The sequence below is a fragment of the Semicossyphus pulcher genome, unplaced genomic scaffold, assembly GCF_022749685.1.
Source record: "Semicossyphus pulcher isolate SPU_LCO1_2020_fin unplaced genomic scaffold, fSemPul1.0.p SCAF_1, whole genome shotgun sequence".
Classification (NCBI taxonomy): domain Eukaryota; kingdom Metazoa; phylum Chordata; class Actinopteri; order Labriformes; family Labridae; genus Semicossyphus; species Semicossyphus pulcher.
Window position 1 is genome coordinate 29,611,807 of NW_027211603.1, and position 254,548 is coordinate 29,866,354.

A 254,548-nucleotide genomic window follows, 5' to 3' on the forward strand; every position below is an offset into this window, starting at 1 on the left:
CCGGCACATCACACTGCAACAAAACACACGTTAGAATGAGGCTTTACATGTACAGTAAATGAAGGAAATAATGTTGGATGTCAGTTTCACAAGGCGCTGCACAAAGGTACACTTCCTAAAACAAAAAAGAAAAAAAAAGACGTCACTATTCAGCAGTCTGACTGTAGCGTAAAAAATAAGGCCTCTCAGTATTACCCTCATCAAAATTGGGTACCAGACACACAATTAAGTTTTTCACTAATAACTCAGGGTAACCCATGCTATAGCAGCTTTAAGATTGTCCATTCATGGGCAGAAGACTATCACCCACACCAGGATTTAGGGACTGCACGTTTACGGTCTTTGAAAGCACAGGGCACAATTAACAAACACTGTCTCTCAGTCTCCATAGCAAACGCTTCCAAACATTTTTTAGTATGTCTCAAAATAAAAATACAATAATATACTGCTGCAAATTAAATTACATGCACATTAAAAATATATTTACAAAAATATGTATATACATTAAAAAAAACAACAGAGAAAGTAGGTGAATATAAATTGTATTTACTTAAATAAAACGCATTCTCTTCGAGTGTCTCACCTATTAATGTACATGTGAATGTAAACACCTCTCCAGGAGAGGAAAATAAAATACATGTTAAATAAAGATGTTATTTTCACTTTTATAGGTTACTAATTCAATGCAGTCCATCTTATAAAGTGCATAACAATAAAACAACATTTTAGGTTCATAACGCACCTATGAAAGCAGCACAGGGCACAATTAACACACATACTGACAGTGGCAGGCTCTTTGTCTCCTGCAGCGAGTCAGACAATATGCAAATGAGGTAAAATATTCGACGTATTTAAAAGATTAACAGACGTTTTCGCTAACCAAATGTATGTCAAAAGTCACGTACACGTTAACAACACTTTAAACTTACACTTGTACGCAGTTTAATGCACACCAAAAGACTGTTTCAACTCCCTAGCTTAAACAACGTGAGAGAGGCCATCACCGCACGTCTTACCACATCAGACGCTTCCAAACATTTGCCGTGAATTCGCAGTTTCGTCACACACACAGGTGCCTTGTGTGTTTAATTAATTAAAGTCCCCCCCAACAGGTAACCCGGAACTATATCTAAAAAACATGTTCACTTACTCATGCAAGGTTGAAGGTATACAGGGGGAAAAAATCATGGCAAATAATATTACTCACAGGTTTTGAGAATGTTCATCAAAATAATATAACATCATATTTTCAAAATAAAATGGACTCACAATACAGCTACTACAGCTATTACAAAATAACGTATAACCTATTAAAAATCATAAGCAGGCCAAATGTAGTGTCCAACAGAACATTTAATTTCATCTTCAAGCATTTCAACAAACATGTAGGCCAACGTAGGCCAACAGAAATAATTTCAGCTGTTAAATGAATCTCTCAAAATCACATCAGTTTTTTTTTTACATTTCATAAAATGAAGCATATTTCGAAACCAAACCAAGTAACAACATTCCATTAATGTCAGAGTCTTTAAAATAGGCTTTCCTGATGTCCAAGAAAGAGAATTTGTTAATGTGATTAAATTGTGTGGTTGAGAGGCTGTATGTTTTAGAACAGAGGGAGTCCAGGCTGGAAGAAGTAATTGTCCAGCAGAGAGATTATGAGACAATCTTAAAGTGGGTGGGTGGGTGGGGGATTTAATTTTTCCTTTTCAAGGTGTAATGAGACCAGTTCTTAGTTGACCGTTAAGAGTTTTTTAAAGGGCAGTCTTCAGCCCATGATGCACAAGCTATGCAAACCCCTCTAATGCATGGGCCAAAAACGACCCGTATTCATTTCCTGTTATTTTATATGCAGCTGAGTGTTCCTTTGCCATATCTTTAGAAATCAATTCATTTCATCATATTCCATATGTTTTTTTGATTACCACAAATTTTCATCTTTTACTTCTTACTTTATGGTTTTGCTACGTAAACCTGACTTACTACGTCAGGTTTACACACGTGGGTCAAAAATGTACCCATATGTATTCACTATGGAAATTGATAGGAACTTTTGATATTTGTAAATGTTCACAGTTAGGAACATTTCACTGCGGACAGCTTTTCACCTGCCACACATTTTACAACTCAACACGGCTGCTTTTGCACATCCGATGCTTGTAAGTCTTATTTTACAGTTGTTTTACCTAAGAAGATATTTGATATCTTGTGAAAGATAACTGTACATAATATTTGAATATTAGGTTAAGTTTACCTTGACATCCACTACTAGTGAGAAAGAGAAATAGGTTTGGTACTAGCTAGCTGTTGACATATTTTAGGTCATCAGCATAAGAGACTTCAGAATCAGCAGTAAATCTTTTATGACTGGGACCAGCCATACAAACACTGGATGGTGATCGTGCTTTTGAGGTCATAGCACCAAGCCTTTGGAATGCCCTAAATACATTGATACGTTCTGCTGACTCTGTCGAGTCTTTCAAAAACCACTTAAAAACATGTATGCCTGTATCTGTCCATACAGGCATTTGGGTAACCATGTTGTGGCAGTCATCCATTTTCTGGTGCTTGCTATTGTTCCCATTTTCCCACTTCATTTTGGCTGTTTTTTCAGTTCACCTGTTGCGCAGGGCGGTTTAGTACCATTCGTGCAAGAATCTTGCTTGCCAAATGATAGCCTAGTGCCTGCAGGCTTTATTTGTTCTGTCCATTTGTAATTTCCTTAAAAAAAAAAACCTTTACACATTTCCTTTTGTTTATTTGATTTGGGGAAAACTTTAAGAAACCATAAAAGAGGCCAAAGGAACAATATTTCAGTTCCCTTTCTTATAGTAGAGGCATTTGTTTATTATTGAAGAGGCATTTTTTCATGATTTTTTATAGTAGAGGCATTTGTTTATTATTGAAGAGGCATTTTTTCATGATTTTTTATAGAAGAGGCATTTGTTTATTATAGAAGAGGCATTTTTTTTTTGTATTTTTATGTGGTTGGGGATCTGTCCTCTGGCTTCGTCCTGATGAGCCGAAATCTGGGTCTTCTTACAGCGAATGCTTTGTACAGTTTTTGTGCTGTCTATTGTAATTTGTTATTGCATTGTCTCTCTGATATGATTTGTATCGTGTGGCTCTGTGAGCTACCTTATTAGGGCCGGAGCACCAACTTGAAATGCAAGCCTTTTTTAGGGCCCGAGCACTACACGCAGTGCGAGGACCTATTGAAATGCAAGGAATTATTATTAGGGCCCGAGCACCGACACGTTTCGCACCAAGTAATCGCATATTTGGCGGCTTTAACATGCCCCAAAACTCATGAAAGTTGGTTTGCGCATCACAAGTACGAGAAATTATCGTGTGATTGTGCTTTCGTGAATGGGCGTAGCTAAATGGTGTGCACCAAATTTGGAACACATATGTATCATGCAGGACCTACAAAAAAGTCTATTATGGACATACCATAAACCCAACAGGAAGTCAGCCATACTCATATTTTAACTAACTCCTCTCAGGGCTTTCATCCAATTCACTTCAAATTTGTCGTGTAAACAGAGGAGACATGAATGTGTCAAAGTTCTCAAAAACTTGTACAAAGCGTGGCCGTCAAAGTTCCATTTCTCACCATGACACAGGAAGTTGCTGTAACTCAAACATGCAGGGTCTTATCTTTCTGAAACTTTACATGTTTGATATAAGTCCCTTTATGAACACTTCTACATGTTAAAAATCAGTCTTGGTCAGAGCACCACCTACCAGTTGGAGGCAATAAGCCTCGTGTGACATGCATCCTTTGCTTGAATGACATTGTAACTGTCTTGTCAAGACTTGATGTCGGGTCTAAATAACTTGACAATTTACAGCCATTTTCACTGTTTTGTGTCTGTTAAACAGACTGTGGCTGCAACACATTCTGGTCTGCTTAACACAGAATTACACTTTGTTGCCAACATTTGGTGTTGTCTCCAGAACATGGCAGAATTTAGAGTCGTTTCCGCTCTTGTGTCTTTGATCATCACACTGTGGGTGCAGGTTACACTGCGACTGCAACACACCCCAACGTGCGACCCACCCCGACATGCAACATGCCCCGACGTGCACACGGGTGCGAGGGCCCATTCATCGCTGCTGGCAGCTTTAATTTACCCTGTTTTTACTGATGGCATAGTATATTATTCTTATTCTTATTTTTATCTTGTTTTTACTCAGGGTTACCCTTCTAGTCTTGAGCACTGTTGTCACTTTATGTATCATGTTTTACAAGTGTGTTTTGTGCTGTCCATTGTGTGTGTAAAAGGAGGCCGACTCACTCACTGCAAACCAAATCTACCTACGGGTACAAATAAATTCACCTAACCTAACCTCCTCCTACTGCTGACTGATATCTTTCCACTCTATTAGTCATCATTTACGCTCCAGTTTGGCACTTAGGCCACAAACAAGGAGGTGTCTCTCACAGCAGTTCTTTCTAAATCCATGACTTCTTCTACTTTTGTTTTGTAGTTAATGAGAATGTGTTCCAGTTCTCTGCCACAGAACTCTTGTGGTTTAAACCATACAGTTTAGTACATCTACAGTGAGCTGCTTAGTTCCTGTTTGTTAGCAGCAGACCTTTGTGGTTCTAATGAGCCCAACAGTATGTAGTAAATACAGATGCTATTATTGTTTTCTGTTTTAAACTGATTTTCCCCCCTTTAGTTTCAATCTTGCAATCAGTGAATTTTTCAACACATTTCCATTCATCTTCACCTCTACATGAGGCATAGCCAGGGAGCAGATAATCATTACAAGATTACTAAATGACTAAATAACTACCTAGCTACAGATCCCACGCTTTCAGCATTCATCTGTTCAACTTATCATTAGATACCCATCTCCTTGAATCACAGAGAACTTGATTTCTCACGAGGTTACAGGAGGTAAAGTTAGGTTTGAAGTAGCCTAAGGAAGACTGTGGGACTTGTCACCTGCCATCTTGTGAATTTAAACGAAACACTGTCCCAGAGTCAAACTCGAGGACATCAGCCTGTCTCAAAAAGCATCAACTTTGTGTGTGTTTACATATTTCTGCTCACTACCTTTGTCTGTGTTAGTTTAGACGTACACTCTTTCTATAGAAAATAATGCATTATGCTCATAAAAGCAAAAATATATCAGTAATCCTAAAAACAATCAGTTTGACTTTCCTTCTCTCTGCTTCTTTAAATGCACTACGAGGAGTTTGTAACTGGTTATGAAACCGTCTTAGTTTAATACAGATGTTGCTACAAAAGCAAAACCAGACCATCAGCTTAATGATCTCATAGTCATTCTGAGTGTCACAGATGATTCTGATTTACAGCAGCAGAAGGAAAGAGCCTTTCTTTCTCTGGCAAAGTCACAGTGAGTAGAAGACTCACACGCATACACAGGACAGGCTTAGCTAAGATATAACATGTACCGCTTTGTCCACAAAGGGCCCCCAAAATCCACAAGTTCCTCATAGCTGCTTTAAGTTAAATTCTCTCATGATGGCTTCAAATACACACTGAAAAAAGGTATCTCACACACACACACACACACACACACACGATGAGTATATTTGTACTTCTCTGGCGTGTGTTTTTCTGTGGTTTAAGTCCTCTGCAATTATCAAAGCAGAACTCAGCTTGTCGATTGGAGCTCATCTGTTCTCACATTTCTCCACTCTCACATGCAGCGTCCTGTCTTTCAAACAATTACAGAAGAACTGAACTTTTCGAGCGTGCCTGGTCTTGAGGTAGTGTAGCATCGCATTCATCACAAAGCAGATTTATCCAACAGACTCGTTATGATAAAGAGAAGGAGGATGTCCTGCCCATGTGGCAGCCATCAACACAAATCTACTTGTTTAAAGTGTGTTTGAGGTGTGATATTTCGCCCAGGCGGATACAAGAGACAGAACAACAACATATAGTAACACCAAAAGTGATATATATTAAAGATAGTATATACAAAACAAAAACAACATATCTGGGAGGAACAGTACAGAAAGAGTGTCCATGGCTTTCAGCTTGACATCTGAATGAAACATTTTCTGTGCACAATATAAAAACACACACAAACATTAACAGCATACTGCTTCGGCTGATATAAATAAGTGTTTAGAAAGAGGAGCAGGGACGTGTAGAGGGAGTATTGCTCTCATGTTGGACTCAATATTTCAAACCCTGAGAAGATCAGAAATGAGCTGGATGACACCCGACAGGCCGAGGTGGGACTGAGTACACAAACTTAGTTACTGTAATTAGGTAGAGTTTTCAGGTGTCTGTACTTTGCAAGTTTTTTTTTCTGACAATGTTTTCCTTTTACCCCCTACATATGAAGAATATACTTTCTGCTCCATACATTTTCTAAACAGGCTCGTTACTGTAGCTTTAATGCATTTGAGGAGAGTATTCATTTGCCATCATAATAGTCCTTCCCAACATTAACACCGATTTGAACCTAAATTGCATAATAACCTATAGAGAAGACTTCCTCGGCGTATCTATCAGTGCATATCACACGTGACAAATGAAGAGTTGTTTTTTAAGTCAGAATGATTTAACTTAACTCTCAAACAGGACATGAGGTTTAGCTAGTTTAGCACAGAAGTAGCAGGTAGAAATGTCCTTCGAGGGCGCTGGTTTGGCTCAGTTGGCAGAGAACATGCCCCATAAATAGAGGCTACAGTCCTCCATGCACTGATCTCAGGTCCGACTCCCAATCTGTCAAACATTTGGTGCATGTTATCCCCCACTCTCTACTCCCCACATTTTCCTTCTTTTCAGCTGTCCTATAAATAAAGGCAAAAAAGCCCAAAACAATAATCTTTAAAAGAAATGTCCTTCAGAGGGCTACTTTAAACTCTTACTATGAGTTTATTCCAGAGCCTGGACTTTAAACTTTTACTTAAGAACTTGAATCAGTAATTCTACTTTTACCAGACTTCTCTCAACACAAGTATCTGTACTTCCACTTGAGTGACGAATGTGTGTACTTCACCACCTCTGCCAATGGGAGACATCCAGAAGCACTTCACTGCTTTACAAACCAAATCAAGAAGCATCGAGACTGACAGACAAAACCGATCTGACCTTTAGGGAACATGTATCCCACCTGATAAGAACATGAGGGATTGTACTGCAGTTGGACCCCCATTATCAGTCTGTGAAGCTTAAAAGGACGCCATGTTGTGTTTTAAGTACCAATAAATGTGATGATGAACCGAATGTGAACCCTTCTAAAAAAACAAAACAGTGAAAAGTAACAGAACACATGAATAACATCCACGTCTCATTTGCATAAGTGTCCTTCCTGTGTTTTCCTGGCGTCGTGTGGTCATGTGACCCAGAGCTTTATGTCACCCAGCTGTCCATCCGCATGCGTTTGACCGTTGGACTCTGCCTCCCCTCTGAGCGGCTCACAGGGAACGGGTGGAAGTCCGCCCGCTGCTGCTCCTCCCGCTCGCTGCCGCCCTCGTGGGAGCTGCAGGAGGAGCTGATGCTGTCTGCAGGAGACCTGCCCGTCTCTGCTCGGGTGGATGAAGAGGTGTGAGGATGAGGAGGGGCGTGAGCCTGGGTCATGTAGCCTGATTGGCTGAGGTGGTCGCGGGGCGGGGAGATGGGCTCTGCTTTGATGTTGACGTTATGATCGGTGTTGATGGAGAGGTTGGAGCTGCCTGACCTGCAACAGAGAGACCGAAGAGGAGGAGGTTTTAATGCAGTGACTGTGGAGTGATAGCGCCACCTAGTGGTCTGTGGACAAATCAGATAAGTTTCTCTGCTTGGCAAAAAAAGCAACATGTCCTGTGGTGGAACATGAATGTGTTTATTCAGGTGCTAAACTTCCTTATGATTCTACTTAACTACAATTTAAAAGCAAACATTTACTTTTTAGTTCACTTTCCTCTGTTTAAGATGTGGTGATGGTTGATCACACTTTTTCCTATCTTGCCTACAACTGCTGCATTTCTATGTAGAAATCGCTCAGTCAGCCTTTTCTTGCCAACAGTTGCAGCGAGAGTCCTCGCTGTTACCAGAATGAGAGACCACGTCTTTCTTACATTCAGAAAACAGAATGAGGTTTAAGATTCCTTCATTTATTGTTAAAGTGCAGCACAGATTGGTACCAGGTTACATCTCTGCTCATCCTGTCCTCAGATATGCAATGACAATGAGCTCCTTCGGTTGTTATCTCTAAATTCTGAAAGTGTTTAAAATCTTCCCCTTCATTAATATCTTTAAACATGTCTTCATCTTCATCTTGTTATTTGTCAGCCTTTTATTTGTCATGATGAGGACATGTCTGTCCACGCACCAGTGTGAGGTGTATTTACTTGTATTTCACTGTGTTTATGCAAGTCTGTTTGCATTATGACTTTTTATTTCAATTGCTTTTAAATCCTCTTATTCTTGTCTGCATTTATATTTGATCCTTGCTGAGTTTCTGTAGAGCACTTTGGTCAATGATTGTTATGAAATGTGCTCCATAAATACTAGTGATAGATTAATCGGTCGGCCGATTAATTACATTTTGACACAATCGGCATCGGCCGATGTCTGCGCTCACGAGGCCAATTAAACAAAATATGTTTTTAGTTTAGTTTATTAAGTTTTAACTTAAGTTTATTAATTTTTCGTTCTCTCTCAAGTGCACTAAACCTTTATTTTTCATTCACATGTATCAATTTTATTTTTTATTTTTTTTACAAAGTTTCGTTTTTTGATTACCAGTGGACATTTATTAAATAGATATATTTATTTATCTAAAATAAGCGTACTGCAGACAGAATGCAGATCTACTTGCAGATAATGCAGACAACAGCATTAAATAAATGTTGAGTTCAGCAATTTTGTGTCTCATTTGTTATTATCATTAAATTGTTATATTTTATCAAATGCAAAAATAAGCCACAACATGATATCGGCCTCATATAGCCGCCATCGGCCATCGGCCGCCCTTCCCTCTAAATATCGGCATTGGCCATTGAAAAACCCTTATCGGCCCACCACTAATAAATACGCTGACTTGACTTGAATTGACCTGATCCAACAATAAAATGCTCCTTACACATTGTTGTATTTGTAAAAGTTAATAATGCAATTAATAAAATAAAACCTTAACCTTAAACCTTGAAATGCTCAGAAGAACAGGGAGGAGCTGCATAAGTGCAGTGCATTTACATCCACCATTAAATGCTATACAGCCATTTGTAGTCTGGAATGACCACTCGCATAATGGAGGCTAATATTAGCTACATTATAACTGATGATTCTCAACTGCTTTACTTTTTGCCAGGGGACTTTTAATGGTGAGCAAATAAATATGTCAACAAGAAAATTGTGTTAACAAACCATAAACGGTAAGACCTGTGATGAGTCATTAGTAAAGAAAGGTTAACTTTGTCAGAGTCTCACCCCAGTGCGCTCAGCTGGTGTTGCTGCCACGCTGTCATGGAGCCCAGAGAGGAGCCTGCAGGAGAGCTGAAGCCCGGCAGCTCCGCACTGTTCAGGGAGTAATCTGACAAATACAGACACAATATGTTACATGACAATGTCAGTGTCTGCCTTAAAGAGAATCTGTCAAAAGACATTGTGAAACTTTGCCCACAACGCCAAAGAAATTCATCCCGAAGTCTTTCACTAACTTTTCACTAAGCATACGCAGAGACGCTCTTCTACACCAGGAATTATGACATTAAGATGATACATAAATGTTGGACGTTGGTGATAATTTTAGACAAAAATGATTACATTGAAAGATACTGATGTTCTTTGTACATAGCCATGAGTTTTTGTATTATTTCACACACATAAGAACACACATAGAAAGTCTAACCCTAACAAAATGTCCAAAAGAGCTTTGATATGCAGCTGACATGTCTGAGGTATCTGAACCCACAGACCTGCAGGGTTCATCAGGTAATCAGATGGGTTATATTATTCACTTTGTCCTGTTCTCTTATTTAACATTCAACAGCACATACATATGTCTTAAATGACCCAGATAACAAAGAAAGAAAACATCTTTGTGTCGTCAGAGGCTGCATGAACAGCAGCACTGCACAAATACTGATGATCATGGTGTACCGTTGTTGTAGGCGGAGCTGATGCTGGAGTAGACCAGACTCTGGTGGGGCAGACTGGGGGTGGTGATGGAGACCACAGGGGTGGACAGAGGCTGGCTGGACTGACTGCTGCTCAGCCTCTGGTTACTCTGAGAATAAATACAGACAGAAACACAAGCACTGAGTTTATTCATTCAATTGTTAAAAGTCTGCAAGCCATCTTCTATCCATCTGTTGCTTTCTGTGCTTACAGTGGACCACAGGCACTGTGATGCCCCGTTCAGCCACATGGGGTCAGCATAAGTTCATTTTCCCCTGGAGTTTCTCTCCAGTGAGTGAGAGCTCATTCTCTTTCCAGGAAAAATAAAACCTAAAATACTCTTATCATTAAGCCCCTTTCACACAAAATTTCAGGACCACCTGCCCCCGACATTTTGTAGAGTTGCCCTTTGACACATGTCCCTCACTTCCTTTAAACTGTGGTCTAAAGTAAAATGAACCACATCTATTTATGCTTGATTTACTAATTTCCTACATTTCCCAGAAAGCCACCAACTTCTAGAGACAGTGCCTGACCTTGGTGAGGTTCAGCGTCTTGCTGAACTCTGATCAGAACATGATTGAAACATTTTAAAAAAACAAGAAATTCACCAGCCTGCCAATTTCTGGTTAATCTCTAAATCTTAATCAGTGAATCTGTTTTAATCTGTAAATCCTTTTTAAGACAATACCTGATAGGTGTTATTAAGTCTCATTCTTTTAACTGCTCAGCTCAATTTTGAGCGCCGACTGCTAAAACCACAGCACTAATATACTTGATTGAGTGTTTTATTTACTAATCAACAGACCACTAAATACCAGCAGCAGCTCACTCTTAATCAGCCTCTGTCTCAGATTAAATAGAGACCAGGCTGGTTTGGCACTTTCTGGTGAAGCTGCTAGTAATGTTAAACTTGACACTTTTCTTACAGTAATTAGAAGTTTTCAGTTGTTTCTCGCTGGGTGTTTGCATTCCAGCCTGATTATGTCAGCGATGACATCACACTGAATGAGATCATTCACTGCTGAACGCGCACACACACATGCACACATATGGTAGGCTGACCAACTGATACATGCGATCAAAGCTAACCAAGTATTGCTCTAAGTTTCCTTCACTGTTTTTCTGTGGTATCTGTTTGTAAGGGAGGCAAATGCTGCTTTTGAGTTCACACACACACACACACACACACACACACACACACACACGGAAAGAGAAGGAAGTGAAGGGCAGTTTCAAAATGATCAAGTGCAGGAGCCGCTGTCTGACCACAACATCTTTTACTGCAGTGAATAAAAAAGCAGGAACACGTCGTCGTCTCAGCGGCTCACGTCTGCGTCTGCTGCTTCAAACGTGGAAATAGTAGCGTGTAGCTCATTGTTTATGGTTTTGCTGCATGTTTCAGCTGCACCACAACCAGTCAAAGCTGCTGTTCAACACCCAAACCGCTGGAGAGGAAGACGCTAACTGCTCCTTCACACATGGCGTCAGTCAAATTATGTGTCATCCAGTGACCAGCAAACAACAGAAGATGAGAAGTGATGATTAACTGTTTGTGGAGAGGAGGTGTTAACAGCTACACGTGGGATGAGAGGGTGTTTATTCAGTTGTGATTTAGTCAGACAAGATTTTATCAACACTAATAAGCATCCCTTTATGAGTCTTAGTAAGAGTCTCCAAAGGTCACTCATGAGGTGCTTTCAATTTGTACTTTGCTCCTAAATCATCCTCTCTAAATTACAAATAATGTAACATAATCTTTTTCTATTATCGCAAAAAACAGGTTTTTATGTCACGCAAACCATACAACATATTTATCATGACAGAAGACTTTCTGTCCTTTAACCGATGGATCACTGTGAGAAGTGAAAATCCCCTGAATCCAACAGCCAGCAGAGAAGCGGAGCTGCACTGTCACAATAGGGAAGAGAAAAAGAAGTGTTTTTCCACTGTTTGCTAATCGTTACATCATGTTTTAGTGTAGTGTGGGAGGGGAAATTCAACAGTGAGCGAGTTTAAATCGATAACTTCAATAACGCAGGACAATCTGAAGGGAGAAAGACTTACTGAAGAAGCTCAAAAGACTCACTGCAGAGTCTGTTCAACAACACATGAACTCTGTCAGCATGTTATAAACCGAGCTTTGCACTTTTTTAAGGAAGGATTTGTTTCACAATTTAGAAGAACTTAGCAAAATCTAACTGCATATCATTTCTGCATTTGACTTTGGGCTGTACTGTTTCTGAATCTGACTTGTTCCACAGAGTCTGCCCTCCCTAACAAAGTGGATGAGTTGGCAGCCGACATGAAATATTATGAGTCTCTATGTTTGTGGAGCCTGTTGCCTTCACAACCAATTTAGTTTAAATGCATTTCTCACTGAAACGCATCATTTTACTTTATAAGGTTCTTTAGGAAAAGAAACCAATTTACTCAGGTAAAAAGGGCTTGTATGTGACTGACTGACTGACTGACTGAGTGACTGACTGACTGAGTGATGGTACTTTCAGAGCCATAGAGAGAGAGAGTCGTGACATCGCAATGGCGGATCATGGAGCATATTGGACCACCACTGACGTAACTCTCTGTCTATACGGCTCTGGATACTTTGTTCGGGGGAGTACGCAGGGCTGCTCTTCCGCTGCTCGTCCTCTGTCCTCAACTACCTCCGCAGCGCACACCTGTTTTCAAACACGTTGTCATCGGCCTCATAAGGACAGTCCTTGTAACACATTGCCCACAGAAGCACACATTGACCTGACGCGGTCAGCCACATACGAGGTTTGACCTAGTCTTGTTTTTAAAGTGTTACAGCTGGGTTGTAAAATATAAGCATGCATGTGCACTGCATTGAATAATTGGCTGCTCTTCACTGGGGCAGCTGTGGCTCAGCGGTAGTCGTCTTTCAATTGGAAGGTCGGAGGTTCGATCCCCAGCTCCCTCAGGCTACATGTCGCAGTGTCTCCCGGTGGGATAGCCAACCGGTATGAATGTGATAAATGATTGACAGTTGGGCACTTCACATAGCAGCCTCTGCCATCAGTGTGTCATTGTGTGTGTTAATGGGTGAATGTGACATGTAGTGTAAAAGCAGCTTTAAGTGGTTGCAAAGACTAGAAAAGTGCTATATAAGTACAGTCCATTTACAAGTCCATCAGTCATTATGTAGAGGTGGCAACAAAATAACAGATGTTTATCTAGTTAACTATAGTTTACTTCATAGCAACACATACATTTTATATTTATGGAGGCAAGAAAGGAAAAAAGCTCCTTTTTAAAAGGGGCAGAATGCTACATGGGAAGAGGAAAGTAAGTATTGACTTCTAGGAGTTTCTACAATGTGTGCATGAACACGGCCCTGCACTGATAGGATCATGACTTATACAGTAACCCTCAGGCACCGTCTCATGACACACATATTCATCAGTTACTAAAGGGCTGTAGGGTAGCAACATGCCCATGAAAGAGAAGAAGACTGTAGACAATGCAGACAAAAAAACTCAAATGTTTCATCAGGTATGAAAAGATCTGAGGATGCACACACTGTGATTGAGTAACACTGAATGTAAACTGTTGGTCCACAATAAAGAGGGTTACTGGTTACAGCACAGACAACTCATGCATTAAAGTCATTTATTTTTTTAAAAGTCTTTGCTGGTTTTAATGTGGGGACATTTCAGTCCACAACAGAGACATCCAGAACAAATGATTTAATTTGCAAACTCACCATCCATCTGGTCCAGATGGTGTCAAAGTGATTGTTCTGCAAAGTTGCTGACCGGCTCTGAGCTAATGTGCATCATCTATTTACCCTGTTCTCCTCTGATGCAACATCCCCCAGGCTTGAATAACAGCACGTACACTTCTGCTTCCTAATAAACACAACTTAAAGCCTGTGTTTCCAGAGAACTATAACATTTTGCTAGCTGGTAGCTGTGTATGTGTCACCTTGTTCTCATGTTTCTAACCACACACACACAAACACACACACACACACACACACACACACACACACACACACTTACCAGTGTCTGCATCATCCCTTTGGACTGCGGGATGACCACTCGCAGGTCTGTCTTGCGGCTGTTAGGGACCAGGCTATTCCCAGGAGGAGGAAGAGGAGGAGATTTGGGTGGAAGGATCTTCCCCAAGCTGCCTCCACCAGGTGAGCCCACGAAACCGTTCACTGAACACGGATAAATACAAATACAAGTACATTTGAGAAGTGATGGTGAGGATCTGACTGATGGATTCATGGAGAATATGAGCTTCTCTATAGGAGGCCTGTGCAATCTGCTATAGACATCTAGCCTTGGATGTTTTCAGAGCCTCTTTTTCTTCAGTGGAAACCATGAAGCACCTGAGTTTAGAAATATTTGAAGACTTAAGATTTTAACAGGTGAGGGAGGTTACAGTCCCATGTGTGAAATCAACCTGTCCACCAACATGCCCTGAACGCAGAGTGGGGAAAGTACATCTATATATTATACAGGAGATAATAATGAATAATTGAACTTGTCTTGCTCTTGACATTACATAATGGCAGTGTTCATATGAGACATGCTGTTCTGGGAGAGAGAGCACGAAGATGACGAGGGGGAGCATCTGTGAGGAGGACAGTTTGTACGGACGGCTGAAGACGGAAAAGTCATTACAGCTGCTTTAACGGGAACAAAATGACACTGAAGTGCATCCAAATTCCTGGAACAAGTCGACTAGTATTTATGCTGAAATCAAATGTTCTGAAATGTTTTATTAGTCTAGTCTCAAACAGTTGATAAAAGCAGCTGGGGACGAGGTGCGACATAAAGCTTACTTTGTGTTAAGGGGTCACAAGCCTAAAAAGGATGAGAAACACTGCTGCTACAGTTTCACAAGTTACATTTTCCAGTAATTATTTCTTAGTCTGAAAATCCTAATTAAATTGTTCACATGGTCATACACATTCACATGTAGTCTCATTTTATCTAACTCACTGTCTGCATAAATATACACCGATCAGCCATAACATTATGACCACTGACAGGTCGAGTGAATAACATTGAATATCTCGTTACAATAACACCTGTCAGTGGGCGGGATATGTTAGGCAGCAAGTGAACATTTTGTACTCGTAGTTGATGTGTTGGAAGCTGGAAAAATGGGCTAGCGTGAGGATGTGAGCGACTTTGACAAGGGACGAATTGTGATGGCTAGGCGACGTGAGCATCAGAACTGGACCACGGAGCAATGGAGGAATGCGACCTGGTCTGATGAGTCACGTATTCTTTGACATCATGTGGATGGCAGGGTGCGTTTGCTTATCTGGTGAAGACATGGCACCAGGATGCACTATGGGAAGAAGGCGAGGCGGCGGGGGCAGTGTGATGCTATGGGCAATGTTCTGCTGGGAAAACCTTGGGTCCTGCCATTCATGTGGATGTTACTTTGACACGTACCACCTGCAGACCAAGTGCACCCCTTCATGGACACAGTATTCCCTAATGGCAGTGGCCTCTTTCAGCAGGATAATGCGCCCTGCCACACTGCAGAGATGGTTCAGGAATGGTTTGAGGAACAACGAGTTCAAGGTGTTCACTTGGCCTTCAAATTCCTCAGATCTCAATCCGACTGAGCATCTGTAGGATGTGCTGGACAAACAAGTCTGATACATTGAGGCCGCAGCTCGCAGCTTACAGGACTTAAAGGATCTGCTGTTAATGAGGTCCATGCCTTGATGGGTCAGGCCTGTTTTGGCGGCAAAAGCGAGACCTACACAATATTAGTCAGGTGGTCATAATGTTATGGCTGACCGGTGTATATCATACATGTTACAGCATTTGGAAACATGAATGTTTTCACTTGAAGGGCATTTAACCTGCTGCTTTGTAAATGTTGGTAGATCTGCTCAACTGCAATGACTAAAAACGGATAAACTGAACCCCAGAGTGAGAGAACATTTTTCTCTTAAACTACACATTGTGTATCACAGTCGTCTGAGCAGCAAATAATGAGCCAAGTGTGACTATTTCCTTCTTGTATTGGTTGGTAGGATATATACAGAGCACGGATGCAATTGAGTGTGATTTCGTTTTTTAAAACAAAAATCCTTATGATGATTCTTTTTTTTTCTTACATTTCCTTTAATGTAGTTTAATCACTCCAATGGCATTAGATTTACAAAGTCCCTTTATAAAAACATTATTTTAATGTCATTAGTAGTAAATGTTTTCTGCAGTTGCACTTGTACTTAACTTACGAGCTGCTACATGTCTGCTGTGATCTCTGACAAACTGAATGTCTTTAAAGCTCACAGCCACACTACATTAACTTCTACAATAACTTAGTGCAATATGAGGCATACAGTAATAATATAATGATGTGGATTTGAAACATTTACACATGTAAGACATGCATCAGGCCTGCACATTGTTATAGAGAGAGAGAGAGGGAGAGAGAGAGGGAGAGAGAGAGAGAGAGAGAGAGAGAGAGAGAGAGAGAGAGAGAAAGGTTAAAGCAGGCAACAGAGAGGATGCTGGGTACACAGGGCGGGAAGTCCAGAGTCTCGAGGGATCGTGGAGAGGAAATGTATTCCTGGTGTATTATTACTGAAGACTTTAGACTTATTACAGAGAGACAAATGACAAAGTACAATAACCACTATTGAGAGGGTCAAAGATCAGATTGCCGATATCAGTTACTGTGCCCCTGAAGTCATCTTGACCATGAGTTGTTATATGAGGACAGGTGGTAGAAATAATATTTTGCTACTATAGACAAACCGTCATTATTCAGTTCTGTATCTAACCTGCACTGGTGACGAAGGAAAGAATGTTAAAGCGACACATGTAACATTATGAAAAAATGAATGAATTTCAACAGTTAAATTACAAGTTGAGAAGTTTAGAACTCATTGATGGTGAATTAGTTGTATCCCACATTTAGGCACTTAGGGTGATTGTGTGAGGGAAGGGTTCAGTTTAGATCAGGAGTTCTGTCACAGTTTGCCGATTCCTGAGAGATACATACCAAGTGGTCCGGACCCATTTTGTAGAGCCAGATCAGAACCATGCAGACCACCTGAGGAAAAAACAAAAACACTGAGTTTTATATGACTTCTGTTTCAGTTCATTTTCTTTGACTTGTGAACAATGGAACTAGTTTTGCTGGCTGTCAGAAGAGGTTTGCTGGTCGTTGCCTTTTCTATCTTTCATCATCTGTTTATTCTGTTAAAGCCATCATCAATATCCATTATCTATACCTCTTATCCTGTACAGGGTCACGGCAGGAGCCTTCTCGCTACCACTGCCCCGCCGTGCAGCCCTATTCTGTTAAATCTTTGCACATAAACTAAATAATGATGGGAAAAATACTAAGAGAATAAAAGAAAATGCACACTATTTGTAGATATATGAGGACAGGAGTGTGTGTGTGTGTGTGTGTTTTCTCCCTCTCTGTAAAGTAATACAGCCTTATTTGGCTTCTGTGTTTTCTGTGGTCAACTGTTGGTCGTCCCATGATTTTGAGTCCCACACAGACACAAAGTGAACCTCTGAATTTTCATGCTCAAAGTGCAAAGTTTCCTCTGAATTGAGTGTGTTAAGATCAGCGTGAACAATGAGGTTAGTTACCAAAGTGCAAAGCAAATATCTCATCACACACACCTGAGTTTCCAGTGCTGGGCGGTCTCTGTGGAGAGTTAATGTTTCTGTGGAGGTGTGTGTGAGGCGAGGAGAGGATCCCGCTGTCACACAGAGCTGCTGTGGCTGCAGCGAGAGCCTGGGAGGTCGCTCCTCCTGCTCCTCCTCCTCCTGCACCTGAGCCGTACGACATGCTGCCGGGTGTTACATGCATGAAGTTCTGCTGAGGGAGGCCTGTGGACTGGAGAGAGAGGAACAGGTAGAGACTTTACAAGATGAGCTAGATTAAGACCTGAATGCACTACTTGTAAACAACAACAATCTGTGTTCTATGTTTCAGAGTTTGTTTGACCAGGTACCCTTAAAAAAAAAGGGGTCAAGCTAAGAAAGGAAAACAGAGCCAGTTGAAGATGCATCAACGTGAAGTGAAACGGAGCTGATGAAAGCCAACCACACACTTTAAAACAGCTTACAATTTTATGACTCTTCATCATGTTGTCGAACTCCTCATTGATCTTCTTGTATTTCTCCTCAGTGCTGGGGGTGAGGACGTACGAGGCATCAGGATCGGGGCTGTCGCAGCCTCTGTGCTCCTTCTTGTTCAGGGCCTGAGGATGAAACAAGCACAGCAATCAGTTTAAACAAGATTGATTCAAAGGCATCAGTAAAAGTAAAAATAGCAACAACAGTTCTACGGTGGCCTGTAGTGACATTAATAAAACCACATTTTCCCAGGGGGGAGGCAGTAAGAAGACGGTGAGCTGAGAGCACTTTATAAATCACAGTAAGCCCAGTTCGTTAAAAATGATTTACATATATATTTGAATTTTTATGATCTCTTCCAGACGGAAAAGTTCTGCATTACCATAATGTCCAAAATTTTACAGACCACATACAGCTTTCCAACAAGTCGGTCCAAAGAGGTTTGTTAAAGAGTTTCAGACAGAAGTACAGATAAAATCTGTGAGTGAGCGGTGCTCAAATGTGAAAAGAGTCCAGCTGAGGCTGATTACATTAAACTGAAACATTAAATCACTATGATTATATAATAATATACTGTATGTCCATGTCACAGGCTGAGGGACTGCAGAACACAGGATGTGTATGGGTCTGGCTGCGCTGTATCTAATATGCGGCTGAAGAACAGGAAGGAAAATCAACCACTAGAAAGCAGATCTGATTCTCCTGAGGGTCACAGGATCCAGATCCTTCCATAACACCGAGGACATATTTACATTCCTGCAAGTCTGTGAATGAAACCCTGCTCAGTGCTCAACTGTGATTCACAAAATAAGTACAGGGAAATTTAACTGCATGGTTAATGTCTCTGTTGCATGTTCATTTTGTAGCAACATTTTAAAGTTGAAGAGTTTGGTTTTGCATTATGTATATTTTCTTTATTAAAAGGTGTGCAGGATGTTTTACAAGCTGACAATATTCTTACATGTAGGTATTGTTAGATTCACGTTTCAAAGAATCTTAAGCCTCTTTCACACATGCACTCCTGACAATCTCAGGACCGTCTGACCCCGACATTACCCACAGTTGCCCTTTCATACAGGTCCTTCACAGCGGGAGATTTTTCCCCGTTGAACAATTTTTGTCAAGTGTCTTTTTTATCTGTCAAAAAGATCGTCATCCATGATCGATTAATTTGCTGGACACTCGTTATTCGCGTTCTGTCCCTCCAAAAGTAGTCTTGGCGCTGTTACCATAACATGCCGCGACTTGTTCCCTTCACTCTGGGGAAGCAGCTAGCTGGCCCTTTAGCGGCAGTAGTTGGCTGACGAGCTCCGCTAGCAGCTAACGAGCTCCACTAGAAGACACGACGTTGCTCTCCCACGGGGCAGGCGGGCTGACAAACTATGAGCCCGACGACAAACTTAACTGAACTTTGTCAAGCTCTTCTACTGTTTACTTTACAATTAAGAATGTTCCACCTGCTTTTGCTCTCCACGTGAAACGCTCCCCAAGCACACACACACAATGAACCAAGTTAAAAGAAGCCCAGTAAGGTTAAATCAGTCAGTATTTCCTGCTGTGTTCACACATCGGCCGACCCGAACTTTCTCCTGACGTGATACTAGGTCGCTGGAAGGAGAAAGTCGGGAAAATGTTGGGGTCCAAAATTCAGCTGTTTGAGTTCACACACGCAGCTCACTCAGGTAATATCAGGTAATGTTCAGGAGTGCAGTGCATTGTGTGAAAGGGGCTTCAATGTGTGTGTGTGGGGGGACAGTGTGAGCCTATCCCAGACACACAGAGACAGACAGTGAATTTGAGAGTCACCATTGAACCTAAAGAGCATGTCTTTAAACTGTGGGAGGAACCCGGAGGGAACCTACGCATGCAGGGGGAGAGCATGCAAACTCCACACAGAAAGGTCCACTACACAAATAGTTCTGCCGCCAAACTGGTGAAAAAAAACACGGGCTGTAATAAGTAATGAAATTCCTCTACAGCTAACTGTAGCAAGAAAAGACTTAAGTAGATCTGCAGACGGTGTGACAGACAATTTGCCTAAAGAGACACTGAACCCTTACTTGGATATTGTCTGGGAGTTACTGATCTGAGGCCAGTCATATTCACTATGTGTCTACCCCTGTGTGAAATGCACATGTTTTGCATGTACAGTAGCTGAGCAGCTGCGTCCATGCTTCAGCCACATTTCATTTGCCTACACAGAGCAAACATCATGCTCCTCCTGTGTCTGACAGTGTGTTTGTCTTTATGAGCTGTGGAGCAGACAAAGGGCTGCTCTGAGGAGTACAGACAGTAACAGAAGTCTTCCTTTAGAGAGACACTGCTTCACATCACAGACTTACTCATCTATAATCACACCAGACATTAAACACAATGGACTGGAGTAAGCAGGGTGGGTTGGGTGTTTTAAGTTGTGCAGCATGAATAGACGGGGAAAAAAGTTGTCTGTTAAAGCCTCCCTGAGCACCAGAGAGATATTACATTTAAAGGAGATTCATTAGCACAGATTATTCTGTCTGTAGGAGGTCATATTACTGCTGCAGAAAGGCTTAGACAATGTCTACAGTGCTGCAGAAAGGCTGTCCTGTAAATTTGAGATGTGAAAACAGGATGTTGAACTGAAACCTGTGACAATAATCCAGTCAGAAACCTCTCAGGTAATGATATCCGATTTATGTGAAACCTCAAACCACATTGGCTTTGATAAAAATGACCCTGACCAAATCAATATAAAGAGAGAGTTTCAGAATAAATTCCTCCAGCGAGCTCTGGGCCTACCCCGGGGTAACTCAGATGCCAGAACCACCTCGACTGGCTCCTTTGGATGCAAAGGAGTAGCGGCTCTACTCCGAGCTCCCTTTGGATGAGCTCTCACCCTAACTCTAAGGCTGAGCCAGGACACAGAGGAAATTCTTTTTGTCCGCTTGTATCCTCGATCTCATTCCTTCAGTCACTACCCAAAGCTCATGACCATAGGTGAGGGTTGGAACGTAGATCGTCCTCCACAATCGATTAACTTGCTGGACACTCGTAATTCGCATTCTGTCCCTTTCAAAAGTAGTCTTGGCGCTTTTAGCATAACACACCGCGACTTGTTCCCTTCACTCGGGCGAAGCAGCTAGCTATCCTACTAGCTGCAGTAGTTATCGGCTAACGAGTTCCGGCTAGCAGACACAATGGTGCTCGCCCACAGAGAAGGCGACTGGAAAATTGAGAGCATCGCCTTACAGGTCAGCTCTTGCTTCACAACGCCCGCAATACTGCTAACGCTGCACCAACCCGTCTATCATTCTCACCATCCATTTTACCCTCACCCGGGAACCCTGAGTACTTGAAAACCACATCCTTAATGCAATCGGTATATTCTGCATACAGTCTGTCAGAGGTGGTAATTTACACGATGCCGATATTCATTCTCCTTTTAGCTCTGTTTGGGTCTCCACCAACTCCTGAGGGAATTATGAGGCTCTTTGACTATTAATGCTCAACTATGTTCACCAGCTACCTGCAAACTTTGTCTGTCTGTCTATGGGATGGGCAGGTTGTATACGTAGAGGGGGAATTAGAGCTTTTTCTGGTGGAAACACCTGCAGGAAACTAAGCTGATTACAGTGAACCAGAAAAGACATAACAATGGGCTAAAAACATCGACACACTCTGCAGAGCTAACGGGGAAATCTAAAGTTAACTGATGATTCTTTGTGGGATTATCATTACAAACAACATCTTTCACATGATCCATTTTAATACAAACATATTGATAATAGCAGCTCCAAACTCCACATCAAAAAACACATTTGAAATATCAAATTCAAACTGTCTGATGCATCATATTAAAAACACATGTAATCCCCAATGGAAATAAAACATGAAGCCAGCGAGGAGTTGGCTGGTTCAGAAATTTGACGTTTTAGATGATTTGTTTGGAACACGGACGGATGAATTGATGGAGGTTAATTCACAGCACATGGACTTCACTAGAGGAGTCTCTCTTAAAAATCAAATCATACCGACATCATGCGAGCCTGGATGATGACATCATCGCTCTGGTATCCATCATCTCATCTCTGCTCCTCATTACATTACACGTCATAGCGTGAAAAGGCCGGACTGACAGCCAGCTGACTGTCTGTCCACCACATGTCCTCTGCATTCCCAGACACTGCTGCTTATTAGCAGCTTTAAACACACACTCACAAGTCTATTTTCACCACATTTTATTTTAACAACTGGTGACCACTTAAGAAGTCACACGCTCAACTCCTGCTCGATTCTGCTGCTGGTTGTTTCCACACTCTAGTAAACACGAGTCGGCCTGTTTGAAGTCTTTGAGGACACACGCAGAGTTTGTCTCGTTCAGCGCAGGACGAGCTTGTCCTTTTGTTTGACGTGTGCCTGTTGTGGTACATTCAATACATTTCCTTACAACAGCTACAACAACTTAAACTTTATTATTAGCAACGACTCTTTGGAAAAATCCCACCGTGCATTCTTTCCAGCTATCAAATGCCACTGTGTCAGCAGATACACAAGCGTTTGGTGTTCAAGAAACTTAAAGTTATAATCTCAGAGATCTCAGTGTCGTTCTCTTTGGCGGCACCTATGGTGATAAACGGTAATTGCGGGAGCACACTTCCCAGATATCCAGACAGTGTTGCATGTGTGACGTCCACGGTTGGCTCCGGTTGTAACTCTTGATTTTCCTCGCTGACGGTCGCTTTCCTTTGTAGACCGTTTGCCTTCATCTGAGCGTCGAAGTTGTTTCTTTTTCTTTGGATTTTCACTTATTTTTGGCCGACCGCCGGGGTCTGTCCTACACATGGGTCTGTATGTGACTGACTGACCGAATGAGTGATGGTACTTTCACAGCCGTAGAGAGAGAGAGTTGAAGCATCACAAAGGCATATCATGGAGCATATTGGACCTCCACTGACGTGACTCTCTGTTGATAAGGCTCTGGATACTTTGTTTGGGGAGTAGGTGGGGCTGCTCCTCCACTGCTCGCCCTCTGTCCTCACCTACGTCCGCAGCGCACACCTGCTTTCGAACATGTTGTCATCATCAGCCTCATAAGGACAGTCCTAGTAAAACATTGCCCACAAAAGCGCACATTGACCTGATGCGGTCAGTCACATACTAGGTTTTGTCCTTGTCTTGTTGAAGTTGTATCTGTAGTCATCGATCTTTTCTTTGGTTGTTCAGCCATAGTAGGTTACTGTTTACTCGCAACACTTGCAGAGAGCGGAAAAGCCGCCGTTTAGCTCCGCCTACCCTCTCTGGCAGACCAACCACTGCTGGCTGATGGAAAACGCGTCACTAACTGGGCGCCGCTTGTGAGTCGCACCAGACACCCAGTCAGTAATTCTGCACAGTGGGGCATTTACCACACAGAAGTACTGTGGTACGCAACTTGTATTCAGATGTCACATAAGTCTGCTACAACTTGTTCCTGTGTAAACAAAAGGTCCTGTAATGCATCCTGTCTCTCAAGGCTTAAACCTACATCTGTCATGTGAAAATATTCCTTGACGTCGCTGCTTGTGCTCATGTCTGTTCAGCTCCACCTGTCAAACTTACAACAGAAGAAGCTGCAGGACTGATCACAATCTTGCTCTCTGTTTGAAATCATAACCCATAAAACACCGGCACGTGAAAGTATGTGTAAGCCCTGTGAGTGTTTTAAATATTACAGTAAGTTTACACGACGCCAGAGGGGATGATGTTTATAATGACTCAGCCATTATTATTAATGATGTGAGGTGAAATGAGCCAGATTACAACAGATGGAGTGATGAAGTTTTCATTCGCTCAGCATCAGGAGTTTGTTACTCTTTAATGACTCTCTGATTCAGGTGTGAACTCTGCTGGACCTTACGACCAAATGGGAGGGAAGATTTCCAAAATGTCAGCAATCATGATATCACTTCAATTTTATTGGCTTGAAAAATCTGCCTTTACTTTGTGTGCACCTAACAGGAATTATTTACACGACATTCTTGAGGTTGAAACTTTAATTTCTTGAGAACAATTTAAGAATCTTAAACCAATTTGCCTCTTTTAAGTGAGGATTTTTACATTTTTCATTAGTTATACTTGTGCCTTTTTTGTATCTCGTAATCATTGTAAATGAGGGGAAACCTGAATGATTTTCAAGGCTTAGTCAGTGGACAGTATGAGGGCACAGGGGGACACATAGTAGACCATAGAGAGGAGGGGTCTAGTGGGATTTAGTCCAAGACCCTACGGGCTATATGTGTCTCCACAGATGCTGGGTTGAACCACTACATCATGTCTGGGCACTGATGCCTATCTTTAAGTGTCTGTGAGAGGATCTGAGTGTGTGTCCTTATCATCTCAAATGTCAAAGTGGGCTTAAGTGGACCTCCAAAGGCATGTGGATCATTGCCACCATGAGGCACAAACTGCTCCGCTAAGCATCTTAACATGTGAAGGCTGATGTCTTGTTTCTGTTGGGGCTGCATCAAAGATAAAGTAAGGCCCCCGCTCTCCCTTGGGCGAGTCTTTTCCAGTTGGGTGTTTGCCCTGTAGGCTAAGAATAGATCAGGCACGGGAGTGTGTGAGATGTGATTCAGAACATCTCTGGCAGATGAGCTCACCTCACACACTTTCAAAGGGCAGTCCATACAGCATAACAGATTGTGCTTTTATGAAGCATCCTATCACACTTGACCTGAACTTAACTGTGATGCCACAGTGTCAAGTTTCACTCTATTGTAGTTTTCACTTCCTGTTATGTTTCTCATTCATCCCTGCAGACTGAAAGCACTGCTCAGTATGCTTTGGACAGCTGCTCTGTTGTTGCTGAAACTCAACCCTGCTGCACACAAACCTGTCTCATTATTATGACAAAAGAAATACGTCTGTGAGGTTGGCTGACCAGTCAGGCCTTTGTAGTTGTTTAAGCTGGCAGACTAACAGAGAAAGTCTTCCTGGCCTCTAAATTCATTGTAGGCGTTGACATTAGACTTTTATCTCCTCCACATGGACATAGATTCTGAAATTGAAATTCAGTTTTGCCTAGACATTAGTACGTATCCACTGTCATAAATATTTGTTCTAATGGACAGTGTTGGTACTAGTAACTTGCAGATCTGTTTGCGGCAGGGAGTAAAAAACATTGCTTCATTTTCGTCCCTGCTAGCCGCAGCAGCAACTGTTCATTTTAGGGGTGCTTGTCATGTTTGGAATAACTTACTAGGCTACTGGACGGAGGGCTGAGGATACAGGACTACATGATGAATTTTGACAGTCTGGTTACTTGCCATCACCACAACTGGGCCCATTAAAGAGATAGCTAACGCTAGTTAAACTTCTACTGCTCTACTGCTCACTATATGCTCTGCTGCTCTCTCCTTATTGAATACAATCAACAAGTCCTTATAACCCTCAACTTTTTAAGCTGGTTGCTGTAATAGGGGTCTTAAAAGTTGCAAAATCTAACTAGACAGTTGTTAAAATGGCGACACATGCACAAATATGAGGCTACAGCCAGCAGCTGGTTGACTTTCAACAAATTATTAATCCTGTAAACAGAAGGAAAGAGGTCGCCAAACTTCTTCCAGCACCTCTAAAATTCAAAAACATGTTACATCCTGTTTGTTTAGTCTGAACAAAAACCAAAGCTTAAGATACACAGTTTTTTTTTCTTATAGTTTTTTAACTTCTCAGTCTGTACCATACTGAGGAAGAACAGTATCAATCTTCTCTTCTTACTTCTCTTCTTGTCCTTCTGATTGGACAAGAGACATTTCATGAGTGCTGATATAGAGAACAACATCACTGGGACTTTTCACTCTGTGTATCACTCCGCCTCAGCCAGGTGTACAGACCGTGTATGTCTACATTAATCAAGCTGGTACCTGAATCACACAGCAGACTCTTATTTCACTGGTTGATGATAAATTAAAAGGACCACAAAGGATGAGTCATTCATAGCCTATGTAAACCTCTAAAGCCGAACTCAGTGAGACGGTCTGGTCTATGGAGGATTTCCTGTTTGTGTCACAAGCTGTTCCCACCCTCGCGTCACCAAACACTGCTCCTCTCGCCTAGCAACAGGTAGCTAGAGGGCTAACTTGCTAGCATAACCAACATCGAGTAAGTTAAAAGTACTGTGAGGAACTTTCAAGTCCGCCATTTCGTTTGAATTGCCGCGCAATGCATCTTGGGATAAGTTGGGCCACGAAGGATGCAACCGATGGATCCTTTACGGCCCGGAAAACAGAGGACGCATTTGTCGGCCGCATCTGAAGGAGCCGTTGAATTGGGAGAGCCTTCAACGCGCTTCTGTGGCGCAATCAGCCCCTGGATTTGGACACAGCTAGAGTGCAGGAGGATGTTTGGGTTGCTTGGCAACGAAAGTCCAGTTTCAGTTAAGTTGTGGAACTAGTTGAGTTGATGGACCAAGAAATAATCTGTTGTTAAATATTACTTTATACTACTATCTGCCGCTTGTTTAACTGATCTACGAGCGAATCACAGCTGTGATGATATTCAGTGCAACACCACTCCTCTCATGTGATTTTGTCTTTACTACAAATATTTTGGATAACTTACTCATTTTGGGCCTGTTAAAAGGGAAACATTTTTTGTTATCATTTCTAAACTACAGTATGACATTTCTCTGAATAGTTCCACAGGCACACAACGCAGGCTAAGTTAGCTATATACATAGACTGTATAAAAAGATGGACGACATGACAGCTCCCAATAAGTGAGGCCAAAACATCTCTATCGCCCCCTGCTGACTGGCTGCAGTATAAGCCCATGTCCTCAATGTTAACAGATGGGACATGAGTCAAACTATAAAATCAAAATACACATCAAATACATTTTTCTCAAACATGGTTTCTGTCATTATAGTTAGTTCTTCTCATGCTGATTTATGTCCAAGCTGTTTTTCTGACAAGTTTATTTTTAATTAGTTATTTGATGCTGTAAAAAGCATGATTGACAGCTCTGTTGACATATCCGGCTCCTGCAGCCGATCTGTTCCTGATTAGCAGAGAGGAGGACGAATGACGAGAGGAGACGTAACTAAAACAATCACTACAGTCATTGAAGTTTCCATATCTGTGAACGACTGCTTCAGACCAACACAAGAAGCTGTTCTGCAGTTTAACACATGGGTATTAAGTTAAGTGTGTGTTTTGGTTAGTGGAAGTGGCTACGGCGGCTCCACCCTTCGATCTCTACTGGGCAACTCTGGCTCCAAATGACGCCACCATTGCAAGATGGCAGCGCCTATCACAGGGGCTATTTTGGCATCAATTTCATACAATGAAAGCAGATGGAGACGCGTCGTCCATCTATATATACAGTCATTGGTTATATACAACAGCTGAGCAGCTAGCACATCGTAATGCATTGTATCATTGGCACTGAGACGTTAGTCAACCAATGCAATGGGAACAGTCCATTCCATCCGTCGATCGTTACAATATGCCGTAGAATTGATCTTCTTTAAAAATGAAAAAATGGATGTGTTAATGCCCATGTGCAGACTTTCTTTGTGTGACAAAGAAACGTGTGTGTTTGTATTGGAGAGATAATCATCAGCAAACATCAGATCTTATCAAACTCTGACAAAGAACCCACACAAGCTATCTCCCTGTTCCTCTTCACACGGGGAGTCTGTTGCAGCCAGTGGGGTTTCACTTTACACGTAGTCAAATATCAGGCCTGAATTTTGCAAATGAACAGACCGATATGTAAAAGATCAACCTTCTCACTTTCCAGGCTTTGTTCTATTCACCTTATGTTTCTGTGTGACTGCGGGAAAAAACAAATAAGGACTCAAAGCAGGCAAATCAAGGCCGGCTAAACGCTCACCGAGCTGACACAGGTGTCTGCTCGTGGTTTACAGCAGGAGAAGAGACACAACAATGCAAAATAGAGTCATTATGGTCAATATTAATGATGCATATTGATAACCTCTACCACCAAAGGGGTAAAATGTATAACAGTTTAGGTCTATGGAGAGGCTTTACTGTTTCCTATTCACATTTCTGTTGTTCCCCCAGTCAGTATTGATTTTATTTTTCTGTTTATCTTCCTCTCAGTTCTGCAAGAGTGTAATTCCCCACGAGAAACAGTTTTATTGGGAAGATTTAGAGTCTGTGATTCTGGAAAAAATAGGCAGATGAGTGACGAAAGAGAGCAGATGAAGACATGCCTGACTCTGCTCCAAAGCTCCAGGAAGAGGAGAAGAGGCACTCTGGAAATAAACAGTTAGTTTGGGAAGTTTTTGCTTCCTTTTCAGCTGAGAGCTTGCATTTTGTTCAGTGTGTGTGTGTGTGTGTGTGTGTGTGTGTGTGTGTGTGTGTGTGTTTGTGTGTGTGTGTGTGTGTGTGTGTGTGTGTGTGGGAGCAGTAAATTCACGCTTTCAGCAAGGCAAACACACATTAGGAGCTTACATAAACAGGCAGAACGTGAGTCACGATGACCATTCATTTTTAATGGCAGCAGCAGCGAGTGCGTGCTGTGAGAGACAGGACAGCCGCGCTCAGGGACCATGATGCAACAGTACCAGCGTCAACACCCCGATGACGCTGCAGGAGCCCAAAAACCGGGTTAACGGCTGGATCTTATCTCTACCTCTGTCTCCACTGAAGCAGCTATGACTGTGTGTGTATTTAAATGTTTCATAATATTCTCATAAACAAGTCTGAAATTCAATCTGTGACCAAGTTTTTATCTGTTTCCTGCAGATTCATGACGTGAGAATCTCAGGCTTCATTTTTAGTTCTGGGTCAGCGCTACAAAACTGTCTGTGTGTAACTTCCTGATCAAACAAGATGCACTGAATTCATGACAAGGCAGATTTTTCATTTTACATCTTCTCTAAAACTTGAGTGAGTGTTGATGCAAAGTAGTCTGTTGGATGTGATGCATTTTGCATTCACTCAAAACACTATTGGCACTGTGCAACAGCAAAATAGGATTCAGAGAATCATCCACCACAAGAAAAGAGGAAAAGGAAATGTTTTCCAGAGATCGCCATGTGAAGTAAATCACCCACTCACCTCTACAATGTCCGAGTTGGTTCTGCTCTCGTGCGGTTCGTTGTACTCGGTGTATTTCAGCAGGACCTTGTCCATGTCGGTGCTGGCATACTGGAACAGCTTGTTGGAGCTGTTGAAGATGATGAGGGCGATTTCACAGTCACACAGAACGCTCAACTCGTAGGCCTTCTTCATCAGACCAAACTTCCTCTTCATGAAAGTCACCTAGAGACAGAAAAAAAGACTAAGTTGGAAGTCTAGGAACATCAAAAAACTCAGTCCATGCTCAGAACGAACACACAAACAAGCTGTTTTCATGCAGGGAGAAGATAAAAAGGAAGCCTTTGGCAGTGCAAAACTGTTATGCTAGTTATACAGCTGATTGAATTTTAAATATACATTGTTTTGATAAGCTTATGCAATGTCCCAACATTATTTCCGTCCAGAATTGCATAAATTTTTCACCAAGATCTTGTATTGATGATGGGAGAGTCGGGCCACTGTGTAAAGTCTTCTCCAGCACATCCCACAGATGCTCAATGGGGTGAAGGTCTGGAGTCTGTGTGGCCAATCCATGTGTGAAACTGATGTCTCATGCTCCCTGAACCACTCTTTCACAATCTGAGCCTGATGAATCGTGGCATTGTCATCTTGGAATATGCTCATGCCATCAGGAAGGAAAAAATCCAATGATGGAAAAATCTGGTCATTCAGGTTCATTTTTTGTGGCACATGACGTTGCTGAACCTCGACCTGACCAAGTGAAGCAACCCCAGATCATAACCCAAAGGCTTGTGCGGTAGGCACTTCATCCGCCTCTATTCTGACCCTGATGCGCCCATCGCTCTGGAACAGGGTAAATTTGGACTCATCGGACCACATGACCTTTTTCCATTGCTCCAGAGTCCAATCTTTATGCTCCCTAGCAAAAACTGAAGCCTTTTATCCCAATTAGCCTCACTGATGAGTGGCTTTCTTAAGGCTACACAGCTGTTTAGTCCCAATCCCCTGAGACGAGATGCTGACAAGCTAAAAATTGATCGTTGGTAATAAAAACTCTGAGGACACGTATGTTTGGTTTTCATTAAAATGTTGGTGGCAGTCGGACATTCGAAATCCATGATATTTTTCCAACTGTGCGTCTAATCTGTCAAAATACAAACACTGCATTCCTGTAACTGGTTGAATTGGTTGAGGGGCGTGTGCAGATCCCTCTGAATCCAACCCAGCCATACAGGTGATGATGTCCCAAAGCAGCAGCTTAGCAACATGACGGCATCCACACAAAACAGGTCGGAAAAAAGAGAACAGATGGACACACTTTATTTGTTTAACACAATGCTCTATAGTAACGGGAGACGGAGAGACGGCCTGTGGCTACAAATTAGGCGGGAATAATCAGAGGGAGAGTCGAGTCTAGATTATCCAAGGTAAGGAATCCAGATATCACACAAGTAAAAGTGTACAGAGAGTGAAATGGTGCCTTACGGAATCAAACACTTAGTACAACAGCTTGCTACCAATTTCTGATACCTGTATTAGGCTAATTGAATTAATTCAAAGAGAGAAAACGTATTGATCAAAAGTTATGACTAAAACAGGATGACTTTTTATCGACTAAAACTGGACTAACAGTAGAACCGCCAGGGGTCACAGTATACCTAAAACCGCCAACGGGGAAAATTTACCCGCTATTAGAATGTATTGATTTTCAAGGTACAAGGTTCATTTATTTATCATTTTACAACACAAAGTTGTATAATAAAATGCTGGATGTGGTGTCTTTATGCAGCTTACAAAATGACAACATTACAATCAAGCTGCTGTCGACTAACTCTAAAGTGTCAAAATGACTAAAATGTGGCTAAAACTAATAAGCATTTTGGTCTAAAGACTAAATCTAAAGTAGCTGCCAAAATGTTCCTTCACATCTATGTTTAATTTTAATCATTTTGATACCCACAACATTATATTAGCATTATAACCAGCAAATGACCACAGCAGAGGCATGAGCTATGACATCAAAACATTAAAAATGTGTGTAAAAGTGATTCAAACTGTGTCTATGTCACACAGAGGAGGAAGAGGAGGAAGAGGAGGAAGAGGGAGTGTTCCCATGCAACATCTGACGCTGAATTCCCAAAACAGGGTGGCATTAACGTAAACTGGCTTCTACTTGAAAGCCACTGGTCGAGTGAGTGAGAAATGTGGGTGGAAAAAGCAATGTTGTATGACATGTCTCCCACTTCCTTAATGATCACTATCAAAGTGTTCAGTCATGCTTGTAAATATTTTCCATTAAAGTCAGAGTATTGTCAGTAAACCTTCCTTGTGTTGTGTTTTACTGCACTCTACCAGACGGCTAAAGTGTAATATCTTGAGTGGACGCTGTAGCGCTCACATTAGACCCACACACAACCCAGAGGTCACACGCTGATCATACTTTCTCATCTTTCCTTTGGGTGTGCAGCGTCTCCCTGCAGTGACTCATCTCTATTTATCTGGGTATGTCTTCCTTCCGTCATGGCTTCTGGGATACTGACTCATGTCAACACATATCTAGAAGCTTCCTTTGACTTTCACGCCTCCAAGATTTCCTGTAAAGCTGTTTAAATATCGGTTGGTCCATGTCTGCCTCCACACATTCAAAGCCCTGCAGCTCAAAGTCTTCTACTGTCACTGGACCGTTCATGCATGCACAAAGTCACGGTATCAACACTCAACACATGGCAGCACAGCACAAGTAAGTTTCTCATTTTGGAGTTGGTGCGTTGGGTTTCCACCTAAAGTTGAAATTCACTGAAGGTTAATGTCAATGATCCAACAAGCATGACCTGGAAGAGAAGGTATCTCCTACATCAGAACGCCGAACCTACAGTGGTGTCTCAAGTCAAGTTCAGTTCAAGTTTCACAGACTAATCTGATCTGTACAGTAGAAACATTCACACCTATCAAATGTCTCCATACCATGGCATCTTACAGCTTATTAACTTCATTAGCAACTCCTAGCACAGGGAATTCCCTGGTCGCAAACATATCCCATCAAACCTTTGAATGTTGACCTCCTAACTTGGAAAGATGCTTCCTTCCATGTGGACTGGAAACTTGGCATTCATACTCAGTTTTTAGTTAAATGTATTGAACCTGTGGACGTCAGCGTCCCACTTCTGGCCCAGTTGGAGGCTTTTACCAAGGGAAGTGCAGAGAGTGCCTTTATATGCATGATTGCACCTTTTTATATTTCATAGCCCAGAAAGCCAGAGAGAGAGAGCATGAACATTGTAACATCTTCCCAATAGGGGGGGGGGGGGGGGGGTGGTATCATGTCATATTTTGTCTCTCCAGTACAGTTTAATTAGTTTTGAAAATGTCTCAGGAGGAAAGTGTCCTCAGCCGAGATGTTGGAGCTCCTGCAACATGACATGATCCAGTTAGGGAGCGAAGGCTGCATCCGATCCCCAACCAAGTTCACGTTAACCAAGCTGAACATCTGCACTAATGCCAGAGACAGAAACAGCAGCAGGAGTGACTGAATAAATGTTGCATCTTATTCCTACCATCATCTACTGCTTTCATTTATTTCAATCATTTAATTTATTTATGTATTCTTTAATTTATTTATGTCTTGTTCTTTTTATTGATCCCAATGTTTTTATCTCTTGGTGTCGATTTGATGTCGTCTTTTTATAACCTTTATGGTCTTTCATTGCTTTTATTTCTTTATCTCTTTATTTTTATTGCTTATTGCTCTAACTGCTTTTGTTTCTGTTTTGTCACTTTTATTCTTTTTACTTGCTTTTATTCTCGTTGACCTTTGGTGATTGACCTTTGTTGAAATTTCTTGAATACTCTCCGTTTGGCCTCATTGTTGAAAGTTCTGTTTTGTATTCTGTAATCTCCCTGTTACCTTTGCTTTGTCTGTCAAAGCACTTTGTAAACATCCTGTTTTTAAAGGTGCTATATAAATAAAGGTATTGTTATTATTATTGTTATTACAGCACCTAGATTATATGACCAAGGTTAAACATTTTTTGTTTGTTTTGTTTTTACGTCAGTGTGAAATGTCTGATAATTGATGCATCTTTGGTTCATCTTCCCACTACACTAATGCCATCACTATTCTGCATATTGTGTAATAGTGTAATAGTATAAAAAAGAGAAAGCTAGCAAATATAACTTGACAGTTGAAAGAAGAATACAAGCCAACTTCCCAAAATAGAGTACAAGAACCTAAATATACTGCGGCCTCCAGTGATGCAAGCCTGACAGCGAAGGCACTGTCTATCTAAAAATGCTCTGTCCAACACAACCAAACATCAAATACAAACATCATCCCAGATATTTATTTTCCAGCCACATCCCTATTTCCAGAGCCTGTGCCTTCCTCCCAGACAGGCTGGTATTTGTTGTGCTGTTGGGGGTGATATATATAGAGGAGACAGACATAGAGGGATTCCAGTGGGCAGCGGTGTGGCTGCGCAAGGAGACGATGAGGAGAGAAGGCCACTGTGTGTCCCTAACATTGACCCACCCTGCTAATGACAGAGTGCAGTCCGGACCCAGCTAACCCCAAATTACTGCCCTCGCCACCAGCTGTGACCGCTGCACTCTCAAAAGTAAAACGGCTTGGAGGAAGCTTCAAGAGCTCTTTAGATTGAAACCATAGGGGACCGCAAAATGTTCCTTGAGGGATCCCATTATAAAGTGTTTATGAAGCTTTCGATGCTTGCTGATTCACATAATAGTAGGACTTTCTATAGGAAACTCTATAGGGCTGTTTACTTTAAAGCTGCCTGTTGTTTGGACCCTCGAACTTAGCAGGGTTCATGGACCAAACATCAACCCATCATGACAACTCAACATAACAATCCTGCCGTAGAGGTTGCTTACCACAACAGAATTGTACGGCTTGTTTTTCTAAGGATACATGTAAAAATGCAGGAGACTGAGAAAGAGAAGTGTCAGCAAGAAGGAGCTTATACAATACAGACGCTTTTTTACTAAAAGTGTAATTGTCCAGAAAAGAAACATAATTCTTCTATAGGGGATGATCTGAGATGTGAATCCCAAACAGACCTGGCTCTATTAATTCTACTGACATATTTATCAACCAATGCAAGGCAACAATACTTCCTGAGTTGTTTTCCTGTACTGTCAGTAACGCAATTAAGTGTACAACAACATTTTTAGGATGTAAAACGAGATGACAGAAGAAGACACTGACCTGGCGATTCCTCTCATCCACGATCCGTGTGATCTGGATCTTCTTCCTCCCCATTGTGAAAACGTCCCCTCACAGCCGAAGAAGAATATCAGTGGGCTCCAGGTGTTCAAGACTTCACCAGGCAATCCTTAACACATAGCTCCGCTGTCAGCTCGGTTACTCCAGTATCAGTGTAGCATGGCTTGCTGAAAAAGAGATAGACACAGTCAACTTAATCCCAATGTCATACAGCCAAAGTGGAACAATTCGGCAAATGCATTTTCATAAACCAGAGTTCACAAGAGCCTCACTTTAGAAAAGGTTGTAGATTTATTGCATCAAGACAAAAGGCAATATCAAGAACTTCATGTCACTGATATTGTGCTTATATTGTGCTTGACTAAGGAGCAAGGTACATTTCTAGAATCTACTCTCTGTTTCAAATGGTTCTGCACAAAGACTAACACATAACCAACTATTAAGATATGTTCTGCATCCGCTTGGCAGGACCAGGTGGATCATTCTTACAATGACTCAACCAGGCGGTCATTCAATTATTGTATTTGACTATATCCTGCATGAAGTATTGAAACTCTACTCCACTGTTGTCTTTGTCACTACTTGTTCCACTTCACTGTTTCTATTCATCAGACAGCAAGGAGCTTCACCAGAAGACCATTAAGTCCTCCAAGGTTCAATAAGCAACCAGCTGAACATGCTAGTCCAGCGACAAGGACATCATCTCCCACCGTTTTTCCAATTACAAACACTTCCCAATGTGTTCGATCACATGCAGGGCCACCAGGGCTCCAAAGTCCTTTCCACCTAAGAAGCTTTGAAATCAGGTCTGTGAGTAAATGGCGACTGGATTCTCTCTGAACAGAACAAGAGCAACTCAAGACCTCACTCATTTGAGAAAGACCAAGGGAACTAAATCTAGAGCATCTACTTCCTCACACACCTCACCCAGCTGGCTCCAAATTCTCCTCCACAGAAACACCACCATGAATATTCAGCCTTGTAGTCCTCAGTGAATTCCCCTCTGCTCTCCTGCTCTCTCCTCCTGCAGAAGTTCCCACCTGCCTCGCAGTGTCCCTCCTCTCCTCAGCCTCAGTGTCTCTGAGCCCTGCCTTCCCCCAGAGCTCCTTAGCTCGTTCCTAATCTCATCTGATCTGGGAGGAGGCAGAGAGTGAGGCGAAGCCCGGCTTTATCCTAACCCTCTCTGGATTACTGCAGCATGTGGATCCCAGAGCTGAGCCACCAAACCCCCCACTGCAGACCCCGCTCACCGGGTCGGGAGACGGGACAAATACATTTGTCATGCACCAGCGGAAATGTATTGGTGATTATTTGCTTTTGATTTAAATGAACTCTATTTTTGATGAAAGACAATATGATTGAGTGCCAGTCTGTCCCAGACAACAGATAAATACAGGATAGATTAAGTGAAATAAAATCTCATGCTGATTTAAAATGCATTTAAAACCTCATCTTTATTTTCTAAAGTATGTTTGTTGTAATGTGATCTTCTCTCTTTGAGTGATTGTTTAAGAGCCTCCGGCTGAATACACCATCAGTCTTACATTTCAATGGTTGCCTTATTTCCCTTGTACATAATGGCTATTGGTTTGCAAGACAGCACGCTATCCCTAAACCCATCCAGTTCATCACCGGCCAGGATCCCAGCTGACCCTGCAGGGTCTGTACAGGGTGCACACAGTAACAGACTCCTTGCATATTTAGGATTTAAAGGTCACAGGGATTTATCTCTTTTACAATCTGGATGAGTTAATGGCAAGAAAGAAATATTTCAAAAGAGAAACACAAATCCTTTCCAACAATCTCCTGTGCTTCCATTCCCGTGAGACAAGAGACGGCTGACATTTATTTCTCTGTGTCTTCTTGAGTGATTGATCAGTTTCATCAGCATGTTATCCGATGGCAAAGTTTCAATCAGCTAAATGGGTGTAGCAGTGGTTAAGATAGTAAATACTGTCATTTACATTATTGGGAAGATAATCATTTTTAAGGTCTTTATAATACACAGACTTCCGCTTATCCTGTGGTCTGGCTTTAGCAAGAATACATTTCAAACACTTTAAATCACAATAATCTAACCGGGGCTGCAACTAATGATTGTTTGCATCATAGTTTTATCTGATATCTGTTCAATGTTTTAAGGAGTTGTGAAAAATGCTCATTGAAATTTCCCGTGGAGTCGTCAAAGTACTTATTTTGTCCAACCAACAGTCCGAAACCGAGTTGTCCTGTGACTGCTTTATCATCTGTTATATCTGTGAGAAATTGAAGCTTAAATACAGAACACATTCAATACAAAAAAAAGAACTTCTTAATATTCTGTTTCTTCTTTGTGACATAAATCTTTGCATCAGGCTACAGAATCTGTGGAGCAACAAAGGAGCCTGTTAAAACATCTCTTACATGGTCTTCCCAGACGAGCAGTCCTGATCAATGCAGATGTAATATGTTACAACGGCAGATATTCTATCCGGCTGACGAAAAAATCAATACGACCCACAGGCTGAGCCAACAGGCTGCAGGGACCAGCAGCAACACAAACAGCAACAAGGCTGAGCTCTGTATTTGTTCAGGTCCTCAGCTTGTAAAATTATAACACGCAAAAAAATATCAGTTTTCTATATTTCTAGGTATAAATATATTTTAATTTATTGAAGGTCTGAAAAATGATCAAACACAAATGAAACAGCTCTGTAGATATCTACACACGCTCTGACCTTCTCAGCACCTCTCTATAACTTCATAATATCCCCCCTCTCAGATGTATCTTTAACAGGAAGCGCTAAGCCCCCCGAGCCAACCTCACAGCCAAACGCTCTTCTCTTCATCTCACCCATGAAATCCAATTCCTGTGGATCTTTAGAAGCGTGACCATGCTTTGTGAGGGTGTGAAGCACACTTTTTCAACGTGCATTGTACAGGATTTTCTATCTTTTATGCCTGTACTAAAGCAGAATGTCACTGATTGTTCTTTTGTTAAAGGAGCCTGGATGGAACATTTGTCTACACATACAGTAAACTGAATGTGTGACACAAAATAAACAGGTTTTCCTCTGTGTTCCCTGAAAACATTATTTGATGGTTAGTATGGCTGTCAGTAACTCCACTAATGCTTTATACATGTATTACCCCATGAGATTCATGCCAACATGGGAGATTTTGTTACAATAAACTAGAGCCAGGCTAGCCATTTCCCTCTGTTTTAAGTCTTTATGCTAAGCTAAGCTAAGATAAGCTAAGTTTAGCCAAGCATCCCCTGGCTGTAGCTTCACACTCGGTGCAAAGTAATCTTCTGATCCAACTCTCAATCAGAAAGCAAAGGAGTGTATTTCCCTAAATGTTCATCTATGTCTTTAAAAAATCTTTTAAACTGCCACCATTTTTAACTGCCACCATTGATATGCACTTGAGCCAGGGACCTCACTATATATTAGTTCACAATCCTCAGTTGGTGACAGAAGAAGAGACCATGACCCATGACTGTACTGGAAAGGAAATGTGGGCGGGACCAATTGGGGGATTGAAACAAGAGCATAGTGCTGTTCTATGAACACATTGTCACAATCTTCTTTATAAACTAACAACATTCAAAAACAATTTAATTTGTTATAAAATGTTTTATTTGCAGGTGCTGTCTCAGATATCAACCATTGTATGTCTTAAATCTAAGCCAGCTTCATCAATAAAGGTAATGTAAACACAGATGAAAGATGCATTAAAGCTCCTGTGAGGAACTTTGGTTTGTGGTGATTTTGGCTGATTTTGTCCTGTACATGCTTAAGTGGTGTTTTTAAACAAAAAATCTCCTCCTGCTTTCTCTAACAGTCATATGTCTCTCTCACTTTAAATGTTTGCCCCGGAAAATGTAAACAAAGGCAACATGCAGTTAATCTCTTCTTTTGACACCTACCCCTACAGTCTGACACGACACCTACAGCCAGCAGTTTCAGGCATTAAAATAATAATATAGAAATAATCAATCTTGTTGCTGATGGTCTGGTTTGCTTTTGTAGCTCATAAAGAGTCATCAGAATTAATTTCAGTCTGTTTCATAACCAGCGAAAAACTCCTCACAGGAGCTTTAAGTAAGACGGCCAACCTTTTATGTTAAACAAATGAAACCAGGAGGCTACAACCACTTCTTCTTTACAGTGAACGCTGCACTGATGACCAGAACCCCCCACAGCCACATGTTGGCATTTCTACAATACAATATAGTAAGAAATAAGGTACGTACAAGTCAAAGTATCTTTATAAACTAATGTCACCCCCCAGGAAGACATAGTTGAAGACTTTGGCAACTTGGACTATTCCAACTCTTCACCTTTTATCTGCCTTTCTTTCTTTACAACATGCAGCCCCTCAAAACTGGCCCACTGAACCCCATGTACCCCAATAAACAGGGTCAACAAGAAGAACAAAAGTTCATACATTGTGGGCACTAATTAACACCCTCCCCCTCCGTCTTTCTCATCTTCTCATGTAAAGAATAAACAGAGTCAGAGCTGCAGAAGGTTAATCACGCTGCTCTCAACAGCACCAGGTTGTTTTCAGTACAAAGCAGCACAGATTAATTGGCAGCCTTTTCATCCCTCCTCCTCATTAAAGACCATGGGTTCATCTCTAATTGTGTTGACCTCACCGTGACCCCTGCTCCAGTCACTCCAACAGTGAATCAATGAGGCTCCAAGCTGATGCTACCCAGCATGCACCACTAGGTACCCCCCAATCTCCTGCTACCACTAGAATCAAATCAGCACTGTCCCTGACGTGTGCAGGACTGAACATATTTGGTTCGGTCCTTTATTTAACTGATGTTTTTTGACATGGTTAGATTCATGGCTGTTTGGTTGAAGATGAAAGAGTTTGCAAATGTGTTTAAGTCTGAGGCACAGATCACACTCCTTATTCATGCCTTGCCTGCAGCTCTGCTCCTCTCCTTTGCTGTGTTTGCTCAGTCTTGTCCTTCTTCCTCCAGCAGCTTATTTGCATCGTCTCCATCAGCAGGACGAGAGAGAGGCTCTTTAGCTTGAGGTACAATGCTGCAGACTGATAGAGGATTCTTCCTCCCCCCGGCGAGCCTGGACATTCTTTGAAGTTCTCATGAATTGAGTTTTTATAAAAGTTCTTTGGGGAACTTATCCGGGTAAACAGGCTTCGTGGTGGACGTGCTCCCCGAGGGAGATGGACTGAGATCAGGCTTGTTTACTGGCTGAAGTGTTTAACACTTCCCTGTTTAGAGAAGCTCTTAATGTGCCGTCCCTCCCCACATGCCCTACTGTGAGTATGACTTCTCTTTGATGTAGGGAAGCGAATGACAATTTATGTAAAAACATAGCAGAGATGCAGCATCTTAAAAGAACTAACGACTAAATTTGCATTTTCTTATGCTAACGATGCTCGGGCACAATGAAGTTAACGGGAACGTCACTAAGCAGCAACATCAGATGCAAATGAGTCTCCTTGTAAATCTGCTCAATGACAAAACCTGAGACCCGGAAAAGTTTACATGTTCTACATCACCCTTTTCTATGGCTCACTGAGACAGAAACATGGCTGCATCGGTGAGGTAGGAAACGCCACAGGCCCGATTATACAAGATTATTGCGACACTTAGAAGCTCCTGTGAAGACCTTTCGGTTTGTGTTGATTTTGGCGCCCCCTGTGTTTGCTGATCTTGTCCTGTACATGTGTAAGACGTGTTTTTTATTTTAACATTCAAACGTATCACTCGCTCTGAAACTTTGCTGTGGAAAACATAGAAGGAAGGCTGATTTGGCAGCGTGAAGTTCATCGCCTCGTCTGACACCTACCCCCCAGCAGTGGTTCGAGACATAAAAAATAACTATAAAGACATAATCGTGTCGCTGTTTGTCTGGTTTGCTTTCATAGCCCATGTAGAGGCATCAGTAATAATTTCCGTCCGTCTCATAACCAGCTAAAAACTCATCACAGCAGCTTTAAGCCCTGCACTTCTAAATAATTTGCGGAGTCAGAGATATCTTGGAATAAAAGATGTAGCTTTTGCAAACTGCAAAAAACACTGATGAATTTTCTGTGGAAATTTTATTAATCTAATAAGAAAAAGTTTTTAATCAGTCATTGCATAAAAACTAGATTGTCGAGCAGACCGCTATCAAATAAAACTGCCACCCAGACGCAGACTTAAGATATAAGGTTTAATCAAATAAAGGCAAAAAACAAGGCAGAACAACAAAGGCTTACTTAGAAAGTGTCCAGGTAAAATAAATCCAAAGGAAAAAAGAACCAACAGGTAACAATCACAGGGAGCCACAAGGAAACAGGTAAATCCACAGAAAGAAGACAGTTTAACAGGGCAGGATGACAAAAGTTCCACAGGTTACACGACAATGAACCAGCACAGAGACAGGGGAGCACAAAGACGAAATAAACTAGGAGGTGAGGCTAATCAGACACAGATGAGACAATCAAGAGGCAGGTGAAAACAGTGAAGGCAGGGCACATAATCAAACAAGAGGGAAACACACAAAGACAGGAAGGGGACCAACACGAGAGACAAGGTGTCAAAGTAAAACAGGAAATGATCTAACCAATGAAACACAAATGAAATACTAACTAAAGACTAAATTGTGACAAGAACACAGAATAAACTAAATACAAAACTAAAAAACAAGAACTAATGACAACAGGAGACAAAGTGACAGAGCAAAACAGGAAACAACATCTGATCAGTTTTTAAAGTAAATTACTGTTAAGATTTCTTAGATTAATTTGTATGTGCAATATTATAGACATAATCTATATAATAAAAAAAACAAGGGGCCTGTGTATTGATACAATATTGTCGCACAAAAACTGTGATACTATGCTGTATTGATTTATGTGCCCGCTCAGAGACTGTGATAAATTCATCACCCACAGTCAGCCTCTGGTCTCTGCAGAGTATCGACACTGGCTCTGCTGCCTTGCAGGTCACTGAGCTAATGAGGTTCTGCCTGAAATGTAATAATTAAACTCCTCTCCATCCAACAGCAGCCCAGCCATTTAATGTCAGGCTGAAGGCCACGCAGATTAGATGGCTTAGACTGTCATCTGCCACCCGACTCCCTCGCTCAGTTAGCACACTATGATGCTGTGTGCAAGAGATGAGAGGAGAGAAGATCAAATGTGAGTATGTGTACATTTATATTTTCTCCAAACAAATGATGATATATTTGAGAATTTCTCACTCGACAGGCCCTTAGCTTCAGTGCTGCATTCACTGACACCCTATTCTCCAGCGTGCTGTTAAGTTACTCACAATCTCCCAGCCTTATAAAAAGTCCAAGACAGCAGTCTGCTCATTTAATTACTGGCCTGCTGTGATGTCATTTCATTATTGTGTTGCTTTTATGACAGTGGCAGTGGGATAAGATTTTCCTGTCTCAACACAGAGACACTGATGTCATGCCTGCAGCACAGATTGAAACACAAGCTGCCCTGTAAAATATGCTTCAGTACTCTCTGTTACTGTCATAAAAACACTAATTGGCCTTCAGCTGAACTTTCATTGCTGACACAATATGTTCATTTTAGCCATTGTCTTGTTTCTGTGCAAAGTTTAGTAACAATACTGAGGTGAAGTGATCTTGGCTTGACGTGGTCGCATTGTCTCAGTCAAATATCTCATTTCCAAACTGAAACAATGCAGCATGAACAATGTAATATTTATAACAAGCAAAACAGGCCATAGCTCTGCAGGGCCAATAAAGTGAAAAATTCCCACCTCATATGTCCCCAAACAATTCTATGTTAAAGATCCCATAACGGTCTCACATATGGTAGTGTTACTTTGGCGAGAGGATCCATTTCAAGGCCGTTTAGCGTTTACCTTTCAAGCATTCCTGACCAAGGCAGCGACACCTCACAGATTCTGAGCATGAACAGCAACTTTCCTTGAAAAACTCAAAAGAGAAACAGATGTAAACAATATTCCCGAGAGTAAAATCTCTGACTAACACTGTTGTTTTTATGACAGGGGCAGTGGGATCAGATGTTCCTAGCATGTTGATGCAGGTTTTTCAGACCCGGGCAGACCTGCTTATAGATGCCAAGTGTCTCTTTTCCCATTGCCAGTGAAGTACACTCCTGTCGGTCTCTTTTCTGCTGTGTCACGGTCTGACGTCACAAACACGCCTGAGACAGGGTCAGTAAATGTTACGGTGGTTAGGTCTTTATTGTATCTGTTACTCATTCAGTCTGTTTATCAAACTCGGCGCAGACAAAGGGTGGAATTTGTAGCTGAGATAACAAGAAGCCATAGAAGTTACCGACGGAGCATAGCATTGCGCCGGAAAGGGGGCGGAGATTAGCGTGTCGACAAGTAAATTTTTTGGTATGCTCGCCAAAAGTGTAAGTAAACAATAACCGCCGCTTCTTTAGCTATAGCGCCCCCTTCTGCTGGAATGCTGCTGCTGTCCGTCATCTCAACTGCCGCTGTGACGTTCCAGCACTTTGCATTCTGGGATACAGTAGGCGAGGTAGACCGGTTCGATGCATACTGGAGATTTTCTCCGAATCTGTACGACATCCGGGTATTTTTGGCATACTGCACATTTAGCTTATGTTTGCATACTGCATACTACATTTGGGCCAAATCAGTACATACTGCTAGTATAGTATGGCATTTCCAACACAGCCTAGGTGTGGCGCTGTGACATTCGGAACCAGAGAAAATGCAGAAACTTCTGCAGCCATCAAAGAGTTCTGCGGGTAACTCCTTAAACACAAAACTAAAGAAACATCATAACATATCATAACAACAACTATGCACAGTCATTTGAGAGCGAAAAGAAACCGACAGAGTAGACAAAAAGTAAATCAGTCTCTCTCTCCATATGTCAGCGTGTTTTTGCGTGCACGGGGGGGCTGTCTTTGAATAATGGTCGAATAGTTCCCAGTGCATATAAATAGTTTATGTACTTGAAATGCCCATCTCTAATCCGGTCCCATTCTTTTTTTCTAATCATCTGTGACAGCATTTCTACAACACCTTCAAACTTCAAAGTGCAAGTGTGCGATGACTCCTATGTGTTTTAGCAGGGGAACATTCAATCACACAGTATACAATTCTGCTCCCTGTGCTGCTAATATTGGTGTAAGCTAAAGAATGCTTACATTCGGTTCATTCAGTAAAAGATAAACTTCAACGTGAACACAGAATTGGGAAAAACTCTTCCCGGGGGCAGCGCATCGTCACACTCTGTGGCTCTAAAGCTAGCATGAAAGCACTTGTTTGTTTATTATTCTAATCTGAAACAGAGCCTTCAAATTAAAGCTCCTGGAAAGAGGAGTTTTTAGCTGGTTATGAAACAGACTGAAATTAACACTGATGCCTCTATATGGGTATGAAAGACCATCAGTGACAAGACTGATTATATCTTTCCAGTTATTTTTAATGCCTGTAACCACTGCCGGGGGGTAGGTGTCAGACGAGGCGATTAACTTTGTGCTGCCAAAGCAGCCTTTTTTCTATATTTTCCATGGCAAAGATTGGCAGCGACTGATACGTTTGAATGTTAAAAGAAAGCAGATTTTTTGTTAAAAAACACCTCTTAGGGCTCGATCAGACAGAGCGTGTTTTGCAGGCTGTAAAACGCGAGGCGCACCACACTGCCTTTTTTGTTGAAGCCTACGGTTAAAAAAAGACTTTTTCTACTGTTGTTAAAGCAACCACCGAATCATTAGCTGTCATTAACCTAACCGTTATACTGTAAACTGACAGAAGGCCCGCCTCTCCTTTCATCTGATTGGACAATCAGAAAAAACGGCAATGACGTCGGGCGCTTAGAACGTTTCCTCAAAAACATGAGGAGCACAGATCGGAAAAAAACACGAGGCGCACAGATCGGAAAAAAACACGAGGCGCACAGATCGGAAAAAAACAACGCAAAAGCAGCACGCAAAAAGCGTCCCTCTCATTGAAGACAATGACAAAAAAGCCGCCCCCAGCTGCTAAAACGCGCTCTGTCTGATCGGGCCCTTACACATGTGCAGGACAAGATTAGCAAAGAGATAAAAGGTACCACTTTGTCCACCGGGGGCGCCAAAATCAACAGAAACTGAAGGGTCCTCACAGGAGCTTTAAGTTCCACACTTTTCACCCTGGTCATGCGTGGTCTGTCGCCACGTCTGTACAGCCCCTGCCCTGTATGTACTATTAAAAGAATCATGAGGTAAAGCTCTCTGCAATCCTACAGTACAGTCACACAATCACCACATATACCAGTATAGACTGTATGTTCTGCTCTTTGCTCTGTGCAGACGAGTTAGCAGAGCCACAAACTTCACCAGTGAGAAGCATCTGGAGCTTCGCTCCAATCTTTTGATCTGCTAAATGATATTATAATGAATTCTTTAACATTTGTGTTTGTTCCTGCTCTCATTGAAATTCTGTGCTCTCAGCAAAGTAATATCTTCCTTTAATGTTGGGAGGAGATGGTAAGTAGATCTGAGGCCTCTATCCTGAGGGTCCTCCATGCAATCTCCTATCCCCCCACCCCTAACCCCCTGCTACACACACACACACACGCACACACACACTCCAACACTACCATCTCTATCTCTGAGATTACTGGGTAAACAGTGGGCTCTTTCAAGCTGGTGTACAGGACAAGTAGAGTTCAGTAGGAGTCATTATGCAAGTCTTTCCACAAGCATTGATCCTGAATCAATCCCTCATCAGTGCTGTTTGTGCTCCTTGTAAGTGGCACTTTCAGTGAGTGTGCCACTAAAGAGTTTTACATTTCAGCTGTATGAGGGTATAATGGAGATAAATACCTGCCACAATCTCAAAGCATACATTTTTTACAGTATACTTCAGCTACTTTAAAGATATTCAAAGCTATGTAGGAAGAGGTTACCTCCAATGTGCAAACCAGCACACACTCCTGTAAGGTTTAGCATGAGGAGCAAAATGAAAGATGTGCATTTAGCAAGAAAACAAGTGCTCAGTGCTCTGATTAGTTTCTGAAGACATCACACATAACCAGAATGAAGCACTCTTTATGGGAATAAATTGCATCAAGTGCTGCCCATGCAGCCAATGTTAACACGTGTTTTTGAACTAAATATACACTGGGCTGGCTTTGGCTCAGTGGTGCAGTCTGTCGTCTCTCAATCGGAAGGCTGGGGGTTCGATCCCTGACTGCTACAGTCCACGTGTCGAAGTACGCTGAATGGGTATAGATCTGAATGGAGACTGGCACGGGCTGCACGGTAGTGCTGTTGCCTCACAGCTAGAAGGTCACCGGTTCAAACCCTAGTTTGGGCAAGGTGGGCCTTTCTGTGCGGAGTTTGCATGTTCTCCTCGTGCATGCGTGGGTTCCCTCCGGGGTCTCCGGCTTTCTCCCACAGTCCCGGCTTCCTCCCACAGTCCAAAGACATGTTTGTAAGGTTAATTGGTGACTCTAAAATTGCCCATGTGAGTGCGAAAGGTTCTGATTGACTGGCGACCAGTCCAGGGTGTACCCCGCCCTTCACCCAATGGCAGCTGGGATAGGCTCCAGTCCCCCGCGACCCTGAACAGGATAAGCGGTATAGATAATGGATGGATGGATGGAGACTGGCACTTAGGCCTTTGCCATCAGTGTCATTTACCATATAACCTTATTATAATATACATTTTGTTTCCTTGATCAGATTTTCATGTGATTTTAGATTGGTTTTTTTAGCTTCTGCTAGATGGTCCTCTATGTAAGAATTATGACACTAAAGTGAACTGTGTTCATCTGTTTGCAGTAATTTCTCCTTCACTGAACTGCTGTCATGAGAAAATATATTACAGCAGGGTCAGCTGGGATTAGGGTGTATAATTGCTGAAAGACGTGTGTGAGATCATACTGGGTGCTTCTGTGAGAAATCAACCCGAGCAGCCGTGCTACAGCCAAATGGTTTCCTCTTATTGTTGTTGATATTACGATTGAGCTAAATGTGAATGTAAACAACCACTGACAGCTAACCAAGTGATCAGCCGACCAATAGCATGCACCTATCATTCAGAATATCTACTCTTAACAGCAGCAAGTCTTACGATAACATAAACTATGTACAGAATCTTCATTATGTCAAAAGTGATAAACCAGAGATTGGATTTATCCAGAATCACCTTATAGTGATTATATTTGAGGGGTCCTGCACCCTGATGTTGGGAATGTTGCTGTTATTCTAACACTGTGTCCTCACTGAGTGAGATGCTCAACTCAAGTGCTCTGCGTCCTAACTGGCTACAGCCGCCAGAGCGTCCCGACTTGTCCCGCTGTTTTGAGCCAAACTTCTAACAGAGGCTCTCTTTTATTTTTAAACTGTCGCTCGTGTTGAAAGCACTGATTCAAGTTGTTTATCAAAAACCTAAATAAGGTGGAATCTGGGAGGAGAAAGTTCACCAGGGAACTGGAGGATTCTGATAAGAGTCTGTTTTCTGCTTTACTGTGGGTCACTAGAAAGTTCAGACATAGGACAATAATAAACTTGTACTTGATCGGATGAGTCTCAGGTTGAATCTTGAGCGCACAGTTGATGTGTAAGTGGTTTGTGTATAAATGTGGACACAGAGGCTCCGGTGTTGTACGATGTGATGAGAGAGTCAGAAGCTGACTTACTGTTACCACACGATGTAAAGGACAGATTTGCTTCAAGCATCTCTTCATTTTTTCAACAGTTCCTCATTGTATTCGTTTTCTTGAAGCGCTCTTTGTTAAAAATAGTTTGGAACAGAGTGTGTGGAAGTTGCTGGTGTAACCTGGTCCTCAACTCCAGAGTGAGAGTCCTCATGTACAGCCAGCAGTAATGAAGTGTTGGCACCATTAACAACAGAGTCAGGGCTCTGAGCAGACCCAAACCTCTCTGGTCTGGACTCAGTCTCTGCAAATCAACACTGAGTTTAATTAAGCCAAACCACACCACCATTGACCCAGCGTTACTGTTTAAGTTGGCAGGGCCGAGGGAAACCTATTTACTGTGAAAAATAAAGGCAGTTTTATGTGACTGCAGGAAAGTAGATTGCAAGGCTAATATTTGGAAATTGTTTTATGTGATTTCTGTATTTATTGAGTGTAATTTCTGAGCCCCTCAGCTGCATTTTTAGCATCAAACGTGCGGGTGTGTGTGGCCCGGCGGTCAGACGGGAGGCAGCCAGAGGTTTGGCTGGTCTGGAAGGAGCAGCTTGGGCCTGATTACCGGGGCGACCCCGCAGGAAGAGATCTCAAGTCCAACAGATTAGGAGCTCTTCCAGAAACCACAGCGAGACAAGAGGAGAGGAGAGGAAACAAGATGAGGACACGTGGAGGCGAGGGGAGGGGAGATAAACCAAACCCCGTCACTTCTTGAAGACATGACTCAACACTGAGAGCATGATTTCAGTTTAACTCTCCAGAAGAGATACTCATAAAACACATTTTGCATCTCCCCTGACCCCTCAGCTCTGCCTGTTGTGTTATTTGAATCAGTCGAACCAGAGTTACATAATCTCGTTCTGAACATTTTAGTTTGTATTCTGTGAAGGACTGGACTGACGGGAGAGGGTCACACTGTACTGCAGCTTCTTTCAGTAATTTAAAGTTGTGGTTTTATGAAAATAAAAGTTTTTTAAAACATTTAAAGATGAACTAATAGTTAAGATTATTGGTCAATGTCGTCCCAGGAAAAAGTATATAAAAAAGTATAACAGACTTCACAGAGTGATCAGATGTTACCTTGAGGTGGTTGGAGGAACTCCTCTTCAATGGATAAACGGACACAGGGGAGAAGATACCACAGAGAGCACTTCCTCTTTCAGCTCTGAGATCCTGAAAGATAGAACAAACAAGTTTTAATATCTAAACATCTTCAAAAGCAGGTGAAAATTTAAATTAACCAAAGCCGAACAAAAAGCAGTTTATGCTTAGGTTAGCAAAGGTGGAAACTGAAGACTACACGAGAGCAGTAATTGACCTTATAATCCTCGAATGTTAAAAGCTCATTGAACCAAGATGAAGAAGTACCAGAGATGACGTATTTAGATTAAACTTTAAAAGTCATGCTAAAACGATTTGTAAAACGATTAAGGCTTACCATACCTGTTTAAGATAATAGGAAATTGCTTGACATCAGACTGTGCCATGCTGTTTCTAAACTGAATGATATTCTCACATCTGTGCGATGGTTTGGCTGCCTGGTCTCAGGCCAACCTGTCTGTAATTAAATCTATAGAGTGTCTTTATAATCGGGCCTTGAAAATCTTGGACAACAAATAAGGTACCACAATTTTAAGTAAAAACAACATTTAAAGTTTTGCCATTCTTTTTCTCAGACAGCTTTTTCCGTGAAAGGAACAAAGTCTAGGAACGTGCTACCTGATCACTTTGCTGCAAACTTCACCACTTTTAAAAGAGCGACCAAATCCTGGTTTATTCAACAACAAACCTGCACTCACGTCTAGCTTCTAAACGTAATGTTTTTAATGTGTTAATCTTGTTGTATTTAATGTATTTTCTTTCTTACTTTTCTGTCACTAACCTCTCAGTTGCCCCAAAAGCCCTTCTTGGGACGGGTGTGCAAACTAGATATAAACTCTAGGATACTTGCATTGGATGGCTGTTTTCAGTTTGTCTATGTATATTGTATCTGTCCTTATCAAATAAAGCATAAACCAGGGGCCCCACCCTCTTCACCCTCTATCTGCTCCCCCTGGGCAATCTCATCAGCAGGCATGGGGTTTCTTACCATTGCTATGCTGATGATAGACAGCTCTACCTAAGGACAACCCCACTTCTCCTTCTCCCCTGTCAACATCCACACTCACCACCTGCCTGGAGGAGATAGAGGCGTGGATGAAGCTCAACTTTCTTCAGCTGAACAGGTCCGAAACAGAAGCCAACTCCGCTCTTCCACCATCACCAATATCACCTTCTCCGGCCAAAGCATCCCCCTTTCCACATCTGTCACCAACCTGGGTGTTAAAATGGACCCCCAACTCACTTTTGACATCCACATCAAACACCTCTGTAAAACATCATTCTACCACCTCAGGTACATCGCCAAACTCCGTCCAATACTCACCCTGGCAGATGCAGAGAAGCTCGTTCACGCCTTTGTCTCCTCCAGGCTTGACTACTGTAATGCACTTCTAACCGGCATCTCTGGAAAGAGCATCCAGAGGCTCCAATACATACAGAACAGCGCTGCAAGGATCCTGTTAAAGGTCCGCAAATATGACCACATCACCCCCTTTCTAAAATCCCTTCACTGGCTCCCTGTCCCACTCAGAATTGAGTACAAGGTCTCCCTCCTCACTCATCAGTGCATTCACGGACATGCCCCCCAATACCTGAAAGAACTCCTCACCCTCCTGACCTCCTCATGCACCCGCCGTTCTGCAACCAGGAACACCCTCCAAGTACCCAGAACCAAGCTCCGCACTATGGGTGATCGGGCCTTTTCCTCTGCAGCTCCGAGGCTGTGGAACACCCTCCCCGACCACCTGAGGGCCCCACAGACTGCAGATGTTTTTAAACGGGACCTAAAAACGTATCTTTTTAAGAAAGCTTTTTGCTAAGTGCCTTTTAGAGGCTCTCCTTTTAACACATAAAAATTGTCTTGTTTTATTTTTCTTCTCTGTAGCACTTTGAGATTGCTTAAATATAAAGTGCAATACAAATAAAATGTATTATTATTATTATTAAATAAATGAATAAGAGGACAGACAGTTTTCCTCAATGTAGTCCCAAGAACATACACACAACTGTTTGTGTGAGGACCATCCGCAGTTAATTAAGTCGTATTATTACATCAGATGAAAATATGTGAAAATTAGATAACATTTTTTTGCACACAGAAATGATGTGTGTAACGTTAACATCAAATAGAAAAGGGATGAAAGGGGTTTTTGGTATCACATGTAGTTGTCCAGCAGATATCAACGTCCAAAATGTCCGGTGGGAAAAAACGGCCAGATAAATAAATAATGAAAAAACTAGTAATGGCGTATTTAATAGGTTATAGTGTTAATTAAAAGAAGTGTTGCCAAGAGAACTTAAAGTAACAAGCTCGAAGATTTTCATGTAAATAAACGTTAAGTCACCATCTATCTTCCGGTTTCTGTAAGCATTGGGAGGAAACAGTAACCTACTATGGCTGAACAAACAAAGAAAAGATGGATGACTACAGATACAACTTCAACAATAAGTGAAAATCCAAAGAAAAAGAAACTAATTGGACGCTCAGATGAAGCAAACAGTCTACAAAGGAAAGCGACCGTCAGCCAGGAAAATCAAGAGTTAGAACCACCACAAAGGGAGTCAGCTGTTACAGATTATTGCCAGAGGGTGGCGCTCAAGAGCACAAGAATTTAAATCTTCCAGATTGTATCTTTAAATATAAATCTATATTATACAACAGCCTGGTTTTGCCTCCACTGTTAAAACATCAAGAGATGTACAGGCAGAGACGGACAGCAGCGCAGTGCGTGGCTACAGCGGGTTGAAATTCCACACGGCCTGTGAAATTATCATTCGGGATTCTGGGGAAATCTACTCCGACCGTGCAAAGCTGGGAAAGGTTGCCAGCACAATTCCCATGTCGAGTGTGGCTGCAGAGCGTGGATACTCGCTCCAGAACCGGATAAAAACAGCCCTGAGGAGCCGCCTCTCTGAGGAAAAAGGCTAATAACTTTCAAGTTGTCCCGATGGGTTGGATGGCTTCAACTTTGCAAAAGCAGTGGAGTTCAATGAAGCCCCGCTGCAAACTGACGTAAACAGCAATGTGACCAACGGGAATTTGGACCGACAAGGCTTTTTTATTCTTCATTTAGACCTTTATTGGCTTCTTCAACAAGCTTATTGTTAAGTTATTTCATTAATGTTAATGGAGTGCAAAGACACACATTTAGCATGATGTCTAATGAATTCATTCATGTCGAAATTCATTCATTCATTAGGCATACGGCTATTCAAAGCATATGTCCAATAATTTTCCTATATTGCCTGAATATTAACGGCCAAATTGGTCAAAAAAAGGAGTCTAGTATAAACTCTGATCCACTGTCGTAAAAGTTTACCATAAACATTTGAGTGTGAAATGAGCCTGTGCTGTCCCACATCAGTGTGGATGTTAGCATCTTCTCTGCTGTGTGTGATACATGTCATTTGCTTTAGCCAGCCTCGCGACAGCTAATCAAAGTGGATCAGAAATGCATTAAGTCCACACAGGAGCTGCATTGGCTTGAACCCTCTAAAGCAGGCCAAAAAACTAAGTCAGTCAGTCAGTCAGTGGCTGAGGACCCAAAATAGCCTCTGAATAAAACACCCACACAGAGACACACAGTGCAGCTTCTATTACTTCAGTGTGTGGTGCAAAAAGAGAAGCCTGTCCTTCAGAAGTGTTGCTATTTCTGTTTACCACAAGGCCCCAAATATTCTGTCATTAGGGAGACTAGGAGGGAAAGGAAATACCACTGAGGGAGCACATGGACTCCACATGGCCACACGAAGGAACCCAGCTGACAGGATGGACTGTCATGTAAACACGTTTGATTTCCACAATAAAAACCATCCGTCCGTTTACTCAGATGTGTTGGAAAAGTGATATTTTCTGACTCCTTGTAAGAAAATCAGCAGCTTTTTCAAATAACTAACTCCTTCAGCACTTCTGACCCTTTTCAAATTCCTCACAATGAGCACCTGCAATGTGGTGTACCTCTTATGAGACAAACCTCAGAAAGTGAGCCCTCTGAGTACTGGATAGTAGGGATGCACGATATTGGGTTTTTTGCCGATATCCAATATGCCGATATTTTCCAACCCTTTTGCTGATTGCCGATTTCAATACCGATATATTAGGCATGTTTTTTTTCCACCTAATTGCAGAGAACATCAAGTCTCCCCTGTAGCTGAATTGATTTCATGCCTACTCTTATAGTGGCCCACTGGCAGTGCTTTTTAAATGTACACATTCACTGATAAGAAAACTACTTAAACTTAGGTTATGTACAGAATGCCATATTTATTTGTTTGTAATAATTTCTTTCAAATAAAACTGTAATATTCATACAACTTAGACAGGCTTGGATGACGCTCTCCCTGAGATAATCCTGACAATACCCACAACTAGGTCAACTTTGACCTGTTGCACAGAACAAATATGAAATCGGCCTTGCTAACTTTGAAAAACTGCCACACCACAGACATCTTGCACCCTTCTTCACACTTGACAGAAGAGGTGCGGTGCGCGCACACTCACACCAAGTTAATGTAGCATTACGTCAAGCTTTTTTAGGGAAACACGAGCAGTTCGGCAAAATTAAAGCACTGTTTTATCGGCAGAAAATTGCGGCAGAAAAATGACATATCGGCTGATGCCGATATGTCCTTTTCAAGCCATCATCTACAGATACCGATAACGTCCTGATAAAATTGTGCATCCCTACTGGACAGTGAGCGTGAGCAGCAAACACAGCTACGATTGCAAGAGCACAAATGAGGTGAAACAGATTGAATGTGCCTGAGGAGCAGCATCATTGTTCGCTTCCTTTTGTCCAACTCTGCACCCATCAGTAAGATTTAACGATGATTCAGGCTCTGAAGGTGACGGCAAATATTTTGGGGCTTTTATTTTGGGGATATTCTGGCCAAGACTCCCTCTTCCTCCGCCAGAATTGTCGCCAAACTGCATCTGATTCCTTCTGGGGTTCGCATTTTGGCCGCTGTGTTTCGCATCATTCATACTTCAGAGGAACTGTCCTCCTGCATACAGCCAGAGCCCGCTCAATGATGTGTTGGATCTACTTGGACAACAAACGGAAACCGGAATACCAAACTGTGATGTATGAAACTCTTCTCAGTTTATATGCATTACAAAAGGCAAAACTTGCTCCATCAACTTCCAACATCACATGAACTGTATCTCTAACGGGTTGTGTATTGATCCAAATGCAGCACAGTGAAAGCAGGGACCGTTGCTAATAGCCTTTAATTTCAGCTTCAGCAGGTACAAGGGCAAACAGGCAAGAAATAACACAGAACAGTTTAGACTACAGGTTAGAGCCATTACAGTCCTTCGACTGGGTTGGGGGCTCGGGCTGGGTATACCAAACCGGGAGACAGGTGGGTGCAATAAGGTGATGGCACTCACACGCAACAGTTCATAGGAGGGCAACGGTAGCGTGAAGAATCGGGCAGGAGATGTAGTCAAGGAGGCAGCGGGTCCAGAACCAGGTAAACACATAGTGGCCGACGAACCAGTAAGGAAGGTAAAACAGGGCCAGGCAGAGGTTAGAGGAGAACAGCAGGTAAATATTTACAGGACGCACACACAGAGACAAGTGTGGTGACACGGTGAGAGTCTCTGAGACACCGTAAGCCACAGGTAAGTTGACATGAAAACTCACACCATAGTGTCATCTCAGGGAAACACCAAACAGCCAAGAGGAGAGACAGACAGAAACCAGTAACGCTGAAGCAGAACTCGTAGTCATGGACAGGAGGCCGAGGTGATGTACGGGATGACAACGAGGCAGGCAGGGTCGGCAACAGGGAATCAATCTGAGAAGGAGTGCTGGAATGAGTCCAGAGTCCTAGAGTCTCACTCTCAGTGTGTCCTCCAGGATTTTCTTCAGCAGCGGGGATAGAGGGTTTGTTGCACCACCCAGGTATGCGCACGTCATATCAAAACTATAGCTGTCAGGAAATGTATCTAATCAATTACATCACATGTAGACTTACTCAGTCTTTCTCAGTCTCTTACTTCCACACTTTAATCGCACTCTCTTCTTTTTATTAAGTTTTAATTCACAATCTACCCGTGAGCCGCGTGTGCATGAGGGGCGTTATTAATGACGCAGCGATCAAAACGATGATCGTTACCAAATGACATCTGCACCTTTCATAAGCTTTATAAACAGCCACAATCAATGAATTCACAGTAAGGACGTACGGAGTTAGATACACAACACTTCCTCATTTCACTACAATATTGTGGCAGCTGGCTGAAGGGAGATCACCACGGAGCTGAAAGTTTGATACTGAGCACACAGCTGATTTTGGCACGTGGATTGTTTTCATTGTGCAACAGAACTGCTTATGATTCTGTGTGGACAAAGAGCGTCCGCTGTCAGCGATGCGGAGCAGACCCTGTGTGAGCAGTAAACTGGTCCCGCTGTTGTTTAATTAGTTGCCAAGAATTTGCGAGGGATTGACGTCCTGTGACTCCTGTCACTGTTTTAGTGCTCTTCCTCAATGAGGAGAGCGGGCGAACGACCGTTCATTTGGAGCAGACATCTCCGCAGTCATCTAGATACAAGTTCAAGACACGTTATATGAAGCAGCAGCGGCAATAATTCTGCGGCAACCAGTCAAAAGTCTGAAAAAATCTATCCCGACGCCTTTGTCCCTCAATATAGTGGACGAGCGACTGTATATGTGTAAACATGAAAAAGTCCAGTTAAGCATCACTGTTTTTGTCACGTCCGTCATTTTGCAAGGAATGTTGCCTCATGTGTGACACCTCACAAAGGAGGTAGCGGCGCACAGCCTGACGTCACGAGCCAAAAACACTGTTTACCCCGTCTACGCGTCTCTGTGGAAACAGAGTTTCTAAAAGTCTTCAACCTGGCCGGAGTTTTACAAAAGATCCGTTTTCAGTGATCTAAAACGGCGTTTGTGTGTGGACGAAAGGACAAAATGCAGAGAAAAAAATACCCGTGTGCTTGTGGACATGGCCTGAATCTGGACTTGAGTGTGTGAGCAGGAGAGTCTATATACTGGCTCGTTGGAGATGGAAAGCAACTGAGCACACAGGTGAGCAAGGTTAGCTGATGAGGTGGGTGTGGCCAGCAGGCAGAGTGGAGCAGAGGTGGGGTGAGTGGAAAATTACTGGGAGAGGGCAGGTGAGCAGTGGAGCAGGACCGTGACAGTATGAATCACTTCTAAAACGTCTAAAGTCAGGTCATGAAAGTGATTTCATAAACACTTATCATCAACCACAATGCCCAAAAACCAGCTGACACGCTCACCAGTAACACACTGGTGCATCAAGTCTTTACTCAATAACCTGTTTTTAACAGAGACTGAATGTTTCTGATGAAACGGGCAGTGATCCCAGAAATGTCTCCAGCCAGATTTCATTAGCACACTGAGAAGTTATGATTGTCATTCATGAAACAATATCAAACATCCAGCCGGCCATTTAAGGGAATGTGAAACCGTTTTTGGAGAGTGTCCCGCTCCATCTTGGCACAAATATTTATCACAGTCTTGTAAATGTTGCCTACATGCACCTCTCAAAACAGAGGGTCGGGGTCCTCACTTTGTGTCACATCCTTCTGTTAACATGCTGACGTCACTATCAGGGGGAAGTTGGAAGTTATGTTCCTTTGAATGTAAACACTTGAAACATATATAATAAGATTTACAGTAATCAGAACATTATGATCAAAAGTGTGCAATGTACAATGTTCAACATGTACTGTACCTCCTAAAGTCCTTAAGTGTGAGAGCCTTGGCCACATTTAAAGTTGAATGCATATCAAGACTTTGCATTACTATGTTCTGGGTTTTATTCTTAATCCATGGTTACGAATGTATCTGTCAACAAAGCAACGAAATTATGACAATAATGATCTAAACCAGTGTAAATACTATACTGTATAATAAATATTTGAGTAATCTAATTACCTCATGAACGAGTAATCGAGTACTCGCAAATATAAGAAACACACGTGGGACACGGACCTCCTGGCCCAGATATAATAGGCTGTATGCCTGTAAGAAAACATTACTATCAAACGCTTTTACATTACTGTAAATAAATAGCCAACAACAAAGGGCAAGTGCAATTTCTAATGCATTGAACAACCTTAACAGGCCCTTCGATTAACGTTGTTGTAACAGTCCGTTGTCAAACGTCACAGCGGTAGCGGACTGTATGGACTTCTGTTCTGTGTTGCTTCACACTAACTCACATGTTTTCCACTCTCGTAGCTGTTGTCCGGCGTGATGGTGGCTTGTACTTCGGCTCAACAAACGCCATCAGCTCACGGAAGCCTTCTGCTTCCACAACATATCTCCAGTCACTATTTTCACTATTAGCAGGCTAATCTTCTCCGCACTGGTATCATCATCATGACGTATGCTAACAGCGCTAGTAAATGATGTGATGCCAGACTGCCTGTTGTCTGTCTCTGCTGGCTTCTGGCATGTGCTTTAAGCGCGTGTGGTTAAGCATAAAACTAGTGTTTCTATGATCTACAAGTTTAACACCACATATGTTGCTCAGCACGTTATCGTCGTCTGTTTTGTCAAAGCACTAACAGACATCACTTGCCCTGGTCACGGCTGACATGGTGCATGTAACTGAGTTAAACTACTTTAGCCGAAAACAACGCATACGCAGGTGCGCGAGTAGTGTTAAGTTACTCGAATAATGACGTCAACAACGAGTACTCGAGTATTTGATTATTATCCCTAATAAATACATGCACTTGGAGTTAAAAAAACTATGTTGTGAAGCAAGATCACCAGCAGCTTCATCCATCACTCAACCAGTGAAATGCCAAGCCGTGTTACAGTGGCTTGGAACTTATTGATAATAATTCCCTAATACGTAGCAACAACATCGATATGGATCGCTACATGAATTCATCATTTTAATTTAAATGTCTGGAAGAGTTTGAAATGATATTGTCATTGCATGTTTAATTTGTTTTTTCGAGAGTTGATATTAATGTAACTGATTGTATTAAAAGGGCCAATCACATTTAATACTAATATTAATAACTAGACCTTTTTATAAAGGACCTTTATAGCACAAAGTTTACAGTGCTTTCCATCAAACAACAATACAACCACAATCAAATAAAATACAACAAATCAAAGAGATTATGGGTTATATGTGAGGTGGACAGGTACAACTAAACTCACATGAACAGTCAGATAAAAACAGGCGTCAGCTAAAATAAAAAGATCGGGGTAAAAGAAACTAAAAGATGATTTATAGAAAAGCCTGTTTATAGAAGTGTGTTTTAGAAGAGATTTAACAGATACTGATGGTGCTAGCTTAATTTCCTGTGGTGGGCAGTACAGTGTAATGTGATGTCAATGTAAAGCACTTTGTGACTTTGTCTGTGAAAAGCATAAATAAATAAACTTCACTTATTTACTTACAGGCGCCCTCACAGAGACGGCACAGTCATTGTTTATCATATCAGTTTCAGGCCACTGAATGTAATCAAGGGAAAACCGTATTGTGGCAGACTTTGTGATATCAGCAGATATCGTGTCATTGTGCAAACAACTGATCACATACTGGTTACATTAAACTTTCCCCCTACTTCCTAACCAGTCAGAGGGGAGTGTTTTTTTAATCCTGAAATAGATTTCTTACTAGATGCAAACGATAAAAACAATGTTATTACAGTTGAAGGTAATACAGCTAACATTTAGCAAACAGCTGCCCATCTAAGCCCTGAGCAGACATGCATCCATACTCTGTTTTCCCACAATTACAAGTCATTTCTGGTTGTTTTCTCCAAAACTTGTTTTCTCAACATGACAAAGCTTGTTTTTTCGTGATAACAGGATGTTTTTCTGGCGATCTAGAAAACAAAACATCAGACTGGTCAGTGTGATATTACAGACCAGGACATGCCATGCTGCTATTACCCACTCTAATGAGGTAAGTTAAGCCTGTTTCTGTTGTGCTTTTGAAACTCTGGGGATACGAGTTAAGATCATCTGATGGCAGCGTTGTTATCTTGAGATGACGAGATACATAAGTTGAGATCTTGCGAAAACAACTGAAATCACTCGTTATCAAACCGGAGTAAATTAAATGTATGGATGCGTGTCCGCTTAGGGCTTCCACACCTACTTACACATATAGCAACATTCATTTGAAGTTGTGCTTGGCCTCCTGAGGAATCATTTCTCAGCTCAGGCACATTGGTGCTTTGAGCTAAATGCTCATTCTGAATGCGAAAGTGCTTACATGCTCACTGACAATGTTAAATCATAATCACAGGCTGGAAGAGAAAGTGACTTTGCCATCAGTTGAATAATCTGAACAATGTTACAGTTACATATAGCAAGTCTACGTGGGGAACATCACTGAAATAACTGCATTAACTGTACGACAGAGAAACACATCCCATTGCACTGACAGAAAATAAAGCCTATCTGCTCCAGACAAGACAGTGTGGAGGATATCGCCGCCTGCTCACAGACGACTGAGTGGAGATGGAGACTTATTTCATCCCGTCTGCTCCCTGTGGTCTCAGCAGTCTGACAGGGTGGCAGTGTAACCATGACCTGATTACCTGTCCCCTGAAGCCTGTAATCACTAAAGCCAGCAGACAGCCACTGTCAGTGCGCTGACAGCGAGGATAATTGGAGGTGATGCTACATGCTGCTAGCCCTGCTAATGAAATATGAAAACAACGAGCAGGGAGAAGGCAGCAGAGCAACTGAGAGGCTCAAACTCCAGCGCAGAAAATCTTCTGTCTGTTTTATTCATTTTAACCATCAGGCTGTTTGTCTGTTTGGAATGATAACCTGCAGATCTGAGTCCTTTACAAGCCCACACAATACTTTTAATTATTAGATTATTGATCAAATGTATCTCCTCGCTCCACAGTTACAGTGCAGACTATGAAAAAAAACATTTACCATGTGTGAATGATGCCACCCACAAAGATTCAAGGGCTTCTTTAATGCTACGATTTCAGTTAACCAGCTAACTACAACAGCAAACAACACGGGAGGATTTAAAGAAGACAAGCCAGGAGGTGGTCGAGGTCTTTATTCCAACACTAGCTCTCAACTTTTTGGCAATTCACTCACAACTTGCAAGATTACGTGAGCAACTTAAACTATCTTTATTTCTAAATGCAGCTCTGTGACAGAGGGAGCGGCTCTTTGGGAGGATAATGTAACTAAGAAATGCTAACACAAGGTTTTCCCTGAGGCACAAAGCGTTTTGGGACCTCTGCTCACCCACCCGTCAGTGTGTCCACCCCGCATGTTCATCACTTATCTTATCCTTTTTAGTTTAGTAGATGAGTTTTGTTGTCATATATTTCATTATACCTGTTCACAAAGCTCCACACATCATTGACAAGATCACATTTGGAGCGAATGCCAGAGATTCATGTTCAAACACAGATTTATAAAGTACCAAATTAGGCAAAACATTTTTAAATTCCAAAGCACTTTTCATCCTAAAATATGTTTCTCCATGTTTCATCATTGCTTCCTTCCCATTTTGCTAATGTTAGTTATTAATATAATATTCAATAATTCATGTTCTTCACTTGATGGATCCAATTTTCTAAAACTGTTGAAGTATATCCTATATGACTCATCTTCCTACAAACTGTATATCTATAGTTTAATATGGATCTGATTGAAATAATGACAAGGCATTCATGCTGCCCCTCTGGTGAGTCTTGAATTACTTTAAAGCTACTTTAATTTTGTGTCGATCTTGGCGACTCCTGTGAACAAAGCGGTGTGTCTTATCTCTGATTGCTGATATTGTCCTGGACATGTGTCTAAGTATTATTCTGTAATGGAAAATAAAATGACCTGCTGACTTTTAACTGTAAAAAGCATCAATTGCTGTGAATGTTTGCCTTGGACGACCATTGAAACAATCAAACTTCTTCCTGATGGTGTGGTTTGCTTTGGTAGCGCATATAGAGGCATCAGTATTCATTTCAGTCTCTTTCAACACCAGCTAAAAACTCCTTACAGTAGCTTTAATTAAGGCCCCAATTTTATTCTGGGTATTTTCCTCTAGGCTATACAGAGTTGTGCTGCTGTACTTTCACTTCTTCAGATGCAACCCTTTTTTAAACAGTTTTTACTCCAGTGGTTTGCTGATTGTTAAAAACAAGAAATAAACTGAATACGATCCCTATAAACAATGTTAGTCCCTGTCTCTACCTAATTCTAGACTCTATTCTGTAACAACCCCATAGCCTTTATTGTGACTTGACCACATTCATCAAACTGTTTATAATTCCTCTTTCCAACTACACTGATACACAATAATCCAAACAAAACACTTCCGTCCATGCAGCGCTGTGTTTGGCTGTTTGACATACATTTCTGATGATCCCAGAGCTAAGTTTACACTTACTTTAGTGTATTAATACCTATGCAGTCACTGTCATGGTACTTTAGGGACTTCCAATGTGACTGTACGGCTGAATTGTAAGTAACGTTTTTGGTATTAGAAGCTCGACATTTTTAATCCACACTAGAAAGTACACGTAAGAGCAACAGAGCTGTAAGATTATTTTGAGAAGTAAATAGGGAAAGTGCTGCAGCTAATAGCTTAGCAGTGTTAATCAAAGTTTTATTAGCCTCTCCATTAAAGTACTTCGGTTTATCACAACATACAGTACGTGTGCTGTAGCCACTTATAATGCTACTTTAGCCACTATGTCACAACACACACAAACAAACTACCGTCATTAAAAGCTGACATATTTTAGCCAACGTGAAACTGTACAGAACATTTTCTGTTAATATTGTATCAAGGAAACAAACTAACGGACCAGCTTACAATGTGTTAACAATGTATCGAAACGTTAGTGGCTCCCCTCCCTCTCGGTCTACACAGCACAGGAGATAAACAGTAAACAGACTTTTCATATTTAAACACATGAGTTTGTTCCTCTTACCTCCTTGTCCTCCGGTGCTTCTGTAAATACGGATAATTTTCTGTCAAAGCGTCTCCAGCACAAACACAAAGATCCGCTACATTTAGGAAACTGACAAACTCAGAACAGCGCTAGGTTTAGCCCCTCCCATCACAGTGCGCGTTCAGCTACGTATGCGTGTTCAGTACAGTACGAGAATGAGTGTGTATAATGTGCATTTTGTATGTATGTGTGTTTAGGTTTTTGTATTATAATGTGTAATTATGTAAGCACGTGTTTCATTCAGTGTGTTTAAGTTAATTGAAATGTTCGTATTAAATAGCTAATCTCTCTCTCTCTGTTTGGTGGTAAATTAATTTCTAAATATAACAATAACAGTATAAAGCTATAATCATACTATTAAATGTGTTGATTTTTAGCTGCCAACTACTGCACAGCATGTCCACCAAACACAAGATCAGCATAATAACTAATCCATTGATATTTTATTTAGCTCTGGCCTGGAGGAAGAAGATTAAATCTTGTGACTGAAAGGCCACAGGTTCAAGTGCGTGAAGATCAGCTTGGAGCAGTCAGTGCAGCCTCACTCTTCTCCCTCAACAGCAGTGATTATAAAGCCCTCAGCAAGTCTGACCCAGCAGCACTGTTTTATTATCTTGCTCAACTATACATCTGTTAATACTTAATACTATATGTGGAATATATCTTATTAAAAAAAAGCTACATCATTTACACTGGGCTGCTCCAGGGCACAAAGAGTTGAAAGCTATTCACAAGAGAGAGTTCATGACAATTATTCTTTAGCATCAAATCAAACATATTAACACAATACTTTTCCATGTATCCTATTGTACATTGTTAAAACAGCAGAGTCCATGTGCAAACAACATATTCCTGGGCATTTTTTTAAAATCTCAAGTCCAACTCTTTCAAATGTCTTGGTTCCCGCTTTCATTATGTAAGTTGGTCTTATTTAGTCCAAAGAATTATCCTAAAATCTGCAAGAATAGCTTCCATAAGAGATCGTCCTCTAAAAGGCAATATAAGTGCAATTTATGACGGAAGACTTTTTAATCCTTTTTAATCATGGGGATATTAAATACATATTTACCATTTTGTATATCTAAAAACAAAAACAATTGCCCCCCCCCAAAATCTTGGGGGGGGCAAAAATACCAAGCAAATTTCTAGATGATCAGAGAAGTTTTTTGTTGTCTTTATAGCAAAAGGCTGCTCAAGGAAATCCATGTGTAAAATTCAAGCGTTTTTTTAGAGAGCATATAGAAGCAGAGAAAAGTAACAAACCCTTGCCTGATTAAAGTGTACTTTGGCTAATTTAAAGTAGTTATTCCATCATTGAGTTGTAAGGAAAAAACACTCTGGTGCCATCATGTGTTCCTGAGTCAGATGACAGCTGAACCCCAGACAAAAGGAATCACAGGGAGATCTAAAACTCTGTGTTTGACTCTCTGGCTCCTCCTACAGGCTGATAGTGCCCCTGCAGTGTAACATTTTCCGTTTGGGTTTCTTTTGTGTTGTGGTCAGGCTTTATCTTAATGAGCCACATTTATTATTTAATATTTGTTTTAGCTCTATTATTCATTTTTCCAACATAATGCAACCTTTAGTGTACACCTTAAGACTGCTCTAAGATTAGTGACTCTAATGAGTCATGTTTAAGTTAGTGTCAGTCATATCCTAATAGCTTGGATCTGTAGTGGCAGAAAGGACCTGGCTAAGTTTACAGTAATTTGTCTTTTGTGTCACTCATTCAGGACCTATCAGTCTTTATCACACAGTTCACCTTTATTTTACATCCACCCTGCTTCATTTCAGTTGACATATTGGTGGTAAGGACTGCCATGTCAGACCTCCATCGTTCTTCACAGGTTGCCTGTACTGTAGATAAAAGTGCCTGTGTGCTGGACTTTTTTTTTTTCAATATTACAATTTTGAACTTGATAATAAAGTAAAATAAAGGCAGGTTATTTTTCACCTTCTTCCGGAGATGGAATTATTTTTAAAAGTATGTCATGCCTTTATATCTTAATGCATAAAGATTATATTTTTACTGTAATCGGAAGGTGAAAAGGAGGGATTTAGGAGGGACTGAAGGAGCAGGCTGGGGACGAAGTGTCAACAGTAACACAATGAACACAGCTGAAAGGAACGTCATGCCTTAACAGGATATTCCAGCAGAAAAGCTTGGCTGGATTTGATGCTTGTAAGTGTGAAATTCAGTTTTAAAAGGGGCCACAACTGAAATAGAAAGCTTCTTCTATAAACCAACTATCCAGCCTTAGCCACCATCACCCCTTTAACCAGCATTTCCTTACTGCTTCACTGAAGTTGAAGTTGAGAGTGTTGAGTCAATTGGTGAAAAAAAAGCCATGAGCTGTACAAAGCTCTTATCATTAACAAACGTATAATATGTTTGACAACTATCTTCTGCAAATGCAAATTATGGGGGTGAAAAAGGAAAGCGGATATGTAGCAAACAGCACAGTATAACTGAAAGTATCACTTAATTCCAGTCTGTATGTCTCCAGTCAGTTTATTAGACATAAGTTACTCTTTCTATACAGAGTTCTCATAAATCATAAAATGCATTATTTCACATGCAGTTGTTTGTAATGTGTCAGAAAACATACACAAAAAAATCAATAAATAACATTTTAAAAATACATCATCATATCCACTCATAAAATAAACCTATGTTAAAACATTTTCAGTGTAAATATTTGTATCAGTAGACAATAGAGATAAATATATGACCATTTACGTAAAACAATTATTGTGGTATTATTACATTAACATTACACTCCATCTCTCCCTCTGTGGCTCAGTTGTACCTGATACAAACACACCATTCTAGTTAACAAATGGTTGTAGAAATAAATAACTAAAATTGAGTTACAGCTATCACTGGTTAGTAGTGCACAGCTGCTCCAGGACCTCTGAGGATCAGGTGTTCACAGTGTTCGCAGCGTTCAGGAGCGAGGAGAAAAGAGAGTCTGGTCTTTGCTTCAGCACATCTGGATCGTCTAACTCGGCCACCTGTCACACAGAATGCTCACTGTTAGTCCAGGTTTAAGCTTACGAAAATGCAATCTTTATGTGTTCTTGTTATATTACCTTTCCATTGTCCATGACCAGGATGCGATCTGCGTCTATCACAGTGTTGATACGATGTGCAATAGTGAGCATGGTGCAGTCCTGGAAGGCTTCTTTGATGGTGTTCTGGATCAAAGCATCAGTCTCTGCATCGATGGACGCTGTTGCCTCATCCAAAAGAATGATCTGTTGGACAAAAGGGCAATAAGAGACAGTCACAGGGATTGGCTGGATATTCGGACAGTTCAGATGACACAGGGTAGCAAGGGTTTGGGGAAAATTAGGTGAAACTGTAAGGGATGACATGATAAAGAAGAAAACGATACACACAGCAGGGAGTTGGCTACAGATACTGGTAGTGGTGACGTAAGCGATGCAAATGGGAATACAGAAATCACTAGCAGCTTGATTGTTGTTGCAACACAGAAATATGGCAGTGGATGTTCAGCAGCAGTAGCAATGAGAAGTTGTCAAATAAAAGGAAATAAAAAGACGACAAACCTTAGAGTTGCGGAGCAGTGCTCTCGCCATACACATTAGCTGTCTTTCTCCCACAGAGAAGTTCTCTCCATTCTCCAGAACTGGTGCCAGAAGTTTTTGCTCCAGCCGGGAGATCTGAAGAACAAATGATGATGATTTTTGGTTAAACAAACCGACAGTTGCATATTGTATATGTACAGGGAACAGGGAATCATTCCCCCTGTTGAGTGCCTGGATATTTATTTAAGACTAAGGAGCTTGCCTGGTCACCCCAAACATTTACTCCTTGTATCTACAACCTAGAGGGGGCAGCCTTTGCCTCAACAAGGATCTGCTAAAAAAATGCATTGAAGTAGATAAAAAGCTGATCAATCAGATGTATTTTGCAAAAGGTTCTGACAGAGGACAGCATGTACTGATGCAGCTCAACCTCCTGGTCTCCGTCAGCAAAGGAGAGGGGTTGCTGCTCCACTGACTCTCTGAACCAAGATTGAACCTTAAGCAGCAATCTCAGACAACCACTTCACCAATCTGAGAGCTGCTGGAAAGGAGATGGAGCAGGGTCACCCTTGCCTGAGGCTACAAGTCCCACTGAAGTGAGATCTCCAAAGACTGAATGGATACTCCTCTTTCGTTGGTTTGATTCATGGAAGTTCCTTGCTTGCATAAGATGGTGAGCCTTGCCTCCCCTCAATGATGACAATGATGGGCTGATCACTCAATCTTGGCAGGAACTGTCTGAGAGTGAGGAGAACAGCTCTCAGGCACCTTTGGACAGGTGACATGAGCGGATGGGCAAGAAGGGCTATTAGCACCATTGGTGATATAAGTCTTGTGAGAGAAGAGACTGCACAATCCAGCCGATTGTCAGGATAGTTAACAATCTTGAGCTTTTTCTTCCTGATATGTCTGAGGACTGTATCCATGAATCATGTTAAATAAACTGGGAACAACAGATATTCCAAAAGCAGGACCCTTGAATGGAATATACAGTATATAACTAATATTCTGCACTTTCCCCAAGTAGACGCCAGCGCCCTTTCAAATGGGTATTTGGAAGTACACATCCTTGAGGCTGATGCTGGCAAACCAGTCCTATGCAGTGATGGCCTGCCTAAACATGGAAACTGTTGACAAGTCTCATCAGCCTCTGAGATACTTTATGTTGAGTCTCCTCAGGTCAAGAATAAGACAAATCTCCCCTTCCACTGATGGACAAAGAAACAACAGGAGAAAACCCAGTCGAACAATCCCCCTTCTCCACCTCCAGAATGGCTTTCTTTTCCGAAGCGGTGGACAGTTGTTCCCACACTTCAAGCATGCTGAGAGCTCTTTAGTGTGCTCAGACTAGCTGACCTTGTGACAGGTCTGCATGAAACATTAAGCATGGGTCATGGTGAATACATCACACTGGTGCGCTATGCTTTTTCTGCTTCACGCCAACAAGTTTTGCTAGCTTGCCCGGTTTTGGGTACTGTTAGGAAGATGTGGGTCACTTTATGGAACCTCTGAGCATGTGCAGCTTTGCCTTGCTGGCGATTGCTTTACCGACACATACAAAAAGCCTCAAACTGGGCACTTAGCTTGTCCCCATGATGGGGCCGCTGATGTTGGTTGTGGTACTGAAGTCCCTGTGTGGCACACCTTTGATGCACCTAGAAAGACTACCTGAAACCTGCAGTGCACAGTGGCAACTATATAGCACCTGATGCAACAACTTGGTTACATCTTGGCATCTTGGCAGGGTTACCCTCACAAGCCCAGAGCTCCACATTTCTCCACATGTCTTCAGCCATTTTTCTGATTACCTCTTTTACACATCAGAACGTGGGGAGCCACGACAATCCAAAATAGAAACAATGGGCCTCTCTGGTACAGGCACTATGAAACAGTCCATGTACGACTGTGGGTTCTCCGTGGACAATATTTTATGGTAATGTTGTGACTGTCTTCCAAAGGCATTGAAACGACACAAATCACACAAGAATGTCCTCAGTTACTTGCCATACTCGATTGGGGCAGGGGTCGGCAGCAGCTTGGAAGTGCTCACTTATTAATTTACCAGCACCAGTACCAGAAGTATATGTTTAAGCGTTAACAGGTGCTTCATGCTTGTTTGGCTGTTTTTAAAAACCTTTTTCTATGAAGAGAAGATTGGGGATGTCAGCAGTTAACCAACTCTGCCTGAGCTAAACAAAGACTCAGTTTGCCTCTGTACACACAAGGGGCTCTCTGATGTCATACCACCTGTAGTTTATATTTACACCTGATGCGAGCTTGGCAGCGTATTGGAGTTTCCTCACCCCCTGTTAGCCAATCTAGAACGTCTGTGCCCAGCACTGACATCACCAAGCACTATAGCTCAAAAACCACAAGCCATACGCTGGTATAGGGAGTCACAGCCACTGTAAGAGGGAGACTGGGTAACGGGACCAACTACGGGAGCTTTAACTCGCCAACAGAGACAGCTCTTAGACAGAATGATAAAGCAAGGCACATCTGTGTATATGTACTGTTTGTCATATTGTATTGCCAACATACTGAGTCCTTCATGTAGGTCTTCTCCAGCACTGCCCAGATCTCCTCATCTGAGTAGTTATTGAAGGGGTCAAGGTTATACCTGTAGGCAAACACACACATTATCTTGGTTGCTTAGCAAATGACTGACCCACCATAGTGAGAACAGTGTGTGTAAACATAAAGCTCGGTGGGCTTAGAAGTTAGCTCTGGTTACCTGACTGTGCCAATGAATAGCACGGGATCCTGGGGGATGATTGACAATTTGCTGCGCAGATCCTGCAGACCAATGGCTCTAATGTCCACTCCATCTATCAGGATGGTTCCTCCTGCTGGCTCCACCAGTCTGAACAAAGCCACGCCTAAGGAGGACTTCCCTACAGACACAAAGCATGGTCTACCTCAGAAGAGTATTGCAAATGGTATACAGGATAAGGATTCCCTCAGCAACTTACAGTCTTAACCATATAATATTATATATATATAATATATATACAATATTGCTTTCTCTACCCACATTTCTAAGGAATTCTTTATTCAAAAATCAACAACATATAAACAAACAGGACGGGTCTTACCAGAGCCTGTCCTTCCCACAATGCCTAGCTTCTCTCCCGCTCGGATGAGGAAGTCGAGCTTGTTAAGGACAATCGGTGTATTCTCTCTGTACCTCATCTTATAGCCCTGGAAGGTGATGGCTCCACTCTTTGGCCAGTCCTCTGGGACTTGAGCCTCCTTAATGTGTCTGGGGGCCTCAGACGTACAGTCCTGTAAACAATAACAACTTCTTAGAGGGGGGGCTTTCACATGATAATTAACTTGGAAGTAACAGTTTTCAGAGCCTGACCGTGATGTACTCCTGCAGCCGCTCCACTGAGTTGAACCTCGCCTCCACCTCAGTCGCCTGCCTCACTACAAACTGAAGCGTGCCTGTCAACTGGACAAAACGAAAATCATTATCTGTAAACACACTTGTTACGGTTGCTTGTAATCTGTCTTTACAGAAATAAACCAGACGTTCAATCACTTTAAATCAAAATTTACCTGTATGGTGTAGGACAAGGCCAGGCCTTTCGAAGCTGGACTGATGAGATCATCACTGCTGAGCACTATGAACAGAGCCACCATCAAAGTCATGGTTGAAGCCATGAAGTCAAGCCAGAAGGAGAGCCAACGTGTCCCGGATTGAAACAGTAAATAGTGGTTGGAGTTTAAGTCGTTCAGTGACTTGAACCTAGAACAAGATGAAGGAAAGACCAGGGTTTTAAGCATACCTCAATAATACTAGGATTAAAACACATCAGGTATTTCATGTTAAGTAGCTTTGGTATCTTACAGTTTTATGTGGCTGTCTCGTATGTTGTAGGCATGGATGGTGCTGAGGCCTTGTAGGGTAGAGGTGGTGAGAGAGATGCAGGGCGAGCGACTGATGTTTTCCATCTTTTTCATGTGTCGGATACTCCTCTGGAACACACTGCAGAGGAATCATAGTCGCACTCAGTTAAGTCTTTTTAGCAGAGAAGGGTAGGTTTATGTCAGAAGTGTCACATGGAAATTGACCTGCCTAATGCTCGAGAGGATCCAGAAACAACGTTAAGGCAACAAATAAAAAACATTGAGGTGTGCAAAGGACGCTATTTCTCAGACCCTTTAGTCGCACTGCCTTGGATGTGGTTATCACTCAGGAAGAATGGTAGATGTCCTCTGAGAAGGCATGCTTGCATATTAACTCATCGGCCTGTCTGATTGCCTCAAGTACCCAGAAAAAAAAACCTTTGTTAAGACACACCCCTTGTTTTTTTGTATCTAACGTAGCAGACAAACAACTGTTCTGGGTGCCTAAAGCTCTAAATCAATGTTCAGCCACAACGCCTAAAGTGACCACTCTATGGCCTGGGGGATAAGACCTTTGATAGTAAGGAAATATATTGGCAACAATGCACCCAGTATTGTGCACAGACCTTCACTTCAATGAGGCCATGGTTTAGAGATGAACCTCAGAGATCAACCAGTAGTGCTCCCTGAGGCAAGTTTGTACCTGGGCCTCCTGGTACCGATCCCAAATTATCTGCAATATCTCAGGGTGCAATCTCTATCACCCTGGGGGAAGCCACTTAGTCTGCTGTGCCAGGGAAGTGCAGAAGTTGCACTCTGACCATTAAGTCACAGGCAGAATGAATAAAACCAAAAAACACTTTCCTTCCCTAGGCCTGCAAAATACAGAACAAAAACATGGACCTATCGAGCCATTAACTGGTGGTGAACGCCAGGCTAACAGTGAGAGGACTGGAGAGACAGAGTGCAGGCTAAAACACTCATGACTTTATTTGTAGGAGATAGCAACCGGCAGGGAGCGCGAGGAGATGTTTCTACTTTGCTTACTGCTACTGCAAGGAACAAAACAGATGGAGTATTAACTCACAAGAGAATGGCTGTGAACAAAGCTGCCATAATAAGCACAGCTATCAGCAAGGGCGGGAAGACAGTGGCGATGATAACAATGGTGTAGGTGATCATCAGGGAAAACTGTATGAAGGGGTCCATGTGGAGGGGAAGCACAGTGTCCACCTCTTCTTGATCTTTGGAGAAGCGGTTGATAATGCGGCCGGTTGGCGTTGTGTCGAAGAAGCTCATGGGACTGGCGATAATCTGAGAAAGAAGAAAAATGATTACATGGTTATACTTTTACTCATTTTTTAAATGACCACAGCTTCAGTTGTCTTATACAGAGAAGACCTCATTTTTATGAGGAGATCAGCCATTTCCTAGTACCTTTTTGAACATGGTGTTGTGGAGTTTGCAGGCAGCACCCATGGTTGCCCGAGTGTAAAAGAAGCACTTTATCACTGCAAGTAGCACCATGGCAACAACCGTTACACCATAAATTATTTGATAGAAGTGCAGGTCTGGGTTGAGAGAGATGTCGGCCTCGCTTGAAGTCTTATTGAGGAAAAAGCAGAATAATATATGCTGTTAGTCAAGACGATAGAGAATCAGCCAAACTCCATGCCGGTTGGAGCACACAGGAGTCTTTATTTTTTCTACGTAGGGGCTCGCATTGTAACTTAGAAAAGATAAATATTGAAAAAATGTTGTGTTCGTAAGAGAGATAGTTCTCACCCCATTACCATTCCCCAGCCAGTAGCTGAGCCACCAGTTGCTGAAGGCTGTGGATCCAATCAACAGCACGATGATCATGAAGGTGAAGAAGGTGATGATGTAGCCTGCAGCAAAAAAGTCACACCTATTATCACCAACCAGACTGTGCATGCATGAATTGCCTTTCATTTTAGAGTTTCATGGCACTGCATGTGTGTGTGTGTGCGCTATATCAGACCTCCAGCTGCTTTGCAGTATTGCTGGTAGATTCTCCAGGAGACAGCACCTTCTGCAGCAGTCTCCACACTGACCAGCTGATCTCCGGTAGCAGCTGAAGGGTAAAAGGATTTTATAGAATCATAGCATGAAATAAGTGACTTCCAGTTGCTTTGGCGTGTGTCCTGACTTATTTTATTGCCTTAGAACTAGAATAATAAATATGGCTTAAATTTGCATAACGTAAGTTTATTTAAAATCTGTTGCAATGTTTTACTCTATGTTTAGAGCTGGGTAATGCTTAAAAGAAGGCTAAAGTGTTTATAGCATAGACTGTATAAAAAGATGGACGACATGACAGCTCCCTAAAAGTGAAGCCAAACCCTCTCTATCGCCCCCTGCTGACTGGCTGCAGTATAGGTCATAAAGCCCTCCTCCTCCATGTTAACAGATGGGACATGAGTCAAACTATAAAATCAAAATACATGCTAAATACAATTTTCTCAAACATGGTTTCTGTCATTATAGTTAGTTATGTCCAACTGTTTCTGACAAGTTTATTTTTAATTAGTTATTTGACGCTGTAAAAAGGATGATTGACAGCTCTGTTAACGAATACGGCTCCTGCAGCCGATCAGTTCTGGATTAGCAGAGTAGAGGAGGAACGACGAGAGGAGACGTAACTAAAACAATCACTACAGTCATTGAAGTTTCATATCTGTGAACGACTGCTTCAGACCAACACAGAGAAGCTGTTCTGCTGTTAAACAGGCTGGCGTGCGGGATCTTTGCTGTTTTCTCGGTAAGTTAAGTGTGTGTTTGGTTAGCGGAAGTGTCACCCGGCGACCTCTACTGCGCGACTCTGGCTCCAAATCGTCACCATCGCAAGATGGCAGCGCCCATCATGGGTGCTATTTTGGCATCAATTCTGTACAATGAGAGCAGATAGAGACACGTCGTCCATCTATATATACAGTCACTAGTTTGTAGCTGTTGTGCCCACACTCAACCAAAGATTGAATTTTACTCTGCCTCTGAGATGTAATGATTGTTTAAATATGGGGATACCAATAGAGGAATGCACATTTTCTGGCCTGTAACAAATTCAGTTTTGCACTTGAAAAATGATAATGCTTACTTTCTGCGCTCAACAAATTTGGTACATCCTTGCAGTAAGGAAAACTGTCGGTCAAAAAGCTCCCCCACACCGTTCTGACAATGGAATTAAGGAGAATCTGACCATTTAACAAACAATTCTGATGAAGCATACTGGAGAATGACCTTAGAGGTCCCTTGTCTCTCAGGTGCTCACACCGAAACTGCATGTGCCTGTGTCACATTCACAGTCATAACTTAAGTTTGTATTACCTTGTGTTTCCATGGGTCTCTTGTTTTCCTGTGTGTGTGTGTGACTGGTGTTTGGCTCATTCGTCTCCCCTGCCCAGCCAAAGCCTAAGCCTTCCATTACTTCATACCCTTCTCATGTATATCTAATCTGGCTCTTTACCCACTCATCACCTGATTGTTGTCACAGCTACAGTAGCAGACACGTTATAGGTCTTTATAGATATATGATTTGTTTCTCCATGTTTCCAAGCCCGTCACTCACTGTGCTTCAGGATCATTCATCTGTCTGTCTGCCTGCTTGCTTCCTAACCCTTCTGCAACCCCATCCTGCCCATGCAATCCACTCTTGGTCCGCTATCTTCTGCCTCTGCCAGCCACTCAATGTCTCCATTCACTGTGAACCCTGAAAGTTATACAATAAGCCCTCTTAACCCCTTACCTCCATTTCTGCATCTTGCGTTTGATTAAAGCCTGTAATACTTCACCAGCCTTTGCAGAGGCCGGGTATGTTACATCTGAACAGGATGACCTTGCACAAACAACAGAGTAAGAATGAACTGGGTCTTGTAGACTTACGAATTTGGTCAGCTGTTGTTCCAAAATCCTTTTCGTCCGACATGTCAAATACTGAAAGGAAGAACAGATTTGGGGAATAATCTAAATGAAATGACCAAAATCCAACGACACTTTGCTTCACAAAGAGGTATGTACCTGTGTCTCTTTGTCCTCATCTATAATGAACTCAAGCCTGAATTACAGTCATTTCAAAGTTCCTAATGGTGACTATGGGCATCAAAAAATATCCCGTGCAATCTCATTTGGATCAACACACCAACAAGTTTTCTCTTGGTTTCCATACCTGGGTTCACTATCCCACTGTCAGCACGATCCCTCAGCTTAACCTCCTTCAGCTGGGCTGAGTCTTCAAGTGACCCTTCATCGTCCTCTGTCTGAGTCTGTACATGATAAGCAAAAACACAGTGATACTGCTGAGTCTGAACAAGTTCAAAATAACTCACTTTTCCCCTACAGAAGATGATAAACCATTAACTTTAGTGCCTAAGGAAGAAATGTCCCTGCATTTTATAGACCTATGACAATCTTCTTTTATTGTTTTTCAGCCTGTAAAACAACAATTAACTCGTGAAACACTTTTATGGCTAATAAAAATATGGAAAGACACATGGTGAGAAGAGCAGTTTTTGTGCTGTGTTTTTTCCTTACTTTGGATTGTTCCATCTGGTAGTTGCTGATCAGCTGAGCGTAGCGTCCGTTGGCGTCCATCAAGGCCTTGTGGTCTCCGGCCTCCCGCACCTCGCCATCATCCAGAACCAAAATGTCATCACAAAACTCCAGATACTGGAAGACAAAAGCAAAGACAACTGTGTCAATAAAACCAGTTCCACCCAGCCCAGAACTCTGATTGTTCAGCCCTTGTGTTCATAAGCCCTCTGGCCAATCGGAATCACAACATGGCCTGCTGCAATTTTCGAATCGCATGAGGCGCAATATTCATTGCCGCACTAATCGTCGCACTAGTCGCAGGTTCGACTCCTTGTCTGCCGACCATTTGGTGCATGTCATCCCCCACTCTCTATTCCCAACATTTCCTGTCTCTCTTCAGCTGTCCTGTCAAATAAAGGCAATTGCCAAAAAAATAATCTTAAAAAAAAACCAAATCTGAAATGTGTGTAAAAATACTATTTTAATTTAAATATTGTGCTCCAAAGATGTTCTGGCCTAAACCTCATACACAGACGTAAGTATCAAATATGTTTGTTTGGTACAGATCCCTGCAGATATTTTGTCAAAATCGTTCAGCCCTGCTGAACACAGTTTTAACCTGGTCCACACTGCACGCCTGACAAGATCATGCGTAGCAGAATATCTAACCCTTGATTCCGGCTCTTACAGGTTGATGGCCATTATTAAAGTGTAACTGCACCTACAGGTCTGACCATAACTCCACCCACTGCACAATTTTGAAAAATTTTCAAAGTGGCAAAGGGGCTGAGACGGGGGTGGAGGGCGTCCGGCAACTCCGTGACGTCCCCTCCCCTGGCCAGAGAAAAATGGAGAGCACATATAACACAGAGGGCTCTTTTGAGGTGGAGGACTTCTCCACTCCCTGAAAAACACTGTAGTGTGGTGGAGGACCGTGGTGGTCCCGAGCCCTATCAGTTCGAGCCAGTGGCTCCAGCCCCACTAATATATCAAAAAAGTTGTTTCACTGTCTGCGTCTGAAGAAGAAGAAGAGCATGTTGGCTCGAAACAGATCCAGCACCCACTAAGGGATGTGCGCGTCTGTATTTGATTTTTTATCTAGCCCTACTAATGCCTGAGCTTTCGGAGCCAAGGCAATGCAAGTATGCATGCCCTGACCGTGCGTGCATTGACAGACATTAACGTTACTTTAAAAAAAAATTGCAAATACATTTCATGATGTCATTTTGTCCCAAACGGTCGTGTCTACGTCACCATCGGCTGGCAAGGTCCAACGCATGAAATGTCGATTTTTATAAGTTTGGTAAGAATTGTCAATATTAACACCAGCAGTGTTTCATCACAGTACAGCAATATAATTTAGATTACAGCTCAAAAAACATGTTTAAGCGTGCAGTTACTCTTTAAAAGGCAAACTCAACGTAAAGAGATAAGGCTGGCAGTAGCAGATCATCAGCAGTCTGTGTGTACAGCCACAAAGGTTCACTAGGCAGACATCATACACTGCTCAGCTGACAGTGTGGACCAGGCGTTAACAATAGTCACATGTACATATACATTTATAGAACTTATAGTGTAAAGTAACTGGCAATACTGCTCACAACTCCTGGTTTCCTGATGGTATAAGTGGCAGCAATCCTACACCTGGGAAGGGGGTTTACCAAAACACATGATTTCTAAACATCTTTCTTTTCTGGGCTCTTAAAAACTGCCCAATTTAATTGATTGACAAAGGAGTTTTATATGTGATTGATAATCAATAAGCTATTTAGGATGAACTATCCTGTCACCTGCAGCTGGTGTGTAGTCAGTATGATGGATTTTCCATGGAGCTCCTTCTTGATGCATTCTTCAAAAATGTGTTTCCCCACATGAGCGTCGACAGCAGACAGCGGATCGTCCAGGAGGAAGATGTCCTTGTTGGAGTAAACGGCTCTGGCCAGACTGATCCTCTGCTTCTGCCCGCCGGACAGATTCAGTCCTCGCTCGCCAATCTGCCAACAAAACAAAAGGAAGATACTAAGAACACCTCAGGGTGAAGACATTGAAAAAGAATAATAAAACTCAGCTTGAAATAAACCCAGTCGAACTTGGACTTCACACATTTTGTAATACCAAACTCAACTGTCTAAATCAACAGAGCTGGTATTCAACTTGACAGTTTTGACTTGATGTTTTACCCAAAACAACACTATTCCTATGCCAGACTCTCATGGAGGGTTGCAGTAAAGGAACACAATTCTGCATAGTATTTAATTTCCAAAATACAATCAATAACAATTATTTGGCATCAATGTAAACGCTGTTTTTAACTTACATTCATGGCTAAAATAGTCGTTTTTAGTATCCAGAGAGGAAACAAAGTGAATCACTGATTGTCCCTAATGATGTTTAAATAGTACACAGTGACTTTAGTGGAAGAAAAGTTGTGATACGGCATGGTCAAGCGTTTGTAGGGTTTTAGGCCAATGTTCAGCTTTAGGGCAGAAAATGTTAATCCTTTAACTTCTTAACATTTTAGTGGTAGGCCATATCATTTGGGTGTTTCCAATGGCCTTGGAGTTTTTAGGAGGGTCACTTGATAACCTATTTAACGCTCTCTCAAATTCTCAAAGTCTTAAATCTGTTTCTCAAAAAGCTCTGGATGCTTAGGATACATTTGCAAAGAACTCAAGACTAGAGACGACATCATACACAGACTGGATCGAGAACCTGAATCGCCGAGGTTACAGCTTCCAGAGTTCTGAACAGGTGATCTTTCAGACTTCCTCCACCTCTATGCAGACCTTCTCCTGGGTAAGGTTTTGCCTCTCCTTACTTTGTAATTACTGAAACCAATTCATGAATGTCATCTGAGCCTGGTCAGATTGGTTTCCACAGAGCGTATCAGGATGCTGTGCCAAAACCTGGCCATGTAAACTGGCTTTCAGTGCCCTACATGACAGTGATCAGGATTTTGTAGATTGGCAGATGCCTGAGGGGTCAAGGCAGGATTCCAGGTTCATCTATCCAAGCCTCCGGAAACCTATGTTATGTCCAATGAGTAGAGTCAAGTGACATCACTGGTGGCTTGGCACACAGCTATGTCCTTCAGCTTGGTGTTGAAGATCTTAAACAGGTTTTCCAGCCTCTATCTATCCTGAGGTCCAGAGACCAGGATTTTGTAGGCTTGAAGCTCATTCCTACTCAAAAAATGAGTCAATGACGTCCTTGAAGCAGCCACCTGCATCCAGGCTCTGAAGCTTTACAATTAGGTCACCCATCAACGTTCAGGTCGGGGGTTGTTGAATGCCAGATTTTGACAGAGAAACTCTTCAGCAGACCCAACAAGCTTACTCATGGACAGGGCAAACAGGGACAACGGAGGCCAGAGATGATTGAGTGTACAAGGATGTATACAATTTGTTGTATCAGTCAAGAGTGAGGTTCTAACCCTGTGAGATGTGGTATCTGGTCACAGACATTAGCAAGGTTCAGCCACAACTCTTCAAGGTCTACCATGCTTTCAAGTGCCACTGTATTCAGCTTGGTTCAACAGGGCACTGAGTTTTGGATTGGGATATCAGGATTGCTTAGTGTGACAGCTCTTGCTCCCTCAGGTTTTACAGTAGGTGTTGCCTAATTTTGCAGTTGATCTCTTTCTCAGGTCATGATAGGCCAGCAACTTCCCCAGCAACTTTTTTTGTAAATCAAAATGCGGGATGATTAGATGATGCCCTGCAGTTCTGACACGACTGCCTTCTGTTCGTTTGTAGAAGTAGCACCACTTTGGGTTTTGTGGCCTGCAGCCAACAAAGAGTCAGTGATATACTGCTTATCCTATGTCTCACAAGGAGCAGTAAAGAGGAGGTGCTCCTTCCTCAAGCATCCCATCTTGGTCTGTGGGATCCTAGACATCTTGGGTTTTTACAGACATCGCCACCTCTGTAGAATGCACTTATAGTGGTTATTCAAATAGCGTGGGATGTTATGGTTATATCCGTCCTTAAGGGTTGCTCATTCTCCACCCTTCTCACGCCCTCTGGGGCTTGAGGTGGTAAAACTTGAAGGTAAATGGACTGCACTTCTTTTGTCTTCCAACCACTCAAAGTGCTTTTACACTCCATGTCACATTCACCCTTTAACATACATTCATACTGATGGCCTAAGTGCCAATCTTCCATCAGTACCTGTGGACAGTCATACCCAATGGCTATGCCCTCGGGAGCAGTTTGGGGTCTTTTGTCGAATCCCCAACCTTCTGATTGAGAGACGACCGACTCTACCACTGAGCCACAGCTGCCCCGTTACACTCATATGAAATATTTCAAAAGTACAAAAAACGTTCAGTTTGTAGAGTTTGAAAGTAAAGCAGAGACTCCTACCTCAGTTTGATCACCATGTGGGAGGATTTTCAGGTCAGCTCGGAGGCTACAGACCTCCACAATTCTGTCATATCTGTGGAGTAAGACAGTAAGTTAAGGAATAGTTAATTATAGTGTTATCGCCATCTAATTTAGTTTAACTATAATGGGATGCTGTCATCAGAAATTCAGATTGTTTAAGAATTAATATGTAATTTTGAAACAATCCCTTACATCCAATTTCCATAACATTCAGTAACTCTGTTCATGTGCTCATCAAAACTACAAACTGTATTTCTCAGACACAGTGTCCCGGGCGGTTTATGAGAAGTTATGTGAGATTGGCATTTATGACTGTCGTTAGGAAGACATAAAAGTCAGCATCAGTCTGATGACGTGACTGATTACAATGCTGTACAAAGATGCATCGCAGCGGTTTACATTTTTGCCAGCTCTTACAGCATGTAGTGGCTTCCCAAAGATGGAACGTTCAGATAACAGAGATGACCTTTGTTTGACTGCCTTGCCAGATGAAAAACTCAGATAAGATCAACTCTCCCCCAGTTAAACATTTCTCACGTGAGACAAACACACCAGTAAGACCTGCTTACATTTTTATAGTCTGTGTCACTGCAGTGAAGAAGAGAATCAGTTAGTGTTTCCATATTCAAAGGTCACATCATATCTGCAGTGACAGTTATTTATGTGGGTTGAGTGATTTAATTACTTGGCCTTGTTAAAAGGTTCCCCCATCAGGATGTTTTCTCGAACAGTTCCATGAAATATCCAGGCCTGCTGGGAAACGTAGGCAAACGTCCCATCAGCTGTGAGGGAACCTCGCAGAAGGTGCATCTAAGACATAGAAATGAGCAGACAACAATAAGAAACCTGTATGATCCACAACAACAGTTAAATCTGATACTAAAAATATCAGGAATATCATCAGAGTCAAAAACTTGCATTAATAAAAAGAATAAAGGACAATAAAGACAAAGGAGGAGCCAACCTGTTCTAAAATGCTGGAAATCAGTGACGTCTTTCCACTCCCCACGTTCCCACAGACACCGAGCAGGTTGCCCTTTGGGAAACAACACAGAGAAGATTAGTATCCTTTACTCAAATAAAGTTAACCTCATTAAACCTAATCAGCAGTGAAGCTCACCTTGGGCAGTGTGAAGGAGATGTTTCTCAGAGTTGGCAAGGTTTCACTTTTCTCATTCTGGGAGATCTCATCCACTTTGTGTCCCCTCACCCCGTTGGCTGTGCTGGGTGGGGAGGCTGGCTGACTGTCTGGTTTAGTCCAGGATAGAGTAGCATTTTTCATCACTATGGCCGAGTCATTGTCTCTCTTCTGTGTCATGTAGGGATCTGGATTCTGGATCAGCAATATTTTCTGAAACAGTCAAGCATTTAGGAGCGTTTATGTTTTAAGTTTTGATTTTAATTGCAAATGAAATTCACAACTTTGCTCAATACAAGATATGCTGTCATTTAAACTCTAAACACATCCACACAGAAAGGAAAAACTATGCTTTCTTTCAACCTCTCGGGCTGAGAAATTAGGCCAATAAGTTAGTACTAAAATATGCGGTCCCTCGGTTGGCCACTTTTGGTCGGCTCCAAAAGTGAGTCCCCAATAGGACCCATATCTAGACAATTAAACATCTTTTCAGTCTTTACAGCCCTACTAAAAAATCAACCTTTTGGTCTCTTAAGCTAATTTATCTAATCATAATAATGATAGTTGTGTGGAATTTTTATATAAATCCAGTTGAAAAAATATTATTGCTTAAAAGTATGGTGTGGCGTGGCACCAGGACGGGCCTGGTCCAGGCTTGACCTGGTCATTTGACCTCAACCAGGAAGGAGCTACACCACTAACTCTGCTATTAGTCAAGGTGCCACTAATGGGATCGGGTTATAACACTCTCCCCCACAGGTTTCAACATTCCACAGAGACAGGATGTAATCTTGGGACACCCCCTCCAATAAACTACGATGTTTGTGGTCGTTGCAGTATTTGCAGTTAGACTAGTATGTGTGTGTTCCTGTTCCCATCAAAGCATTTGGTTACTTATCAGAGTCACACTGCAGGTCTCTGGGGATTGAAAGAGTTTGTGGGTCACTTATCTACTTCCCCCCACACCCCTCTCTCTGCCAGCTCTCCAGACAGGCAGAGGAGGATGAAACACTCATCTATCTATAAATATATATTTAACCATGTACTATGTTCACATATAAATGTATAAGGAGTGTTGAATGTTGCGGTGTATCCACCTGGATGTTTTTGATTATATTAACTTTTATTTTCAGGAATTGTCTATTTAATCTCATTCTGTGTATCTTCACCCAGTGGTGTTTTCAGTCTTTGGGCAGCTGAGAATCCAGAGGTATCAAATATGTCGGGGTTATATAGATGAGATTAACTGCTTAACTGGGTTTAGAAACAAATAGTCCAATTGATAAAGAAAGTCTCGGACATAAGGAGTGGTCAACTTTGTTCTGCCCTCGGGAAGTTTTCCCTGGTTTGTCAAAATGGGGTGGTGCCCCGAAAAATACCTACAATAGGTTAAATTATTTTAATTAAAGTTCAACTTCAATGTTTGCTTGTCACAGTAGAGTAGCTAGTCTAATTAATCGACCGATTTACGCTACAATGGCAAAATAGGGGCCTTGGTAGACAGGTGGGTGCTGCTAGCTGTGTGTTAAATGTCATCATGTAATTCAGTCAGTGAACCTGACATCTCAGCCAGAGATCTGAGACATGTGAAACATTGCTGCCTCTGATAAGGACTTTTTTACCCAATATTGGACAAATATTGTCTTACTGTGTGGTTTATTGTACAGCAGGACATCCATGAAGTCTGTCTGTTTTTTTAGTGATTGAAAATTCTGTATTCAATTATTCATATGTTTACTTGTGGTGGCCACAGCAAGCGAGACAGGATTGTTGTTGGCCTCTCCATGCAGAGAAGACGGCTGGCTGAAGTGATGAAACTCTTTTTAGTGATCTGGGTAGTTTTGTTCCCCTGGCACTCGCTCTCCCACCGGGGACGTAATCTAGTGAGCAGCGAGTCTGATGCATTCCACAAGGGCTCTTAGCTGGCTAGCTTTCTTTATCGAGTAGATTAGAGATTCTGTCACAACAAATACAATCTCCTTCTGTGGGAAACTTAATGGTTAACTAGCCTGTTTGTTAACATAAGCCATGGGCATACACTGTAAAGCTCTAATAACTTAGCTTTTTACCCTCTCATCCATATACTCAAGCTGTCGGCAAAGCAATGGGTGATTTCACTTAGGTCTGCAATAATCATAGACTATATGAATTATGGACATAGCCAAACAGCCTTGCGGTTTGTTCAGCTCTATGAAACCACAGCAAAAAGAACCTTCACATTACATCAGAGTAGTAGTAAATACTACTACCAATACTAACTGCTAATAACATACAAAAAGAGTTTACCTTCAGTCGTTTTAAAGCCACAACAGCCTCAGCCAGGGTCTTTACAGACAATGGCATCAAACCCAGGCAGAACCTCATGGAGTTGAAGATGGCAATGGTGGTAAAGGCCTGGAAATAAGAAAGAACGATTTTCAAACACAAGAAAGAAAAGTCATATTTGTTTAAAACTGACCACCGTGCTCTAGCACCAGTCTGCACACAAGTGCCCTGGTTTATTGCAAGCACAATCAAACAAGGGAAAATGGCATTTTAAGTAGAAAACATTTGGCAGAGGTGTCTCTTCTGTCCAAGAACTTACAGACTTCTGTGTACTTTAACACATCTATTAACCTATTAAATCGCACAGTCGCTGCTCGGCTGTGGTACTTACATCAGTTGTGTTGAGGCTTATGCCCAACAAAGTGTGCACAATGAAGGTGAGGACTGTGGCAATGGTAGGGATGATGCCGGTGATGCTGGTATTCAAATTCTGGATGTAACAGACCCTCTGCAGCTGTGTCTTCTCTTTCTGTCTGAGGTCTGAAAGAAACAGCATCACATTTAGGAGGAGATGGTTCTTTTTAAACATCAACCTACAGTTCTCCACAGCACCTTTAATGTACAATATTGCAGCACACAATGTCTCTTCAAAGCTATTAAACATGTAAATACAAGAGTTTAGACAGCTCAGGACTTGGTTTGATGAGCAAAGTGGGGTTACAGATGAACTTTAATGTAGTATTTGTGGTTTTAGCAGCATTCCTACAAACAAAACTTTGAGGGGGCCGATGGCTGCAGCAACTTCGAGTGAGGGAGCTAAACAAAGAGGACAGTTCCTGAAATGTAAACAAAGTCAAAAGCACATGCTGCACACATCTGAGTGCTTATTTTGCAACCATTTAGGGAGACCATTGTATTCAGGTGAGGTGGTGTGGCAGCCTTCTCCCTGGGCTCTTGCACATCTGGCCACATGGCTATATGTTTAATGAAGCTCATTAGTCTCTAAAACTTATGACTTGAAATAGTAAACATGCATATATTATATGAAAGAAGAATGAAATATAAACCTTCATTATTACTTGAATACCTAATTAAAAACAGCTCTTAGCAGCATGACTGCATCAAGTCAGAGGAGGAAGCAGAAAACCCTGCCTACTGAAAATATCCAGTTCAATTGGTCGCTGAACTGCGAGTTACAAAATGTTTTGCTGGCCATATTAAAGTTAGCAGTTACCATACATATACAACATTAGCTCAGATGCCCCCATTTCTTCTCAGAGATATAAATGCAATGCTAAATGAGGTCTTTAGCGTTAGCTAGTGCCATATTGTTACAGAGCTAAACTTCCCCCACCGACCATCAACACCATCCATCGTTAAGATCATCATGTAGACTAAATAGCCCACGGCCGACAGTCAACAGCTGCTGCAGTCAATACTTTGGCCAAACAGGACGCTGGATGTAAAAAACGACTATTTTACACATTCTCAGAATGGTTCGGGTCAGTGTTGAAATTAAACAGTATTAAAGGCTTATAAAAAGTCAGCAGGTGGCTTCCTAACTTTGTACCTGCGATCTTCTTCTCAAAGGATTCCTCCCAGGCGTACATCTTGATAAGTTTGATGCTGTTGAGAATCTCATTCATTGTGCGAACACGGCTGTCTGTTAGCGAAATGGCTTTCCATCTGAACCTGGTAATGTGCTTGGCTAAGAAAAACTGAAAAAAGAAAATATATTAATCAGTGACAATGGAAAACAAGCATCAAAAGAGCAAATATAGTACTTAAGGGCACTTAAGGGCTTTCCTCGTGGCTGAAGTAGTTCAGGACAATACATAACAAGCAAAGAATTAAATATTTGCCCAGTAGTAGTATGTAACCAAAGAGTGTTTGGAAATAAACTTTTGTATAATATGGTAAACTAAATTTTAACTTGTACAGACTACAGTAATGGTCATTAGATCTAAAACATTTATCTTACACTGGTTATGAAAAAATACTAATTCATAAACTTTATGCGCTGTTTCAAATGTACAGACCTGTGCAGGGATGAAGATGATGTAGGTGCAGACTCCAGTCAGTGCCGTGTAGCCCAGGATTATGCAGGAATAAACGACAGACACAATAAAGAGCACTGGGGCGCAAATCACAAAGCTCCCAAACAATACCGCCTCAAACAACTTGAAGCCATCGTTGTTCAAAACATTAATCATCTGAAAAGGAGACAGAAAGAGAAAGATTGAAACATTTAAGGTGCCCAACTGTCAATCAGTCATCACATGCACACACTGTTGGATATCCCATTGGGAGAAATTTGGGTTTCAGTTTCTTGCCCAAGGACACTTTGACATGTAGACTGAGGGAGCTGGGTATCGAAACCACCAACCTTCCGATTGAAAGACAACCGACCCTGAGCCACAGCTGCCCCATATCTTATGAAATAAAATATTTGATGACAAAAAGCAAATTGTGCAAAAAAGGTAATCTTAGACGCCATGGCCATGCTCTTGTGTACTTCTCTTGAGTTTCCCTTGCATAGTGTCCCTTCTCTCCCTGGTGCCACAATCTTTACAAACCCAACCTAAAGAACGCTTACCACTTGGTTAGGAGCAGAGAAGACAACAGGTAGGAAACCAGTTCCAGAAAGGACAGGCCCAATGCTTTTGTGCCAACAAGTCCCCGAAGGAACTTGCTAACCAAGACCCCATCCTTTCTTCAGCCTGCGCGGTGACTATCCATCGCAGTAAGGCTCAACTTACTCAAGAGACGCGGAATCCCTTCCTTATTGTCTCTTTGTGTCCGTTTGTCTGCTCCCTGTCTTCTCTGGTGGACTTGCACTTCTTTCTTTGCCTCCAATCCTGGGAACAGCTTGCTCCTTAAACAACATATCTGTCTGCCCTTCATGGATCCTGACACCTCTGCATTCATACTCAACAGCACTGTATGTGCCAGTGGCCTGCTCCATTCCCTTTATGTCCCTAACTGGCCTTGGTCTCAATTCACTACAGACTTTGTTATGGAAAGATTCTCTTAGGCCAGGATCATCGTTTCATCCCGCAGGTAAGAAAGACCATCTGTCAAGCTCTTGGGGCTGCAGCATACTCTCTTCATGTTATCATCCACTAACCAAAGGACAGTGAGGGTAGGCCAGCCATACCTGGGACCTCTTCAATGCATCACCAACACTAACCCCTCTGCCTGAAGCACACAGCTGCCTGAATTGACTATGCTAACAACTCCTTGTCCAGCACCACAGGTATGTCTTATAGGTTTATAGGATATAACACATTGATAACAGGTTATTAAAACGTTCTTAGTGAATGTGCATCCAACAAGCATTAACCCATATGTATGTAATGCACTCTTTACCTCTCCCATTGAAATGCCACTGTGCACCCGCAGAGAGATGATTTTCTGATAGGCCATTGAAGCGAAGGCACCCTTCAGTCTGACTGCTGTGCGCAGGTTCATCGCCCACAGTATGGATATCAGGAAAGCTTTGAGGAACTCTGAGATGAACAAGCCAAAAGCCAGACCCACACCATGGAGCACTGTGGAACTCCCTGGGTTATCCGCATAGTCAAGGATCCTATAGACCAAAACAGCCTAGGAGGACAGAGAGGTTTAAACATTAAACAGCATCAAACAGTACTTCTGTTTTGTTTGGGTCACTGTGTACTTGTAAGACAGATAAGGTTCAAGTAACAGACTTTTATCATTGCAGCTCTTGTAGCCTGTTTAACAGTATTCTTTTACTACTTTGAATCAAGTTAAGCATTTCAATAGCACTTCCAAGACATTTACAATAGAGGGAAAATTCAGGGAAGGCCTTATGCTTTGTAAGCAGTTGCACTGTTGGTAAAAGAAAATTCATGTAAAATTACCGGGCCCACAAACACCGCAAACATGGCAAGAACACCAAAGACGGTGGACAGGATCAGCCTGGTTCTTTGAAAGCGAAAAACCACTCGAACCAAAGAAGCCTTCTCCAGGCCAACCTTTGCCACTTCTTCCTCCCAGAGTCTGTGCAGCCTAAACAGCACACAAAATCAGTTAAAGTTAATCTGTGACTTCAATTAATATACTGCACTGTAATGGCATTTGTAACAGCTGTAAAGAAATGTGGGGCCCACATCAGCAAGTAGAGGGTCAAACCTTTCTCCGCTGGTGTCGGCTGAATCCAAAGGAGACAGTTTGAGTGAGGTCGGGTCCAGCCTATTCCTGAAGATTGCCCACATCATGGGGGTCATCCAGGCAAAGGTGGCAAAGGACAGGGAACCAGCATTGTCCAGAGGGTGAGAGCTAGACATAAAAATAACAAATATAAGCTCTGCAGAGGTTACAATATTTAATATGGACAGTCACCACTGGCCAAATGATTTGCAAGTCTGTTCACACGTTCACCTTGTAAATATTACCAAATTATATTTAATTGCATAAAAACAGTAAGTCATCAGTCGCACTGACTTTGGTGAGGACCAGCGGAAGGGTTTGCATGTCTGAAGGCTCTGGTGGTATTTTCTGTATAAGGAAGGTTGAGCTGTTTTGCTGTCGTCCAAATCAGTATGTGCGAGATTTGAGGCCAAAGATCCAGTTTTCCTACGGAAACCATCTTCTGCCTTAAGGGTCAAACATAAAAAGACACATAGAAAAGAAGCAAAAGAAGTTCAAAAGAGTTTGAAAAAGTGGTTCAAATATATCCAGGATAAAAACACAGGATGTAGGGGAAACAATGGGAGAGGAAAAGAGCTCAGGCAGTGAAACCAAAATGTGAAGAGGACATGAGACCTCAAGTGGAAGCAGCTGTTTGTTTTGTACTTACAATGGAGGCTCCTTGAGCTCTTCTGTCCTCCAAAGAATAGTCAGTCTTCATTTTGTCCTGTACCGTGGGCAGCAAGCATGCACATTTATTTTTCATGGGCCTGTTTTTAGATCACTTGTAACCTTTTTAGTCTGTAAATATGTTACATTCTTCAGTGTACAGTAATCATTGACCATGATAGTTATTTTAAATCAGTGAATTCATGCACACCTGGTTTTCAAAGCTACATAACACAATTGTCATCGTACGACTTGTTGCAGTCATTGATGATGTATTATTATGTAACAAATGTAATGCTTTGCAACTCATTTATTACGGTAAGAACACAAGTGTCATCAAAATACTTGGTCAAAGATCACATGCACCTTTATCTTGTGAAATGCTAAATAAAAATGTTGTCAGAACGACAACACAGTTCAAACTGCTAACCAACACTAAACACAGACAGTACAACCATCAAGGACCTGTAGGAGGACAACGACACAGCTCTTTTTGTCATTGTACTGAGGGGATTTTTAAATGTCCTCCTTCACATCTATATTTCCTGAAAACTTAAATATTTAGGGAAAAGTTTCATTAGTTTTATTACTACACTTGCTTAAAGGGCCAGTTCGCCGTTTTTTAACCTCAGTTCTATTATGCTATTATGGGGAGCTAATGCCATTATATTATATTATAGAAGAGAAATGCAATTTTGCTCTGTGCCGTTGGAGGACACTATCCGCTTCTCTGGAAAACTTTCGCCAGACTACGTAAAATGCATCATCTGGCGGAGGCCAGGGAGCTTGCTAAACTACACTTCCTCAATCTAGGACGCCCACTAAACCTGTGCAAATGACAAAAAGACTGTCTCATACTCACATCAAAGTGCGCTGCAGAGCAAACAGCGTCCGAGTCTGTGAGCCATTTGCGTGCATTTCATGTTATGCAAACATTTGGGGGAAATTAGTCCATTTTCTATGTAAATGAGCCTCGTGGCAAAAACCACCTAATTCACAAACGCCAGCTTTAACAGCACCAGCAGTTGGTGGGAGCTGCGGTGCAGTATTATGTGTTAGGCTCAAAGTTTCCAGTGATCATGACGACAATTCCACCTTTTGTGTGATCAAGAAATGTATTTGACTGTAAAAACAATCTGATAATAACATAGTCATTATATCATAATTGGGAGACCAATCAGTTTGTGGCAGAGCGAGGCTCAACCCCAGCACACGGGCACACTTTGTCCACATGTCCGGAGCCGTTAGGCAGGACAGGGATTATTATATGGACGAGCTGCTGTTGCGCTCTCATTTAAAAAACATAAAACTGCATCACAGAGAGTAATACCAGTAAACACCTGTCGAGTCTGAACTTAACAGTAGGCTGTTCAAAGAGCTGCCCCTTTTGACCCCGTCTCATCATCGATCTGTGCATGCAGTTGAGGTCCGTCAGTGTGCACTCAGCTGAGAGCGCAGCAGAAAGCGGAGCTGCAGACAGCTTCTCTCCACAATCAGACACAAAACAAGAGCAAACTGCACGGATCTGCAAAACTTCATGGGCGTGTTTGCGCTTGAATATCATCAGGGCAATGTGCTTTGTGAATCGGACCTCGAGACGAGTGAATTATCCCCTATGTTTACCAACTGCTCTGGTCGAAACAACGAACATAACAAACAGACGGACCTCTCGCGCAGACCGACTATAACTTCCCTGTGTAACCACGCCCTCGCTGGGCCGTTCCTTTCAGAGAGAGGGCGCAATGCACGCTGGGTGTTGTAGGAATGTAGAATGGGTGAAACCACAAGCTGTTTGTACAACTTTCTCCACAGCTAAGGCCAATTTTAAAAAATTACTGCTTCTATTGATTACAGAGAACACCAGCTCTGACTGACAGTGGCTTTTTCCAGGGGAGAGTTTCTCCTTTAACAGCTGTTTCCCAGTGCTCTATTAGAATTACAAATGTAAACACAGCAATCAACAGGCCTATGTACCCACAGGTTTAACATGGATTCACAGCTATTATTCTGTTATTCAATACAATCAAAATGATGAAACATAATTACATAAGCAAGCTTGTAAAACAATCAAATAGCGTATGTAAATAAAATCACATGAAAATCAAAATAAGCCAAACCACAATAAGCTAAAATATATTATGTAATAAATCCTATAAAAAGTAACAAAACCAAAACCTCAATCGAAATAACTGACCTAAAATACACCTGAAAAAAGACCACAAGAACACACATCACAACACTAACTTTAACCTAATTGAATGTAAAGTAACAAAATGAAACAGTACCTCTATGTGGAGGACACGGGAGGCTCACAGCAGCTTGCCAATACTGAACTAAAGCTGATACCGGTGCAACATTTTACTCTGTGTTACGTAAGTTTGCTTTTATAGAGATCAAAGGGCGGCCTGTTCAGAGGTGAATGACCCTCCTCCTTCCTTGGAGGAGGGTCATTGTGGTCAAACTCCCAAAACAATTTCAACCAGTGGGGCGAGGAGAGTAGGGCTGACAACTTTAGGGCAAACTTAACATTTCAAGTAAATTTAAGGATGAAAAATACATCAAATATAGCCCTAGCCTTCAATGTGAAAATGTAATGTATTGATCTCTAACAGCAATATTAACATCTCTTCCTGGAGAGAATGTCAAAGGCATGGAAAGTACCATGAGAAGTAACACTGCCAGTATGGCTTTGGATCTAGCATTCTGACATTGCATTTTCTTTGAAATAAAACATAGTCATAAGTCTCACATAGGCCTTAACCTACATTATGTTAGAAAAAAATGGATTAATAACGGCAGGTTACAGATGCATCTCTCTCTCTCTCTCGCTCTCTCAGTAAATCTAAATGACTTTTATATAGTAAACATATTCGCAGCCAACTCGCAGTGGACATGCAACCAGCCGTCACACTCAGTTGCCTTAAAGCAGTTCAGCCGCTGGTTTTGCAACATCACGATAGAGACGAAATACAAACACATACGATAGACATTTTCATATCGTTTTGACGATATATCATCATGTCGCCCAGCCCTATGGACGAGAATAAATGAGTAAGACTGAGGGTGTGATAGTCTTAAGAGACAGGATGTAATCTTGGGACACATTCCAATAAACTGTGTTGGCTGTGGCTTTATTTTATACATTTGCTTTTAGAATAATATGTGTATGATCATGAACCAAATGCTTCATTAAAAGGACTGTGACCCAGCAAGAGAGAACTTGGACCCCAAACTCCCGAAGAGACACGCAGGAGTGTGTGAAGGTCTCTGCTGCCCAGCTCTCCCCCCTCTCCCTCACACAGAGAGAAGGGAGGGGTGAAACAGAGCTAACCCAGGACAGAGAAAATGTTGATTCATCACTGTGGCTCTTTTATTTAGTTTAATAGTCTGTAAACACACACACGTATATATATGCACACACATATACATTCACATATAAATGTGTGTTCACCATGATATGTTTATTGCTGAATTAACTATTATTTTCATGAACTGTTTATTTAATCTCATTCTGTGTATCATAACCCAGCGATGTTTGGAGTCTACACGCAGCTGAGAGTCCAGAGGTATCGAATATGGGCGGGGTTGTCTAGATGCGATTAACTACTTTAAGTTTAGGAAGAAAGACTGAGTAAGACAGTTTTGGTCACCTTCGCACCGTTTCGGTTGGACACTGCCCTCGGAAACTGACGTCTTACACTTTCCTTTTCTTCTTAAATTTTGCCCCGCGAGACAACAGCTCTCTTTTTGCTCCCACCTCGCGCTCTGACAAGCCTCAAACTCAGAGCCCAGAAGACGCACCCAGCCTCCATCCAGCTGCTGCACCGTGCTCCCTTTACAGGTTTCATTTTCAGTCCATCTTTCATCATATTCATCCTTGTATCGTTTTCCTGCTCATCACCATATTCATTTATCTTATGTATATTTACTAGTTTAGTCAATAAATTCTTCATTTATAAAGATCTGGTTTAAGTGTTTTGTATATGTGAAGTACTAACCCGTACACCGCGAAACGAACTCAATTCTAGTCTGTAGACTTAAAACTTATAATTAGTTAGCTAATTATTTTAATTCAGAGGTATCAAATATGTCGGGGTTATATAGATGAGATTAACTGCTTAACTGGGTTTAGAAACAAATAGTTTAATTGATAAAGAAAGTCTCGGACATAAGGAGTGGTCAACTTTGTGCGTTTCGCTTGGACACTGCCCTCGGGAAGTTTTCCCATGGTTTGTCAGAATAGGGTGGTGCCCCGATAAATACCTACAATACCTGAAATTCTTGTAAATAAAGTTAAACTTTTATTTCACTAGTCAATGTAGAGTGCAGGCATTCTACGACTAATTAAGAGGTTCAATGTGATGTTATACCTCTCGAGCCATTGCATACTTACTTGGACTCGATGTATTCTAAAGGAGACCTTCTAACCATTATTATTTTAATGTAATAACATCATGATTTTAAAAATACTTTCAATCAGTCTACATTTTATTATACCACTAATATTAGTTTTGATTGTCTTGTTAAAAAGGTATAATAAGTAGGATTTTCTTGGAAAAATAAAATATAGACTTTTACAAATATAATATAAATCATCTCTTATGGGCCTCTATACATGTGTGTTGGTGAGTGTGTGCAGACCCTTGTGAGACCCTTCCCTCTGCATCTATTCTGTTGTTTTGCTTTGCACAGGACGTTTTCAGGAGGGGCGCTGTTGTGGTTCCCTGAGCCAATCACAGCGTACAGGTGAGTGTGGGAGTCGTTCAAATTAGCATCTGGGTCCCATTCAGACCGGCGAACATGGAGGAAGAGAGATGCAGAGTTGGCCTTCTTTCTGTTGGACAGGTAGGTGCCTCAAACCGGGTAGGACAAGCTAACCGGCGGTTACCGTGCTAGTGCAAAGGTAATCGTGATGCTGTCAGTGTTAGCTCGGCAGGGTGGGCGTGTTCTCACGTGAGAGAGTGAGCTTCTGGTGACAAAGAGCCACGGAGGAGGGGCTCAGTTTGAATGTGTTGAAAAATCCTACTTATTATACCTTTAAGCATGGTAAGTGTTCAAATGACCTCCTTTCAACAGAGCTTAACGGAGTCATCTCTTAAACACTATCAAAGAAAAACAGGGAAGAAAAGGCAAGAGAGGTAACAAGACACAAAGAACTCGACATGGAAGTCGACAAATTCTTCATGTTATTTCACATTACATTCTTAACATCACTTGTCACATGAAGTAATTGAAGTAAACATTAAACTCATTTTGGTATGGGCAATGGCAATGTTTAAAGACTGGTTAATGGAAAAGGAAATGTCAACAGACCGGTCGGTCCGAGCAGAAAACATCAATCAGATTCTGCAATGATTCATGCACTCTTGTTCACTGCTTCCTACTTCATCAACAGAGGCAATGGAAATGTTCACTTTACTGAGCATTATACCATGGTCTGGGAGAATACTGGATTCTAATTGCCTGGAAGGTGTCAACTCAGAATTTGACACCTATGTATTATTTCTGGCTATGTACCTAAACTGACTAAATGGAGCAAAATGGGCTGAGTCAAAGCCTTTGTGTACTATTGCAACTTCATCAAGTGACAACAATGACTGACTTAAACATTTCTTTCACCTTTTTGAGAATATGTTAACATTGATGACAGCAGCAGCTGAATAGAAAGAAACTGAGAAGTGAAGAGCTAAAAACTTTACATGACTGAGTTCAGTCTCTTAGTACCTCCTTCCTGAACACCACAGGATTGCCCTATACACACAAGCCGCAAGAAGTCACATCAGCATTCATCTGAGGTTCGCCGTTCAACTTGCAACTTAAGGCTGCAATATACATTAAACATGACCTGTCATTTGTTTGGGAAAATCTTGATGTGGAGTTAAGAAAAATTAGATTGCTGGTAAGGTAGCTTGTCTTGTTTCACATACTGTAAAATTTATGTAAGTCATATACAATGTTACTGACTTTTAACATACTGTTAGCTTTTCACCTCATAGATGAGATATCTCCTGTTGCCAAGTCGTAGCCAAAAGCCAAAAAAACTTTTCATCTACTTTTTCAGATATTATTCTGAAACCTATTCTAACCCTCGGGCGTTACCATGGAAACAGAGATGAGGCTTGTTAAAACTACAACAAATGCAAAAGGCATGAAAACACAAAATAAGTGTTACACTTTTTTCTAAAGTAAGTATGGTATGCTTAATAATACCCTTCCAGTGGTCCATAAGTAGGTTTATGGACTCAACGTCCTCCATAAAAATCTGATAATGGACCCCTCATCAGGCATTATCCCATACTTATTAAAGCTCAGTAAATAAGTCATTGAAAGAATGCAGTTTTTTAAGGAAGAATTCATAATTGAAGAGTTGTCCCTTTGAATCAAATAAATCCTTAGTCCTGAGACGTAGTCTTCTGAAGAAGCGTTTCTGAAACCTGAATTGTGCTTTTACTGCCATATTGGAAATGCCAGTGCCGGCTAGGCAAAGAGGCGGAGCGCGACCAAGCTAAAGCCTATGGCTGAGGACTATAGGCGGGCCCAGGCGGGCCGCTTGAATCAGCCAGCGACGGCTGTGAAGCTAGGCTATATGCTCCTCAGCTAGCGGTTCGTGTTTCCCACAGTGGAGACTGTGCTTGTGACGGTGACTGACTGGTGTTTATAAACAAGTAGCGGACTCGCTGCTCGCTCGCGCGCCCGGTGAGATAGATACTCTCGAAATGCCGTTTCAGCTCGACTTTAACGGGAAACTTAAAACAACCTATCTTCTCATCACTACGGTCCGCTGTAATCTCTCCGGGGAAAAGCCGACTCCTACTGGCCGACGATTAAATAAATGTTTGATAAACACCGAACAGACTAACAAGCAGCTAATGCGAGCACAGTATACCTGTACCTTTGTGCTGAAATATATGAATACAATAACACTAGCATTTAACTCACCTAAAAGCTGGAGCTCAGACTTCTTGCACGGCCAGATTTCTTGCAGAGACAGATTATTTGTCCAAATTTTTAACGAAATCCCCAAAAGGCTCAGACAACACCAACAGGTGAAGTTAAGCTCAGCATGTGTCTGCGTTGACGTCCATCAGACAGCCAGCAGTATCCACCTGTTAATCAAGTGAGCCGGCCCCTACTATTTAAGGCTTAATATAATTAAAACAGGTGTGTTAGAAAAAAAAAAAATCACGCCCGTACAGTTATCTTGAACAATTACATTAGCTGTTTATGACAAATTAGCATGTTTATTTCTGCTGTAAAAATTCGCATTTTCCCATCTGGACTAATGTTATACAACATGTTATGTATACAAAATAAATGCAGTTCCTCGTAGAGGATTTACATGAAATACAAATACAGATTAAAAAAAATAACAAATAACCTAAAATAACGTATATAAACACAAAGAAAATATATAAACATAATACAATTAAATAAAAATATATCCAGGGGGAATTTCTGTAACAAACATTCTAAAAGTAAGGCAATAGATTAAACATCTGGATTCAAAACAAGAAATTGTAAAAATCAACTTATACTTCTTACAATCCTGCTAGTGGTCATTCTTTTCAGTGACATGTAAAACATCTTGAAGTCATTCATGAACCATGGCGGGCTTACTATTTCTCCACTTCCTACAGTGTGATATTTCCATAAGTAAAATAATATTAATCATGTCAGAAACAGATTCATTTGAATTATCCATATACAAAATAATGTTGGAGATAACAAAGGTTGGAATATCATCAGCCATCATCAGATAGCCAATTTTTTATATCAGACCAAAATCTGAGACACGGGGCATAAAAAGAAATTGTGCTCTAATGTTTCTTCAGCCTCAACACAGAGAGACACAGGGGTCAACATCAAATTTAAATCTTTTGAGAAAAGCAGCTGTTGGATAGATGTTATTATCTTAAAATTTGTTTCTTTAACATTGGGGGAAACTGGCCACTTAATATATTTGGAATATGCTTTATCCATCGTAGATAAGGTTATTGATTCCGAGACCTGTGTATGTAACCCTCTGTAATAATGAAACACTCTAGATTTCAATACAGATGTGCAATTTTCCCTGCTCCGACACGCCGGCTGGCTATCAGGGTATGAATATGAAACGCGTACACAGACTGTTACGTCAGTCGACATGCGCACGGCACAAGCTCCGACAGAGTTGTGGAGATTACTGAACAGTTAGTTCATCATCGTTGTATCGTCGGATATTCTTGAAGTTGTGCTTGAATGACAATGTAACTTTTATCTCTCATCAATACAGAGGCTATTCATAAGTTGTTTGTATTCCTCATGTATCGGTTGATCTTGTAATTATGTGTAGTACAGAATATAGACTGGTTCAATAGAGTACAGCTGCTAGCCTATTTCCAGTTATGGAAGTGTTTGTTTCATTTAAGTATGTCTTTGTTTAATGGCAGTACATATTATTGTTACTGATAAATCGTGTGACCCTCCAGCGTTGTTTCCCACTTGTTATTGCTATTTAATGCCTTTAATTAGTTGCCATATCCGCCACGTTCTGCAAACCACAGACGTAGGGAGACCCCTGCTGGACATTTTGAGAAACTACATCATATTGTGTAATTTACTGTTTCTACCAGGAGTACATCTTTTAATTTCTTAATAATTAGGAACAGTATAATTTATATCTGTTTATTTTTGTTCCTTTAGAAACCACACCACAATTACAATCACAATGTCAGCCTGTAATAGCTGACTGTCTAATTCAAGTGGATAGAGGATTGTTGGACTTCATTAAAGTCTGCTGAACAAACTCCTGGATTGCTGCAGTTTCGGAATCAAAGGTAGTGGAATCACTTTACAAATCGTATTAAATTCTCGATGACAGTTAAATATGGTTTAAAAGTTGTATAATCCAATATGATATCATTATGATCCAGTAAATCAGTAACAAACATGATCGCTCTCTCAAACCAATCACTTGAATAAAGATGTCTTATGCTGATCTGTTGTTCCACAGAGTTAAACCATGAGAATAATGAGTAAATATCTTCCAGAACTGGAGAAACTCTTTGGAAATTTGATGGGAATCTAGTTAATCTCTAAGTCACATTTTAAAAGAAAGTCTAGGCCACCTAATTTGTTAAACAAGGACCTTGGAATATGAAACCACATGGAATTAGGACAAATAGGCTCTTATCCAATCTATCTTATAAGGCAGGGGTTCAGCACCGGGCTGCGAAACCCAATAGGGTCTTTGACATGCCAAACATTCGCGGAGTCAGAACCGTCGAATGGGCTGTGTGAAGTGTGCAACCACACAGGGCCTCGCGCCTCTAAAGACTCTTCAAAAGTCACTAAATTCAGCTGGAAAAACTGGAACCGGCAACCCTGGCTTCGCATCCCATGAAACTTTGATCAAGAATGATGCCCCTCTAAAGCTCTGTGTTTAACAGTGAAATATATGAACTACACAGCATAGGGGCATGTGACAACTTGTGGAGACGAAGTTTATACTTTAACTGTGTAACTCTGGTCCATGTAATCAGAAAGGTTGGGAACCCTGTTTTAAGGTACCAACCACTGATTCAAAGTCAGGAGCTTTAACACCACCCTTATCATACGCTTTAACAAGTTGAATTGAATTTATTTTATTTGAATAGGGACGATGCAATTTAACATAGTTACATTAATTACATAGTTCCTGTACATAGCACGAGACTGATGTGTTGCACAGAGAGTTTATAGCTTGCTCGCGAATTTTTAACTCTTGTCCCTAGTTGGGCCTTTACATATACAATATAACACAAAGTAAGGCAGTCCGTATCGTAAAAAAACAACAACAACAACAACAACAACATAGAACTACAGATTTGAAAGTACAGTTAAAAATATATGCTATACTATAACAACACATACATAAGTACATAAGTAATCTAAAGTACAATAAGATAAAAATGAGTACAGCCCTGGTTTGCTTTGAGCCAGCATTGAACCTTTGATGTGAAAGATTTTACATCAGGGATTAATTTGATGTCTGTTGGTAATGTGTTCCAGAGCTGACAGCCCTTTATGGAGACGGCTGATTGTCCAAATTTAGATCTGCGATGTTGTATTTTACAGTTACCCTTATTCATGCTCCTGGTTACTCTCTTACTGTCCTGTCTTTGGATATATGTGTAAGGGGTTCAGGGGCCAGATTGTTAAAACACTTATTAACCAATTTGAGAAAACATAAATGCATGAAGCTCTCAAAACTTAATAGATCATAGGCTGTATTATTTTATTATGTGACAATGATGTTTTTGAGATATTCTTTACATGTTTATCAAATTTAAGCTGTGGATCTAAAATTATTCCTAAGAACTTAAAATCATTAACCTCCTGTATTTCTTCATTCTTTATCTTGATGTTAAATTTTTCAGGTGAGCACTGTCTCCTAATGGAGAAACACATTGAAACTGTTTTTTCCAGGTTCAAAATCAAATGATTGTGTTCCAGCCACTGATAGACCTTATCCAAATATACAGTTAGGACCTCAGCTGCCTTGCTAGTTGACTTAGCATTAGCGTATATGATCTGCATAAAGCTGGAAGCCGGCCTCAGGGCAGGTTGTAGGCAAGTCATTTATAAATAGACTAAAAAGTAGAGGGCCAAGGATTGACCCTTGGGGAATACCCATTTTGTTGTTTAAAAGGGATGATTTGTCTTGGTCAACTTTCACACACTGCTCTCTGTTCTGGAAATATGACTTAAACCAATCAACTGCTTGTTTAGAAAAGTTGAATGTGGATAATTTGGACAGTAGAATGTCATGGTCGACGGTGTCAAATGCCTTTTTTAGGTCAAGAAACACTGCCCCCACAACATTACCACAGTCCAAGGAATGCTTTACACTTTCAATGAAAAAAGTGTTTGCTGTTTCTGTGGAATATTTTGGTCTACCAAACTGTTGAGGATGAAGGAGTTGATTGGTCTCTAGATGGTCAACTAGCTGTGCTGCCACAACCTTTTCAAGTACTTTTGACAGTACAGAAAGAATGGAGATAGGGTGATAGTTGCTAACTAAATCACAGTCCCCTGCTTTAAAGATTGGTGTTATAATTGCCTTTTTCCTGGTTCTTATTGATAAATTAATGAGGTGAGTCACAGGTCTTATTAGTATAGAGCTGTATTCTTTAATGAAAAGAGCATCCAAATTATAGATGTCTTTTGCCTTTGATAATTTCTTAAGTATTTTTGCAATTGTTGCTTCAGTGACCTCTTTTATACAAAATGAATCAGATGATTCTATAGCTACTGTTTTGTGAGGTATAGTTGGACAGTAAAATCCTTCTACTGATTTAATGAAGTACGTATTAAGTTCCTGTGCCATTGTGGCCTTATCGGTTATGAGAGTTTCATTTATTTTCTGTTCTTTGACTCCTTTTTGGCCATGTGATCTGTTGGTTAAATTGTTTAGGTGTTTCCAAAGGGATACGTTGAGACCTTTGGCATTTCCTATAAGTTGTGTGTAGTATGAGGACTTTGCTTTGCGTAACTCCAGCACTACTTTATTTCTTAGACGCTTATAGAGCAAATGATCAGTGTTAAGTTTAGAAGATAATGATTTTTTTAAAGCCAGATCTCGTTTTTTCACAAGTTTACGTATATTAATATTTAGTCATGGAGGAGTTGCCTTCTTTTGTTTACATTTTATGTTTTTGGTATATTTTGTTGTTAATGTCACTAGTGCTGTAGTCATGGAGTCACAACACACATCCAAATGGTCTATTTCTATTAACTGATCCCAATTTATATTCCTAAGGTCACGTTCCAGTTGCACAGTTTTGGATTTAGAGATGACCACCCTCATTGGATCAGGATTACAGTTACCAAAATACTGAAGGTGCTTTTTTTGTCAGTTTCCTGGCAGTGAGTCATATTACGGTCAGGCAGACCAGTCAGTATATTGTATGTCTTAGTTATCCGATGTGGTTTATTTGTAAATACCATGTCAATCAGAGTTCTAGTGTTTCTAGTGATTCTTGTAGGTCCTTTAATCATCTGTTTAAAGTTAAACTTTGACATAATCACTTTCAATTTATTGCCCCATGCGGCGAATGCTGTTGTAGCCCCAGCTTTCGGCTACGACAGTTTGTATGTGTCAAATCGAACAGACTCACCAGTCAAGTTGGTCTCGGCTGCAGTAAGGTCCACGTATCACCTGGCAATTACCACCAGACACAGCTGCCGGATCCTGGCGCAGATCCCGCCCCATTGCAAGCAGGTGTAGCGGGTCTTCCCTAAACAAACCTTGCGTGGCCTCCGACGCTATCATCCACGTATCCTGCCGGCCCAGGGGGATCCGATCCTCTGCCGACCGGATTTGGGGCACTTGTGCCGGAGTGGAGCTCCATGTTTGTTCAATCACTGGTGGTCCGGGATTGAGATATCACCAGCCAGTACGTAGGACCAATATAGTACATGACAACCGCCACTTGCCATGCTGTGTTGGAAGTTGTGTAGAGGTTTTTGTTTTTTCATGTTTAATCAGTCCCTTTGAGCAGGTTGAATAAAGGGTAAGATATCTGTAACTGTCTAAGAGACATATTACATTGAGTTCTTTATTTTATGTTATTTGTTATAATTCATAATATTAAGTTCATGCATCCTTGAAAAAATGGTTTTAAAATGTAAGAAATAACATGTTAAAAAGGGTTACTGATCAAACCTTTTCTAAAAATACCACCATAAAACGTTGTTTATATAAGATTTTATTTTGATATGTATGGTGTTACAGGTCACATGACCAGTGTTTTGTTAAGACTATACCCCGTGGTTTTATGGGTCAGGATCTACATGGCTGCAGTGGAAAGCATAAGGCCCCAAAATAACCTCATTCTACACGTGGTCTAAGAGGCGCACATGGTAAATTGTCTTTAATTTGTTTTATATTTGTGCATAATGTCTGTTTATATGCTCTTTTCATGGACAATGTGAGACATTTGTATTGGTTTTATGTTTTCAGCCCATGTCTGTTATGCTGGCATTTCTGGGACTGTTTGTGAACAGATGCTAGCTTGAGAGACTTTAAAATGACAGTTAAAGTTTATGTCTATTTTCTTGTAGTTTTCACCGTGTCTGCTGACGAATGAGAGAGAGAGATAAGATCATCAAAAGACATCTGTGTGATTCGTTGCCTTCATTTCAACGGACCAGTGTAGCTTCAGTGAAAACATACCGCCAGCGTGGCCGAGAGTACAGAGTAGGAAGGATCGGCGCACGTCCGAGAGAGAGACGAGGAAGCACGACGCTGGAGCAGCGTGTGGCCGGAGACGACGTCGCGTCCTATAGCCGATTCACGGGAGAAGACGGGGGTGTCTGCTCCTCACACAGTCGAGTTGAGAGTACCGCGAGTTCACCAAGAGAGGACAGTGTTTACCAACGAAGACTACAGCTCTGCAAATATCCTCACTACAGGCTTCAGCGTGCAGTGTCTGTTTTACTCCATTGCTGTCTTCAGGAAATAGTGCAGCGCTGCAGACGGCATCAGGTTTGACTATGCTTTCCACAACTCATGGACATTTGTAAAGGTTTGACTGTTCTATCTCTACAACCTTACATTTGTAGATAAGAAAAAGGGGGAAAAAAAGGTAATTGATTTATCATTATAGCCTACTTGTTTTCCCTGCTTTACTACCCAGCCAACATTTGTATGAGGGGCCCATGTGGGTAGTAAATGGGCTGAAAAATTTAATGTAGGTTTACACTAGGTTTTAAGTGGGCCCCATCTGGGCAACATACTCAGGACCCACCTTGGTCTCAGCTTCAAGTTCTATGTGGGTACTACACAGGAACAACATGGGCTGAAATATGGGTTGTAAGTGGGTTTGTCCACGGGTTCCATGGTGGCCCCATGGCAATTGCCCATGTGGGTTCCATGCAGGGTTAAACTGGGTGTTAGGTGGGCCCCATCTGGGCAACATACGCAGGACCCATCTTGGTCCCAGCTTCAAGTTCTATGTGGGTACTACACGGGAACAACATGGGCTGAAATATGGGTTGTAAATGGGTTTGTCCACGGGTTCCATGGTGGCCCCATGGCAATTGCCCATGTGGGTTTCATACAGGATTACACTTGATGTTAGGTGGGGCCCAACTGTGCAACATCCGTAAGACCTACATGAGCCCCAGCTTTGAGGTCAGTGTGGGTACAACATTGGGACTACATGGGCTGTAAGTGGGTTTGTCCAAGGGTTCCATATTGGCTCCATGCAGATTGCCCACAAGGGTTTCATGTAGTATTACACTGGGGACCAACTACACAAAATAAGCAAGAACCATCTGTTCACCTCAAGCTTTATGTGTGTGCTACATGGGAACTACATGAGATGAAATATGAGTTGAAAGTGGGTTTGTCCACGGGTTACATAATGAGCCCAAGCCAATTGCCCAAATGGATTTCAAGATAAATTACACTTTGTATTACAGTAATGACACTATTTAGGCAGGCCCAAACTGGCAATCTGCATAAGACCCATCTAGCCCCCATGACTTTAACGACCTTAAACATGGTCAGAATCTTTTTTATGTTTATAGAATTCTATTCCAAAAACGATGGGCAAAAATACGTGTCAGTTGAAATTGAATTTAAATTATTTAGTTTCAAAATAATAAATTCAATTTCAAATTATGTGATTCAAATTCAGATGTTTAATTCAACTATTCAAGTTGAATAGTTCAAATTCAAATAAAATTCAGTTTTTACTGAAACATATTTTTGCCCATAAAAATATGATAAGGAAATTGTACATATTATATAATGTATGGTATAAAATAGAATTTAGATTAGTCATTTTAAATTAATTTAGAGAGCTAGAACCCAGGGTCTCTATAATGCATTTTTGTTTTGTGGTTTTCTTGGAACATTTGAATACTAGCCTTTAGAAGATTTCAGAAAAAAGTCTTATTTGTCATTGTTAATGTTAGTCTGCTTGACTACAAGGGTTCCACAAAAAAGGAGAATGACCATCAACAGTTATGTAAATCCAAGCCCATTTATTAATTTCCAAGCAAATTACGAGCAGAATAATGCATTGTGGCCACATCCAAACATCCCTTAGGCTGTATTTGGTGCATTCTGGACGCCTTGAGTCCTCCTCTGTCTCGAGCCCCAGTAAACCATTTTGAGAGAGCCCTCTCAGCTCCTTGCTGGTCGACCTTGGACGTCATAGCATTGTTCTTCAGAGCCTCTGTAAAACAAATGGGAATATATATAAACTAACTTACAAAAAGCACTTTTTTGCTAGGTAATATAAGGGCGATAATAAAAAAGGTTTGAAAAGAGTGTCCCTAACCCTATGACATTTGAAAACTTCAGGAAGAAGACTTATGAGCTTATTGCCCCCTCCTACAGTAAGGAAAAACAAAACCAAAAAACAGTGATACCAGTCTCATAAGAGCAGTTTGGTTGAATCTTAGTGTTTTCATGATAGGTGCAAATATTTCTTCGGGCACACACATACTCAGACACAGGTGTGGGTCATTTTTCGAGTTCCAGTATGACTTGACTTTTTCTCAATTGTTTACAGACTAACACCAGTACTTTTTGGAGTCAGAGATAATACATTTGGAAATATAAAGACAAATAAATATAATAATAAATAAAGAAGGGAATGTCAAGACAAATAGTAAAATCTTTCTATATAAAATAAGCATTTTCATATATTTCTAAAACAACTAAAGGTACACAAAGTTAATTTGCTTACCATACACAACGTTGACACAAGTCTGATCTGCCTGGTCCATAGCCTGATCTGCCTGGTCCACTGCTTGATCCACTGCCTGATATGCCTGGTCCACAGCCTTCATGGCAAGGCTGTTACAAATGTGTGTATGTACAGGGCTGTGGTGGAATAAGCATTAAGGGCTTTTACTTAATGTAGCAATCGCTTAAGGCACAATAACTCTTAAGTCCTGCATTCAAAATCATACTTAGGTTAAAGTACAGAAGCATTAGAAGCAAAATTTACTTAAAAACCTATAAAGTAACATTTCTCAATTGGCAGAAAATGACCCCATTCGTATCACATTTTATTACTAGATTATTAGTACAAATATAATATTGTGTATGCAACAATTTATGTTGTGGCTGGTTTAATATAGGACATTTTATGGTACTTAATTTGCTGTTGGGTGATTTTGTCTTTTACATTGCATGATAGTCCAGGGTTTTATGTACATAGAGGAATTAAAAGAAAAAGAGGTTTAAGCCAGCGCCAAATTGAGAATGAACAAAAAAAAGAGTTGAAATGAAAAGAAAATCAAATCTGAAGTCTCTGCATTTGTTTCTGGAGTTCATAAACTGAACGTAAACTAAAGTAACACATCTTTGACTACCAGCAGTCAGCTCTCCTCTCATCTACAGCCGCTGTACTTTAGGCAACACGTTGGCTGACGCTGCATTGTTTTGATTGAACCTGAAAGCTCCGCCGTTAAGCTAGCGAACGAACTGCAAGCCTGCCTCAGTGTAGAAACTGTCAGCTAAAATGGATGTTGCTTTTTTACTCCAAAAATTAAGTACATTTTTGATCAGAACATGATCTCTACTGATTAAACAGCTTGGTATGTAAAATAATATGAACTGTCGTTCTAACTAATGCATAGAAAAAAGAAAAAAAAAAGCGCGCACAAAAAGAAAAAAGGCGGCATGGGGCAGTTGCTAAACTTCACTGTAAAAAGCTTACATTTTTGGGAGAATTACAAAAAATAATGAAATATTATAAGGATCCACAAACGAGTTGTGTTAAACTCAACTATTTCTACTGCCCTTGATTTCGGGGGTTTGAAGACTAGTGTAATAGTAAGTTATGTCAACTACGTTTGTACTAGCTAGCTAAAACAGACAGAACATTGAACATGAAATAAGCTAATTTCCCTGTGATTTAGCTTCTTTAAACTCAGATACTTCGATATAGGCGTAGGACGTAGATTTCTTACAAAAACTTTACATCATAAATAATGAAATTGGAAGATATATTACTCACTGCTTGGTGCTGCTCCTTCGCTCGCTCGCTCCTCACTGTCGGAGTGTGATCGCTAGATGTCGCAATGCGCATGTCCTAAAGAGCGTCCGGAGCCCACAGGCGATTCAAATGGCTGTGGACCTCATTGATCGACGCTGCACCGAGGCTTGCATCATGAGGAAGTTGAGCATAGACGCATTTTCCATGGCATGATCATTCCATAACACTGAGCTGCAGCCTAGATGTATCATGGCAACCACATTTGGCCAGTTACATGCAATTTTAGTTAGACTGCACTATGTATTTGGCAAACAAAACCACAGTTCCTGCACATTTAACATTGAATATGGCAGCAGAAATATTATAGACTGTTGCAATGTAAATTAATTGTTAATGTCTTATATAAAAAATGAACATTTTAAAGGAAATGAAATACAGCTGAAGGGGAAAATCCTAACTAAAATAAAGGATGTTGATGATGATGATAATAACAATAATAATAATAATAATAAACAACAGCAATGATGATAATGACATAGATAAATAATGAACAGAAAACTGTTTTTATGTCTTGAAAATCATAACTGGCTTAAAAAACGGGGTTCGCTGTTTTTTTGGCCTGTGTTTGCCCATGACTCTCCCATACGATATGACCAAGTGAGCTAGAGACACAAGTGAGAGATGTGTATGGAAATATACGATCTCAATCTGCACCTTCTACTGAGATTAGAAGAAGATGGATTCCTGCACAGCAGTAACAACAGATTTGATGGGGCTAATGAAAGTACGCATGAGTGAAGTGGGGCAAGAGGAGTTTAATGCTAAGGCAGAAAATGCAAGACTGTGTGGTGCTAGACAGGGAGTCTGCCCAGTCAATATTTGAGACTACAACCTCCAAATCTACTGTTCGTAGCCACCATTGAAGCTGTTCATCAGGACAGCAAAGTATCACAGTAAAAAGAGCAGATTGTGCAGCACAGTTTGCAGCAAAGGAGGCCGAAATGAAGATGGAGGAGGCAATTGCTATACAAAGACAAGAACTTAAAAGCCTGGAAAATCAGAGAGATCTTCAAGTAATAGCTGCTAAGCTTAAGGCATACTCTGAAGCTGACTCAGGTGAGGTCGCTGACAAAGGTAGAACAGCACACAGTGAGGTGACGAATTGTCCTCCAGTACCTGACAAAGACATTAAAAGAGAACAAACAACAAATACTAATAATGAAGCATTGTTAGTGCAAGCTTTACATGACACAGTGGTTTTCACCAGACTTCCTGCACCTGAGCCCTCGGTCTTCTCAGGGGATCCACTTAAGTTTTTAGAGTGGAGCACAAGTTTCAAGGCATTGATAGAACGGAGATGCACAAATCCAGCTGACAGGTTTTTCTACCTACAACAACACATCAGTGGTGAGGCACGATCTGTATTGGAAGGAAGCTTCTACAGAAGGGACGATGAAGCCTACAACCAAGCATGGGAGGCACTGAATGCTCGATATGGCCATCCTTTTGTAATTCAGCGTGCATTTAGAGAAAAAATAAATAATTGGCCAAAGATTGGCTCGAGGGAATCAGTCAAACTGAGACAATTCAGTGATTTTCTAACAACCTGTAAGAATGCAATGCCGCTTCAAGTGTAAAATGACTGTGAAGAGAATCAAAAGATGCTCCAAAAGCTCCCTGATTGGATGACCTCACCCTGGAATCGTCATGTCACAAAGCAATTGCGACAAACAGAGGAATACCCTAATTTCAAGGAGTTTGCAGATTTTATGGCACAAGAAGCAGAAATTGCATGTAATCCTGTAACATCCTTTCATGCCTTGAAGCCTGCTGATGAAAGGACATCTAGAGAAATCAAGTGCACCAAGGCTAATGCATTCAGCACAAATGTGAAAGCATCAGATAAATCAAATACAGTGATGAGAACATACAGTGGTCTAGAGAACAACTCAAAGGATGCAAACGGGCATAAGAAAGTAAATGCTTCAGTTTCGTCTTCAAACCCAGTCACATGCATTTGCTGCGGAGAAAGCCACTCCATCCACAAATGGCAAAAGTTTGCCAATCAGTCTGTGGATGACAAGAGAAAATTCATATTTAACAATAATCTGTGTTTTGGCTGTCTTAGGAGAGGACACAATTCAAAAGACTGCCATAATAAAGCTACTTGTGGAATATGTAAGAAACATCATCCAACACCTCTGCATGAAGATCGTCCTTCTGTTGCTGCAGTTACATCTTCTCATGCTATGCAAGCTGTAGAAAACACATCTTCCCTTTCCTGCTGCGTGAACAGAGGCGATGGTGGGAGCACATCCATGGTAGTGTCTGTCTGGATTTCTTAGACCACCACCCCTGAAACAGAGAACTTAGTGTATGCCCTACTGGATACACAGAGTAGCAACACCTTTGTAGACCAAGAGGTATGTGAGAAGACAGGGGCAGGTTTAGAGCCAGTCAAGTTAAAGCTCATCAGTGTGATGGGGAAAGATTCCATTGTTCAAAGTGAAAGAGTCAATGGGCTTAGAGTTAGAGGGTTTTCCTCACAGAGCTTTATCAACTTGCCACCAGAGATTTCATCCCACTTGAACGTTCCCACATTCCTACTGCTGAAACCGCCAGAAGGTGGAAACATCTGAACAGAATAGCACAGGAAATACCAGAGCTGATGGATTGTGAGGTCGGGCTCCTGATAGGCTATGACGGCGCCAGAGCATTGGCACCACGTCAAGTCATCACAGGGGGTGACGATGAGCCATACGCCATCAAGACAGACCTGGGTTGGAGCATTGTTGGGAGCTCACCACAGAGCATATCACAAGATGACGTACAGTTCATGCAATTACTGAATGAGAGAATATACCAGAATGCAGATGGACACCTGGAAATGCCCCTCCCCTTTAAGACACGCCCACAAATGCCGGAAAATAAGCGACTGGCTCTGGTGCGGATGAAGTACCTGTAAGGAAAATTTGAGAAAAATCCCAAAATCAGGGACGACTACGTTAAGTTTATGGAAGGTGTCTTCAGGGATGGAGATGCGGAAAGAGTTGAACACCAACCCATACCAGGGAATGTCTGGTATATTCTTCACCATGGGGTCTATCACCCTAGAAAACCAGAAAAAATCAGGGTTGTGTTCGACTGTTCTGCCAAGTATGATGGCACAGCTCTGAATGATCACCTACTAACTGGACCTGATCTTGCGAATGGGCTGACAGGAGTGCTTTGCAGATTCCGAAAACACCCAATCACAGTAATCTGCGATGTAGACATTTTTTTTCACAGGTTCCATGTAAGCCATGAAGACAGAGATTACTTACGATTCCTGTGGTGGGAAAATGGCGATACCAACTCAGAGCCTAAGGAGTATCACATGAAAGTCCATCTTTTTGGAGCAGCGTCCTCTCCTGGCTGCGCAAATTATGGAATAAAGTATCTTGCGAGCCAAAATGAAAAAGAGTATCACGCAGAAGCCAATTTCATCAAAAGGAATTTCTATGTTGATGATGGCCTCATCAGTGCAGAATCTGTGGACACAGCCATCAAACTGGTGAAGCACAAAAAGTGTGTGCAAAAGAGAGATTACACCTCCACAAGTTTATCTCTAACAAGACTCTTCTCCTCTGTCGCCCCCCGGTGGTGGAACGAGCTACCAAACTCCATTCGGTCCGCAGAGTCCCTTTCACCTTTAAGAAGAAGCTAAAGACCCAGCTCTTTATGAACACCTCTGACCTTAATGATATTGATGATGATGACATCGAGGATGTTGTTGATGCTGACTAGGATTTTCATGATGATGATGATGACTATAGTGACCTTGTTGATGCTGCTGATTATTAATTGTTATATTAACTCTCAGATGTACGTCGCTTTGGACAAAAGCAACTGCTAAATTAAATTGTAACATTGTAACATTTATGTAAGATGGTCCTACCAAGGCCTCAACAAGGCCATTCAATTTAGTTACGTGTTAGCTATTTTTAGTAAGTAAGTAAGTAAAGCTTTATTTATTTATTCATTCCCAAATCCCTCACTTAAACCACACACGACCCCTGGCCAACCATTGACGATTCCACTCTGTCTCCATCACCGCACAGCCGTAACCTTGGAGTCATTTTTGACAGCAACCTCAGTTCTGAACAACACGCCAATCAAATCACCAGGACTGCCTTTCTCCACCTCAAAAACATCGCTCGTCTCCGTACATCACTCTCTTTCTCTTCTGCAGAAACCCTGATCAATGCTTTCATCACATCCAGAATCGACTACTGTAACAGCATGCTACATGGTTCATCCTCCAAAGTCCTCAATAAACTCCAACACATCCTGAACTCTGCTGCCCACCTCCTCACTCACTCCCGCTCCCGTGAACACATCACCCCTGTCCTCCAGAACCTCCACTGGCTCCCTGTTCCACAACGCATCCAGTTCAAAGTCCTTCTTCTCACCCACAAAGCCCTCCATAACCAGACTTAACAAGCTTAAACACAAGACAGGGATGGAGAGCTACAAGAAGGCTTCTCTATACAAATGAGCTTCTGGAAACTGTCCAAAGATTCAGCAGATCTGATGGATTGTGAAAGATGGTTCCAGAGAGTCGGCAAATGCACCTTTTGTTCTGGTATTAGAATGTGGGATTGATAGCAGGCCGAGGTTAGAAGAACGAAGAGAGGGAGAAGTACAATACGGGACGAGGTCTGAAATGTGACTGGGGGCGAGGTCATGTAGTGCTTTATATGTAATTAACAGGATCTTGTAGTTTGAACTTTACGGAAGCTAGTGGAGGGATGCAAGAACAGGGGAGATATGGGGCCGGCGGCTGGAGTTAACAATCTGGCAGCTGAATTTTGAACATGTGTAAAGAGAATTACAATCATCCAGGCGGGAGAAGTTGGATGGAAGGAGTTGGATACAGTAGGAGGGGACATTTTCAAGAGAATCAGTGATCTCTTTTAAGTCCCTTCTTAAGACATACTTTTATCCACGAAACTTTCCGGATTTTACTTGATTTTTATTTTTTTAGAATTCAATTAAAGAATGTTATGTCATTAGAGTTCTTTTAAATTAATTGTATATATTTGTTAAAGAATTTTAATATCTGCCTTTGATTTTATGACTTTATGACTTACTTCATGACCTGTTTGTTTTGCTTTGCAGCCTTTGTAAAGCACTTCCTAACTTCGATTTTGAAAAGTGCTCTATAAATAAAGGTCATTATATTATTATTATTATTATTATTATTATTATTATTATTTTCTATATAGGACACCAGTGTAATCGGGGAAAGTCTATGCTTGGGACAGGTGGCTCCAGAGCAGTCGGCAGATCACAGTAGCTCAGTTAGCTCCTCAAGTGGAGGTTTATTACCATTGGGAGGTGAGAGAGGGGAGATGAAAGAGTAAATGAAATGAGCAGGCTCAGGATCAGGCCTCACCTTTAAAGCACAACGAACCCAGCTGGAAGGAATGTCATGCCTTAAGAGGATTAAAGAAAAGAATACGCTCTTCCTGATAAGATACTGGCTGTATTTTATGCCTGTGTGTGTGTGTGTGTGAATATCTCTTTTAAAATACCCACATCTGTAACAGCTGTTTTCTCCTATAAACTAATTTTACTAATCTTAATCCTACAAAGATGCAGACACTCTTTCATGTGCCCATAATAAACTGAAGGAGGTGGCCAAGACCACAGGCACCTAACGGGCAACTATTTACCCGCATCTCATTTCTTTACCTAGAAATGTCACTGTTTCTGATTACACAAAAAGGACCTTACTCTTTCAAAAAAAAACCGATCTTTGTTGGGATAATTTCCGTAATGTTGTCGGACACCTGGAGTAACAATCTGAGCCTGTCAGTGGCAAAAACAAGCACTTTTAGTGGACGTACTTTGATCGGGCGCAGTTGCTCCAGTCCGTACCGCAGCTACGGCGGAAGCTACCTACTGGACCGATTCCAACTTTTTGTTCCTATGAGTCATTTTGACACACAAATTTTTAGAATAAGGGCCCCTTCAAAAAGCATTTACAGTGGCTTCACTGAACTTTACAGGGAGCCGAGGGCAAATTGGTGAAAAATGATTCCAATGCTTAAAAGGACACCGTATAGTCTGCAACAATGAGCACTACAAAGGTCTAATTATTATTACGGGGGATGTCAATAAAAAGAGAAATGTATTATTGATGGCAGCAAACAGCAGATAGTGTGCATATAATTAACATACATAACTAACTTGGACACTTTATCTCTTTGTGTCAGCATTCACCAGTTAGTTTATGTTACATGACATTTTCTATACAAAATAATTTTTTAAAATGCATTAGCAATTTTACATGGTATTGCAAAGAGGCCAGAAACATACAATGTAATTGTATTACATATTTTTAATATACATCATAAGAGACAATCTAAATATTATCAATGTTATATTGTTCTTCACTAACTTTACACCCCATCTCCCCATCCACGACTCAGTTATACCTGATACAAACACGCCAGTCTAGTTAACAAATGGTTGTAGAAATAAATAACTAAAATTGAGTTACAGCTATCACTGGTTAGTAGTGCACAGCTGCTCCAGGACCTCTGAGGATCAGGTGTTCACAGTGTTCGCAGCGTTCAGGAGCGAGGAGAAAAGAGAGTCTGGTCTTTGCTTCAGCACATCTGGATGGTCTAACTCGGCCACCTGTCACACAGAATGCTCACTGTTAGTCCAGGTTTACAGTCATGCAAACTTTATCCTTTTATGTTTGTGTTGTTTTTCACCTCTCCATTGTCCATGACCAGGATACGATCCGAGTCCATTACAGTGTTGATACGATGTGCAATAGTGAGCATGGTGCAGTCCTGGAAGGCTTCTTTGATGGTGTTCTGGATCAAAGCATCAGTCTCTGCATCGATGGACGCTGTTGCCTCATCCAAAAGAATGATCTGTTGGACAACAGGAGGTACGATTAGATAAGTAGAGGGGATCGGCTGGTGTGGGTGACAATTAGGTTGGTGTAGGGTAGAGAGGGTTTGAGGAGGAATTAATAGTGATGATATAATTGTTGACTAAAAGATATACCACAGAAAGTCTGGCCAAAGATATTCGCCAAAATGTGATGCAAATGTGAAAAGCAAAAACACTTACTGAGTTTGTTTGGTGCTGCAGTTTACCTCTCAATCCCTTCCTGCAGCAACACTCTCTCTATCTGTCCCTAGGTGCTTCATTATGCTAATATTTCCTGTGTCCTCTTAACTCTTAAACCCCAAAATTGTTCTCCCTCCACCATGATGGTGGATCTTCCAATCCCTTTAAATGCACCTTGAGGAACAAGGGTGGGGACACTCAGGTGCATTGTAAAATCTTATATCAATCCTTTATTCACTACACACGAAGAAGCTGAGAGGAGAAGGCAGTTCAGGCACCATGCTCTGTAGGCTGGTGAAGAAAACAACCAAAAAGGATCATCCTCATTCACTTGCGCAACAGTTCTCACTTTCATTATCACTTGGCCTGCTTGTAGACCCGTCCGCCTAATCGTCTGCCTGCTGGTCCTGAGCCAACAAGCCCTTCTGCTATTATACCTGAGCCTGTATCACTGGAAAATTTAAGCCTTCAATGGACATTCTGAAGAGCTACCCAGATGCCCAGCATTCACTCTTTAAAGGGACTTACCTGGCCATTTTCAGGGGGAACCATAGAGTCTCAAAAAGAGACTCAGCTGCCCAGTACCCCAAATACTACCAGATATGCCCTGTCAATGTTCAGATTGACCTCATGTTGACCAATGTTACTAACAGCCTGCCTGAACTCTCTGGCCCCCAGTGTCCTTGTCCCACCCCAAACTCCCCATAGTCAATACTTAACACCCAAGACATGCATTGATCACTCTCTGTATCTGACTCCAGCCCCGGCGCACATTTCCTGAGGCATGTACTTTCCTCCAATACCCCATACCCACAGAGCCAATCTACAGATACCCACTGAGATTTAGTTGCCAGTTCATTGTAGTCGGTTGTTGTTGATTGCCTTGTGTGTTTGCTTTTGAGCTTCTAGTACCTACCTTCCCGTACCTGCCCATGGGATAATTTACGTACAGTAAATACAGTTTGTCTAATCTGTGTCTGATTGGGATAAATTGCAGCAGTAGCCTTAAGACCGTAAAAATGAAAAGGGCGCAGATAAAACAGGAATTCAGAAGAGGTAGATACAGGTACAAACCTTGGAGTTGCGGAGCAGTGCTCTAGCCATACATATGAGTTGTCTTTCACCTACAGAAAAGTTCTCCCCATTCTCCCGCACTTGTGCTTGGAGTTTACCCTCCAGTCTGGAGATCTGAGAAAACAAAACAGAACTTTCACTACTTTTAATACTTATTAAGGACAATCTTAACTAAAACTTAGCCCATTAAAGGGATAGCTAGACATTTTAGGTTAGTTACTTGTTACAGTGGAAATTTTCCATGAATTGATGAGCTTTACAAATGAAGGTTTCAGCAATATTAACTTCATAATATGATCTTGGTTTTTCTCCTCTCTGAGCCTCTTTACAGTTTAGTTTTGCTACTTTTAAAGTAAAGGATGACAATACTTCTGTCACAGCAAATACTATGTTTAAAAAATAACAATTCAATAGTGCTACCTCACTGATAAAGCCAACACAACTAGCACCTCTTCTGCAACTGACATTATGATTCAAGACATGCATCAAACACAGATGTCTTTAAGCATTGTGCACACAGGACGACAAAGGCAGATACGTTTCATGAAACTGTTAATGTAATGTTTGTCATATTGTACTGCTAACATACTGAGTCCTTCATGTAGGTCTTCTCCAGCACTGCCCAGATCTCCTCGTCTGTGTAGCTATTGAAGGGGTCAAGGTTGTACCTGTTCACAAATGATCTTGGTTGTTAACCAGAAGCTAACCCACCATTGTTAACAGTGTGTATACACATAAAGCACTGAGGAGATAGAGGTTCGCTCTGGTTACCTGACCGTGCCAATAAATAGCACGGGATCCTGGGGGATGATCGACAATTTGCTGCGCAGATCCTGCAGACCAATGGCCATTATATCCACTCCATCTATCAGGATGGTTCCTGCTGAAGGCTCCACCAGCCTGAACAAAGCCACGCCTAAGGAGGACTTCCCTACAGTCACAAAGCATGGTCTACCTCAGAAGAGTATAATGGTTTACAGGATAAGGATTCCCTCAGCAACTTGCATTCATCAGAATCAGAATCAGAAATACTTTATTAATCTCTGGGGGGGAATTCAGGCGTTATAGTTGCTCTGACACGAATAAGAGCTACGATGCAAAAAAGTTATATACATAAGAGCTCTTTACAAATGAACAGTATAAGCCGTATTTATGTCAGGATATTGCACAGTTATCCAGCTTATGTAAAAGTTAAGCTAGTGCACAGTTTAAAGTGGGTGTCTGTGTGTCAGACACTCAGAGGGAGGAGTTGTAGAGTCTGATGGCCACAGGCAAGAATGACTTCCTGTGGCATTCTGTGGTGCATCATGGGGGAATGAGTCTTTGACTGAACGTGCTTCTGTGCCACGCCCCTTACTAAATGGTGTCTGACCACCCCAGCCTGCGTGATGGCTTGTTCTGGCCACATTTAAATGAACAGATGCTGCTGCAACACAGAGTTGTCAGTATTTGCACTGTAAAGACACATTATGATCAATAAACATAGACTATAGGTTTAGTGATTTACTGTATGGCGTTCATATGTTGTAGGACACTAACTAATCCTTAATAATCTGTAACTGAAAATTATTCTGCAGCTGTTGACACAACATGCCAAATCTATGTAGATTTGTGTTTGCAGTCAGGACTGTATTTAACTATATGATCATTTACCCCTTCAATCAATCAATCATTATAAAAAGTCTAAATTCACTTGACATTTCCTAAATTGCACTTAACTTGATCTGTGCAAAAGCAAACAAGTTATGGGTAAAAACTCTTCTGCAGTCTGTGTCTTACCAGAGCCTGTCCTTCCCACAATGCCTAGCTTCTCTCCAGCTCGGATGAGGAAATCGACCTTGTTCAGGACAATCGGTGTATTCTCTCTGTACCTCATCTTATAGCCCTGGAAGGTGATGGCTCCACTCTTTGGCCAGTCCTCTGGGACTTGAGCCTCCTTTATGTGTTTGGGGGCCTCAGACGTACAGTCCTGTAAACAATAACAACTTCTTAGAGGGGGGGCTTTCACATGATAATTAACTTGGAAATCAGAAGTCTTTGGCCTCTTTGATAAAAACCGCAAGAACCTTTAGCAAGTGCTCTTGAGTAGTATAATGTTTCAGTAGGACCAGGATAGATGGATGGATTTGTAGTACTATCAATGCCACTTGTGTATAAACAGTGATTACTTTTTTGAGGCAATGAAATCTAGAGCCTGACCGTGATGTACTCCTGCAGCCGCTCCACTGAGTTGAACCTCGCCTTAACCTCCGTTGACTGCTTCACTACATACTGAAGCATTCCTGTCAGCTGGACAAAAGAAAGAAACACTGCCTGTAAACACACTTGGTACAGTTGCTAGTAGTGTGGCAATGTGCTATCCAAGTTTACCTGTATTGTGTAGGACATGGCCAGGCCTTTCAAAGCTGGACCAACAAGCTCATCACTGCTGAGCACTATGAACAGAGCCACCAGCAAGGTCATGGTTGAAGCCATGAAGTCAAGCCAGAAGGTAAGCCAACGTGTCCCAGAGTGATACAGTAAAAAGTGGTTGGAGTAAATGTCATTCAGCAACTTGAACCTACAACAAGACAAAGGGTTTCTGAACATATCTCATTAATACGAGGATCATGGGCGCTGTGGATAAACCATCACCTACAACTTCAGAATGCATACATGTAAAGCAGAGAAGGCTTAAAAGAGATCATGTATTCTCATAAAGCTCGAAAGATCACCAAATAAAAAGCAAAAAAATGAGTGTTTCATGTTAAGTAGCTTTTGTATCGTACAGTTTTATGTGGCTGTCTCGTATGTTGTAGGCATGGATGGTGCTGAGGCCTTGTAGGGTAGAGGTGGTAAGAGAGATGCAGGGCGAGCGACTGATGTTTTCCATCTTTTTCATCTGACAGATACTCCTCTGGAACACACTGCAGAGGAAGAATAACAGATATACATGAACAACTCTGATACAGTGGCCAACAAAATGCACTGTCCCAAAGATTTTCAAAGGAAAAACAAGCTGCAAATTCAGAACACACAGACACAATTCAAAAATGCTGCATATCCCCCCCACACACACACAGCTTGAGTCTCTTTGGTGAAACTGGGTAGGTTTTTATAATGAAATGGTTTCTGATGAACAGATAGCATTGCTAAAGTGACCGCTGCTGCGAGCTGCTGTTAGCTAGTTAGCTGTGCAGCTAGCTGATCTACTAGCTGACTCGCTAGTTCGGGCCCTTAGTATCAGGGAAGTGTCTGTGTGTACACCTCTAACCAACACAGGAGCTTCAGATATCAGGAGGTCAAAATTGTTGGGCCGGAGCAGGGGGAGGACTCAGTGGGGAATGATGGTGGAGTGTGACGACAGGCAGAAATGTTAACGCTACAGTAGCTAGGAGAATTATGTCTACCTCAACCAGGACTCTGTGGATGACCAAGACACGGTGGGGGTGGGAGAGAAGTAAGCGGTATGTTGGGGCGTCAGTTAATTGTGATCTCCAGAGCCCTGATGGTGTGTTTATGCTGTGTCAGCCCCTGGTTGCCAGGAGTCATACCTGGCATTAAAACTACCCAACGACTCGGGGACTGTGTTCTTCCTGGCCCAGACCTGTACCTGCCAAGGGTCCTGAAACCTCATCGTCTCTTCGGTCCACATCTCCTTTGTTATATTCTTTATAAAAAACGCTTCATTAAAATCCAAAACCACCTTGGGCCTCCCAACATGGCTGGAGCACCTCTGTTCTGTTCTGGTGAGCAGCGTTTTTCCTGTTGCATTTGTCTTCTGGGTTTATGTGCTTTTGACATTGCATACATGTTTTTTCACCGTATTTTCTGTTTTTCTTCATCCAAATTAATTGACTGTTATCAAATTTACTTTGAGGCATAATAAGTAGGATTTTCCTGGAAAAATAAAATACACAAATAATTTACAAATATAACATTATAAATCATCTTATGGGCCTCTGTACAGGTGTGTTGGTGAGTGTGTGTGCAGACCCTTGTGAGACCCTTCCCTCTGCATCTGTTCTGTTGTTTTGCTTTGCACAGGACGTTTTCAGAAGGGGCGCTGTTGTGGTTCCCTGAGCCAATCACAGCGTAAAGGTGAGTGTGGGAGTCGTTCAAATTAGCAACTGGGCCCCATTCAGACCGGCGAACATGGAGAAAGAGCGATGCAGAGTTGGCCTTCTTTCTGTTGGACGGGTAGGTGCCTCAAACCGGGTAGGACAAGCTAACCTTGCTTGCTGGTGCAAAGCTACCTGGCGGTTGGAATGTTAGCGCAACGTTTACTGGCGATTAGCATGCTAGCACAACAGTAACCATTGTGCTGTCGGTGTTAGTTCGGCGGGGTGGGCGTGTTCTCGCACGAGAAAGTGAGAGTGAGCTTAGGAGAGGGGCCCAGTTTGAATGCAAGGAAAAATCCTTCTTATTATACCTTTAATTAACTTATAATCATTACCATTAAGAGAGATACTAATGAATTGCTACAATCGTGTTGTCCACAGTCCACTTAAAAATCTCTTTTGTCATGTTTAAACTTTCATTAACTTACAAGACAATGACGGTGAACAAAGCTCCAATAATGACTACAGCTATCAGCATAGCGGGGAAGACAGCTGAGATGATGACAATAGTGAAGGTGACCATCAGACAAAACTGCAAGAAAGGATCGATGTGGAGGGGAAGCACAATGTCCACCTCTTCTTGATCTTTGGAGAATCGGTTGAGAACGCGGCCAGTTGGCGTTGTGTCGAAGAAGCTCATGGGGCTGGTGATAATCTGAGGAGGGACAATAAAAAAATCACTGGTACGTTTTGCATGTTGAGGTTTCAAACTCGTCTAAAAGATCATGTCACAAATTCAATGTAATTATTATGAGAAAATTGACCTGTTTTGCCCTCACTCTGACTGTCACCACGGTATAAATAGAATGATAGCAAATATTCTACCTGTGCACAAAACCATATGTAAAGAAAGTCATGTCCATGACCCCAGAAGTCATTTGCTGGTAGGCAAGTTTTGAATGTCTAGGGAGACCTTTGCAGAAGTAGTGTACCTTGAGAATAGTTGAGTGTTTGAATGTTACCACAGACAAACCTGGTCATAAGCGGATAAGACAGCACTCCCCATCCACTGATTCCCCACACAGATCAACCAGTGAGAAGGTGCTATAAACTCTTCAGAGATAGTCTAAGAAGATGGACACACTCCCCCTCTTCATCTCGCCCAACCCTGGCCAGGAATGTGTTCCTCCACCTCCCTACTGTGCTGTTTCATAGTGTTTTGCATCAGTAAGGGTAAGCCACTGGCTTTCCTTTGACGTCTGTAATCTTAGTTGGAACAAGGTAAAGCAATCAGTACAGTAAGTGTTTATGTCTCAGCCATAGTGACGATTCCAATGGCCTGCCTTTGGGTCAGCATCCTGCAGAGTGTCTGTTGTTGTGTCCAAGCCATACCCTGCGGCCACCAAGCTGGCACTTGCCTCTTATATTAAAGACTTTCTTGACGCAGATTTGAAAGCCCTTTCCCTAAAGACAGCTCTCCTTTTGGCTCTCTGCTCTGATAAACAGATTGCAAAGCTGTGTGCTCTGTTTGTACTTTATTATTGTCTACAGTAGAGGGCAGGCTGCAGGGGTGTCACTCTGGCCTAACTAACCCTGCCTTTCTTCAAATCTTAATCTCTTGTCAATTACTCAGGTCTGAAGGTGGGTTAGTTTCAATCAAAGCAGGGGTCTGCATGTGAGAACGCAAATGTCCACCTCTGTTGACCCGGACTTGAGACAGCCATCAACCTGCCATCCCTCTAGAGAGAAGTTTTCCACTTGTTCACACATGCAGGCACATGGTTATGTTGATATTTTAAAAAAATATGTATTCAAAAATGTATATGTAATATTTTCACATTAGTGTATATTTAATGTTGTTAATATTTCTGTTTTTGTTTATCATCCACATTTTGCATTATTTTGTACTTTGATACTTTAAATAAAATGTAATTGACTGAAAGATGACAATATCTTATTGCTCATAAAACTGTGTCGTTCAAGGTAAGAGGGCAAGTTGGAAGTTGGGGTCATGAGCATGCCTGATTACATAAAGCGTCATTCTGTTTGGACAGCACTGATAGGTATCCTTTAGTCTCTCAGATCCATAGTTACATTCATAACCTATAGTATACACTTTAAGATCATTCATTCAACAGTACCTTTTTGAACATGGTGTTGTGGAATTTGCAGCTGGCATTCAAGGTGATCCGAGTGTAAAGGAAGCATTTGATGATTGCAAGTACCACCATGACAAGAGCCATTGCACCGTAAATAATTTGGTAGAAGTGCATGTGTGGGTTTTGTGAGACATCGCCTTGGCTTGAAGTCTTATTGAATGACTGGAAAAAACAAAGAAAATAAACATTATTGGATACCAGAGTCAGAGATAAAATTGTTCAAAGAAACCTGTTTTTTATTAGATTTGTTTTCTCTTGTCAACATTGTCACAATATTTTGCAAAAAATGAAGAAATAACACTTATTTCCTGTTATATTACATCTACTCTTCAATATGTAAAGGCTGGGTATAATGACAATAGCCCTCGGTGTTGGTTGTAAGAGGATCATAAAAGAGAGGGAGTGGTTAAGTGTCTGTTAAGGATTCATGTCAGTCCTAAGCTTAATCCAACAGGCAACTTAACTTGGTTGAAGTTCTTGAAGATGTTTCACCTCTCATCCGAAAGGCTTCTTCAGGAGAAGCTGAAGAAGCCTTCAACCAAGTCCAGTTACCTTTTGGAATAAGCCTAAAATTACCATGACCTGGAGGACTGAGAACCTTCATAGACATCCAGTGTCAGTTATTTAAGCATAATGAGGAACAAACATGTGACAAGAGGTTCTCTTTAGGTGGTTGCAATGAAAAAATCTCCATCTTAAGATCTGACAACAATATTGTTGAATGGCATGACTGTGCAAAGAGCTGTAACTGAGTTTCTGTCTCTCTCTGCATCATTTAGAAAGACCACACAATCGTTTACAAAGATTAGGGGAGACTAAATGAAGTTAAAATGGCCACGCAATCTTTTCTTACATTACATCAGTGTGGGAAGGAGCAGTGCTGAGAATGGGCTTTAAGAGACAGTATCTTGATTTTGGCTATGATTAATATTAGACAGACATATACCTGTTATACCTTAACCTATCCATTTATACAGTCCAACGTATACAACTAAAGTTTTCATTTTTCACAATGTTTCTTCGGTCCATGACAGAAACACAACTAAGATGTGTGTGTAAGAGAGATGATTCTCACCCCATTACCCGTTCCCAGCCAGAAGCTGAGCCACCAGTTGCTGAAGGCTGTGCATCCAATCATTAGGAAAAAGTTCAGGATGATGAGGAAGGTGACGATGTAGCCTGCAGCAACAGTCACACCAACCATTATCAACAGGGTTATGCATGAATGAAATGTGTATGATAGAATCATGTGTGTGTGTGTGTGTGTGTGTGTGTGTGTGTGTGTGTGTGTGTGTGTGTGTGCGGCATCAGACCTCCAGCTGCTTTGCAGTATTGCTGGTACACTCTCCAGGAGGCAGCACCTTCCGTGGTGGACTCCTGAATGACCAGTTGATTCCCAGCAGTAGCTTAAGGAGAAAAGAGTCCTTTCCTTTTATAGAATCAGTGCAGGACTAGAGCATGTTTTCAGACTTATTGTGCACAATACAACAAGAATATGAATACATGTCTCAAATTAACATAACAACATAATTATATGTGGATTTTGAATCTACTGCAGTGGTATATAAACATATTACCCTTACTTACATAATGTGGGGTCCAGCATTTTGAGACAACTAGTCAAAGAAACCTTTTGCATTTGTTCACAAAGTTATATTGTTCATCATATTTCACCCTCAGTTCGATAGACTGACTCTCTCCTGTTCCTCTTCTAAGATACAGATTACCTCAGCCTTTATCATTACTCTGCTTCTGTCGCTAATTTATTTATTTATTTATTTATTTAGCCAGTATTCACCCTAGTCTACCACTATTATTGGCATTGTAACCATAAGTATGTGTCTGTTGTTGTTCATGTAACAAGGACATATGTTGTTGTGGTAACAAGAACATATGTTGTTGTTGCTCTCTTTGCCTGTCTCTATCCTGCATCTCCTTCTATCCCATTTTCGGCCCATCCAGTCGAGGCAGATGGCTGTTCAACATGAGTCTGGTTCTGCTCGAGGTTTCTGCCTGTTAAAAGGAAGTTTTTCCTTGCCAATGTGCCGAATTGCTAAGTGCTACTCATGGTGGATTGATGTTGGGCCTCTCTTTGAATAACTTAACAAAGAGTCGGTCTAGACCTGCTCTTTCTGTAAGGTGTCTCGAGATAACCCTGGTTATGATTTGGCGCTATACAAATAAAATTTGATTGATTGATTGATTGATTGATACAACACTCTGTTTCTTGCTATAAATGTCAATTTCATCAGCAAATTTTTTTGGCATTAACTGTGAAAAGGAAGCATTTCTCAGCCCACCAAAGTGTTTGGCCTTGTTGCCCCTCCTGAGAAGTCCTCTACAAATAACGTCTTCTCTTGTGGAGTCTTGTTTTCTTTGTTTAAGTCTGTATCTTTAATGATGGAGTTTTTCTATTTTTTGGCCACTTTTATTCTGTCTGACGAAGTTTCTGCAAAGTGTTTACTGCACCATACACTGCCCCTAAAGAAACCTTTCATATAGCCACGACTTGTTCGTGAGAATCACATGTTGTCAATCACATTGTTTCCTCGTAAACAATGATCTGCTGGAAACTTGAGGCACAGCTATATGTGTAACAGGTGAGCACTGTGTGCAATTTAAGTTACTTAGAGGTATAATAAGAAGGATTTTCCTAGAAAAAATAAAATATAGACTTAAAATATAATATAATATAAATCATCACTTATGGGCCTCTATCCATGTGTGCTGGTGAGTGTGTGTGCAGACCCTTGTGGCGAAAGAGAGATGCAGAGTTGGTCTTCTTTCTGTTGGACAGGTAGATGCCTCAAAGCAGGTAGGACAAGCTAACCAGCTAGCGCAAAGGTAACTGTGATGCTGTCGGTGTTAGCTCGGCGGGGTGGGTGTAATGTTCTGTGTAACCTTTTGTTTGTTTTAATTTGATCTGTGTTCACTTCCTGTTTTATTTTGTATCCTGGTGCTTGTGTATCATGTCTAGTGTTACTTCCTGCCTTTGTTCAGTTTCCCGCCAGTTTTTTCCCTACACCTGTATCCCATTGGTAATTAGTCCAGCCTGTATATATACCCCTGTGTTTCCACTCACCCTCTGCCAGATTGTCATTGTCACCCTCGTGTGTTCATGTTTTCCAGCCTTGATATCATTGTGTTTGCTTGCCCGGTTTTTGAACCCTGTTTGGATTTTTGGATTTTGATTTTTATGGATTGCCCATTTTGGATTGTTCTGCCCTTGCTGACGGATTTCCTGTGTAATACCTTTGAACGTTTTCAGTAAAGTAGTTTTCCTGCTACTGGATTTTTGTGTTCTGGACTTTTTCTCTGCATTTGAGTATCCTTGGTTTAGGACTGTTACAGTACAATCTGGCCATGACAGACTCAGCAGAGGAAGACACTGTTCGCTTGGCTCTCCGTGCTCAAGGGAAAAGACTTCATGATCATGAGCAGCAGCTGTCCTCTCTCGTGGGTGGCGTGCATGAACTACATGTGCGACAAGACACTTTTCAAGTTGCCATGTCCAACCAGTTTCAGGAGCTTTCCGTTCAGATGCAACAGATGCTCACCCTCCTGAGACCCTCTACGCCTACTCCCCCTGCTCAGCCTTCTCCTTTGCCCCAGGCAGCTCAGCCATCTTTTCGACCGGAGCCCCGTCTTCCCAACATTGAGAGGTATGATGGTAATCCCTCTACCTGTCGCTCCTTCCTGTCTCTGTGCTCAATGACTTTTGAACTGCAACCTAACTCTTATCCCTCGGAGAGTTCACGTGTAGCCTTCATTATAACTCACCTCACAGGAAGAGCTAGAGAGTGGGCTACAGCGGAGTGGGATAAGCAATCCCTGTCATGCAGTACTGTTAGGAATTTTTCTGATGCCCTTCGCAAAGTTTTTGACCACCGCACTCCTGGCAGAGAGGCAGCTCGGGGGCTGCTGGCCCTGCGTCAAGGAAACAGTCGAGTTGCTGATCATTCTATTCGCTTCCGCACCTTGGCAGCAGAGAGCGAATGGGATGAGAATTCTCTATCAGATACATTCCTACATAGTTTATCTGAGGACATTAAGGATCACCTGGCTCCACTAGATCTGCCCCCTGACTTTGACTCTTTGGTGGCCCTAGCAATAAAGATCGACAACCGACTTCATGAGAGGAGACTGGAGAAGGCTCGAGCTGTCCGGAGACCACCAGACCGCTGGGAGCGATCTACACTCTCATCCGTTCCTGCTCCTCTCTCTGTTCCTGCTATGCCACAGGACAATGTTACAGTGCCTCCCGGTGGACGGGAGGAGCCCATGCAGCTGGGACGCACTCGTCTCTCCCCAGAGGAACGTCAGCGCCGTCTTAAGGAGGGAAGGTGCATCTACTGTGGCCAGTTGGGTCACTTCTTGGCTGTGTGTCCAGTAAAAGACAGGGCTCATCAATAGAGCGGGGGTTAATGGTGAGTCAAACCTCAACTTCTTTAAATCCCTCCAGACCTTCATCTCATGCTTGTTTGACCATTTCTGGGTGTTCTCTGGAGCTAGCAGTTTTTGTTGATTCAGGAGCTGACGAAAGCTTTATGGACAGGGGACTAGCTAAACAGCTTCAGTTGACCCTGGAACCTCTGCCTTGTCCTCGGGAGGCCAACGCCCTGAATGGCCGACGACTCTGCTGTATTACCCACCGCACTCCCGCTTTGAGTCTAACCATGTCAGGTAATCACTCAGAGATGCTCTCATTTTTAATAATTGACTCGCCTGAATGTCCACTGGTTCTGGGTCATCCTTGGTTAAAAAGACACAATCCACACATTGACTGGACAACTGGACTAATTTTGGGGTGGAGCAAGTTTTGCCACTCATCCTGCCTTGTTTCTGCTTCACCCAGTATCTCTAGTAAGAGCTCTGACCCCTCAGACTTTCCAGATCTCTCCTGTGTCCCTCCCATCTATCTGGATTTAAAGGAGGTCTTTAACAAGTCCCGGGCTACCTCCTTACCTCCGCATCGGCCTTGCGACTGCGCCATTGACCTCCTCCCTGGGGCCTCTCCTCCGAAGGGTCGTCTCTACTCCCTGTCTGCCCCGGAGAGAGAGGCAATGAACAAGTACATCCAGAGTTCCCTGGCTGCAGGTATAATTCGTCCCTCCTCCTCTCCTGCTGGAGCAGGTTTCTTTTTTGTGGATAAGAAGGACAAGTCGTTACGCCCCTGCATAGACTACAGAGGCCTGAATAATGTCACGGTCAAGAACAGGTACCCTCTTCCACTCATATCCTCTGCATTTGAACTCTTATAAGGAGCTACCATTTTTTCTAAATTGGATTTAAGGAATGCTTATCATCTAGTTCGCATACGAGAGGGGGATGAATGGAAAACTGCATTTAACACTCCTAGTGGCCACTATGAATATCTTGTCATGCCATTCGGTCTCACTAATGCTCCAGCAGTTTTTCGAGCCCTGGTTAATGACATTCTAAGAGACATGTTAAACACATTTGTTTTTGTTTATCTTGATGACATTTTGATTTTTTCAAAGTCTGAGGAGGAGCACGTGCAACATGTCCAGCGGGTTCTTCAGCGGTTGCTGGAGAATCAACTATTTGTCAAGGCAGAAAAATGCGAGTTCCACCAACGCTCTGTTTCCTTCTTGGGGTTCATTGTGGCACCTGACAGTTTCAAGATGGACCCTGATAAGGTTAGTGCTGTCACTGATTGGCCTGTCCCCACTGATAGAAAGCAGCTGCAGAGATTTTTGGGCTTTGCTAACTTCTACAGATGCTTTATTAGGAACTATAGTTCTGTTGCAGCCCCTCTCCATGCTCTCTCGTCCCCTAAGATCAGGTTCGCATGGAACCCTCAAGCTGAGGAGGCTTTTCAATCCCTCAAGCGGCGGTTCTGCTCTGCTCCCATACTCACCCTGCCAGATCCCAAGCTCCAGTTCATCGTCGAGGTTGATGCCTCTGATGTGGGGGTGGGGGCGGTCCTCTCCCAACGCTTCCCCAAGGACAACAAGGTTCACCCCTGTGCTTTCTTTTCTAGAAAACTTTCCCCTGCTGAACAGAACTACGATGTGGGCAACCGGGAGCTACTGGCCGTCAAGCTGGCTCTGGAAGAGTGGAGGCACTGGCTGGAGGGGGCTGAACAGCCATTTCTGGTGTGGACTGACCACAAGAACCTGGAATACATTAGGACTGCTAAAAGATTGAACTCTCGTCAAGCAAGGTGGGCACTATTTTTCAATCGATTTGATTTCACCCTGTCTTACCGTCCTGGTTCTAGAAACGTCAAGCCAGATGCCCTGTCCCGGCAGTTTCAGCGAGAGGAGACCCCTGAAACTCCTGCCACCATTCTTCCATCCTCCTGTGTCATCGGAGCAGTGACGTGGGGCATAGTTGACGAGGTCACCCAGGCGCTGGAGGGGGAGGAGATTCCTGAAACCTGCCCTGAAAATCGGCTTTATGTCCTGCCCGCCCTCCATCCACGGGTCCTGCAGTGGGGGAACTCCTCTAACCTTAGCTGTCACCCGGGGGTCGCTCGCTCCATCAGTTTCCTTCAACAGCGTTTCTGGTGGCCAACGCTGAAGGAGGATGTCCAGGAGTTTATAGCTGCCTGCCCTGTCTGTGCCCAGAATAAGACCTCCCACCTGCGGCCTCCTGGTTTGCTCCACCCGTTGCCCATTCCCCGGCGACCCTGGTCTCACATCTCCTTAGACTTTGTCACTGGACTGCCTCCATTAGCAGGTAACACAGTTATTCTCACCATAGTGGACAGATTTTCCAAAATGGCTCATTTTGTCCCTCTGTCTAAGCTACCCTCTGCCAAGGAAACGGCAGAGGTCATGTTAGCTCAAGTTTTTCGACTGCATGGGCTCCCACAGGATGTTGTTTCGGACCGGGGCCCTCAGTTTGCCTCTCGGTTTTGGAAGGAGTTCTGCAGACTAATCGGGGCTACGGCTAGTCTGTCCTCTGGATTCCACCCCCAGTCCAACGGTCAGACTGAGCGTTACAACCAGGAGCTAGAGACAGGACTCCGCTGTGCTGTATCCCAAGAACCTTCCCTCTGGAGCAGACATTTGGTTTGGGTAGAATATGCTCACAACTCTCTCCCTGTCTCTGCCACAGGTCTTTCTCCTTTCCAGTGTGTGTGTATGGATATCAGCCACCTTTGTTTCCTGAAGTAGAGGGCGAGGTCATTGTTCCATCAGCTCGGGCCTTGGTGCGTCGCTGCCACCTAACCTGGAAAAGAGCCCAAGCAGCTCTCCTTCGCACCTCCAGGTGGTACAAGCAGTCAGCTGACAAGCACCGTTCTCAAGCTCCTCGCTACAGGGTGGGTCAAAGAGTCTGGCTTTCCAGCCGAGATCTCCCTCTGCGCCTGGAGTCACGCAAGTTGGCACCGAGGTTTGTTGGCCCATTCTCCATCTCTAAAATAGTGAACCCAGTTGCAGTCCAGCTCAAGCTCCCGAGGACAATGAGGGTTCATCCTACTTTCCATGTTTCCAAGGTCAAGCCCGTCAGAACCAGTCCTCTGGTTCCCTCCTCCAGACCCCCTCCACCCCCCCGGGTTATTGATGGGGGGCCTGTTTACACTGTAAAGCGCCTGCTGGCGGTCCGCCGCAGGGGCCGTGGACTTCAGTACCTTGTTGACTGGGAGGGATATGGACCTGAGGAGAGGTCTTGGGTCCCTTCAAGAGACATTATTGATAAGACACTTATCAGAGACTTTCAACGGCATCACCCTGATCAACCTGGGACGTCTGGAGCCGTCCCTTGAGGGGGGGGGTACTGTAATGTTCTGTGTAACCTGTTTGTTTTAATTTGATCTGTGTTCACTTCCTGTTTTATTTTGTATCCTGGTGCTTGTGTATCATGTCTAGTGTTACTTCCTGCCTTTGTTCAGTTTCCCGCCAGTTTTTTCCCTACACCTGTATCCCATTGGTAATTAGTCCAGCCTGTATATATACCCCTGTGTTTCCACTCACCCTCTGCCAGATTGTCATTGTCACCCTCGTGTGTTCATGTTTTCCAGCCTTGATATCATTGTGTTTGCTTGCCCGGTTTTTGAACCCTGTTTGGATTTTTGGATTTTGATTTTTATGGATTGCCCATTTTGGATTGTTCTGCCCTTGCTGACGGATTTCCTGTGTAATACCTTTGAACGTTTTCAGTAAAGTAGTTTTCCTGCTACTGGATTTTTGTGTTCTGGACTTTTTCTCTGCATTTGAGTATCCTTGGTTTAGGACTGTTACAGTGGGTGTGTTCTCGCACGAGAGAGTGAGAGTGAGCTTCAGGTGATGAAGAGCCCAGGAGGAGGGGCCCAGTTTGAATGTGTTGTTGACAAAATGCAAGGAAAAATCCTATTTATTATACCGTTAAGCCAGCCTATGATGAATGGATCAAATCCACCTTGGTGTTATCTGAATGCATGCTTCAATGGAAGAGACACAACTCTAGGTAATCTGACTGTTGGTAACAATGAGTTAAGTTGATCAACTTCCAGGTTTACATGAAAATATTAGAGAATTTTTATGTAATCTCAGATTTTTGGTATCCACTATAAATATATAGTGCTAATGTTACAGGAAGATATAAAAGAAAGAAATCGTATTGCAAATAACATTATTGGTCAAAGGGCATACATGAAAACATGAAAAGGCCATCTTGGAAAAGTGGGAGAAAATCCCTGCTGTAAGTGGGTGTGAATCTCTTTCATTTTAGGACTTGGAAATTGTTGTGGGGAGGGAAGTTGTGGGGGGAGGGATTTTCCAAAGCTGTTAAACCATCCAAAAGCTTCTTCTTCTGAAGTATGGTGCTTAACTTTTTGCAGAGGCAGGATATATTATATTTAAACAGGCAAACAATGCACCAACATCAGAATTAAAAATGAATATACTGGTAAACTTACATTTCCGGTCAGCTGTAGTTTCATCATCCTTTTCATCTGACATGTCGAATGCTGAAAGGGAGCACAGATATTGGGGAACATTATACAGTAAATGACCAAATAAAGCATTGTCCTCTTTCAACAGTAGACTCTTATAATGGCATACAGTAGAAATGCCTAAATATAAGATTCAATTATCCATCCATTATCTACCGCGTATTCTGTTCAGGGTCGCGGGAGTCTGGAGCCTATCCCAGCTGTCATTGGGTGAGAGGCGGGGTACACCCTGTACTAATCGCCAGTCAGTCAGTGGGCTGACACATACGGACAGACAACCTTTCATGCGCGCCTACGAGGAAGTCGGAGTACCCGGCTACCAAAAGTTTCCCTGTTTTCCATACCTAGGTTCACTATCCCACTGTCATTGCCATCTCTTAGCTCAACCTCTTCGGGCTGGGCTGCATCTTGGGGTGACACTTCCTCCATCTCATCCTCCGTCTCAGTCTGTGAATGATGAGCAAAAATTTAAAGAGTCTGGAAAAGTTAAAAATAGCTCATTTACAGTAGATGATGAACTTTTTACTTATGCCCTTGCAGAAATGTGTTCCTGTCTCAATAGTTGAGTTACAGCTTACATGTACTGTACCAGCGTAATCTTGTAAAACAATTAAAACGGGTGAAACGGTTTTGGCCATTACAGCTGTTGTTTTATTTTTTTGTATTTTGTTTTCTAAAACAATTAGAAAACAAATGGTGAGGAAATTATAAAGTACATCTACAGTTTTTGTGCTGTGTTTTTTCCTTACTTTGGATTGTTCCATCTGGTAGTTGCTGATCAGCTGAGCGTAGCGTCCGTTGGCTTCCATCAAGGCCTTGTGGTCTCCGGCCTCCCGCACCTCGCCATCATCCAGAACCAAAATGTCATCACAAAACTCCAGATACTGGAAGACAAACCAATGGCAGTCCATCAACAGCAGTCATTTACATTTATGGGACTGATCTAGAGTGACTTACAATCCTGCTCACATTTCCTGATTAACAGATCTAAGAGGTAGCAAACGGACACGACTCCTTGTGGTATGCTTTACATTACCTTCCTAACAGAATGGTAAAGATCTTCTCTTCCTACATGGTTTTTCAAATTGTTAGCATGAATGTGGAAATCATAAACTATCTAGGATGAACTATCCTGTCACCTGCAGCTGGTGTGTAGTCAGTATGATGGATTTTCCATGGAGCTCCTTCTTGATGCCTTCTTCAAAAATGTGTTTCCCCACATGAGCGTCGACAGCAGACAGCGGATCGTCCAGGAGGAAGATGTCCTTGTTGGAGTAAACGGCTCTGGCCAGACTGATCCTCTGCTTCTGCCCGCCGGACAGATTCAGTCCTCGCTCGCCAATCTGCCAACAACAGGCAGAAAGCTACTATGGCAAGAACAGAAATGGCCTCTGCAAAACTCCAGGGTGAGAGGTTATCAAAGCCTCTGAATTATAAACAGTCTATGAATGTCAGTTATGACAGCCGAGTCTGTAACGGTGCTTAGCTTGGCTTCCATGAAGGAACTATAGCCAGCTTCTCCTAACAGGGACCATGCTGACTGTTATCTACTGTATCTTGTACCATCTTGTACTGAGAGACTTGTGGTCTTGTGAAAAATCTTGCTTTGAGATATAAAAGTACAGCAGAGAGCTCCTACCTCAGTTTGATCACCATGTGGGAGGATTTTCAGGTCAGCTCGGAGGCTGCAGACATCCACAATTCTGTCATATCTGTGGAGCAAGTTGATATACTATTCAATTTAGTTTATTAGTTTATTAGAAAAATACTTGAATGGGATGTATTGGGGCTGCACGGTGGTGCAGAGGTTAGCGCTGTCGCCTCAAAGCAAGAAGGTTCCAAGTTCGTATGCCAATTTGGACGAAGCAGGCCTTTCTGTGTGCATGTTCTCCCCAGTGCATGCGTGGGTTCTCTCCAGGTACTCTGGCTTCCTCCAAAGACATGCTTGTTATTATTTGCTCGTAGTTATTTGGTGACTTTAGCCTCCTGAGACCCTGCGTCCTCATACGGGGATATTACATTTTGGCTTCACAGCATCATAATATTTAATTCTGAAACTTAGACCCGTTGGTCTCATTCATGGACACTTTGTCCACCACCCTGTGGTCACAAAAGCAAATTACACTGATCGGTGTACATCCAAGATGGCCGTGATCCCGATCAAAATGCGTTACAGTCGGTCTCTACAGAAAACTCAACCAGGTACAAAACCTCTTCAGATTTTATGATTGAAACTTGTTTATTTAATGCGTATTAACAGTTGTAGCTTGATATGGCTGACACATTTGACTAATTTTATCAATAGCAACAAGCTACAACACCGTTACGACCGGGTACTCACATGAGGACATTGGGACTTTTTCAGTGTAACACAAAGACAATTCCTAGGTTTTATACTTATTAGGTCCTATTATTCCCAAAAGGTAGGAGAAATTAAAAATGCATACCAAACAAAAGCTTGTGTCTCAGGAGGCTAAAATTGCCTGTAGGTGTGACTGTGAGTGTGAAAGGTTGTCGATGGCGATCAGTCCGGGATAGGCTGCAGTTTTCGCTTCATGCCATCTCGGGCTGCATAAAGTGGCTTTCCAATGATAATCCTGTCATGTCATAACACAGATGACCTTTGTTTGACTGCCTTGCCAGATGAAAACTCACAGATAAGAGCAACTCAACTCTCCCCCAGTTAAACATTTCTCACGTGAGACAAACTCACCGGTAAGACCTGCTTACATTTTTATAGCCTGTGTCACTGCAGTGAAGAGGAACAGTGGTAACATATTAACACACGTATGGTTTCCCCGTAGTTAATGATACCTGCTAATAATACTTGTTTCCATATTCAAGGGTCACATCATATCTGCAGTGACAGTTATTTATGTGGGTTGAGTGATTTAATTACTTGGCCTTGTTAAAAGGTTCCCCCATCAGGATGTTTTCTCGAACAGTTCCATGAAATATCCAGGCCTGCTGGGAAACGTAGGCAAATGTCCCATCAGCTGTGAGGGAGCCTCGCAGAAGGTGCATCTAAGACAACAATGAAATGAGCAGACAACAATAAGAAACCTGTATGATACACAACAACAGTTAAATCTGGTTTAAATAATAAAAACGTAACAGGAGCATCATTCAGTGAAACAAGTGTCCAATAATAACAACAAAACTGAGTCAAAAACTTGCATTAATAAAAAGAATAAAGGACAATAAAGACAAAGGAGGAGCCAACCTGTTCTAAGATGCTGGAAATCAGTGACGTCTTTCCACTCCCCACGTTCCCACAGACTCCGAGCAGGTTGCCCTTCAGGAAATAAGACGGAAGGTATTTTTAAAACCATCTAGTTTACCTCATTAAACCCAATCAGTGGTGAAGCTCACCTTGGGCAGTGTGAATGAGATGTTTCTCAGAGTTGGCAAGGTTTCAGACATCCCATTCTGGGAGATCTCGTCCACTTTGTGTCCCTTCACCCTGCTGGCGGAGCTGGTTGAGGAATCTGTCAGGCTGTCCGGTTTAGTCCATGAAAGTGTAGCCTTTTTCATCACTATGGCCGAGTCACTGTCTTTCTTCTGTACCATGTAGGGATCTGGATTCTGGATCAGCAATATTTTCTGGAACGGTGAAGTGCTGCATTTAGAAACTCGTGAATTTTAAGTTGAGATTGTGATTGGAAATTAGATCTACAACAGTAATTAATAATAACGTTAATAACTTAAATATTACTTAACTTAATTAACTAAGTATCATCTTTCATACAAGACTTGCAGTTCAAAGCGTAAGTCCTTACAGTAAGTATTACGAGTATGGTGTGCTTTACATGAAAATAGACATTAGAATTAACATAACTATAGTATGTATGGATCATGTATAGTGACCAGGTATAGGACCGGCTCAGCAGAATGAAACCCCAGCAGGGTGAGCAGGACTAGCTGTGGGGCGTGATTGACAAAGGCTGAACCTTTTTTTCCCCAGTAAACCAGCAGCTGATAGAAATATTGCAATATTCAACAAGATAATTAGCAATGGTGCTAGGTCCTTGCACTTTAAACCATTTTGTAAGTATATATAGATATATAAGTCAATGCTAAATGTTACAAGAAACCGAGGAGAGCACTTAAGGCTGCCTGAATGTCCTTTCTCTGCTTTATTATGTTAATAGCTGAGGTGCAGCACTTAGCATGATCTGAATTGCTCACTTGTTTTTTTGTTTTTCGGAAGGCCAGTGAAAAGTGCATTACAGTAATTGAGTATCCTTAAAGCTCCTGTGAGGAACTTTCGGTTTGTGTTGACTTTGGCACCCCCTGTGGACAAAGCCGTACCCCATATCTCTTTGCTGATTTTATCCTGTACATGTTGAAGTGGTGGTTTTTAACAACAAATCTCATCCTGCTTTCTTTAACAGTCATATGTATCACTCACTTTTAATTTCTGCCCTGGAAAATGTAAACAAAGGCAGCGTGCAGTTAATCGCTTCGTCTGACACCTACCAGCCGCCTTTTAGGGTAGTTGATTAAGAATCACTTTCTATTTAGGTCAAAGGCAACAAGGATTGAGATCTTATATTTATCAGCATATACCACAAACTACTATAAAAAACTTCTGAGCAGGACGGAAAAAGAAGAGTTTACCCGAAACCTGGTCAGTGACACAGCAGCCTCAGCCATAGCCTTCACAGACATGGGCAGTAGAGCCAGGCAGAACCTCATGGAGTTGAAGATGGCAATGGTTGTAAAAGCCTGTAAACAAAGAATGATGGTCAAACACTTCCCCACTCCATACAAAAATGAACAGGTTACATGTTTGTTCTATATGGACCACAATGCTCTAGTGCCCAGCTCCTGTCTGCAGCAGGCGCTAGTTAAGGGCAAGCACAAACAAACATGGGGGAAAGGTGGATGAATAACCATGTAAACAAATACTTTATGTCCTGGATCCATACTATCCACAGACTTCTCTCTGTGGCACCTCCATTGACCATTAAACCACACAGTTTGTCATGTTGGAAACGATTATAACACTATATGTGCTGCTCTGCCGTGATACTCACATCAGACGTTTTGAGGCTTAAGCCCAACAAAGTGTGCACAATGAAGGTGAGAACAGTAGCAATGGTAGGGATGATGCCGGTGATGCTGGTATTCATATTTTGGACGTAATTGACCCTCTGCAGCTGTTTCCTCTCTTTGTTCCTTAAGTCTGTTAAAGACAGAATCACTTATTTGGACAAGGATTTTGTTTTACATTGCAGCATAAACATTTGTTTACTGAGCACCTTCACTGTACCAACCAGGGACAGGGTATGGTATCTACTCAACACCAAACCATGTAATCACACTTTGCCTTTTAAAATACACTTGTAGTCTAATGTAAAGCTGTATGTCGTCAGTTCCAAAAGTTTAAAGGCATAAAGAAAATTATTTATAAAAAAAGATTTCTTTAACGTGCAATTTGTCCTTTAGAAATCATACTTAAGCAGACAATGTGCACACATGGACAAGTGCAATTTCCTGCCTACCACAATCTTGTAAATGACCATTAATGGTAAACCAGCCAGTCCCTCTATGCAACTACAGATCAATATCCAGCTTGGACAAACTGAACTCATACCCACTAAGTCTGCCCAGAACCTGGGTGTCACAGCTGACGACCAGCTAACCTTTTAGGTTAAGGCCATGATTGCTTGGTCATGTCGATTTGCCCTGCCCACTGTTGTCAAACCCTGTTGCTTGCTCACAAAACAGCAACAAAAACAGCTCCTGCCTACCTGAACACCCTCATCCAGGTCTACACTCCGTCCCGCCCACTACGCTCTGCCAATGAAAGGCTCCTGGTACTCCCATCACAACAGGGCCCTAAGTCTCTAACTTGACTCTTCTCCTCAGTCGTCCCCAGGTGGTGGAACGAGCTACCAAACTCCATTCTGTCTGCAGAGTCCCTTTCCCCTTTAAGAAGAAGCTAAAGACCCAGCTCTTTATGAACACCTCTGACCTTAATGATATTGATGATGATGATGATGACTATACTGATCTTGTTGATGTTGCTGATGATGATAACTATTATTTAAAAAAACAACAACAACAAAACGCCCTATACACTGCCTGTTGGCACCAGTGTCCGGTCGCACTTGAACCTATTTGTTGGTTCTTACTGACTTTGTTCCCTCCTGTCTCGATCGTTGCTTGTGTTGTATTAACTCTCAGATGTTCGACGCTTTGGACCCTAAATGCCCCTAGAATTTTATCTAGAATTTTTTTTTTTACTCCATTACTGTTAGACAAGTCATCATGAAGCATCACTTCTTACCTGCAACCTTCTTCTCAAAGGAATCTTCCCAGGCATACATCTTGATGAGTTTGATGTTGTTGAGAATCTCATTCATTGTGCGAACACGATTGTCTGTTATCAATATGGCTTTCCATCTGAACATGTTAATAAACTTAGCCAAGACAAACTGAAAGCAGAAAAACACATATTTATATTAGTGACAAAAACAATAAGAGCAAGAAGTTTGTTTAGTTCCGTCCTGGTGGCTGAAACTGTTAAAATACACCATATGTATTGAGCAAAGTAACAAGTTTAAGTGAAATAAGATCACTTTTTGGACTAAATTAAAAGCAGAAATGGAGAGACTTTTGGGAGAGACATACGGCATGTATAGACAGTTGCAATAGTTGAGACATGATGAGATAAATGCTTGAAAAACCTTCTCCAGATCAGTGAATGACATTTTATTTTAGAGACTAAGTTGACTCTTGTGTACGTATAGGTCTAGTTTAAGGTTCGCAATCCTACTAGGACTCTGCATTTTCAACTCTAACATGAGGAAGGGCAAAAAGACGACCTCGGATTTGGTGTAAATGTAGTCAGCAAAGCATTGGAAAATAGTGTGATGGTTTAGTAGAATTTAAACCATTGGTAGCATGTAGAAGGAAGAAATGGACGGGACCTAAAAATGAGAGTCAGAATGTGTGATAGCTGGGGATGACACAGATTGACCCAAGCTAACCAACAAGCTTCTACCCCTTAAATTGGAGGTGAACCACTTCAGTGCATGTTTGAGCATCAGGAGCTCATTGGTCATTGCATTGATTATATCTGTGTACAAATTTGTACAAACCTGTAGGGGGATGAAGATGATGTAGATGCAGGCTCCGGTCAGCGCGGTGTAGCCCAGAATGAAGCAGGCATAGACGATACAGATAAAAAAGAGCATTGGGTAGGAGAGCACAAAGCTCCCAAACATCACTGCAGAAAACATCCTTTCCCCATCGCTGGTCAAAACATTAATCATCTGGACAGGAGAGAGCAGAGACAGACTGAAATCCAAGGTTGCTAAGATTGTGTTTCCGATAGGTTGCTTGAACTAATAATCAGTCTTTGGAGAGTTTGGCAAAAACAAGCTCTCACACTTCTACTTCTACAAATTAAACACTACTTTCTACCACCTACTAAGAGTAAGAAGGCTTTACAAATGCTCCATCAAAGTGAAGTCTGTTTATTAAAACTTTCCCAGAGCGATGTAGGTTCCCTGCAATAAATGAGAACTAACCCTTACGTACGTAACGCTCTCTTTACCTCTCCCATTGAAATGCCGCTGTGTACCCGCAGAGAGATGACTTTCTGATAGGCCATTGAAGAGAAGGCACCCTTCAGTCTGACTGCTGTGCGCAGGTTCATCGCCCACTGCAAAGACATTAGGAAAGCTTTGGAGAGCTCTGAGACGAACAAACCAAAGGCCAGACCCACACCGTGGAACACTGTGGACTTCTCCGGGTCGTCAGCATATTTCAGGATCTTATGGAGCAGAACAGCCTGAAAGGACAAAAGGGTTTGTAACACAACAGCAACAGCTCGTTTGGTTCACTGTTTACTTGCAACGCAGGCAGAAATTAAAGGTTGCACTGGTTCCAGGTGAGTGGCTCAGTACATTTTTGAGAGATTAAAAATGCTCAAGAACTCATGAAACTTGCGTCAGAAGTGGTGCAAATTGACATTTGATGTGGGTCAGGTACATGGGTTTGCAAAATGGTTCCACAAGTGCACCAACAGGAAGTTTCACCTACATGTATGAAATTTATTAAACATATGTATCACGTTCAGAGCTGCAAAAAAGTGCCCTCTAAAACGGAAACAGGACAGGAAGTCAGCCATTTTGATTTTAATTTGAACTTTTCGTGTATTAATCACTGTTACAGGGGTCACTTGAAAGAACTCCTTCAATTCCAATGATCTGACCAACATCAGAGTTTGTCAGTGTGTAGAAAGGACCAAAAGAGTGAAAGTTGTTCAGATCTTTTGTTTTCAATCAAGAGTGTGGGCGTGGCGGTGCGCCAAAGCTCGATGTTTCACCATAAAACAAGATCAGTCAGACAACTCTCGTTGTTACAGTGTGAAATGTTTATTGCAGCAGCAGAACATAGCTTGTGTTTAGCGTCTCGGCTCCTCACTCCTCGCTGATTTATTTTGCATGCAGAAATTGAGGAGTAATGAGATAATATCTTAAACCCCCTATTCAGAGCCTGCAGGTGGATGCTGGGGTGGTGGTCGGGCTGAAAGTAAGAGTGCAGTACTGGCGCAGGGCAGCGATGGCAATGACAGAGCAGAGGGAGAGACAGGAAATCTTGAAGCTTAAATAGACCGCCAATTGGGATGAAGTGTTGTCAAGTGACTGTGGAAGTGACGCATATCAAAACAAAGTCTGCACATAGTTATGGCACCATACATCGTTATAGTGCCATCTACTGGCTATGTGAAGTTACATGTTTTACTCTGTAATGTACTCCTCCCTGTGGGTTGACCAAACAGCAATGTTACACCATGAAACAGGAAGTAGTTGAGGCACTGCTGGTGCATAAAAACTCATGAAAGTTGGTGCACACATCAAGAAGGCCAATTTCCACCAATTAAGGTGACAGTAGGACAACCTTCAGAAAAGGCCTTTTGATCAAGAGGAAATGGAACTGTTGATTTTAAAATTCAGATAAAATTACCGGGCCCAGAAACGCTGCCACAATGGAGAGGACACCAATAATGACGGACAGGATCAGCCTGGTTCTCTGAAAGCGAAGAATCACTCGAACCAAAGAAGCCTTCTCCAGGCCAACCTTTGCCACCTCTTCCTCCCAGAGTCTGTGCAGCCTAAACACTCAAAATCAGAGTCACCACCTTTAACCTTGTTAATTTATCACTAAAGTTAAACAGCAAAAGCAGGTGAGAAATGCACAGGTGAGAACACAGATTTGTAAACCTTGTCATGTGTCTAATCATGTACTGTGTTGTGATTGCCTATAATGACCGTAGAGAAATTTTGGGCCCCCATGAATCTGCAAGAAGATTCAAACCTGTCTCCGCTGGTGTCGGCTGAATCCAAAGGAGACAGTCTGAGCGAGTTCATGTCCAGCCTATTCCTGAAGATTGCCCACATCATGGGGGTCATCCAGGCAAAGGTTGCAAAGGACAGGAAACCAGCATTGTCCAGAGGGTGGGAGCTAGACACAGAAACATCAATCATTGTAAGCTCTGCAGCCGTTAAAAAATGTTGTAGCAACACTTACCAAACACTGTATTTATTCTGTATCAATGAATTGTAGTTAAACCAAGGGTAGGCCATTTTTTTTAGAAGCATCAATACATCAAATGCGATGACAAGTCGGCACATATCTGCCTAGCTGTGCCTGTGCACTCAAGTCCATTAGCAGAGTCTTTCATCAGCTAAAGCTAGCTAGCTAGTTGAAAACGAATGGCAGAGAATGGTATTTTGATACAAAATGGGATAACAATGATGCATTTTACTCTTCTAACCAATGGGGGCAGCACTTATGTTTAGGAGGAGCTATGACATTGGTGCTGTTGGACACTTTCAAAATCTACCTTACTGTTGCTGGTTTTTGAAATGTTGCCAACCCTGGCTTTAAGTTCAGCAAAACAGAGTAAGTAAGTCGTTAAAAACACTGACTGTGGTGAGGACCAGCGGATGGGTTTGAGGGTCTGAAGGCTCTGCTGGTATTTTCTGAATGGGGAAGGTTGAGCTGTTGTGTTGTCTTCCAAATCAGTTTGTTCTAGACCGGAGAGAGATCCACTTCTCCAACAGAAACCATTTTCTGCCTTAAGAGTCATTCGTACAAAGAGGCAGAGCGAAAGATTCAGACAAAAACCCAGAGTGAGAAAGAGTGAGAAAAAGTTGGTGGAATACAAAACAAGAAACAAAGAGGGAGAAGAAACAATAAGGGAGGAAACCTCAGTTATGTGAAGAGGATATGAGACTTCCAGATGGAAGCAGCAGTTTGTTCTGTACTTACAAAAGAAACACACTGAGTTCCTCTGCTCTTCTCCAAAGAATAGGTTTCCTTCATTTTGTCCTGTACCGTAAACAGCAAGCCACAGAGTTACTATTTCCATCAAGATATTTTAAGTGATAACTATTAAGTGTTAATTATTATTGCTTTGAGGCTACATAACCCATGAAACATGCCACAATCATTAGCACACAGGTGAGTGTAAGCACTAATGATGTATAAGGTTGTGTCACAGGTGTTATAACTGCATTACATGTTCTGACAAGTCACGAGTAAATGCAAAGTGTGATCAAAATACTTTGTCAAATATATCAAATATGTCAGTTGTGTCCATATTGCCTGAAATAATCAGTCCTGCATGTCACAGAGAGAACGATAACACAGCCCTAAAATATAAACTAACAGCCATTAAGGACTGTTTGTCCTCTCAGCCCCTAACCAGCATCAGTACAGCAAAATTAAATATAGATTCATCAAGATGAGTCCATACGACATCTGTAAAAAAAGAGTGATATTCATGATGAGCTGAAACATTAAAATTCCTGACATGGCAAACAGACAGAGCTATTCTGGTCAGTTGTAATACCTGTATAATTTATAATAATATATATATAATATTATATTATAATAATATATACAATAATATAATATACCATGAGGACAGGTAACAATAATACATCATGTAACAATGTTTGTTACAAGATAAAGTATGTAGAATTGTATTTTATACAACAGATAGTTCCAGAGGCATCAAGAGGCGTTTAATGAGTGGTGATATAGAGAACAGCATCTCTGGGACTTTTCACTCTGTGTATCACTCCGCCTCAGCCAGGTGTTCTGAATATTGTTAGTTAACATCACAGCAGACTGTGTTTGTCTACATTAATCAGGCTGGTACCTCTGAATCACACAGCAGACTCTTATTTCACAGGTTGATGATAAATTAAACAAACAGATAAATGTACATGATAAAACAGCTGATCTGTGGTAACCTGTAGAGACAGAGTGCAGGAGAATGTTTGGGTTGCTCGGCAGCAACAGTCCAGTTTCAGTTAAGTTGTGAAACTAGTTGAGTTGGTGGAGAAAAAAAAAATATGTTGTTGATTGTTACTGTTTACTTCTATTTGCTGCTTGTGTAACTGTTGTATAAAATCACTCAAGGGTGTGATGCTGCACTGAATATCAGCACCGCTTGGATTCGGTCATACATCTCATATCATATTGCTTGATTACAGTATGTCTTCTACAACACACATCACCAACTGCTTAACAAACATACAACAATATACAACAATATATAAACCAAACCAAACCACATGTACAGACAGTTCAACCAACAGAGACCTGCAGGGTGACAATGAGACAGCTCTTTTGTGACTGTTCTGAGGTTTTTAAAGAAAGACTTTCAGTCACTTCAAAATTTACATCTCAAAAACCTCAAAAGATGTTTTAGTTCCAAATGTGAAACCAAATATATCTACAGCTGTACAGAGGTACTATCATTCAGCTGATATTCAAATTTACATAAAACAGTTATTAAACAGTTTTGCTAAAATACATTCACAGAAATATCATAAAATAAACCAAACCCATTTGAGCCACAATTAAGTAGGCACTTAAAAGTGACATTACAGTCACCAAATCTGTGGTATCTGTGATATGTATCACACTTAAGATGTTTCACACATTCATTTAAGAATAATGTCCTTACCTCTTATTGTAGTACCCAGCTGTGATTGCTAGCAGTGTGTGGTGTTCTGCAAATACAAAAGATCCCTCACACACGATAAACACTATGACACACAAACAGTTTGGACTAGCTAGTGAAGCTGCCTTTATAATTATTAAATGAGCTTTCTGTTAAATAATGTTAACAGTTAGCTCGCTAACTAGAACCAAACTTTGGCTAACATAGCAAGTCATATAAAACATTCATTGCTATTTTATTCTTGAATAAGTTACTATTTTACCTGAGATAGTTGAAATGTGAATTTATTCCTTTTGGCAAACTTTGAATTACTGAAAGACTTAGTGAAGCCGTGAGAGTGATGTACTAGACACAAAGGTAAATCTGTCTTGTGTTGGGACCAAGTCATCTTTGCTCAAGTCCCAAGTAAGTCTTAAGTCATTTGGTCCAAGTCTCAAGCAAGTCTCGAGTCATTTTTTCTTGGGCAAGTCAAGTCCGAGAGAAAAGACAAGGTGTTAGTAGCCCGTCTAATAATGATATTATTGGCCAATTTATATAACCTGTTCAAAAAGTATGACAATGAATTGTATCTGTATTATCTTGGCACAGACGCAGCCATGATGATGGTCTGCTCTGAGACCGTATTGAGTAGTAACGAGTACGACTGACAAGGCTTCTCTTTGGGGAAAAAACATCAGGTAACAAGTAACAAGTCATCAAAGCAGTGACTCAAGTCGATTCGAGTCCAAGTCACCAAGTCTCAAGTCCACATCTCTGCTATCTAGACTACCATGTTTGGGCTTCAATGTTTCAGTGAGTTAGCCATAAACAACAAGCCACCATCCTTTTCTGAGGCCTGCAGTCATTTTTTAATCAGCAAAAGCTGATCCAAGATTTACTTCTGTACGGCCTCTTAATGCACTCTTTACTCTCTTTGCCTCTGCTGTGATGTCTTCATTGCTATTTGGTGGTGTTGTGCTGTTTGATAGTGCCGCGTTATATGGTTGTGTTTTTGTGGCATTTGGTGGTGATGTGATATTTGCCTGTGTTGTGGTATTTTACTGTATAGTTTGTGGCGTTTTGATATTTGTTTTTGTGACTAGTGTTTTGTTGTATTGTTGATTTGTTAGTGTTGATTTATTTGGCTGTGTTGTATTTGTTGGTGTTGAAGAAATTGGTTGTGCTATGGAAGATGTTTTCTTAATTACTTGTGTTTGTTTTTTAAATACCAATGAAAGAAATTCAGAGGAAGAGTTTTTGTCTCTATGCCAGGTGCCAATAAGACCTGATAATGCACAAGGATTTGATCCTCATCATTTCCTGTTTTCACCGGTTTGCTCTCTGTGAGACGACCCTGCAAAAATACATATCTCAGGTTTGTTCAGCAGGGAGGCAGCCACTGATTGCACTGTGATTAGTCACATGCCTTGAACTTTTGGATTCGTAGATCAGTAACAGCAGTGTGCTATAAGGGTAGAAGGCACATGTTGTACTATTGTTGGGTTAATGCCAAAACTCTGTATTGTGTTTAATTTTAAGTCACCACGGTCATTTATAAATGTTTTGCTGCAAAGTATGAGAGTGACTCTGGTAGCTCACACTGCTCCTGCTTCAGAAATTCTGATGTGGAATAATAATCATATATTATAGTAAAAGTATGGAGGGTGAATATAAAGAAACGTATGGAGTGAAAGTATGGAGAGCAAATACAAGTCAGTATGATGTTACTTTTAAAAGTATGTTACTCCAAAAAACTAATAAATATGTTTCTTGCTGATGATAATGTGGCTAAAAAGGTTGATGTCATAAATGGGCCGTTGATTTGTTGGAAAGCAGCATGTTCTACCATCACACCAGGTATTAGGAGTATCCCTCATCCTTTAATAGCTATCAAACATGTCTGAGCCACAGCACCGCCGTCATGCTGGTGCGTGTCCGTCAGCAGGGATTTGTGGTCCATCTCGACACAGACAGTACTCTGACTCGTGGGATTTGTGTAATCCAGCAAGGCTGGGGTTGTATCATAGAGGTGATATTATGGTGTCGCAGTGAAAGAAAACCTGTTGTGTGTCATGACACCTTGTTGCTGCTAACCACTACTCTGTAACAGACAAACAATCATTGTTTACAAATTATTCCAATATGGACAACTTTATTCTGTGGGAAGAAAAGGAAAACAAATGAGTCTCAAGACCAAAGGAAATGTATTATTTACACAGACGCGTAATAGTCACTACAACACCTTGTCTAAGGCAAAATAAAATGTGTGCATTTCTTTCTGTACAAACACATATTTTACTGTTACAGCTTTTCCTGTCCCATTTTAGTGTACCAGCAGTATTTCCATGTCTGCCTGTTCTCTACCATGTAACGTTGCCACTGTGACAATGACATTACCACATGTGTCCAGCAGGTGACAACATTGGCCATGTTCTGTAGGACACAACAGCTCTGATGGAGCTTACTGATGCAACTTCCTTCACTCCTGGTGCACACTTTTTATTGGCATGCTCTATAAAACCCTGAGATTTATTCAAAAAGACAGATAGAAAATACTAAAATCTTTGTTTACAAAATGTGAGTCTTTCTGAAACAGACTGATGTCAGGCGTATTTGACAACACTGTCAAACCGAGCTGTGCCATAAAGTGAGCTGTATTATAGGGTAACAACAGTCTTTGACTCCAAACCCAGTCTTTATTGAAGGCAAACTGTTAACTGTTGAGAGAATAGTGCAAGTTTAAGGACTTATCTTCATCGATGGCAGATGTCTGCATGTTGACATGTTCAGGACTGTAACTAATCTAATGAGTGAACACACCTACAGTGCTGGTTTTGGTTCCAAGTCTTTCAGCAGTAGAAATCCAGCCCATGCATGTGCTTCTCATCCAGGGAATTGTTTTGGCTATCAGAGTCAGATTTAAATACAGGTCTTTTCTGCCTTTGATGAGAGGGGGAGTGGAGAGGCTCTGAGCTGTGTGGTGGATGCTGGTCGGATGTATCAGCCTCATCTGGAGCCTGAGGAAGCCAGCCGGGAGGGCAACTGCTGGAAACAGCCCAACTGTGGAGGTTTGCAGTCAGCTTTGGGTCTATAAGGGTCTCCCTCATCTGCTGGTTCTCTCGGGTTGCTGCCTGCCACACCACCTCCAACTCTTCTTCTACTTCCCTGTGAGAGCAGAAAGGAGAGAAGACAGGGAAATTATTGAGTCAAGTGCGAGCTGGTAGTATGACAAAGGAAATTAAAATACTCAATGATGTTCTGAACCTTTTTATTTAGAAAAAAAGAAACAGATTATAATCTCTAGAGTGATACATTTAACTGTGGTAGTGCTATTAAAGGAAGTTTGTTTGGTATGAGACGTTTGCTGTGGCTGCAGCTACTGATCGGGCTGACCACTAACAACATAAAGACCTAAAGGTGTATTTCTGTTTTCTTATACAGTGGAAATCCAGAGACACTGAAACTTGACATGGCTGATTTATTTTCACTGTGTAATTCGCTTTAAACCAGTGTCAGGGATGGATGTGTGCCATCATCATCATTACTCCAGCACACACTCCTGGGGACACACGTGCTGCAGAGGCTCACACAGCTCCATTTCAGACTTGTATCTACAACGTGCAGAACAGACGAGCACCTCGGGACTGCCTCCGACTCACTCCTGCATATCTAAAAACAGTGGGAGCACAACCGCATGCGTCATCTCCTTTCCCAATTATTTCCATAGTGCTTCAAGCTTTGTATTTTGTTAATAAAATGGAGAAAGGCCCACAGCAGCAATAAAACTCATAATGAAAAAGAAACAGCATCACGGCTGGTTTTTTATAAAATCTGAGGGTGAGTAAAAGTGAGTAGACGGCATGATGCAGTTAGATTTAAAATTTCAACATGGCCTTAAAATATCCTCAGAAAGGTCTCCCATAAAATGTATTGTTGTTGGCATAAAAAGAGTGGCAAACATATTAGCTTTACCTTTAGTTATATTGCAAAGCACTTGAAAAGCCCATCAATGTTTCATCAAGTGAACGCACCGAGCTCACTGCAGGAAAGAAGTGGAGGGTTTCTAAATAAAGAAGCAATCATTGTGTTCTTCCAGAGTGTTACACTGCATTCAGATCATGTGGGAACAACTGTCAGAGAGGCATGATTGTTAAAGGCACTGACCTGTAATTGTTCACACATTCAAACTCTACTTATGCAGTGAATCTCAGTTTACTGTAGATTTATCCTCCACTTCCTCTTCCCTTCCTTCTGCAGATATCAGCCTGTTAACACTGAGGCATGGCTCTTTAACAGCTCAGTGGAAGATGTAACATTTGAGGAGGGTTGGGAAAAGCAGGATTAATCATGATGCGGTCCAATATGCGATACGTGGGCCAATATATCGATTATATCACGATACAGAGATAATTGATATACTGCAAGACAATCGGATATCGTGATGTATCATTATATGATTAACTGAAGAATACAATATGCACCTAAAAAGGTAAAGTGCAGGATTAATGTATTTATTCACTGCAATTTGGTGTCAGTTTCACAGCATTTAACACAAACACAAACACAAACTGGAGTACGTGTTTTCGTGTCTGTAAATTTCATCTACAGAAACTAAATCAAATTTATAGAACAACTGGGAAAACAAATTAGGACTTTGGATTTGAAAGTGGCTGCTGCATCTCTTAACTTCTTTTCACTGCTGTCTGACGTTATCCCGCTTTCTTCTTCTACTTCTATCATCCTGATCAACTTCTTCAGCCACTTCATTTCCGTCCATGTTACCCTCATTCATGTCTGAAGTGCAACGTGTGGTGACGCGGTGTGTCAAAATCGCAGATTAATCTGTTTAGAGCGTCATATATTTGTAAATTAAAATATCAATATTTGGTGCCAGCCTGTTGATAATTGTATCACATGAGTCAGGACGGCAATATAAAGTCGCATCGATATTTAGTCCCAGGTCAATCTTGGTTATAAAATGAGCATAATGGCTCAAAATTTAAATATAATGTTTCCAATCTTGGTTCATAAGTAAAAAATAAATAAACAGAGCAAAATCTTTTCTCTCCTGGTCTCAAACAAGTAACTCTCCACATGTCACGGATAAACAGTTTTTATGTTTTGTTCAGAAGAAACTTGTCGGACTGGAACATAAACCATCACAGCCATGAGAGGAGTGCTGAGAAGTCAGACAAACTCATTCAGAATAAAAGCCCATCGCTGACTTTAAAAAAGAACCTGAAGGTCCTCTTGCCTTCAGTAACCTGAACATTCATGGAGTTTGTTCATGTGTCATCACATAAGCCTTGATGTCAGAGATGGAGCTTGGCTATGTGATAGCAGGTGATTTTATATTGTCTATGTCAGGACCTTTGACCTCTAGGGTTGGAGGTATGGCCCAAGGTGGCCCAGTTAATTTAGGGGTGTAGCAAGCACTTTGACATCTGTCATAAAGTTCTTTTAATTTCTTTTCTGTGAGTATGTCCAGGCCAAAGACTAGCAGAATAATACAGTGTGACACAGTTATCATTATTTAAAATACATGTTGTTATTATATCTGACACACATGCACTTACTCAGACACATTTACACACACACACATATGACTGAGACAGAGGAGTGTGTGTGGACTTATGTTCAATGTGATGTGGTCGTGTGTTACCTTTAAATGATGCTCGCTGGTTCTTTTTAAAAGTACAAGTAAAACAAAAACGTGACCATCAACTACGTCAGCAAGCTAGTGTTTCACGAGGGGAAAGAAGGAGTGATGACAGAAACATAATAGCAAGGACACAGCATGTTATTACTTTGTGTGCTGTTATTGTTATAATGGATGATGCATTAAAGCTCCTCTGTCATGTGCTGTCCACATGTCTGAGGCAGCCAGCTGCTCTGTCTGGACTCACTTATCTGCTTATTATATTGGAGGGAACGTCCTCGTATCTGTGTAACACAATAGTGTACATGTGTACTCACAATGAGGTGATCTGTGTTTAAAATTAATGACAAGCACCACTAAAAGATGGAGGATGAATGCTCTTTACTGTATTAGTGGCACCATGAGACAGACACAACACCACTTTCAAGCTAATGCTGACATCAGAGTGCTAACATGCTAACAGTGAAAATGATAGCATGCGTGGTCACCATATTGGTTTAGCGTGTTGACATGCTAACAATTGCTATTTAGTGCAGCAGAGGATGATGGGAATGTCATTAGCTTTGCATTCATGTTTTATTATATTAGTTCCCTTGGTCAGTTGGTCCATCCGTCAGTTGGACCATGGCCCATGGTCGATCTTTGTTATTATACTGTCCATTATATACAACTGGATGGTCTGCCATACATACAGTACTGTGCAAAAGTTTGAGGCAGGTGTGAAAAAATGCTGTAAACTAAGAATGCTTTCAAAAATATAAATAAAATATGTTTATGGAACAGCCAAACTCTGCTACCAAGGTGAGGTTGTGGAAGACAGCTTCATGTCACAGGTCAGACACCATGACAAGAGCACAGCAACAAGACACAAGGTAGTTATACTGCATCAGCAAGGTCTCTCCCAGACAAAGATTTCAAAGCAGACTGGGGTTTCAAGATGTGCCATTCAAGCTCTTTTGAAGAAGCACAAAAAAACGGACGACGTTGAGGATCATCGATGCAGTGGTCGGCCAAGGAAATCGTAAGATGTCCAGCAGTGCCATCAGCTCAGAACTGGCAGAAACCAGTGGCACCCAGGTATACCCATCTACTGTCCAGGGAAGTCTGGCCAGAAGTGGTGTTCATGGAAGAGTTGCAGCCAAAAAGCCTCCGACATGGAAACATGGCCAAGAGACTCAGCTATGCACGAAAACATAGGAACTGGGCTGCAGAAAAATGGCAGCAGGTGCTCTGGACTGATGAGTCAAAATGTGAAATATTTGGCTGTAGCAGAAGGCAGTTTGCTCGCCAAAGGGCTGGAGAGCGCTACGATAATGAGTGTCTGCAGGCAACAGTGAAGCATGGTGAAGGTTCCTTGCAAGTTTGGGGCTGCATTTCTGCAAATGGAGTTGGAGATTTGGTCAGGATTAATGATGTCCTCAATGCTGAGAAATACAGGCAGACACTTATCCATCATGCAATACCATCAGGGAGGCATACGATTGGTCCCAAATGTATTCTGCAGCAGGACAACGAGCCCAAACATACAGCCAATGTCATTAAGAAATATCTTCAGCGTAAAGAAGAACAAGAAGTCCTGGAAGTGATGGTATGGCCCCAACAGAGCCCTGATCTCAACATCATGGAGTCTGTCTGGATTACATGAAGAGACAGAAGGATTTGAGGAAGCCTACATCCACAGAAGATCTGTGGTTAGTTCTCCAAGATGTTCGGAACAACCTAGCAGAGTTCCTTCAAAAACTGTGTGCAAGTGTACCGAGAAGAATTGATGCTGTTTTGATTTAGAATTCTCTTGTGTTCATTCACTGCATTTTGTTAATTGATGAAAATAAAGTGTTAACACTTCAATTTTTGAAAGCATTCTTAGTTTACAGCATTTTTTCACACCTGCCTTAAACCTTTGCACAGTACTGTATGTTGTCCAATGATCTCTGTAAACCTGTTTCACACATCTGGAAAAATATCTGGAAATATAGAAATAGTTAGCCTTACTCCTGATGGTCTGGATTGCATTATGTAGGTCATGAGCATTAATTTCAGTCTGTTTCATAATCAGCTCTTCACATGAGCTTTAACAAAGTATTCTATGGACTTTGGTGATATAGAGTTTTTATACGAAGCATAAAGTGGAATTAAAGGTGTCAATAACTGCTGGAGTGATTTCAAAGGTTTTGGTACAGACATGTCTCATATGTTTTCATCTAATTGCAACACCAGGCCACAATTTGAATTCTTTTTGCAAACACTCCTATCAGCCTCACCTGCATATTGCTTTAAATGCCAATTACAATATAGTTGCAGGCCCACATCTAAGATGGTGATCATAATAAATTCCACATTAGTATTAAATTTATTGTCTAGATATAGACTATACCCTTTGAGATGTTTCCAAGTAGCTCCCCAGACCCAACGTGGTACCACTACTTAGAAACTGCAGAGACCCTGTACGCAGTCATAATACCTCCTGCACAAAAATATGACCATGTTTGTCCTCTAACCTCTTCTACATTTAACAAACTCTTCAGCACAGAGGCAGCTAATAAGGAAAGGCTCAGTTTATAACAGTCAAAAGGACCATTATAGAAGAGACAAACCACATACTTTCTTTCTTTTAAAAGTACTTGGCAGGACAACACAGCTTGTTGACTCGGCTTAAAACACAACATTTCGAAATCATTTTCTACAGACCTGTTGACTTTGTCACCTGTTGTCTTTGAGATAACAGCCTCACAGACTCTGCTGTCTGCTAATTATCTCAATCACAAACAGCATGCACATGTGTTACCCATGGCAACCACACTCATCATCGCTTCCCATGAAGCTACTCAGACAGAATACAAAAATCTTGCAGCTATGAGGGATGGAAAATTTGACTCTAGTCTGTGTGTGTCTGAGCGTTCTGGCTGTCTCTCTGTGCCCTGCAGAGACAGGCTCAGCTGCAGCTCCACTAGCTCGCTACATCTCCATTACACTTTAACTGCAGTAATCTGCAGCCATGTGAGGATTTGGTCTATCGCTCTGCAGCAGAACTACTCCCTCCTCCCTGTCCTCGCCCTGTCAGCACAGACACTGACATGATTCAGTGTCATTCTGAGAGGAGGGAAGGCTCGTCTGTTAGACTGACACACATGGAGACACATGCTCCGGTATTAGACAATCAGTTCATGACCAAGTGTACGTCCTGAGGGGCCATAACTACAGAACGATGGCTGTGGCTGAGTGATGATCAGTTCTGTGTAAGATCTGAATGTCACTGGCTTTTCTTCATTGAATCTTTTCCACTATACATCAATATCTAAGGTAGACTTTGCAGCCTGTCCTTGAGAGAACACCCTCAAAAAACTAGCATCCTTTGGGCAATATATTTTCTTCAAGGATTTTTTAGCATCCTGTCCTGAATTTATCCTCCATAAAATATGTTTAAATATAATTTAAAAAAAAAAGCATTTTGTTATTGAACGGTGTGGTAAATTATTTTGTCACACTAAAAGCAATAAACTATCCAGTCTGCTGTCTTCCTGTAGATTAATGAAATGGTATATTGTATCTGTTTGCAGCTCTACAAACGGATTATGGATTATCAATGTGAGCTGAGTGCTGCCATCAAAGTACTCCCACAGTGTGTCGATGCCAGACTTCACCCTCTTGTTGCTTTAAACCACAAAACAGATCTATGGAGAGGCTTGAGAGCAACGAGCACACACGTATAAAGAAGCTACTGTTGCAGCGGTCGCTGTATAATCACCCCCCATCACTACCAATTCACTGCTTCTTCTAAGAATTAAAAAGTGTTTCCTGAAACTACTGATTCATAATGAGTTCGCTTCCTATAGTGACAGCTACCAGGAAACAAGTGACGGAACAGTTACAGAGAATCATCATTATCCTCTCTGCAGCAGACTCACAACCAAAGGATAAGTAAGTACTACTGAAATGTGTTTATCTGCATTCATGGGCTTTAGCATTAAATATGTATGAGGTTCCAAGTGTGTACGCCATTAACATAAAGTACTGTCAGCGTTTTACACAGTGTGAGAACAGGGGAGATTAACACTGCAGCAACCACAAACTCAAACAGGCTGAAGGGAGGACGGCTGCATTTACAGTGTTTCATCAGGCTGAAACAACAAAAAAACACAGCCAATGATGTTCCCATGGACTGTCTAAACCACAACACTACATGTACTATTTTAAATCATTATAAACTCTAAACGTGCTGTAAATGGACTTTATAATCAGGATCTCAGCCTGCTGACTGTCGAGATGAAATGAAAGAAGTGGAACTATTTGTTGAAATGCAAATTCACTTGAAACTTCAGCTCCATAAAAATCACTCATTATAAATGTAACATCTGTTTTCCATGTTTGTGTGGCTATGAGGAATACAGGTCTGCTTTTAGAGAGGGAAAAAAAAGCTAACTGAAGGCTGAATCCCTCCTGAGCTCCTGGAAGTCTCAGGCAGCGCTGCTTCTCTGAAGGCTACACCGAACCCAGCAGGCAGGCGGCAATCACAGCCTATCAGCATCTCTGCTGCTGCAGCCTGGGCAGAATACAAAGCAGTGGATCAGAGAGAAAAGACAAGGGATAGATTTTTCCTCTGTGTGGAGGTGAGAAGTTTGACTTCAGCCAGCTGGAAGGCTCTTTGGCTGAACTCGTAATTCCCTGGCTGAGAACAGGGGAGACCTGCTTTCTCCAAAACCTCAAGTGGGACAGGAAATCACCACTCACCCCTAAACCACAATGCAGGCGCTCTTAAAGTGATAATCTTGAACATTTTCATGTAAATAAATGTCTGTTTAGTCACTATCTATCGCTCAATGAGGTAACACGATGGTGATTGAGCCTATGGCCCACTGATGAAAGCCTTTGCATTTGCAGTATTACAGACTGGCTGTCTGTGGCGACTTTCACGGAAAAAATCACAAACGACGCCCAGTTAGTGACGTGTTTTCCCTCAGCCAGCAGTGGTTGGTCTGCCAGAGAGGGTAGGCGGAGCTAAGCGGCTGGTCTTCCGGTCTCTGCAAGTGTTGCGAGTAAACAGTAATCTACTATGGCTGAACAAACAAAGAAAAGATCGATGACTACAGATACAACTTCAACAATAAGTGAAAATCCAAAGAAAAAGAAACAAACTCGACACTCAGATGAAGGCAAACAGTCTAAAAAGGAAAGCGACCGTCAGAGAGGAAAATCAAGAGTTACAACCGGAGCCAACCGTGGACGTCAAACATGCAACACTGCATGGATATCTGGGAAGTGTGCTCCCGCAATTACCGTTTATCACCAAGGTGCCGCCAAAGAGAAACAAACTGAGATTTTTGAGATTACAACTTTGAACTACTGTTCTGTAGCTGCCATCATTTTGAGGTCAGTCAGAGGGGTTCATGCTTGGGGAAAGCTGATCTGGTGGTGCTGCAGTTTAACAAGGGCAGCAGTGCAGCAGTTTGTGGTGCAATAACGCCAATGTGTTAGTGGTGTGAGTGACGAGTGTGGCCGTGTGTGTTATTTGTCATTAAGATGCCCTGAGGGCAGAGCAGGACAGGATCTTCTAACAATCTGATTAGCTAGCTCTCATTTGATAGCAGCAGGCAGCAAGCCCAGAGGCCGAGCTAAAAACAGACTAACAGGGGAATAAAGGGGAAGAGGGACCTTGTTTCAGGAGCAACAAAGCAAGGCTGAGTTCGACGAGGGTGTCACACTGTAAGAGTAAGAAAATCTCAAAATAATCTCTGACATTTCTCATTCTTCCCTGTAACCGAGGGACTAGCTCTGACATTTCAAGTAATTCAGTGTCTGCTAGTGCAAAGTCCCAGCAGAAAGGCCGGTGCAGCAGGCATTTTGTTAGATACAGTATTTCCTGAAGCAGGATCGTTCAACCGCCTTTATGCAGCGCCTGGGGTTATCATTCACCAGCAGCCTTCATTTATAAGATTGCTCCTCTCTTCTGACATATTGGAGTCAAGTACTGTCCAAAGAATCATGTATATGCAGAAGAAAAATAGCCTGTAGACATATACATAAATACATTACATACAGTTTTAAACATGCTCGTTTTCTGGCCAGTACTCTCCCTTATACCAAACCAATTACTGGCACCACCATATGTTGTTTGTCACAGCAGTAGGTCCTCTGTTATTCTCATATTAAATGCTTCGGGCTGTTTATGCAAATCTTTCTGAAAAGCAGATGCGGCTGTTTCACCATCCAGAGTCTGTGAATGAGCATACACAGCGAGGATTAGAGGACGGGTGGAGAGGGATGGTCCTGAGGGGGTTAACCGTTCAGTGTGGAGAGAGATATTTAGAATGGAGCCGTGTGATCTGCTGTGTCCAAAGGTTCACCGGCATATCAGCACCTACCTTATGAACCCGGTGATGGAAAATGTGCTACACATAAAGAAACTGTGCAAACATACATACATACACTGTAGCGAAGGAGTTGGATAACTGTTGTGTTATACTTTGGTGTGCTTGTTGCTACCAGTTGTGTTGTTGTGGTGTCTTATGTACTCTCACTTGTGTGTTAATTTGTTGTGGGTGTCGTGTTGTGTAAAGCCTAATTGCTACTTTACGAGAAGGCTGGTGCAGATAATTATGTTTGAAATTAAAACAATAAATCAAATAAAGGCACAAACATTTTGATAAATGAACCTTACAAGCTTTCTTAATAGATTTTTCTTTACAGTGCAACAAGCGCTAAACAAAATGTTTACATATTATAACCTTGTGCTGTTATTATGGCATGTTACACATTCAGCAGACACACACTGTTGTGGAATCCAGTTGGCGTGTTTCGTTACTTAAAGAGCAGCTCCAGTCATCTTTGAAGACACATAAAATGCTTGAAATAATAAATTGTGTCTGATATGTTTTTTCTGCAAAATATGTTTAATTACCTTAAAAATCCTCCCGAGGCATCTGATCCTTCTCCCTCATTACAAATTCCTGAATCTGCATAGGCCCCGCCCCACTATGCAAATTTCCAACCGCCCCCTCTGTCGCGAAAACAAAACACGTCTCTGCCATCGTTGAGTGGTAACTTAGCTAGGTTAAAATAGTAATTAGTAATAGTAACGTTAACGTTAGTAGTCAGTAGTGAGTGTGCAAAACATTACGATGACGGTTACAGCTGGCTCGTGCATCGCTGAAGTGGTTACCATAGGTTGCCAATGATTAGCATAGCGTCACCCTGTCCATTAACGGGATTGGCTCCTTAGGTTTGTGACGTCTCAAACCTGCCAATCTGAAAACGTGTTGTTCAGCCTGTCCTTGGTACACTGCAGTTTAAAAGCAGACAGGCCCAGCCATGGAGATGACTGCTGATGTTGTCCCTGATATGTCTTGTAGCAAGTGAAGAACACCACATGGAGATGTTTATGAGGTTAAACATTGGATTTTCACTAGAGGGGGGCAGTAAGGAATATAAGTCCAATATTCAATCACGGTTTAGCTCCATATTCCTTCCAATAAACTGTTGGTGCTGAAGGAAGGTGGCTTGTTAGTTTGCCCTTTGTTTGGTGCTGGACAGGCAGCATACAGCGAGTTTTTGCTGACAACAGTTACTTGCTGCAGCTGGAAACTGCTAATGAGGGGGGGACGAGTTAATCTAACAGTCAGGTCGTGGCACCATAAAACCAAAACAGTAAGTATGAGGAACTGCAGAGTTATGTGCGTTTGTCATAACAAAGCAATGACTGTATATAAAGATGGACGGCAAGTCTCCATGTACTCTCACTGTACAAATTTGAATACCCCTGAGGCGCTGCCATCTTGCAAAGGCGATGACATTTGGAGCCAGAGATGCGCAGTAGAAATCGGCCGGTGGAGCCGTTGTAGCCACTTACGCTAACCAAAACACACACTTAACTTACGGAAACAAACCCGGATCCCGCCTGTCGGCGTATTGAACAGCAGAACAGCTTCTTGTGTTGGTCTGAAGCAGACGTTCACAGATATGTAAACTTCAATGACTGTAGTGATTGTTTTAGTTACGTCTCCTCTCGTCGTTCCTCCTCTACTCTGCTAATCAGGAACAGATCGGCTGCAGGAGCCGGATTGGTCAACAGAGCTGTCAATCATCATTTTGACAGCATCAAATAACTAATTAAAAATAAACTTGTTAGAAAAATGAACACTTGGACGTAAGTCGGCATGATAATAACTAACTATAATGACAGAAACCATGTTTGAGAAAAATGTATTTGACGTGTATTTTGATTTTATAGTTTGACTCATGTCCCATCTGTTAACATGGAGGAGGCGGGCTTTATGAGCTATACTGCAGCCAGTCAGCAGGGGGCGATAGAGAGGGTTTGGCTTCACTTTTAGGGAGCCGTCATGTCGTCCATCTTTTTATACAGTCTATGCTATAAACAAGCACTTTAACATATACATCGCTATTTGATGCATTGTTAATATAAGATTTATCATAGCTGCTTTTAAATTTGGTTATAAACTTATTGTAATCTAAAGTGAGCGAGGCAGTTTACAGTTAATAAAACCTTTCAGCGCTCTCTGGTGGACAGAATATGTTACCTCAACATTGTTTCTGAATCTTCTACTACTACCTCTTAAATGTAGGATGATAATTGGCTTACAGATGTATCAGTGGAAGTCTAGTTCTGTTTGGTCATTCTTGTTGAAATCAGTCTTATTTGTTTGAAGGAAACAAGGACAGAAGAGGACAGGTGGTTTATAAAAAGGTTGAACCCGATCTGATCTTTAAGACATCTCTGTGTGTTACTTGTCAGTAATTGTTTTGTTGATGTGACCGGCTCTGCCTCGATGCCCACCTTACCGCTGCCTCTCGCTCTCTCCAGACTCCCTCTTTTTTTTTTTAAGCTTCACACACCATCTCCTCCCTGCTTCTCCTCCTCCTTTCATTCACACATTCTCTCCCGATCCTCCTCCCTTTTTCCCCCCGCCTGCCTCCTTTTGTTTCTTCCTCACTCTCTCCTCCCTCTCTCTCTCTCTCTCTCACTCTCCTTGTCGCTCCCCTCCTACCGTTTGGACTGCAGCAGTCTCTCCTCAGCCTCCTGTCTTTCTCTCAGCAGCCTCTGCAGGTGAAGGATCTCCCTCTGGTAAGACGCTGTCCTCCCCTCCGCTGCCTCCTCCAACACTGCCAGCCTGCTCGACACCTTCCTCCGATACACCTGCACACACACACACACACACAGGAATGAGATGTTGAGTGTTGCTATGAAGGAGGAGGATTTACATGAAGGACAGCGCAGCAGAGACAACTGGAGTGGAGGAGGGGGAGTCACACTCATTTGGACAAGGTGAGGAACGACACACACACACACACACACACACACTTAGCTGCAGTTTTTCTGTGGAGAGGGTGGTGTGAGTGCGTCTGTACTGTATTTGTTTGGAGGTTGTCTACTTGTGGGTGTTTGTCCAGGGAACAATAGTTGTGTTAGATTCATATTTAAGTTGTTGTGACAGCTGCAGACAGCGCTGAACTACTGCAGGTTGTGCAGCACACACACACACACACACACACACACACACACACACACACTCATACAAGTGGAACATATTTACTGTTATGTGGACTTATCTACCTCAGCTGATGCAGAAAAACAGTCATGACAAAAGCAAAAGCAGGAGCGGTTAAGTAAAGAAACTGTCAGAGAAGCAGAGGAACATAAAGAGGCACTAAAGGAAGCAGAGGGGAGATACTGTGTTGCTGCTGTGTGCTCTGCAGTTAGAGGAGATACAGTGATGAGAAAAACAGGGTCTATGTGAGGACAGGCAGCGTGGGCTTTCATTCTCTCAGCTATTCTGCATAGGAGTTTCTCACCCTGTCTGCTTGTAGTTGTTTTGACCCTTTCACTCTAAGTAATTGTCATGTAGCTGGCTTGTCTGGATTTAATTAGGGGACACGCACATGAGCTCTTCAGCAAATTGATTTAATGCTGATTTATCTTTAAGGTCATATTCCTGAAGCTATCCTAGCCCTCCTTTTAAGTAGAGCTGGAAAGTAACTAATTACATTCACTCGTGTTACTGTGAGTAGTTTTTTGTGTACTTGTACTTTTCTAAGTAGTTTTTAAAATCTGTAATTTTACTTTTACTGAAGTAGGTTTGGTTTGAAGTATTGTACTGTGTCACATTTGAAATCACATCCGTTACTGAGTAAACAAAATGTAGGCCGAAATAAAAAACGAAAGGGAAGAAATCACGCCTGTAAACAACTGTAGTGAATCACAGGCAGGAGAACAAACTGGCGCTAAATCACAAGGAAGAAGGAGACAGACAAGTCAGACAGCAGTGGTGACGACCCAGCTGAAGACCAAACTAGTTCTTTGGTTCATTTAGGAAACAACTTGTGACCTTGACCCGTTTGTGTGTATAGATTTGCAGTATGACTGTTGGTGTTTGTTGGTGAAGAAAAGAAGGATGGTCTACAGAATCCACTGTTTATGCCACATTCAATGGTTGTATGTTTTATGGGAGGATCTGAACTACTCCCTACTACCTCCCTCAGGGTTTTAAATGTCGTGTGTCGACATGTTTTATTTTATTTTTGCACTTTAATTAAAAACATCCCCTTTATATCCCCTTATCCTTTTTGCACTACACAGGAGAGACCCCCCCCCCCCCCCCCGTTGTAAAAAAAAGTAACTTACGTTAAGTACATTTTAAACAAGCTACTTTTTACTTACTTAGTACTTACTTACTTACTTGAGTGCATTTTTATATTCGTAATTTTACTAAAATTTCATCAAAGTAATCTTACTTTTACTTGAGTTTAATATTTCAGTACTCTTTCCACCTCTGCTTTTAGTCGAGTAACTTTGATACCAGATTGACGACTGGTGTGTTGTGTTCGCATATTTAACCCTAACTGCTCCTGCCTGTTGTGCACAAAAACTAACAACAAGCAAGCACAGAACATTTCAATGTGGCATCTCTTTATAAAGCCGTTGTTCAGAGAAGCACTAACTGATGTGACATGTTGTTTCTTTAGCCAAGCAATCAAAGAAACAGTGGGGTTCATGAATGCTTTGAATGAGTAGAGCGCTAAGCAGAGATCCAATTAAAATAAGACACCAGGAAGCTGAAGTTAGCAGTTTCTTATTGTAATTTTCAAACAAAGCTCTAAAAAGAGTCCAGTTATTTGACTCCAGCCCCATTAATGCAGCAAAACATTTTCCCTTTCACTTTTTATTTGACTGTATGAACATTTGGGCAGCGCTTTCTAAAGAGACCTCGCTCTCAAACAGGCCACCTGATGAAAAACAGGAAAAACAAATGTATTGTCTGAGACAGAGCTGAGAGCTGAGACGTATAAACATGTTTTTTGCTCCTGGCAAAAAGGACTTAAGGGGAAAAGGAAGTTTGTAAGTTGGTGCAAAAATATTCAGATAATTCACAATTTTAATGAGGAAAAGAGAATTTAAAAACATTTTTAGAAGTTATTTATGAATTAACTAAATCAGAATGATGCCTACATGTCTGTGTTCTATGTGCTGCCCCTTTGTGAGTTGTGATAAACTCGAAGATTTTCATTCAAATGAATATCTGTTAAGTCATTATCTATCGCCGAATGATCTAACACAACGGTGATTGAGCCTATGGCCCACTGATAAAAGCCTTTGCATGTGCAGTATTACAGACTGTGCGTCTGTGGCGATTTTCGTGGAAAAAATCACAAGCGGTGCCCAGTTAGTGACGTGTTTTCCATCAGCCTGCAGTGGTTGGTCTGCCAGAGAGGGTAGGCGGAGCTTAGCAGCTGTTTTTCTGGTCTCCGCAAGTGTTGTGAGTAAACAGTAATCTACTATGGCTGAACAAACAAAGAAAAGATCGATGACTACAGATACAACTTCAAAAATAAGTGAAAATCCAAAGAAAAAGAAACAAATTTGACGCTCAGATGAAGCAAACTGTCTAAAAAGGAAAGCGACCGTCAGAGAGGAAAATCAAGAGTTACAACCGGAGCCAACCGTGGACGTCACACATGCAACACTGTCTGGATATCTGGGAAGTGTGCTCCCGCAATTACTGTTTATCGTCATAGGTGCCACCAAAGAGAATGAAACTGAGATCTTTGAGATTACAACTTTAAATAGACTTTACCATACTAAGGTCAGATAGGTAGTAGCAGTAAACGTATTTTTACACAAAAGCTACTAGAAATTAGCTTCAGCTACAAACTGAAGGGAGCAGTCAGCAGACACATTATGACATTTCCTAGATGAAGTTTGACTGTTGCTTGAGCTTTCCATTTCCAAAGCCTGAAGGTACTATTTCTTCCACATGGCTGCAAAGTGTGACTGCACTTCTTTCACAACCAGCTCACATTACTTAAAGATCTTTAGTTCACAGAAATTAAAGCTAAGAGAAGATACACAGAGGAAAATCAGACCATCATCCACAGCATATTAACTCCTCATTACCCATTTTCATAACGGATAGACGACCTTCTACATCATAAAGTAGGTGCTTAACATGCATCGATGGGTTTAACCAGTGAATTCATTAAGCAGCTTCATACCGTGTCCTATCAACATTTCATTCACTTTGTACTTTAGTCTGTCAGACCACAGAGTATACAGCGAACATGATGCTTACAGGCATGTAATTAGAAGTGGCAAAAACTACTGTCAAATGTTAACAGTCCCTCTGATGGCAGATCTATATGCCCAGGAGCTTAATAGTATTCATTTATGGCTGGATAGTAGCATTTTTTTTATATTCCTTTGCTTATGTGAACAATACCCAAGGACAGACACGGCAGTCAGGCTTCGATCATGCACATATGAAATATAAACACAGGCTTTTACCCTTACCCTAAGCACAGAACACTGTCAGTGCGTACATGTCTGATCCATTTAATCATGGGTTACATGAAGGTCTTTTGTATGCACAGGACGTCGCGATTCACAAAAAGCTCTTCAACCATGGAGGCTGCTTGGTTCATCACAGACACATGAATCAAATACGTAATAAGACACAACCTGGATTGTTTTATTTTTCACTATGAGCTCTTTATGATTGAATCTATTCAGTCACAATATGAGTAGCTTCATAGGTAGAGCCACTGCTAAGCTTTCCCTGCACGGCTCACATTGCTGTTAGTTTCGAATTTAGCATGCACAGAGGTGTGTGTGTATAAAAGAAGCCGAAACAACACAGACAACATGCCAACTGTGAGCTTAGCAGTCAATCAAAGTGTTGCAGTTAATACGTCTGACTGATGAAGTATCTGACCTGGCTTTTATTGATTGATTGGTGAGTGTGTGCTGGTGTGTGTGTGAATGATAGAAAGAGAGAGAGAGAGAGGTGGGTACACAGCAAACACTAAATCAATATGAGTACATACATGCAGCATGCTTTTACTCAGCCTTCACCTCATAAAGACCTGTACAGCACATCTAGGTCAACCCACTTAATCCTGTAGAAGTGACACGTTCACCTCTCTTCTACAGGTGACAGAGTCTCTGCAGGGGAGCACAGGGTGATTATAAGGTGGCAGCATATGTCATCAGGCACCACCCTGCAATTGTCTGACATACTGGTCTCCAAGTGACAGGCTATTTTCCTTTGCTCTTATACGTCATGAGCAAACATTTGGGGGTTTTAAATTAGTTTGATTCTTACAAGTAAAAGCTCATATTTGTATCCCTCAGTGCTGAGAAGGTCATAAAGTCTTTCATCAAACTACAAGAGGCTATTACAATAAAACCAACCGTATGAAAATGTATTGAAGATGCCTACATGTCTTAATATGACCAAAATTGCCAATTAAGTGTGACACACCTAAAAGAGTCCATCTTCATCATTTGATGGTGTAATGATTTAGAAACATTTAACATATTTTGGAGCACGAGAAATAGTTCTTCCATAAAACTAAAGTTCTAACAATAAAACTTCCAAGAGTAGTCCAAAAGTGTCCATGTAATTATTCATATGTGTTACCTTATTCCTGTGTTTTTCTATGTGTTGTAGTTTGAACAAAGAAAATGAGTTTCGTTCTCTTTGGCGGCACCAATGGCGATAGATGTTAATTGCAGGAGCACACTTCCCAGATATCCAGACAGTGCTGCATGTGTGACGTCCACGGTTGGCTCTGGTTGTAACTCTTGATTTTCCTGGCTGACGGTCGCTTTCCTTTTTAGACTGTTTGCTTCATCTGAGCGTCGAGTTTGTTTCTTTTTCTTTGGATTTTCACTTATTCTTGAAGTTGTATCTGTAGTCATCCATCTTTTCTTTGTTTGTTCAGCCATAGTAGATTACTGTTTACTCGCAACACTTGCAGAGACCGGAAAAGCAGCCGCTTAGCTCCGCCTACCCTCTCTGGCAGACCAACCACTACTGGCTGATGGAAAACGCGTCACTAACTGGGCAACGCTTGTGATTTTTCTGCAAAAGTCGCAACAGACAGCCAGTCTGTAATACTGTAAATGCAAAGGCTTTCATCAATGGGCCATAGGCTCAATCGCCATTGTGTTACCTCATTCGCTGAAAGATAAGGACTTAACAGACATTTATTTAAATGAAAACCTTCAACATTATTACTTTATAGTGTCCAGGAGACATCAAAGACTTGGTGGCTCATGACTTCAAACATCTTTGATGAAAAGAGGCACTAAACGAATGTTAGAGAGGTCAGGAGCAGCAGTGTGCTCACCTTGTCTTATTAGGGCGACCACCCTGCTGACAAGTTGAGTCTATATTCATCCAAAGCTAGTCCAATAACACTCTTGACACTTGTAAATCTTAGCCTTGAATATGGCCGTAGCCCACTCCCCTACCTGCGTCTTATTTCCCAGCGGTGTGAGTAATGGATTGGTATTTTCCGTTGGAGAACTAGAATCTGGAAAGCATAAATTCTCCCAAGCTTGGCCTGAATCTCCATCAACCCCCCAGGGACCCAGCAGGGCGCCAGCAGCAGCCCAGCTGAAGCGGTGACATTTAGCCCTCACCACATGCTGAGCTGAGCGTAGCCAAACCAGTACATCCCCCTCCTCACTGCATCCCAGAGGCTGGCTGACCTTCTCCACTCAGTGACAACAAAAACAATAACAATTCAGAGCAGACGAGGATGGGTTTTTTTTTTACTACAGAGCAGATGGGGATTGTGGTGGTATGAAGATGTTTTTCATATTGTTTCTTTATTCACACAAGCTTCACTGAGCACAATTAACACCCCTGAGAACTGCTTAGTACAAACGCCGTCCTCTGCTGCTGTCTACGAGGTTTTATTGAGCAGGGACTGAGAGCCGGCCGGGGGTTCTGTGATTTTCAAGCTTATATTAAACTGTTTTTTACTTTTTTATATATGGATTGCAGGATAGTTTTGAAACCTTTAGAGACACAATTGGTGCCATATTTTTCATGTGAGCAGAAGCTTTATATGTATCATGCTTATATTCTGACTTTACATCTAACTTTGACAATCGTTGGAGGTACATTTTGATCTGCCAAATGATGTTTAATGGATATTTAGAATAGAATATGTATGCGGCCTCCAGACTCACACTTAACAATAACAGCGTTCTCTTATATAACCCTGAGCCTTGAGATTAATACTGTAGAGAAGCACTGGACAGACTTTATGCAGTAACAACTTTTCTCTGCTCTTCAGCTTGACTTCATTTATTTTCTAAAAGGACGAGTCACCTGGCTCTCATGAATGTCCGTGTGAGAAGCCAGCTGAAAATGTATCCTTTGGGTCCTACCACCTGTTTGAAGCCAGTCACGTATCAGCGCTACCATATGTCCTCCCTTATGCTGAAATACGACTTGTGCAGCAGCCAACAAACTGCTGCTAACGCTCTGAATGCAGAGTAAATCTTGTGCTTGTGTTAAAGGATACTCTATATACATCCTGCTCTCCTTTCATCTGCCAACCTGCTGTTATTCTAATTAACAACCCAAAACCTCCCTTACAACATCTTACCCTTTAAACCTATTCATTAATGTATAAATTCAAAAGGTGTTTAAATTCCCCGCAGCAACAAGTCCCTTCTCTCGGCTTTAAAGCATCCGTTGCATGTGTAAACAGATTGACCTTTTCAGCTGAAATTGGAAATTGTCTGCACTCATTAGCAGAAAAAAAACACAGTAGAGGCAATGAAGCGGTTCAATGGGCCAGGCTTAATTCAACTACATAATACACCTGAGCTTACTGCATCTATTCAGCAACATGTAGATGTGTTTATATGTAGATGTATTGGAAGGGAAAGTGAGACAAATTAAGAAAAGGAACATGAACTGAATGGATGAAGTTGGTTTGTCTGCTGCAGCAAAGCAACAGGAAGTAAAGTTGTTTCTGCAAGAAAAGCGATGGATGAAACAAGACTGTAGCTGTGTCCCAATCCAGGGGCTGCAGCCCCCGAAGGCCACATTTGAAGGCCGATTGCGTCACTTTTAAACAGCCGAGGAATACCCTTTAAAATGTAAACGTTTTTGGTTTCAACTCGAAAAGCTAGTGTTACACATGTTTAAGAAAAGGAAAGGGCCCTTGAAACAAATTAGCTTTAAAATAATAGGTTAACTTAGCCCGCTAGCTACCTGTTGCTAGGCGACAGGAGCGGCATTTGGTGACGCAAGGGTAGACCAGACCGTCTCATTTAAGTTCGGCTTTAACGGTCTACGGCTGTGAATGGTGCATCCTCCGTGGACCGCCTCCTTCGACGGCTGCAGCCCGTGGATTGGAACACAACTGATGTTGCAATTCTGAGCTCCCAAAGGCCAAGAGAAATAATTGAACATAGATAACTAACATTATACTGAGCATCTCCCAGTGGCCAAAAGCTGAATGCTGTGTGTATCTGGGCAGCTTCGAGGTGTGAATGTATGAAATGCCCTGACTGTGAAGCACGGTGGGTCTGAATAAGAACATTTACCGTTGGGCAGCTAACCTTTTCTGACTCAGGAAACGTTCTAAATGATTACTTTTTTCCTTCTAAGCTAACTTAAAAATCAAATGTCAAAAAGATCTTATTTGCCACCTCTCACCAGACTCTGCTGTCACAATCTCTGACCTTTGCTCAGTAGTGAAGCTCTTGTGGTGCAGACAGTCCACAGGTGTGTGAGGTCTGTTAGAGGTTAGCTCGAAATTGCGAAAGATAACATTATGAGGATGGTGTGATGAAAGAAGTACAATAAGCAGTCCTCTTTTCCTGCTGGAGTGAAAAACATCAGAGAAAGTGGATGTCGTCTTATCATTACTGCTAATAGCACACAAACACAGACGTGCACCTCTCCCGGAAAAGAGAACCGGGGAGACAAAACATCCCACAGCTAATCAGATTAATTCAGCTCTCCTGCTCTGATGTGTCACAAACATCTGCCAATGTCAAAGTCAATGTCACAATTAGTTCTGGCTGTAAATAAGATAACTGACACGTCTGTCTACAGGGGTTCTACTTCAGTCAGGCTGGGGATGAGCAGAATCACACAGGTGTACGTGGGGAGGTGACAACCGATGATTGGGATTCTTATTGTGAAATCTGGTGAATGACAAAGCAACACGAAAGGCCGGCATGGCCCTGATTGGTTAAAGCTAATGTCAAGCCCGTTTTGGGCAGAACAGATAACTGATGGTTTGTAGGAATTTGGAAGGATGTTGTAGCTGTACGGAGGCGCTTAGATCTTTTCCTGTTTATCACTTCTTGGACGTTTAATCATTTAGAGATGAAAGAAGGAAACCAAGCAGCATCTTTTTAACTGTCTAAGATTTATGCTGTGTATTTCTGCAGAGCTGAGCTGTTGGCAATCTCATGTGTTTACAAATAGCAGTCAGTTACTGATCTTCTCTGCAAAGAAATGTTGTTCTACTTCTGTGTTGTACATGTTGATTAGGAAGCAATCATGATGTGGATACCGTAGTGACTGTGGTATAAACCTGAACAGCTTTAACTCAATGTGTAATAGGTATTAGACATGGACGTTAAGCAGGCAGCTTGCAGCGGGGCTGACATCGGATGTTTACATTGGAAAATAAGAATGCACCATCAAAAACTCAAGATGCAGACACCACACAACAGATCAGTTATGTTTAAACCTAGGAACTCCTTGCTCCAAAGCAACATTACTCAGTCAACCACCCTGTACTATTCAAGGGTTTGCTTAGTTTACTGTTCTTTAACATCTAATGAAGCGTATGCAGACAGGGTGAAAGAAGAAGAGGCTTAATTGCCCCAGGGAGGATAAAGTCTTCCTGGTTTAAAACTTTCAGCAGATTCATTGGGTTATTAGTACATCAACTGAGTTGTTATCTGGAGAATAGATATGAGGGAGTAGGCCCCACTCTACCTTGTAGTCATGTCATGTGTGTATGGGAAATATGAACACAAGACTTCAAGACTCATGGCTATAAGAGCAAGGTTGTGTGTCACATGTGAACAGAATTTAAAGATGAGTTATGTCACCTATGTCCTGTGAATGATGCAATTTCCCTTCCTAGTTTAAAAGTTACCTTTAAGTACCACATCTTGAACCATAATCTTTGCTCCAAACCAACCAGGTCGTTTTGGTGCCTAAACTGGCCACACTACAAACTTTCAAAATCAGGTGTCATTGTGCTCCCTGCAATGCCACAGCATTCTGCTTGCAAACCATAAAAGCATTTTAAGAGCTGAGCCATCAGGACCAAATGTAACTGCATTTTCATGTGTGCCATTAAGGGTTAAATATGACAAAGTGTTCCTGAGTGAACATCCAAAAGCAGCTTCCCAGTTTCTTCGCGTTTCTTCAAACATAGTCCCAACATTTAGTTAAAAGCAAGAATTGCTGTGCTTTGCATCTCTTCTAGTTTTCTGTGACTTTTCAGTTCCATGTTTGAACTGCCGGTGCTGATTGTTGTCTTATTGTTTCGTATTAATCACCTGCACTTTGCACGATGTTACCTCACTCCTCTCAGCTGTTTTTCTGTTCGGCTGGTGTTTTACGTTTCTCCAGCTCTAATGTGTTTTTCATTGTTAATTTAACATCAGGCCGAGGCACAACAGTTGACAATTAGCCTTTGGCAAACACCGGCACATTTACTGTGATGTTGATCGATGTGAACTGTCCCTGAAAATAAATTAAATGGAGGCTAGATAAAGTGTCTGGATCAGCTAATGGGCTCTCGTACAGACTGTAAAACTTACAGCAGATACATACTAATGGCTTTGTGCTTCTGTCAGTGCAGTTTGTGGGTTCTGCCACTAAACAGGAAGTGCTGAGGGGTACCTCCTCATAATGTAACTTTGGGGGCTACGGTGATTCATCATGCAGTCTGCAGGAACCGTGATTTGTTGGATTGGAATCAAATGTAGGCCCTGTGTTAAGCTGATCACACTGATCATAGCTCTCTATCAGAGTGAATATAACCAGGTAAACATTATAATTTGAAGAATAAGATGATTGCACAGCAAGTTGTACTTTGTGATTTAGCTAAAAGAAATAGTTTCCAGCATTTTCCCAGTGTGCTCTGTAACATAAAGTGTATGAAAGAAGTCCCCAGATATTCATCTTCATATGATGAAATGAACGTGTTGTCTTGACAAATGTGAGAAATGTTGAGAGAATACTGTACATGTGTCTTTGGTACAGATAGATATAGAGGGTTGGATCCTGAATACAAATGACAGCAGTTCAAATGTTTCACAAGTAAAATGCAGAATAAAAAGGCCAGAGTTTATTTTGCAGCTGTGTCTTTAGATAAATGTTCTAATCCACTCTAAACTTTAACATTGCATAGAGAATACATATAGTTAATAAAGGCTGAAACATTGCTTATCATGCATTAAGGCAAATGTGTAGTTGGCTGTTTGATTTATAATTGTCAGTACAACTTTTACTGTACTTTCCACCTGTGTTTGGACCTACTTTCTAACTGGAGTTGAGTCAAATAATAAGCTTGCTTGTCACAGGACAACCTGTTAATGACATTTGGGAGGTTGGCTGCTTTCCATAACACCCTGTCAGTGCAGGTTAAGAGAATACATTTACATGTATATGTAGAAGCATAAAGCTTAAATTGTTTATTCTGTAGGTCAAACTCCAAAACCCAAACTTGAACCTTGAAAGCTTTAATAAAGAATTAAACCCCAAATACCAGTTTGGCCCATTGAGAAAGACAGGTAAAGCTGGACTTCTGGGTAAATGTCAGCAGATCTAGACATACACGATTTTACTGGTGTCAAGAATTTGAAGTTAAAGTTTTATGTAAATGTAATGTAAATGCAATAATACAAGTAAAGTCTGAAATGTAACCAAAACATTATTGGCAAAGGGTAAAGTTGTTGTTCTGCTCTTTAAAGAAATAGATTGCACAATTGAAGCTTATTTTATGTATTTTAACAGGAGGGTAGTTTACCTAAAGGCTGCTCTGCTTTTAAACCTGATTGTTGTAAACAAAGATTAAAGACCTGCCAACAGCAGCATGAACATAATCCTCTGGATCGATGGCACAACCAAGAGATGCATCACCAAGCACATATTGTGACAGCAAAGGTCAAGGCCATCCTCAACAACTCGGGAGGGGAAGAATAAGTGTCCAGTCCTGCCTGCCATAGATAATATATTTTACAAATTACAAAGCACAGAGACAAATGTGTATTCAGTTTAGAGTGAAGGAAGAGTGGGGTGCATTAGTGGCTTTTTTGTTTGGCTGACCGCCGGGGTCAGCCCTACACATGGGTCTGTATGTATGAATATATGTATGTATGTATGTATGTACGTATGTATGTGAGTGAGTGAGTGAGTGACGGTACTTTCAGAAACCATCGCTGACCTACTTTACTCTCCATGCCTGTGACTTTTACTACAGAAAGAGAAGTTGGTATTGCTGTCAGAAATCAATATTGTGGTTGTGGTATAAGTAAGCGAGCCTCCTATTCTCTACATTTTAGGCGTTTTCATGCATTTAAAATGAAAATGAACATTTGGACAACATGGAAATTATAATCCAGCAAGTCCAGCAGTGCTTACTGGCTTAAACCAAAAGCGCAAGGTTTTTATTAAAGGAGACGATAAATCTTCTAATTCCCCCTTATCAAATGCTTTCAATGCAGGTGAATGCAGCATCTGATCTAATTTGTCTTGCCAAAATCTATACAGAGTCTGTAGAGTAATTCTGTCTGTAAAGCTGTCCACAGTCTGGGGCTCAGAGTGGTTCTTTAGCAGCTGAGATAACACAGCTTAGACTTTGCCTTTATCTTGGTGATCAAAGTGTTTCCCATTACGCGACAAAACTTGTTGATCAAAGCCCTCTTTGCTTTTAAAACCCTGACGTGAGTGGCAATTTAAAGCAATACTTAATTGATTCTTTGTCCATGGGACATTCTCCTCTGGTTGACCTTAGATCAGAGCTTTTGGTCGGATACCAAACAGCCTGAATCTTTCTGGTAAGGATTCAGAGGTACATACTGTTATGACCAACCAGTCTGTCAAACTGAATGTCATTATGCGTTGTTCGTAATTGTTCTTTCGAACAGCATATTTTCTTGTCTGACAGCCCCTATCTTCAGTAAAACACAGTTTGTCAGGCTGTCCAAAAACTAATTCACTCTTGACTAATCAATCTGTTTTACAATGCCACACTGCTGTGGTTAATGTTTGTTCAGATAAAAACATGTTAGCCTCTCTCATGTTGAGGATTGATGCTTTGTTGACCCATCTATCCATCCTAACTGGGACTTCTTCGCTTTATAATACGTCACTGCTATGGCTGCCGGAAGGAATTAAAGTATTTACAGCTCGGAAAAAAATTCTTCTTCTCTGGCTCTTCTATTTATAGGTTTGTGTTTCTGTTAACATTTTTCCTACTTCCAAATCAAATATTCACATTTAGGTCTTTTATATGCAGAAAATGACGGCTGGTTAAGAAAACAAAAAATGCACATGTTTTTCAGACCTCGAATAATGCAATGAAACAAGAACATGTTTATGTTTAAAACAACAGAATACTAATGATTTAACTCAGGAAGAGTTCAGGAATCAACATTTGGTGGAATAACCTGATTTTTAATCACAGCTTTCCTGCGTCTTGGCATGCTCTCCACCACTCTGTCACAGTGCTGTTAAGTGACGTTAGGCCTCTCTTGCAGCAGCTCGTCTTCGATGTTGTTCGATGGCTTGTGACCATTGTGATCACATTCAAGATCTTTTCAATGGGGTTCAGATCTGGATTGGGCTGGCCATGACGTGTACATTTGTAGTGGTCTCTTAATTGTTTCCATAGCTGTATGTGCTTGGACCAGTCCTGAATTTAATTTTCAGTTTTGCATGCCAAATCCACGAGTACCTTAAGTGACTGTGGGCAGCGTATAAGGTTCACTAATGGATGTTTATCAGGTCAGCAGGACTCAAATGTATTTTTCATGGCTTTGATAGTTTGATATTGTTACATGTTGAACAGAAAGGGTTGCCCGTCTGAGTGTTTTTCTTTTTCTCTTCAGTATTATACGCAGGTTAAACTTTTCATCTCACCATGTGGCGATGCAGTCTTGCCATATGTTAATGTTACTTGCACTTTGTTTCATTTGAAAAGGTGACCTTTCCAAATGCCAGTTTTGGTCCACCTCCTCCTCTTCAGTCGTCTCTCCGCCTTAGTGCAGCCACATAACAGTTTTCAAATCAATGCTACACCTTTTAAATTCTAAATATTTACCCTTGAGTCGAAAATCATGCAACATGCCAATACGAGTTTCAACCAGCCCGTTCATCCGTCAGAAAGTACACCAGGTCAATTAACCGTCCTCCCCATGAGACTGTCTTCTTTCACCCCTCACATATAAAACTGCACCATACATAACCTTACATGAGTCCTCTATAGTTTGTCTCTCCATCCAGCCTTGATCGGACACTCATAGCCCATTGTATCTCTATACTATCCCCCATACACATTGACCATTGAGCCAAGTTAGCTTACAACCTCAGCAGCTCAGTACTATATGTGCGTATATGTCTATAAGGCCACAAGACTGCATTGCCGGAGGGAAAGCACTGCCTGGCATGACTTATCATAATATGCTTGGGCGACTCAGCCTACTAGATGTTCTGCATTGCTAGGAGTAAGGGTATGCAGTGTTTGGAATTCTGTTCATTAACCTCTCAATGCCGAGCTGAAATAATTTCTAAGTTGAATAATGGAGAATTTGGCAGAAGACAAAGAATGGATAAATGTGTTCCTGAATGACAACTTAGCTGAGCTGTTGTGGACCATCCATCTGGTCGGTCTGATAATAGTTGCGTAGGGACAGAACAGGCTGTGGTGATTAATAGCCAGTGGTGATGTTTCATTGCTGAACACAAACCTTACAACAGCACACTCGGAAAAATAATTACTCAAACCACCAACAAAAGCATTTTTTTCTTGGTGTTCAAACCATTGGAGCCCAGCTTTTTACAGCATCCCTGGAGCCAAATGGTTTCAGCACATGACACATATCTGCAACATCAGTGGTTTTGTACACAGCCAGAGGGGCTAGAGGTGTGAAAGGATAAAGAGATGTTTGAGAGAGTGCATCGAAAGTAAGTCCAAATTGAATTCAGATTTCCAGCAACTGCAGACTTGTAAGGCATCCTCACAGTAGACGCAAGGAGCCCTGCGAGTCAGTAATAAGCCAATAAATGAAGAAGAGTATATGCTGATGTAATTGATGGTAATACTGATGGTGTTTCAAAACGTGTGAACAATTTCTGAGAGAAGACATGTGATGCCTAAAGGTCACATGTCACCACAGGATAGCTTCAAGAACTTTAAGAGCTGGAAGTGCCCCTTCATAACAAAATGTATTTGTCGAGAACTTTAGGGGTAAACAAGACAACTCAGCCCTCGGCATTGATGCAGCAGGAGCTGCTTCTTTCTGACATTTTTCGGACATCTTCCAGAAGGCTTTTTATCGCATCAGACTGGCGGCTCAAATATTTAACAGTCAGCAAGTCACGGAGAGGCCTGCTGGGCAGTTACCAGCCCAACATCCACCTATTTAATCTATATTTCATGGTCATAAATGAATGAATGACTAGCTTTTCTTTATATAGCATCTTGCTGATGGGAGGGGGACTTGTTGATGACCAAAGGTCGGAGTAAGAAGTGTGAAGGAATCAGGAATGCATGGACAGGAATGAGGTTACAGCAACTTTAGCTAACGAATGGCACTTTTTCTAAGGATTAACTTTATGTCCTCTAAGCTTTTTTAAAAACATTTATCAAATCTAATTAAATATAATCAAACAAATCTGAACCTAGAAGCTATCTTCAGACTCTTTTACACAACCTGCTCAAGGTGTGACCCGCCCTCACTGTTCTTTATAAAAGGTAAGAAGGCAGAATGGGAGGTGAAGTGGTTGTGCCGTTCAGCCTTCTGCAGGGGTAGTAACAGAGCCGAATGGACATGTGTAAATGGGGAGCCGGCTGGATGGGACAGAGCTGTTAGTATGTGTCACACCGGCACTGTTGTTTAGAAATCAGGCCTCTTTTGCTCGCGAAGGCCGCAAGGGAATACATGACACTATGTACAAGTCCTTCACAGCCTTAGCAGACATTAAAAATGAGAGGCACAATGACCATAGGTTATGCATAAGATCAGCATGTTCTAGCTGCGTATAATAATATCCTCACATCACAAACAGCTGCAACCAAGCGCCATATGTTTTGAAGGAGGACAGGGCTGATGCATCTGAGTACTTGTCTCCTTGACTGGAAGTGAAGAAATTCTAAACTATGACCTGAATGATTGGCCAGCAGCCACAGAAACAGCCATGTTCTTACACTACCATTCATCCAGGACTATAATCAACCTGCGGCATGGAGTTCTGACCCCAAGACTTTCCATCACTGCCCCAATGGAAGGGTTCATGGTCACACTCGGAGAGCAAATATGTCCACATCAAGTGAGGAACATTGCTAGGAGAACTAGAGGTTATATAGCTATTCTCTTTGAGTGCTCATCTGTGCCACGAAGTCCAGATGGGGTCCGCACTTGTTCTGGTTTCCTCTCTACCGAAAACATGTTGGCCCCTCACACGGTCAGCCATTTTAGACAATATACAGAAAGTGACTTTGTTCCTGAGGATATTCTTCAGTTTATTCTGTTAAAGCCCAAAAACAGTGAACCTAGTGAAGCTTTTCAAAAAGTAGTGTGATGATGTATGTTTTTGCCAAGCCAAGAAGCCCAAGGAGGCCCATCATGTGTGCATGAAAAGCTTTCCCCAACACCGCACCAAGGTGGACGCTTCCAAAAGGTTACATCAACTGAAGTGTACCTTGATGTGCACTTAAAACATCTTCAAGTCTTACGACACATTGTCACACTTGCTAGTACTTGGTCTGCTGGCTTAGGCTCAGACAGGGTACCTGCTCATTTACCTTGTTCCTTTCAATTGCTCTTGGCACAGCGGAACCCACCAACAACATGTGGGCTCTTTGGCACAAACACGTTTGGTGGCAGTGCTCCAGGGCACACACAAACACAGTTGTACACTGGCATACTGTGTAAAAACAGTAAAAACAAGAAAATAAGTCAGTCAAAAAAAAGAAACCATAATATAATTCTCTACTTGATTGATAGTTCATTCTTTGCTTAAGGCTATTTCAACAGAGCATGAAAAAAAAAATGCTGTTCTACATAAATCTGATGAAGTATGTGGAAGTTTAAAGACAAGTCAGTCCCTAAAACTGTAAAGTTTCCTACCTACCAAAAGTTGAATTGACCAGAAATTTGCATTTTTAAAAAGGGCTAAGAACAGAATGAATGTTCTTTATGTTCTTCTATATAGTTTTTTATATCGCGACATCACTTTAAGCTCCCTGCCCTGAGTCACCTCTTTAAAGTAGACAAGAAGAAACAGTCTCATCAGTAATACTACCAAGCTGATTTCTCCTGGGATACATCTTTGACACATAACACCAGCTGCCCCAGGGCTGTTAGATGTCAGTAGCTGTAGGGGGAGAATGTGTCTCATTCAGTCTCCTGTCCAATATTTTATCAAGTTCATCTGGGAATATGAAACGGCACTGTGATAATTACAGGCCTCGCCTTCACTCTCCTTCTGTGCGATCACACCTATTACACAACCCTCAAGGACATTGTGAGAAGTCCACAGTGGGGTAGTTCTGCTTTACTAAAGAACAGAGTTCCTGGCCTCTAGTGGTGAGTTATGGCACATGTACAATGTAATATAGTGACAGTAATGGTGGACATTGATCAAGTTTATTATCGGGACTGTGTGTTTGTGTCATTCTCTAGTTTTTGTATGATTGGTCCAGCCAAAATAAAATGGTATAACCTGCTGTATACATCACAAACTGAGGCAGTGGCAAGGCCAGGGAGTGACCTGGGTTGATACAGGCTACTCCCAGATCTGATGAGCCACCTGAGAACACCCCCCCCGCCACCCCTATTTAAAACAATGATTGGCTATTTGCATGGTTGGAAGCAGGAGCATATGTTTTTGTATTATACAACATTTAGTTCCGACCAAGTAATCTGATTGGACAAAGGGCATTTCATGAGTGTTGATAAAGAGAACATCAGTGGGACTTTTCACTATGTGTATCACTAAAACAAACAGATAAATGTACATGATAAAAACAGCTGATCCGTGGTAACCTGCAGACACAGAGTGCAGGAGAATGTTTGGGTTGCTCGGCAACAGAAGTCCAGTTTCCGTTAAGTTGTGGAACTATTCGAGTTGGTGGAGAAAAAAATAATCTGTTGTTGATTGTTACTTTTTACTACTATCTGCCACTTGTATAACAAAATCACTATCACACTCGGGGTTGTGATGTTGTTCTGAATATCAGCACTGCTGTGATTCGGTCGCAGATAATCACAGCCAACAGCGTCACTGCCTCTCATGTCATATTGCTTAATTGTACAGTGAAAATAATATTCACAGTATAGGACTCAAATAGTGTGTTGACATAATTGTGAACATGTTCAAATATTATTATTAATATGCTGTAATATACTATAAAATATTACTAGTATTTTCAATGTGCTTCGTTTCCTTTTTGGGGGTACAATTTATTTTAGAGGACATAAAGACTAAAGTATGAATTGTGACATGCAGGTCTATTTGTCTTTTGACAGGAATGTGAGAATTTTTTAAAATACAATTATGATAGTAATTCAAGTAGATATGAGTAGACAGAAATGGTAAGTTAAAGCTATACAAACTGTGTTTTGGTGTGTGTTTGTGTGTGTGTGTGTGCGTGTGTGTGTGTGTGTGTGTGTGTGTGTGTGTGTGTGTGTGTGTGTGTGTGCGCCAAAGTTCATATTTCCTCCATAAAATTACACATTTATAAAACGCATATTTTGACACAAGAGCTACCACAGTAAAAGTCTGGAGAGAGTAACAGGAGGTGTGGGCTCCTATTAATGCTCCGTGTCGGTGGATACTGCTTACAGCTATTTGACCTTATTTATGATGACTGACAGCTTCCTGCCGTTTCTCTGCCGGTGAAACTGATAATTGGAGTTTTCTCGTCTCAGCCGTTTTAGACTTCAGTAGCTGTCAGCAATTACGTACAAGCAGGGGCATCTTCTGGCATCAGCTTATACTCTTACAGAAGAAAGTGTTAATGACTTGTACACTATCCTTAGCCTTTATCTTTAGTTTCGTTGTCTGTCTTTATGGGCAGCGGGTAAAGGTAAGTCAGTGACGTGTTTAAGTGTGTAACTCAGGAGGTGTATGCTAATGTTGGGGGATAAGTACGTATATAACACTTTTCTAGTCTTGCAACCACTCAAAGCTGCTTTTACACTACATGTTACATTCACCCATTCACACACACATTCACTCACTGATGGCAAAGGCCTAAGTGGCAATCTCCAATCAGATCTACATCCATGCCACATATGCCACTGGGAGCAATGTGCGGTTCAGGGTCTTGGCCAAGGACACTTCGACAAGTGACTGTAGCAGTCAGGGATTGAACCACCAACCTTCCGATTGAGAGACGACCACTGAGCCAAAATGACGGCACAAAGTAATTTTGTAAAAATGAATGGTCACAGTTTTGTTATTATTCTCATTTTCTGTCATTCCCATTTGACTTGAAATAATATAGCAAAAAGATTGCTAATAGCTAAATCATCCATTTGGTATGAGGCATCAAACGCTAATGAAATAAGAGAGAATGTAATCAACAAAAAAATAAAAACTCTGTATTTTAAACTTTAACTTAACACAATATCATAAAGGTTACTCTGAACAAAATGACTGAATCAATACAAAATGCTGAAGGAGCACCTCTCCCCAAATATCAATAGAATTCTGGCTCTTGCTTTGCTACAAAGGGCTCTGGGACGACACACTGGTCCAACTCCCAAACCATAAATCATTCATCAGCCGCAGGTACAGAAAATAGAAGCAGCCAGAGAAGAAGGCAGAGCCCTGACCTTTTCCTGATGGGCAGCGATACAGCAGATAACAATAGTCAGGAACATCAGCCTGTTGCAGGGCCATTTCAAATGTTCTAGCCAAAGTCACATACAATGCTGGACTACATACAAACCACTATCCCTCTGTCTCTTTTTCTCAATGTGTCTCAGCTTCTATATTTTTCTCTTCTTCCCCAGAACATGTCTTGAAGATGAGCTGTCCTCAGGCTGAGTTAGAGGAAAAGGACTGTCCTCCACCAGAGGAATTAGAGTGTAAGATCTGTTACCAACGCTACAATGCCAACAACCGCAAGCCTAAGATCCTGGACTGCCTGCACCGGGTCTGCGCCCGCTGCCTTGTCAAAATCCTGGACATTGCTGACGGGGCCGGCTTCATCTGCTGCCCCTTTTGCCGACACCAAACCGAGATCACAGAGTACGAGGTGTCGGCCCTGCCTGACGATGCTAACATCATGTGCCACCTGGCAATGCGGGACAAATCCTGGAGCTCTGACCACAACAAGGAGGTGGTCCTGACTCCAAAGAGCTTCTCCTCCTCCAGCCTGTCCCATGACTCCTCCAACTGCCTGGTCATTACTATAATGGAAGTACAGGGGGACTCACAGCACTCCCCAAGCCGGAACGGCAGCTCAGACATCTATGCTGAGCAGAGCCTGGACTCGGTATCAATGGGCTCCAATGGGCTGGCTGATCAGGACGCCCTGTCCAAGCTCTGTAATCATGTCCCACGAATCCTGGTCTGGCTGCTGGGCTTCTTATACTTTGGCTCGCTGCCTTTGGGAATCTACTTGTTGGTGATCCAGAGAGTGACACTTGGCATTGTTTGTGTTAGCTTGGTGCCATCGAGCCTGACGGTTTGCCTGGTCTATGGGTTCTGCCAGTGTCTGTGCCAGGGCATGTGTGACTGCTCCTCCAGGGGCTGAGAGGACGCTATCGAGAAGAGGAGGTCGTTGGATGGAATTTAGTCGGCTGCAGTAACAGATATACGATGTGTTTGTGGATAGTTAGGGTGCCCAACGGTGAAGATGATGCCCTCTCCTATACTAGCTTTACAAGCCTACAACCTTGATGGAAATAATGGGCCAGTAAAAAGACCCAAGAAGACCCCCTTTAGTGCTGGTCTACACTCATGTTGGGGCGACTGCTGCAACTCAGAAACCAGTTCAGCCAACAGAGATAGAGCCCCCAACAAGCTCTGTTAGTTGGAGCAGCGCCTAAGCTACATTTCTGTGATAAATGTCTGTATTTGTTCTTTGTTGTCTGTTTGGCCGAGCCTCACATCATTTTTGAGAGCATATCTTTAATCTTTGTCTTACATAATGGCAGCACTGATAAAGTCCCGGGCCCTCATTCATCAACACTGTGTTCAAACAAAATTCTTGCATGCTGTCTGTTTTAGCTGAAAGGTGGGATTCATTTATATTGTTGTACAGCATTAAACCATGAATACACACATTATTTTGTGGTGCAAAAGGAGCATGAAAAAATGAAATACCATTTAGCAAAAGTATTTATATAATTGATGCGAGCATTTAAATCTCTGTATTTCTGTAGTCTTCATGAACAGTCTTTAATTTAACTGACTTTTAATTTACAGGTTTCCAGGATGATTGAGTTTACTTACATTTAGCATAACTGGATGATTGCCAATAAATAAGAGGGATTGTGATGTACTGATTAAGGCTGCATGATATTGGAAAAATCTGTTCTGCAAAATTTATTGCGATTTTAAAAAATACAGGAAATTATACCAGATAAATGCAGTGTGTTTTCATGTCCATAAACAATTAAGAATTATACTTATAATTTGGGACATTTAAGTCTATTTTCTTGAAGCAAGCAAAAAAACAAAACTCCTCTCCTACTTTAACCGCACTTGGTTCAGCTACTCTGACAGCCTCATGAAAAAGTAGAGAGAGTTCAGGTGGAGCGACACGTTTCATTATAAAATAAATACTAAAAGAGTTCTGGGCTGCAGTTGCGTTACTTATACGTTATGTCATCTACCATTTCTAATGGTGTTCAACTGTATCTTTTGTCAGCGTGACCAACTTGGTGACAGTAACTTTTGGAAATGAAAGCTCACATCTACTTTCTGTCGGCACACATAACTTCGCTCCGTGTGTGCTTTGCAGGTGTAGCCACCACACTATGGCCTCATAAATGAGGACGAGGTGCCGCTGATAACGGGATTACTCTCACTTATAAGCCACGTCACATAACTGAGCGTCTGCCTCAATCATCCCACAGGCACATCAGTGACGGCAGCAGCATCGCGTGCTTGTTTACAGATTACAGGCAGGTGACACACAGATTCTGCAGCTCAGCGGTCAGTTCGCTCTGTGCTCTCATAAAGAGCTGCACTAATGTGACATCAGACATACTTTTCCTGTAGTCATGGAAACGAGAAACTGTTGAGCTTTCGTTTTTCACTGAGCAACAATTAAGTAACAGCCTGACGTGTTTCACTTGATTTGCTTCACCATCGTGCGTCCTGTGATTGGGCTATTGCAAATGTGCACATCACAATTGTGGTTGTTTAACGATATATCGTGCAGCGCTAGGACTGATGACAGTACACGTCAGTTCTTTCCACTTACAATCCAGCATTCATAGTTGCACATTTTACCAAATATTTTTCTCTCTGTTAAAGCTATGACTAACTTTAAATTTAATCTATGTTTATTGTGATACCAGAGTTGCCATAACTCCCTAGAAATATTACCAGTAACTGTATATTAACAGAATAGCAGTGGTGCTCTGACATCTATGTAATGAAAGGTATTGGTCAGTTACAGCTGATAATATTATTATGTTGACACATCTTACATATATGTATATATATATATATATATATATACATATATATATATATGTACATCCTAATTAAAGCGCTGCTCCTTAAGGGAATGTGACTGACAGGTCATGAATTATCTACTGTGAGAATAGCAACCGTCCAGGTTCTTTCTATTGTCGAACAATGCAAGGAATAATACAGGAAATGACTGCTCCTTTGGCTTGGTTGTTCACAATAAAAAATCTTCGTAGGCAATGTTCCAGGTAAGGAAGAAAAGGATATTTTCATGCCATGCACATTTCAGGCAGGACTAAATACAAATGACCAAATTTACTGTGATTTGGCCGTAATACTTCACTTGTCATCTATGTCACCGTCACAGCAGCAGCAGCCTTGGGCATACATGTGATGAGGTTATTAGTATCGCTTATTGAATGTGCCCCTTGCCTCCTCTCTGCCTCAAATACAGAAACCCAGCCCCGCTCAGGTTGTGCTGTGGAATATCTTTAATGCATAGAAGCATAAAGCAGACTCATATCTCAGGTTTTTTGATATCTCATTCTACAGCTACAAACTTTACATTCACTTGCTTGTTGCTTTGATCAAAGCAAGGCTGCTGCATTTATTTTGCAGTTTTGGTTGTGATTGTATTCGGCTCCTCTGCTACCTTCATCCTGTAAGTCCTGGTGATCCTACTGTTATACTACAGCTGTGCACAGTTGTTGTTTGGTGGCATTTCAAGGCTGTGTGCACAATTTATGTGGCATCGTGATTTCCTTTTGCTTAGAAGAAAAACACTTCCCTACATGTACCATCCTGGCATGTGGACCTCTGAAAGAAAGTTTGCAATAAACTTGTTTTAACAATTAACAGAATTTTTAATTGTAATTTTAAATCATTTGCAGAGTACATCATATATGTGAAGTAATATGTGATCCACTCTCCTGTAGCGTTAAGCCCTCTTGGGTTCCAAACATTTACCGTACCTCTGTCACCCAAAGACTCATTGTACTGTGTTGTGACACACCTTGAAATGCTGCTGCAATACTCAGCAACGTACGACATTTGCAGCAGCACTTAAAAGAAAGGTTTAGACTGACTAAATTTTAGGAGCCTATGAATATCTAAGAAGAACATTTTGATCATGAGCATGCACATTACTTTGGCAATTGTTTGGAGCAACCACAGACATCTGACAATTTCAATGTTTTACTCCAGCGAGTCATTTAGAAACTCTTCTGCACAGTGTTGATGAGTGAGGGCCCGGGGCTGGTAACTGTTAGATATATTCAGAGATAAACTTCAGGTTTTTACATTTCTGTCAACATGTAGCAAATGTATGAAAAAAAGACTCATTTTGTGCTCACCCCTTCCTATGTAATGTAAGACTTGTGCATTCTATGTTTGGGCTCCATTTTTTTCCTTTTCTTCATCATCTACTTTAAACCGGTGTTTCTAAACCCGTCTGTATGCACTCTCTCTATGTTTCCTGTGTTTCTGTCTATGATCTACTGACAGCAGCTCTCAGCTTAGTGCCACACTACTGATAACAGAAGCTACTAGACAATGAAATAAATGGAGAATTATTTTCTATACATTGCTTGTGTGCTTATTTGTATACTGCTTATTGATAGAGTTCACTTTTTTGGGTGCCAATCAACATCTCTGTCATTCCTCATGCGTAGTCTCTCCCATCTTTTTTGGGGTATCTCAGAGGGAAAAAGTTTTTCTGCAGCTGCTTATTAAAAAAAAAAAAAAAGTTATTTCAACACGGTTTCAATTTATTTTAATTTAAAACACATTCAAAACACACAAATTACAGCCTACCATCTGTGTACGTTATGTTGAGTTTGCAACAAGTTTCCTGCTAGCTACCTGTGCTGTAGCTAGCGGTAGCTGGCAGCCTAAGGTAACGTTAACTGAGTGAAGCGGCTGCAATGGTGATCATGATGGTGCATGTCCACGGCAAAGCGTTAGCATCTTAAATCTTCTTTGGGTAGGAGACGTTCTAGCGGCTTGGATCCGGAAACAATTTAATGTGGAGATGTGATGTCATCACTTAATAACCGGATAGCGCCATCATTTGGTTAAAATTCTGTAACACAACAACGTACCTCTCTCTGCATTTTATACTGGTAAATTGGTGCACTGGTATATAGGACACAGCCCACTTTTTAGATGAAAAAAATGTATCTAAAGTGCGTCTCATACACCGAATTTTACGGTAACTGAAAAAGAAGATGGACTTTTTAATCTCCAATTATGGAGGTCTGGCTACACATGAAAATGTACATGTGTTAAAAGATAGTGATAGCTCCAACAGGAAAGACAGCAAAAGAACTGGTTGACACAATTAATAAAACAAGTCATGATGACATTGTAATTCTAACTCGCAAACTTGAACCGGCCTCTCATTTTTTAAGAAGTATGAGAGTCAAATATACCCAGTTATACAGCGATGACGGATAAAAGCGACCAGCTGGAGAAGGACGGAACAGAAACAAAGGCATGATGGATGACACAGGCAGCAGGTCAGACGGTGGACAGACAGAAGACAGAGGTTGTATTTTCTGCGTGAGCTGGCAGAGCTGGTTGTCAGTGGAGGAGGTTTGTCCTGCTGATTATACGTTTGACATCTACAGGACCTTGTCTTTCATCTTTTTGAGATGAAAGGAAAGTTACATTAAAAATGAAAAACTCTTCTTTTCTGAAAAATCTGAAAAAACAGACGTACCATATTGTTTCAAATGTAAGACAACCCTGCATATGAAAGAACGCTTTCATCCACAGTCCTCACTATCAGCAGTTCATTGGGGAATTGTTCTCTTTTAAAAATGTACCATAAGCACAGTCGACAAAGTTTTAGCTGTGTAAAGAACCTTTGAAATGTCAACTTCCTGTATTTCAGCCTTCACTTCGTAGCTGAAAATCTCCCTTGTTCTGGCTGAAACCGGTTAATGGAAAACCTATTCATGTATTCTATTCTAAAATCTCAAACACTAAAAGTACTAAAGATAAGGAGGTCAAGGGTCAGAGGTCGCAAGATACCGGCCATAGAAGCAAAAATTCATTTGAACTTACAGTATGATGATGAGTCATCACTGGCTTGTAAAGGAGTCTTTCAAACTAAGAGAGGGAGGACTTTGAAAAGGGATAATAAGTGGTCTCACACTGACGTCACGCAGCATGGGTCATGCTAACCTGCCACATGGTTATATTTATACATGCACTCACTGAAATATTCAACATTTTCAGGTGTTTCAGAGAGATGGAGGGGCATGAATTTTAATTACACATGAATAATATAGTCGCAATCTGTCCTCTCTTTAAAGGACACACTTAACATACAGTCCCTTTAGTTTTTAATTCACATGATGGCAGCACTATAGGTTTAAAATAAGAGGTTTTGTTACTAAAAAGAAGGAAACAGTTGGAATGTGTTAGCACTTCAGGTTAGTGTGAAAGTGTGGAAGTGAGAAAGTGAGTGACTTTGAATTTACACTCTAATCTCAGACTCTAATCCTGCTGCTGTGAAGATGAGCGTCTCATCGAGTTCAGCAGGCCCCCCCCGAGCTGCAGGGAAATACAAGCCCAGGCCCAGTGCTGTGGAAAACCTGACTACAGAAGGTCAAAGGGTGAGGCAAGAAACATTTGAGACTCAATTTTGATGTTACTGTTTGTTTAACAGAGTGGCCTCCATCAACTCTTACAAGTTGAGTTTATTGAATCAAAGGAGTGATAGGGACGGATGGTGAGGGGGAGACCATGTGCTGGTGGGGGGATGCTGTATCTGGCACTTTAGTCAGACATCAAAGAAAATGCTACTGGCTACAATCTAACAAAGGGATTAACTGGTGGACGGGTACATTTCATTCAAATTTTACAAACTGGCAAAAATGCCTCTGTGTCGAGGTGTTGCCTTAGCTTTACTCAGTTTTAGGAAGGTTATGTTTGAAACAGGTTACAGATTACTAGTTATCCTGTTAAAATGTATTAAGTAATGTATTTTAATTACTTCATCAAAGAATTATTTTAAACTACATTTGATTAATTTTCTTTTCAACATTTTGATAAGTGACTTACCAGTATTATATAGATTTTTCCCAGTAGCTGGGAAACAAACACAAATTACAATTACATTAAACTTATAATTTTTTATATGTGTTACTCCCCAACACTGGCCTGATGTAAGTAAAAAGGCCTGATAGGTGTTGCTCTGGCTGGTGTGAGTCATGGCTACATTGGCTGTGTGGAAACCACAACAACTGTGATTTAATGATTAGTGTTTAATATAGCCCCATCTCCAGTGAAAATCCAGTTTAACCTTGTAAACATCTCCATGTGGTGTTCTTCATGTGCTACAAGACATATCAGGGACAACATCAGCAGTCATCTCCATGGCTGGGCCTGTCTGCTTTTAAACTGCAGTGTACCAAGGACAGGCTGAACAACACGTTTTCAGATTGGCAGGTTTGAGACGTCACAAAGCTAAGGAGCCAATCCCGTTAATGGACGGGGCGACGCCATGCATATCATTATGTGTAACCTATGGCAACCACTTCGGCGATGTGCGAGCCAGCTGTAACCGTCATCGTAATTTTAGCAAACTCTCTACTGACTACTAACAATAACATTACTACTACTAATTACTACATTTCAAGCTAGCTAAGTTTCAACAAGTTTCTGCTAAACGATGGCAGAGACATGTTTTCTTTGGCAGTGAAAATTTGCATAGTGGGCGGGGACTATGCAGAATCGTACATTTCTAATGAGGCAGAAGGAGGAGATTCCTTGGGAGGATTTTTACAAGGTGATTTAAAAGATTTTGCAGAAAAAACATATCAGACAGAATTATTTATTTCAAGCAGAGCATTTTATATGTCTTAAAAGATGACCGGAGCTGGGCTTCATTATTTTTGCATGCATCTGACGTATGAAGGCAGCATGGGGCATTTTAAAGAAAGGCTGTACTCTGATGCTCTGCAAACCTCCTCCTCGCCATGTTAACAGAGTGCAAACATATTCTAAGTTTAGTTTTGTTTCACACAAGAAGCCAAAAATAAAAAGAAAAGAAAATATAAAAGCACGTGTGGGTGTGGTAGATACGTGGTTTATGAACTGAAAGACTAAAATTTATTTTGACGATTCTATAATTAAAAAATGATGGTTTCAGCCACTACAATGATGGGATTTGATGTTTTCCTTTGTTTTATATGAGCGTAAATACGTTATCTTAATAGTTTATCATTGGACAAAATAAGAACACACGCATTTAAAGCTTTCCTCTTTCAATGGACCGATCTCCACCAGTACGACCCACATTCACACACACACACACACACACACACACACACACCTCGTTCTCCCTCGTCTGTTGCTATAGAGACACTAATAAAATTGGCAGATCTGCTGAGATGTTTTTCCCCGCTGAGGCTTGACTGACAGGAGCTGCTGACAGCCGGATCACACAGAGAGCGCTGGCCCTGGAGAAAGGCCCGAGCACCGCCAGACTAATGTCTTGTTCACATTTGGCACAACAAACAAGTCCAGGAGGGCTGAACAAGGTGAGACTGCAGGACATCTGTCGACTACAGAGGTGACTATCAAACAAAAATGGCAGAACACGTATGAAAGGTTGCCATCGTGATTCACTGAAATAGTCTCATTTTGTTACCATGGAAGGAGATTGGACACACGCTGTTTCTGTCACCGAATAGATGAGGAGAAAAAAGATGCCTGTCTGTCTACAATTATTTAGTCCCATGCTAGTGTCTACTACAGCTTTAGACAAAAATCCAACTACGACAGTACAACAACAGTGATTCATTTTCAAATGAATAACGTATTAAGGCACTTTTTATATTAAAGCTATGGACAGCCAGGGGAACCTGACAAACACACACATGCACACTGAAAAAAAAACTCACTTAAACACACTTAAATAAAGCCAATATAAACGGATGTGCACAAAGCAAGACCAGCAAAAATTTAAACCTTCAAACTTTCTTGAGAATATTAAATTCAAGTCGATAATCGACCGTCAAAAAGTCCTTTTCCACGTGCTGCACTGTCACAGAAAGAGAAACCGTTTTTTGGGGATTTACTTGTTACTAACGGGTCTTACCTTTGTCGAATTTTCAACATCATGAAGCAGATTTGTAAGAAGTAAAAATTCAAGCTTTGTCAGGTCTGTCCTCAAGAGGAGAAGAAACGGAGGTCAGATCAATCTGATGCGTTCAAGGAAGTCGGGAAATCTTCGGACGGCTTTCGTGACACAACGTCAAGGGAATTAATCTCAAATTAAATTTGAGCTCTAGAACAGATTGTTAGCTGAACTTGCTGCAGATGTCTGTTTATAGAGATTAATAAGATGCTAAATCGTCGTCAGATGGGAGCCGGGATGTCATTGCGGTGGATTACGTTCCTCCTGCTTTTGCTCTCCTCATGGACTGTTTCTGCTGCAGACGACGCAGCCTGCTGATACGTAATTGGTGTCAATATAATCAGAACATTCTACATTTCTATGTAGAATCTGTAAATAGAGATTACCAAGCAGTTGACCACTAGTACAACCCCAGTGGTATCAGCTAGCAGCAGGACAAGACACAGCAACAGAAAGTAATCAATAGCAGTAGTATTGTAGATGTAATCAAACAATGTGTGATTGCTTGTAAGGTCCTGTTTATTGCCACAGATACCAGCAATTAAGCACCATAGAAGCAGAAGTGTTACAGTGATACCACAAGATCGACCAGGACACACTGTTCCACTGTTATAATGGCTGATTTTTATCTTTACAAAGGTGTTTTCTCCACATGTGATGGGAAAATTAAGTCCTAGAGACTCCAATGAGCTCATCTTGAGAGATGGCAATCTGAGGGACACAAGTGTCCATTAAAGTATGCTCTCTTAGAGGTGGAAACCAATTGTAGGAGCGCAGTGGAGTGGGCTGATCAATAAGAAGTAGATTGGAGGGTTATCTTAGGCTAAATGAATTTCAGGTAAAATGTTGTGCTCCATTCAGGTTCAGCGAGGCACCAGCTGTAGGCCATAATATACTGGCAAAGAGTCTCCTCATCAATGAAACAGATTAGAGCTTCTCAGGTTGTTTCATATTTCATATTTAGCCAGTGAGAAACAAACCAAACCAATTCAAAGTCACCGAGTAACTTCTACTCGTGAAAAAATAGGCCTTTTAGGGGAGTTAATTATAGAGTGAATGCTGTTTGAATAAAGGAACTCACTTTGACGTCTTCCTGGAGTTTCCCAAATCGGGCCGTGCCTTTCAGAATCCTGCCGATGAATCTCTGCTTCTCCTGCTGGAGGACCGAGGCCTGCGGAGGAAGAGAGGGGAGAGGGGAGGTTACTGATCTAAGAGAGGAGCACAGAGGGGGGAATGAATGCACATTTGGATGAAGGAGAGGAGGGAAAGGAGGGATTGTGGGAAAGGTAGATGAAGAAAAAGAAGAAAAGACAGGTGAAAATGTTGCAATTCTGCGGTAGTCCTATATGAGACACAAGAACTTCCAGTAATTTAACAAAGCAATGGTCTGGAACTGTAGGTGTGCAGAGAAATGATATGGACCTTCTGCAGATGTATTTCTCTGCCTATAAAACGCAGGTACAGATCTGTATCTAACTCTGTTAAAATAAAGTTGTGACTGGAGGAAAATGCTGTTAAACTGCACCAAAAGTAAATGTTTCAGGTCATAGTTTGCTCATCTTCAACTAATCATCCAGAGATGCACAATTTTCATTGTTTGAAGCAGATAACCGATAATTAACCAAACCGATTTGGTTAACGATTATTTACCACTTTTGCACCTCAAAAGGTTTATAACTTGTAGTTTACACAGCTGAGGGTAAAAAAAGGATTAAAGTGAGTATAAATGGATCATATAGTAGTCCATTGTTTGATTCACACCTGGGACCTTTACCACACAACGCTGGCGTAAAGCCGCCCAGTGTGTGTTTTTACACAGCATTCCGGCATTGCAAAAGCAGAAAAGTGTGAGCGTGAAAGGTTGTCTGTCTCTATGTGTCAGCCCTGTGATTGACAGGTGATCAGTCCAGGGTGTACCCCTCCTCTCGCCCAATGACACCTGGGATAGGCTCCAGCCCCCCGAGACCCTGAACAGGATAAATGGTACAGAAAATGGATGGATGAAGATAACTGTACTTATACTTCAGTTGAGCCTTTCTCTTTAAATCTGCTCAGAGAAAAAGCTCTCCTGCTCACCTCATGTGGCGTGGCAACAACCCGGCAAATAACAAATAATTATGTCTTTACTGAGGGCATACACACACACACACACACGCACACGCGCACACACACACATGCACACACGCACACACACCGTGGTGGTCACCCTGTCCTCATCCAGACAAATCAGTTCTGGTTAGTTTTAGACTGGCTGCCTCTGATACGGTGTCAGTCTGACCTTCTACACATGATGGGCTCTTGTTTATCCTCTAAAAGTTTTCTATTGCAAACTCCCTCAATCCTTTACAGAAAAAAACCCTCTCTGTTCCTCAGCCACACGAGCAAAGTACTTCATACTTGATCATTCTGTTGGTTTAAGATCAGCTCTATTCTGTGACATCTAATTGCTCTGATTACATATTCATCTAACATTGCAGAGCACCGCCTCCAGTAAATGAACAAAATAAGAGAGCACTCTGTCTGAACAGTAAATGTATGAATAACTATAAAAGAGGAAATTATGATTCAGTTTTCTGTCCAGATGCATGAATGATCAAGGCTCTGAAATGACTAAATGCTCTCTTGTGATTTTCTAAGAGTCTTCACTTCATCAAAACATGGCCCAATGGCAAGTTCAAGTTGTATTAATCTGTGCTTTTTCCATTTAGTCTTTAATACAACCACCAGAAGATGATTACCACAATTTTATAAGTAAACATCATTTTTTGCCTTTTCTCTAAAAATTGGATAGAATAGAATAAATATGTGGCGAGGAATTGGAACATTTTGGACTCCAACCTTTTCACACCTCTAGTCAGGTCTGGATTTAATAAGATGTACACTACAATTACAAACCTAAAATTACTTCTATTTGTGTTCTGCAAGTGAGGGAGCGCTCAGTAGGCGTACTTCAGTGCTGGGATACTCACACAGATTAAAACTTTGAAATGAAATGTAATTTAAGTTGATTCCAAAACATTGCCTGAGACGTTTCATCTATGCACTTATTCTGCATGGATGGGATGGATAACTGAAGTCTCAGACAGCAGCAGGTGAAGGCTTGAGACAACACTGACAAGGCTGATGTCTCACCAAAGAAAAGAGGTAACTGCAGCTAAATGCACATGAAATGTCTTATTAGTGTGGTGCAATTACTAGCCTGTGTTGACTCTGCACATCTTGGAGTTTAAATTCATGTTCTATGAACCAAATGCCACAATTTTCCATCCTCTGTATGTTCGTAATTTGTAAAGTCTGACTGGTAATTAACTGGAATCATACTGATTCTCACTGACCGTGATACAGTATTTGCTCAGATCATAAATGCGATTTTGATTCAAATAGATTCAGAGTCCTGTGAGTTATGTTATACAATATCAAAAGGCCATTTAGTTTTCCTCATGATAGTAGTTCCTGTTTTTATTGAGCTGTCTGTTTACATGTTTTTATTTAGCCTTGTGCATGAATTGGGGGACGGGGATGCTGATTGTTTTTATTTCTTTTCTGTCTGTGTAAAGCACTTTGTGCTACATTTTAGATATAAGAAAAGTGCTATACAAATACAGTATGATTGATTGACATGACAATCAGAATAGAACTGGTGACATGTATCATAAAGATGATGATATGGACTGTTTTACACATGTGAAGAATTTCCACACACATACACCTTTTTTAGCAGCAGCCATTTAACAGATTACGCTTAGCAGGTAAAGCCCAAATTAAAACAAAGTATACACAATGGCTGAGGTTCAACGAGGAAGCACAGGAAGGACCCTGAAGCCAGCTCACCTTTAAGAGAAATAAAAGAATACAGTTGATTTTTAAGCTGTCAATTACATATGTTATTTCCCTGCTATGACATGCCAAAATGTCTGCTTAATCAGTTACAGTCATCATTTCACCTGCTCTTATTTGCAGTATCATCCCTGCATCTCACTGCTTACATGAAGTATGCACCTCAGGTGACAGATAAAACTGCACCTGTTGAATAAATGACACACACGACTCCAGGCACAAAACACAAGGTTCAAAATCTGCCCTGAGAGTTTTCTGTCTCTGTGGATCAACAGTCATCAGCCATATGCTGCACAGCTGCTCCTCACTACTCAACAGTTCCTCAGTACTCATCATGCATTTGTTAGACTGTCTGTGCTGCTGACGCATTTGACTGACTCCTGAATGAGTCTGGGCCCTACCAGCTTTCCTAAATACAAATATAACAAATCACCATAAGTACTCTGCCTTAAAAGCCCACCTGTTGAGTTTTGGTGTCTGCATTTAAATGTAATCATCTGTTACCCACTAACCAAGCTGTCACTTTTATAACAGCCTTAAAGTTGAGTAAAAACTAACTTGCTAGTATGTTTTTGTGCTGTAAAAAAATCATCTGTGTGTTTGTGTCAGCACTAACATGTTAAATTAACAGCTGTGTAATACCTTGTTTCAGGGCACTTCCGTCATTGCAAGGGTGTCAGTAGTACCATATGTATTATGTGCACCATGTCTTACGCAGAATCTGTCTACAGTATCAGTAGCATCAATCTTACCATCTGTAACAGTTGGTCTCTCTCCTTGGAAACGTGCTCCGCCACAGAAATGACAGCTCCCATGTATTCCCGAGTCTTCTCCTCCTTCAGCACACACTCCTCCTTCTGTCGCTTCATCACACTCATCCTGCTCTCGGCTTTCCTGGATGACAGAAAAACAGGAGAAGAGTGTATTAGGTCAAAGCGAGTTAAAGAATGAGGGAGAAAAAAGATGTGGGGAAAGTAAACAATGTGTGTGAAAGGAAAAGAGGCGAGAAGGAAAAAGATTCAGGAAAAGTGTTGGAGAGAAAGATCTATCGGGGTTTGACAAAAAGTGAAAGGGGAGATCAAATGGTTGAAACAGGGATTACAAGAGAGACAATAAATTAACTGGTGGATATCTTGTGACTCTGTCATCTTGATGTGAGCAGGCTGTTTGTTAATCAAACACCTTCAGACAATGTTCACACTTCAGAAAGTCGGCATTAATCTCAGCTCAGGTCTACGGGGAGCGGAGGAATGTTCCATAGACCAGGACAGATTTAAGAGCAGCTGTAATCCCTGACAGAAATAAATGGTGCACTGCAGGAAAACAACCTGATCTGACCTACGGTAAGGTGCATAATGCTGCTGAAATACAACGCTGGCTGCTTCAGGTTATGTCTCTGCAGTTTGTTTAATGACCTTCTTGCAGCAGGACTTCTGTGATCATTTCTATAAAACTTTTTGAGTGGAGTGAGGATACTTTTGAACATGTAATACAACTCAGGAGAGAGGTCATGATCCTCATCTTCCAAGTAAGTGGCTCTGAGCATGGTTGTCAAAGCCGTCACACTGGAGACCTTTTCTGCAACCAGGGGAGAAGCCATCAGCTCTAATCTCACTTCAGGACAAACTGGGGGTAATAATCAGGGGCCTGAATGCTATTTGATTTGATCCAGAGGTTGACGATTTGAATAATGGTGGACTTAAATTAGATTTAACTAGGTCACACTTTGATTAAGTAATTACAAGCCAAACATTAAAGGTCCTGCATACCCAATCAGATGTTTTATTTAGTCCTGGCTGATTGCACCTCTGTCCAGGTTTAATTGTGGCTCTGCTGATGATTATGTGACGTAACTAACTTGCATGTTTCAATAATTAGGAGTAGGGCTGGGCAATATGACAATATGTATCGTTAAAACAATATGAAAATGCCTATCATATGTGTTTTTCTGAAGCGTCTCTATCGTGATGTCACAAAACCAACGGCTGAACGGCTTTAGGGCATTTTTTTTCGTCATTTTGACAATTTTTTATGTTGTAATTCTTGCACTCCAGTCCAGAAAAGGAAGCAAAAACAAAAACTAAGTACTCTTCCCTGTCAAGTATTTAAATCACACAGGATTATTCGTAGACTAATCATTTGTTAATTACCAGAAAACATGATATATCGGGATAAATGTCGTTATCGAGATATGAATAAAATCCTACATCGTGATACAGGATTTTGACCATATCACCCAGCCTAATTAGGAGTAATTAAAAAGTGTGAAGTGACCTAATGGGTGCAACAAAACCAACAGGAAATTGAGGGAAATGTCGATTTAAATAGTGTTTGCATGCCGGACCACTCTGCACAAACCTGTGTGATTGCACAACGGGTGTAAAGAGGGTTTTAATAATTACATTCTTCTGCATTTAACATCATAACTAAAAGACAAAATATGTTTTGGAGGTGGCAGTATATTGTAACAAACCGCTAAATATCAATCACAGAAGAATTAGACCGATGCCAACGACAGTGTTGTGGCTTATTTCTAAACTGATCTACATATTGCAGAGCTTTGTGCTGATGAAGAACTGATAATAAAATATGCAAAATTATGTTAGATGGATCAGTGTTGACAGCAAAGTTTAGTCTTATCAGCAGTAAGTACACTAGCCCCTTTTACACTGCCTTTTCACGGCGGGATTATTAAGCCTTTGTAACGTTTAGTCTTCTATGTAAAATGCAGGGAGGCGGAATGGTGGGGGGAAATCTGACTTTTCCTTAACCCTTTAAGTTGATGTCATTGTTTCAACAGCTTTTAGTTGTAACATGAAACACAACATGTCTGTGAGTTATTGAGCAAAGTTGGATCCTCATTTGCTTTGTTTATTAAAGGGTGTATTACTGTATGTTTGAAGAACTATTGGACATGACTGTAGCTTAAACAGGTGTTTATTATGTGTTAGGTGTTAAACACTTCTTCTAAAGGACCAACTGGCAAAGTTATATCAGACACAGACAGCAGTATATTTAGTACCTGTTAGCTTGTTTCGTGAGCTCCAGCTCAGTCTCCATTCTCTTCACATCAGCAGACAGGTTGGCTTTGTGCAGAGCCAGACTCCTATTTTCCTCCTGCAGGCTGGACAATCTTACCAGCAAGTCCTCCATCTCACTCTTATTCCTGCTCTCCTGCTGCTCCAATTGCCTGGAAGCCAAGAGCAGATTGTACAGCACATTATAACACAACATCTGGTCCGAATACTTTCAACACAGTGTATCCATTACTAAATAATGTAACAGCCTACCACAGAGATTTGTCCCAGTTTTAAAATTCTGCAAACTTCTACCCTTGTACTACTAATTTTGACAAACTTGTGGAGATCTTTGTTTTCTGTAGAATCCCACAGGCCTTCTTTCTCACCGCTATCAGATATAATTTAGCAATTAGAGCTATGAATCCGCTCTAGCTCATCAACTAATTTGTCACATCCCAGTAGCCGTCTCCTTTGCAATTCAGAATGCCATGCTTCAGGAGCTGCACTTGTTTGTTGTGGTTTTATCTGCTGCAGATCAATGCTAAACTGAGTTAGTCATATTTAATTGAACTAAAGCTGAACTGAGGTGAACTCTGGGCAAACCTGTTGGAAAGAAATCAATGATGAGTCCAGGCGTTTAGCATCTTTAGATTAGATAGTGGAAAAAGAATGGTTCACCTCTACAAAACAAAATAATAATTCAGACCCTTCAATGCTTATTTGTTTGGCCTTTTATGCCTGTATTAGGGTGAGAGGACAGTGGATAGTTTTGGAAACAGGGGGAGAGAGATTGGGGGATGACAAGTGACAAAGGGCCGAGGGTATGAGATGAACCCGGCCCGCCACATTGAGAACTATAGCCTCTGTATATGGGCCGCACGATTTAACCGCTGAACTAAACCGGCACCATGTTCATATTTGTTCATACTGATCAAACATAATTGATTAAATAGGACATAGAAGCTGTACCGTCTGAGTTTCCCAGCAATGTTGCAGTGTTCATCCCAGCTGACTGAGTCCTTCAGGCGGGCCTGCAGAACCTGCACCTCCCTCACATTTTTCTGCAGCTCCCTCCTGCTCTCCTCCAGGTCGTCCTGCAAACACTGCTTTTCAGCCTCTAACAACATCAGCTGCTTTGACATCTTGGAAACTACAGAAAGAGAAGAGAGTCAGGGAAGTACAATGTAAAAGTGAAAACAGTCAAATGAAAGCAACAGAGAGATGGATGCAGGGCCACAGAAACAAATATTCTTCATGTTTGGATTTCAAGTTTCCTGTTAAACTTTAACCACGGGTGGTTTTCCCTTGCACATTTGAGATTGGTTTCTTATGAATAAAATGATTGAATTTTCCCTCTAAGGCCCTACCAGTGCTGGCAGCAGCCCTTGGTATTTTACAGAACATTCATGCACGGTGCAGGAGGAGGAGAGTCACAAACAGATGGGAGGTTCATACAAATGAGGCATTGCAAAGTGAGGAGTTAGTATTTTGATGCATTTTTCATGAAATTAGTAGGATTATTAGTGTATCTGATATACAGTATATACTTTATTTTCCTTCAGTTCAGTGCAGTACCAGTGTACACCACCATTAAACAGCATCAGCTGAATTCCTCTCTATTGTCAGATACATGACACCAGCTTGCTACAAGATAACCATAGACACATCCCCAACATCAGACTGATCGGTGATGTCTTTTTTCCCTGCCTGTTTATGGGAGAGGCCGCTCATTCTCATTCATGTCGGCGCATCGGCTCGTCACCTGAATGTATCCCCGCTGCTCTGTCAGTTATAAGCTGGTCAAAGTCTGCAGGAACTTGCGGTGTGGTGTTTGTTGTCTGTTGAAGTGTAAAATGTTCTAAAATCAGTATGAGCTGCTGTTTATATGAATTCACTGAGTATGGATTGCAGTCACTAATAGCACCATGAATTGCGTATCATTTGCTCAGCTATCTGCTCCGTCTCAAGGTCCGATTCCCAAATCATATTGTGTTGCTGTGCTCTCATCATGACGGAGATCAATTCTGTCACATACAGATGATGAGGTGGAAGGGGATGGGGCATGTCCCACCAATTTATTGTGAAGTTGAGGCTTGATAGATGTGATAGACGTTTAACCGTTTGGAACAAAGCTTCCTCCCTGGAGTAAGCCTCCAAGAGCAGCTCGTCCAGATAACAAACACTGTCATCTGCGTCGTGCGTAACGGCCCAGACCGCCTTGTGGTGGCCGTATGTGCCAGGGTTGAGCCTCGGACAGCCCCGTACTGATTTAACCCCTGGTTATAACAATGACAGTAATGTCAAAGTAATAGTTACAGACTGTCATAACTGAAAATGTAGTTGTAGGTCATCCAGAGGGTGAATTGTTGTGGATGTTTGTTGTTGTCAGTACGTGGCTGTCCGAGTTATTATCCCGTGGCCACGCATTATTTTTTCCTCAGATGTCACCTGAGGGGCTCCGCAGAAAATGCCTTTGGAAGCAAATGCTGCTGTGTTAAATACTAAATAACCCGAATCCAAACAAACTGAACTTCAGAACCAAATCTGGGGACAACGTGTGCACTTAGAGGCAGAGCACGCTCACGTTGTTTGGTCTCATCTTGCTGCCTTTAATGTTCAAGCCACCTCTAACTTTTGTGCTGTAAAACTGGAAAAATAAAGAAAATAAAAAAGATACAAAATAACAATTTAAAACTGATATAGAGTAAAATTATATAATGAAATAAAAAGCATCACATTATGTTGATCACATTAAATTACATATATAATTGTATGACCATTATACTAATTAACTGGTAATGCACGAGAAAAGCGATGCGACTGTCTGAGAGTTATCACCTCATCCTCTCGTCAATCATACCCCAGCCTGTTAACGCATCGCGCTGCTGCACATGCATGAACCAAAATAGCAGGTACACTTGGACGCCCCCACACAATATGTATGCCCAAGAAGCTTCAATATGTCTGTGTTGTTACACTTTCACCCAGTACCTTCAGAGTGGTGTCTGCTGTGGCTGGCTTTGGCCTTAACATGCTGAGCCTCGAGCTGATCAATCAGAACCTGGTTCTCCTGCAGAACCAGAAAGGCCTGTTGTTGGAGCTGATGACTGTAGAGACACAGACAGAGAGAGAAAGAGAGAGAGAGACAGACACAAATGTATAATATTCAAATATACAGTTACCTTTATGTACAGTATCTCCTATCGCCTGTATTATGTTGCTCTATGTATGCTGTATGATATTGTGTTATATTGTATATAGTAGTATTTTCTATATTGTCGTACATTTATATTATTGTATTATGGATACCATTTAAGTTACGGTCTTTCCAATTACATTTCACTCAACATAATCTTAAGTAACAGACCCTGAGAAAGGCTGGCAGTCGAGCAGAAGAGAATAAAAGGTAGTATTTCATTTTCACCACATCAGGGGAATGTGTGCCGACAGCCGAGTGTGTGCTGACAGGGCAGAATCAATACGCACACACACAGAGTATATTACTTCTTACCAGTCCTTCTGGCTGACCCCTCCGATCTTTGCAATTTCATCATGGAGTCGCTCATTTTCTTTGATTACCTCCTCTACATGAACTCGCAACTTTTTCACTTCCTCCTGTGGCAGGCAGACAAAGACACAAAGGGGCCTCGGGTTTTAACAACGCAATAACATTTAAAATTGGGAACACCAAAAAATAAATCTTCTACACCGCTGCCAACCCTTATCAAAGGAGTCAACCCAGCCAGACATCACTCTTGACAGCAGCAACAGCTTAGCAAACTTAACTCTTGTTTTAACCGGGGTATCTTACGCTGCATGGCTAACCGGCTCTGGTGAAGGGCAACCTCAAATGATCAGTTTTAAACATCAATAGAGTCGTCTTACCTTCAGGATCCTTCAGTCAATCAATCAACCTTTATTTACATGGACTGATTTTACAACAAAGTGACATGTAATAAAGAGAAATCAATATTCCTATCATTTTGCTGGTTTCAGACTTGTTCTTTCCTCTTATAACAGAGCCTCTAACAAACACTGATACAGTTTATGCTGGTATATTATTGATGATTTTAGCAGCAGATTAATTGCATAAATGTATTCTATTCCCAAAGGGATTCCTGTCGGTGTTGATGCTTTTTACACTCATGTTTCATCACCGCAGCTTTGAATAACATGAGACGACTGTGTGATTAGTACAGGATTTATATCCTCTCTTGGCTTTCACTAGTGAATAATCCACACACTGTGCACTTCTATTATAAATACAACATTTCAGTCAGATAGACCTCATCAGGCATCAACTACTTTTTGCTCATCTCTCTGAAACAATCTTATTTTACTTTTAAGTTTAAAATGTGGCAGATATACTCTGAGGAAAGGAGGAAAAAATTAACTCCTAAACGTCTTCATTGTCACGTCTCTGGGCGAGTACATTTTCATGTCTTGTGTTTCCTGTTGTTTGGATACTCCCCTAATGTCTCATTTCACATCCTCCACTTCCTGCCCTCCTGAGTTTCCTGCCTGTGTGATTACCTTCCCCATCCTAATCTCTATTTACAGATTGTACATAGAAATGTAGAGTCTGTAGATAGGGACGTGGATTTTAGGGATGGCAAGTGTTCTGGTTGTAGTACGCTTATAGTCAAGTAATATTGAATCACGTATCAGCTGGCTGTGGCGTATGCAGGAAAAACTGCCCGTGTGGAGAGCAAAACAGCTAACAGCTAATCTGCTCTAGATCAATAATTCAACTTGGAATAAATTCCCTTGACACGGTGTTAAAAAAGCAGTTCAGTGTTCAGATTTCCCCGACTTCCTCAAATGCATCAGAAATGATCGATCCGACCTCCGTTCAACAAACGAGCATTTTAAAAGTCCTTTTCTTCTCCTCTTGAGGACAGACCTGACAAAGCTTCATTTTTACTTTTTAATAATCTGCATCATGATGTTGAAATTCCAGCAAAGGTAAGACCCGTTAATTAAAGTGAATCACAAGAAAAACAGGTTCTTTTTCTGTAAACAATGCAGCACACGGAAAAGAAAGTCCTGACTGGAAGTTGTTTACCGCTAACCGCTTGCTACACGCCTGACATGTTCACCTTTGTCCCCAGAGGCTTCTTGGTCATCAGCTGATGAGATCCGACTTTGTCCCCGCCCTAATGTGTTTTACCTGCTTCTACTGGGTTTATGAGTTGCTCTCCTTCTGTGCCAGTTCATCTTGTTCCCTCGAGACAGTGAGCGATCATCTAACCTTTTTGCGTTTTTGGACTTTGCCTTTTGCCTGTTGAATTGGATATTTTTGCCTGTTTGATTGACTTCTTGTGTACCAAACTTTGTGATTAAATTGACTTTTTTCATACATCCTGAGTCCTCGTCTCTGGTTCAGAATTGACATTCATAGCCTTGCTATTTTATACTTTTGAAATTGTTTTTAAAGAAGTGTCTCTACAGTTTATTTGTTCCTAGTAATGGGATTATACTGGTTATATCACTTTTTTCCTGTCACTACAACTGTTGCTTTTCACTGAAACCACCTCTTTCATACTCGTAGCTGCATGGCCCTTGTTTGGCTCAGTAATAACAGGTAACCACAGAAGACAGACTAATGTGAACTGGCCCCTGTTAGTGGATTTGTTCCCCCCCTCAATGTGGAACTGGATCACCATGATGCAAATTAACGTTCTGAGGCACAATTAAGTGGCCGGTTTACTTTTACAGTCTACAGTCTGTCACTGAAATACTTTTTTATTTGTATCAGCAGAAGGCGTAGGACTATTTACATTATTGTAATATCATGTTATAAATATAAGCTTCCATTTAGATTCATCAACAGCTAAATCAGTTTAAAAGAAATACACTTACTGTTTTATGGGAGTATGTATGATCAACTTCCAGGCACTCAGTGTATTAAAATTACATAAAAATGAAAAAACTACCTTCAGAAAAATATCGGATTTTGGCTAAAGTAATTTGTCCACCAAATGGTATTGCAGGTTTTTGATCCCATGCATTTCAAATATAGACAGCTCATTTGCAGTCTGCTGCCTGTCTCACAGCCCATGGCACATTCCCATGAGTGATGAGACGACAGATGACTGAGGAAATAAGACCCTTCTGCACATGCACAGAATGTCTCACACTTTACCTCAGTGATTTGTAGAAGTGCATCTTTCTCGTTCATCCTGTCTTCATACGCCAGCAGCAGAGGAGATAAATGCTTCATGTCAAGCTACAGAAAATGGAAATAATCCAAATTAGCTACCACAGTGGTTGTCAAACATTTTCAACGAACCCTAAACTAACACAAATTAGCCCACAGATTTTTTTCCAGGTTTCCCCATCTCATAATAATTTTACTTTCAGGTGTTGCATTACAAAAAAGAATTGAAACCCATGACCAAAGCAGTCACATTCACTCAATGTGGTGCTTATGCATGTAATTATTGCAGCTTTGACCCCTTGAATCTGCCCTTAAGGAAATCTGAGGGTTCTTTTTGCAATGTTCGTTTGAACCTCATACCAGTCTGTCATACCAGCAGCTTGTCAGCAGACTCAGCAGGTATAATTTTCAGTGCTGTCAGGTGATTAAATGAATTAATTGAATTAATTTCAGGCTTTGTAATGAATTAAAGATTTTTGTGAGAAGCACCACATCACATGTAGACTTACTCAGTCTGGATTACCCTGTTTCTAGAAGGTTACACCTTACTTCCACACTTTAACTGCACTCTCTTCTTCACCTTATTAAGTCTTAATTCAGCTACTTTAATCTGATCACTTTGCTCCCCTTCATTTCCCCAACACACCTGCACCTCTGCACACAGCTGCTGTTTTATTTTGACAATTCTTACCACATTTATAAAAATCTGCATTTCATGGGTTGGAAATGGCTCAAACAATCCATCTATGGTTTTAGATCAGCCCTGGACCTTGCCAGCTGATGGTGACGTAGAGGCGACTGTTTGAGACTAAACTACGTCATGAAATTTATATTTAAAAAAAGAATGTTAACGCCTGTCAATCACAAACTCCCACTGCTGTGGCGAGCAGGCTGCCCGATTAGCCACTGTTCCTTGCTGCTGCCACCAGGCCAGCCCCGCCCGCCCCTGACTGCCTGCGCAGTGCTGCTGCGTATGGGACAAGAGGAGAGAGGACAGAGAGCAACTCTGCGCTGTTGGCAGAGGAGCCGTGAACTGCGATTACTCTGAGCAGCATACATGTGAATTAATTACAATATAATATATTTCACTGGTCTGAAAATGTCACAAAATGTGTCGCTAGTCGCTTTTTAGAAATAAAGTCGCCAAGAGGGTCTGAAAAGTCGCTAAATCTAGCGAGAAAGTTGCTAAGTTGGCAACACTGGGGGAGGGCATGTCACTGAGCTGCTGGACACACCCACCCCCTCTCAGCCCCTCGCCCACTATGAGCAGTTCTCAAAATTGTGCGTTTGAGTTATGGTCAGACCTGCGGATGCAGTTACTCTTTAAGATTACATTGATTACATACAAAACTAGCCTGCTCTATAAAACAGGTAAACCAGTCATAAGCTAAGCCTACTGTTGTGCTATGCTTAATAATGTAGTGCACAGCAATATAAGAATACTGACCAGCCAGGGAGGAGGAGAGCCTGTTTTAGGTAAGCCGCTGATTCTGGAGCTCTGAGACAATATAGAGACAGAAAATAGAGTTAGTGTATACCATAGTCATTATGACAGCTTTATATGCTTCTCCTCTCTTGATGTTTATATATAAAATGATGTGACCAGAGGATTAAGGTGTAGCAGAGCATTAATAGCATATTATTATAGCGCTACACCAGATCTGAAACAACTCAAGGCAATTAGATGAGCTGCTTCTTGGGTATAGGGGCTTGTATAGGCTCCGTTATAATATATTAAATACCAAAGAACCTTTAGACAAAGTAGACAAAGTTATATTCAGCTTGGCTAATTAAACCAAGTTGCTAATCCTTGATCTTATTGCAGCACAACGCTACTGTCTAATCTCTTCTTTCATGTCTTTCTCTCACAGGCCACACTAAAGCTGTCAGTAATGAGGACGCACAGCTACAGCAGAAACATCTCTGCGTGTGAGGACACAGCATGAGGTAGCCATGATTAAAACCAAAGGCCAGCTTTCGTCTGCCGTGTCGAACACACAACCCAAGGTGGACAGACAGCCGTGAGCAGGAACACGATACTCATTTAGTGCAACAAAGCAGACAGAAGGACAGACAGAGAGAAACCTTGTTTAACGCAGCAGGGCTCTGGATCAAAGGCAGATTTCTATCTGAAAGGCTTTGTTACAAAGAAATGTGGTTTCATGCTTAAGCTTTAAAAAATAAGGCAACGAACTGGGAATATATTATTTTTAAAATAGTATTAAATCAAACTAAGGGGCGGTGAACAGAACTTATGGGGACATTATTAAAGGGCCAGTTCGCCGATTTTCAACCTCAGTCCTATCATGCTATTATGGGGAGCTAATGCCGTTATGATAGGAAAAAAAATCAATTTCCCTCTGTGCCTTTGGAGGACACTATCCGCTTCTCCATTGGGCCCTGGAAAGAGGCCAGGGAGCTTGCTAAACTACACTTCCTCAATCTAGGACGGCCGCCTCCGATGTCATGTCTCATTCAAAATCGTCAGGTTTGAAATGTAGACTGCAGACCTGAAGATTTTTTAGACGATCCACCGGTATATTCTCGTCGTATTTCGAATTCTGTAGCCATTGCCTGCAGCGATCAATGCAGCTGGGCCGTTCCTTTCAGAGGAAGGGGCGCAATGCACACTGGGTGTTGTAGGAATGTAGAATGGGCGAAACCACAAGCTGTTTGAATAACTTTCTCCACATCTATGGCGCCAATTTCAAATATTATTGCTTCTATCGATTACAGAGAACACCAGCTCTGACTGACAGTGGCTTCTTTCCGGGCCGAATTGCTCCTTTCATAACAATTCTAGCTGCCAGAATTAAATGAAAACAGGTATTTATATTTAAATTTGGCAACAAGACTTTTTCTGGTGCATTTTCCTGACATTGAGAAGCTTTCTTATACTAGTTACATCAGCCCTCTAATAGAATTCTCTGTAAGCAAGGAGGGCATAACTATCACATGGGTTCTACGACCAGGTTACAGGAGGTCTCATTCAATCTTAGCAATTCTTGATTTGGATTAGGAGTCATGAATGTGTTTCCACAAAAAAATGCTCATGATAATCCGAACCAAGAGTCAAACAAGATGAGGTACTACTCAGACAGCAGGTGTTATCTTGCAGCTTGTCATACCTCCTGTTTGGACAAAGGTCTGAAGCGGGTTTGGTAGCAGCTCAGCTCCACATTTAGGCGGTGAACTGTCAGTTTGAGGGCGTCATTTTCATCCACCAGCTCCTGAGCGTGGTGCCTCAGATTGTGTAGCTCTGCTTGGCTGCCTGTCAGCACAGAATATCAGGGTATAAATATTTTAGAGACATTCAATTATGCTGTTATTCAGAATACAATAATAGTTCATGCACAAGAACAATGTATAAATCTCAAAAACAAGAAGTGTCAAAATAAAGGGCTTAGTGGCTTCACAATATACAGTACAACAGCAATAGAGAGAGACGTCCTCTGGTACATCCCTGCTGTAAATTCAATGATTGTGCGGCCGTCTTTTTCTTTTAAAATAAACCTTAAATCTCTCGCTGTTTTAAGGCTTGTAAAAGGTGCCAATGTCATTGCTGGCAAAAGGCAGGAGTGGTGAAATCTAACTAAAAAGGAAGTCATCTCTGAGTGTGTATGTCCACATTTCAATATCTCAAGAGAAAGAGCTGGTTATAACACTGACAGATATACAACTGGCACTGAATGCAAGATGCTTCTTCTCACTGAACCAAGGAAGTTATTTTTCCGTTGCAGCATGATTATTGAAAAAACTAGTACTACTAAAGCTACTTCTACTTACTTGAGTGGAAGGCATGAGCCAATTAAGAACCCAATACATTTTAAAGCAGGTCTAGATCTGATTAATAAACAACCAACAATATGGACCATAATGTAACACTACCGTCTGACTTGACACTCAAAGAGTGATCCACTCAGCTCTGAGTCTGAGTGCAGTGAGGGTTTGAGATAATAGGCATCACATCACAGCGAGGTGAGGCTTCAGTGCTCTGACTGACTGAAAGGGACAAAGGTTCATGTGCCGCTCAGTTACACTGGCCAAGAGAGAAGAACAAGCATTCACAGGGCACAGGGATCAGAAGCCACGTTTGATTCAACCAATGGAAGGCTTCCTCAGTTCAACCTAAGTTTAGGCTCACTGGTGAGGTTTCTGTCTGGATTTGGGTAGACGGTAGCTCAGTCCGTAGGGACCGGGGCTTGGGAACCGGAGGGTGGCCGGTTCAAGTCCCGGTACAGACCAAGCATGGGAATTGGGGCTGGAGAGGTGCTGTGTCATTTCCTGAGCACTGCCCTTGAGCAAGGCACCTAATCCCCCACTGCTCGGGGCGCATGTCCATGTGCAGCCCCCTCACTCTGACATCTCTCCATTAGTGCATGTCCATAGAAGCCTGTTTGTGCGTGTGTGTATTTCTGGCCTATGTGTGTGTAGCATGTTTGTAATAATAAGAGTGAAAACATTGAATTTCCCCTCCAGGATTAATAAAGTTTCTCTTCTTCTTCTAAACTAATCTAATTTTCTTCTTTCATATCATTTCGGCAGGTGTTGGCAGGCAAATGTAAAGTCATTACTAAATGGCTGAGGGCCTAATGAGGTCTTTGTTCAACATGGTTTGACTCCTCTTGTGTTCTGCAGACCGACCCTGAACCTCAGAGAGGAGAGGAAAACAGAATTTCACCCTTGAGGTACAATATAGCGAACATAATCACTGGTAGAAAATTACAGAAGCGCTCCAGTACTTTTCCGTGCTGCTGCTTGCTGCCCATCAGGAGGCCAGACCCTGTAACCACCAAGCCAACCTGCCCCCATCAAGCCGCCAATTTTCCCTCACTTTGAGTTATTTTTGAGTTTGTCCTTTTCATGTAACGTTTTCATAACTCCCTCCCTTTCTGTGCTTGTACGACACTCAAAGCGCTTTACACAACATGCTTTTCAACCCGGTCACAAACATTCATTCACTGATGTGGTTCAGTATCACGTCCCTGGACACTTTGACGGAGCTGAGACTCAACAGTGGATCTTCTGATTAGCAGATGATTCATTTGACCAACCGAGCCACCTTTTGTGACTCACTGCTTCTTTCCCTCTCGACTTTTCTCATTTCCTTCACATCTTTTCCCCTTTTCTTCTACTTTATTGATCATCTTTTCTGTCTATGATCTGTTCCTCTGTATGTCTCCAGTTTCTCCTCCACCCTACCTGCAGATGACCTCCGGTTCAAGGAGGCTTGGCTGTGACTGATCTCCTGTTCCAGCCGCTGCAGTCTCTCCTCCAGAAGCTTTTGATCATCCACCATCCTCTTCTCTGCCTGCCTCTGCACGTCATGATATGCTTTGCTGGGCTCTGGAGACCGCTGGGAGGGGTGTTTGGGGCTTTTGGCATTGCTGGTTTGGCTGGGATGGTCGGTGCTTAGGATGGGTAGCATGGCTGAAATAGGGAAGGAAAATAATTTCAATGGCAGCACATTAACTATTTATTATAAATAGAACAAAAGGTGGAAATACAATTTATTCTTTTTCCTAAAAAGGCAGACACACGGCTGGCTTCTTTAGGACTTACATCTCTCAGGCACATCTTCTGTCTGACGTACAGGGCTCTTTTTAAAAGAGGCTTTCTTCTTAGAAGAATCACAGCTGGCTTCAGGTGTCTGGACACTGGTTTCCTCGATTAAATCTAAGAAGAATAAAGACCTCAGAATATGAACACAATTGTAGAAGTAGCACTGGGTCCTGCGTGCTCTGTTACATAACCCATTTTCACCATGAGCTGCATATTGTTCCTTAAATGTGACTCTCCTGTTAAATATGTTACTTTGAACGCAGCCAGCCTTTATGCAGCATTTTAGTGATAAAGGTAGGAGCCTTTTAGGGACACATAAAAGATTTTAATTTGGCACCACCTAAAGCCTGAAGCCTTCTCCAGTAATAACAACTGTAATGAGGTTCTCCGTTTAGCTCTAATGATGTAAGTCGACATTATGGCTGTTATGAAATGAGCGTTTGTTGAATAAGAGCTCTTTCTTCTTTCTTCGCTAAAGGCTGGGGACTCATATGTGGTGCATATAAGTGTCTCACCATTCTTTCCCTTTTACTGTATGAGGGAAAAGTCCTTCTCCTTGTCTCTCTTTATATTACTCCTCCTCTAAACAGCAATATGTTTACCTATGTACCTATGTGTAAGATGTGTTGCTGCATGTGTCTCAGATATTTTTTGTACATTTATGCAATTAAAAATGTATAATTCTTAATGTATAATTGTGAAAAAAAAAAGAAAAAAAAAAGTATAATTGTAAGTGTTTCAACGACTTCATGGAATGCAGTAATATTTACATCCAACACAATATTGCCTGTTAAAGTTAATCTTACCAGCTCCCCTTTACATCAGTGGTTAAACCAGCAGGATTATCAGCTAAAATGTGTCTAATGCATCTGTAGTATGTAAACTGAGAGACCCTTACACTTAAAGCTCCTCTGAGGACTTATTTTCTGGTTATGAAATTCATTCTGATTACTCTATATGTCCTGCAAAAGCAAACCAGACCATCAGCGACAAGACTGATTATTTCTGCCTGAAACAGCCGGCGGGTGGGGGGGGTAGGTGCCAGACGAAGCAATTAACTGCACGCTGCCTTTGTTTAGATTTTCCAGGGCAAAACTTTAAAGTGAGTGATACATATGACTGTTAAAGAAAGCAGGATGAGATTTGTTGTTAAAAATCATCACTTCAGCATGTACAGGACAAAATCAGCCAAGAGACAGACTGGCTTTGTCCACAGGGGGCGCCAAAGCCAACACAAACCTAAAGTTCCTCACAACAGCTTTAAGAAACGTTAAACATATGCAAATAATATTTTACTAGTTTCTGGGGACAGAAACATATGAATAATGTTAATAAACCTACACAAGGTAGTTCTATTTTGATGGCTTCATTCTGTACAGGCCATGTTCCTACATTCTGGGTAAGCACTGAAAACTCACAACATGAATAGTATTACAGTAAATTAGAGTATTTGCTTGTCTGAGATTCACATTCGGACTAGTAAATACTCAAATTAACAATAATACAAATAATGCTCATAAACATAGTGGTAATCATAATATAACTATCATAAAAAATAAAAAAGGCTCATTGCACATCTACAGTATTTGTTCTGACAACTGAAGTAGTCTGTTTGTGCTTTAAAGTGAGCTAACAGTTCAATATAGTGTGTCATTAGGCCACGTTACATTGGATTGATAAATCACTCTATGCTTAGCCTTTTCTTCCTACTTAAAAGTGTGCTCATTTTGCCACTACTGACACATTATGAGTCAGTTTCTACTGTGTTCATACACATGTGTGCTTTGTGTGCATACTAATGTCCATCCTTAGTCCTTAGTCATCCTCATTAGTGTGAAGTCAGTACCTGGAGAAGGCGCTCTTCCTCCAGCCATCTGAGTCTGCTGGGGTGCACTGCTCTGGAAGACAGACAGGCAGAACGACATGTAATCTCAGCAGGTCTTTTTCAAAACGCTTTCCAAAGACCAGCAGCCTGAATCTCTCTTTGTGCAAGGCTATTTAATAGACCACTGCACTCACAGTCATTGTCAATGTGCGAACAATAAGATCTTGTCAGTGCGTGTATTGTTGAGAATCTTCAGAGAACCAGTAAATCGATGTGAACGAGTCACAGTTCAGTGTGTAGAGGATTCACAGCTGAAACTAAAGAGCAAGAAAGAAGGAGAAATTAAATACATAACCGTGGGAGACTGAAGTATGTCAGCTTCTTTATAACTTAATATAGTCATTTAACATCCAAATCATGAATGCTAAAGATGCCACTTTATTAGGTACACTTAGCTATAACTAATGCAATAAATAAATCTTATACAAGTAAATAAATGCAAGTCATGATTCAACTGTATGGATGTTTTGGAGGCTGCAGTTTTTGGTGATGTTAAACTGTAGCTGTCTCACTGATATATAGGGTTGACATAATAATACAAACACCTCTTAGTTTTAGGCAGGTGGGCCTTATAAACTGGCAACTGAGTGTATTTGTCAGTGTAGTGAATTTCTCACACTAACTCATGATGAGGAAGGTAGCTGATAAATGTGCGGGGGTACATCATTCTGTTCCACTACACTGGCCACTACACTATCTGCAGATTATTGGAACAAGGAAAAGAAACATCATGTTCCTCTGACTGTTGCTTAATTGTGTTCAGCTATTGAAACTACATCAGGCAGCTAGACTGGAAAGACTAGTGAGAGGTGGAAATAGAGCCCATTGGGACAATTAAAAGGTAAGCGACCCATGTAGCGGCACACAGGAAAAGAACATGAATAAAAATATACAAAGAGTATATGAGAAAGGACTCTTTAGATGTGTGTCCCAGTCAGTGACTAACATTCACAGATTCAGTTTTAAACACGACTCAGAGGGTTTAAATACGATCCAATTTTAACCCGCTGTACTGATGAAGCATCAGAGGCAAATATTGCAGAAATAAGGTAATGTGAGCAGGTTAGTACGAATGCTTTGCTACAGAGGAACAATAGGTATAAATAGTGATTCAGAGACATTGAAAGGATAGCTCAACACTGCATGATAAGTCAAAAAGGCTTAAGACTCAATAGATACACAATACCTGTACAACTGTGCCTCCCAGTGGATCAGACGGGTATATTAGCTACAGAAAAATCATAAAGTAACCCAAGAATATAAATATTTAAGAGAGAATATCCTTCCTGAACACACGCAATCGAGAAAGACACTATCCATGTCTCTGTCTGCAAGGATACAATTAAGTTACACATGTGCTTTTCGAGCTTTTACATTTCAAAATCTGTCAAAAGTCTCATTCCTCTAATTAAGCAAGCTGTAGTTAGGTAGTTTGCTAAACGTTCATTGATGATATTTGTTTTTTTAGGAAGATTAAAACCACCAATATACTCTTTTAAAACATGCTAACACATATCAATGAGTGTCCTGTAGAATCTCACCTTAGGTTTTAGTGGCAAAGCATAAACAGGTTCAGTGATAGAACAATTCTCCTGTCTGTCCAGAGTTTGGTAAACATGTTCCTCCCTGTCCTCTTCTTCCTCCACCTCCTCTTCCTTGTCTTCCAGCTCCTCCTCTGAGTGTTCAGGAGAGGACAGGCGCGGCCGGCTGGCCAAATCTTCTGACCATCTGTCTCTAAAGAAGGAAGGACAGTGATATTTTAAAGTAACAGTGGAGGAAAGCTTCTTCACGATTAATAGACAGTTTAATGTTAACCACGCGTTAAACAGGAGGAAAACAGTCACTTCAATCTGTGTGTGTGTGCGTGCGTGCGTGCGTGTGTATAAAACGCAGACAAAGTTTGTGACAAAGCGTTGGTATCTGACAACCTGGGATGTGAGTATTTTCAATTCATTACTGATTTTAAAAATGTGGAAGACCAGAGACATAACAACAGATTTCACCGATTTTTATTATTCTAATAGTAAGACAGCACACTCTAGAGGATTCACTGAAGAAACAAGCATGGAAAAGCCTATAGAATTTTAGTTTTCAGTTACTTTCACACATTTTACAGACACAGTTTGATCTTGTAAATCCCAGTTACGATCCCAGAATTTCTGATTTGAGAGAGCAAAACAAGGTAATGTTGATCTTCCTAAAAGTAGGAACAATGTGGAGCAATTTGGCTCCAATTTGGAAGTACAGCCCCAGCTCAGGCTAAAACTTGGAGCCACCTCGTGTAGTTAGAATCATTTGTCGCAAAGCTTGTGATAATGCTGGGGGGAGTTTACCTGGTGTAAAGTGCTGTGCTGTTGTTTAGTTCGGATATTAAGGACTCTGAGCGGTCACTCTCAGAGTAAGATCTAAGCCGTACAGGGGGGATGGCCCATGTCTGTCCAGTGAGGGAAGAAGACAAGATAGCTGCTGCCAAGGCCGATCTGTATGAAGGAGAGACAGAAACTCCATCACAATAATAAACTCGAGCTGCTTATAACATCAACATTCCAAGTCATAGTGTATTATTTCTAACATATGATGAGGATTAGAGAATAAGAGACAATAACAAAAGGTTATTTGTGAAGAAAGTATTGTCCATCAGCTGCCCAAAACATTATCCCTGAAAGACGAAGCATTGTAAGCGATGAGAAGCTGTTAATACTTTTGAATTGCTTTAGCAGCTGCACACAAACCCTGCAACAACACCTCTGCAAATGATGATGTGAATATATCAAAATGTGGATAATAAGCTCACTTCACAATAAAACTCTCAAACAGCTGCAGGCTAAACCACTACAAATAGTTGTTTTCAAAGTGTCAGGGGAAACACAGCAAATGAAAGGTTGATGGATGTTGGAGGTGATGGAGAGGATACCTGGGTCTCTCAGGTGAGGGGTTTGGGCTGCGAGGGGGCGGGGTACGAGGCACAGCGGGCTTGGGAGCTATGGAGGCAGCAGGGATCAAACCAGGAGCTATATGTCTCTACACAAATCATAGAGGAAGGTTAGGGAGAAGGTTAGCATCATAAAGACATAAAACATACGATGCTGGTCCTATGATAAAGGTTGAGGGATGCCCACATCACTTTATGAAATAAATTGACATAAAACTAAGGAAAAACAAAGAGGCTACAATATGCACTATAGGTGTCTGTTGAAGCAGTGGCCTTTTTCTACTGGAAACCCCACTGTTACTGCAGATTGAACACATTAAGTCAGGTATCAAGACGTCGGTTATACTTTAACTGTCTTTCTTCCACATTACAGCAGAGGTGTAGTGGACAATACATTCCAAAACTTACTGGAAGTTTTAACTTGAATCAATAAAATGAACATCACGCACACCACAAAACGAAAGCACGTAACAAACCAGACGTTGAGTTAGCCTAACCATCATACGCAGACTAACCAAAGTAAATTAACTACCGTGTTTTCAATGGCAACTATGTTAATATAACCTATCGCTAAGCTATCGTTTCGTTAGCTAGATATAAGGTTTATCTAATTAAAAAGAAGCAAAACTTACAAACTCCTGGTCTTTCTCCCTCCTGAAGCTGAATTTTAACATAGTGTCAAGCTTGCTCCACTAGTTATTGTTTCAGTTCAAGCAAACAACTTGACTCGTTACCCGAGTATTCTTCCGGTCAAAAAGCATTTGAAAAGACCCCCTGTTCGCTGCATTGTAATTCAGCTGATCTGTCTGTTTTACCCTGAAATTATAAAGCGAAATTGCCAAGCTAACTCTATTCAACAGGCTGGCTGCTTGTAGGTTCCTCGTAACTAGACGCTTCACCACAAGAAGACACCTGGCTACAAAAGTAGTGCTGATTGGCTGAATATGTAGGAAGAAGCCAATCAGCGACAGATATAGTTCCCCTAACAACGAGGTCCTTACCGACCAACTGCCAAGCCACCAGGGGGCGACGTTGTTCCATGTCATGATTTAATGTCGCCTACTCTTTCTTTCTTTCTGTCTTTCAGTAACACATTATATTATATTATATTATTTCTTTATTTCAGACACATAGGTCAAAACACATAAAATAAAAGACAAAGACAACAACAGAGGGATAAAGACAAGAATACATTGACTACAGTTCATTAAAGTTTCTATGCTGATATGGACATAAGTCCAAATCAACATAAGAAGCACAATATAATAAAAATAGACAATGATAAAAGTATGAAATAATTACAGTTTACAACTGTGATTTAAAACACATAAAGACAATTTTTCCAATGTTTCCAGAAGTAAGAAAAACACCTTGTGTCACTTAGTGTGGGTTGACATAGTGCCGTCATGATTAAGTATTAGACTCAGATAATGGACTCATAAATTTGAACATTAATTTCTAAGCACGGCATCGAAGGTTGGAAAATGATTAGATAGAAACGTAATGCTTGCACTCGTCCCCCTTTGGTACCTAACTGCATCATTGTATGCTACCTGAAGTTTTTTCAGTTTAGCTTTACTGTAGTTACACCCCAGATGGGCTGTATATTAGATATTTATCAAGCAGACAATGTACACTCCTAGGATAGCATTTCATTCATACCTTTTCAAGCATACACACACATCACATTGCTGACCCTTCAAATGTCTTTTCACATTCAGTCAACTTTGTTTTATATACGCTGGCTGCAAAACAAAGACAAGAGTGCAGGGGCTACATTTTAAACTCTCCTATATTTCCTGAAATCAATCACAGAACTGAGGTTTTAAGAGCACAGACAGGAATAACACAATTTGTCATAAGATCCACCTATTAATCTAGCATGTCATGTGATGCAAAGCCAGACTCACACAGTTAAAAACTCATTGGTGTTGACTTAATGTGTGTTGACTCACTGACGGCTCTGGTTAAAACTTTAATCCACCCATTCCCAACCTGCTGCTTCAAACTTTTGAGACATATAGAAGCACAAAAACAAACTTAAATAAATCCAGAAGTGTGTTTTGTCCCCTCTTTTATTGAGATTTGAGTTTTACATGACAAAAAAATGCATTCATACCAAAGTTGCTATGCAGCAAAGTACACAGGAATAAGCAGAGGCAACTTAAAACATTAAGAATAACAGGTACCATAACCCTCTGCATATACACAGTATTTAGGATCCCTATGCACTGTAAGATGCATGGAAAGATCTGTTACAGCATAATCTGTGTATGTACAAATGCCTCTCTTAGCACTCATCAATATTAATCATTACGCACATTTGTGTTACACACTTTGTGATATTTTCCTTCATTATTAGCATACATGGCACTTAAGACACTATATCAGGTAAACAGAGACATTAAAGAGTGTTACATCTTCTCAGTGTTACCGTTTAAAAACATTTATATTTTAGAATATCTTAACAAAGACAAAATGTACCAGTAAATATCTTCACCAAAGGATTAAGCAAGGCTAGTAAAATACATTCCTCCAAGAAACCAACCAAGAAATCCAACGTGCAAAAGTTCACAACTTGACCATTCACAAGAAAACCTACAACTTTACAAGTAAATATATATATTTTTGAGTGTATTTTTTTCATTTCATAAATAATTTGATTATCAAATGTATATAATCTACTTTGTAGATAAAGAGATAGTCCAACACTGCAAAGTGTCAGTTAAATGTGGTATGTGACTAGAGTTCAGACTAAGAGCAGAAACCTGACTGTGGACTTTGATCGGAGTCACTGTTGGGTGACCGGCTGTCCGGATGCGGCTGGTCCGTCCACATTCTTCCCTTCTGGAGACAAAACAACCTTTAACTACATTAAGATTCACATTAACAGAGACACAGCGCGTGCTCCTCTGACAAATGTACAAACTGAGAGCAAAAGAGGGCCGGAACAGGGTAACACGAGTCAGGATGGTGGATGTACATCCAGGTGTATCAGGGACATGGAGGCATTTTGGTCTGAGGCATAACTGGAACAATAAGCAAACCTAAAACACCAATATTTCCATTTACACTGTGTCCCAGCAATGATCCTCAAAGGCTGTCTGACAAATAAAAAAGTGACATTAATACATAACTAAGGTAAATATGTATGATTTTTAGCAGCTTATTGAACATTGCATTCATCAAAAAACAAATGGTTTCCCTCACTGTCTAACATACTGCAACAAGGTTCATATCATCTACATATCTGTTTAGAAAATATATGTACAGCAAACCCCAAAGTTGATCAGTATCCACTGATAGCAACAAATATCATAGCAATGACAGAAACCTTTGTATAGACAGTATGAAACAGACATGTAATACACAGAGGACGTAACTGCACAGTGCACAGCTACTTCAGTACACAATGGAGCTAACAAGGGACTGTTTAAGCCACAGTAAAATTACCCCCTTTGCAGTAGAGTAGTACCCAACTCTGGGTGTGTTTGTACAACTTTGTTTTTGTCCAACAATTCGTCTGGAGCGTTTCTTCAAGAAAACCTACTGAGATGATATTTTAGCTTGTCTCAGTGCTGTGTATTTATATATACAGAGACTGGAATGATAACTGGTGGTGTTCTCCCACAGTGCAGTTGTGCTGTGCTGTACTAATAGACTGTATAAAAGAGGTGGATGTAACCTCTTGATTTTGAATAGTGAGGCCAATGCTGAAGTGCCTCAAACTTGCATTCTTCTGATTGCCAGCAGGGGGCGACTCCACTGGTTGCAGAAATAAGTCTTGTTGTATAAAACCAGATAATAAACCTACTAAGAAGTAGGGCCTAAGTCAGAAATTGTTTTCTCAACGAGTTTATGGATTAATGAGTGTTTTAGGTCGTGGCTACGTGTCACTGACCAATTGCTACCACAGGACCTGTCAACCAGGATAGAGATGGAGCAATCTCTTCCAATTATGGTCACTTCTGACTCCAAAATACCAAGATGGCGACCGTCAGAAAGCCAAATTTGTGGCTTTAGAAGGGAATTTCACAGACAAATAGCTGTGTCATGGTGGATACTTCAACCTCTTGTATACAGTCTATGGCTGTAGGCATACTGGCATGGTACACAATGTCTTTCGTTATTGTTTTGTGTGCAATCCACTTTACTGAACTGTGCTAAAAAGGTGCCCATGTACCAACAAAGGCACCTGCATATACACAGTATTTGGCACAGCCACTTTTCAAGGTAGCTGATTGCAATGTTATCATTACACTGGTGACATAACAGCTACATGCACTACTGCTCAGAGTGCCAAAGGGCACTGGTACTGTACCATAGCCACGCAGGTCCAGTATGGGTACACAACACAGTACACTATGCAGCCATACTAGGCTTAATCTGCGTACCGCATGATGCCTGCAGACAGTCTACAGCCTGCAGCCAGCTCAGTAGAGCCCGCTGTCGTTGTTGTAGGAGCTGGAACTGGGGAAGGTTTGGCAGGGTTTGTTCCAGGGAAGAGCACCCGAGTGATCAGCGGTGGGGAGGCTGAGCGTGCTGGCACTCTTCAGCTTGTTCTTCAGGCCCCAGCTGATGAAGGACGACTTCTTGGTCACTTTGCGCGACTTCTTCTCGTCGTCGTCATGGGCCAGACAGATCATGGAGTAGGTCTTGGGCAGGTTTCCACAGAAGGTGGCACTCTTTGTAGGCTGGGGAGAGAGAGAGAAACAGTTAGACTCAGTGCAAAGAGGCAGACAGTGTTTGTTTGAGAAAAGAGCTGCTGTTGACACAGGACTGTTTCAATCAATATCTGGGTTCAACAAACGTAAAGCCATTTTCATGGATCACAAATCTTAAATACACTCATGAATCCCTTCCTATGAAAGAAAGTATTAAAGGAGGATTTAAAAGAAGCTAATGATGTAGCTGATGATCTAATTGCAGCAGATTATTCCACAATATACAATATGATGCAGTCAGCCAACTCCTCATAACTTATAGAATTGAATCCATAAGTATTTGACACAAATGGGATTGCTTTTTGCGAGACATTGCTTATCCTCTTCACCTGGGTGGATGTCCTAAAACTTAAGGTTTTCATTCATCATTAATTTTGCAATTTGTCTAAACATTAAGGCTTTATACACACTCACACTTTTCATACACAATCTAAAGGCTACAAACTCCTCTGCTGTAAATTTTCCAGGTTAATCTCTGGATATGGAATGAATATCTGTTTACACACCACATTAAGATCATATTCAAAGATCTACTTTTCATGGGAAACTGTACCTTCAAACTGTAAATTACCTTGGCAGGAAAATCTGAACCTCTACCTGTGTTGTTTTGTCACCTGATACAAAGACCTATTCTCTGTCCCTATTTGGCAATCAACTAAACCAGATGTGTGACTTTTGTCACAGACAATAGGCAGTAAAGAGGGCATGGCGTACCATCTGAGGGTTGCTGTCCATCATGCTGATAACCTGGATGTCAATCCCCTCCTCGTTCACGTCCTTCAGCAGCCGCATCACCTCCCCCACGCCCATCCATTTACAGTCCGTGTCCCCCACAGCCACGATGTAGTCGCCCTCTTTCAGACCGTTAGCCTGACAGAAAAGACATGAGGAAAAACAGGGGTTAAAAAGGAGGGTAAAGAAACGTCCTCATACTGCAGCAGACAGAGTCAATATTTACAGCTGAAGGTTTGTTTGAGAGGCAACCAAGTCAGGTCACCTACTTTCTTTCTACATCCTGGAGGTGGCCAGGATCAGCAGAGAAAACACTGAGGTTGAGCCCAAACAAATCCTTTTTACAGCAGGCAAAAACACTAGGTCAAAGTGTATATGTAGAGCACTTTATTTCATAGCTGTGGGAAGTCTGTCTGATCTACATGAGCTCAGCTGTTTCTGTCTGGTAACTTGACCAGAGGTCAACAACACCGGAGAATCAGTCGCTTCTGAATAAGTCCTTTTGAATGCAGTATTAAAAGTTATGAAGAGTTTGGCCTAGTTTGACTTGTGTAATTCTGCTAATCTCTTTCTCTGCGTAGGCTGCAGGGCATAATAAGAGTCTGCTCTTTGTCAGCACCACTTAATGAGCTGTCAGACTTAAAAGGATTGCAGGGACTAAATACTTTCTGATTCTTAATTAAATTAGTAGCCAGAGTGGCTGCAGAGGGGGAGGGAGGGAGTGCACACATTCTTTGAGGCTGAGAATTACTTTCATTTGAACTTTGAAATTCTATAATCAGAACACAAGCATGCCTCAAATTTCAGGTCTTTGTTGGTCCTGTGTTATTGCTCTTAATCCTTTGGCAGTGATACACTACTGAGCAAATTATGCACTTGGCTTTTGTGTGACAGAGAAAAGTACCGAGCGCAGCCCCTGACATATGTCCCACTGCTTTAAGAAACAAAGTTTGTTAACTTCTTGTAAGAGCCTGGAAATGAAACCCTGTCCTGCCATGTGTGAAGCTACAGAATCATCTGGTGACGCATCAGTTCATTAATATGAGAGTAAACTTTGACCCCCAGTAGGTCATCATAGTTTACCAATTTGAATTAAAAAAAAAAGGTGAATGTCCGCCAATTGGGGATCAATAAAGTTGATCTTATAATCCAAAGGATGATGTTAGCTGTGATGGATTACCTCTGTCTAGTTTATTTCAGTTTATCTTTGTACCATACTGAAACAAAAGGCTGGATGCAGACTAGATGCAGTATATGGGTAAACTCACAGCAGCTGGGCAGAGCGGGTCCAGTGAAACCACCTGCACAGGTGATTCTCCTTTCAGGGTGAAGCCCACGTCTCTGTCCTCTGGGCGGAGTCGTAGTGTTCGTGGGGCCGTCCACCTCTGCTTGGCTGAGAAGACTGACAGAGGGCCCTGATGGAAACAGTGTTCGGGTCAATACAGCTACAGGTTTTAGTTATTTAACCCGGCTCATACTTTCTTGTCCTTTAAGAGTTTGATAGATTGTGTTGAAGCCTGGGGTGTAACTGGAAATCAAGCATTATGATGACTTCTTTCACACTAATAGCATTGTTAAACATGGTTTAAGTCTGATTATATTTAAGCTTTAAAGTCAAGAGGCCAGAGAACATATAATAAATCAACCTGTATTACACCTGCCCCTCTGGGTTGCCAGGTTTTATGTTTCTTTTTTCCAGACATGCACTCTTGTCAGGTTGCACTTCCCTTAGAAAGGCACAAAAGCCTTTTGAGTGAGTGAGTGAGTGTGAGTATAACCACATGACACAACTATGGTTGCATCAAAGGTTTTTTTCATCATCAACTTATTTTAGGTAAGATGGAAATGCAATCATCCAAAGGGAACTGTTGCAGCACCGAATAGGAATAAGCACGATATAAATAAATACAGTGGGAAAAAATGAACAAATAAAAGAAGTAAAGATTACCAGTAGGGTGCAAAAAGCAGAAATGTAACGAGGTTAAGGTCAAGGTCATAATTGATCCAAACATATCTTGCTTTTTAGACAGCAAAAGCTGACTCCTTTGTCTCCCTTTCATAAACATCTAATCTGATGGGAAAATCTCTCCTCCAGAAAACCCTGGCAGTCACAACAGTAATGATTGTATTGAGAGTTTGTGCTGAGACTCTTAATTAGGAGCTTGATTAGATTTTGGAGCCAGACAGGTATTTAGTCACAGAGACTCCTTACACCTGTTGCAGTCCTTGTATTAAAATTGAAACTATTTTTAATTACTGTGTTAAATAGAAGATATGGTACGATACGGGCTGTGTCAGAGGATAAGAGGAAAAGAGGGTTTTGACTGTGGTGATGTTGTCGTCATTCATGCTGCCTCTTGTGCTCTCCACTTTTTGATTCTTTGCACCACATTACACTTTAAATTAAAACTAACTCTGGCTCACATACTCATCACTTTACATTTTACAAAGTTGTAGACTGGCCTTCACTCAGTCTTTGCAGACGGCTTTATTTCTGCAGTCTTGTGTACAAGGCCACCCTGGATAAACTGTCCTCGTACTTAATATTCGAAAGCAGAGCTCCAGCAGTTCTTTGTTCCACTAAATGATTTCCTCACCAGGCTCTGAGGTTTGAACCGAGCAGGGAAAAAACAGTCCTCTCCTAATTTGCTCTAAATCCTGTTCAAGTCAACTTGGAAAAGTTTAAGGCCTGGCTATAACTGGTGTTCTGTCTTAGCCAGATTTCCCTGGGTAGAAGGATTTCAATCCCAAGATCCCCAGATCAGAGCACCTCTGTTCATGGTTAGTGTTAGTTTTTGATTTTGTTGCTTTGGATGAAAGTCCAGGAGGCTCAAACAAGATCAAAGTTTGGATCTGTAATAGCCAAATGTGCCAAAGCTTCCTGGAGACTCAGCCTTGGTTGGTTGTATTCAGAAATAACAAAAAAACACTCTGGGTTTTAAAAGATAAGGTCTAAAATACAAATCCAGAGTCGTTTTTATGTCACTTAATGAGTAAACCAACCATCATGTACAGATAAACAGCAATGTGAGTGGAAAAATATTAGTAACCCACATACCAGCCTCTGGAAGAAGTCTGTGACTTTCACCTTTGTGGCTGCAGGAACCTCCATCTCTGCTTTGTGCTCGGTTTTAGCTGAGGAAAGAAAGAGGAAAAACAATCCTGTCATTCTTCAGTGTTTATAGTCACAGCCACATTTCAGAGAGGCGGGCGGGGAGTCAGCAGTGTAAACATTACATCATCTGTACCTGGAATAAATGTCACTTATCACATGTGTTTGCAGCAGGTGTGGTACACAACACAGCAGCCTTTTTATGAACCGTATCCACAGAGACAAAGCTCAGTAACTAACACGTTGGCCCCGCTTGGCATTAGCGTCGTTACTGAAGTATTTGTTGTGGTGACACTTAGGTGACTGGTCAGTATCCATGTCAACCACCGTCACCTCAGTGACGCTTAATGAAAATGCAAATAAACTTCACTTTATTGTTCAAATCCTGTTTTCTTCTCTCATGTTTACTCGAACAGGATATTTTTCACTAGTTGTGATGTTTAAGACTCACAGATGATGTCCGGAGCCTCCGTGTAGTCAGTGTACTCTTCATCGCTCTCATTTTCACTGGATTTGTTGAGCGAGCGCTGGTGACTGGCTCTTAAAATGTCCTGCAGGATGTCCATCTTGTTCAGGTGGTGACACAAACCGTAGATCCTCAGAGCCTCCTCGTGACCCAGGATGGCACGACGAATGTGGGCTTTACCTGAGGGAAGGATGGAAAGAGGAGAAGTGAAGAGGAGAATAAAGAAGAGGAGAGGGAGAGAGATGAACATTAGGACTCAGGTCTGGTGTTAATAGCAGTCTATCTTCTGCAGCCTCTGTGCTCGCTCTTACCGATGCGCTCACGTTCATCTTTGTTTTTCAGGATGTCCAGAGGAGAGCGTCCCTCAGGGAGGCGGTCATACACCTGTGACAGGGTCTTCTCCTGCTGGTCCTCATCGTCACTGGGACCCACTGAACACACACCGAGCAAAAATAATTAATGTTAAAGAGAGTCAATATCGAAATGAATGATAAAAAAGTCAACATCAATAGAAATCATCAAAACAGAAACCAGCGTCCCGTTGAACTGTAGGAAAACTATAGTTGAATCAATCTTTCCATCAGTTCTATTTTATGGTGATATCATACTACATATGCACTGAGTACTGGCATTTTGACACTTGATTTAATTGTGCATTTCTCTGTATTCAAATGAGGGCTTCATAATTGTTTGATTAAAAACAGAACTTTGTCTACCACCAGGGCTGGGCTGCATCACATGACGTGCATGAGGTGATGCCACGATTGCTTGCATTGTATGAAAAACATTTTTTATTCTTATATTGTTTGTTCTTTAAATAAAACTGAGCACAGATTTATACTTCTTTAAAATATATGAATTGGATAAACAAAATATAATTGTAGAACCTTTTCTTTCATATAAGCATTACCAATCTGCGCTGATTTAACGGCAACAAGCTCATTAAAATGCAAATCCTCCTCACTCCTGTAAGCCGTCTTCTCCTTCATCTCACTGGATTTCAAAGGTAAATCTAGACCATCAGAACTTTCTAGACTTCCCCCTGACCAGTCTGCTTCATGGAGACAGTACAGAGCGTTTATTTGCAGTGTTTGTGGTTAATGTGTTTACAACAGCGCTCTTCATTCTGTCCTGTTTCTGGGCAGAGTCCTCTCTCTCTCTCCTGTCCTGTGGTTAATTGCTCCATTCTGCTGATTTACACAGGAATCTGTTAATGAGCTGCCAATTCAAAAGCTGCTTCGCTCCATTGTTCCTCTATTGAGAACTGTCCCCTTGATAGCACTGAGTAAAACTATGAAAAATCCACTGTAAAGTTTCATATAATCTGCTGTGTTTTGATTTATTCAATTTTTTGTTTCATCTCAATTTTTTGTTTCATCTCCTCCTAGATTACAGATGTTATTGTGTTGTAGGGAAGAGAATGGAGAAAACAAGAGTGCAACAACTGCGCAAAATGTGCAGGAAATATGAATTATGTCCCTTTCAAAACTTAAACAAATAAAGTGTTTATTTTTTCAACAAAATGACGTCTTGGGAACTAAATAAGATTTATAGACAAACCACCAAGAACTGAAAAAGAAACAGCGTGACTGAAGGGTTTTTTCACTCTCAATCATCCTTCTCTCTCTCTGTCTGTCTCTCTCTCTCTCTCTGTCTTTCTCTCTCTCTCTCTGTCTGTCTCTCTCTCTCTCTCTGTCTCTCTCTCTCTCTGTCTGTCTCGCACTTGATTATGTGGACGGTATTAATCGCCTACGTGACTGTAATCCTCCTGAAGTCTACAAACATCCACTCAATTTCACTCCCGTTTCTACTCTCTCACTCTGTCTTTTCCAGGAAACTTAGCTTCTCTTTACCATGGTTTGTCTGTGTGAGTCTCTAAATAGCCGTTATGTAATAGCTTTGTGGCTGGCTGTGGTTCAGTCCAGCCATCTGACATGACTAACCCAGTGGACCATACAGGACTCTGAGAGGAGGATCAGGTTTTTCAGGCTGTTCAAATTCAGCCACTTAGAGTCTCATAACACAGAGCACAGGATTGTTTTACACCTTAACAGTCAACAGTCAGACTAACTAACACACTTTTACTGTAGGTTAGCAGATGGAGCGCGAGCGGAGGCTATAAAACTGACATAAGCTCCACTTGTTAACCCATATTTACTTGGGGAAGTTTTTTCTTAAAAAAAGAAGGAAAAAAATCAATCATCAACTTTCCCACTGCAGATGATAATTGAACTACTGTGACGGTTGCAGGCAGTGCAGGCGGCATGCAAATAACAGGGAGTCCTGCTTTAACAGTAATGCTCTAACTAAGCAGAAAAACTGTTTGCATGCTTACGTAACATAGTTTGAACAATTAAGAGCAGTTGCAGTTTTACAGTCACATTATCTTTCTTTTTCCCAGATTCTTTCTAATTAATGAATAATTATGAGAATAGAAACTGTTTTCTTACACTGGTGGTCCAGGAGCGCTGAGGCTACAAAGTAGTGTGCCATGGAGCGGTAGTGGTTGGTTTTCACTTGTGACATGGTGGACCAGAAAAATGGGACGTTGTCTTTGATTGGTGTCTGGATCATGGACTGGTGGACCTGGTCGTAGATTTCTGAGACCTGCGGGAAGAGGAAGATAGAGTTACTGAGGGGACATTAAAAGCAGTCATGTCGGTGAGATCACTGACAGAAGTCTGTATCACATGAGGACTCTGTGTGCGTCTGTGCTGCTATTTACCTTTGCAGCCTCCTGGGCCATCTTCATGAGGGAGGAGAACTGGTTTCTGATCCCCGGCAGTGCCGTCTTCTCAAACAGACACTCCTGAGTCTGAGCCAACATCATCTTGATCAACATGCTGAGCATGGCTGGGCTCATGTCATAGCTGGGAGTGTGGGTGAACGTCTCCTTCAGGTGGTTCAAGGTACCTGGGGGAGAGTGAGAGGTCAAAATCAGACTACTTCCATAGAGACAATTTAATAGTTTAAAATAATTTTGTTTAATTAAGAGGTTTTGTGCCAAAGCAGACGAGAAGGTAAAAAAAAAATAACCCTTTAAGCTTGACCTTGTGAGGATGGGAGCGTATTCTCACAAAAAGAGGTTATAGTGATGATGGTGTTGTGATGAGGTGTTGCTCCCAAAACTTCAGTATCTTACTCTGACAATAGAAGTTAGTACTGTTGTTTATAGTCTAATAGTATAGTTAATAGTTTGGGAAACAGTGAGTCTTTAGGGGCAAATTTTAAATAGTTAATTTGAGAGAGGCATATAGTTTGCTGGCCCACATAAAGACACATTTGGCTCTTTAGCATGCGGTCACATCAACCCTAATTGGTAACAAACTCTTATACAGATGTTTTAAACATGTTCCACACAGAAGGTTGATTCAGAAGTGATCCATTCAGATCTTTCATTCAGATATTATTTAACTCAATATAATTATTAAAGTAATTATGCAAAGCTGATATTATTAATTAAGCATGAAAAAATCTCAACTCTCCCCTGCAGTTCTCTAAACTGCCCATAGGGGCAGTAGTACCCCCTTTGAGAAAAACGGACTACTTCCTCCTATCCTCCGGTCTGTTGTCGTTGCTACGGTATCCAGAGAGGGAGAAAACTCACTGCTAGCAGTGAGATCAATGTCTGTGTGCTTCTTTAAAACTGAGCCAAAACCTCCTTCAATTAGATTTTCATGTCAAATGGAAGCAAAGAGACATCTGCATACCAACTGAGAGCGCCTCCCTCTTCTTTTACTGATTAAAAACTTGGTAGCAGACAGCTGCAGACAGCTTAATAACATAGTACTGCTTATCTACTCTTCCTCTAAGGTCCTGCCATTGTTGGCGGTCTCCTCCCATCCTCTAAACATCTTTATTGTTCCAAGCTCAAGGGCACTGCAGCCACCCTTCTATAGCTAGCTCACCTCACAGCTTAGTTTATTACTGGCTCCCTATACTGGTGACAATGTTCCTCACAGCAGCATAATTATTTTACTTAGTACAATCTAAATTATAGCCATCAAAGCAACATAACCAGAGCCAAGGTCTGTTCAGAGCTGTAATTATACTGCAATACTCCTCACACTGCCAAGTCATAATTCCATCAAGACTCGTCTGAGCTTCCTGAAACCTCTGAAGTTCAGGAAACCAGTTCATGTGACGGCTGCTCCTCTGGAGCGCCGCCACATGACAAGAAGCCAGAGAAAAACTTCAACAGCATTCTCCGTCACGGAGCAGAAGTCACAGGGTGGAGACTGGCATGTATTGTGCTTTTTTGTTAAGTGTGTTGCTTCTTTATTTTTAGATCATTAGAAACACCTGTAACAGGAAATGAACATCATACCTGGCCACAGAAATGGGTCAATATACTAATCAAATAGTTAAAGAACACTATTAACTGACATCACTGTTTATTATTCATCTTCATGTCTTTGTTTTTCTCTCTATTCCAATTACTAACTAATTACTAACTATTATCTAATTAAAGCAGTTCATCACTCCTGTCTCTTCCTACCTGCAGCTTTCTGGAAGGACGAGATGGCCTCCTCCAGGCCCACTATCGTCTGTCGGTCACTTCGGGTCCCCATCTGAGAGTAGAGGGCGGCAATGTTGAAGAGGATGCTCGCCTTCTCCAGTGACAGGTTCTGTTGGCAGACCGGCACGCCTGTGAAGGAGTCGTACCTGAGGGGAAGAGGAGGAAGATGTCAACATTTATGTTTGTAAAAAGAAGGAATGAAAATGATAATAAAGATTTTTTTAGGGAATAAAATTAGGTAAAGTTAAAAAGAGAAGCACTACATATCTTAAGTTTAAAATATCTCAGAGGACGTCCACAACAAGGGTTTTATTGTTTTGTGCTGACTTTGATAAAGTTATTACTGCTTTTGTTGTTTTCTCATGAGGTCTCCTGTTCTTCAATCAAACAACTTCTCTTCTTTTAAAAAAAGAGGTAAAATTGAGCAGGAAGGCATAACCGGTCCATAAGGCTGCAATAAAACATCTTTCTAATCTCTCCTGTGAGTTGAAGCACAGGCTGGCATCAGCTGGCTGAAATATTCTCATTGAGGCATTTAAGCAAATGATTATACATGACTGAGACATTTATTGCTTGTGCTCAAAGGCTTTGGAAAACCATCGTATCGTGGCTCATTGCATTTCTTTTTTATCACTGCTGTAATCTCACCTGTTGCTTTTCTGTGTTAAGGTTTGGGAGTTGGGGTACGATTCATACTATTTGTTTGGTCCACTTTTTATTTAAATGCTATCTTATTTAGAACCTCTTGAAGTCCACTTTTTCTGTAGTTTCTTTATTACAAATGCCATTGTTCTTACCAGGTGAAGAAGATGCCGGTCTGGCGCGATGGGGAGAAGAACCGGCTCTCCATCAGAGGAAGATGGCTGAAGTATTTTGCCAGCAGTTCCACCCCCGTGTCGTTTCTACTTGGTGTTTTGCAAGCCTGGGAGATGAAAGGAAAGAGATCTTATAAAGTCTGCAAGAGCGGAAGATTTCTTAAGGTGATTACACACAGCGCTGTCGTTTCTAGGTTTTCATATATCTGCCTCTGTATTCACTTCATGTAGGTATGATGTGCTCACACAGAAGAAAAATACCATTTGAAACATCCTATCACCAATGATCCTGTAGTAAGCATGCTTCTTTTCCAGCACAACATACTGAAAAAAGAAATTCATACTCTCGTTTGATTATATCTAAATGTACTGGGGACACCACCGGTGTAGAAAAGCCACATGTCAGGAATGATGAACATATGTATCAGATCACACTCTGAGTATCCTCTACCTGTCTCAGGTCCATCAGGTCAGCAATCTCCTCTTCGTAACTGTTCCCGTCTTCACTGTAGTGCTCCAAGATGAAGTCCTGCCACAAACAAATAAAGATCAACATATAATATTTTCAGGACAGTTGTTAGGGAGTTCTCTGAGCAATAAACATGTGACTTTCAGTTACAGGGCACCCTCTCTGGAAACTAGGACACCCAGGCGCATCATTTCTAACTGTGTGATGCCAAGTAGGCAGGTGAGAGCTGTCATCCAGCCAGAGGCAGGAGACACCAGATCATTAAATCTAAGGTGCGCCAACAGTCAATAAGTAGAGCAGCATTAAATAGAGCAACATTAAACTGCTCAGAGATCCAAGAACAGGATGCAGCACACAGTAAATATGCCATCAGGATATTTACGATGTTCTCACGTTGAAACACAGCTACATGATGACTCTCATAGGCTCTGCGACTGACCCACTTTGGTACATGAGACAAATCATTGTTATTGTTGTGTGATGGATTCTTCCTGAATCAATAAATAGTGAACACAATGTAGCAGCAGGTGTGCAGGGCGCAGATAATGTGACCCAAATACTGCATGACAAGAGACTGAATACTGCAACTGATCCTTACTGAAAACACACCTACCGATGTGGGTCAAACACGCTGCATGCAAATTATCACTATTTATAACCATTTACCTGGAAATCTCTACCTCTATGTTCCTCTTTCTACTTGTCCTTAAAGTGTTTATGCTGTTGAACAGTTTGACACTGTCGTCCTTTACATATGTTAAATAAATGTCGGTGTTGTTAATGATGATTTGAAGGAGAGCATGTAAACCAGATCATTAAAACCACGGAGTGCTAACAGAACACCAGTTACACAAGGTCTGACCTCTTTGGAGCTCTGTGAGACGTGACTCAGCAAAACATTTTAGTTCCTATATAATTAACTTATCTACCTTCACGTTATGATACAACACAGTTTAAAATCATTGTATTATCAGTATCTTCCTGTTCATAAACTAATTGAAGCTATTACTTTCAAGAAAAGTTCAGTTGTCACCGATTACATCAAAGGTAAAACTGTATACAGCACCTATTTACATGTGCTGTATAAAGAGTTAATAGTAAATCTGTAGTTGTTTCTATACCTTGAATAGAGTTGAGAAGTCAACTTCTTTTGTCTCCTTCAGACCCAGAGCAATGAGGGGGATGTTGGCTGTTTCCCTGTAAGCAAAACAGAAAGAGAGAAATTAACAACTCATGATCACTTATCTTATTGTCAATATCAGAGCCAAACCATTACAGCTGAACGTATCAGGGCCTATCACCGCTGTATTGGTATCAGCATATATGTTGAGGGAGGAAAGCCACTGGGCTTTCTGCAGGCACACTCACACCGAGTCAAGGATCAGGGCATCCCTCATAACAAAAACATAAATATCAAAGAAATAAACGCTGAGCGGTTTCGACCCTCATCGGGTCTTCTTCAGGGCGTGGTTAGGAAGAGTCATCTTTGATACTGATGTTTTTTACAAGAGATGCCCTGATTCAATAAAAGGCATTTTAAATGAAATCCTTGGCTCGGTGCGAGAGTGCCTGGAGAAAGTCCAGTGGCTTCGCTCCCTCGACAGTTTACTTTTCACCTAGCATTCACCTGGAGTTTAACTCCTTGCTACTGTAAGCAACTGGTATCCCTCTTTTTTCTAGATCAGCATATATGTATTCTGGTGTGTCGCCCTGATGAAAACTTTTTACAAAACATATAATGCAGAATAAATCATCATTAGTTTGTCCAGCAGAGTGTCCTCTACTCTCAGCACTGTCTGCAGCACAGCACCAGCAATGGTTTACAATGTGTTAAAATGTTAAATATTCCTCTATAACAATATTTGTTTAAGAAAACAGCATTCTCACTACCTTTGCTTAGTCATATCCATGTTAATTCAGTGCACAGTCTACACAGAAAAAAGTTATTTTCATTCTAGCTCTATGATTTACTGTATCGGCAGCCATATAGGTAGTTGGTGAAGTTTTTCCCTCTTAAATCGCTATCAGTATCTGTACTTATAACTACTTATTACTTCTAGTCAATATAATAAATCTCTGAGGACAATAACTCTAACGGGGTATAAGCACTGTCCTTAAAGATATATCATACTTAGAGGACAAAGTGCAAAATGGATTCACAAACAATTAATGTACACAAGGCCAAGCGAAAGAGCACAGCATATTCTCCCATTGTTCTACTGATGCATTAACAGGTTACAGATGAGGCCGGCTCTAGGGTGTGGTTCAAGATATGAAACAACAAGAAACTCCCTTTGACTACAGACCAAGCACGGTTAGAGATATCACATCAAGGTCTCATGTACAGTAAATAACAATAAGCACAGTTCCAGGAACAGCCTGATTCCACCAACAAAGAGAGAGAAAACAACAACAGATTTGTCACTTGAGAAAGTTTACATTGTACTCGATTAATCTGGACTCAATCTTCAGGTAGTTTGATTGAGGGGAGTCCGGATTAGGCAGATGGTGCTGTGAGCACACACTGTTGGAGTGAGGATTTACAGGAAGCCCCTACGTCTCCTTCGATTGTTAAGCTACAAAACTCCCTGATGATTAATCACTGTGGAGGTGCAGCAGTGCTGCGTCCATGCTAACGCTAATTGAACCCTCCAAACAGTACAAAGAGGCTGCAGTAAAACTCAGGTAAACCCTCCTCTCTGATCTCAGCTTTAGCTTTAATGGTTTTTCTGCTTGTGTGAACCTGGAGGTCCCCGCTGCTGACAGATGGAAAACAGGTTCAGCTTGTTATCAGCTCTGAGGAGACATAACGTGACAGATACCTGCTGCAGATCAGACAGAGTCTTTAAAAACAAACCCCTCCCCCTCCTGTAGCAGGGGAATGAGGGGTTGGCAAATAACTTACCCCTTTTAAAAACAAGAAGCTTCTGGATTTGTTTGATTGGTTTGGAATTTAGGTTATTGAAACAACCTCAAATGAGGGCAACACTTGTACAAACTTCTAATGCACTATTGACAATAAAAACAAGCCTCCATGATGCTGTTATCTTTAATCTACTTTAATCAGAAGTCTTTCTATCAAAGGGATCAGAGGTGCAGAACAGACTCTATGAACAGTATGTCTAAACCCAACAGTTGGGGAAAACCAACTCCTCACTCATTCATCACTTGATGATAAGGCAGCATTCCTCTGGCACACTGGCTCTGTGATTCACAGAAACCCTCATTCATCAGCAGCACCGACAGAGAGAGATACAGGCTGCAGTGTAATCCATTAGGACTCGTAGATGAGATCACTCTGAGGGAGATCAGGGGGGGAAATGTTAAAAGCCTCTCAGAAGCTCACTCCCTTTCACATGCACACACACACACACAGACACACACACCTCTCAAACAATCACTGCCAGTGCCAGTGTGCAGGACATGACACAGACATTTGCTTTAGCAGTCAGGTGAGGCTCATGTTTTGGCCACAGAGCGACTAGCATAACTTTAAATACTAAATATATCTACACTATTCTGAATCACACATGCATGTCGTTTCATTACACTGTATGTGTATGAATCTATATGCATGTTAAAGGGTGCATATACACATTTTCATGCCAAACTGAATTTCTTTGTGTATTTGCTCTGCAATGGCAATAAAGTATCATTCAAATAGGATCTACACTGTTCTTAAGTATGTCAATTAAATATCAAGCTAGAGCAAGGAAAGTCTATTAGCTTAGCATAACGACTGGAAGCACTGGGGAGATGCTAGCTTGCAAGCAGCCTGGCAATCTCTGCAAGCATGCGGAAAATACGTGTATTTCTCAAAATGTGAAACTATTGCTTTAAAGAAAAAGTTAACTTTCACAGTGCAACAGGGCAAGTATGTGCACCAGAACAACAGGTTCAAGGACAACATGTCAGCTAGCTCAGTAACCAGTTTTATCCTTGTTTAAAATGCACTTTGTTTGTACTGTTTTGATGCAATTGCCATTTTTCTGTTATTCTGCTTGTTTATTTATTTGATTTAATTTGTTTTAATGAGGACAGTTAACCATTTCCCCCTTATTTTTTATTACTGGATCATTAAAAGTACTACCACATCCTCTGATAACTATGTGATAGTACTTTCTCAAATAAAAGGACAGTGCTTATCTCGTGTACCTATGTTAGTGAAGCGGCCTGTAGTGTCTGTGTCTTTATCTCAATGTTTTTATCAGTCATCACTTAAGCTCGGCTGATTCAGGAGCTCTTTAAGAAAGTTCAGCTTGTTTCCCAGGTCAAGAACATTACACAGAGAAACTGAACAAACATTTACTGCACCACAGATCACAGAACAAGAAACATTTGATACTGTGAGGGACACTGGAAAAAAAACACACTCAGAAGTGAAAATAAGAAGCAAAAAAATGCTGCAATATTTAGTCATGTAAAGAATACAGTATTTAGCTTGTATTCTTTCATGGTGTGGTTCAATGAGGTTATCCACTACATGTACAGCACATGTGTACTGTATCAGTCACATATATGTGCTTTCAGTTACGCATTACCTCATGCCAGAACCAGCTGAATCTGGTCTGAGCGAGAAATAACAACAGAAAGACGCTATTCAGGGGACAGCGGGCCGCTGGGAAAAGCCGAGAAAGACGAGGAGGGTGTTTTTGTGTTTGTACTGAACACTGCGGTTGTGTTTCAGGCTGAGGGGAGCAGGAGGAGAACTCTCCATTGTGGCTGTGCAGCGTCATCGCTCTGAGACACCTGCTCACACACCACAGAGGAAGACTTTTCTCAACATATCCAATATTCTCTTACACATGTTCCCTTACACATGTTCACTGTGCACCTTTATATGGATTTATATGGACTGTTGATCTGGTAGATTGAATATGATGATGTGAACACTTTGAATTTTGCATGTGTTTAATTCTCTTTTAATCAGACACACCATGGTGAACGGGTGACGGTAGTTTCACAGCATGCCTATTGTCTGTGGATGGAGCATTGAGCAGGTGTTTTTATAAGAGCCTGATAATGAGGCTGAATGTTCCCACACTTGAGTCGCCCTGATCCCATATGACAGAGGACACTTGGGTGTAAGGATTGTACAGACAGGCTCTGGGTCGGCCCAGGAGCTCCTCCCAGTTGGACATGCTCGAAAAACAACCTCCAATGGGAGGCGCCCAGGAGGCATCCTGCTCTACCAACTGAGCTAAAGTGCCCCTATAGATTTTAACAGTTTTCATTTCTTAACTTTAAATAAATAAAAAATACAGCCTTATAATGTGTGGGAGGAAGACACTGCTGACATTTTAACGCTACACTCTCTGCTAGCAGAGCACTGTTGTTCTTTGCTGTTGTACATGATGATGTACCTGAAATCATTTCCTATTAGCTGCTCTTAAATGATAATTTAATGATAGTTAAAGTCTTAACACCTATCAATGCTCTGCAGGTTACCGATTTTGTACATTTTGAGGGGGGAGGGGACTTATAAACTAGTGACCAATTCTTCACTATAAAGATATCACAATAAAGGCGGTACTGGAGACATTTCAGATACTGGTATCATTATACGAACAGTTTTTATGCATCACTGTTGTCAGAAGGTGTGTATTTGTATTTGCAAACTGCTACATGAAAGCTTTGTGCAGCTGAGATGTTTCACATTTACTCTGCAGTATGAATGATTTTATCTTGGGGAACTGCAGGGAAGAGGACAGAACAAATTTCCCTACAGGAACATTAAAGTTTATCTATCTGTCTTATCTTGTATCTTCCTCTAGTGTCTGTTTTTAGAGTTTGGTCTTTATTTATTTGACAAAACTCTTTCTGTTGGTAGCAACATCAGATAAATCACTGGGGGGGAAACAGAATACATTCAGGAAAATGTTGGCCTGGATTCATGAGGGCTTAAATCCATCTTCTGCTGCCTGTATAAGAATATGAGTTATGAAAACCAGGTCAAAGATTCTCGTGACTTATAACAAAGCAAAGTAATCTGGGCGTGCCAATGGAGGATGCTACCTTGGGTTTTATAATCATCTGCAGATTTATGTCAAACCCTAAAAACCCGAACCAGGTCTGTTTCTCTTTAAAAACCATCTAAATAAAGATTTTGATAATGAAAAAAAGAATTTGCTCGATAGCAGCAGGTCGGCACTTTGGAAAATTTCTGTCAATGACCCTCAGAATGGTTACCATACTTACCAACCAAACAAAACCCCATCCCCCCATTAACCTCCACAATCACCCCACCTTTCCCATCACTTTAATGCTCTGTTGTGATTTGTTGTCATGGGCAACATGGCATCCTCGACAGAAGTGTTTGTGAATGTGTGTGTGTCTGTGTTAAGGCTTGTCTATGTAAGGTCATTTCTATATGTATCATCCATGTATTTTTTATGGTGTTTAGAGTAAATATTGAAGCGTTGTATATGTTTATGCATTTTGGTACTGCTTCATGTGCGCCTGTGTGAATGTGTAGTGCAGGTTTATTGTGTTTAGCAGTGTGTTTTTGTGTGTGAGAGTGTCTCTGGGCAGATGGTTTATTGAGGACTCAAGTGGTCTTAACAAGAAGAGCCACCTGGCAGCAGACATGCCTCAATCGAAGAGCCTTTAAATAATCCAAATTTGCATTAACACACACAAAAAAACAGTGTTATATGCTTGTATTTCCTTCCTTTTATTATTTATTACCATTAAAAGTGCTATCCTTTAAAAACTATATCGTTAGTTTGCCGGTTTGTGACACATAATCATGAGAAAATCTGTTAAGAAAATAAATTGTTATAAATGGCTCAGACAGATGCCAATTTTTAAAGAACATATGTCTCTCCTTGTATAAACCTCTATATTTCCATTAAGTCATTAAATCCCTTTAATGTCTTGCTAACGCTAAGTTGACACGTGACAGAGACGATGTGTGTATCTTCGTGACATACATACTGCATTTCCATCCACACCCTATAAACTTGGCTTGTGTTTAAAGAAAGAAAACACCAGGACCAATCAGCGTCACACACCCAAACACACCCGATCATCGGCCTGACTGAGAGCAGCAATGTGCTCGATACTTATCTTGGTTTGCATAAAAGTTTGCCTCATTGTTTCCGTATAGCTCTGTGTATTGTGTCTCAAAAACCAGCCGGTCCAGTTCAACAGCTAACTCTGTTACTGCACTTGGTCTTCGTGCTTTTCTTCAGTCTCTCTCCATTATCATACACCTCTTTTTACCTTCTCCTCTGTCATCAGGCGTCTTTCATGTGAGAGAGAGCGTGATGACTTAACTACAGTGTCAGAGCCGGATCTGACTGCCAATCAACTCTGTGTGTGTTCTATACCTTGTTATTAACACAAGTCTGAGGCTTAAACCTGCACACAGAGGACTCATTTGCATGCTGAGGTCACTGTGAACAGTCATCATTTCTGCAGGAGTTGGACATTTAAAAGTAGGATCAGATTTGGTTTAAGAATTTTGTTGTATCTGGATCAGTGGTGGCCTAATTATGTTGCAAGAGAATTGGTATCTACATTGTAAAGCTCTGGCTTCTGCAGATGCATTTTAACATGCAATCTGTTGAACAGGCTCATCACACTCATTCACGTGTTCAACAAAGAAGCCCAAAGTACATGTTAGGCTCAAAAATCCTCTGCTTTTTACAGGTAATTTCTTTGTTCCATTGCACCATCGTTAAAGCTTGTCACTACCATGTTGTGCTGGTTGGCAGTGGTAGAATCAGTGCTAGGAAAAGAAGAAGCAGTTATATGTGTACTCACTGTGTGTTCTGGTAGACCTCCACCGAGCTGTTAAGTCCCTCCAGCTGTCCCATCAGGAGCTGCAGGTTGGAGTTCACGTAGCTCAACTCCAACAGAACCATCTCTTTGACCTTGTTGTTGGATGAAGCCCTGCAGAAACAGACAGATGGAGGAAATCAAAACAAGACAAATATGAGTCAAAAGGTTATAAAACATTGCATATAATACGATGGGATGAGAACAGAGAAGAAACATCAGCCTTGTTATTATCCACTCTGACTTAGCCAAACTTTCCTGCAGCTGATTATCAAAACAAGCGTTCCTCCTGGTGCTCTGGACCACAGACCTGCGTCACTGTGCCCCTCCATGTGCTTGATTTACTCTCCAGCACACAACAGCATAATCAAGATTTATGTACACCAGCTACAGCCCCTGTGTAGCTCAGCAGCTTATTCCCAGGGCAGAATCATTGTTGTAGAAAAAATCGAGGGGTCAGAGGTCCACCATGTTTTATCATTTATTGTAAATTAAAGAAATGTTTAAAATGTACAGTATGTGTGGTTAGGCGGGGAAGATCAGAGCATAAGACTGTGTATATCCGTGCAAACAAGGAGATAGGGCTCACTGCACAGCAGAGATAAGGTTGTTATAATACCTCAGAGGGGTGTGTGTGTGTGTGTGTGTGTGTGTGTGTGTGTGTGTGTGTGTGTGTGTGTGTGTGTGTGTGTGTGTGTGTGTGTGTATGTGTGTGTTAACATAGTAAGACAAAGTGGCTCGATCCTTTGTAAAGCAGGATTTATGATGCATTGTCAGTCAGTGAAAAAAAAATGCAATTCACATGCATCTATGGGAGATACAAGGTAAAAGAAAATGCACACACACACACACACACACACACCAGTGGTCTCATTTTATCTGTGAACCCTCGCAGGTCCCTGTCAAGAGTAACTGATGTGAGATGAACCTGCACCTACACCCCCGCCCCAAACTCCACATGACTCTGGAGATGTTTCACTGCTGTCAATCTGAGTCGTACACCTTGTCACCTGATCTCTCTCTACCCTATAATTACAGAGGCTGTGATCTTTAACAAGACAGGTAAGACGTGAAGACGTGCTGGTAGGCAGGAGTTTAAAACAAGGTTACAGCAAGCACACAGTATATATAATAATCCAGTTTGTACTTAAATTGGTTCACTCCGCTCTTTGTTTTTCTCTCTGTACAACACGTTGGAATCAACTGGGTTGTCAACCACTGCTTAGCATCAACACCACACGATCACTTCCCTCCGGCCTGCTGGAGGGGTTAAGAGGACGTCTGGTTCTGGGGAATCCATTATCCATTAGAGGTGCTGTGGCTTGGACAGAGAGGATGCCAGCTCGCCAGCTCCAGGCTGTTATTAATATCCAATTTAATATCTAATAGTGTCCCACCGAGCGTGAGAATCAGACTGTAAACCAGAGAGTGTGGTTTCACTGAGTTTCCCCAAACTCTGTTCTGAAGAGGACGTTTTTGTTTCTTTGGCAGACTGACTGTTTTTTGTGTTTTCCTCAAAGCCACTGACCTGAAGAGATTTCTGGTACTGATACCGATTGGAGTTTTATAACTGACGTTTTCAGTACTATTAAACCTGTGAACAATTGTATATTGTCTCTTCTGAAATGGCTTCCTACAGTTTAAGGCAACAACTCTCCAACCAATGCTGACATCATCAAGGTTACCTTGGCTTTAGTCTGAGACCCTATATTGAAGGTGTGGGGGTGGTAGAAAGTAGAATTTAGGAGGTACAGAGGTCGAAGTAAAGGCTCTAGGCTCTAGGCTCGAGGTACATTGTGGGAAATGTGGATTGGGATTTGTGCTCTCTTTTATAAATGTTTGCCGTTGCTGCTTCATTTTTGGTCATATGCACTTTTTTGTCATCTCCCTAGACTTTATGAAAGTACAACACTAAAATGACTTGCATCCTTCTTTATTAAGAAGTTTGGATTTCTGTGCCTGTGATTTTTGTAGATAGTTTTTTCCTTTATATCTGTCGGAAGAGAAGACAAAATAAGAGAAGGGAAACGAAAAGCGGATTTAAAAAAAGAGAGGAGAACTGGTCTGACCAGACTGACTCCACCTGTTGCTGATAGAGAGAGGAATGCAGAACAGGAGAGAAGGAGAAAAAAGTGAGGTTGGGAAACTGATCGCGCCAAATGAAAAAAAACAGACACACAGTGTGCTCAAGAAAAACAAGGATTTGGGTTCAACATGGGCCACAATGACTCAAACTAAACTCCCTATAAAGGATCTTTTTGTGCTGATATTTTATTATATTTTGTAGGGGTGTTACTTTGGAAAAAGCAGATGTGACAAATCTGTGTTTGACATGATATTCCAGTTAAATGTCCAAGCAGGTGGGATAGCATGACCACCCCGTCATGCACACCGACTCCTAAACACAGATGGACGATCACAGGTAAACTACAGCATGTGATTGAGGGCCTTAAAATAAAGCTGAGGGCATACCTTAAACTCAAAACTGCATCCAGACTGTTCTCTGTGCTGCAGCTGGGCTGGCAAACACACACACACACACTGTCCATTTGCCCCCGGCCTTGGCTGGGCAGACAGACTATGTGAAGTACTGCAGGAATGTGGGGGCTTCTGAAGCTGACAGAAGGCTTAGACAGGCCTAATGGACACATACACACTAACACACACACACACTGTCACACACACAGACAGCAATATCCTCTGACAACAGACTTCTCTTAAAACAATATCAAAAACAGCCGATTTCAGGAACCAGGGGGTGAGTTGAGGCTACACAGAGAAAAGGTGAACTTTGGTACCTTTTCTCTGACACTAACATGAAAACATTTACAGTTCACTAAACTTAACACGGTCCTGACTGTTTGAGATACATTATCCCTGCCAAAGACCACGCAGCACAGACGGTGGACACGGTAACAGGAAGCCCTGTATAATCTAATGCAATCCAGTACAGTGAGCCTGCAATAAACACTATTTTTTATGAAGCTTACAATATTTCATTCATGTTTACACTTTGTCAAACAGATGTTGACTCAACTCTAGGAAATTTCTGAGGCTGTACTTTCCCTCTAAGTGTTGGAAGTTTCAAACAATGAAAGTAGCAAAAGGATGGCTTAACACTCACTCTACATATTTTCTGCCTGCTATTTTTGTCTTACCGGGCAGCGAGCTAGTTGTAAGACCTGTTTTCTTCCAGCTCAGCGGGTTTCGGTAGAGCTACATTTAGGAGGTGTTCATGGAAACACATCAAACTCCTCTGTCACAACACAGACAGGATACAAATTAACAATAAAAAATCTAGGTTAAATGTAGGAAATGATTTATTACTCTCCATTTTCTTTAGAATAAAAGAACATGATTTTCTTGATGTTCACAACAGAAGCTTGTTATGGGTCACGTGTGACAGATTACAAAGTATTTCTAAAGTCAACTTTGTCCTCTTGCCTATCAGAGGCATTTGCCCTGAAGGCTACACGGCCAATACATACTGTAAACACTGTACAAACGTGCATGCATCCTTTTCTGACAGGAGGAGCAGAGCTTCAGTCTGGCCTTAAGTCCAACTACCTACATGTTTACAGTACAAATATGTACATTTAAAAACAAGCCTATACTCGTTGTACACGTGATTGTATATCATTCTGGAAAAACAATATAACAAGAGCCCTGCACAGATGGCGGAGGTGTGTCTGAACCCCTCAACAGTCACAACCAATTACACGTGCTGTGATTGCTGTTTGACGACAAGATCCGCCTTCAAGTTTGTGACCATTCAGATCACCTATTAACCCTACTGACTTCTGACAGGGTCAAACAACATGTCATGTGATTTATTATATTATTAACTCCACTCGGCAAAGCTCAATGATTGGTTAAAAAACAGTGCAAGGTTGTCCCAAAGTGTGTTAAACTGCAGCATTCAGAAAAATACAACAAAGGCCTGAGGTTGAGAGGTCTATAAGAGGGGAAACTTCCTCATTTTTCTCTGCTGCATTTTACCTCCTGAGAAATAATATTTATAGTTCAGTCATTCAATCCTACAAAAACGGATAATTCAGCAGGAACAGCACTAATCTCGGTGCATTTTCCAATGTTAGAAAATAAAAACAACTGGTGAGTCTGACAGCTGCTGACTGCAACACATCCACTCCACACTTTATTCACTTTTTTCTATACATACCCAAGACAGCGCAACAGAAAGATAAACTTATCTTTAAGGTGAGGACAGGACAACTTTTGTTTTTTGCTGCATCATTGTAGTCGGAGCAATAGAGAGGCAAAAGCATGACAGGCTGCAAAGCACAAAAGTAACGTCTGGGACACACTGCCCGCCTCTAACTGTGTGTGACTCACACACACAGACAGTGTTTCAGCTGCAGAGCTGCTGCTTCCAGCCCCGCTTGCTCTTATAGTGACCATCATTTATCAAGCTTTTCATTTCATTCACATTTATTGTATTTATATTTAGACAGTTAACAAAATGAAAAGCAAGAGGTTCTGCAACACACACACACACACACACTACTCCTGCAGCGATGGAAGCGATGCAGGGATGACTTTAGTTTGTCATCTGCCCCAACGCTCTCTGCTATGCTGACGACTGCCAGTGAAGTCGGCTAAGCCTCTTATTAACCAGGCAGTGGTTAGTTACGTTATGACCTGCTCTGCTGCTGTCTGGGATGCTGCAGTGAGCTGGGATTTGGAAATTAGTATGAGCAGGGTGACCACTTTTACTTTATCTGAAGTGTGAAAATTTAATGTTTTTAACATCACAAGAAACGACAAAGAAAGACATTTAAGCGTTAGTCACGAGTATAACACAAGGCACATAAAGAAATTTAGTTTAGCAAGTTTCACTTTTTACTGAGTAGTAAAGAACTACAGTCAGCCTGTCAGGAGAGGTAATTGTCTCCATGCATCTCTCTCTTTTTGTCTCTCCCTCTATCATACTTTCATCATTCAGTCGGGGCAGACAGCTGTTGCAAAGTGCTTGCTCATGGCAGATTAATGTTGGGTCTCTCTAAATAATATTTAAAAAGTACAGTCTTGACCTGCTGGAGCGTCCGGAAATTACTTTTGTTATATAATAACATTCGTAATCAAGTAACGATGGTAGAGCGCTCTGTGGTCAATGACAGCCATCGGCGATGGATGCTTACATCATCAATGACAGGAAACATCACGGTTTGCAGCCTATAATCAAAATACAGAAGGCTCTGCGATGTTGACATTTCCCTGAGGTTTCCTCTAAGCCACATGTCACAGTCACTCTTTGTTTTCAGGGTACGAGGAATGCTCCTCTTCAAGATTATCATCATCCAATACCATCATTCCCCCCCCTTTGTTGTTTTAAGTCTTACCGAGAATTTATGGCAACTAATGACAGACTGATGACAGACAATTGCAGTTTACTAAGGGTCACATATAGCACAGTGACATAACTGACTGGCTGCACAGACAAATGAATGATGCATGACTGAACGGGGGAGATAAGCAGGTGGTTTTTCTTATGTAACTGATGCATAACTTCTAACATCTGTGTGGGTTCAAACCATACTGCTCATTGTTCTTTTTGTTAAATGTGAATGTCTTAGAATGACTCAATCTTACCACTCATTAATTACATAAGTCTTTAATCCTATGTGATTAATAAGATTGGTGCAGCTGTGGCTCAGTGGTAGAGTCGGTCGCCTCTCAGTTGGTGGTTCGATCCCTGACTGCTACAGTCACATGTTGAAGTGTCCTTGGGCAAAACACTGAACCGCAAGTTGCTCCCGAAGGCATAGCCATCGGTGTGTGAATGGGTAATTGTGACATGTAATGTAAAAACGCTTTGAGTGGTTGGAAGACTAGAAAATGAAGCTGAGCCATGAATGTGTCGTCTGTATGTGTGTATTATCAGTGTTTTGTTCTTACTTCAGCAGGTTCTCAGCTCCGGCCCTCATCCTCATCTGTTTGATGATCTGCTGGTTCAGACCCGCTCGCTTATTCTGCAGTTTGCTCCGTCCAGTCTGGGCGAACGGGTTACAACCCTGAGAAAAACAGATGCAAAAACAAACATGTCAGCAAGAGATACTATCTTATTAAAATGTGGGGGGGAAAACTGCATGGGCATGAAGAAACATTTGCAGAGTGTCAAAAAAGTAGAATGATTTCCTTGGAGATGGTTTTTGAGTTGCAATATTCAGTTTGTAACAATTATAAAACAGGACACTTCAAGTCATTCAAAGATTTTCTTTCTGTATAGCCATTATCAGGGCTGTACAAGCAGCAAGTGATGCCACAATCTACTGAACAAATAAAAATAAAGAACCAGATTAAGCCAGCAGTCAGAACCAAAACTAACCAGGTTTACAGTCCATTTAATTTAACCTCTCACTACAACTTATGGTCATTATTAAGTCGATAAAAGTTCCCCTTTAATCCACATTTACACATTTTTATGTACATTTTGCTTCGATCTTTACGGCCTTATGTAACAGTAAAATAAATCTAAGTTGGGTGTCAAATAGCTCCACCTACATTTCACTGTACTCGACTCAATGACACATGCTCTCACTGTTTACAGCCACTGTCCTGTGTGTGGCTGCACTGTGTGTCCTTGTCCCTATCACAACCACAGCCTCACTAAGTCAACATGCTGTCACTCCCAGCAGCAGTACAGATAAACTGGCCTGAGACATTCACACTGACTGACTCACAGCTCAGCAGAGGTGTGTCTGTACTTCTGATGGCAACAAAGACAGCATGATGCACAGGGACCAGTTAGCTCAGTTAAACCAGTTAGTTTACAGTCCTGAGCCGTGGACACTTTGACACTGGAGTCATTTGTCTGACTCAGTCTGAGGTCAGCTGAAAAATGAAAATCAGTAGATACATCAAGGTCAAGAGTGAGAAGAATCAGCACTTTGACAATATATAGACTGATAATAGTTACATGTTTGTTTTTCCATATTTAAAAAGAATCTCAAAGTTCAAGTTCAACTCTTGATCAGTAAAAAGGAAGATTTGCTGACTCGTGCTCAGCAGAGCCATGACATGAGGCTTCTGTAATGTGTGAAAACATTTTTTTCTCACCTAAACATTTGCTGTTTTGGCAGATTTGTTTAAAAAATATTACAACTTCAAATAAAAACTTTCTGTCAACTAGAAAGAGCCTGTCTTTGCATTTTCAGTTTCATGGCTGAATGGAAAATAACAGACATTTTAAAGGAGAGGATGCCAAAGTCAAACACCGATTTCCTCCCTAATTGTGATCACACGTTTCCCCTGTACTGCGGTCGAGGTCACTTCTAATTCTACTATCCAAATGGAGGTAATAGACACCTGGCTCCTCCAATACACATATCCGCTTCCTTTTTATCTGTCATCAAGGAGAATCATACAAACCCTCTGATCCACTGACCTGAGGTCTGAAAATAAGATATAATCCCTCCCTGGCTTCCCGCACATACACCGGAAGTATCTAGATTGATTAGATTCAAATAGCTAGTCATATAAATAAACACTTCCTGGAGTGAACATGTTTTTTTGCATTATGACTCCTCAGGTCTGGACTTTTGAGGCTCATTGGAATAGCTTGAACTTTAATGCCATTATTTCCAAGTATATTACCTAAAAATAACAACAAATTACACATATACAAAATATCTATATTATATTTAAACAATTAGGTTCTACTGGATTCAGCAACTATTGATATGGGGCTGCTTTTTGTAGCCAAATGATTGTTGGTGCACACCACATAAAAGCCACATGCTTCACTGTAATCCCACAGCTTCTTTACATTTCATCCCCCTCCGTCTCCCCTTCTTTCTTACACCGTCAACCTTCCAACAATGCCTAAAATATGATCTTAAAATGTTGATATGATACAGCTCGATGGGACTGTTTTCATTCTTCATTTGATGTGTCATTGTGAGAGAGTAATTTAGTTGCCCCACATCGTTCATATCTAGATCTGAGTCACGTTTTATTCTTTAATCCATAAACTGGAACAAACAATAAAATGATTCATCAGAGGTGGACAGAGGTAAGTGATGTCATTCTTATACAGATTTCAACATCACTAGTCCACACAACAACATGCACTTGACTTTTTCTACTTATATTGCCCTATAAAACTCCACTGTATCGACTTGGGTTTTCCTGTACCAACACTTTGGTGACCTACGTGTGTAATGATTAACCATTTATACAAACAAAGCCTTGTTAATTTCGCAATAAGTTTGTATCAGGTCTCTCGGGGGGCGTGGCCTGGCCAGACGTAGCAGCAGCTATTATTAGAGGCTGGATGAAGATGTGAGCGTACGTCTGGAGAGGGCGTGGACTTAATGCCATACACTGTTACGTCAGTCATTACATCAAAAGTATGAGGTATGTGTGTGCAAAAGAACAAGGGAGTGGCCAGTGGTTGATAGTAACCATAGTGTTATGTGTCCATGTCTAATGTGTAGTTTGAAATGGAATGAAACTCATGCTAGCATTCCTGAGTGATGAGTCTTTACTCTGATCATCTGACCAGTGACCATTACATATCGTCTCACTGTAACATCTAGTCTACAGCTGATGGTTTGATACCACACTGCTGCTTTTAGTAATATTAGAGAGATTATGAATTTTGTGTTTTGGCTCAGACATTGTTTTACAGAGAGTACTTTAGATCATGTAACATATCTGTATCAAATGTCTTAAAACGATTAGACTTCAAACGTTGTTGATTTGAATACATTGTTCAAACCCAGAGAAATGTTTGCTTTTATCCAAGGTAATGACGTTGGTAATTTAGTCTTAATTGGTCTAACTTCAGAGGAAACAACGATGGTACGTCAGAGCAAACTGGTAACTATTGTTTGAATTGCTCGCCCATGTTAGAGGACAAATATTTCACTTTGTTTGCCACATGTTATGTTCTTGTTGCTGTCCCAGTAAAGTGAAAACGAACAGGTGAACTAGACAAGGGTAAATATTGGTGTGGCCTCTCCAAAGATGGAGAGAGCTGCAAAATAAGTTAGGAGATGCTGATGTCGCATGTTTGGCAACAACTCGCATGATCTCACCCTACTTCAAACATGAAACATCGATATGGATCTATGTATCAATTCAATAATGAAACTATTCAATATCATCAATACAAAGTTAAAACATGAATCCTTATTGTAATCTTTAAGATACCGCTACCGATAACAGCCGACCAAAATTTCCAATGCATCCTTTCATTTAATCTCTGGAAGGGTCCAGTATTTTTGTTGTTAATTGTGAATTGATATTAATGTAACTGATTTAAACTGTTTTAAAGGGGCCTATGAATTTGTATAGTGATGTACTTAGTGCTAAATTAAATCAAGGGTGTTTTGATTAATACGCACAAAGAAAACAAAGAAGCTACCTGACTACTTGCACGTTCACAACCCAGACACTTTGTTTGAAAACTTGACCAAGTCACATCAAGTGACCCATCGCAGTTGAACCCCATCATTGGCTCTGCTCCTGCCTTGTGTAACCCACTGAACAAATCAGGGGACTTGAACCCCTCCAAACAGTACCTCCTTTCTCTCTGAGGGTACAAAATACTTTATTAGCGCAAAACACAGAGACATTCCTGTCCATATTCATATCCATCAGACAGCCAATCATTCTGCTGTTGCATAACCCAGGCTTTATACAGAATATGTAGAGCAGTGATTTATGGGTTAGTTGGTTTATGTAACTGGTGGTCAAGCCTGGCAATGGACCAAGAAGAGGCTACAGGAGCTTTTGAACCATTATGGACTCTTGGTCACCCTACAAATACCCTACAAATATTCACGGCTCTTTATGCAAAGCTGAATTCATCCAAACCACTGACCGATTGCTGAATGGGGCTTGTGCTTCCTTCAGTCCACAGCCAGACATCTTTTTATGAAGTTAACTACCAAAAACTACAATATTTGATTTCTCATTTGTCTTTTTCCAAAACAAACCCTCCTCTGGGACTTTAAGTGTGTCTCCAAGTCAAAGGAGCTCGTCTGGTTTGCGCACCAGGACACATGTTGTCAATTTGTGTCTGTGGTCTGGCTGCAGGACGGCCTCGGGCCAGATGCTACGTCAATGCTCTCGCTGGCTGAGGAGGATGAGGAGAAGAAACATGCCTATTCGGCTTTTTGTGCTGCCATCTTTCCATCCTGCAACCATCCAGTCGGACGTCAGCCAGCAGGAGGTGAAAGAGTGGAGGGCTGGGAAGGAGGCCCTGAACCACAGAAGCTCCCTGGAGCAGCCTTGAGGCCTTGTACTGAGGCCTTGTAAATCATTAAACTCATTTTCACCAAGGAGAAAGTGGGGCACAAAACGTGGAAGCAAAGATCCTCTTGGCTCCACTTGGGTAAAATTTGACCTAAAAGTTTCCAAATTGCAAATCTGTTTAACATGACAAAATGAGAATGCTGAACTCATTGCTTTGTGGTTGCACTGAATGTGCAGCTTTTTCTGCAATTAAAGTAGCGTTCAAGACTTATACAGAGGACAAAGGAAATGTAGAGAGAGTGAGAACGATGGGAAAAGAAGACTGTGTTAGGCGTATAAAGGTTATGGTTTGTGATTGAGGTATTAGACTCTGCAGTGTCCCATCATGCCCTGTGACGGTGCCAGACTCCGGCTCCCACTGACCTTTTTATAGACACAGGAAGTGCAACACAGAGCCTAAATCCAGACAGCGTTCAGAGGGGGATTCGGGGGATTGAAAGGCACAAAGGCTCTGTTCAGATGGCCATCTAAACAAGCTTGTCTGTAAAAACAGTCCGGTTGAGGACACTGGTACAAACATGGAGGAATGAAACACAGACCACAGCATGGCAGACAGGGAACTTAGTAAAACACATAAGCTTCAATATAGGCTAGATGATCTCAAATGGGGGCAGCCCCCCTAAAGCAAATTTGTTCTTGAGTTTATTTTTCAACCTTTGGAGGGGAGAATAACAGAACAAAGGGAAGACACAAAGTAACACAGGTTTGAGAAGTTCCACTGCTGGTCCTGATTCATTGAATGCTAATGCTAATTAGCGTGATTAAAAGTCTTTAACTTTATCAAAATTACAAGGGGGAAGACACTCCTCTTATCTGGGGAACAATTTAGATAACCTAACTTCTATATTTACATTTCAATCATTCAGCTGATGCTGTTATCCAGAGCACCTTCTATGTGTGCAACTGCAAGATATAGTGTAACAAAAGAAAGGTCAAAGGTCAGGAGTGTTGGGTAACCTTTAACACAACAGTCTTTTGTTATAAAAGATTTAAGAAAATAAATTTAAATGCAGCTCTGAAGAAATTGAACTATTTTTAATGGGTTCTACGTAAGAACTAATCCGGCCTGCAGACATTATCCAAAGAGGCTAATCCGGCCTAAATTTACCAGGGGTATCACTCCCTATCACCAACACATCTCTGACAACAGTAGGGGGGTGATTATGTTAATTATGGGATGTTTGGTCACTGCCCTTTCAGCCGCTCTCACTATCAGTAACTGCAGGAGATACAGCTATTCTTGGAGAAGCGCACACACACACACACACCTACACACACACACACACACACACACACACTGACAGCTGGAGGTGACACTGCTGTGGTTTCTTCTGCTGTTGGTGACACATCAGGAGCTGCAGTATTGGTTGTATAAGACTGAAACCATACTGTTTTTAAAGACAAAGTGACATTTTCAAACATAAATAACAACAACTTTTCTCCAATACACTTTTGATGTAGCCTTTCTAATGTTTTTTTAACACATTGGAAAATAGAGCTTCTTTCCTAAGTTAATGTTTGGCTTGTGAAACTGCACATCTGGGGACATCGATCACTTCTGATGGTAAACAGCCGATATAAAAGTAGTTGAGATGCCAGTATAATAATTATCTGAAGACATAAGGGACGATGGAGGAAGTAAGACACGCAAAACTTGTTTCTATGGCTCCGTTAAAAGCGTTTTGTACGGTATACGCAATGAGTTAGGATAGTGAGATGGTGACAGAATACTTTGTCAAATTGTTTGACATTTTTTAACAGTAAAATGTGCGCCAGTATCTCCCTCTCATTGTACATTATGGGAGAAAAAACAGTAGACAAATATACAGTAAATTTTCTCTCACCAAATTGAAGTGACGGGAAACAAACTCACCTTTTTGAAGTAAGCGGTCTCTCCTGCGCTGCCTTTGATGCCGTTCGGTAAAAGTGTGTCCGTCATCCTGAAGCCTCAGGCTCTGACTATCTCAGAGGAAAAAACAAGTGAATTAATAAAAAAAAAACTAATTTAAACCAGGTCGCTGCTGTTCAACAGGTGGGTATCCTCTCTCCTCCAGCAATGTGTCTGCTTTCTGACTCCACTCAGCTCGTACAGGGAGTTTTCCACGGAGCAGAAGAAACTCCGCCCACAAACGAAAAAACAAAAAAAACTGGGTGGTGCATTCACCATAAAAAAAGAAAACGTCACTGAACTGCACCTGTCTCATTAAGGTGATGAAGCACGTAGGGCATGACTAACAGGTTCAAAGTACTGTGTACCAATACAAATTCATGGAAATGGAGGCTTGATTTAAGTTTGACTGACAGGCGCTCAAACTGCACCATCTAGTGCGCTGGATAACCCTGGACAGGTAGTCATTGTTGAACTATAAAAAAAAATATACGGTTAAAAGCCTTCTATATATTACATATTTATCTCTGTGAAATACATGTTGGACAAAAAAAAACTGTTAATAGGCCTGCCACAATAAAGCCATACTTAGAACTACATGCTTACAGTATGGATTAATAATACGGGTGTTGAAAATCCAGTGGGTCAGCAGGCCGATCTGATAACCCATTAGCTAATGTTAAACGGTTAATAATAGCATTCAGCTACATCCTAGCTAATATTAATGTTGACTAAAAAGTGTCTAAATGCTAAGATACAATTTAAACGGCCTTAACTTTGTGAAAACAACATATTTGATAACGTATTGTCTACCACCAAGCAACTTGTAGTGTCAACGTTCCACCGCTACCTTGTTCCTTACAGCCGTTATCGAATTACGTCTGTACGAGTGTGTGTGTGTGTGTGTGTGTGTATAGGCACAGGTGCATATTCAAGACATTAAGTAAAATAAAAGGATATATAATTGAAATAATATAAAATATATATATATATTATTATATTCTTCTACAATACTAAGTTTCTTTGCATATTCGTTTTCCATCACTTTGAGGGCTATGTAAGACAGAAAGTCACAACACAACTTGTGTAGCCTACATCAAAGTTTCTGATAGTGAGAACAATAATCTTTATATTGTCAATGACAAGTTCATAAGTGATATTGTTTTGAGAGAATATTTCTAGCTGGAAAACCTTTGAGTAGAGCCAGTCATGTACATCCTGCCAGAACTATTAGCTAAGAAGTGTCTGATGCTAACATTTGCTGTAGTCTGATGGTAGCTAATTTGTTATCAAATATGGCTTAATGTCCCTCTGTATTTTCATGACCCACTGTCTATTTAGTTTACTATTATTCTGGAAATGGTGCAATGATAATGATTTACCAGATTCCCTGTGTTAATACGACTTGAAATGGCATAAAGACACAGTACATTAAAAAAGAGTGTGATGTCAGAAGAAAATGGCTGCCATATAATATGGTGAATTGATTTACCCATTAATGCACTGTTAGATTTGTTGAGGAACATAAATACATGTAATTTAATATCATATTTATTTAAAGAATATATTACTTGGGGTCGCTTGCCTAAGTGGTACAATATAATGGTGCAATATGGCCTATTGCAGATATTAACAGAGAGGCCTCAGAAGTAGGCCTATCTGTTGTTTTGTTTATCTTATAATTTTTTTTCTGGAACTGAAACAAGGAGCCATGTGCTTGGCAGGTTTTGCCAGTTAGAAAGCAATTAAAATTTTTGTTCGTAGAAGAGATGGTTATTAATGCCAGGAGAGGATTAATTATAAACACTGAACCTTGAGTCAGGCTAACAAGGAAGTTGCTGTGGCTTCAAACAAGGTCAAATCCATCTTCTTCTAGGAAATGTCTGCATGTGAAGGACAAAAACTCATAGAATGGAAACATATTTATTCCTAGCTTTATTTGACATCTGTTGGCTTGAACGATTTGGTTTCCATTTGACTTATGAATGTAAGACCACGGTAAAATTTGCATTTAGATTTTCTCTCTTCTGCATTTTCTCTTGCCTGGAAGAGAAAGTAAAAAATGGAAACAGGATTTTACAGGTTTATTATAGAGTTAAGGTCATTACATAGCTCATAATACCACACAGTTAGGTCAGAGCAGCACAAAACCACTAAAGTAAATGAAAACTAATAGAATTTCTATTAAAACATTCATATTTGTACAGTGACCAGCTAAAACGTCTGTGCAGAGAATACTTGTTCTGAAGATGGTGGTTATGACTGACCATTCGCTTTATTCAAGTGTTAAAAATTCCCACAGTACTGAGCAAGCGAGATGTCACCACCCTGCACAAACCGGTCAGGCTGGTTTCACTGTCGACCAGCTTACAGAGTCAAGTGGGTCCTTCAGTTTCAGGCAGACAGTCAGAAAGAGCAAGCAAAGCACGTTTATGTCATTATAAGTCAATAAATTGTGAGTCAGCACATTCTTGCTGACAGTTTGAAAAAAGATCAGCAACACAAGATTTTTTGTTTTGGCTGACAAATCAAACTGATGTGGAAAACAGTACATGTGTGAAAGAAATCAGTTGTATTTCTGCCAACTTCTAACATTACTACAGAGAACTCGACTGAGGTTCAACAAAAACTTTGCAAAAGAAAGATGAAGAATGCAAGGGCTTTTGTACCTGTGACAATGAAACATAGTGCCACATAAAGAGAAAGAGAAAATAATGCCTTTTGACTGAGACGATGGTTGTTGTAATGAACGTTAATGACCACTAGGTGGTGACAGAGGTTAACATTTAAACACATTTAACCATCCTTTTATGTTCTTTCCTTGTGTATGACCGATGATCTGCTTCCTCCTTTAGTTCACTGTTCGTTTTCTTTGAATTCAACATATTTCTTCTACATTGTAATAAAGGACAGGTTTATTTGTTTGATGAGCTGGCTTACCTTGTATGGTGTTTAGAAGTGTTTACAGAGATTACACAGATGACATGAAAAAAACACCCGATTCAACACACACATACTGAAACAAATTTAAATATGATTTAAAGGTGTTTTACACACTGTCATGAAAATCTTTCTTTAAGTAATGAATTTGTACTATGACTCAACTTTTAAAATTGTATAAATAAATTCAGTGTAGAGAAACTGTGAGTGTTAGTATTGTAAAAAAGGCTCTTTTCACTACAGGCCTTTTGACCTGGCATTGCAGGAATACACAGGTGTTGATTATTGATGTCATTACTGATGGCCCAGTTTCATTTAGGTGTGAACAAAAATACATACCAGGTCAGTGAAGCTGCCAATCCTATATGATGTTATTGATTCGCCTGCCAACATTTCTGCCATTAGAAAAGTCTGTTCCTTCCTGTCTACAACAGGTCTTTGTCATGTCACATATTTTAACTCTAAGCAGGAAAAACAAAGGCGTCACTCACTTTAATTTTGAAAGTCATTTAAAGTTTTCTTTCTTTTCCCATTTGTTGGACCTTTTTTTGGTGTGTAACTCTCTATGCAGGTATACGTTAATGTCCATGAACAATGTCACTGCAAATATGTAGTGATGAAGATGCTTTTCCACTAACTGAAAGTTTACAATAAGGTTATAAAAGAAATTAGTAGTTTTATAGCATCACCTACTGGTGAGAGCAAGAAAGCCTGGCGATACAAACACCATTCAATTTACATTACATTTACACCATGTGGTCGACACTTCATGTAGAGAAACTTAATGTATATTTTTGTTTTAGTATGTTTACAAACACCAAGTAGAGGACACACAGAGTGACATTTAACTCCTTTGTGTAGTGTCCTAATTGTTCTGTAATAAATCCGAGGCTGTACCACACCCTGACATGTGTGACGGCCCACTTTATGCTGCTTTCAGCTATGATTAATTAATTTGTAGCTTCTTAAAAAACAACAAAGATATTTTAAAGTGAACTCTCACTCATTTTTATCAGTAAATAGATAGCACTCCAAATATGACCGACACCTCACTCACTCAAAGGAAGGAGTAGCATTAGCATTAGTTGATGAAGTTTGCATATTTCTGGTCCCCTTTTTTTGCAAAGGTTTGCCGACTGTCCTACACTGTCATCTGCTAAAGACAGTTTTATTATGTCTTGTACTTGGATTTGCTTGCTGTGTTTAATGTGAGTTTACACTTAAGTCTTGAGAGGACATGCACTCACATGACCATGGTGGCAGGGACAGGAAAAACAGAAAAACTTCCCTTTGACACTGCATGTAATGTCCAGAGGGCATGTCAAGTCAACGTCTGAACATACTTAAGCAGCTTATGTGAGTTAACCCAGCAGGCCCTGGCTGTTATGGCTGTAAAACCATTTTAAATGTTTGACTATAATCACAGAACTCTGCAGGGTGGATGAAAAACTGAGCCACATTTTCCATTTACAGCATGTTTTCCAGTATTTTGCTACTGAAACTGAGCAGAACGCCCTCTTTACCAACACTGTTGTTGTCTAAATGTTTTAGAGGGTTTCAGCTTGAAAAAAAAATCCCTCTATGAAGTGCAAACAGTTAGAATTATATGTACTGACTAGCGATAGCATGTGGGCCCTCAGAGAGCCATTAGTTAAAGCATATAGAGGTCCCTGCCTGTAAACGAGTGCAGTGAACTGAGGGCGCTTTGCCTTTCCGCTCATTTCTCTTCTCTTCACAACGAGCCACAAAGCCAATTGTAAGTGAACTGCTTCCCGGCTGCTTTTCTAAAGGCAGAGGGGGCACTGCGGTGAACAACGGGCACCGGCGTTCAACCCCCGGCCCAACAGGAAGTGCTGTGGGGTTGCTATGCAGCTCTGCTCCCCAACCGCAAGAACTCTGGCTTCTCCGCGAACAAACGATGTGTGGCGTGGGCAGTATGGCAAACCGTTTGAGCAGCCACTCCACAGGCTCTACAGTAAGAATAGATCAAGGCTGGATGAAAGAGGGAATGAGGGAGAGGGATAGTTTGTCCGTGGCTGCAGAGTGGTGTTGGGATCATGGCCTCTTACTTCCTGTATCTATTGGTCCCTTTTTCCTCATTCCCTATTTTTGTTTCCCTCAACAACTCCTCCCTCTCTACCTGTCTCTGCCCCTCCTCTCCTCCCTCAGCCGCTCTCTCCTTGTCGTCCTTTAATTGTCACTAGTCTCCCTCTCCTCCTACCACCTATCTCCCTTTCCAGCATTGTTTTTTATTATTGTTTCCTCCTTCTCACCCTTTCTGCCTCTGATACTTGCCACATACTAATCAGTCTGACACCAGGCTGTACAAGAGGTAAAGTAGGAAAGTTAAGTAGCTACTGGTAGCTCAGGACATCATATGACCGGGCCGTATCACAATTGAGCGAGGTAAATTAAATATCCAAAGTTGTTCCCTACAAAGTTATTTGTAGGCATATCATTTATTTTTTATTAATTAATTAATTAATTAAAAATAAATTAAGGGATTATTAAGGATCCTCTAAGTCCAAGAGAAATCATCCCCCAACAAACTGAAACAGGTCCGCCCACAGAGGTTTTAATAATGTGACTTGTGATTAAATGATACGCGGCTAACTTCCACCAAGTCATTAAAGGCCGACCTACGGGGTCAAATGAAGGTCAAAAAGATTTTGAGCTTGCAAATAATGTTAATGTTAGTGTAAAAAGTTTTTGTAGCTGTAGAAACTATTTGTGTGTGTGGACTTAAAATTTGTGCTGCAATATTTTCAAATTAGTCTGAGTTACAGACACAAATTTCCTCTGTGCATGTGTGAACCTGAAGTTACAAGCTACGAGTTACAAGCACAAATTTTGACCGTTTCTTTACGCCTCAACTAACTTAAGCTAACCAGCCAATCAGCTCGCCTCAACGCTGTCTACTGACCATCCAATCAGAGGAAGCTAAACTGTCCAAAGATGTTGACAATGTCAGAGTGAATTGACCGCTCTGGAGTCACCGATTGCAAGTAAAAAAAATGTCCATCAAACACATGTTGAGATCAACGACAGTCTGACATTTCAACCCCTAGAGCCATGATGCTTGTGCTGCTGATAACATGCTGTTTCCATTCTGTTTAAAAAAAGATCTTCTCTGCAGTAGAGGCTTTCTCCTCATCTCGCTATGTGTGTTTTACTTTTCCTTTACTCCACAGACAAAATGAACAAGTGGCTAAAAGCTCTACAAAAGCTCTGTGACTCTGAGATTACTGATAGATGTGCAGGATGCAACATATATGTTAAATTTAGACAACGGAAAATGTTATCGTTGCATTTTCATGAGTCTGTGGGATGTGGGATGCAGCCTCTTCATTGAGACACAGGTTCTCTGTTTACATCAAGCAGCAGAGAAATGAATCCAACTCCGAGGTGCCAAAACCGAAGTTCCTGGAATGACTGCTCGAGACTTAAGACCCCATATTACAATACCCAATTATCTGCATGATTAAACATGTTTGCAGCCTGGTACAAAAAATGGTTTGGGTCTCCAGAACTAAGTTCTCTATTCATTACAATGGTAGGGGCTGACTTTTCATATAACTCACCAGTTTAACTTATATAAAGGCTTATAATTAGGGCTGTGTTCTCTTTAAATGACAGTTGAATGCTGCTATTGTGCTAACAGGCCTTCCAAGAAGTCAGTTAGGATTTTTGGTGAGTAAAATTCTATCCATCCATCCATCCATTATCTTCCGCTTATTCGGGGCCGGGTAGCTGTGGCAGCAGGCTCAGTTGGGTGATGCAGGCGTCCCTCTCCAGCTCCTCCTGGGGGATTCCGAGGCGTTCCCAGGCCAGACGGGATATATAATCCCTCCAGCAAGCTCTGGGTCTGCTGCGGGGTCTCCTCCCAGTTGGACGTGCCTGAAAAACTCTAAAGGGAGGCGCCCAGGAGGCATCCTAACCAGATGCCCGAACCACATCAACTGGCTCCTTTCGATGCAAAGGAGGTCGCCCCGGATCTCCGAGCTCCTTACCCTATCTCTAAGGCAGAGCCCAGACACCCTCCGAAGGAAGCTCGTTTCAGCCTCTTGTATCAACGATCTCCTTCTTTCAGTCACTACCCAAAGCTCATGACCACAGGTGAGGGTTGGAATGTCGGCTGGTAAAGCCTTCCGGCTCAGCTCCCTCTTCCCCACAACGATCCAGTACAATGCCAACATTACTGCTGATGCTGCACCGATCCGCCTGTCAATCGCACGATCCATTTTACCCTCACTCATGAACAAGACCCCGAGATACTTAAACTCCTTCGCTTGAGGCAGAGACTCACTCTCCACCCGAGTAAAATTCTAGTATTATTCTACTGATATTTTAGCACTCAGGTATTGGTGTCTGCGCCCATCATACCTGGCTTGTTAGTCATACATTTGACATACTGTGTCATATTTGTGGTGGCTTGTGTAAAGGAGTCAGGAATGTTGGGGGCTTTCCCGTCAGTGAAGGCAGCAGACCCGGTTCTTGTCGTTGACACACTGCCAACTTCCCTATTGGTTCCACAAGGTCTCTTAGATTCTTAAGTCTAACAAATAAACAACTCCAGTCATCAACCATCACATATAGGATCTTATTCTGTGGGAAGCACTTGGCTTAATTAGCCAATTAGCCAGCTAATAAATTAGCCACGGGTGTGGACTGTTAAGCTGCAAACCCCTCGATCCTTCCTAACCCCACCCTCTGGTCCAAACATGGTCACTTCACCTCCAGAAAACTAACATGCTAAACCTGATGCTTCAGAATGACATTTAACAAACAATTGGGTGACGTCATGGTGGCACGTCTGTTATTTTGTACAGTTTATGGTTGATATCAGATGATCTCAAATGCATCAAAGTCAAGAGGCAGGTCGTACTGAGGCCAGGAAGCTTCTTCTCAACACAGACTTCAACTGCCTCTGCACCCTCCATCCTCTGCCACTTTTGCCTTCCCTTTCTCCTATTATTCTTTACTTATCTCTTCTATTACTCTTCTTTATGTTCTCCCGGCCCTTTAGCTCCTCCTCCTCTATTCTCCTCACCTACACTCCTCATCCTCCTCCTGCTGCTGTTGTGGGATGCTGTGATCTATTCCTTTACAGCTCCTCCTCTTATGCCGCCACAGTATTTTGGCTGTTTCCCCTCCATCTCCTTCTTTTCCTCGTCCCCTTCTGCCCTCACACTGAGTCCAGTGTTTTTAGTCTGCCTTCCTGTCGCCAACAAAGTATCTCCTCTCTTTGTTGGGGCCTCCTTTTGGAGAGGGAGGCCGTCCTCCAAGTCAATTGTGCATTCGTTAGCATTCGCCTGCCGCAACTTAACGACTTAACTCCTTAAACTGTAGAAGAAGTGGTGTGGTGTGAGTGCATGTCTGTGTCTGTTTGCTCGTTGTTTTCTGTTGGAGGCTGAAGACACATTTACTTGTTGCTAAAACAGAAATTAATAAAAACTAAATCTCTATTTATTAAGTGTCCTGAGATTGTGATATGGCGCTATATTAAAGACCAGCTCCAGTCATGTTTTAAGACATATGAAATGCTCTGCTTGAAATAATAAATTGTGTCTGTTTTTTTCTACAAAATATGTTTAATTACCTTTAAAAATCCTCCCAAGGCATCTCCTCCTTCTGCCTCATTAAAAATTCCTGAATCATAGTCCCTGCCCACTACACACATTTCCAACCGCCTCTTCTGTCACGCACCTGTAGCTCACCTTTGACTCTGCCCATCAAACTCAGAAAGCTGAATGCTTGTTTTGATTTAAATATTTTGCTACGTTAACTTCTGTACGCTACACAATGGCAAGTGGTAATATAGGGGTAATTCAGCCATACATGTTCAAACCGGAAAGTGATTCAGAAGGAGAGGAGCAAAGTGGACAGGGTCACATACAAGTGGACATATCAGAATGGTAATGGTAAAGTATCGCTCTCTAACTTGTGACAACGTTACAACGTTACAATTTAAAATAAAACCTAGCTAGCTTGAAATGTAGTAATTAGTAGTAGTAACATTAACGTCAGTAGTGAGTTTGCATGATTGGCTCCTTAGGTGTGTGACTTTTCAAACCTGCCGATCAGAAAATGTGTTGTTCAGCCTGTCCTTGGTACACTGCAGTTTAAAAGCAGACAGGCCCAGCCATGGAGAGGACTGATGTTGTCCCTGATGTCTTGTAGCACATAAGAAACACCACATGGAGATGTTTACAAGGTTAAACACTGGATTCTCACTGGAGGGGGGCTTTATTAAAAATGATTAGACAAATAAAAAATTTGACTTAATGGAAAGACAGAATCATTCAATAGTATTAACATTTCACGTGTTCATAGTTTTTCAGACCATCCAATCAAAACCACAAATGAACCTCATGATAGTGCAAGAAGAAAAGTCGGGAGGGCACAAAAGTCATTCGGACACACAGAAACCAGGAATGTCTGCACCTGATGTGCCCAGTCATCGAGATGTTCAGATATTGTACTTTATATGAGAAACTTCTGCCTGCTGATGTGGCAACATGAAAAGTAGAGGATCACCAAAGTCATTGGTCTTCATCCTCTGTAGACCAATAATGACAATCGTACAACTTCATAGCAATCAGTTCTGATTTCTCAGATATTTGAGGACCAAAGTGATGAACTGACCAGCCACTGACACTCCCTTTGATAGTATGGATAAAAACAATAAACTGTTGCTCAGAAACTTCTCCTCTAATTGTGTATATCTACTATACAGTTTATGTGAACTACATTATATCCATTTTGCTACAAGTGTCATCAGTGTTGTGTATCTCATCTGACTTTGCGTCATCTCTCTAATCTCCTCATCCTCATTTTTCTCTGCTTTGTCTTCACCCACAGAGCTGCTGGGGGAGGAGGAGGAACTCGAAACAACTTGTTGATTAAGGGCAGACTTATGATTGTTTTCACTGTCACAACCGTGCAAATGCCACGGCTGTCTACTGGAAAATCATTAGAGGAGGAAACGACTCAGTCTACTATCAAAACAGTTTGATAGTAGAAAGAAAAGCAACACTATCACAGCACTTAGATTGTTTGGATAATCAAACACTTGTTTATACAGAGAGATTATCTCCTCAGACAAATCTAAAAAAAACAGTCATGCATGTTCATTGTTATGGTAGCTTAATACCTACTATCACCTACATCAAACAACCATCAGATATCTGATATTGAAGGACTCCCAGGCAAAGTAAATAATACCATAAATATTTTTCATTTTGGGAAAAAAGTTTTTTTCAAAATATAGATATGTAAAGCTGCTTTAAGTTATACTGATATATTAGTTTAGATAGCCTGCAATGAGGCCTTGGACTATTGAGTCAGAACCAACACGAAATAACACACTTATTAGGCTGTAAGACATTAGATGAAGATACAACTAGGAGAAATAGAGGGACCAAAACCCTGACAGTGAAAAAAAAAAGATAAAGGATTTTTTTTTTTTTAAACAACGGATTACCACTTGATTTTTAAGAGGTAATCCAAAATAATTTTCATAATGCTGAATTGGCACAATCCAAATTTCACCAAAGAATAATTTCACCAAAGCAAACAGATGGGAAAATATTACATAATTAAACAGTTATCTAACTGTCGTCTGCCTTGAGTATGTGTGTGTGTGTGTGTGTGTGTGTGTGGGCATTTGTCTGAATGTCCATGTCATGCTGACATATAAAAAAACCAGGGGGCTTTATTGAAAAGCCAGGAAGTAGTCATGGAAAACAAATACGCCACAGGGGAAACAATTAATCATTCTGCGGTAACATGTCACTCTGTCTGGCACATGTACAGTATGTCCAATTGGCTAATTGGTATGAGTGTGATGTTTTACAATGGCCCTTCTGAGGAGGAGACTCTATGACCAATGCTGGGCTGGACACAAAGCAAGAGCCAAGACTAGACACAAAAAAGGTAAGTACAAATCTGCTCTTCCTGCTACCACCACATGAAAAAATGTCTGCAAATAGGCCTGCTTAATGAATCACAGCTCCAAACCAATTTTAAAATGGTTTAAAAGGGAGCTAAATTCTCCTGCTTGTGGAGGCTCAACTGCACTTCTAAGGCCCTATAATCTGTCTTGAATAAATAGGGATGAATATTCAGTGATCCAAAACACTGTAACATGAATCCACAAAATCCTCTTCAGTTGTATTTAAGGAGCCCTTTTCGCTGTTGGAGAAAAAGTTAGTACTTTGGATACTATGAATCCAAATTGGATGACATGTAGGTCTTCCTTGCCTCCTACCACGTGACTGTATGTCAAATGTTGGCTGCACAAATACACAGAGAGACATCGGCAGTGACTGCAGGCGTTTTTCACACTATATCCCTAAGGTCGGGTAGATAGAGGATGATTGGAAAACTGGCAAACAATCCCTGTAAACAGAGTAAGGGAGGAGCAATTCACTCTCATCCACTTCTTAGAACAGATCTAATTTCACAAGCAAGTAAAAAACATGTGGATGTGTAGAACCTTGACTTTGCTCTGCTAATTAATTAACTTTTTGGATTGTGACGACAAGCCTGCTAACGCTCTTTTCTTTCTCACAGCAAGGATTTTAAATTGTCCTAGCAGGAAATGAACTGGTGATACTATAATATTAATAATGATTTGATATTCAAGTGACTCAAGTGTATTCAATGATGAGCCAACATTCGCAATTCAATACACTCCGGCATCAACCTCAGGGTAAGAAGCTAAAATGCTGGTTTAAAGCAGCACTGCTGTATTTCAGTATGCTAATCATTTAGAGAAATTCTTTACAAATTGTTATCATTTCACCCAGCCTCATTTAATCAGCAACTGAAAAGATATTAAGAAGTTAAAATTAGGTTATTTTTCAAGTTAAAACAACATATTTGATGACTTGTTAGCTATCAACAGCTTATGCTGCGCTCACATGGATTCAGGCAGACTGTAGACGTTAAACCGGATACCATTTTAGTGGACGAGAGCTGGACGGTAAAATGTGGTGAGGTCGGCAGAGATTGCCGGCAATGGTAGACGGCATTGCTGTCCAAAGTAAAATCATTTAACCTTTTGCCGTCCTCCACAACAGAATTTACAATCGGATGTTACATACCTCTCTCACACAACAAGAAAACATGGGCAGTCTAGACAACGAGAAGCTTATCATTTTGGTACAACACCAAGAACTTTATGACCAGCATTCAAGACATCACACGATGTCGATGAAACAAGGGTTACACCAAGTGCAGTTCTCCTTTCACTATATATACTCCATATTGTAAATAAATGAATGACCTTATGTTTTGAGGGAAATCAAACTATAATTTTATGTTTGCAATAGAATATCAGGAGAAAGCTGCATTTATAGCAACAAATGTTAGAATAATTACATAAAATTATATGCTATACATTTAGTGATTATAGTTCAACACCACCATAGCAACATCTCATCATGCGTGTTTCGTTTTACCGTCCTGCCGTTCCGTTGGAGTGTTTGTTTGCTTTCCTGTGCCGTCGGAAAAGTGTTGTCAGTCTACCGTCTGCCTGAATTCCTGTGAACGCAGCATTAGGCACAAAAGAATATTAGCATTCAAGCAATTCCGAGCTAACATTACCTTTACCTAGCATTACCATTAGCTAGCTAACATTACCACTACAATTACTGTTAGCTAGCTAACATTACAGTTTACTAGGAATTCACACCACACCACCAAATTGTCATGTTAAGCTAGGAAGAGTTTAAATGCTAACGTTAGCAGTTGTTATTACATGTTGTTTTTTATTGAAATATCCCCCTCTTAGGATTTTCATTATCAATTGTCTTTTCAGTTGGTCATCACTAAAAAAGCAGTGAAATTATTGCAATTTGATAGATTTACTACACATGTTGCCAACCTGAAATACAGCCTCTGTGCTTTTCCAAGGGTGACTTACTTGCTTACTCCCGCAGTAGACCTAAAAAGCTAAAAAGGTTTCAAACTGTAAGTGTAAGGCAGGTTAAGCCACATACATTGTTAATATTTTTTTTGCAAGACAACCCAAATAATCTGTTATTTTTGTCCCCAAAGAGTGTTCTTCCTAATTCCAACTATCTGCACTAATGTATAAAATTAACCAAACAGCAACCGTGTCACATTGTTAACTGCATGCTTGGTTAGATTTAGGAACCTAAACTACTTTGTGAGTTTAAGGCACCAAAAGCACTTGGTTATGTTTAGGTAATAATAAGTATATAATAAGTATAATAAGTATAATGCTTCGAGCGAAAATATAAAGTGTAGGGTGACATTTGGTACCACATGAAACACAAACCGCTAGCCCAGCCTGAGATCCTGCTACAGCTCAGTCAAATTACACTTGGCAAACAGGCGAACCAAAGACATACAAAGGGGCAGGTTTAAGTGCTTTTGATATCACAGATTGGAGTACAGGCAGGGGGAAAGGACCTGAGCGCAAACATTACCAAGCAGACAGATGCAATTGAAGGTTTTAATGTCCGTTTGAGAGCTCACAGGCTTTGGCAGGTAGGCAAAACGGTAACAGGAAACAGGCAGGAAGGCTTTAAGGCAGGCAGATCCAGTACAAAGAACCTTCAGAATCAAAAAACACAAAGGAAGACTGAAACAAAGCACATGGCAAGGAGTACAGACTGGCAACTCAACAAAGAATATGGTTCAGTATAAGGATCTGAACTGGAGACAGGTGAGCAGGTGGAGAGGCATGGCTGATAAAAGTCAGATGGTATCTGAGGTGGAGAATGGCTGGAGTAAAGTACATGCCTTGGAGATTTGAGTGGTGAACTGAACACATTGTGGAGGGTTGGCGATGTGAGAGTGGGAGAATAGGGGGACCAAAACGATATCATGAAACATTTTTGTAAATGAATGATGTGTAATCTTCTGAATCCACTTTTGCATCAATATTAAACACACATGACATTACTTCAAGTTAAGTACAAATGGTAAGGGTTGACTACTAAATGAAATCTATGTATTATATTGAACTCGAAGCCGTATTAACGGGATGTTGGAATTAGCCACCTACCCTCGCAAAAACATAGTCATTAGCTCCTTTTACACAGCCAGTTCAAGATGAAAGTGTTACACCTTTGTTACGTGTAAAAGTCACAGAGGCAAAATTGTGGGGTGAAGTTGTTCCACTGCTGAGCTGGCAGCAGAGGTAGTGACAGAGGCGTAACAGAAGCAAGACAGAGTCTGTAAACAGTGGCGACGGCAGGGCAGAAAAGTGAACTGTGCATGTAGCTCTCTGTGAAGCATGCGCTGTTTGTTTGCACATCGCGCCTCGTTTGTTTCTGCAACCCTGTAATGCAATGTAAATTCACACACTGGGTTACCAACATTACGCCGTTGTGTAAAAATATTAAGGCGGTGGATTTGTGTAGCTTTGTTCTTTCGATCTCTGTGTACGGGCTAACCTGAGCGTATTAGCATGCTAAAGTTAGCATTTATCAAAAGCTGGGTCTACATACACTTTTTTGTCATTCTGATTGAAATCATTTGGATTGAAGATTTTGGGTCAACTGTTTACATGGGGAGGGATCCATTACGATTTGGTGTTTACATGTGGCGATGCATTTAATCGGAACTGTGTGACATGCGCACACCATGCATTTGGTTCGCCACATTTTATATCAGCTCAAGTTCAGGGCAGTAGTTGTTGTTGTTGTGTTGCTGTTAAGCAAGCAACAGCGTGACACTAACGCATGCTTACTGCTACTGGAAGCAATGGAGAGAACAAGACGGGCACAGGAAACTGTTAGGCTTATTCTGCGCTGCATAAGCTTATAACTGCCCATGCCTCCTCCTAAGACCAGAAATCGCCGGATGAAGTCCGCAGCAAAGATTGGTGGGAAATAGCTGTCCTGGTGGAATTTACCGATTTTGAATGGAAGCAAAATTTTCAGATGGCGCACAGGTCCTTTACAAAATTGTGTGGAGGGATTAATGGCTCCTGATGAAGTGAAGACGGAGGACGCGTGCAAAAAAACGCAGTCAGGACGTGATCGGGTCAAATCGTTTACATGGTATAATTTTTTATTTGATCGGTTTAAGCAAAGGTTTAAACCAACCCTCTGCCCCAACCAAGGTTTGGGCTTTTTTATTCTGATTGAGGTGTTTATATGGAACATTTTTATTCGGTTTGGGCTTTTAAACCGATTATATTTGTAATATTAGGCTCCATGAAAACCCAGCTATAATCTTTTTTTCAACTCAAAGTGTTTAATATTTGTTTTTTGTATTCATGTGATGATAGCCAGCCAGTGACATTTGTAGTATTATCTGAAGTATTCTTATTTATCTTGTTTAGGATACAGTAAGACAACAAAATGCACCTGTCACAAGGAACACTTAGCCTATTAAATTCACTAATTCTATATATATTTTTTTAAATGTATGATTAAACTTATCTATTTATAGATTTACTGATGTATGAGTCCATACCAT

At 41.4% G+C, this 254,548-nt stretch overlaps 6 protein-coding genes across 9 annotated transcripts; 1 reads left to right on the forward strand and 5 right to left on the reverse strand.

Moving 5' to 3' along the window:
• Positions 1–5,886: 5,886 nt before the first annotated feature.
• LOC138587170 (myocyte-specific enhancer factor 2A-like) lies at positions 5,887–61,220 on the reverse strand. The gene is made up of 11 exons (XM_069657946.1): positions 61,143–61,220; positions 48,181–48,273; positions 34,451–34,635; positions 29,248–29,451; positions 18,193–18,327; positions 17,744–17,960; positions 17,109–17,159; positions 14,126–14,286; positions 10,083–10,209; positions 9,411–9,513; positions 5,887–7,677 (listed from the first exon to the last, which is right to left on the reverse strand). Exons 3-11 carry the CDS (start codon positions 34,502–34,504, stop codon positions 7,350–7,352), a joined length of 1,380 nt encoding a protein of 459 aa, XP_069514047.1. The 5' UTR covers positions 34,505–34,635; positions 48,181–48,273; positions 61,143–61,220; the 3' UTR covers positions 5,887–7,349.
• A 2,452-nt stretch (positions 61,221–63,672) lies between these two features.
• Positions 63,673–85,779, reverse strand: LOC138597448 (ATP-binding cassette sub-family C member 12-like). Its single transcript, XM_069669079.1, has 30 exons — positions 85,729–85,779; positions 85,374–85,525; positions 85,062–85,208; positions 84,791–84,938; positions 84,276–84,512; positions 82,946–83,119; positions 82,477–82,624; positions 81,298–81,446; positions 80,928–81,035; positions 78,624–78,854; positions 78,468–78,539; positions 78,189–78,313; positions 77,483–77,555; positions 74,909–75,112; positions 73,119–73,253; positions 72,754–72,850; positions 72,471–72,521; positions 70,570–70,662; positions 70,353–70,456; positions 70,005–70,172; positions 69,655–69,881; positions 68,569–68,706; positions 68,277–68,466; positions 68,080–68,169; positions 67,811–68,000; positions 67,450–67,609; positions 67,257–67,335; positions 64,737–64,850; positions 64,257–64,421; positions 63,673–64,178 (listed from the first exon to the last, which is right to left on the reverse strand). The coding sequence occupies exons 1-30, from the start codon at positions 85,777–85,779 to the stop codon at positions 64,086–64,088; spliced, it is 4,113 nt and encodes a 1,370-aa protein (XP_069525180.1). The 3' UTR covers positions 63,673–64,085.
• A 23,521-nt stretch (positions 85,780–109,300) lies between these two features.
• On the reverse strand, positions 109,301–136,359 carry LOC138599202 (ATP-binding cassette sub-family C member 12-like). 2 transcript variants are annotated; one of them, XM_069670835.1, is made up of 30 exons: positions 136,306–136,359; positions 135,963–136,111; positions 135,349–135,495; positions 134,998–135,145; positions 133,583–133,819; positions 133,125–133,298; positions 132,311–132,458; positions 131,055–131,203; positions 130,636–130,743; positions 129,388–129,618; positions 129,239–129,310; positions 128,915–129,039; positions 127,655–127,727; positions 127,155–127,358; positions 126,765–126,899; positions 126,360–126,450; positions 125,980–126,030; positions 118,427–118,519; positions 118,189–118,292; positions 117,096–117,263; positions 115,443–115,669; positions 113,683–113,820; positions 113,285–113,474; positions 113,114–113,203; positions 112,694–112,883; positions 111,686–111,845; positions 111,504–111,582; positions 110,915–111,028; positions 109,474–109,638; positions 109,301–109,393 (listed from the first exon to the last, which is right to left on the reverse strand). In XM_069670835.1, exons 1-30 carry the CDS (start codon positions 136,357–136,359, stop codon positions 109,301–109,303), a joined length of 4,107 nt encoding a protein of 1,368 aa, XP_069526936.1. The 2 variants fall into 2 exon arrangements, with proteins under 2 accessions (XP_069526936.1, XP_069526849.1); XM_069670748.1 differs by having other exon boundaries at positions 117,096–117,275; positions 126,360–126,456.
• Positions 136,360–140,154: 3,795 nt separating this feature from the next.
• Positions 140,155–205,067, reverse strand: cep89 (centrosomal protein 89). Its single transcript, XM_069661091.1, has 18 exons — positions 204,994–205,067; positions 204,344–204,450; positions 203,763–203,909; positions 202,971–203,163; positions 201,391–201,442; positions 199,545–199,658; positions 199,185–199,412; positions 197,111–197,253; positions 195,430–195,480; positions 193,968–194,051; positions 191,334–191,437; positions 190,814–190,929; positions 188,792–188,972; positions 187,825–187,992; positions 185,555–185,696; positions 182,047–182,136; positions 152,651–152,799; positions 140,155–141,154 (listed from the first exon to the last, which is right to left on the reverse strand). The coding sequence occupies exons 1-18, from the start codon at positions 205,033–205,035 to the stop codon at positions 140,839–140,841; spliced, it is 2,427 nt and encodes an 808-aa protein (XP_069517192.1). The 5' UTR covers positions 205,036–205,067; the 3' UTR covers positions 140,155–140,838.
• Positions 152,893–173,185, forward strand: LOC138592977 (E3 ubiquitin-protein ligase RNF182). Of its 2 annotated transcripts, none has more exons than XM_069663837.1 (2): positions 152,893–152,928; positions 172,183–173,185. In XM_069663837.1, the coding sequence occupies exon 2, from the start codon at positions 172,197–172,199 to the stop codon at positions 172,926–172,928; it is 732 nt and encodes a 243-aa protein (XP_069519938.1). In that variant the 5' UTR covers positions 152,893–152,928; positions 172,183–172,196; the 3' UTR covers positions 172,929–173,185. The 2 variants fall into 2 exon arrangements, with proteins under 2 accessions (XP_069519938.1, XP_069519939.1); XM_069663838.1 differs by lacking the exon at positions 152,893–152,928 and adding an exon at positions 169,764–169,772 and having other exon boundaries at positions 172,248–173,185.
• Positions 205,068–206,418: 1,351 nt separating the features above from the next.
• rhpn2 (rhophilin, Rho GTPase binding protein 2) lies at positions 206,419–239,318 on the reverse strand. 2 transcript variants are annotated; one of them, XM_069660773.1, is made up of 15 exons: positions 239,135–239,318; positions 232,897–233,012; positions 226,966–227,094; positions 220,320–220,395; positions 219,181–219,258; positions 218,712–218,836; positions 217,894–218,060; positions 216,121–216,308; positions 215,846–216,002; positions 213,707–213,826; positions 213,381–213,575; positions 212,906–212,952; positions 211,086–211,232; positions 209,800–209,955; positions 206,419–209,055 (listed from the first exon to the last, which is right to left on the reverse strand). In XM_069660773.1, exons 1-15 carry the CDS (start codon positions 239,198–239,200, stop codon positions 208,795–208,797), a joined length of 2,028 nt encoding a protein of 675 aa, XP_069516874.1. In that variant the 5' UTR covers positions 239,201–239,318; the 3' UTR covers positions 206,419–208,794. The 2 variants fall into 2 exon arrangements, with proteins under 2 accessions (XP_069516874.1, XP_069516866.1); XM_069660765.1 differs by having other exon boundaries at positions 212,876–212,952.
• Positions 239,319–254,548: the final 15,230 nt, after the last annotated feature.

What these genes read in the sequence shown, in the direction of transcription:
- LOC138592977 (XM_069663837.1), top strand. Translation starts at nt 172,197, where the DNA reads ATGAGCTGTCCTCAGGCTGAGTTAGAGGAAAAGGACTGTCCTCCACCA.
- LOC138597448 (XM_069669079.1), bottom strand. Translation starts at nt 85,779, where the DNA reads ATGAAGACTGACTATTCTTTGGAGGACAGAAGAGCTCAAGGAGCCTCC. An exon ending in TTTCCAGCATTTTAGAACAG is followed by an intron (nt 78,314 to 78,467) that starts GTTGGCTCCTCC and finishes TCTATGTCTTAG; the next exon opens with ATGCACCTTCTGCGAGGTTC. An exon ending in ATACTGCAAAGCAGCTGGAG is followed by an intron (nt 70,457 to 70,569) that starts GTCTGATATAGC and finishes TTTTTGCTGCAG; the next exon opens with GCTACATCATCACCTTCTTC.
- LOC138587170 (XM_069657946.1), bottom strand. Translation starts at nt 34,504, where the DNA reads ATGGGGAGGAAGAAGATCCAGATCACACGGATCGTGGATGAGAGGAAT. An exon ending in TGATGAAGAGTCATAAAATT is followed by an intron (nt 17,961 to 18,192) that starts GTAAGCTGTTTT and finishes CTCTCTCTCCAG; the next exon opens with TCCACAGGCCTCCCTCAGCA. An exon ending in AAATGGGTCCGGACCACTTG is followed by an intron (nt 14,287 to 17,108) that starts GTATGTATCTCT and finishes ATCCGTGTTCAG; the next exon opens with TGAACGGTTTCGTGGGCTCA.
- rhpn2 (XM_069660765.1), bottom strand. Translation starts at nt 239,200, where the DNA reads ATGACGGACACACTTTTACCGAACGGCATCAAAGGCAGCGCAGGAGAG. An exon ending in GAGGTCTACCAGAACACACA is followed by an intron (nt 220,396 to 226,965) that starts GTGAGTACACAT and finishes TTTTGCTTACAG; the next exon opens with GGAAACAGCCAACATCCCCC. An exon ending in AGATGAACGTGAGCGCATCG is followed by an intron (nt 213,576 to 213,706) that starts GTAAGAGCGAGC and finishes TCCTTCCCTCAG; the next exon opens with GTAAAGCCCACATTCGTCGT.
- cep89 (XM_069661091.1), bottom strand. Translation starts at nt 205,035, where the DNA reads ATGTTAAAATTCAGCTTCAGGAGGGAGAAAGACCAGGAGTTT. An exon ending in AGCACAGCACTTTACACCAG is followed by an intron (nt 203,164 to 203,762) that starts GTAAACTCCCCC and finishes TTCCTTCTTTAG; the next exon opens with AGACAGATGGTCAGAAGATT. An exon ending in GGGGTCAGCCAGAAGGACTG is followed by an intron (nt 190,930 to 191,333) that starts GTAAGAAGTAAT and finishes GTGTCTCTACAG; the next exon opens with TCATCAGCTCCAACAACAGG.
- LOC138599202 (XM_069670748.1), bottom strand. Translation starts at nt 136,359, where the DNA reads ATGAAGGAAACCTATTCTTTGGAGAAGAGCAGAGGAACTCAGTGTGTT. An exon ending in ACCAGATGGAACAATCCAAA is followed by an intron (nt 126,457 to 126,764) that starts GTAAGGAAAAAA and finishes TCACAGACTGAG; the next exon opens with ACGGAGGATGAGATGGAGGA. An exon ending in TGTGGGAAGGACAGGCTCTG is followed by an intron (nt 111,846 to 112,693) that starts GTAAGACACAGA and finishes TTGTGACTGTAG; the next exon opens with GGAAGTCCTCCTTAGGCGTG.